Source organism: Apodemus sylvaticus, chromosome 3, assembly GCF_947179515.1.
Source record: "Apodemus sylvaticus chromosome 3, mApoSyl1.1, whole genome shotgun sequence".
Classification (NCBI taxonomy): Eukaryota; Metazoa; Chordata; class Mammalia; order Rodentia; family Muridae; genus Apodemus; species Apodemus sylvaticus.
The window spans coordinates 74861379-75082281 of NC_067474.1; the positions used below are offsets into that span (position 1 = coordinate 74861379).

The 220903-nt window shown below is 50.0% G+C and overlaps 5 protein-coding genes across 21 annotated transcripts in view; 3 read left to right on the forward strand and 2 right to left on the reverse strand.

Annotated features, from left to right (window-relative positions):
• The first annotated feature begins 2654 nt into the window (after positions 1 to 2654).
• On the forward strand, positions 2655 to 6038 carry Orm1 (orosomucoid 1). Its single transcript, XM_052176617.1, has 6 exons — positions 2655 to 2823; positions 3177 to 3319; positions 3469 to 3539; positions 4064 to 4171; positions 4311 to 4414; positions 5860 to 6038. Exons 1-6 carry the CDS (start codon positions 2707 to 2709, stop codon positions 5920 to 5922), a joined length of 606 nt encoding a protein of 201 aa, XP_052032577.1. The 5' UTR covers positions 2655 to 2706; the 3' UTR covers positions 5923 to 6038.
• Positions 6039 to 7336: 1298 nt separating this feature from the next.
• Positions 7337 to 55004, reverse strand: Akna (AT-hook transcription factor). 5 transcript variants are annotated; one of them, XM_052176619.1, is made up of 23 exons: positions 46573 to 46774; positions 45379 to 45488; positions 41863 to 42219; positions 38498 to 39534; positions 35646 to 35720; positions 30364 to 30520; positions 29398 to 29552; positions 26616 to 26675; positions 23656 to 23783; positions 23077 to 23278; positions 21603 to 21763; positions 21301 to 21495; positions 20335 to 20554; positions 19088 to 19194; positions 18176 to 18384; positions 17237 to 17399; positions 14940 to 15110; positions 14578 to 14693; positions 13853 to 13999; positions 11894 to 11989; positions 10983 to 11099; positions 10565 to 10751; positions 7337 to 8462 (listed from the first exon to the last, which is right to left on the reverse strand). In XM_052176619.1, exons 3-23 carry the CDS (start codon positions 42110 to 42112, stop codon positions 8222 to 8224), a joined length of 4194 nt encoding a protein of 1397 aa, XP_052032579.1. In that variant the 5' UTR covers positions 42113 to 42219; positions 45379 to 45488; positions 46573 to 46774; the 3' UTR covers positions 7337 to 8221. The 5 variants fall into 5 exon arrangements, with proteins under 5 accessions (XP_052032579.1, XP_052032581.1, XP_052032582.1 ...); XM_052176621.1 differs by lacking the exons at positions 45379 to 45488; positions 46573 to 46774 and adding an exon at positions 54945 to 55004; XM_052176622.1 differs by lacking the exons at positions 45379 to 45488; positions 46573 to 46774 and adding an exon at positions 53878 to 54174.
• Positions 55005 to 59118: 4114 nt separating this feature from the next.
• Whrn (whirlin) lies at positions 59119 to 144153 on the reverse strand. 8 transcript variants are annotated; one of them, XM_052176629.1, is made up of 14 exons: positions 142709 to 142782; positions 120842 to 121057; positions 116692 to 116910; positions 108501 to 108626; positions 80115 to 80317; positions 78877 to 78913; positions 77216 to 77428; positions 76398 to 76607; positions 73678 to 73710; positions 63950 to 64021; positions 62614 to 63148; positions 60677 to 60858; positions 60192 to 60314; positions 59119 to 59855 (listed from the first exon to the last, which is right to left on the reverse strand). In XM_052176629.1, the coding sequence occupies exons 2-14, from the start codon at positions 120971 to 120973 to the stop codon at positions 59673 to 59675; spliced, it is 2268 nt and encodes a 755-aa protein (XP_052032589.1). In that variant the 5' UTR covers positions 120974 to 121057; positions 142709 to 142782; the 3' UTR covers positions 59119 to 59672. The 8 variants fall into 8 exon arrangements, 7 of the variants coding, with proteins under 7 accessions (XP_052032589.1, XP_052032586.1, XP_052032585.1 ...); XM_052176626.1 differs by lacking the exon at positions 120842 to 121057 and having other exon boundaries at positions 60677 to 60855; positions 142709 to 144153; XM_052176625.1 differs by lacking the exon at positions 120842 to 121057 and having other exon boundaries at positions 142709 to 144153.
• Positions 144154 to 190712: 46559 nt separating this feature from the next.
• Positions 190713 to 196767, forward strand: Atp6v1g1 (ATPase H+ transporting V1 subunit G1). The gene is made up of 3 exons (XM_052176632.1): positions 190713 to 190903; positions 194616 to 194716; positions 196011 to 196767. The coding sequence occupies exons 1-3, from the start codon at positions 190822 to 190824 to the stop codon at positions 196182 to 196184; spliced, it is 357 nt and encodes a 118-aa protein (XP_052032592.1). The 5' UTR covers positions 190713 to 190821; the 3' UTR covers positions 196185 to 196767.
• A 7942-nt stretch (positions 196768 to 204709) lies between these two features.
• Tmem268 (transmembrane protein 268) overlaps positions 204710 to 220903 on the forward strand; it is a 24850-nt gene continuing 8656 nt past the window's right edge. The window contains exons 1-7 of one of the 6 annotated variants that reach the window (XM_052176636.1): positions 204817 to 205018; positions 206837 to 206986; positions 208615 to 208806; positions 211710 to 211819; positions 215338 to 215445; positions 216856 to 217005; positions 220123 to 220233. In XM_052176636.1, the coding sequence (XP_052032596.1) occupies positions 208698 to 208806; positions 211710 to 211819; positions 215338 to 215445; positions 216856 to 217005; positions 220123 to 220233 (588 nt within the window). In that variant the 5' untranslated portion in view covers positions 204817 to 205018; positions 206837 to 206986; positions 208615 to 208697. The other 5 variants (XM_052176635.1, XM_052176633.1, XM_052176634.1 and 2 more) reach the window with 5 other exon arrangements.

A 220903-nucleotide genomic window follows, 5' to 3' on the forward strand; every position in this document is an offset into this window, starting at 1 on the left:
CCCACCCAGGAACACAAAGCAAGATAGCTAAAAACTACACACTACACCTGTCTGCAAGTATAGGTGAAGATCATTAACAGTGCCATGCCCCCAATTTCTGCTCTCTCTTTATCCTGAACATTTTTGTAGGTAGAAAAAATTGTGGGTCAAAGGTTCTGTGGCTTGGGTAGGTGTCCCTATCCCTTCATTGGAAGGCTTGCCTGGTCCCAGGAGCTGACCATTTCAGGACCTCTAACACTGGGAACAGGGGCTGACTCTGACTCTGTTATCTGCCTTTGGATCCCTTTGCCCTAACTGGACTGCTTTGTCTGGCCTCAAAAAAAGAAGATGCACCTAGGCCTACTGCAATTTGATACGCCAAGGCAGGTTGATATCCATTGAAGGCCTGTTCTTTTCTGGGGAGAAAGAGGAAGGAGAAGGGGAGGGGAAAGGGAGAAACTGTGAGGAGAGAAGGGAGGGAAGCTGTGATTGGGATGTAAAGTAAATGAATGAATGAATAAATGAATGAATGAATGAAAACAAACAGAAAATTAAAGTATATGTTTTGAGTATTAATATCATGAATCATATCTTGTCCTTAAGTTTTGTACAACTAGAAATTATTTATAAGGCTAGCATTCAGGCTTTGGTTGTCAGTGTCTGGAACCTCCTTTGTATGTCCTTAGTCTGAGAGTGTAACAGCCGCAGTCAAGCTGTTTCTCAGCACCTAGCACAGATGCCTGGCCTCAACACTGGCATATTTCCACAACCTACTGTGTAAGAAGACGGACTTTGTCATTACCTGAAGCAAGAGCCCACAACGAAACAGTCCATCGTGTTCATGCAAAGCAGGAGGAACTAGAGTGTGACCCACTTGCCCTTTGTCTCCCCTCTAATTTCTCTCCAATCTCCTTCATGCCCGGAAGCCACATTTGTCTCCTTTGATGGTCACATACTGACCACAAGACTCAGATGTAGAGAATCATTCCCCTGCGGCAATGCTGAGAGATCAGAACTCTGTTGCTGTCAGAACCAACCTTCCATAGATACACAAACTTAAATGTTGTCTAACAAATCTGCCAGTGTGTGCAAGTGTGTGCACGTGCGTGTGTGTGTGTGTGTGTGTGTGTGTGTGTGTGTGTGTGTAAGAGAGAGAACAGAGAGGCACAAATGCAGAGATTATGATTTCTGGTGCATTGCTAAATTGAGACAGAACATATTGTTGGAGCTTTTGGACTTCTCATGGTTATGCCTTTTCTCTCCTGAGAGGAGATAAACTTTCTTAAGACTGAATAAATGGAACAAAGCACACATGTTCCCAGTCTCCGGCTCAGCCAGTTCTCCTAGGCCCTGAACAGCACACTCTGCTGCAGGGTTGCACTCAGGACTCTCTGTGGCTCCTGCAGGGCACTCTCGGGACTCTCTGTGGCCTCTTTCTTTTGCTCTAAGTGATCACTGTCACTGACTTGATTAATATCGTTACAGATTAGTCGGAGTCTTCTAGAACGCTCATGCAATCCCACCTCTGGGCTATCTGCTGGCAATTATGTCGAGTTTCATTTGTATTGTCAAATCTATCGGTCGTTCATTTCTTTCTGTTGCTAAGCAACACCTGGTTCTTGCATGAAAAGTCACAACGCATTCATTTCTCATTTTCCTGGTGGTAGGCACTTAACAGTTTCGAGTTTGGGGCTACTTTAAATAGCGCCACTGGAAACATTCACACACATGATACTGGAGGTGGCTCCCCTCTTGTTTTGTTTTATTTTCTGTTGGTAGAGTAATTTTAAAAGGTAATACATTGCTCTGACACTTATCACGAGGGGAAACATACAATACAAAATGCCACAGGTTAAAGGAAGGGTCTCATGAAATAAGAATACAGCAGGTGGATGACAAGTTAGGAATTAAAAGCATAACTCTGGCTACACTGAAGCGTGAGAACTTACAGAGGACACAGGGGTAGACCACGAAACTGTGGGCGCGCTCTAATACTTTTGCTGCTGTTGGAGTTTTGAAACAGCTCACTGTCATCTCAAGCTCCTAAGCAATGACTCTGTGCCTCAGCTGAGACTAGAAGCAGATATTTTCCGGATGCTGGCCACAGACTCTGAACAACACAGCTATCACAGGCAGATCCTTTCGTGATGAAGATACTGAGAGGTTTGCTGAGCTAGGAATTCATCTCAGATTCACCCCTCTTTGTTGGGCACTTGGCTGCCTTTAGGACTGGGTAGGGGTCCCCAGGAACATCTCACTCATTTGGAAACTAATCTGTCTTTGTTCTTGGCCCTCAACTTGACCCCGTAAGTGTCTTCTAAGTGCACTATGAACCCTGACCTGGGACCTCTTCATGACACCCTCCGGGGTTGACTTATGCGTAGGTGTCACTCCTGCTAGGTGCTCCTTGGGATAGGAGAGGGGTGGGATCTAAACATCCTCAGGCTAGCCTTGTACCCACCTTGACCATCAATCAGCCACTCTGGTTTCCAAGCAACTGTAGGGCGGGAGCCTGTGTCTGGGAGGCGGGCCTTGGGAGCTGCACAAAGCTGGCTTGAGGGAACATTTTGCGCAAGACATTTCCCAAGTGCTGGTGAGATTGTGCCATAATTCCCCAGCCCCCTGGCTGCAGTCCCATGCCCTTCCCACTTTGTGTTATAAAAGCCACTGCACCCTCCCGCCACCAGTTAGCTCCTCCCGGGTCTGGTGCCTCTGAGTGTCGTGGGCATGGCGCTGCACGTGTTTCTTGCCGTGTTGAGCCTCCTACCGCTGTTAGAAGCTCAGAATGCAGAACATGCCAACATCACCATAGGCACGCCAATCACCAATGAGACCCTGAGCTGGGTGAGTGCCTGCCCGGGGCCTGGACCTGAGTATCACAGGAGGCTACTTTTTCCTCTGGGCTTTCCCTTCCCTGATGTCTGTGTTCATCTCTGGGCTCCTGGTACTGCTCTTCCTTCCGTCTCCTGGAGACTCTGGTGGCATCCCCCTGCCTCCAAACCCAGAAGTTTCACTCTGAGTTCTCTCAGTAGGGGACAGAGCAGTAGGATGGCTGGTTTTTGAGGTGCCCATGGGATCCCCACCTGGAGCTTCAGTCTTCCCATGTGTGGCTCAGAAGTTTGCCTGCCCCTCATCACGGCTGACCGCCGAGGTCCACGCTGGAAGCCCTGACCCTCTGTGTGCCTGCTTCTCCCCAGCTCTCTGGCAAATGGTTTTTCATGGGCGCGGCTTTCCAAAACCTCAAGTACAAGCAGGATGTTCAAAAGCTGCAGACGGTATTTTTTTACCTTACCCCCAACTTGATAAACGACACGATGGAGGCTCTGGAGTTTCTGACCATGTGAGTCCTTGCAGCCCATCCCGGCCCAGGCCAACTGCCTCTGCCTGGCCTCCCAACCACCTTCAGGAATGAGGGCAGCTGCCTTGCCTACCCCCATTGCTGGTCAGATCACCTCTCTCTCAGTTGCCCACTTTCTCTTGGCTTTTTAGAGATGACCAGTGTGTCTATAACTCCACCCATCTGAGATTCCAGAGAGAGAATGGGACCATCTCCAAGTTTGGTAAGGGTGTGAACGCACTGCTTTCCGGGAGGCATTGCAAGGGTCTGAGGGGGGAAGCAGAACGGGGCGGTTAGATCTGTTAGGTCACTCTGAGGCTTGTAAGTGGAAGCAGATTTCAAACCGGAGTCCAGCTCCCAGGCCAGTCCCCCCTTAACCATTCTTTATGATTGTTTGTGAGCTCAGAGTGGGAACCCATGGGTTGGGAAGGCAATGACTTCAGTCGCAACCCAATGCCACCAGGGACAGCACATAGGAAGGCTGGAGATCAGACACTCCCTAGCTTTTAATCGTCCCCCCCCCAGGGGATGGTTCAATGTTTAAGGGGAAGTTTTAACTGTGCCCCACCACCCCACCACCCCACCACCAAGGGTCCTTTCTAAGGCTCCATCCTGAGGCTTGCATCCAATGGAGAGGCTGAGAGAGTGGCAGCCCCAGGGAGCCCGGCGTTTGCCCATAGCTTCCTCACCTTGGGGATGGGGACCACAGCATCATTCTAGTGACTCACAAAGCCCTTCCTCCTTCAGAAGGAGGAGTAGAAATTCTTGCTCACCTGATAGTGCTGAAGAAACACGGGGCCTTCATGTTTGCCTTTGACCCGAAGGATGAGAAGAAACAGGGGCTGTCCTTCTACGGTAGGCCCCTCGCAGCCCTGGTCCCCAGCTCCACTGGGCCTTACCCTTGGTCCCCCACCCACATCCCACATCCCTACCTGCCCCGCCCCCATCTGCTGGACCCTTACCCAGAACACCCCTGCCCCCTTCTCCCTTGCAGCTAAAAAGCCAGATTTAGCCCCAGAGCTGAGGGAAATATTCCAGAAGGCTGTCAAACACATGCGCATGGATGAATCCGAAATCGTATTTGTTGACTGGAGAAAGGTAAATGGAGAGGCTGAATGACATCTCCCTGGCAGCGGTCCCATTTTCAGTGACCCTAGAGGCTCAGAGAGGGCAAGCTTCTGGTTGAAGCAGCACAGCGAGGCAGGTATCTTGCGAGCTCTCCTGCCTACTGTCCCAGCCGAGATTCACCAAGATCACAGATGGGCAGTGAGCCTGAGGTGGGTGAGGCTAAGCAGGAGATCCCGGAAAGACTGTGGAGGACGAGGGGCAAGACCAGGAGGGGTGACTGAGGGGACAGCAGGTGCCAGGGTCCCAGGTTTCTCCCTGTTCTTTGTTTTCACTACCTATGCTAGCAGGAGTTGTGATTGACGTCTTCTGTGCCGCATCAACTCCAACAAGGCCGATAGCTTTGATAGGCAGGGATGACCCGCAGAGTCGTCTTGCTGCTCTGTGTAAACTTGTGCTGAGGGAGAGGCCGCCTCAGCTTTAGCTTTCCCCCAGCAGAGGCCATAGGAACAACCGATCCGCTTGCGCTTAGTTGGAGAGATACTTTTGTGACTCCATTGTCTGGTCACCTGAGCCTTTCCTGGTGTCACCAGCCCCACCCCCACCCCGGGTTCCCAGGGGGACCGGGCCTGCATACACACACTGCAATTGAGCCCTTTCACAGCCTGCCTTCCCCACCTCCCGACCAGCGGGGCCGGTAGACTCACCCTGCACCTGCGGACAGAAGTGTTCGGAAAATGCCTGCCGTGTGGCCGGCTGCCCTGTGGCGGTCAATGGGGTCAACAAGATGGAGCTCAGAGATGAGGAACGACTTGCCCTAGACTAGCGGTTCTCAAGGGCGGGTCACAACCCAACCCCGTATGTCGGATATCCCATACATCAGATACTTAGGATTTATAACAGGAGCAAAATTACAGTTATGAAGTAGCAATGAAAACATGGTTGGGGTCAGCACAACACGAGAAACCGTGTGAAAGGGTCACAGTATTTATGAAGGCTGACAGCCACTGTTCTGACTCCAGAGGAGCCATGGTAGATCTAAGATACAGCTGGCTGACACTACCCTGCCCTTTCTGGCCAAACAACGTGTCCCCTTGACCCCACCTTAAAAATAGTATTCATTGCTAGTGTGTGTGTGTGTGTGTGTGTGTGAGAGAGAGAGAGAGAGAGAGAGAGAGAGAGCACACACAAGCATGCCACAAGCTATGTGTGGATGTCAGAGGACGGTTGTGACCGCGTCCTTTTCACCGTTCTCTCATGACAGCCGTCCTCTCATGGGCTCTGGGGAGTGACTTGGAACTACCCTTCAGGCTTACCTACCTTGCCAGGTTTTTCATTCTGTTCTGTTTGTTCTGCTTTGTTTTATTTTGTTTTTGCATTTCACCCTGCAGCCCAGGCTAACCTGCAACTTGAAGCAAGCCTCCTGCCTCAGTATACCCCAACCCAGTCACTCTGCTCTCTTCCCTGATATCTTCTAGGATAAGTGCAGTCAGCAGCAGAAGCAGCTTGAACTGGAGAAGGAGACCAAGAAGGACCCTTAGGAAAGCCAGGCAGCTCTCTGAACTCCTTGGGCTGTCGCCATGCCCACCCCACCCAACCCCACCCCTGTGCACTTGATTCTGTCTTTGCAACAATAAAGTTTTGGTGAAACAGTCAATATCATTTCTTTGCTCCCATCCTTTTCCTCCCTCTCTCTCTCCCTCCCTCCCTCCCTCCCTACCCCTTCCCTCCCTCTCTCCCTCTCCTTCCCTTCCTATAGAGGCTAAGTCCAATAAGCCCCACCCAGGGAATCTGAGGGCTTCCTGGAAGGGGCATCTGAGTCAGGCTAGAAGGAACTGATCGAACCTGATGCTCTAGCTATAATCCCCAAACCGTAGAGCACCTTTGGGGAAGACAAGGCAGAAGACCCAGGCAGCAGTGAGTGGGGGTGGGGAACCCCGGTGTGCAGTTCCTGTCCCAGGGCCTTCACTTCTGAAGTGCCATTCTAAGCCCTGGAAGGGAGATGAGTTGGGAGACAGAAAGGCGCATGTCCAACACACTAACGTGATCGCAGTATAAAAGGCCAAGGCAAGGTGGCACGGCAGACTTGGCCCAGGCTAGAGGGGCTGGGTGTCCCTAGAGAGAATCCTCAGGGTACCCGTGTGGGGCACTGTGAGATGACAATGCTTCCCGAGAGGCCAGCTGACATCGATCTCACAGCTGCGACCAGAGTTCCTGAGGCACAGTCGGCTCAGTGGCAAACTCAGGGTCCGAGATCATCTTTACCCTTGACTGGCTTGGCAGTCACCTAGGGGACAGACTCCGTGTGTGTCTGTGAGGACATTTCCAGAGAGAGCCATCCACCCTGACTGCAGGCAGCACCGTTCCTTGGGCTGCGGTCCCCCACTTAACAACATGAAAATGAGCTGAGTACCCACAGTTCATCTGTGTGCTAAGCCTACGACTGTCCCGACCGGATGCAGCATGACATGGTGACCGTGCCCCTCCTCACCCACGAGCCTCCTCCCTTCATTAGCTTTTGTCAACTGTAGTGTCACAGAAATGGGAAAGGCACCTCATGCGGATTAGAGCCAATGCACTGGGGGCACAGTGAATCACAGACGTTGCCCAGAGCCAAGCCAGCCACAGGCACAGGGCGTTATCTGCCCGGGAAGGAGACTCTAGCTTGGGGCTTGTCAGACACTTCCTGCTGAGTGTCTCTCCCCATTTCTGGCCTGGGGATTCAGGTCTTGCTCCTCCTGGAGATTCAAGCCTTGCTCATTCGGCCACTCCAGGCAAAGGACGGGGAAAAGCCGGAGAGGCAGGTGTCAGCAGAAGGGCGGGCAGATTCTGGAATGATATGTAGCAAGTACCCTGGGGGAGACTGTAACTGGGCGTCCACTTCCCTGCCCGCACCCTCGTCTTTAGAAACTACAGGCTCCCGGCACACAGCACAGACACAGGTAGCTTTGGGGATTTCTTTTCCCTTTCTTAAGTTCATTATTTATTTTCTTTCATTTGCTTTTATAACAAAAATAGATTTTTAAATGCCTCAAATATATAAACAATCTGTGATAAGACACACACATCCCAGAAATGTTGAGGTCACTCTGCTATGGGACAGGGGAAAGGGGGGTTGGCCAGGTCTCTCAGCCTCAGGCCAGGGCCTGGCAGGTTCTCTAGAGGATGCTAACAAAATCCAAAGACATAGACAGTGGGAACGTCTGAGGCTGCTGGGTGCTTCCTGGCCCTACATGGGCAGCCTCTACTCTGTGGGCTCATGGGAAAAACTTCTGTATCCACAGAAGAGCTGGGCATGTGTCATCAGAGGCCTCTGTCCCAAGACATTTACGGGTCCCCAAGTACTACCCCTGCCCACTAGTTACTAGGAACAAAATCCCTAACCAGTTCTCCCTGACAATGTCTGCCTCAGAGTGGCTAGTACAGGCAGTGACCAAAAATGCTTCAAAAATGACCCTAGCCTTTTCTTGTCCTCTCTGGCCTTCTGAGACAGGTCCAAGCTCAAGTTAGCACCCCAGTGTGAAGACATTCTGTCCAGTGAGAGCCATATTATTAGCTGCGGAAGCACACACACAAGAGGGGGACACTGAGGAGAGCCTCAGAGGCTCGGACTCACAGAAGGAGCTATGGTCACTACATCTGTCAGGCTGTCCTGGTTTCCTGGACATTCACGACCACTCCTGACCAGGCCAGTGTCTCTCCATTTTAAATACGCCACATGGACCAGGCACGTGGCACTCCTGGGGAGGGGGAGATGACATCTTTCCAGCCATCTGCGATACCAGGAGACTGTTGACTGGGAAACAACGGCGGCTGCCTCTCAAGAGTCTCCAGGGGGGGTCAGAAAAGGCAGGAACCTCGCAGGCTACGGGCATGGCGCAGGTCTGCAGACAGGGAGCGGCTCAGCTGACGGCTGGTGGAGCGGACGTTCTCAGCGGCCCGGGCAGCCTCTCTGAGTGCGGCCTGCAGCTCCTCCAGGTCATTCAGACCCAGATGGACAGAGTGCCGGGTTCTCCGAGGTCCCCGAGCAGCCTGTGGGGAAGCTGTCTGGGCTGAGGTAGGTGCTGGGGTTGCATAGTACCTGGGGAGGGAAGAAAGAGCATATGCTCTGGTAAGAGTGTAGGGCTAGGGGTTCCATGGCTACAGTACATCCTGCTCTGTTTCCTCTCCTGTACAAGGCCTGTGTGGACAAACAAACTGACAGTGATGAAGGAGAGAATATGTATGAGTGCTTGCCCTGGAGCAGGCGTAGGCACAACTAGTTCCCACCATCCTCTGACATAGCAATCACTTACAGAGCACCCAGACCACCCTAGTGTGTGCACGCTGCAGCTGCAATGGAATTCAGTATCTGGAACCTTTCTCTAATCTGCAAGTGGCAGGTGTTGATGGAGGGCACCAAAGGGAATGACTGGGCGTCCTGGGGGTAGCAGAGCAGCTCACACCCCCTTCTTGATGGAAAACCTGGGCTCTCTGTGGCTTCCATACTTGCAGTTCACAGGAGGGCCAGCTTGGCCTCTGAGGTCCAAGCTTTCCTGGGCAGATGCTGAAGGCACTGGATTACAGAGCCTCAGTCAGCTGCAGGGCTGCATCTGGCCAGCAGGTGGCAGCACAGCACAGCTGCAGTTTCTAGTTCAACCATGGTGGGAGCTCAGTCCTGCTGTGCAGACAGGAGAAACCTGAGGTGTGGTTTGTTCTAACAATGCCTGAAGCACTAAGGCTACTGGTCACCCTTGATGTCATCATCTTGAGCATCCGTTTGTCAGAAGAAGAAACAGGCCAGAGAGCCAAAGTGAACAGCCCAAAGTCATTCTTGGACTGCTGGCCACTTAATTGTCCTTTCCTTGGGGCCACCACACCCTGGTGAGCTCATCCCCAGGCCCAGACTGTAAAGATTTGCCTTGAAAACAGTAGAGAACCCTGAGGCACCCATCGGGCTGCTAAATGACACCAAGCCTCCCCTGCCCAAGGACAGGAAACATGGCAGGTGCCCATCCGTCTGTACCACGTGAGCCAGGGTCTGAACACAGGCAAGGCTGGTCCTAAGAAGCCACCAAGACTCAAGCAAGAAGGCAGAAGAAATGTACCTCAGGCCTGGCCCCTCAGGCCTGCTGGTGCCCTGGGCTTCTCTTCCTGCTGGCATCAGCCGCCACAGAGAAGGCTACCACCCCGTTAACCACAGAGGCGGACTAGCTATTGGTAACATTGCATCCCAGCAGACCCACTTTGCAGTGGAGGAAACTGAGGCTGAGAGGTAGCAGTGGTGACGGTTAGGACTAGAAAAGGGGTTCAGGGAAATGGCTAAGGTTCCATTTAGTCAGTCATGACATTTCTTGGAGTCACAATGCAGACTCCACAAATATCCAAGTGGGTCCTTGATAGTGTCTCACTTAATCCTCACACACTAGGACCTAGTAGAGCCACTCCCCCATTGAACTGACAGAGAAACTGAGGCTTAAAGCAGTCCTCTGCCTCAGCCACAGCAGTCATAAGAGAAGGGATTCTGGCACAGCCACCCCTGAAATGTCACCAGGCTGCCACGCCCACTCTCCACCTCTTGGTAGTTGGTGCCCAAGCCCAAAACCATCTGACCTAAGTCAAGGGTGCTAGAGGTGCAAGCTTTGGTTAACACTAAAACATTCGAATTGGTTTTCTCCTAGTGATGGCTTTGCATATGAACACAGGCGTGGGAGTTGGCTGGGGCCGGGGGCAGGGAAGATGGAGTACACTCAACACTCTTAAACCCAAAACCGTTCCACTAATGAGGGGCAATTGAAAGAAGGTAGAAAAAAATTAGAAACTATGCTTACTTTATACACACACACACACACACACACACACACACACACACACACACACACACCTTAATACATATATACATACACACAGGCTCACTCTCTAGGAGAGGAAGATGGCTTAGTGTTCTAGGTCCTGAGGAAGCTATAACTACAGAGACAGGGCCCTCTCACTAGTCTAGTTTACCACCGGGTCCCCAAGCACCCAGCAGACTGTCCTGTAAGAGTTTGCTGAGTGACTACAAGAATGCAGGCTTGTATTCCATTCTCCATATGGACACGTTACAGGGCGGCATTACCCATGGCTCACAGCCCTCTGACACGACGGAGGGATGCTGATTTTCTCAGGTACTCAGGTAGCTTGGGGCAGCTGGAGGGGAAGACTCACACAGTGGGTGGTGGATAAGGTATGATGGGAGCTGAGGAGACGTAGGCCAAGGCTGGTGGTGCTGGGGCTGGGGGTGCAGCAGCCAGGTACCAGAGTCCAGGGGCCATTTGCACTGGCGAGCCCGTCTGCCGGTTCTTCCGCTTGAGGCTGGGGGTGGAAGGTGCAGGTTTCTTGGGTGTGTTTTTCTCTGTAAGGGAAGGAAGGACACAGAGACACTGCGTGAGGAGAAGGGCAGATGCAGCCAGCATGGTGGGTCAGCCAGCCACCCCTTCGCTTGCGGCTGACGGGCAGTGGAGGACCACCCTACGGAGTGAGTGCATCCCTCTGGGATGTAACTCCTCTGTTCCATTCTAGCTGAGCTTACAGCATCCCCAAGATCTGGCCAAGCCCATGACTGGAGGAAGATGCTCAATCCTACCAGAGGGGCCTAAGTGGGAGCCATCTGCTTCAGCTGAGGACTTGACTTCACCACACAGGGAACAGCGGAGGGTGTCAGCGGCAGACGGTCCCTGTGGCTCTCTAGAGACAGCACTGCCTGGAAGGGAAGAGAGAGAGGGAGGGAGGTCTGCAAACAATGATTGGCATCTCTATTGTCAGACCTGGGTCCCCTGCAGAGACCACCAGGCTGGCTGATGGAGGAGACTGTATGCAGTAACCCTGGCGGTGTAAGCAGGCACTAACCGCATGCTAGCTGCTAAGGACTCTAGGCATCACCCCACTGTGCCTAGCCGCTCAATGGGCTAGCTACTCTGCCCATCACCCCTCTATAGTGGAGGAAACGGAGGCTCCAAGGGAAGTTGCCATCTGATCTCAGGCCCGGGGGCCCTCCAGATGACAAGCCGATTTTGCCTTTGAGACAGCCTCAGTGTATTCATGGGAGCCCAGAACAGGGAAACCAGGGTCAGTGGAGGGTCATGGGATCACTGGCTGCAGATACCCAGTGCGGCCCCTGCCTGAGCCTCACACTTGCCCACTGGCTTTCCAGGCCTCACTTGTCCAGCACACACTCTGGGAACTCCCACACCCTGGCCCTGGGCTGCCCTGACCACTCTGCTTTGATGCTGACTCCTTGGAGACAATATTGGTAGGCACTGAGCTAGGGAGTGAATGAGTGAATTGGAAAGTCTGTCAGGACATCGACCCATGGTGGGGAAGGCCCAGTGCTCTGGAGCATAAAGACCTGAGTTCAAAGATTGGTTCTACCACTTGTAAGCTGTGTGCCCCTGAGCAAATTACCTTCCTCTCAGAAGACAGTCCGCGTTCAGCTCTAATACAAATTCCCAATAGGGAGAGGTTCAAGCCTCCGCTGAACAAAATGCTGTCTCTTACCTGTGTCCTGGGTCCGAATGGGCTGGCAGCGGGGACAGGAGGCTGTGCCGCTGTCCTTCAGGACGGCCTTTGGGGACAGAATGTGGTACTCCTGGCCTGGAGAAGAATCCAGAAAGATCAGTGTTGAGACCTGTGTGGACTTGGGTCTGCTTTAATCTCTCTTCTCTTTCATTGGTGTTACTATTTCCTCTCTGCCTATTTCCTGTGCACATGTGAGTGCACAAACCCACAGATGTACCCGTTGCACACACGTGTGCACATACACACAGAACACAGATGCTTGTGCACTGGTGCCCTCTCCTGGCTCCTTGGTGCATCTCTGCTTCTAGAAGCAGCTGCCATTTCCTGCGGTATGGAGGTGATTAGGGCAGAAGCCACAGGATGCAGAAGCTGGAGAGGCAGAAACCTTGGGACTAGCTAGTGTCAGGAGTTAGGAGTCAGCACTGTCTCGTCCTCGCCCTAGGCTCAGTTGGGGGATCAGGAGCGTCTCTCCTTGGGCTCTAAACAGCTGGAAAGGGGGGCGTCATAGGGCCAGTGTCTGGAACAGTGTCAAGGACAGACAATGTACTGGACAGCCAACGGAAAGCTCTCAACACTACTAGGATATCTGGCTGGTCCCAGCATGGTCTTGAGCTCCTCAAGTCCCACTGGACAAAGATGCAAACAAACAAACAAACAAAAACACAACAACAATGAAAACCATAGCCAAAACAAAACAAAACAAAAAACAAGGACAAAGGCTGGAGAGATGACTCAGTGGATAAAGTCCTTACGATGCCCAGGTGAAGACCAGAGATTGGATCCTTGGCACTCACATGAAAGGAGGAGGGTGGGTACAGCGACCACCTGTATCCGAGCACTCAGGAGGCAGGGGGTGAGCGGGAGAGACAGAAACCCAGGGCAAGATAGCCACCTGAACTTCCTGAATTGGTGAGATTCGGGCTCAGTCAGAGGTCAGGCCTGTACTGGCTGCTGGGTTTTGTGTCAACTTAATTTGAGCTAAAGTCATCAGAGAGGAAGGAGCCTTAACTGAGGGAATGCCTCCACAAGATGATGCTATAACACATTCCTTCGTGAGTGATTGATGCGGGAGGGCCCAGGCCACGGTGGGTGGGGCCATCCCTGGGCTGGTGGCCCTGAGTTCTATACGAGGCAGGCTGAGCAAGCTATGAGGAGCAAGCCAGTCAGCAGCACCCCTCCCTGGTCTTGCATCAGCTCCTGCCTCCAGGTTCCTGCCCTGCTTGAGTTCCTGTCCTGACTTCCTTCCTTTCATCGTTATTTGGGGATGAACAGCCTTTCCTCCACAACTTGCTGTTTGGTCATGGTGTTTCCTAACAGCCATAGAGACCCAGACAGAGACACTGCATCGGTAATAGAGTGAGCAAGAAAGACAGTAGACATATGAGGACACACAAGCACATGCATCATGCACACATGTGCCCATACACACAAACATGTTTATACATGTGTATAAGATATATGTGTGTGTATGTGTCTGTATATATATATGTGTGTATGTATGTGTATATGTGTATATATATATGTGTCTGTATATATATGTGTATGTGTATATGTGTGTGTGTGTATATATGTGTGTGTATGTATATGTGTATATATGTGTGTGTATATGTGTGTGTATATATGTGTGTGTGTACATATGTGTATGTGTGTGTATATATGTATGTATATATGTATGTGCATATGTGTGTATATATGTGTGTGTGTATGTGTATGTGTATACATGTGTGTGTATATATACGTTTGTGTATATGTGTTTATATGTGTGTGTGTATATATATGTGTGTGTTGGGTACATATGTGTGTGTATGTTTGTGTATATGTGTGTGTACATATGCATGTATGTGTGTGTGTGTCTTTGTGTGTGTGTGTGCGTGTTGAATATAAGCCAAGGGCTGAGGATGGGGCTCTATGATTGTTCGCTGAGTGTGCACAGCTCACCTGTGTATTGACCCCGGAAGGAGACTCTTCCCCTCTGCTCCGAGCTGCTCAGTGGTCTTGTTCCCCACTGTGCAGCCTGGGGATGCTCTTCAAAGGTTCTGCTCTTCTCAGCTGATAGCCGAGGGGCAGGCGACTGAGATCGAGAACCTGTGGTGGGAAGGGAGCATCAGAGGGGGCAGGTGAGAGGCTCGCATGGAGGAGTGCGCATGGGTCAGGACGGGGCTCAGGATGACCCCTGGCCTTTGGGCCCTGAGTCTTCCCAGGGGACCAAGGGAAGCTCCAGCATCTCTGCCTGGAAGCGATTCCCAGTATCTCCGTCTGGAAGCGTGTAGCTATCGCGTGCCTGCGCAGCAACCCCAAGAGGCAGAGGCGGCTGTTTCTATGTGGTTTGCTGTCAGTTTATCTGCTCAGAGCAGGTGACAGCCTGGCCAGGGACAAACGCCATGGCTCTGCTCTGCCAGTGAGGAACCTGCACAGCCCACTGCAGGGTCCCATTTGCAGTGGAGGAGGGTGACCATCTATGCAAAGCCCTCAGTGCCATCCCTCATGGTAATGGCAGTCTAAGGGGCTAGGACTGAAGATGTGCTTTGTCCTAGAGCACAATAGCTCCAAACATACAGACAAACGGAAGGCCTCTCCGGGCTGTTCTAGGTCTCCTGACCGGAGTCAACACACTGACTAGGATCCTGGAAACCAGCCCCGGTCTCTGCTCTCTGGCCACTTACTTAGGAACAGTCTGGGTACAGCCCGAGGCACTGAGGAGGACCTGGCTCGACGTCTTCCCGTCAGTTCAGCTGGCTCTACACCATCAGATTCCCCAGACAGCTGCTCTGTGGATTTACTAGCAACATGGAAGAGAGATATGACGTCACTGGATGAGTTTTCGGAGGCAGCCTCCACAGATACCCTAGCATCTATGCACCCCCGCCATAAACTAAATACATGTAAAGAGAAAAGTATAAGAAGGGACCAGTGACCATGCTGGGGAGGAGGGCAGAGTGCAGTGTGTGAGTCCTTGTGCCCATACAGCCAGAGACTGGCTAACTCTGTAGCGGACAGATGTATGAGGTGGGGGTGGGGTTTCTACCTGCCATAGTGGGGGCCCCAGGAGGGTGAGGACTCCACCAGCTTTTCCTGGGTCTGGGTGGTGGAGTGGTTGAAAGCAGAAGCTGGGCTGTCTGGGCGTGGCCGGTGCAGGCTGTCCTCCAGTTGTAGGCGGAGCCGTGACACCTCCGCCTGCAGATCCTTGATGGCCTGGCTGGAGTGGCGAACAGACAAAAACAAGATCATCTGAGCAAAGAACAGAGCTATCGGAACACCAGCGTTTCCTGGGCGGGGTGGCTTATGTCTGCAGACACAAGATCAGGCTGTAGAGTCCAGGAACACCTTGACTTCTTTCTGAGTTCCTATTCCACAAGGACATCTGGGGATTCCACATGTCACATGCCTCCTAGCATGCAGGCTCAGCCTCTCAAGATAGTGACTAGGTACAGAATACAAACCACTGGATCTGGTTTGGAAGCTGAGGCAGGAGGATTACCACAAGTTCAAGGCCAGCCTGAGTTACATAGCAAGACCCTAGCACACAGGGCTGCCCTGCCTCCACGGCGACCTCCTCTCAGAAGCTATAACTGTCTGAGCAGGGCTCTCTGCTCCTATTCCTGCAGATATTCCTACAGTCCGTGGTTATTCCCAGCAGAAGAGCCTTGTGCCTGCTTTAGCCTCCCCAGCCCTGACCCACAGGCAGGCAAGATAAACATCCCATCCCATAGGCCCAGACACATCCGACGCTGGGGAGCATTCCTGAATTCAGGCTTCAGGAGAGAGAGAGATGAGGATTCTAGGGTACACGAGGGTGCTGTGGTGCAAGCAGGCTGGGAGACAAAGGTGTCAGCAAGGCTGCCCGCTAGACCCCCGTGAGACCTCTAGATACAGGCCCAGCTTCTGCCCAAAGGGAGTAAAATCGCCTATCCTGGCCTGCCAGACCCCTGCCTCATCAGCTTGCAGCGTCCTATGGGCTTTGCCAGCACTGCCGAGGACAAATCAGCCGACATTCCAACACACACCGCATGCAGAGAACACCACTGGATGCTGGGCTTGGCATAGTCATCATTTGAGCTGAGGTGGGCTCTGAAGCCATTCTGTGTGAGGTACCCAGGCTGGGGACTCCCCTCAGGATCCCCGCACTCTCCGTGCTCCCTGCAAACATGACCTGTGTGCTGACTGCCCAGGAAGGCTTGGGGATCGTGCTCTGGTCATGTCTGAGCAAGCTGTGTGTGCACTGAGCGTGGGTCTCCTTGGTGATCCCCAGGGAGATGCTTGCTGGGGTTTCCAAGGCAAAGCCCAGGGGCTGTGGTAGCTGCGGGAGAGCAGGGGATCCCAGCAACTGATTAATCCCAGCTTGGCTTCCTATGCTGGGACCTGGAGCACAGCCTGGGTGTCATCTGTCCTCTGGCTGGATCCGGCAGGCTCCTGGGCTTCCCGACCTAACACTTTAGTTGCCTGAGAATCAGTGACCACTGATTCCCACTGTACACCAGCACAGCAACATACCACCACAACAGAGTCCAGGGTCACCTTTCCCTTGTTGATGCAGCCTTCTTGGCCTCTGTACCGACCCCAGTGGCAGCCAGGGAGCTTACAAAGTGCAACAGTGATATGCCACTTTGCTACTTAAAGTCCCTCACTGTCCTCAGGAAGAGCCTTCACATAGTTATACATTATTCTCTAAGCTAGCCTCTATCACCTTCCATCTCTCCTACACATACACACACACACACACACGCACACACACACACACAACTACTCGGGTCTACAGACCTCAGGAGTAGACAAACTCAGTTCCAACCATGACACAGAACAACAGCTGCTGGTCAGAACTGTGCCACAGCAACAGACATGACTGTACTGGCCGGGGCAGCCTCATTCCCAGTGTGTTCCAAGAGTAACAGAGGGGCTTCTATTCAATCAAGGAATGAGCTTGGCAGAAAGCTGCCTAATGGTGATAGGCTCTCACAATCTAGTCCCAGCCTGTATGGTGCCCATAATCCTCCCGACTCTGCCTCTCTGGTGTTGGAATTACAGGGGCATGGCCCCATGTAGCTTGATATTGACCGGGAATGCAGATGTTACATGACAGGGCTAGTGGGGTGGGGAGGTCTGAGAGTCAGAAAGATGCACCTGCTGATCATCTCCCAGGAGCTAAACAAGAGCTCTTGACATCAGTACCAATGAAGTCCCGTAGTGCAGTACTGAGCTAGGAAGCAAGACCCAGGCGCATCTGGCCCCAGCACGGCGACCTTGAATGTGTAAGCTAGGAGCACTGCATGGCCGTCAGCTCCTCTGCTTGCAGAGAGGTGGACTGCCCAGGCTGTATGCACTTACTCGCGCTCTGTCCGGTTGAGGAGGAGGTTGGCAGTGCTCTCTGCTGATCCATGGGGCGTGGAGGCAGCTGTGGGAGCTCGGGCAGAGTCGGGGCTGGTTGTTCTACTAGGAAGGAGCTGTTTGGAAGTCTGCTTCTGTCTCTTGAACTCAGACCTGGGAACGGCTGGAGAGGCAGAGGAAGGCCGACATGAGCAGCAGAAATGAGCCTGGGAGCTTCAACTAAAGGGAGGGGTGATGTGCGAAGAGGAGGTGGGAAGGTGTATGTGTGTGTGCAAGTGCGTGTGCGTGCATGTATATGCATGTGTTTGTGTGTGCGTGTGCGTGCATGTATATGTGTGTTTGTGTGTGTGCGTGTGCATGCATGTATATGCGTGTGTTTGTGTGTGTGTGCGTGTGCATGTATATGCGTGTGTTTGTGTGTGTGTGCATGTGTGTGCATGTATATGCGTGTTTGTGTGTGTGTGCATGTGTGTGCATGTATATGCATGTTTGTGTGTGCATGTATATGCATGTTTGTGTGTGCATGTATATGTGTGTTTATGTGTGTGCATGTATATGCATGTTTGTATGTGTGCATATGTGTGCATGTATATGCATGTGTTTGTGTGTGTGTGCATGTGTGTTTGTGCATGTGTGTTTGTGCATGTATATATGTGTTTGTGTCTCTGTGTATGTGCGTGTGCGTGTATGTGTTGACTCCCCTGGAATTACAAGTGGCACTCGCTTGCCTTTTTACTTGGGTTCTAGGGAATCAAACTCAGGTCCTCGCGCCTACGAGGTAAGCATTTCACCAACTGAGGTGTCTTTCCCATCGTTTCCCTAACTGTGGTGAACTCCCACAGTATCCCACATCCTGACCTACAACACAAGGCTGCCTGTCAATCGATGCTTCATTTGGTCCCTCGAAGGCCGGGCGCAGCTTCCCAGCTCCCCACTCACCTATCTTAGCCACTGGTGTCTCCTCGAGGCGGCAGCTCTGTGCACCTCTCTGGACAGAGCTCAGGTTGGAGAGACGCTGCTGGGCTCGGCTTCTGGGGATGGCAGCCTCAGTGGCTCTTCTGGGAACCAGGGGAGCCCTGGCCTTGGGATGGGAGGCTCCTTCACCAGGCACAGAGCCAGTGAGGTGCTGAGCTGATGGCCCTGGAGTGCTGGAGGCCAGGGGAGGAGAGACACAGGTTAGACAGAAAGGGCTCAAGCCACAGTGCCCAGGCCCCTCCGGGTGCGAAGGCTTGAACTCGCAGCCTTAGGGCCACACATCTCCAGCTTCTCAGTACATCTGAGGACTGAGGACAGCCTCATCTGTGGCTTCCCTGTTCTGCCATGTGCGTCACAGTGCACCTGTCAGCCATATAGGGAAGGATTGAAGCTCCACCCATTCCTGACAATCCTAGACCTTTCTTCACGGACACACCTGAGTTGCCAAGTGGGCTTCCAGGCGGCCAATGCCCCACCTTGAGGATTGTCAGTCACCAGGGTGGCCTCGCCAGGTTCCCTTTCCTGCAGAGCTCCGCGCCTGCCCTCGGCTTTCACTGGAGTTCCTTCTGGTCTCTCTCCACCTGCCACCCCGATGCTCTACAGATCTGTCATCTCACACCACCTCCCTAACTGCTCCGTCGATGCACTCCGTTTACTCCTGCCTTTGTTTAGGAAAAATCCATCTCCCAACAGTTGTGAATAAGCTGAGTGATATTCAGGAAGTCAGTTTTGCTCTCTGAGGCTCTGTCAGTATGATAGGAAAGGGACCCATCGCTGGGCATGATGTGAGGGTGTGCAGATGCTAAGACCACTGGCCCCTGTTCTGGGCTACATCAGACATTTAGATTCCAAGATGTCCCAGGTGGGATACAATACCTGACGTGGGAGAGCCGGTGCTCTGGGGTCTGAGTGAAGGGTGACACTATGCTGGTTTCTGAGCCCACAAAGCCACTGTCTGTCTCTGGCGACACCATCCAGGGCTCCTAGAACAGACCATATCCTTTACGTCTGAGGAAAGTATTCCTATGCATTGGGAAGCCCCTCCCAGATCCTGGCCTCATATTCCTGGGCCTCCAAGACTCCGGTGCTATCTGACCCTTGGCCAAGCTAGTATACAACTAACTCCCTGTACCAAGAGGACACTGAGCAGGCCTGGCTGCTCTGAGGACTGGGCTCCATCTGGGCTATTGAGAGAGGATGCCAGGGCTTGCAAGGTGCAGAGAGAGGAGAAGGAGAAAGCCTTAACCCAGCACCTCTGGTTCAGGCAGGCCCATGGGCTGCAGAGACGCTTAGGGCAACCTTGACCATGAACATGCCTGCACATGTGTTTAAAGCAGGACACAGGGAACACGTGAGTGATGAGGATGCCCCACACCCTCAGTGTTCTCAGGTCTAATGCAGAGATTGCCAAGCATAAGTTCATCAAGACTATAATAGTGTGTCTATAGGGTTGGTGAGATGGCTTAGCGGTTAAGAGCACTGACTACTCTTCCGAAGTTCCTGAGTTCAAATCCCAGCAACCATATGTTGGCTCACAACCATCTGTAATGAGATCTGACCCCTCTTCTGGTGTGTCTGAAGACACCTACAGTGTATTTACATATAACAAATAAATCTTTTAAAAATAGTGTGTCTATGTTCACTGTACACACATGCACATGTGTAATTGCATATGTGTAGGCATGCATCACGTGTATAGATGTACCTGTGTATGCAGGTACACATGTATGTGCTATGTGTGTTGTGTGCACTTTGTGTGTGTATACACACACACGTGCACTCACAAAATTACACAGCCTGGGTGGTATTTTGTCTGTGGCCTTTCACCCCTGCAACAGTTCCTCAAATCACCACTTGTGGGTGCAAATGGCACAGTTAGAGACCAGGTCCCAGCTCTGACACACTGACAAATGGGCACAAGCCACAGCCCTGGAAGGAGGCTGTCTGCAGAGGGCAGGTGGCACTGGGCTGGGATGCTGACTGGTGGACAGGCTTTACGGCTGCAGAAACAGGAGCAGTGTCAGGCAAGAAGCAGGGACACATGAGAAGAGCCAGTGAGAGCGAAGGCCAGGAACAGAGCTCAGACACCAGGGATCGTCTGACCACCCCACAAGCACACTCACCTCAGTCTGGGGCCCACCAGCCCGAGGCAGGGCTTTGCGAGGAAGAAGCTCTGAGGGCCTGCGCTCTTCCAGGCTGGTCAGACTGCTCTGATGTGATGTCACGGGTTTGGTGCCCCGTTGAGCCACTTCAGCTGTTTCCAGGACTGGTGTGTACCTATCTCTGGCCATGGACGGCCGGAAGTTTGATGACTTCATAGATACCATCTGGTCCTCATCCTCCCTAGCAGGGAAGGAGATAAACAGCGTTTCTGAGCCCCATGTGAGTGAGCCAGGTGACCCAGACTTGGGGCTCAGCACCAGTCCAAGGGCAAGCGCTGGCATCAGACACACATCCCTGGGGATGTAACCTGGCTCTGTCACCTAGCTGTGTGACCTTGGGCAGCACTTTCCATCTCTGAACCTCATACTTAAATAGCCTCCCAGCACACCAGAGCAGAAATACCCTGAAGGATATGGTTGAAGCAGAGCTTCTCAGAGTCTTCGGCCTCACATACCCAATTTCCTATGTTAGCTATCTGAGTCCACAGGCTCAAAAGATAATGTTATTATAAATGGAACACTGCTGGGCAGTGGTGACACACACCTTTAATCCCAGCACTTGGGAGGCAGAGGCAGGTGGATTTCTGAGTTCAAGGCCAGCCTGATCTACAGAGTGAGTTCCAGGACAGCCTTGGGCTACACAGAGAAACCCTGTCTTGAACCACCACCCCCAATAAATACATAAATAAACAAATAAGCAAGCGGAAGGCCAAAATTCTGTGTTACAAATAAAAACTAACTTTGAAAGTAATATAAAAAACCATTACAGGTTGGATACGTTTTTCCTGAGATGGGACTTGAACTCAGGGCATGCCAGGCAAGAGCTCTACTCTACTACCGAGTCACATGCCTAACCCTTTTGCTTGTGCTGCTGATGGTCACCCCTTTGTGAGACACTGGAGTTTGTGACAGAGGCCAGTGACTTACTGGATAGCAGCTCTATGGCTTTCCTCGGCCTGTGCTGGGCGCTCTCCTGGCGATACCCTCATGGCTTTCCCTGGAGCTGCAGCTGAACCATCAACTTCTAAGGTGCCATGGTGATCCTGCTCCTCTTCCTCCTCCCCCAGGTCCTCCTCATCTTCAACTCTCAAGGCTTCAGGGAGGGATTTCACGCTGAGGTATCTGCAGGAGGATGCCCAAGAGAGTGTATCACCTATGCCCGAGGGACAAGCGAGACCCAGAGTGGCCAGCCCAGCAGTGGCCTGTGTCCTCAGCCTATGCATACGCACCTCTCCAGAAGGCCATGGAAGTCCTGCTCCACCTGAAGCTTCCTGTCCCTGAGCGGGACCAGGGGACCTCTTGGGCTTTCCTCTGTCTTGATGCTCAGGTTTACCTCCTTGTTTACGGGGAGCGTGCAAGAGCTTCCAGGGGAAATGGTGGTGGTGGCAGGCTGGCCAAGGAAGTGGGGGAGAGAGGTTAACCATCACTCTGAGCACCTGCTTCGTCCATCTCAAGCCACATGAAGATCAGGAAGCAGTGAACTCGGCCTATCTCCTGCCATTCATTCACTGTGTGAGACCCTGTGAAGACTAGGGTCTTCAGGGCTGGTTGCTGGGAGCTGAGCTCCTGGTGCCTGCCAGGCATACTACAGACACAATTTCTCCTCAGTGTCTTGAAACACACTTCACATAGAAATTGAGGCTGGTGCGAGGTGCTAAAGCCATACCAAAGCCAGGGCAGTTGGCCTGCCAGAGGCACCTGTGTCCACCTTTCCCTGTAGCCTGGCCACCCAGGCTCCGTGTCCGCACAGGAAATGCCGTCTGCCAGGGTTGTTCTGCCTACTGCACAAGGCTAAGGGTAAGTCCCAACCCTCAGGGGCAGCCTCTCACCCACTCACCTAGTGCACTATCCCTACCCTGCTCAGCAGCAGGGCAGGCCCCAGGCGACAAGAGCAGGAGCTTAGGGGCACAGAGCTGCCGCCACTGCCATATGTGTGCCCATAGCTCACCCACCCACGGGAGACAGTGGCTGTCCCTTAACAGGCCATGGTGTGGAGAGAGGGCTCTGTGGAAAGCATGTTCCACACAGAGGCTGTGTCTGGTGTCTTAGCTTTGTAAGCACCCACACCCCTTGTCCTTCACTCCAGGCTGGGGCCTGGGAGCCAACCGGCTGCCTTCTCTCTTGCTGTTACCCAAGTCAGATCAACTGAACCCTGGAACCCTGTCTAAGCTCATGGACTCATCTCTCCCTCTACCCTGTCACTCCCCAGCCTCATATTGGTTGACCCACAAGTGCTTGCTGCCACCCTCTATGGACAACCCAAGGAGGGTTTAATTGTGACATGAACCACAAGCTCCTACATCACAAGGCCCACGCTGGTGTCTCCAGCAACATGGCAGACCATAAAACCCACTCACGTTCCACTGACTGACTTGTCTCCAGCACTGAGCAGGCCCTACTTACTCTCCCATCTCCTTTAAACACTTCAGAGAGAGTTGGTGTCCCCGTCTTAATTAGTTACAGTGCTCCCCACGTCCACAGAACCTGTATTTCTCTTTCAGCATGCTATCAAAATGATGTATTCAGAAAACTCCGTAAGGGCAGAGGTCACCTTCTCTACCTTCTGTCCCCACTGAATCCCCACCGTGTGTCACGGGGCCTAGACTACTGCACACACTTCCTAAATATATAGTGAAGAAATGAACATGGAATGAATAAGACAAGCAAATGGGGACAGACCAATGAGATGGGGCAAAGCAGTACCTCCTGGGAGGTTTGCACATCCGTGGAGGAGATTGGTTCCGAAGGCATGGGCGGATGAGCTGGCTGGGGCAGAAAGGGTATGGTAGCGGTGCCATCCTGCAGGTCTGGCCTGCATGGTTCTGCCTCTCCTTGGGTCTGGTCCATATGGTCCTGGAGCTCTTCCAGGCGCTGCCCCAGGTGGTATATCTCTGCCTCTAGCTCCCTTGAAGGAAGAAATAGTGTGGTGATGAGTGTCAAATCAGAGATCCCAGGGATGCCCTCTCAGGGTCCACATAAGCCATTAATAGATGGCCCCCAAGAACTTCAATAGCAAGATGCTTAGACTCCAATGGGTATCAGGAGGCCTCAGCTCAGTCCTTTCTGCCATCCCGATGCTGTGTGACTGACTCTTAAGCAGACCCTAGTTTCCTCTGGCCTCAGTTTCCTCTTGTCTAGTGAGGGGCTCTGCAGTTCTGATCTCAAAAATGTATCTAAAGGGATTAGATTCTCAGCTGGGTGTGAAATGTTTCCTTCCCAGAGACAGAGGGAGCCAGGGGCCTGTTCCTCCTGTCCTCCTGGGCCTGTCTCTCCAGCACCTACCTGCAGAGGTTGAGGGTCCTGGAACTCCCCTGAGAGGCATCAAGCTGAGGATCCAGGTGCTCTTCTCTGCAGGCCTGTAGGTACTCTGCTTCCAGGGCCGTGTGGGCTGCCCTCAGCTGCTCCAAGCTCTGAAACAAGGGCCAAGAGCTCTGAGCGCCTGCCCTTAGGGGCTTCGTGTTCACACAATGGACTGGTGGCTTTAAGGGGGGGACTGTGGGGCTCCCATGAAGCTTGAGAAACAGAGGCTGTGGCTGAGCACCTCTGTAGGCTTCTCCTCAGATGGTGTTCTCTGCCATCAAACACGTGATGCCTAGGAGCCAGCCCAGAGACCATTGGGTCTTGTCAGGTAGACTCCAGGACCCCATGGTTCCTGGTCAGATACAGCAGCAAATACCCTACCGCTGTGTCTCCATAGGGATCTAATACTCCCGAGAGCCCAGACCTTCACCCCTGGTATGAAAACCGTGCCATTCAGAACATAAAAGTCACTCTCTCCTCCAGTTCTCACAGATAGTGAGGACAGATGGTATTATCACCTCACACTATGGATAGAGGTGACTGGCATGGTGTCTGTTAGATAAAGCATTCTGCATTTATTTCTGCTCCAGCAGAACTGAAATAAGAGAGATAATTTGCCAGCAAAGCACACACAAAAAATTATCTAAGTCATTGAAACTCACCAATAAGTGAGCAAGTCATACAGGCGAGACTTGACTCTCAGGCCCACTGAGACCAGAGTTCCTGGTCCGAAAAACTCTGCTAGGCCCTCACAGCAAACCTAAACGTAGCCAATCAATATACAGCTGTAGGTCTCTGTCCTACTACTTCCTTCCTATGGGAGCCTAGGAATAGATGGAACCTAGATCGTAGGTTCCAGCCATGTCTGATATCCCAAAAGCCCTCAGGGTCCCTAGATATGGAGGAATGAGGATGGAGAGGAAGAAAAGGACACTTCTAAAGCTGTCATCTGTAGAAGGAAAGATGGCTGCACCAGACTCATGCTACGTGAAAACAGACAAGGACTAAAGTCACGTGTTCTCACTAACACGTGAGAGCTAAAAATGCTGGCCTAGAAGAGGGAGCTAAGGCCAGGAGGGTCTGGGAAAGTCAAGGTGAAGGTGGCCTTCAGGCACCACAGCAGGCATGCGAGAGGAATGGACTCTGATGTGCCGTCTCATTAGCATAAGCTCTGCAGCTAGAAGAGAGCTGGGTCTGGTGGCACAAGCCTGTAAGCTATGTGGGAGGCTGAGGCAGGAGGTTGACAAGCTCAAAGCCAGCCTGGGTAATCCAGTGAGATCCTGTCTCACAAATGGGGGCAATGAGAAGGCTCAGTGGATAGAGAGTTCTTGTCACTCAGGCCTAGGGACCTGAATTCAATTCCTGGGAACCTATGGAGAGGTGAGAAGCGGAACTGACTCGCAAAGCTGTCCCTGACCTCTGCCGTGTCTCTGTCTCTCTCTCTTACACACACACACACACACACACACACACACACACACACTAATGATAAATAAACTTAAAAATTTTAAAGATGCACAGTGAAGAGAGAACAGAGGACACAGCTCAGCAGAGGAGCGTTGGCCTTCCCCACATGCATGAATCCCTAGTTAGGACCCAGTACTGTAAAAAGAGCAAAAAGAACTAGAAAAGAGGAATTCAAAATATAGAAGTGATCAAGAGTTAAGGAATAGAACTAATTATTGTTGCATACATGAATGAAATCATTAAACTGTATTACATAAATAAAATTGCTGTGTGTATTAACATTTTAAAGGGATTTTTTTTTTTTGAGACAGGGTCTTATATAGCCCAGGCTGGCCTAAAACCCTATGGAGCTGAGGATTACCCTCTGACCTTCTCACCTCCTTGTCCTGAGTGCAGGATTACAGTCCCGTACCCCACACCACACCCCATTTTATGCAATGCCGGGCTTAAACTCAGGACTTCACACACTCTACCAACGGAGCTACAAGGCCTAGTCCCAAAGGAAGGCTTCAACTTTCAAGAGCGACCCCAATACCCTGCGTGATATGCATGTCACACATGCTGTAACTGGACACTGCTGTGGTATCTCTCAGAACTGGGGAACAAACACCCCATGACATTTTTGGGGGTCCTGAAGCTGTTCCCCCAGGCTGGATTTCTGCTCCTCTTTTTCCCTGCCCCCACATGGGTCCTTCCCCATTGGCTTCCAGGGTCTCTGTCCAATGAGAGGAACCCAGTAGAGATTGTGGCATGGGGACAGGTCCTCCTCCTGGGTCTCTCCCACCTCTGTAAGGACCCTGATCTCACCCATGCCATGCCCAGTCTTTCCCTGTACAAACTCCTAGGTTTGGGGGTCCCACACGCAACTTCCTGGGGCCCCTTTCTGGCTGCAGGAAAGACTGGACGTATCTGGCTCTAATTACCTAAAACCCGAACCCAGCAGAAACAAGTACATCCGGTGTCACAGTTTCCTGGGGAAAATGATCCCGTCTCCTATTTACCCCTGCTTCCAAGTTCTGGAAACTAATAGGGAAGTAGGTTAGAAAGCAAAGGTCCTTTTCTGGAGCCCAGGGGTACAGCGGCAGGGGTCACGACTGGGGAGGCAGGGGCCCCAGCTCAGGGCTTGGCCCCCCTCAGCTGTGTGGTTTCGGTGTCATTTCTCTCTGGGCTCTTGTCTCATCACAGTTAAGCAGGGGAGATGATTGCAGCTCCCTGGTAGGCGTTTAGGATGAGGAGATGAAACAGTGCTTGCACAGGCAGACAGCCTGGTAAGCCAGCGTGGCTCAGCAAGGGCTTGCTGGCACCACACAGGAAGCAGCTGTCTGGGGCACTAAGTCGGAGCTAGTCTCAGCTTCTGAGAAAGACTGGTCTGGGACACAGCAACCTGCCTTTAGCAAAAGGAGGCTCAGAGACCCAACTCTGGGGACAGGCTATCTGGTCAGTGCTGGTGCAATGGCCACACTGGGTAGCAGTACCTTGATTTGGTCCTGGGGTGGGAGGTGTCCGGCCAGTACCAGTTCCTCGAAGGATTCCACCTGAGCAATAGGAGGGAAAGAAACATGCTTTATGAATCTAGACCCGGAGGTGATAGTCACACACTCAGCCACACTGAGCTCTGCTGACAAGGCCTGGGTCTGCCTTCTGGGTGTCTAGTGAATCCTGGAAGTGGATTCCACCTCTGGCCTTCGCCAGAACAGTCTTGGGAAAAATCTAAAAGGTGCACTCGTGTGTAGGAAGACCAATGAGAGACATTTCCTGCAGTCTGACTGGTGGGAGGATCAGCCCATACACTGTCTGAGGAACAGCATACAGCCACCAAGAAGAAGGATTCATGGGATATTCCCATATACAAAGGCTCCAAGGCCTCATTTCCAGGGCCAATCAAGACAAGGGTGCTGCCTGGGATATAGCAAAGGGAGTAACCATCAAAGCCCAGGGATGCTGAATCTCTTATAGAAAGCCATGTTGTGCCTCCATAGAACCTGCTCAGTCCTCTGTGGCTGAAGAAAGACTTCAGCTCTGGGAGCGTCTACAGTGTCAGTCAAGGGCAGAGGGTGTGGCTCAGTGGTGGAGTGTGTACTTAGAAACCACAAGGATCTGAGTTCTAGCCTTGACACTGCAGACAAAAAAAAAAAAAAAAAAAGAACAAAAATATTTAAATAAAAAATCAAAGCTGAGCATCATGGTGCCTGCTTTTAATCCCAGCACTCGAGAGGCAGAGGCAGGAGGATCTCCATGAGTTCCAGGCCATCTTGGTCTACAAAGTGAGTTCCAGGACAACCAGGGCTACATAAGGAGACCTTGTCTGGGAAACAACAACAACAACACTAAATTGCAATGCGTATTTATGGAGGGAGACTAGGGTAAACTGAAATAGGAAAATTTATATAACTACATCATAGCATGCCAGCTATAAAGCAGAATGTAGTATGAAGGAGAAATGAAATATGAGCTACATATTTTATACAACTAAACATGTCGTGGAAATTAAAATGTAAAAACAGGGAAGTCAATTTTAATAATATATATCTTATTTTAAATTGCATTTATGGTGTATGTATGTACACACATGGATGTGTGGACGGATGGACTGTGTGCATGCACACACTGTGTTGTGCATATGTAGGTCCAAGCACAACTCTTAGGAGTCAGGTCCTTCTACAGTGTGTGTGTCCTGGAGTTGAGACTCAGGTCACTAGGCTTGGTAGAAAGCCCCCTCTCCTGCTGAGCCATCTTGTGGGCCTTCCATAATATTTCTTCCTTGATCACAAAAAGCATTTCAATATGTAATCAGTTAAAAAAAAATCCATTGAGTCCAGTGAGAGATGCTGTTGTTTTGTTTTAAAGTGCGGTCTCATTCAGAACCCTAAGTTGGCCTTGAATTCAGTGATCGGCCTGTCCCGGCCTCTCAAGTGCTGGGGTTACAGGCATGAGCTATCAGTCTTTGAGATCGCTGCGAGTCTCATTTGGACGTGTCCTTAAGCTCCTGTGAGCTTTGAATGCCCAGAACATCCTCACTCAAACCTGTGCAACGGCAAGAACTACACAGACCGAACTACACAGACCAACAAGGGCCGGTGGCTCCCAGACGGACAGCCTGGCTCTGGCTGGGGCCTCAGCCATGCCCTGCCTCTGCTCAGTGTGCCCTGACTGCCAAAGAGAAATGCTATCCCAGGTACAGGACCAAGAATGGTGACAGTGAAATGACACATGCTGGACCACAGAGGAGCCAGAAAACACCAGGGAAACTCCAAAAAAATCAGACTCGAAAGAGGAACATAACATCCCCAAAACTGCAAAGACAAAGGCAGGTGAGCGGCTGCTGGGCCCGAAGGGTGGGATGGTGGAGGCTGCTTCCTGGTGGATACGTCATTCTGGTGATGGCAACGTTCTAGCATGAGCCTTGATGTCTGCAGGACCGTGATGCAGGAAAAGATGGGACTGCTCACATTTGTAATGAGTGAAGTTGTGGTAAGTTAATTACACCTCAGTAAAGCTGAAGCCCTACCTCCAGCCCCCCAAAAGAAAAACAGGAAAAAAAAATGTTGGTAGTGGTGAAAATTTGTTTTGGAACAAGGTAATGTAACAATTGTGTTTCTGTGTTTGTAACAGAGAGCGGAAGCCCAGAGCCCAAGGTGTAATTCTGGTTGAGGGCTGGGGCCCAACAGAACATCTTGTTTACTGGCATTGAGCTAGTTTATTTTACTTCTCTCTGTGTGGACTTCCCCTCTGCCTCAGCTCCCCCACTTCCGTTTTCAGAATGTGGTTAAGGCGTTGTATCTTCTTAAGTCTCTTTAGACACCTTTGGAACAGAGCCAAGCATGAAGGTAGAAAAAGACCGGCAGACAACTCTGAGCTCGAGTGCCGGCTTCAAAACCTCAAGAGGCAACATGATTGGCTTCGGTGATAAACGAACAAAGAAGGGACAGTTTATCATAAAGAGGAAAATGTCTTGTGGAGGGCAGAGAGAGTGAGGGTCTTCCCGTGGACAACCACAGGACACCTCCAAGCCTTACTGGGGAAGCTGTGACAACAGACAGGTTGCTGCTCAATAGACAGGTTCAACCTTCTCCTTGGTGACAGTGAGGCTGGGTCCCATGGTGTCTGAGGGCAAGGGGTAGGAATGGTCATGTTCCTGAAAGGCTGTCAGCCCACATGGAGCAGAGACAGCTGGGGCTGCTATAAGCAGCTCACATACACAGAGGCCCATGCTTTTGGGATGAGGTGTCTTGTGGGACAAAGCTGTGGTTTACTCACCTTGGCCAGGAGCCGGCTGGCCTGAGAGGTTAGTGCCTGGGTCTGTCCTGTGGAGGGCTGGTCTGTGGCAATGCCCTGGCTCTGAGGAAGCCGCCCTGGAGTGGCCATGCTGGGGGACGAGGAGGGACTCAGGTCTGTTCGTGGGAACGGCCACCCTGGAATACACAGCCGCTGAACCCTGGGGCTGAGGACGGTTCCCCAGTCCACTGAGGCTGAAGCCCTGAGGCACCTCAGACCACCGAACCATCAAGCCATAGCGTGACCCCTCCTGCCTAACCTTCACCTTAGCAAAAGAAGAGGGCTGGCCGCTATGCTGCTCCCCTACCAGAGAAAATGAGGGGTGGATGTAGCCTAGATCAAAGCTGTTAGGAGACAGTGTTAGGGACTGGAGAGATGGCTCAGCAGTTAAGAGCACCGACTGCTCTTCCAAAGGTCCTGAGTTCAAATCCCAGCAACCACATGGTGGCTCACAACCATCTGTAATGAGATCTGACTCCCTCTTCTGGAGTGTTTGAAGACAGCTACAGTGTACTTAGATATGATAAATAAATAAATCTTTAAAAAAAAAAAAAGGAGATGGTGTCAGGCCTGGGGGATGGATCTCAGTTATAAGTGTAGACTCTAATTCATGGAAAAGCAGGTTCGAATCCTCGCCCTTTCCTTTCCAAGCTATGTGACTGGGTATGCCTTTGCCTCTCTGAGCCCCATGTCTTCCAACTATCACAGGGTTATAAAAGCTGGCTTTATAAAGCTGGTGTTCCTCACCAGCTCCGTGGGAGGACAAAGTGGAGTCATAAATGTCCGTTTTAGGGCCTACAATGGGCTCAAGAAAACCAATGCTCATGCCCCAGAACCAAGAGGCCAGGTGGCTGAGCCAACGCTCTACCCAGGATGGTCCCCAAGGTGACCCCATGTCCTCCACGAGCAGGGAGATGCTTAAAGGGCCTGGCTCCTTCCACAACTTACCCGTGGCCTCTGAGGCCTGAGGACCCTGGGCAGGGTCAGGCCACCACTCTGCTGATCTGGGTTGCGGGATAGAGAAGGATAAGACCTTGTTTCCTTGTGGCATTGACCCAGAGCGGAAGCTCTGACTGGGCTGGGGCGGGTCTGAATACAGGTGCACCTGAGGGAGAGGGAGGCAGGGAGGGACGGGGTCAGGGGGGCAAGCTCAGTGCAGAGAGGCCGCAAGGCAGCTGCCATCCAGGCTTCATCCGCCCTCCACACCGGAGCCCCATCCTCAGCCTGGGAATCATGAACACCCCCTCTCAGTGGGGCCTACACTGGGCAGAGGCCTTAAAAGCTCCCTAATGTCTCTACAGAGGTCCTGGAAGGGAGGCAGGTAGGAATGGCATTCCCTGCCTTTCTTTTGTTCTCTCATACAATACATCCTGACGGCAGCCTCCCCTCCCCCCACCCCTCCCTTCCCCACCTTCCAGGACCTCTCTCCCACAGATCCACTGCTCCTCCATGTCCCTTCAGAAAAGAGCAGGCCTCACAGAGATATCAACCGAACACAATGAGATACAATGATATTAGGCACAAACCCTCTTACAAGGCTGGCAAGGCTGGCCACTAAGAGGAAGGATCCCAAGAGCAAGCAAAACAGTAAGAGACACCCCCACTCCCACTGTTAGGAGCCCCACAAAAACCCCAAGCTAAACAACTGCAACATATATGCCAAGGACCTAGCACAGACCCATGCGGGTTCTGAGATGGCCGCTTCAGTCTCTGTGAGCCCCTGCGAGCCCTAGACTCCCAGAAGTTAAGTGTCACAAGAAGTCACCAGCTAAGAACCCGGACTCAACCCCAAAGCCTGTGATTTTACACTGGTAACAATAATGGTTACTAGTAATATGTATTATATGTGCCTAACACATATATAATAACCATTAATGTTTTAATGAAATGTTTTCAATAAAAACCACATTGATAATAATAAATAGTAAAGAGTAACTGGCTGTTTGAATGAATGAAGGAGATGTTATGTGCACAGACAGACCTTGTAGGAACTGTGCTCTGCCACTGAAGATGGTATGGGAAGTGTGCAGGGAGGCAGCTGATGGGAAAGTGCACTGGGGCTCAGCAGGAGGGAACCACGTTGCAAGCAGGGGTGAGAACACAGTTGGGGAGCCAGAGCCTGCTTTTGTATCCAGGGGTTCACTGGCTGCAGCCACATCGGGCATTATGTTCCCTCAATGGCAGCTTTCACACCAGAGCAGCCGGGCTGGGTGGCCCTGACTGAGGTTGTGGAAGCCACAGCTGAAAATACTCAGGCTGACTAGCTTGGCTTAATGTGTGCTCCAAAGTCAGAGGCCAGGCTCGAACTCAGGCTCCGTTAGGCTATATCTCAGTTCTTGGCTGTCAGGATGGCCGAGTGGTCTAAGGCGCTGCATTCAGGATTTATCTCAGTTCTAGAGTGGATGGCACAGTAGACATCCCCGTGCGTGAAGTTAGTGCTCAGGAAATGGCAGCTGTCACCTGCACATCCAACACTGGTGCTGTGATAGTCTGAAAGAGACAGTCCCCCATAGCCCCGGGATTTGAATATTTGGTCCCAGCTGGTGGCATTTTGGGGGTGGGGGGGTGGGACTAGGAGATGTGGCCTTGCTAAAGGAAGTGTGACACTGGGGTGAGCGAGTGCTGAGGCTTCAAGTGTCACATGTCAGTCTCAGTTTGCTCTCTCCGCTTCCTGCTTGTAGTTTATGCTGTGAGCACTCAGCTTGTTGTTCAGACGCCGTGACTGCCCGCTGTGCTTCTCCACCATGATGGTGATGGACTCTTGAACCACGAACCCCCGTAACTCCTTCCTTCTGTGAGTTGGTTGGTCATGGTATCTTATCACAGCAATAGATGAGTAACTAATACAGTCACCAGCATCTCCACCATCAGCACCATCACAGTCTTCACCATCATCTTCACCATTACCTTAAACTTAACCATCATCATCCCTGTATCTTCAACATCCTCCCTATCCTTATGTGAATATGGCCACCATGAAGGTGGACCAATAAAAATGCACTCCGGTGACACCTTGCTACCCATTTAAGGCTCAGGTGGGCTCTCCTGACTGTTCTCTGCCACCCCATGACAGCAGCAGCAGAAGAAAGGCCTGGCTTAGGGGTTCCACAGCCTCCAGACAGGAAGCCCCTTTGCCTAAGCTGTTCTTTCGCGCCTGGCTGTCTCAAGTGCAATTTGGTGACACTGCCTCCCCCTCCTCTAGCCTGAGCCTCCCAGGTTGAGAACAAAGCTGGATTTCCATAATCCTCTGGGCCATCTGCTCAGCGTTGCCTGTGGGGGCCAGCCCATCAGCACCTTTTTCTTCCTGAGGTGACCCAAATCCCAGGGGTGGCCCCGCCCTCTTGTGTTCCCCGCCCACTGGGCCAAGGCCCCACCTGAGGAGCAGTGGGAACCCAGCAGTTTCCAGACACAGCGGATGAAAATGAGGGACACCGAGCCGCAGGCCTGTGAGGCCCTGGCCATCCAGAGGAAGTAGGGGGTAGGCAGGGGACTTAGCAGCTGCTGAGCCCTATGGCCTGTCCCTGCCATGATCCTGGACGGAGTAGAACCCTGCAGTGATACTCGGAAGCCCTCGAGACTCTGTGCAGGGTGAACCAGCGTGTTTGGGAAACATGGGGTTAAACAAATGAGTATTCTGGGCACAGATGGGGTCTCCAAGCCTTTAAAATGGTAATGAGCTTTATGAATGGGGCAAGAGGGGAGGGAAAGGAGCACAGACGCTTCCAGCTTACACCGAACCCCATCAGGAGTTTCTGCGCCCAGAGTGACAGCAGAGCTCACTTCAGGAGGGGTGGTGACATCATCCCCCAATTCCTTTAAGGGCTGTTTCCGTCTCCTCAGCTGTTTCACATCCCCTTAAAGCTGAGACAAGCGACAGGAGCTGGGAGGAAGCAGCCACAAAAACGAGTGTTTGAATCACCACAGATTCTTGGGTCAACGCCCAGAATAAAGCCCACCCATGACTCCTAATTAGTCCTGGTCCCCTATCTCATAACTCCTCATAACTCTCCAGACCCTGGTGCCTGATGCTCCTAGATCTAAGTTTGGCCTTCCCTGGGCAGGTTTTTTTGTTTTGTTTTGTTTTTTGCTTTTGCTGCAGATTCGGTGAGCATTGTTAGCTTGGTTTTGGCAGAGAAAGTGAGTCATGGGCCCCGCAGCCCAGCCGCAGCCAGCGTTCAGGTCAAACCCCAGCTCTGGCACCTCTGTGTTCTGTGACCCAGCTTCACGCTCAGTGCCCAGTTGTAAATGACTTTAGGACAGCAGTCAACGGACTCACCAGTGGCTATTCCTGTCTGTAGGCTTGTCCCACACACCATGCTGGGCCTGAGCTAGGGATCCCAGACCTAAGGAAACTATACTGTCTGGAAAGAACAGACAGATCCAGGGGGACGGGACATCCCACCTTTGTGTCTCACTCTAGGACACTCATGGTTTAGCCTTGTGTCTGCCTGCAAGTTAAGGGGACACCCTGAGTCTGGACTGGACTCTGACTGGCTCAGCCAATGCTGGTCTCAGCTCCATCGGACTGTGGTTCTCGGTTACTCACCACAGAGGCAGCCTAGGTGTCAGGGTATATTCCAGCCTGGTTCCCCTTGGGTGGGCCTCGCCTCTCCTGCATTGTTCTGGGCTCTGGACAGAGTGAAAGGGCTCAGCAGGCCCTAGAGAAGTCCTGTTCAAAGATCCACGTGACAGACAGGAAGCCCTCATTCAGGTTTCTTGAAGTGGGCTTTGGGCAGAATATCTTCTGGTCGAGAACATGGAACCCCCAAATAGAAGCATCTGTGGGTCCCAGCCTGCTGTTCTCCCCTGCGAGTGAGGCTGGGGTGGAGGGAATTATGGGCCATTTTCAGTGCAATCACGCGAACAGAATTGACTCTTCTCTTGAGCCAAAGAGTTATCTTTCCAGAGAGCAGGAGAGGGTGGCTGAGCCATTCAGCATCTCCCACAGTTTATCCTGCAGCCCTCCCCAGACCTCACACTCCCTTTTAATAACTCAGATCTCCGGGGGGACCTAAAGATATCAGTGGGGTTACTGTCTTCCAAAAGCTCTGCTCGCAGTCCCACAGATGTAACCCTATAGGTGTGTACAGTAGACCACGTGGGAAGGGTCCTGTCTGCACCTGGCAGGGCCACAGGCGTGGAGACAGGCAGGCCCATTTCAACTTCTTGCTATGGCTGACTACACCTGTGTTTCCCGGAAGTGGCTGAAAGCATGAGGTCAGCACATGACGACGGACCTCAGAGTGGGAAGCATACTGCAGGAAGGTAGGGTGTCCTCTTTCTAGGGGAACAACCAGAGCAGGGGAGGGCCTCTATCTCTGTCCCACAGCTGTCCTGCCTCCTCCCTGATGCCTGTTTGAGCAAATGAGGGTGTGAAGAAAGCAGGAAGTCCCAGTCCCAGTCCCAGGGGTGTAGGAGCTGACTGGCTCACTTCCTGCCTCGCCCCAGGAGAGAGAAGGTCCCTGTTCCGGGTTCTCGGCCTCCTCTGGAGACAGGTCATGGTGGCAGGCTATGCCCCAGTTCTCAGAGTGGATGAGCTGATCCCTTCAGCACCACCTGGGGCTGTCCCACATGGGGTGCTCAGTTTCAGTTGGATAAGAGGAGATGGTTTTGGGGGAGACACAGGAGAAAGGTGAAAGTGTGATTCTGGAAAAAGGAAAAATGGGGTGCCAAAGATTGAGCAGTAAAGCCGGGCCTTTAATCCCAGCACTCGGGAGGCAGAGGCAGGAGGATTTCTGAGTTCAAAGCCAGCCTAGTCTACAGAGTTGAGTTCAGGACAACCAGGGCTACACGGAGAAACCCTGTCTCGAAAAACCAAAACTAACTAACTAACTAACTAAATTAGTCTGGGCTACAGTCTGAAAGCCACCCAGCTGGATAGAATGGGGTCAGGAGTCAGCCTAGGTAGTCATATACCTCTGCCCCCCCCCCCCGCTCCGACTCCCCAGTCACAGAGGAGGAGACAGCTTCTGGTGACACTCCTGAGTACTCCAGGCTCCATCACTCAAAGACATCACCAGTGAGAGAGAGAGCCCAAGGTCAGAGAGAGGCCTGGTGGTGATTTAAGGACTAGGATTCCCCAGTACACAGTCTCAGGATACAAGAGCCAGTGATCTTTCTCTAAGACTCTGGGGTAGGCCATCTCTCTAAGAACTGCCCCCCACGCCGACACCCTCAACCCGGCTCTTGGCTCCACGCACGCAGCTCAGCCTGTTCTAGCCAGTCCTTACCTTGGCTCCAAGGCGAAGTTGGTCGATAGTATTCTCAGCCTCTGCATACTTGGTGAGGAGCTTGTGATAATCCTCCTGTAGAGAAAAGATGACAATACTTCTGGCCACACATGTATGAGGACCTGGGTTTGATCCCCAAAACCGAAGTAAAAGGGCCAGGTGTGGTGGCACACATTTGAGGAGGCAGAGCCAGGTGAATCTCTGGAATTCTGGCCAGTCAGCCTAGCAGAATGGGTGAGCACCAGGTAAAAGTGAAACCTTGTCTCCAAAAACACAAGTAAGGTGAAGAACTTAGGCAGACTGCTGGGCTTCTTATGCAAGCATCTGCACGCGCGCGCGCACGCGCACACACACACACACACACACACATGTGCATGCACCTATGCATAAACACAGACAAAGGGCAGGAAACTAATTAAAAGTTAGAGCTCTTATATACTCTGGGTCACTGGCCTTACACAAAACCCAACGCTTTGTTAAAGCAACTCACTGTGGGGAAAAAACAAAACTGCCATTGGTCGTCTACGATGCAAGGAAATGCCACCTGAAAATGAGCTGCTGTTGTAGAAGGCGGGCTCCGGGCTGCCGTGGTGGGTCTGTGGGTAAAGCGCCCACTGTGCAAGCGTGAGCAACTGAGTTTGGATCCCTAATACCTGAATTAAAAAGTCCAGCGTGACGGCGCATGCCTGGAATCCCAGCACTTGGGGGGCAGAGGTGTGAGGATCTCTGTGGGTTCCAGGAGAGCCAGAGCTATGTAAAAAGACCAGACCTTGTCCCCCAAAGCCAGAAACAGAAAGAGCCAGGCATGGCAATGCATGCCTGTAACCCCAGGGGCTGACTGGCTCACTTCCTGCCTCGCTCCAGGAGAGAGAAGGTCCCATTCAGGGTTCTCAGCCTCCTCTGGGGACAGGTCATGGAGGGAGGCTATGCCACCCAGTTCTCAGAGTGGGTGAGCTGATCCCTTCGTGCTCCATGGCCGCCAACCTGAGTGAGTGAGTTCCACCCTCAGTATCCCTGGCACAACAGAATATGGTGGACAGTGATATAGGAAGATCCCTGATGCTAGAGCAGGGGCGGGGCGGGAGGAGAGGAAGAGGGAGAGAGAGGGAGAGAGAGAGAGAGAGAGAGAGAGAGAGAGAGAGAGAGAGAGAGAGAAAGGGAGAGGGAGGGAAAAAGAGGGAGGGAGGGAAGGAGGGAGAAGGAGGGGGGAGACAAAAGGAGAGGGAAGAGGGAGGGAGGGGGAGGAAGGGAAAAAGGGAGGGGGATGAGGGAGGAAGAAAGAGGGAGGGAGAAAAGGAGGTCAAGGGAGGGAGGGGGAGGAAGGAGGAGAGAAAGAGAGAGGGAGGGGGATGGAGGGGAGAGAGAGGGCGGGAGGGGGGAGGGAAGGGAGGGGCTGGGGCGATGGCTCAGTGGTTAAGCACACTTGCCGTTCTTGCAGAGGGTCCAGGTTAGGTTCCCGGCACTCGTCAATTGTTCAGAGTCATCTGTGGTCCCAGTGTCATGGGATCTGATGACTTCTTCTGACCTTCTCAGACACCATGCACGCACACAGTGCACATACATACATGCAAAAGACATTCATACACATAAAATAAAATAAATCTAAACAGGAAGAATAGGAAGGAAGGAAATCACATGACTATTTCATTTTTCCCATACTGACAAAATCTCGGTAACCTCACAGCGGATGAGGGAAGGTGTTATTTTTTAGGAGGTTTATAGCAATGCATGTCGAAGGAGGCAATCTCACAATAACACTATTTCACTTCAAGGGAAGGCCTTAAGGCAAAGACTGCTGGGACTTCACAGGTCAGGAGGGACTGCAAGTAGCCACATCTCCTGAAGGAAGTTCACAGCACCCTCCCTAGTAGCTCATGGTCCAGTGGGGAGAGGCACACATAGGAGCCTACAACCCCACGCCCCAAACTCTGATCACACTGAGGGTTGGGGTAGAGGGAGGACATGCAAGGTCCCCAGAGATAAAACATGTACCTCAGCAGGGTACAAAATGTGGGTGACTACCGGAAGGCCTGACTCCACAGTGATCACGTACCAAAAAGAGAGCAGAGGAGAAGAGGCAGACAGAAGATATTTGCAAAGAAGAAATGCAATAAGGGCTGCAGAGACTTGAAGGGCACACAGGCCAAGTGCTACCCACAAGCCTCATCTGACTCCAGGGGACAGAAACAACAGGCCACTGCTGAGTGTGTGGGGACCTATTTCTGCCACTGAATGCAACCCTGTGGGCAGAGTTCTTAGAGTTAGACAATAAACCACAAAATAACTGCATACCTGGAATTTTGCTTAATTCAGTGGGGGTTGTGGGAGTGGAGGAAGAGGCTGGCTATAGATAAAAAACAAAAGGATCCCAGGAGCTGCTCCGTGGGGATATAAGGAGGGTGTCCACTAGACTGTTTTCCTTATGTTAGATATGTTAGCTGTGCTTGAAAATGACAGGCCATCCATGAGACGTGGACATGCTCACTGCTCTGCTGCTTTGAGTCAGGGTCTCTAGTCCAAGCTAGCTCAGAACTTGCCGATGTTATGTAGCTGAGGATAGCCTCAGATATCTGGTCCTCCTGCTTCCACTTTGTAGATTGCTAGGGTTACAGATGGGCACCGTCATGCCCATTTATGAGGTGCTGAGGTTGGACTTTGGGCGTTGCGCACAGGAGACAAGCACTATACTGACTGTGACACTCCCAGTCTCTCCTGCTCTTCTCTGAGCACGATGGACAGGGTCTACCATTAGCCTAGAAACAACTCTCTCTTCTCCAGCAGGGGCTCCCTCCCGAGCCAAAGCTTCTCTAATCAGCAAGGGTCTGGGTAACGCGGACAAGAGTCCTGCTTACCTGGAGCTGATGAACTAGCTCAGTGGCTTGTTCGGGTGTCTGGAACTCCCGGGGCACCCTGGTGATGGGGTGACCAAGAGAAGATTCCTTGGCCTCTCCGTTACTCAACAGGACATCCCGAACAATCTCAGCTGGTGACTTGAAGATGAGGGGCCTGGTAGAGCCTTGCTGCCGGTTGTGGCCTCTGGACTTTGGGGGTCGGTAGTTCTCATCTTTGGGGAACCTCACCCGGGGCCCCACCTTGGAGAAGTCGGGGAGTGGGTAGTTCAGGCGCCCCCTGCCGTATTTGGGAGCATGTGAAGAAGCGTGGCCAGCCAGAGCGGCTCCCTGCTTGTACTGTGACACAGCTTTCTTTACCGCCCCAAGCCGAGTACTCAGCGGGCCGACAGAGCCCGTGAACCGGGAGGGCAGCGGCTTAGGAGATGTCTTAGTTCTCTTCCAGGTTCGGTCCTCGGGCCGAGAGCTGGGTAGGCTGGTGGTTTCTCGCCCCCATGTGCCTGCAGAGCACTCAGGATTCTGGGCTGGCGCTGCTAAGGAGTCCCGGAATTCCGTGGGTGTTGCCAGAGCAACGTCACCTCCATTTCTGTCACCTGGGTGTGGAAGGTTGTGGCACGGACTCTGTGGCAGGGCTTTGGGCAAGGTGGAAGGCTGAGGGACATCGGTGTCTCCTTCCCAGGTAGAACCAAGGCTGTCACTAGGTTGGCTAAAGCTCACGGTCCCACTGCTCCAAGACTTTATAGGGCTGTGTGCAACAGATGGCTGGGCCTCGAGATGCTCTGAAGATCTGAAGTTACTGCCTTGTTTGATAGAGGTAACCCAGTCTCTGGCTGGTCCCTGTCCTGGGGCCGGAGGGCTGGAATCTCCCTGGTCCTCACACTCCAGCTCCGTACAACTCTCTCCAGCTGAGTCTACCTCCAGATTCCCAGGGACCTCATCCAGTTCCTCTTCAGACAGGTCCAGCTGTCGACTGCGCCTGGAGAGCCAGGGCAGAGGCACGGTGGAACCCTCTGGGCTGCTCACGTCATCTGCTTCAGTCTCTGGAAAGACAGGTCACCCACTGTTGAGCATGTGCTGGGTCTGTAATGCCACCTGAGTCACTCCATGACCTCATGATGCTGAGGATGGCAAGAACCCAGAGCCACCCCCACATAACCAGGTACTTGTGTAACTTTTCCCCTAGTCAAAGGTCTTCCGAACTCAAACCTTAGATCTAGTCTCCCGAAAGTGTATTCCATTTCTAAAAATGGCAACGCCATCCAGAGTTGCATAAGGCAGAGCCTGGGAGGCATCTTGATCGTCACCTTAGCCCCTGATCCAGAATGTCCCCTGACCTATCCCATTTACCTCCTATAGAAGAACAAATGCAATAACCATGTAATCTCCTCTTCTTCAGCTCCCCACCACCTGGAATCTCATCATGTCTCCCTCTTGTTCCCAGCATGAAGGCAGAGACTTTCCTGGGGTCCCTGGGTCCCTGCTGTTTCAACATCCTGAAACCCGGGGACCCTGAAAAGCACTGTTTGTGTTCATACTCCATTAGGGTCCTGTCTCCTTCCTTTGTCTTGTGAGCCATTGGTCCTTCAGGCTGAATCTCAATCTTGACCTTGCCAGAAAAGTTCTGGAGCTCTCGCCGATAAGGTCAAATTCTCTCTCCGCAGGCTCCCACAAGCCTGGAGCCCTCTGCAATGTATTGCCTATTGCAGTGACAGCTGTATGTTCAGTCCTGGGGTTACTTTATTAACACAGGTCACCCATAGCACTGCAAGCCTCCTGAGGGCAAGGGCAGCCAACTGCTTTTGGGCTCTATCGTGTCTAAAGAGAAGGTGCTCCGTACTGTTTCTCAATGGAACAGTAAAGAAAGAAGGGGGAAAGATAAAATGTGCATGGCTTCCAAGAATCAGGTAGCAATTCTTATGTAGCAGATATAACCATTCATTCATGCACCCATCCATTCACCCACCATCAATTCAGGCATTCACCTATCCCTCTATCACCTAGCCATCAGGCATCCATCCAAAAGGCACCCATCCTGAAGGCAGTCCATGTCCACAGAGTACACAGTCCACTCCGTCTGAAACAGATCAGCTTTTCATGAGATATACTGGGTAACACTGCACAGACTCTGCACAGACTCTTCCGGTTACCTTAAACATCCCAGTTTAACATCCTCAGAAATTATTCTATCTCAAAAAGACACTTTGGTTTTAGAGGCTGGGGATATAGTTCAGCCTTAGAGCCTTGAATGGCTTATAGAAGGCTCAGTTTCAATTTCCAGTAACACACACACACACACACACACACACATACACACACACACACACCAGCTCCCAAGTGGACAGCTATGGCAGCCATGAAATACTTAGGATACTGGCATGACTGGTTTCTCTGTGTCCCAAGGGTTCTATTGATTTCAGGGAGTCTAATATGTGATGTCCTATTCATAATCCAGTAAAGGAGCCAACACACATCAAGACTTTCCTGTTCCCAATGGTGTCATCATGCCCATTTCATAGATGGGGAAACCAAGGCTGAGGTGGACAAGGGACTTGCCATAGGCGAAGCTGCTGTCTCCAGGCAGTGGCAGCCCAGCCACTGGTGAGGATGAAGAATGCCAACATCTCCTCTGCTGACTGAGGTTTAGAATAAGCCCAAGCCCGAGTCAAGCAATGCAAGCTACCAAAGACAGGATGGTGGCAAGTCGCAGAGAGCTGGATAGCATTGCCGCTGCGGTATTCACCACGGCACAAACAGAAACTGTATGCCGCAGGGCAGAAGAGACTGGACCAAAGGATTATGGGAGAGCCCCATTGCATGCAGGTCCTGGGAGAGACTAGTGGAGGAATACTGTGAGAATAGGGAAAATATTCTTAGCTATTAAGATAACAAAGCACCGGACGGTGGTGGCGCACGCCTGTAATCCCAGCACTCTGGGAGGCAGAGGCAGGTGGATTTCTGAGTTCAAGGCCAGCCTGGTCTACAGAGTGAGTTCCAGGACAACCAGGGAAACAGAGAAACCCTGTCTCGAAAAAACCAAATCCAAAAAAACAAAACAAAACAAAACAAACAAAAAAAGATAACAAAGCAATCTGGAAACAAAGGAATATTCTAGCACATATTTGTATATTCACCTAATATTTGTATACTGAAAAGAGGCCCACCAGGGGAGGGGTAGAACTATGAATGCTTTTAAATTTACCTCTTATTGCTTACATTTTCCAAAATGTGCAGTATTATTGCACAATTTAAACGTTAAAAAATAGGATTTAAGTGAGGGTTGTAAAGATGTCCTTATTTCCTTGCCTCTGCTGGAAGGTGGGCTCTCGGGTAAACACGTTAGCTCTGCAGGCAGGAGGAGTCCACCTCACCTTCTGCAGAAGACTCTTCAGAGTCCTGCATGTCTGGGTCCCACTCCAGGGGTGGCAGGTGCTCCTGCGCCCGACGGAAGTCCTCTAGGAGCTCAGGACTGGTGGCTTCAGGAAGAGACTGTTCGTTTCCCCAGCCCTGCTCACTTCTCCCATCTGCATCTTGTTCCTCAGCCCAAGCCCAGCGGCGCCTTCGGGGCCCTTGCCCCAGGCTCGGCCCAGTCCATTGTGCCTTTGTCCCCGAACTGGCCATGGGACCTGGCCTGGCTTCACCTGGGCCACTCCATCTTCAAGAGACTGGGCTGCAGCTGGGGTTCCAAATCACAAGCGGCTCTTAGCACCAGCCATCCTGCCTGTGGCCTGTTGGGGGTACAAACAATGGATAATGTCAGTCGTTCAGGTCTACTACCATCTGTCCAGGAACTCACCAGCTGGAGCCCCAGAGGCAGGCAGCCCTCTGCTGTGTGACCCTGAGTGACTCACTGTCCTCATCTGTCACCAATGAGATGAGGCTTCTTCTCCCTTCAGGATGTAGGGTAGAGTGCTAGCAGGCATCACATTGTGCAACAAGTGTCCTCCAAAGGCTAGCTCCTGTCACTGCTCACCTAGCTCTGTCTGCAGGCACCAGGCACAGGCCCTGACACAGCACTGACTGCCCAAGGGAGGGCATGCACAGATTAGCTGGCAGCCACCGTCCAGGTGAAACAGGGTCAGGATTCCCTGGTGACAGGCACCCCAAGCCCAGCAAGGCAGGGAAGGCAGCACATGGCTTTCTTTAAGCAAGGGACATGACTTCAGGTCGAAAACATGGAATGGTGAGCCACTTCCAATGCCGAAACTAATCGAAAGCAGGCGTGCAAACACACACAGCTCCATGCATGTCCCAGCCACCACGCTCACGGCACCCAGGCATCCATGCATCTGCACAGAGAGACAATTTGCGGTCTCTACATACAACAGAGTATTACTCAGCTGCAGAAAGGAATGGGATGACAGCAGAAAAAGGAATGGAGTTCCCACATGTGTGACACTGGATATACCACCACAGCGCTATGCTAATTGTGAGAAAACAGACACAAGATTCCTGTGAGTCCGAGGCCGAGGGTTGCCATGTGCAGAGGGGGAGTCCTGGGAGGCAGGAGGCCAAGTGATGGCTGCTTCAGTGATGTGGGGGAGGGGAGAAGGTCCCTGGCTGCTCAGCGGGCACAGGATTTTTTTTTTAAGGGGTGAAATGTCCTGAAAGTGAAAGAGACACGGATGTAACCATGTTATTATGGTAAGTGCCGCTGAGTGCTTAGTTGCATGTTACATGAATTTTTGCCTCAAAAGAAAAAAACACAGTAGGCCAGGGATCCTGAGAGTACAGAAGATGGGTGACTGGCAGCAGGGCGTGCTGGAGCAAGCTTCTCATGGCATTCTGAGCAGCTGTCTGCGACTCTCAGGCAGAGAGCCCAGCCAAGGGGCAACGGAGAAGGCCCTCGATATTGCTGCTCTCCGACATTGAGCCAGAGAGCCTGGCCACAGAGGGGCTGTGGGAGGGGCGCTGGTAGCAGGCGAGGTGGCCCAAGGAGGGCTCCCTCAACCTTCCTCTTCCCCTCATTCTCTCTTCTCCCTTCGCACTCTGCTGGTATTTCCTTTGTCAATCACCACAGTCAACCCAATAAACCCAGCCTCAGGATAAAGGCACAGGACCTAGGAGCTGTTATCAAAGAACTGTGGCTATCCACACATAGTTTCTATAAAGGTAGGGCAATTGAGTTCCAGAGAGGGAGGGGCCTTTCCCATAGTAGCACAGGAATGAAGACCAGACATGGGTAGAAGCCAGGTTCTTGGTACCAGTGTGGGCTCTCCCTCAAGGCTGGTATAGGGCCCCAATCTCCACGGTTGAGCAGTTGGAGCTGTCCTTGAGCCTCTGGGGCTCTTGGAACCTGCTCTCAAAATGTAGTTGGGAAAAGTCATCAGGCTGCTATTTCTAGACTCAGTTCCCCAGAGACAGGGACTGCTGGGAAAGGCCTGGCTTCACGGAGACTAGGCAGCGGCCTGGTCTAACCCTCCTTTAGCTGGGACTCTGGCTCTGAGGAAAGGGTCTCCAGGCTTCTCTCCCTGCCTCACTGCCAGTCCTCCTGCCCCAGTCCCTGCAGAACCCCCAGATTTCCCGTATATCTCCACACTGCCCCGCTCTGCTAGGCTAGCAGAAGCATGACAGATATCTGCCTTCCCGTCTCAGTAGGATGACCAAGACTGAGAAGGAACAGTGACCGACTAGGCCAGGATCCCCTGGACAGTATAGTCCTGGCTGGGGCTTTTGCTTGCTTAGTAATCAAAACCTCAACAGTAAAACTCTGCGCACCTATACCTCTATGCATACTCCTAACTGCATATCTGCATATCCAAATACTACTAGAAAGAGAATGTACTAGAAAGAGAATTTTAAAATGAAGCAAAAGTGGGCTGGTGAGATGGTTCAGCAGCTAAAGGCACTTACTGCCAAGTCTGAGGAACAGAGTTCGGTCCCTGGGACCCGCATGATAGGAAAAGCACTGACTCCCAAATGTGCTGTGACCTTTACATATGGTAACATGTGCACAAACACATTGCAATAATTAAATGTAATTCTTTTTAAAAGGATGAACAGAAAAGTTCTTAAGTTGGGGCAGGAGAGAAGGCTTGCTCAACAGTCTAATATGCTCGCCTCACAACCCTAATGACGTGAGTTCAAGTCATGTCACATAAAAGCTGAATGCAAGCGTGTGTAATTCCAGCACATCCCTACCAGGAGATGGGAAGCAGAGAGAACGTTGTTAGGCAACCGAGCATCCGCAAGCAGTGAGTGAAAGACTGTCTAAAACAAGTTTGCAAGTGAGACTCACACTCCAGTTGTCTTCTGATTTCTGATGTGTTTAGTGGCACACACACACACACACACACACACACACACACACACATCCCACAAAATACCCTCATTCCCGTACAGAACCTGCACCCCTACCTCAAATCCTTGAGTGTGCATGAGAATTCTCTAAGCACGCGCTCTGTCTGCTCAGAGGCCTTGGGTCGAGGCTTCAGAAACTTTAAGCCAGGACCTCTCCCAGCTTCTGACTCCCAGAGCGGAGGCTTGGGCAGGTAGAGGGGTTGCAACCACACCTCCTGACATCTCTGCTGAGGAAGGGCTGCGGCATGTGGTTTTCTGACTTTTGAAATGTTATTTTTTTTCCCTAGCCCACCGCAGAGCAGCCTGCCCCATCACTGAGGCCCCTGCGTACAAAAAGAGGAACGGCCAGTTTTCTGCAATGACTCAGCCGCAAAAATCTCACTGTTCTCAGCAGAGCCCACATATTTCAGGCAGCAACGGTCAGTGGCTACAGTTTTGCACCCATTTCTCAAGTGCCTCAACTTGTGAGCTTTTCCTGAGAAAGAACTTACTCTTCTGTTCCAAGCCTCAGCCCTCAGTGGCATGGAGCCTGGAACTAGCCAATCAGGTAATCATCAAACACCCATCAATGTCAAATATGTACCAACCTTGGGCAGAGATGAAGTTGCAATAGAACAGCAGGCTGAGCATCGGGCAAGCAGATCCCAGCCCTGATGTTCCAGCCACTGGAGACATGTGGCTGGCTGACTGCTTCACTCTGTGAAGGAGAATGGTGGTCCCCTAGGCCTGCTACTGCTGCACCCATCCCTCTGTCTGTGAGCACCCTGGCCCTCCTGAGATGCACCAAATGATCTCGGAGGTTCTCAGCCTCTAGGATACAGAAACGAACGCACTTGCCAAGATCCCACCCTCCGTGGAGGACGCAATCCAGAAAAGCCCCTGAAGAAGGAAGTTTGGTGACAGCCTTAACATATGAAGCAAATCTAGGGCGAAAGAGGAAGGGGAGTCAGGACAGGGGAACAGCTCACACAAAGGCACAGAGGTCTGAAAATACAAGCTGAACTTCAAGGAGGGCTAAGGGCCTGGCCCCTGAGGGCCACAGAGAGCCAGGGAGGTCCGGATGGCTGTCAGGGCAACAGTGGACACTGGAGATGTGAACTCTGATGCCCTGACTCAGGAGGGCCGGCCCCTCTATAACTAAGTCCTGCTAATGGTTGGGCCATTGGGCTAAGGGGTCCCTACCTGCTTCAGAGAAACTACACCTCACCCCAAAAAACACCAAACACTGCTTTTCCTATGCCCTGCAGCAAGTGGAGATACCCACTAGAGATGTCCCCAGCCTGTCCCTGACTCACCCAAGCAGCCGGGAAGGAAGTAAAAAGGGGCCAGGCTATTACTGACTCTCATCTTGCCCTACTCTAGGTCTATGCTGGCGTCCTGGCCCCCAAAACGTCCACTTTGTCCCTGCCCTTATGTGAGTAGGAGGGTGCTGTCTCCTGGCCTGCTCCTCACTTCTGTGAGACTCCTCACTTCTTGAGACCCTCAGCAACCCAAGCACTAATTGGCCTTGAGATGAGCCCACCCTGGGCACCGAGAGAGACCAACACCAGTCCAAGTTCATCAAGGGAACCAAGTCAGAACTGAACTGGAAACTAGCATCTTAGAGTCCACTCTGGCCTGGGGGCCGGACTCCCAGAACTGGACAGGAGTGGCAGCAGCTGCGTAGCTGTGATTTCCTGCCTGGCCTGGGCTGACTGCCAGGGTTGTCCAGAGTCTATGACTGGCCCATCCAGAGGGAAGGCGGCCTTCCCTCCGGCCCTCCTCCCCGTTCAACTCCTCACCTCGCTTGGACTACACCACCATCCTGCCGGCCTGGGCTCAGGGGAGCTGCCCACAAGGTCTTTGTTTCAAACCTGGGGAGCCCCCTGCCTCCACAGCACCCTGGACCGCCTCCAGACTGCTCTGCCAGCCAGAACCGCCTCAGCTCACAGACAAGCATCGCTCCTCACTTCTCCCCGCCCCTGCAGCTGAGGCCTTGCCTTGCCTCCTCCTCCTCCTTGCAGGAAGCGCCCAGCCTGATTTCCTACAAGTGTTTGTGAAAAGGAGGGGGTTCATTGTACGGAGCTGGCGCCAAGAGCTTAACCCTTTGCTGGGCACGTGTGGGACTGCATTGACGGGAAGAGCTCCCAGGGGCGGCTGAGGCCTTGAGTTTGGCATCACCTCGGCTGGCACAACCCTGGTACACCCAGCAGGAAGTCCAGAGAGGGCTTGGCGAAAATCACATTGCATGCTGGACCAAGGAAGAGAAGCCTGCAGCTCCTCCTCTCTCCCCTCCCAAAATGGGTCTCTTCTATCACCAGGGAGTTTATCAGCGCCATTCCTCCCACTCCATCGGCCTCGGTGCCCATCTTCACGGGGAGGGGGGAGGGGAGGGGAGAAGACGCAGACTTGGTGTAACTCTGCCTCATCATCCCAGGGTGGATTTGGGAATTTCTGCCCTTCTACTTACTGCCCAGGCCTGGAGACAGATGCACCTGCATTGGAATTGTCTAGGTCAGCAGGAAGACCTAGAGGAGCAGATGAGCATCTCCTCGTGTGGCTCCCCCCTCAGAGGCCCCAGAGATGAGGGAACAGAACTATCTTGATGGTCAACCTGTGGCTCCTCAGGTCCCTTCACCTCTGTGAGAGGCGTAGCCCATTGGAAGAAGCACGGCAGGGCCCAGACACATCACACCTGGCCCTCCAGTCTACGGTAAAGTGTGTAAGCTTTCAGGTGTGCCTGAGGCAGAGTATGAGACAGGCTGGTGACCAACGTCCGGGGCTGCTTCCAGTACTTCTGAGGTTGAGGACTTCAGAACCGAGGGAAGCACTTTCTAAGCACCAGAGGTTTCAGGTCCCAGATGCATGCGGGACCTGCCCTGGCTGAAGACACTGGGTCTGAGAGAAACAAGCTGGGGAGGTGAGGCGGGACCATCAGTAAGGTCTGGGTGGGGAGGCCACCGTCACACAAGCGGCCGGAAGGACAGAGAGGCAGAAGCAAGCCACAAGTGTGCCTGATGAGAACAGTCCAGAAAGGCAGTTAGTTGCAGAGACCTGAGAGCAGCAGCAGGGCCTTGAAGACAACAGGAAGTGCCATGAGAGGCCTCAGGTGCCAGGGGAGGAGGCAGACTCTGACTTTCAGGGTCCAGGCTGAAGCAGAGCGGCCAAGAGGAAGCAGGAGCCAGGTAGAAGGATGGCGCTGCGGGTGCCCTGAGGCTGCTCCTGGCTCCCTGCTCTGCCCTGCGGACCCAGAGAGTCTGGAAACTGAAGAGATATGAGGTCAACCCTCTGCCATCCAGAGAGCCCTTGGGGTACCTCAAGGGAGCAGTCAGGCTAGGGACCACCCAAGTGGGATGGAGAGAAGGAATCTCAGCGTCCAAAGGCCAGGGAGTTCAATGTCAGCCTCACCTCCTGCTGGTTCTGTGACCTCAATGGCTTCACCACCTAGAGCCACGGTTTCCCTTTCTGTGGAGCAGGGCTAAACAGAGTGGCCACTGCACAGGGGCTGCTGTCAATTCCATGACAGACGGCCTGCCCAGTGTGCAGTAGGGGTCCTTAGAACCTATTTCATCACCATAGTTTCTGCCCCCGGATCTCCTTAGGTGGGAGAGTCTGGTCTCCTCCAAGGGCTTGTGGCTGATGGGTGAATGGAATGAATGAATGAATGAATGAATGAATGCAAGGATCTGGATAAGTCTGAGCTAGCACCAAGCACATTCAACCAAGTAACCTCCCAACTCCTGTATCCCAGTCCCTGCCTTGTATGCACATCTGGGGGACTGGGGCTCCCCCTGTGGTCCCCCAGGGACTATGGAATGAAGCCAGATCTTACCAAGACCCTGCCTACTGCTCTGGCAACCATGTGGCCCATTATGTGGGCGGCAGGCTCCCCTGACATCCTGTCACTCACCCGCCCACCCTCCCCGATCATTAACCCATCAACACCAGGTGGCTGGCGCAGCTGGCACACCCTCGGCCTTGTTGAAAGACAGCAGCCTGTACTGACTGTCCCTCACCCCCCACTGGGCCTTTCCCTCCCCCACCCCTTATCCTCACCCCTGCCCACATCATATTCCTGTCTGGAATATCATCCCTCAGGTTTACTCAACCAAAGCCACAGACAAACTGAGTGGTCCACCTGGCCACTCCCTTCAGCACGTAATTCCTCTACCATTGGATCCCGTTTGCTGAATTTCCTAAACATTACCAAACTCTGGCCCTGTCTGTCCCCACATATCTTTCAGAGTCTTTCTGTTCTGGAGAAACAGCCCCACCCCACAACAGTCTCATGGGATCTCCTCAAACCCAGTTTTCAAACCCAGCAGTGCACAGGTTTGCCACTTGGGATGCTCTCCCGTCCCAGCACTAAGACAAACAGAGGCTGCAGCCTGGCCCTGCTCCAGCCTCCCTCGCTCCCCCCTGGCTGGCTTCAGTCCCCAACTCACCCGCTATTCCCCAGTAGGCCTCCTCACTGGTGATCACCCACACTCCCTATTGACTCTGAGATGCACAGCAGACCTGGTGGCTGGTGCTGGTCTCTTGACTCCTGGGAGGAGCTCTTGAAACTCTCACGAAGTCCCTTGTCCCCAGCATGGGCTGACAGAAACACCATAGATGCATTCGGGATCATCCACTGTACCTAGCTAGTTACCTGTAGCCTCCTAACAAGACTGCTGAGAGGAGCCCATTTCACAGAGTACACAAGGTCCCTAGAGCCCATACAACTTGCCCAAGGCCACACAACTGGTGAATATGGTAGAGACTCAGATACACGAGGACCTGGCTCCTCTTGACCAAGACTAGTGTTCACCCCCACAGCCCCCCAAGCTGTGGCGATCCTAAGGCCTGTGCACAGGGGAGCCCACAGTGGAGCCTAAGGCCTAGGCTACAATTCTTCCTATGCAAAAGGAAGCCCCACTCTTCCCTTCCCCTGAGGTTCTCCCATCGCTTCCTCATCCTTTGCCTCAGATACAGTCACAAGTGTATGTTTTCCCACAGCTCAGGGGAGGAAGCTGAGGCACAGAAGGGAGATAATAGTTCTCAGTCACCCACACAATAAGGCCCTGTACCTTGGTCACCAGTCACTGGAGCACAGCAAGTCTTCTGCTGATTGCCCTGGTCTTGGGTCCAGAAACGCCACTGGCTCTGCCCTCCCTTGATTCTCCTGAAGTTACAGCAGAGAGCCATGGGCATCCCAGCCATCTTAGGAGATCAGAGTGAGACACCATAGGAATGCAACTGTCATTGCATCGTGACCCTCCTGAGCTGGCTCTCCATTCCTGGGAAGGGTCACTCTCCCTTCCGGCCCAGGAGGCTGACCTTCCAGGTCAAAGTTCATAGTGCATCTAGGCAGGGGCAGGTGTCACAAAGGACCAAGGAGGGAGATGAAGCCTGGTCTGACTCCCAGGTCACCTGAGACTGGGGTGTTCCTCCGGCTGAGCTTTGGGCATGGGGCATCAGGAGATGGTCACCAGAAGGCTGGGCAGACAGCCTGGCAGTTAAGAGCACTTGCTGCTCCTCAGAGAACTTGGGTTCAGTTCCCAGTGTTCATGTGATGGTTCACAATCACCTGTTCCAGGGGATCCAGTGCAGCCAACCTGCCTATGTCAGCACCAGATGAACACACACACACATGCAGACAAAACACTTACAAAATAAAAAATGAGGGGGGGGGTGGAGAGAGAGCATATGAGAATATATATCTGAGGTGCCAGAGGTCCACTGAGCCTCCCGGATTCCATTCCCTTCGCCCGCCCAGGAAGCCTCGCTGTGCTAATGGGTGGCTGAGGAGACCTCTAGGATCCTTGGAAGCTGAGTGACCTTGGCGAGATCCTTGCTGATAAGGACTCCCCAAGTCTTGGTTACTCATCTGTAAGACGGGGCATAGCTGACTTTACAAGACTCACAGGATGAGTTAAGAGAGCCGGTGTGCAGCCTCAGGGGTTGGCCCAGGGCCTCAGCTGGCACAGAGCGCCTGTCTGGAAGCAATATTGGGTCTTGACCTCAGTGATGTCACGACAGAGTGTGCTGCCTGTAGGACTCAGCAACTTCCCCGAATGAGCATCCAATATCAGCCAAAGCTCTACTGTTAGGTACCCACACAAAGGGGAGGGAGCCCTCCCAAGTATGAGGGGCACCATTGCCAGGTGGCTCCCAAGCCGGTTCTGGGGCCAGAGATCTTAGCTATTGAGGGAGGGAAACAGGCCATCCTTAGCTAATAAGGATACAGGTAATCAGGAGGGTATGTTCAACCATATAGGTGGAAATCTCTCTCTCTCTCTCTCTCTCTCTCTCTCTCTCTCTCTCTCTCTCTCACACACACACACACACACACACACACACACACACACACACTTTCCTCCTCCTCTCAAGCTTTTTCATCAAAGTAAAATTCTGAAAGTTCATGGTGCCGAGAACATATTGCTAGCACTGAGGCTTTTTTACCCCTTTGAATTTGGTGTTTTTCGAGACAGGATCTCTCTGTTAGCCCTGGCTGTCTTGGAACTCACTCTGTAGACCAGGGCTGGCTTTGAACTCAGAAATCTGCCTGCCTCTGCCTCCCAAGTGCTGGGATTAAAGGCGTGTGCCACCACCGCCAGGCATAAGGCTTTTTTTTTTTTTTTTTTTTGCACCTGCTTTGTGTCAAAGACCTTGTAAAAGCTCTTCTAGGAATTAGTCTTCATCACCTACCTTCCAAACCAATCCAAGGAGGCAGGAATTTTGTCTCCTGTTTTATAAGTTAGGAAGCAGGGATTGAACCAGGATGTCTAATCTTAATTATTTTGTTACTGAAATATACAGCAAAGAGGTTGGAAACCTCAGTGTCCAACAATTGCTGAAATAGATTATATATTTTTCCGGCTCGGTGGTGGTGGTAGTGGTGCACACCTATAAACCCAGTACTCAGGAGGTAGAAGCAGGTGGATCTCTCTAAGTTTGGGGCTAGCCTGGTCTACAGAGTGAGTTCCAAGACAGTCAGGGCTACACAGAGAAACCCTGTTCATGAAATAAAATTATATATTTGTTCTCAAAGGAATAGGTTTTAGCTATTCACAGAAGAATACAGAATGGTGTTTATAATTGTAATTTGTAAGCTGAAGGTATAGCTCAGTGCAGTGGGCATGAGGCCCTCGGTTTCATCCTCGCCACCACAGACACACAGATACACACACACACACACACACACACACACACAAAGAGAGAGAGAGACAGACAGACAGATATACAGATTGTATAAAGATAGACACACACATAAACAGAGAGACAGAGACAGACAGACAGACACAGATATTCAGAGAATGAGACAGAAAAAAGAAGAGACAGAATGACAGACACATAGACACACAGACACACACACAGACACACACACAGAGACAGACAGACAGACGGACAGATGTTGTCAACTTCTCAGAGTTGATGACGGGGCTGGCCCTGAGTGTCTGCAGCTCTGACCCTCTGCGACACCCGACCGCTCCAGCGCCTCCTCTTTCTGCTTATCAGATGCCCTGACTGTTTCCCGCTCCTCTGGCTACTGTGCCACATTTGAAAACAACACAATGAAGAGGAGGCTCCTAGCTCCCAGCCTTGGCAACTCAGCCTGGCTCTTCAGGAGCAAACCAGCATTTAACAGATCTGGAAAGACTCAGAGAGGTCACACACCTTGCCCAAGGCCACACAGCATATTAAAGACATTCATAAATACAGTGCTTCCCCCCCCCCCCAGGTAAGGCCCTTACTTGGGGGCTCCTAGACGTTGCATCACTTTCCCTCAAGTTCCTGGTCTGTGGCTGTAGTCCCAGGACCCCAAGCAGACCGACAGCTGGGCATGCTAGCTGGCTTTGATCCCAGCTCCTTTCTGGAATAGGCTCTGGGGTGCTGGGTGCTGGCAAGGATCTAGAGATGGGCGGGGGTGGGGGGGAGGTCCTGGCAGGAGGGTCTAACTGAGCAGTCCAGCTGGTTTGCCTGACGCTTGGCAGAGGGGACCAGAGCCAAGATGGGGCTATAGGCTGGATGGAGGAGAGACAAGAGGTTAAAATGGGAGGCCATGGGGCAGGAAGCCTTGGCTGTTCTGTCCTGGAACCTCTCTGATACCCTCCCCCACAGCCAGGGACCCGGGGTAGGTTGTAAAGTGCTACCTCAGAAGGTATTCTGGAGATACCAACCCTGTTCTCTTGAGGCTTCCCCAGACACTGTCCCACATGACCCTCCAATACTCCAAAGCTCTGCACAGGCTGTCCGGTGAATCTAAGGGTCCAGGCCTCCCTTTTCCCAGCTCAGAGACAGCGGAAGGGGAGAACCTCAGATGATTCTTTTAATCTCTCTGAACCTTAGACTACTCAACAGGGACAGCAGTGTCCACCTAGTGGCAGTGCTAGGAAATGCAGTGACAAAATCTAGCAGGGCTGGGAACTGGGCAGTGGGAAGATGACAGCCCCAGCCCACCACAGACACCTCACTACTACAGTGGTACAGTGGCCTGAAGCCAGTGCACTAGCCACTGTCACCAATGACTATGGCTGTTTCTCTGTCCTTTCTCTGACCGCAATTCATCTCTAAACTTACTTGGGATGCTGAACAAAAGCTATCTAAGATGCTACCCGCCTGGACTTGAAGATGGTACTGGAGGGAATACCACCCTGATCATTTTTTAGAGGGGTAAACTGAGGTACTCTGAAGTTAAGCCTGACCGTGACCTCCTGCTGCATCTCTAGATCTGCCCTGGGAGGAGGCAACCTGAGGCTCCGACACACGAGTCTGTGGATTCTCTGAAATGCAGCTCTGCGGGCAGAGCTCTGTACTGCTGACATAATACAGTACAGTTTCCAACTCCCCTCCCAATACAGCCCTCTGTGTCTATCAAGCCCCAGGCCCTCTGGAAAGCCCGGCTCTGGAAGCTGATGAAATCCCCTGCAAGAGAGCCCCGATCACATGGTTCCAATGCAAACCAGCTGGCCTCTGGGAGGAAATACCCGCGTGGGCACTTGTCCCTCCCGCGGAACACAGGGACAGCCAAGGGACAAACCCATACTGCCTGCAACACCCGTCGATTGCTTCCCACATCAGCAAGTTAAACATACTTATTTAACCCAATACAACTATTCTATTACCTCAGCAAAACAGCCCAGCGTCAACCCCTACGACTCCAGAAAAGGAACCTGGGGAATTCTTCGGGCAGCCTGTGCGTATCTAGCTTTAACCTTCATGCTTCGGATTCAGCCTATTTCTCCTGTTTTAGAGGGCAGAAACAATGACTCTTTTTAACTGTAGCGGGCTCAGCTTCTCTTCTCGGCTCTAAAACAGCTCGCGTTTGTTTTCACCAACTTTCCTTTCCAACTTTCTCAAACGCAGAATTGTTTTCGATTCTCTTCGTCCTGTCCTTTCAACTAAAGCCCGGAAAGGAGCGTCAGAAGTCTCATCCAAGATTTCACAGCAAACAGACGCAGACACTGCCTCCCTATACAGCGCAGAGACTCGCTTCGCGCCTCCCTGCTGTGCGCCTTTAGCTAAGCCGCGCCACCTCTCTGTCCCTCTTGTGTACCAAGAAGGGACTGGCCCTATTTTGGCAGCTCCTCCCACTGTGGAGAAACCCACCCACGCTGCCCCCCAAACCCCTCTGGACAAAATAAAAAAGGAGGAAAAAACTTGCGTTAGGCATCCGGGGACAGCGAGGCTCTGAGGCTGCCTGGCGGCGGAGTTGTTGCTGGGTGACCCAGTCTCACACAAATCCTAGAACAGCAGCGCCCCACCTCCCGGATCACCAAGCAACAGGGCCACGCCTGCTACCCAAACACCGCCGGCAGCCCCGCCAAATGACCACCCCTAGTCCCTCAGGACCCTTGCTTGGTAGGGGATGTATAGGGGCTGGACACAGAAGCCCACGCCCCCACTGCGCGGAGGTGGAGACTGAGGCCAGATAGGCGGGACTAGGGTGTCCGGGTGTCCGGGCGTCCCAGGGTGTGGCTAGGTCGGTGATCGCGCGCTCCAGAATCCCGGAGCCACGATCCGTCCCAGCGCGTGTATGGAGCTCCCACGTGGAGATATCTGAAGCCTCGTGGGTTCTGCAGGGCCCAGTCCCGCAGCGCTGTCCACTCTCGTCTCCACCCTCCCGAAGGGAAATACTGAGTCCCCAAAGGCTGAGTTTCACGCCCCGGTCACGCTCCCGTCCAAGTCTCACCTGCAGCTGGCACTGCGCGCCCTGGTTTCCTGGAGTTGAGCGGCAGACAAAGGCCTCCAATCCGCGCGCGAGGCGGGGCATGCCTGCTTTGCATAATACCCGCAGCCCATCCCAGAAGACAGAGGGGCGGGCTTTTGGGGGCGGAGCTTCTGTGAAATCTACCAATCATTGAGAGGCTGGCAGTCTCTTAGACTTTGCCTGTCTCCGGGAAACAGGTTGCAAGGCTAAATGGGCCGAAATCTCAAATCTATTGGGCTGCATCTCCCCGTACGAGCCTTCCCTAGTTTAGAAGGGGAAACTGAGGGCCGGAAGGGAGGATATCTATGTGAGATCCACGGAACCACCATGAGGAAGAAGTCACTAAGTTTGAGGACAGAGATCAGCCGCTTACTAATTATTACTATCACTAATTTAGTAATAAATTGTGCGCTCATTATGTGGTCCTAGGCTCCCGTGAGATAGGTAGGGTCTTCTGGCTACAACACCCTAGAGATGGACCCGGAAATACAAGCCAGAGAGGGATGAGGTAGGACTAAGGTCTTTCCTCCAAAGCCTCGAACCTCGAACAATGGGAGTGTGTAGTGTCAGACTGGCCTGGACCCCTGCTCCAGTTCTGCTTGTTATTTGCCAATGCAGAATGGCAAAAATTCTAATTCAACACTATTACTTTTGGAGTTGTAGGGGGGCATTAGCTCCTCCACGGCATGTATCTACTTAACAATAGCCCCACTGCCAGATGTGCCTCAGCCAGATGTGTCCTCTCCCGCAGATGGCTCCCCTATTGCGTTTCTGGCAGACATCCCTTACACAGGCAGCAGCAGCTAGCACAGCATTGGCTGGCCCCAGTCACCAAGGGACTAGTTGGGTGTAATGGGCCCCCAAATTGTGTCTGCAATGTGCTTGCTCTACATGTGAAAATGGCAAACTGCTCAGAGAGGTTACGTGGCCTGCCCAAGGCAACACGGCTGAGGATCAAGAGAGCAGAATTTGAGGAAGTACAGACTCCTAATCAACCCTGCGCTCCTTACGTCCTGCTACCTCATTGCACACCCTGCTTCCTTCCACAGAGAGCTGTAGCTCGTTTACAGGTGGACTCGGCACTCCTCTGGGCAGGCCCGCATTGCAAGGACCCCACCCAAGGACCCCACATTCTCCTCCTGCTGGGTTTCTTCAAGCTGTGGCCGAACATGCTGGGGTCGGAAAGGCCTGTGTGCACATCACCATGGAAGCAAGCTGTGCTGGTTAGTTTTTACTGTCAATTTGACACAACCCTGAGTGGCCTAGGAAGAAGGAATCTTTCTGGAGAATTGTCTCCATCAGATCGGCCTATGGCCACCCTATAAAGATTGTCTTGGATGGGCCAGCCCACTGTGGGTGGCACCATGGCTAGGCAGGCGAGCCTGGTTGTAGCTGAACAAGTTGGTATGAATGGTTCTAGCATCAGGATTCCTGCCTTGAGTTCCTGTGTTGGCCGCCCTCAATAATGGACTGTAACCTGGGAGGGGAAATAAATCCTTTCCCCACTAAGTTGTTTTTGGTCATGGTGTTTATCACAGAAATAGAAATTATGACATGAGCTACTACTCTTCTGGAGTGGAGCCCCTTAGAGACTCTCCAGCTATCCACTCCTCATCTTTGATCACACACACACACACACACACACACACACACACCAGGGAACAGATACACATAGCCAAGGTGGACACCTGACTCAACCCCCCCACCAGACTGAAACTCTCCCAAAGCACTGGTAAGAGTGTCTGCCCTGGGTCTTGGGCTGTTGAGGGTCTGAACTTGTTTTTCTGAAGTTCACTGCCAAGGAATTTGGAGGTTTAAATTACACTGGAAACTGGGCCTGGCTGCAGGTACTGGAGAGGCTGATGTAGCAGGATTACAAGTTCAAGGCCAGCCTGGGCTACAGCTCTATCTCAAAGATAAAGATTCTAAAGAACTGGGGGTAGATCTCAGCTGCAGTGTTACCTAGCCCTGGGTTCAGTCTCCAGTACTTCAAAAATGGGTGAATGCAATTCCCTTAGAATTTAGGAGTAAAAAACTATTGGTAGCACACTGGTGAACCCCTTCAACAGCAGAGCCAGGCTCAGGAATCCTGGAAGCATAAGAAACTCATTCTTGTCCTATGCTGTCATGGAGTAGTCTTGGGGTTTCGGGGCTGTCTCTAAGGGGTTGGACCAAGTAGCAAGGTGGTAAATTGGAGACAGTACAACGTATCTATATGCCCTGTCAGTCAAACAGCAGTCCAGTGACTGGCCTATGAGCTCTCAGCCAGTCAGGAACAGCTTGGAAGCTGTGCAATCAGTACAAACCACAAGTTCCTGAGCTGGAGAAGGAAAGGCATTCTTCTGTTATACAGAATCCCCTGGGCAGGGCATCCCTGGGCCTGTGGCTGTCACTCATGGTCTGTTGTCACATTGTTGTCACTTATCACACAATTCTGGATTCCGGATATGAGACTCTGATCACCTTTGGGGGCCCTGTTACTGAGCCAACCCATGCATCTTTCAGGCAGAGAACCAAAGCACAGGGCAAGTCACCTGCCACACTCAGTTCCTCAGGAACTGAGCTGATGCTGATGTCAGAAGCCCCGAGCTTAGCAAAGCCCTCTATAGTTGGGTCAGGGTTATTTTCTCATCGAGGTGACAGACCTTACAGGGAAGGGAGGGAGCAGCCATGACCCTGAGAGGGGCTGAAGCCTTCGGCGGATGAAGGTGGGAACCAAAGCTTTGGCTTTTGGTGGGCGGCCTGGGTTTGAAAGAAAAAGATGGCCATGAGACTTGAAGCTAAACCATTGCTAGAGACTCAGGAGCCAGAGCCTTGCCATATAAATGCTTTGCCACTGAACTTCAATCCCAGCCCCAGAGCAGGATCTTGTGCAAGTCAATGGAACTGACAGTCCCTGCCTACCTTAAACAGAGCCCTGGGCCTTCTGGCAAAGGGCTGACCACACCTCTTCCAACAGATGTCATGTCAGGAGGAATGGCCTCAGGCTGGTCTTCAGGCAACAGGCTAACTCAAGTTTTGCCACCTTTATTGCCCGACACTCTCCCTCATGTCTGCTTCCAACCCCACTGGCCTTGGATGCTGGAGCAGAGGGGTCCTGTTGGGAGGGAAAGCAGGAGGAGCCCAGGACTTCGCTACCTTGGCTCTGGGCCTTGCCCACATAGACAGGCAGGTGTATCCAGCTCTGGCCCTGAGTGGAAACCCCTCTCTGTGCAGCTCAGTCTGTCTGCACTCCCAGGACTCTGTGGGACAAGGCCGCAGGTACCCCCTGGGACGCATCCTGTGCGGTGGGCCTCCTCTCCTTCCTGAATGAGTCACTTGCCTATAAATCAGGCTTCCTAGATGGTGCACAGGATGGCCAGTCTGGCATGTGTGCACACAGGTATGTGCTTGTGCCCACATGTGCATGCTCACGTGGAAGCCAGAGTTCAAACACAGCCGCCATTCCTAAGGAGCCATTCCTTGCATAGGCAAGGTCTCTCACATCAGCAATGCTTGCTGACGGAGCAATGCTGGCTGCTCTGTGAGCCCTAGGGGCCTCCCTGCTTGTGCCTCTGCAGTGTTTGGATTACAAATGTATGCTACTGTGTCTGTCTTTTCATACTGGTTCTGGGAATTGAACTCAGCATCTTATGATTGTATGCCAATTCCTTTGCTGACTATGCCAATTTTCCAGCCCCAATGTGGGTGTGGGTGTGTTTTTTTTCTAGACAGGGTTTCTCTGTGGACCCCTGGCTTTCCTGGGACTCACTCTGTAGACCAGGCTGGCCTCGAACTCAGAAATCCACCTGCCTCTGCCTCCCAAGTGCTGGGATTAAAGGCATGCGCCACCATTGCCTGGCCCAACATGTGTTTTTAAACACAGTGCCCACAGCACAGTCTATCTGGGAGCATACCTATGTGGCTTAATCTAAAAATGTTAACTTCACATTTGCAAAGTAAATTTTACCCTCATAGCTTCAGTAAGGTCCTGCAATGGGCAGGTGAGGCCCCAGCCTCGTCTCCTCTCCTCCTGTATATCCCCAACTGAACGGCTGGTGTTCAGGATTCGGTTGGTCATGTATGATGCTCTGGGTGCCCCACCTGTCCACCCCTTACATCTCCCCATGTAGAGCAATCTAAACCCCAGCCCGCAGGCAACAGCATAGAACACTGACCTTGTTCAGATTTCTTTATTGAAAAATTAAAGTCATAAGCTCTGTATATAAATACACTGACATTGCTGGTCGCCTGCAAGGCCTCTGGGATGGGCTGGGGGTGCGAAGGGAAGCTGGGGCCTGGGTGGGCCCTGAAGCACATGAAGGGAAATAAATAAATAAATAAATACCATAGGGGCACGGAGCCAGGAGGGAGGGGGTGCGACTGGTGTGAACAGGCGTGCTGGCGGCTCATTTGTGGCACTGAAGGTCCCCCTGGCAGGAAGCAGTCTGTGAACTCTCCTGTGTCCTCACAGCCTAGGCATCTGGGGTGGCAGCACCCCTCTCCAGCCTAGGGAGATGTGCTCTGCCTTCCTTTCCTTCACCTAAGAGAGTTTTATTGAGCTCCTACTGGGTTTCTGGTGCACAGGTTTGGACCTGACTTTCTGCTTGCCTTGTCTGACTCTCTTTTTCTCCTAGTCTGGGCCAGGGGACCAGGCAGGGTGTACGTATCAGGGTGGGGTGGGGACTCTGCCTGTGACCTTGACTGATAGCCCTGACCGTGGCCCCACCCCTAAAGCATCACATTGAACTCAGTGACCAGAAAGTCGATGTAGTCTCTCTCCTTGGTCTTGAAGGCCTCAGCGATGATTCGGGCGGCCTCTCTGTGCTCCTTACCCCGAAGTGTCTGCCCATTCACTTCCAGGATCACGTGGCCCACCTTGAGCTGTCCACAGTTATGGGCAGAACCTCCTCGCTGCATAGGGAGACACAAGCATGGGTCATGTGGGTACCCAGTTTTCAGCGACTGCTAAGCAGTTGGACGCTGCCAATCTCGAGGCCACAGTCCTGGCAAAGCTGGGGTTGTGTGGAGTACAAGGACACAACTTTCCAAGTCCTAGGCTAGGATAGAGCGGAGGCGGGGAAACCGTTCCTGTTAACCTGCCTGGACAGCCCAACACGTCAAGGAGCTTGCTGTTCAAGAGGGTCCCTGTGCTTGTCTCCAGGTTCTGTGTCACCTCGGGTAAGGCAAATCTTAAGGGTGAGGAGGAAGAGCTCTTTTATGTGGGGAGATGTATGCAAGGGGACATACCTGGATTGTGACGATCCTGGGTAGAGGCTGGCGTGTGTTGGCACCACCCTCAATGGCGATGCCCAGTGTGGCTGCGCTTTTCCTCACACGGACCAGGGTGGATGTTGGCTCCAGCAGGCCAGGCTGCAGGTGGAAGGAGGGTGGCCTTGATGCTTCGCAGTAGAGGGCGGTTGAAGCCTCAAATATGACACCTGGTATCCTTGGCTCTTTAATAATGCTCAAGGCCCAGATGGCCCGGCATAGCAGAGACTTGAGTCCCAGGCCTGACCTCAGACTGCCTGAGCTATTATGCTACACTAGAGAACAGCTGCCAGTCCTTGCCACCCAAGATCAGGGCAAAGTGCGACTCCACGACTCCTAGCACAGTGACCCTCTGGATGCGCCCTTCCGGCCATGCATCCTAAGGGTCGCATGCCAAGTGCCTCCTGATCCCCAGACCCTTCCTTCCAGCCTCCCCCAGGGCCCTGTGTGCACTCCTGACTCACAGGTTTGTTGGCACCCTCTGCGGTCCTCTCCGTCCGGGGCAGCTCCTTGCCATTCCTGTTCTTAGTGGATGCTGTCTGTCTGCCTCGGCCTGAGGTGCTGGCCTCTGTCTCCCCGGCGTCCACGCCACTGTCCTCGCTTAGAGTCTGCCCACTGTCTGAGAGCTGAGAGAGGGTGGAGGCTGCTGGGGACACACAAGGGGACAACAGCTGTCATGGAGGACGACTTGGGGGAGGTGATGGAGCTGGGGGTGGATGGCTGTGACATCTGACCATGCAAAGATGGAGGGAAGGATGAAGGGATACAGAGGCTGGAGGGCACCATCTCCTGACTACCAGACCTGCCAACAGGGCTCGGCCTGATGGTCACTACTTCCAGGACTTCTGCCCAGACCCCAGGCTCTGACACAAACATGAAAATAGAGTTCAGTGGGCCGACTGGGCTCCCAGAATGGGCTGTCACTTTTGCTGTTTAACAACAAATGTTACATTTGTCATAATGTCCATTTTAATGAAAGCTATTTGAATTAGGAGATTTTCTTTAACAGGTCATAATTTCGTGCCAGGCAGTGGTGGTTCACGCCTTGAATCCCAGCACTTGGGAGTCAGAGACAGGCAGATTTCTGAGTTTGAGGCCAGCCTGGTCTACAGAGTGAGTTCCAGGACAGACAGGGCTATACAGAGAAACCCTGTCCTGAAAAAAAACAAAAAAGTCATAAGTTCACAAGAAAAGCATGGTCCTTTCCATGACTACCCTGCTGTGAGCTGCGTGGTGGACGCACATCCTGTTCCCTAGCCTGCAAGGGTACTTCATTTTGTGTGTGGCCACTGGACCAACCTAAGGTCTTGCTTAAGAATGCACACTGTGGACCCTGGAGTGTTGGGCAGTAACGCTGTGCAAGCCTGGGTGAGGGAAGCATCCTCCCAGAGCCGCCTGCCCTTGTTCTCATCCTGGAGAGTGATGCCGACAGACACAGGGTTGTCAGATGCCTGTGCAGGGAGGAGCAGTGTGGGGCGGGCCTGCGAGTGCAGGGAGGAGCAGTGTGGGGCGGGCCTGCACTCACAGCTCGGCTCTAGCACTGCCTACTGCATCTCAAGCTTCAGGTGGGAAATGGAGAGTAGCAGAATCCTGGCCCAGGGCTGACAGCAGGGCTCCCTGGGTTAAGTACAAGCATGGTGTCTAGACATTACTGGCTCCCAGCACCTCCTGCCCGGTACGCCTACAGAGGTCTGCTTGATCTTCTCACACATGCCAGTTTTTTCTTGGGGTCATAGTGTGGACCTGTGGGTATGGCTTCAAGTCCTTGCTTGCCCTTCCTTCCCTAGGCTACTCTGGCTACCTAGGCTTTCCTGGCCTATCTAACATCAGGTGTCATTCTAGCCACAAGATGGCAGCAGAGCCCTGTTAACTTGCTGGACAGCCTGGGCATTCCTTAGAAAACAGGGACCCCAGCCTGGGGCTTTGTTACACTCTGAATTCTACCCACCATTCAGAGGCCCAGAGACTAGGATTGCCACACCCCTGCAATCCAGCGCCTGCTCTCTGTCAGACTGGGTGGTCAGGGGCAACAATGCCCTCCCCAAGCACAGTCTTCCAGGAGGCTGAGAGGTGAGGGATGCAGGGTGCAGGGGCAAGAGGCCCCTAACTCCATCCCCACGCAAACCCCCACTCAGTGACAGACCTGGCAGTGCTGTCTCTGTCTACTCCACATTACCAGGGAAGGTGCCACTCCTTCAGGCAACAAATGACTAGTCAGGGGCACCGGTGAGATCGAAACTCAAGTCTTGACTCCAGGCCATCTTCATTCTGACCCTGAGTTAGACCTCCTGTAGGCTAGCAGACCATACTGCAGCACCCAGCCCAGGCCGTCCTAACAGGACAAGTGACTCTAGGGACTGGAGACCCCTCCCCGTGCCCAGAGCTGGGCAACCATACTCACTGCGCGTCTGGGGCAGAGCCCGCACTTCATTCACGTCGGGCTCGCTATCCGGACGGTGCACCTCCACCAGGACAAAGTGCTGGTTCGCACCCATGGTGTCAGGGGCTTCCGAGGGTGATGGTGGTGGAAGGCAGGCCCCAGCTCCTGGGGTCTCTGCTGGAGGGCTTTTCAGGTGTGGTGGGGACTGGACCCGAGGGAAGGGGCCGATGGGGTGCTGGTTAACCAGGGCCAGGTGGGTGTCCAGCGGCTTTCTGGAGCTGGGGTTGGCGTGGGAGATGGAAGCGTAAATGGGGGAGGAGGAAGAGTCCTGTGCTGAGGAAGGTCCTGGGGGGGATGCAGTGCCCAGCGGTGGGCTGCGATTCCGTGGTGCTGAGAAGACAATGCCTGAGTGGACAGCAGAAGACAGAGGTGCAGGGTCCTCCCTCCCGGGCTTCCGTGGCTGGCCAAGCAGACGGTCATGACCTTGAGTCAGAGGTGGTGGGGGAGGAGGTGGCTTGATGCCAGGCAGATCCTCTGAGGGGGACTTGACATCATCCTGCCAAAAGACCCAACAGGAGTAAAAGTCAGAGCCCATGGTGGCTGGAAGGGACAGCGAGTGGTGCTGGACCCGGCAAGGACTGGGTCCCTGCTCCTCAGCTCCTGACCACACTGCCCTGAATAATGCAACACTCAGTGGAAAACTGTTCCCCACATCTCAGCAGCTGAGGAGCGCCAGGATCTCGACAGGTGTCTCTGGGGACCCACTCCATTCCTTTGGGAATTGAAGTTCTTGGCATCAGCAGGAGCTCATCACAAGTGACAAGACTTAATTAGTCGCAGGGTGGGACAGGAGGAGGCAGGGTGGCAGGGTGGCGGCCAGGGCCACGGGGCAAGGTGCATCTCTAAGTATAGTAGACCTACTAGAAGTTTAAGCAGGGATGAGAACAGCAGAGTGCATGATGTGTCAACCAGGCGCCTAAGGTGCAGTGTGCCTTATGAGCAGAAGCGGACCATGGCGGACCATGGCCACCAGCTCCCGGGAGCTCCTTAGGCCAGTGTCCACACTTGGACAGCTCTGACAGACACACAGGGACCGTCTCAATGCTTTCACCAAACCACTTGTCTTATTCTGGCCCCCAACTGTGAGCAAGGCGTGTGTGTGTGTGTGTTCATGTTACAGATGGGGACACAGGCAACAGAGCAGTGGAACGAGACCCAGGCGATCGGCGGGGTTGGGGGGCTCTCGGTAGAGACTATGCTCTCACCCCCCCCACCCCTCACCCCCTCTCTGTGGCTATCCCCAGGAGCCCAGGGGTCCATGGGCAAAGAAAGGGGGCACAGCACAGCAGGGCCTTACCACAGACACATCCGGGAGAGTGTTGGCGCTGCCTTGGGGGGTCTCACCAGCTCCTTCCAGGTCTAATGTGTTCTAGAAACAAGTGGACAAGCGACACGCTGAGTAGGCAAGCGCTGAGAGGAGAGCTCACCTGTTTTCCTGGACCTGGAATCTAGGACCCCAGGACACCTTCCGATGGCTGAGGCAATCCTGACACGCCCCACTCTGTGGGTATTTACCGTACCCATTCAAAGCAACACAGTGACTTTTTCTGTTAGTCACTCTGACGTAATTTTATTATTATTTTCTTGAGACAGGATCTCACGCTGCTCTCACTTTAAACTTGCCGTGCAGCCTGGGGTGACCTTGAACTGATTCTCCTTGTGCCTGCCTTCCAGAGTGCTGGGATTAGAGGCATATGCCAGTTCAGTGTATATGATGCTGGGAATTGAACATGTCTTTGCATACAACTATAACAACAACAACAACACTCTATCAACTGGGCTATGCTCCAAGCCAGGAAGCCTTTCTTCAGGACTTCTCCGGTCGTGTTCAGGCTTTCATTGAGCTACCTGGAGACGCTGGGGATATCTTAGGCTCGGGCTTTAAGTGTTGTGCTCCACAGATGCAGTACTCTCAGATCCAGGGCAGACAGAATGCTGGGGGCGGGGCATGCAGAACAAAGGAGGTGTGTGTAAGGGTGCTGTTCCCGGTAAGTGGCTTTAGCGTACTGTATAAGTGGATCCCATCTTTAAAACTATCCACATCTTCCTCCCTTCATACTGTGTGTGTTAGAGAGCAGTGGGGGCAGGGAGAGAGGCATATAGAGAGATTATTTAGGTCTCCCTCCAAGGGCATCACATGGCTAGCAGCATACAATACCCAGAGGGGTGGGGGAAGCAGCAACCAAGGAAGGCTTCCTAGATGAGGCAGGGCTGGACACTGGCAGTTGTGTGTCCATAACCAGGGAGGGACACAGAGAATGCTGAGAACTTTCTGCCAGATCTCAGTCATACTTGCCCTTGGGCCTGAGGACAGTGGGGTTGCTCGGAGATGAGTTTGTTTGCTTTCCATAAAGAAAATTCATTTTGCTTGCAACGCCCCTTCCTGACAAGCACAAGCACCGTAGGCACTGTGGCCAGCCCTCTGCCCTCCGCACTAGCCTTTGCTAAGGTTTGACTGCAGACTTGCTCTGCTGGCTTCCAGGTTACTTCCTGCGTGGGTGGGGCTATCTGGGCAGCCCACCCCTTGCCTTGCTCCACTCTCCTCCCTTGCTCCTCACGGCTCCCTACCCAGCACCCAGTCTTGGAAAAGAAACCAAATAATGCTATTCCCCACCTCAAGTGAAGCCCAGGCTCACATGATCACTTGCCCTCGCTTGCTCCCATACCTGCTGCCCCAGGGCCTTTGTACCAGCTGTCCCGGCACCTGCACCATTTGTGATTCACTTCCATCTCTCCTTTAGTTCTCGCCGCCTGAGGCCTCCCAGACCAGCTCTGTCTACATGGGCACCACACATACCACCAGCTGTCTATCCTGACCCCATTCCACTTTTCTGTACACAGGTCACAACGTGGCTAAATTATCTCTTATTCCTGCCAGGTATAAACTCAGACAGGACTTGGACCTACTGTGGCTTCAGTGCCCAGTTCAGTGGCGTCTACAGAGTAAATGAAGGAGTTTCTGTGAGTGAAAGGATTGCTTGCTTTAGCTGCTGGCAGCAGGGACCGAGCAAGCTGGGCTCTGAGGAGGGGGGCGCTGTGCTCCTTGTGGGGGCCAGTAATGATACTGGACCAAGAGGGAAGCATGACTGGAGGCAGGAGGCCCAGGCTTCATTGCCCCGGGGCCAAGCTTCGTGTATATGTATTCTGGGGTGGAGCTTCCGGTGTATGCGTTCCCGGAAGCTTGGGTAACAGAGGACCATTTTGCAAAAGCTAGTGAGGAAACCACATGCAGGACTCTGGGCCTCCTCTTGGGCCACCCCTGAGCTGCTTGAGCTCAATCCTTGTTACTGCTCCAGCATCATGACATCCTACCTGCCTCAGGGTCTCTGCACAAGCTCCTGAGCTGTCTCTTATGGCTGTGTGACCACAGGCAAGTCATAGAACCTCTCTGTAAAACGGGTAGCCCACCATGTCATACTGCTGATCTAGGGACCCTAGGTGGCTCTTCCCACAGGCCCTGGCACTGTGCTTTGGAAACCTAGGAAGTCTTGCAAACTGACCCCCTGGTGAAGAGACTGCAAAGTGTATCCTGGCCCCTAGGTGATCAGTTTCTCAGAGGGAAAGACCATGAGCCTTCCCATAATCCCTTGCCAATTGTCATCAGCACAGTGCTCTCTGGAAACATCCAAGATGGGTGGGCATCAGAGACCCCCTCTTAGTTGAGGTGACAAGGCCAGTTTGTCCACACGGGTCCTTTTTAGGGCTCCTGTCGAGCTCTGGCCTCAGCAGGAAATGCAGTGTAGTGTCTACTCCAAGAATAAAAAAAGCTTCTGCCACAGGCACGCATGGCCAGTGTTTCCTGCTGCAGGAGGTGCTGGGGGTTAGGATGAGGCTCAGACGAGCTGTCCTGTCCTGGGCACTAGGGACCTGGAGCAAACACTGACCATGAGTTAGGAGGCGAGGTGAGAGGGTCTGAGGGTCAGGCCAGGTTGAGAACTGGGTCCCCAGCTCTTCTCCATACCTTAACGTATGCACGTGTCCATTCGCCTATCATCTGTCACCTCTCCCGTGACTCCAGATCTTAGAGAGTATGACAGGCCCAGGGTTGCATGGCCACTGTTCCGGCTAATTTTATGACAACTTGACACAGGCTAGCATCATCTGACAGGAGGGAACCTCAATTGAGAAAATGCCTCCATAAGACGGGACTGTAGGCGAGCAAGCCTGTAGAGCATTTTCTTAGTGATTGATGGGGCAGGGCCCAGCCCACCGTGGGTGGGGGCCATACTTGGGCTGGTGGTCCTGGGTTCTATAAGGAGGTTGAGCAAGCCATGTGAGCAAGCTAGTAAGCAGCACCGCACTACACACACAGACACATGGCCTCTGCATTAGCTCCGGCCTTCATATTCTGCCCTGTTTGAGTTCCTGTCAGTGAGGAGCTATGGATGTTGAAGTGCAAGCCAGATAAAGCCTTTTCTTCCCAATTTGCTTTTGGTCATGGTGTTCATTACAGTGACCCGAACTAAGACTGCCATCCTATAGTAACTTGGGCAATGAAGCCAGGTCTGCGTCATAGCACCCTGGAATTGGACAGAGCCCTGGTATTTCGGGTAGGAGAGAGGACAGAAGTGGAGTACAGGATGGGGCTGGTCAGAGCACAGTGCTGGCTCCATCTGCCAGATCCAGACACTCTGGAACCCCAAGTCCCCAAGTCATGTTCCTTGTACATCTGAAATAGCCTCAGACAGCCCGGCCAAGAACTAGGGCAGTGCCAGCAGAACTCCAAGAGCAGGCTTTGAGGTCTGAGGCCACAGAGCAGAGCTGCATGTCCTGGATACTGCATCCCAGCCCAGCTGCCTGCTGCTTTCCCTAAGCCGCCAGGGCTCACACACGAACCCCGATCTGTTCTACAGCTTTGCCTGGGGCTCAGAGAGGGGAGGTCACTTGTCCAAGGTCACCCTTCAGGGTTGGGTGCTTCCCATTCAAGAGGTCTTTAAGAGCCTGTTCCGGTCCCCGACTCCACCCTCCTCCCAGCTGTGGGGGTGCAGAGCTGTCCCTCTTATATTCAAGTTGGTTCAACAAGGGTCCAGATCCTCACGCATCTGGCTTGGGGTAATGGACAAGGGGGCAGGGAAAGGGAAATGAATGACCAGGAGCATTCTTTGATAAGGCCAGGCGCAGCTCAGGTGCCCAGAGCCACCTCAGCAAACTAAGGCTCGGCTCCTCCCCACACCACTCTGCCCTCCCCAGCCATTCCCAGTTCTGCCTTCTGCTCCTTGCTTACATAAAGGTGCTATTTTCAGCTTTGTTCTCTCAGCTTTGTTCCTCCCAAGTCAGGCCACTCCCTCCCCTCCCCCTCCCCCATCACAAAATGCACCTAAGGTCTGAAGCTGGATGGCCCATTTCCCATTCTGCCTGTATAAGGGGAAACTGAGGCATTGGGGTACAAAAGCTTCCAGAAGGCCACTGGTGTGTGTATGGTGGTGGTGGCATTAGATTTCTGTGTAACAGAAGGGGAAAGGGGAAGGAGAAGGACCACTGGTGTGTGTGTGTGTGTGTTGGCATTAGATTTCTGTGTGACAGAAGGGGAAAAGGGAAAGAAGAGACCTCACAGGGAGAAGTATGAATAAGGCAAGGAGGGGTTCCAAAGAAGAGACAGTGGGAAGAAGGCAGACAGCTCAGCAAAGGGAAAATCAGAGACACAGAGAGAACAACCAGGAGCAGGGTTGGTTTGAAAAGAGCTTGTCACCTCAGGACAGGTGGAGAATGGTGGGGTGAGTGGGGAGACAGAAGACCTGGCATTGCTTGGGGCAGTGATTCCTTCAATCAAAGCTGGTACCCGGCACCTACTGTGACCGAGTCCCCATTCTATTGCCCCTAGATCAGGAGAGCAAAGGGTCCTCTGGGAAGGAAGGGCTCAGTGACTTCTCAGGGCAGGGCAGTGGTAGAGTCATATTACAACCCAGCAGGGATGCCGCTGGCCAGACCAGGCTCCCTTCTGCTGAGCTGACACCTGTCCCCCAGTCTCTTTCCCTTGTCCTGGGAAAAGGATGTCACAGAGTGGAAAGAAAGCATGACCTACAATGGCCAGGTCAGGAGGAGCCCTTAGGATAAGGGGAATCGGGGCTCTGGAGAGGAAACACTGGGACAGAGAGTCTGACTTAGGGCCTCCTTCCACCAGGAGTGAAGGCAGCCAAACTTCTCAGATCAGACACTGACACCCAGGAAAGTTCCAGATATTTCCTGTCACCTAGGTCCTGACCCAGGGCTCCACTTCCTTACCCGGAGAAAACGGGCAGCTCTGTCCCCACTGTGTTCTCACGGTTTGAGACTCAGCTGCAATGTTTTGTCTGCCTCTGTATGAAATTCCTAACCAATTAGAGCTGCTCTCCTGAGAAGGGAGCCAGGGCTCCGCCAGCCTCCAAAAGGGCCTGGGGCTCAGAAAGTCAAGCACACTGCCCAGTTTCCCCATTTGTCAACCACAAAGCGCTCGCTTGGGACCTCAGAGCTCAGCCACATTCAGAGAGGAGCTGAGCTCATGGGCTTGGCTGCTGCTGCTACTGGAAACAGCTCCTAGCGCCCAAGTCCTCACAGGGGCAGGCAGGGGTTCTGAAAATCCTTGGACATGGCAGAATACCACTGGGAAGAAGGGGACCATTAAGATGGGGTGACATAAGAAAAGCCCTGAGGATGCTAATGCTTGTGGTGAAGCGGTGGTTCTGGGGTACTGGGGCAGGAGACCTGCTAGATGAAGTGATGCTCTCAGTGGGGGGAAGGACACACCCCGGAATTGTGGTAGAATAGGCAGCTTCCTTGCATGGGGCGCTGTTGTGGGTTTGAATATGAAATGTCTCCCACAGCCCCATGAGGGCTCTGATCAATGGATTCACTCCTTGATGTATTCAAAATATGGCATAATTGGGACACGGTGAAGAGAGGACATAGGGTCTAGTTGGAGGGAGTTATGCCACTGGGGGGGGGGGTGTCCTTGGAGCTGTATCTTGTCCTAGCTTCTACCTCTATTCCCCTCTCCACTCCCAGCCCCTCCCCCACCAAAGGGAAACAGTTTCCTCTTTCCATGGCCTGGCCACTATGATGATCTTCTCCCGGGCATGGGCATGGGGTTGGACAACAATGGGATGAACCTACTATAAGTAAGTGTCTCTCCTTAAGTTATACTGGGTAGTTTCTCACAGCACAGAAGAACAAGCTAACTTGTCACAGTGTGCCAGCTCACTGGGACCTACACAGTGCCCACTTCTCTGGCGCTCCCCCACGCAGGTGCCTCCTGCCCCATATCCTGTCATCCCCAACAGCACTCTTCATGTGTCCTTTGAGCTGAAGGGAAAGCCTTCAACTGCTTGCCTCACTTAGTGTCTGCCCTGATGCCAGCTCTTAATTTGACCATCTCTCTGTGATGCCTGGGCGATCCACCCTCTCACAGCCTCAGGCACTGGAAATAGATTGCCTGAATAGGGTGGGTGCTACAGAAGAGCCCAGGGCCTGGCATGTGCTAGCAATACTGAGCTAGTCTCAGGCCTTACGTAGGTCTTTTTTTTCTTTTCTTTCTTTTTAATCAAAATCTTCTTCTATTGGACTTTGAGCTTCAGGTGGAAGAGCCTACTCAGCAAACACTGCACAGCAAGGGCAGGCTGAACAAATGAGTGAGTGACCAGGGGTTTTCTCCTGAAGGAGTCTTTAAGCCCAGCGGGCCATTCCTGACTCGGAGGGAGCAAGCCCTGCTTCCCTGCCCCGGCTCTGAGTGAAGAGCGGGTGTCACTCGATCCTGAGTGATCCGAGTCTCTCTTTCACTGCTGCAATGAGGAGGCTCAGACCACAGAGGAACTGCTGCAGCAATGCCTCCAGCCCCTCTTTTGCCTCCCTGTGGGAAGGAAGAGGACAGAGTGGCCTTCAAAGAGTGGTACCATCCTAACACCCTCAGCAGCCGCAGGGCCCCACGCCAGGCAGAGACTTCTGGGGGATAATCAGATTTTGTTGGTTGTTATGAGCCAACAACAGCGGCCTTGACCTCTGAACCTTTTCTGTCCAACCCTGGAGTAGTAACATGGGCAGCTTCAGGCTCGACCACACACGATCACTCAGTTTCCCCGGGGCAACCCACAAATACCATGTATGTCCAATCCAATGCACAGAGGTGGGCTCTGAAGATCAGGAGAGCTTATCCACCTGATCAAGATGAACCACTGTGAGTCTGGAGAGCCAAACCCAGTTGATGAAATGCGCAGCCTGGGCAATGGAGCATTACCCTGTTCACACTAAAAATCAGGAAATGTCGGCAGGGGTTCCTTCTATCACCCACTCTGCAGGCCAGCGGTTTCTACAGGAAACCTGATGCTGGTCAGAGGCTAGAAAAAAAAAAAAGCTCCAGGGTGAGTGGTAGACTGAAAGGGGTGGTATGTACCCGTGGGTGGGGTGCAAGGGGGGGTTTCCTTGATTGATGGCTTCTGCTCTGAGCAAAGGTTGCTCACAGTGGGTCACGTGTAACCTGGGATGGATTGTTGTGTCTTGTGACCCCATGGAATCTGGGTTTAGTGGAAACTGGCTCCGTCTGGGATGTCTGGGGCTCTGGGTCACTGGCAGCCAGGCGCCAGGACAAGGTGCATTTCCCTCAGGCAGAGGGAAACCTTGGAAGACAATCCTATGGGTGGTTGCAGGTGCTCCTGAGATTCTGCTGGTTACATGTACTTCCTGCCTGTCCCAACTACACTCCCCGCTCCTGGGGGAGTACGCTCATGAGGGGGTCAGAACAGTGAGACTGGTGTTTCTGAAGAGGTGTCCGTGTTTCAGTTCCACTGGAAAAGGAAGGAATGGGTTTGGCTTGTTTCCAGTGATGCATGGAGCCGATTGTTACTTTGCATTACCACAGTGGCAGCTGCACTCCAGTCCCTGGTGCCTGGTTGAGGTAAATTTCTCTCCCACCTCATTCTCTCTGCTCTAACCCTTGTTTGGATGCAGATCTGGGGTGGGAGTGGGATACTGCCACCACACCATGATATGCCCCCCTGAATAGTTTTAGTACCTGTGGTGGTTTGAATAAAAATGGGCCCATGGTCTAATAGGGAGTGGCACAGTTAGGAGATGTGGCTTTGTTGGAGTAGGTGTGTCACTGGGGGTGGCCTTTGAAGCTTCAGATGCTCAAGCCAGGCCCAGCGTCACAATCTCTTCCTGCTGACTGTGGATCCAGCTCCTCCAGTACCCGGTCTGCCTGTGTGCTGCCGTGCTTCCTGCCACCATGACAACGGACTGAACCTCAGTTAGATGTTTGCCTTTGTAAGAGTCGCTGTGGACTTGGTGTCCCTTCAAAGCGATGGAATCCTAACTAGGATAGCACCTCTTAACAGAGTGGATGTTTGGAATCTGAGGAGCCGTGGAAGTCCGCCTTGCTCTTATAGAGAAAACTAAGGTAAGAGCCGGGAAAGGGCTTCCTCAAAGACGCACGGCACTAAAGGGACAAGGCAGTGTTAGAACGCCCTGTAACAGATACTGCTGGCTGGGGGTGGTGAGGTGGGGTGCCCCCTCCTCAGCCCAGGTGGTCTGTGTGCAGGGCCTATGCTAGGGGGATACCAAGAGATAGTAGGCCAGGGCTGCCCAGGGTGGGAGGAGCTGGCACCTGCTTAGCTCATCACTGTATCTCTTAGCAACTGGCTGCACCATCTGTACAGAGCCCCTGGTAATTCCTGGGAATGTGTCTGTGTGTTCCCTGTTTAGTCTTAATGATCAGAGATCCAATAATTAGATGCGCCAAATTATATCCTCCCAGGTCAGACGCATCATCTTGTTCCTAGTCAAACTCTTCGGGGACAAGACCTACTGCTTTCTCTACTTGCCCTGTCCTGGCTCTACTTCCCTCCTAGACAATGTGTAGATGCAGGAGGCATGCTCAAACCTCAGGACCTTTGCATATGCTGCTCCTGCTGTGTTCCTCAGGTGTGCCTTGCCAATCCTCCCAGGTGCCCTGGCCCCTTTTACTATCTTACTTAGCTCATCACTTATTGTGCCTGCCACTCATCTCGGCCTCTGCCATTCCTGCTGGCCTCTGAATTCCAGCTGAAGAAGCCATCTTTACTATTCTCCGATGCCCAGTAGTACCTGGGCTACACACAGCACATGGCATGCACCGGTAAAGATTAACAGAAAGGAAGGAAGACGAGGGAGGGGAAAGACAGATGGCATCTAGACCAACAGACAGACTGACTGCTAGGTGATGCTCAGTACACAACTTCAGGAAGAGCCAGAGGCAGAGGACAGGGTTCACAACACCACACAGAAGCAAAGAGGCCAGGGACTCTGTCCTGACTGGTCTCTCGCCAGCAAGCTGTATGACTTGGAGTGAGCTGTTCCTCCTCTCTGAGCTTCAGTGTCCTCTGTAAATGAGGGCCTTAGTGATTATGGTCACTGGGAAGGCCACAGAAGGCTTAAGAAATGCTTGGACTGGGTCTTAGAGAATGCTTAGAGACTGTTCCACAAATCGCAGCTATTACTAACAATAATGGCTCCAGTATTCACACAGGCTAAAATGTGTGCCAAACTCCTGGGACCCAGCAGTGACTGAGTTATGGTCACTTCTGTAAACCGCAGGTGACCAAGTAGAGGTCACTGACTACCTCTCCTGATCATGAAAGTACAATGGGCCAAGAGCTGGAAGTCACTCCTTCACGAGGGTCAGGGAAGGCTTCCTGTAAGGCCCGCCACCCAAGCTAATGGTACAGGCTATGGGAAGTGGGAAGGAGAACATTCCAGACAGGCAGATGCCATGACAATGCAAAGGCTGACTGTGCTCTCTCCTGCATAGCACAGCAATGATCACCCTCCTTTTATGGATCCTACATCTAAACTCAGAGAGGCAGAACTGTTCTCGAGGACACACAGCGAGTGGCAGGACTAAGCCAGGATTTGATAGAGCCCGAGGCCACTCGTAAGGTGGTGACCAGGAGACAGACTGAGCACCAAGAACACCCAGTCCCAGCCAGAACAAGTGCAGAGGTCAGCGCCACAGAAAGGGCTCAGCCCCGACCTCTGCCCTGCCTAAGGGACTCCCAGCCTCCCCCTGCAGAAGGACGGTACCTCCATCAGGTCTATAAGCCACAGCAGCCGCTCCTAGGGAGGGTGAATGGGCAAAAGGCAAAAAGAAAAATACATGAAATGAATGTCAGGGAATCAAGAGGCCTCACCTCAGCATAGCGCCCCCTCCCCTAGCTCCCACAAACACCTATTGAGGGGAACAGGGGGGTCCTCAGAGGAAGCTGGAAGGCCTTGCTGCTCCAAGGAGCCAACTTTATCCTGGGGGCTAGGGGGTCTCCAGCAACTTGGGGCAGGTTTGGTGCCAGCATTTCCATTCACAGATGGAAGAGCAGGCTGGAAGGGAGCAGTGTGTCCAAGGTCACACCTGCTGAGGACAGAGAGTGATTAGGGGGAATCTGCTTGGAGACTTTGCCCCAGCAGGTGAGGTCCTCAGGGACCTCCTGCAGGCCTGAGACTGAGCCTCAAAGAGTGCTCAGGGGAGTCCCTGGGAAGGGGCAGAGCCAGGGCCATTACAGGCTCAGGGAGAGCATCTCTATGGGGGGCTGCCCAAGCTGGAATGCTAAGGGAAAAGGGAAAGCTTCAACTGCCCAGGGGCGTGGCACAGTCCACTGACTCCAGTACTCACTGGGGCCCCAGAGGGCTTTCTTGGTCTACTCTCCCTACACACTGGGGACTTGGCAAAATAATTCCCCCATAAGGCAGGAAACTGAGCTGAGGATCTGTCCCAGGAGCTCCCCTCTGCCTGGGGAAGTGTGTGTTTCCTATTCTGACATTCCTGGTACCCTGATTGGTCACAGATTCTCAGTGTGCCTCCATTTAGGATCTGTAAAAGGGACTTCAGAGTGCTCTCCCATCTGCCTTCCTGGGTACCCTGATGGGGCACAGATTCTGAGCGGGGAGGGGGTGACATTTGGAACTGTAAAAGGGACTTCAGAGTACTCTCCCATCTGTCCTGAAGCTGCTTATACCGAATCACTCTTGATGTGAGCACTGTTGTATACGCTGCCCTGCGCAGTGGGTCCTTGCTGATGTATGCTGTTCTTAGCTAACCAGAGGAAAGACCTCTCAGGGATGGGAAGATCACTGCTGGGCTGGAACTGGAGGCCCCTGCTTTCTGCAGAAGTCTATTCAGGCACAATACGCTCTCGGCTCCTCTTGCCTCACACCCTGCTCTGTCCTTTGGGTCCTCGGGTTGCTGCAGCCTGAGCTGGCAGGATGTTATACAGTTTATGCATGGGAAAACTGAGGCACAAGGAGACCAGGTTTTGTGTCTCCTAGACCACAGACATTCTGACTGTGGTCCTGACTTTCCAAGAGCTGCAGTCTGTATTTGACTCTCCGGGTTTTAGAGCTGTGCTCTGTGGTTCTTGAAGCTCCACACGGACATTTTAAGGCCAAGGTCATAAGAGTCAGACACGTAGAGAAGTAGAATGCAGACCAGGGCCCACAGCCTAAAATCACCTCATCAGGAGGTGCTCAAGCCTGTGGGTGGAGCAAATCCAACAAAATGGGGGCGGGACTTCTGCCGCCCTGGTAGGAACCTGCACTTCTGGGGACCTGAAAAACAGCTGCCAGCAGGTCCAGAGCCCCGGAGGCCGGGGAGGGGCAAAGCATGGCAGTCTCTGGGGCCACCTCAGGTACCTTTAAAGATGAAGGAGATGGGGTTACGGTCCTCCAGACCCCAGAGTCCTAGTGTTAAAGGAAAGTCAGAGTTTGTAGGACAGCTCTCTGTGGGGGTCACAAGACAGCCACCCTGTAGCTCATCTCCCCTGCAGGCAGCCTGCCTGAGTCCTGGCTTCAGAGCCACTTCCCTCCCTTTCCAAGGGTGACTACACCACCTGTAGGCCTCCGGCCCACCCACCCGACTCTTCCTCCCTGTAAGATACCTGGCTATCCCCTAAGATAAGAAACAAGGCATTTGCTGTCAGGCGTGGTGGCAGACGCCTTTACTCTGAGCACTCAGAAGGCAGAAGCAGGTAGATCTCTGTGAGTCTGAGGCCAGCCCAGTCTACAGAGCAAGTTCCAGGCCAGCTAGGGCTGCATATGCCTCAAAAGAAAAAAAAAAAAGAAGTAAACAAAACCCGAGGTGCTTACCCTTGAGCACCCTGGGAGCAGAGCCACATTGCAGTGTGGACTGGGGGCTGGACTGGGGGCTGTTGAGTTGGCAAGAAGCCGAGGCAGGCTTGGGGCTCCACAGACAACAAACAGGTGGCCTTCGGTGAAACCCAGAGCCACAGTCCAAACCACCAGGACCAACACTGTGCTAGTGCTGACCCTGAGCTGAACACCAGGCTTTCCCTGTTTGATTTGATCTCGCTGTGAACTGCAGTTATGTAGTTCTTCTGTCTTACTGTCTTTTACATTGTTATTACATTCTCAGCATGCACGTGTGTGTGAACACACGTGTGTGCGTGCGTGCGTGCGCCTGGGAATCAGAGGACAACTTGCAGTTAGTTCTCTCTTTCCACCACCTGGGTCCCAGGGACTGAACTGGGTTGGTCAGCATCTTTAGCCCCTGAGACATCTTGTTGGCTCCTAACTATCCCTTAAAAACAGCCCTTAGAAAACCTTTCCCCTGGATCCCCTGAGAGCCCCAGAAGGCTTATCTTTCTTAGATGTCCACTGTCCCCATGTCCAGTACACACTAGGTACACCACAATAACCAGGCTCTCACAGATGAGGAACCTGAGGCTGAGGAGGGAAAGGTAACATCTTAACCGTGCCCTGACCTTCTCACCAAGGATAGGGCAGGGGCGGCTCACCCGGGCGGAGCTGACTGTGGTAGAGGTGCCATGGCTGCCCGTGGATGAGCCCGTGTCACTGTAGGATACCATGGAATACGTGTCCCCAGCCCCGGGGCCTGGGGGCTGCCGTGCCTTCATGGACTCGATCTCTCGCCTCAGCACCAGGTGGTCAAAGCGGTCCAGGTCTTGCGGTGAGATGATGCCTCTCACCTCAGATAGGAGTGAGAACTGCAGGGGAGGGAAGGGCGGGACACAGGTGACACTCAGACACTCAGGAGAGAACTCTGCCAGCAGGTGGGACCGGTACCTCTATTACCAAGTGATCTGCATGCAAGTCTGCTCTGCCCTCCTGAACCTTCTGCGGCTTTCCGGTCAGTGTCCTTGAGGAAGCATCCGAGTATCTTTCCTCAAGCACTAGGCCCAGCATCACCTGCCTCCTTCCTCTCTGTAACTCTTCCTTCTCAGCACGCACAGGTGACAAAGAGCCTGAGCACACTATCATATTCACGCCACAAAGCCCTTCACCATCCCTTTGGAGTGGTCCTCTGGGTCATGTTTGTCTGCAGACAATATTTCCTCTTGCTGGCTTGAATTTACCCTAAATTACACTAGATTTAGTTCCTTCTTCCTCACAGCAGTCTCTGGCCTCTTCCACCTGAGCAGGAGTCTCTAGTTGGCCCCTCATCCTGGTCCCTGCTTGTGAAGAATATTCTGTGATCATAACCACTGTGCTCTGTCCCTGTCCCCAGAAGTCTGAGTTTGGAGGATGGGGCTGCTCAGGGTTCAGTTGAGCGGAGGTCCTTGGTGACAGTGTAGGGACAGAAGAAACAAGTCACCTTGGCATGTGTGTTGAGCAACTCAAACAGCGCCATGACCAGGGCCTCCACAGAGATGGCGCCGCCACGGTACTGGTCCAGGTAGTACATCATGGTGGCGCGTTCCTGCTCCGTCAGCAGGTGCCGGGCTTGGTCATCCAGCAGGGCACGCGTCTGATTCCCCAGGCTGCTCAGGGTCACTTGAGAGCCGGCTGGGCCCTTGTAAAATCCTGGCTGAAAGACAGAAGGGCACAGGCCAGAGGAGTCTAGGCTGCTGGGGAGTCAGAGGACCTGGTAGAGTCAGCAGCATCATTGCAGGGGGAGGTTGTGGCTTCTAGAGGAGCGTTGATGGTCTCCACGCACACAGGAGCCTCTCCACCTAACCCTGGGAGGATGGCACCCTGGGAGGATGGCACCCTGGGAGGATGGCACCCTGGGAGGATGGCACCCTGGGAGGATGGCACCCTGGGAGGATGGCACCCTGGGAGGATGGCACCCTGGGAGGATGGCACCCTGGGAGGATGGCACCCTGGGAGGATGGCACCCTGTGACGATGGCACCTGTGGTAGTCTCCATGGCACTCTCATACTTGGCTCTTGTATGTCCTTGAGCCCATCCATTCACACTCCATAAAATCTCTTAGTAAGCTAGTGTGATAAGAATCCCTGCATTTCTAAACTACAATTCAGATCTGTGCCATAAATCGTGCCAAATTATACAGGCTGTCCTCACCGCTGACCAGCTGATACCACCCAGTCTCTCTTCAGAGTCCTTGGCCTACCTGTCGTCTTGCCAAGAATACAGAAAATGATCTTGGAAACACAGACTTTCTGTTTGCCCACAAGGTGTTCGCTGCTCCTACCACTCCCCAGCCCCCCAGCTTGTCCCAAAGCCTGTGAGAAGAGATCAGCCTGGCCCGCACTCTGTCTAACCCTACTCACGCTCCTGTTCTATTCCTCCACAAGCCCTGGCACATGCTCTTGCCTTGGCATGACTCACACCTCAACGTCTGCTGTGTCCCATCCAGGTTTAGTGACTCAACTCACACTCCTGGATGCGACTTTCCCTCAGTGGTTCCCAGTGTTCCCAGTGGGCTTTCTAATCTGGTATTTGTTTGAATCCTTGCACTGTCTTTCTTTGTGAGTGTTCTGTTGGGTGTGACCCCCAGGAGGGCAGAGACCTGGTAACTTCTGTTCACCGCCCTTATCCCTGAGGCCAGCACAGTGGCTGGAGACCAGCAAGCATCTGGACAGCTGGGTAGCCTGGCTGAAGCGCCCTACAATGTGTCAGGCCCTGTGCACACTCTGCCCAGAACTGAGGGGAGAGGAAGAAGATGCTGATGATGTCCTGTGATGGTCAGTATATGCTTAGCCCAGGGAGTGGCACTATTAGGAGGTGTGGCTTACTTGAGTAGGCGTGTCACGGTAGGTGTGGGCTTATTACCCTCATCCTAGCTGCTTGGAAGCCAGTCTTCTGCTAGCTGCCTTTAAGACAAGAGGTGGAATTCTCAGCTCCTCCAGCCCCATGTCCGCCTGGACACTGCCATGCTCCTACCTTGATGAACTGAACTTCTGAAACTTTAAGCCAGCTCCAATTAAACGCTGTCCTTAGAAGACTTGCCTTGATCATGGTGTCTGTTCACAGCAGTAAAACCCTAAGACATGTCCCACAAAGACACCTACCTTGCTTGTCCCTTCTTCTGTGCGGTCCCCCGGAAACCTGTGGAGAGATACAAGCCCCTTCAGCACACATAGCACCCAGAATGGGGCACACATGGGGAAGGCTCAGTTGGAGCAGGAAAGGCAGGCTTTCTACCTGGCATGGTGGCGGGCACATGCCTGTGATCTCAGCATGTGGGAAGATCTGGAGGCCAAGACCAGCCTGGGCTGCTGCGTAACAAGTTTCAAGCCAGCCAGCTTAGGATATGTGAATCTTCTCAAAAATTCTTCCCACCACAAAGCAGAGCAAAAGTGTGAGAAACTACACATCTGTGTACCATGGTCACTGCCCAGGGGCTGCTGAAGGGCAGGTGACCCCTGAGACCTGCAGAAGGCTTGGAGCCTTTCCCATTAGCAACATATTCAGCATTGCCACAAGGGCACCTCGTGAGTACTTCCTGTCCAGATGGCACCCAGAGTTCTCTGGCTGGCGTGAGAGCAATGGAGGGTCGGGAGTCACAGGTGTGAGGAGAGGAAAGGACCTCTGACAGGTGATCCAGGTCAGCCATCCCCTAGGACAGTGGGGACTGGAAACCCTCAGGGGAAACTTGTAGGGACACCTTAGCTCTACCTTATATTTTCATGAGAAAATGTAGGCTTATGATGCTTAAGAGTTTGGAGTTTTAAGAAATAACCAGAAACCAAGTTTTTTAAGTGGGAAATCCGATTTTAAAATATGTTGGAAACTAACCTTTTAAAAACATGTAACACTATGTAGGAGAAAGGAAGGGAATGAAGGGGAGAAATAAGACACTGTTCAGGGTGTCTGACCAGGAGTCACCAGTCCCCGGGTGGAGATGTCTGAAGGGGATCACGGGTGACACAGGGTGCATTACTAATAGGCACACAGCCACCTGGCCCCTGTGCCTGGTTTGGGCTTCTGAGATTCCTTCATCCCAAGTATCTCATGGGGTCCTCACTGGCAGTATAGGAGGGGACTGCAGAGCCCGCATTTAGGTGCTCCTGGATGCACTAAGCACCAGGATTAGGTGATTTGCCTGATGGTAGAGACGGGGACTCTAAGTCCTGTACTAGAGGACACTGGGACTAGGAGAGGAGGGGAAGAGCCCACACTCGTGCCCATGAGTGGAGTGGATCTTGGGTGAGGACACCAGACTGAGAGTCCTGAGGCAGAAGGTGAGAGGAGCAATGGTCCTCGGAAGTCACCCGAGGATCCCGGAACCCCATGCCTGAGGCCAGACCCTGCTGAGTTGGCGACGCTTTCTCCGATCCGGGAACTGGCGATCCACTTGGTCTGGTCCACCGTGGTACGCGCGTGCGGCAGCCTTCCGACGTCCTTCACTGTCAGGATGAGGTGCCGGGATGACTTGAGCAGCTTCACTGCCTCATCATGCAGGATGCTGAGAAAGCTCCGCCCATTCACCTCCAGAATCTGGTCCCCAACCTGCCAAGAGCCAGCACTGTCACATGGGCTGACCTCATCCCGCTCTCCTCAGCCAGAATGAGATGAGGACAGGGAAGTGCAGGGAGGCTGTGGAGGGATGCCTGAGGGTCACATAAGAAGACAATGACAGCCCGCTTCCAGTCCAACCCTGAGCCCAGCTCTTGTCACTTAGAGAGGTCTGCTATGACATTCCCCGAAGTCCCCCATCAGAAGCAAGCCAGCTCAGAGACTGGGACCAGATGAACTAACTGCAGGATGAGGTGAGAGGCACGAAAGGAGACAGATGCTTGTTATTTCCATATCTGATTCCATGCTGTTGAGATTTCTTATCTAGCACACGCTTTTTTAACATTCTATGCCCATGTGACATATATGAATGTAGAGCATGCATGTGTGCCTGGTGCCCACAGAGGCCGGAAGATGGGGTGGGATCCCCTAGAAGAAGAATTGCAGGTGGGAACTGAACCTGGGTCCTCTGCAAGAGCAGCAAGTCCTCTTAACTACAGAGCCGCCTCTTTATCCCTAGCTCACGTTCTTTTGTCTCTTTAGAATGCCTTTACTTTAACTTACTAAAGGAAGTAAACAAACAAACAAACAAACAAACAGAGAGACAAAAAACCCCACACTAAGAAGACCCCTGGCCTCCCACTGAAGGAGTACACCCTTCCAGGAGTCTTACGACAGCAAGCAGTTTTATTTTGTAATAGAAAACAATGGACACAGGAGCATGTTTAAAATGAAACGATAAAAAGACAGAGACAAAACCCATAGCTCTCCAATGACAACAAATCCTAGACAAAGCCAGAGAAGGCGGGAGGAAGCTGCTGCTGGGCAGAGGGCACTGGACCGCCCTGATGGAGGGGACTCAGAGGACTTGCTCCCCAACGTGCCTGCCATGACCTGGAGGGCAGCTGCCTCCCCCGCCGCCCATGCTCAGCTGTTTCTTTCCCTCCTTCTGAGTCCACAGCATCAACAATGGAGGATGGACTCTCCCACGGCCGGAGCTGGTTGTGGGGAGTGGGGGTGGGGGTGCTCTTGGAGATGCTGCTGGGCAGAATCTTGTCACTGATGCCTCATCTGCAGAGAAGAGGTATTTATTTCTCCTCAGGAAAAGGTAGACAATAGGATGCCTGCCTGCAGTTTGTGATCACAGCACTAGTGAGGGGAACTACTGTGTCAAACTTGGGCCAATCTGCCCCAAGGCCAGTTTGCTTTCTCTCCTGCAGCCAGCTGTTGCTAGGGGACCACCTGGCTTGGCTTCTGGTCTAGCCTATCCCCAAGCCACCTTCCTCAGCCCTGCCTGCCACAGCTGGAACTTGACTTCGATGCAAACACCAGAGCCGCCTACATTTCTCCACCTGCCTCTCCAGCAAATCTCATCCAGTCTTGCCCTTCCTCCACTCCTCTCTCCTGGGCCCACCTGCTCACCTGGTGGTTCCTGAGTCAACACTTCATCTCGGTGGGTTCCTATCCAAACACCCATGCAGGAGTCTCTGAACATGCGGTTAAGAGCTTCACAGACAGGCTGGAGAGATGGCTCAGCAGTTAAGAGCACTGACTGCTCTTCTGACGATCCTGAGTTCAAGTCCCAGCAACCACATGGTGGCTCACAACCATCTGTAATGGGATCTGACACCCTCTTCTGATGTGCCTGAAGACAGCTGCAGTGTACTTACATATAATAAATAAATAAATCTTTGAAAAAAAAAAGCTTCAGAGACCATCCGACCTGGGTTCAAGTCCTGCCCCTGCTATTCCTATGCCATGAGACAAAGCCCCACAACCCGCCTCCCTCTCAGCGGCTCCAATGCCTCAGTTTCCCTGGGTGGCTGTGAACTGGCCAAAGAGTCCTCCTCCAAATGTCTAGCTATCAGTGCCTGTATCTAAACACCACCAGACACCAGCACAGCCCACAAGGACAAGCTCTCTCCCTTTCCACTGGTCTCCCTGGTTAACGCCTGAGAATGTAGACGGCCTACTGCACTCTGATGAAGAATCAGGAACAAGATCCAACATTGCCTAAGGGCATTGCCAGCGACTGCTCCTCTTAATGGTTTGAGTTTTGTTAGTTCTACCTTAGCCTGCCTCTCTTAGGCCTGTCCTGCAGCACGGGAAGGCTGCTCCAGGTGCTAGCATTTCTGGGCATGGAGGGGAAAAGCCAACTCCCTCCAGGGTCACTTGCCGGGAGCCTGTCGGGCAGCGCCTCCAGGTGTCATGGCCCTGTTCTAGAATCTCTGCTGCGGAAGTCACAGCCAAAGCTGCACCTCTCGTATTCCAGTGTTTTGTTTCCATAAGTGTCCCTCTGCAGCTGTGACTTTTAATCTTCCTCTCTGCACACTTTATTTCAGCGTGCAGTTTAATTAAGGGCGCTTGCGTCTGGGAGAGCAGCTGTGTCCAGACTTGCTTCTGAGAGCCAGGCTCTGGATCCCCGCAGGGAATGGCCTGCAAAGAATAAGCCCATTCATTGGCTAGGAGCCTGGACTGGAAGCCAGAGAAAACATAGGTCAACTTGTTAAATGGGAACTTCAGATCACAGCACATAATTTAGAATGATGGACGCGTGGTCCTGACATCCAGGGCCACTGTACAAGTCCTCTCAGTGGCACACCTTGCTTATGTGAAACTCCTCCCATAGCCATGGGCTTCCGGATGCTTACTGCGTAAGCCTAGCAGGTCCAAGGGGGGTTCAAATCACCTGTGGGACCAGGCCGATGGGCTACTGTGGTTCCGTGTCAGTCTTCCTCCTAGCTTGGATTCAGCACCTACCTACCATTTTTACAATGTGAGTGGTCCAGCACAGGGCAGGCTTCAGCTATACCCTGGGTATCTACATGTTGGAATCTTGAGTTGACTGGCTAAATACTGCTCCCTCTGGCCTGGCGAATAAGTCTATCCCGTGGGAGAAGGCAGAGGGGGCAGGGCTTCCCTGCCATCCAGCTGGAGAACTAGAGGGCGTGGGAGCAGGACACAGGTCATCCAGACAGACTGGCACCTATGAGCCTGATTCCCTTGTCCCTTTTGGGCCTCTTCCTCCAGGGCTCAGCTGAAAGCTACCATGTTTGAGAGTTGGGATGGGGCCTCCATAATGCCTACCCCAGCATCTGACCCGGTCCAAGGCACGCCACTATCTCTAGGTTCCTTTATTTCCTTCTGCCCTCTCCTTGTAGGAAGGTGTGGTAGTTTGAACGAGAATGGGCTCTATAAGCTTGTTTTCCAATGCTTGGCTTCCAGTGAGTGGAACTATTTGGGAAGGAATAGGGAGTGTGGAGTGGGTGTGGCTTTGTTGGAGGAGATGTGTCACTATAGGTGGCCTTTTAGGCTTAAAAGCTCACACCAGGCCCAGTCTCTCTCTGTCTGCAACTAACGCACAGTCTCTTTCTACCTGCAACTAACGCACAGATGGGAGCTCTTGGCTATGCTCTTGTGCCACGCCTGCCTGCTGCCACACTCTCTGCCATGACGACCACGGATTAGCCCCGAGATTGTAAGCAAGCCCCCAGGTAAATGCTTTGTTTGAAAAGCTGCCTTGGTCATGATGCCTCTTCACAGCAGGAAGACAGTGACTGAGACCAGAGGTTTCTCACACCTCAGCAGCTGTCAGGATGGGCATGGACGCGTACCATGACACTGACAGACCACTCTCAAGAAAGGCCAGTGTGTCTCACTCAGTGTGTTCCATGGGGCGGGGAACTGTGTCTCCACACCGAAGCCCTTCTTTAGAGGGCAAACAACTATGACACAGTAGCCCAGTGGTCCACATCACTCCTTCAAGGTATGCCCAAGTCTCAGTGTTCTCATCTGTGGGATGGGTATGGTGTTCCATCCAGTGCCAGGTCACTGTGAAAACCAAGAGAAATACCCAGCACCAAGACAGGGACACAAGGCTCTCCATCTGCTTCCTTCCAAACAGAAGAGACAAGTTCAACGACACCAGAGTCACACAGGAAACGAACGAATAAGTCAAGCCAAGTCAAGCCCACGCTCTCAGGCGCTACCCCAGCGATGGCCACCTTCACCCCAGTGCAGGAAGCCAGAGAGGGTTAGCCAGTGATGGGCATATCCATCTCTCCATTGCTTCTCCTTGCCTTTGGCTTGTGTCATCAAGTTGGAGGAGATTAATCTCACCCTCTCAAAGAAAAGCCAGGAGCTCTATTCTCGGAGATGTGAGTTTCTTCTTCCGAGCCCAGAGTGAGATGTTGTGTGTCTAGACAAGGTGAGAGACAAAGGGGCCTTTCCCTGGGTCTCCTACACATGGGGAAACTGAGGCTCTGCAAAGACATGCGGCAGCAATAGCAAAGTCCAGCCCTGGAGCCAACACAAGGGAGCTTCAACCCTAGTCTACGGCACTGCGGTAGACCATCTAATACTCACTGCTCAGCTTGCTACGGGCACTGGCGGGAGCATAGGGAAGGATAAAGGAGAGCAGGTGGTTTACCGTATCGGTCACCACAGCCACCGTTTATGGCACTGGTGACAGAGGCGGAGAGCTGGACCATGGGCATGCCCTTCATTCTAAGGCAGAACAAACCTGCTCCATCAACCCCAGGCCACCCAGTGCCAGGGTCATGTTCTAGCGCTAAGAAAGTGAGACACAAAGCTACAGACAGGACACTGCTTTTCTCTGGACTTGGCCACCAGGAGGCAGATCCACACCCTACAATGTGGGGCCCACACATGAAGACCAAAGAGGTGGCCCTCAGAGGCAGCAGGGTGACTCATGCAGCCTTCAAGAGACCCGAGAAAGACATTCCCATGGTTCTACACGTAGAACACCTTTGGGGGGGGGGGGTCAACTGGACTTCTGTGTGACAGGCCATAGGGAACCTGCGTCTCTGAGGTCCTCAGAGTCTGGGCCCAATTTCAGACTCTGCTATGTACACACTGCGTATATGTATATATGTGTATATGTGTTGCCTCATTGCCCAGTTACTTCCAGGGAAAACCCAGAAAATATCTGTTGCTAGCCATGAGTGGGTTAGCACGCCCTCCACAGTGTCTCCCACACTTCAGACAGTACTATGAGGTGTTCAACAGACACTTCCAGGATGAGCACAAAGAGAGCTCAGGACGCTGCATATATCGGTACTTGGCATGTGTTGGCTGCCTTCTGAAAACTCCTGCTTACACAGACACCACCCAGCAGCTCAATCCTGCCACTCCATCCTCAGAGTCCCTTCGGCCACACCCACCTGTCCTCCAGCTTCCAGCACCAGCAGACCGCCTCCCCACCTCCTGCACGGACCACCCTGAAGCTCCCTCTGCTGGCTCAGCTGGACCCCTGGGCTTCTGCCCAGAAAGTGACTATCACAAGACCGCAGTGTGTGGCCTTGTCCCTCAGCCTCCACAGTCCCTCAATGGAGTGCTGACACATACTTTAAGAAAAGACACACTGTGAGGGGCCTCTCACAAAAAATGTTTCTCGGTCTATCTACACACACACAAAAGCTGCCTTACAGAACTGCCAGGTTTTAATTAGCCAGAAGCTACAATGGGGGTTTCTCGTGCGTCTGTGTAGGACAAGTTCCAATAGAGGAGGAACAGTCATCAGCAATAACTTGAATTTCTTTCAGACAGTGAAAGCGTTCATTAGTGTAAATAATGTTCTCATAGGTCTTCTAAATGATAATCATCTGATAAAGCTTTTTACTTGAAATTCAAAAAAGGGAGGAGGAAGGGAAAAGACATGCTAGGTGCAGTCAAGCACACTTATAATCCCAGTGCCTGGGGACTGAGGCAGGAGGATCACAACTTTCAGGCTGGGCTGGGCTAGCATCGAAGCACAAGGAAACAAACATGACCTAACTTACAGGACTTACCTAACCTTATACCCTGGGGTCCTATGCTTTACAACATGCGCACAGTAGGAACTCTGTTCACACCAGTGATAGAGCTTGAAAAAAAGAGAAGCAGGAACTGGGGCTGGGGTGGCTGCGGCTCTGAGATCCCTCAGCAGAGGGTGTTGGGAAAGAAGCTTGCCAAGAACCCCAGCCCTGTGCTGAGAAGAGAGGGGGGAGGGAGGGAGGATCATTCTCTGGGGACACAGCAGGGAAAGAGCCCAAGGCCTCCTGCTTCTGGACCTCCATCCTTCCCGGGGCTCCACAGAACTAAAAGGCCCCTCTAGGGCTCTACCCAACCCCAAGGAGGACCCACTGAAGTGGACTTTGGGGTCCCAAATGAGGCCCTGCTGATTACCATGTCACCTCAGCTCGCATCCCCATTCTATCAAGGAGTTTTATTGCAATTATGAATCTTTAATAGTTTTCCATGTCAGGTATAAAAGTTTCATGGGCCCCCTCCACCCCTTTCACTACAAGTGAACAATGCAGTTTTAATGAGACAACATGAGTTTTTCCCAACAGTTCAGAAGCCGGCAAACTTTGCCCGTATTTAAAGAAACAACAAGGAAAGACGGCGGTCAAGGCAAAGCTGTGATGGGAGTCAGGACGGGCTGAAAGGGGCTGGACACACTGCATCTCCACCAGGCGGAACCTATGGAGAAGGCGGCGGATGGCGTGGCGCTGCCCACTCAGGCTGAATTCCAGCACGCGGCACCCGCTCCCTTCTTTGGATCCTTGGCAGAGCTGGAGTCTCCATGGAGCCCTAATCTAAGGCTTCAGATCAACAGTGGGAACCTGAGGTCAGACAGGGGGAAGGACCCACCAGAGGTCAGACTGCGGTGAAGATCCCTGGGTACTTTCCAGGTGGAATTCACTAGCAGTCAAATGCAGGCAAAATAAGCCACTCGGACCCTCCGAGTGCCTGGGTTGGGCCAGCCACCCGTGTTGTTTAGCTCTGACCTTAATCCCACCCCCCAACATCCCCCCCCCAGGCCGATAAAATAAGGTTTCCGGTTTTATAGGTGAGAGCAGTGAAGCTCAGAGAGGTAAAACTGTTTGCCCAAGGATGCCCAGCAAGCCAGGGGCAGAGCAGTATGACCCCAGAGGACTTGAAGGAATATTACCCCAACAGACTGGAATTCCACAATGGAATATTCTAAGAGCAACTGCTACATTTTCATTTCTTTACATTAAAAAAAATTCCCCTTTTATTAAACATATTCTCTTCTCATACAACATAATCTTATAAATATGAACAGGTTCCCCCCCCCCCCCGCCTCTACCCATCCCAGTCTACCCCAGCATTATATTTAAATTAATTAAAATGAAGTAAAAATGAAAGTCAGTTCCCCAGCACAGAATCTCTCTTTCTTTGACCACCTGTTGTTATGGCTACCTCAATAAACCAAGTTCCTCTAACCCAACACCTTCTCCAGTATCTCCTGTAAGCCTGCTCTCCCACTGGGCTCCCCAGCTCCCATGCCCTGCACAGGACTCCCCCAACCCCCAACCCCGCCTCCCTGGCTACAGCATCAGGATCCATTTCCCTACAGGATTCTGGAGCCTTCGTGCTGCCAGCTTCCCTCTAGCTAGTCAGTGTCTCCGAAGCAGCATCCTCAGACAGCTCCAATACTGTCCTTAAGAGGCAGGAAGAACCTGAAAACTGATCCTGTCATTCCCTGTGCCCCTTAACCATGCCCCTTCCAGTGGCTTCTAAGTGTCAGCCTTTCCTGACTCTGAGCGGCCCCAGCCCCATGATTCCCTATGTTTTCCAGTGCAGCCCTACTTGCCATCTCTCTACATGGGCACACAGACCTTGCCCTCTTCCACACTATAGAAACTGTTCTCTGTCCCAAACACCCCCCCTCTAGTCTTCACCTGGAGGCCACCCGCTCAAACAGCACTGTGTCACTGACATCTTCTGCCCTGTCACTGTCTGATCGTGCTGAGTACTAGAATCCAAAGCCAGTGTCTGGCACCTCTGGAATGGCACCACCCAGAAAATGTTCACCATGGCTGCCCTGGGGCGAGCAAATGAGTAAGTGAACTGATGGACGAGCCTTCGAGCCAGACGCTGGCCTGGGCTCCTGCATACAAGCATGGGGCCAGATGTCTCCCCGCTGGTCACTGCTGGGTCTGAGCGGCCTGGCCTTGCCGGAGGTAGGGCCTCACAGCCCAGCTCCACCCAGAGGGAAGCCGTGGAGAGGAGCTGACTTTTCACGCATGCGGGCTGATGGCAAAGAGGTAGCAAGATAAACCACAAGTTAGTTTTTGCTGAAAGCAGAGAGTCCGAGAGTCCTGGGAAATTGAAGGTGGTCTGAATCCCCTTAATGGACAAGAAGGGAAAATGGAGGGCTAGGGGGTGGATGGCTCAGTGGGTAGAAGCGCTTGCTGTCCAAGCCTGTCTGTGAACCCCTAGAACCCACGTTAAAAAGCTGGAGAATCCTACCAGGAGATGGAGATGGAGACGGAGATGGAGATGAAAGCATACCTTGGGAGCTCTCTGCCAGCCAGCTTTAAAGTACACAGCACAGAGAAAAGAGACCCGACTCAAAACAGGGTGGGAAGACTCCTAAAAGTTGTTCTCTGACCTCCTGCTATCCTCTGGACCCCACACACAGAGGCATGTGTAAGCTTGCAATCATACACAGGGATAGAATGAGGGAGCGAGAGGGAGAGAGGGAAGGAGGGGAGAGAAAGGAAGTGAGTGAGAAAGGGAGGAGGGGAGGAAGGGAGAAAGGGAGGAAGGAAGCGAGAAAGGGTGGGAGGGAGGGAGAAAGGGAAGAAGGAAGAAAGGAAGGACAAAATCTGGAGTGACAAGTGGGAGGCAGCCCTTGAACTTCCAGTCTATGGCAACTGGCCAGATGCTACCTACTGACTCACTTTGGGATTCAGAATGAACCTCTCAGTTCACACAACCTTCATAGACAAACAGCAACCGGTCAGAGGATCCAACAGCAGGGGAATCCCATTTGTGATCGAAACAGAGACAAATCTTTGGGAATAGACAAGAAGCATACAGTACCACATGGACCAGATTTGAAGCCATTCCATAACACAAGAAACAGACTGGAAGGGCAGAGGCAGAGGTGACCCGTATGCTGGAGGGTTGGGCACCGCCCAGTTGCAGCTTTTTGCTTACTCTCTGCAAAGGCAGCCTAGTAAAAACTGCAGCCAGAATCTGTCAGGAGTTAGCACAGAAGTTCATGTGGAAAATAAGACTGTATGTGAATGGCCTCCAGTGTTGACTGCAGAGTAACTATTGCTTACAGCAGTCCTTGGCCCATTCAAAACCAGCACAGGGAAGCATTGCCAAGGTCCCCAGCACATCTGCACAGATGGAAGAGTTATTCCCCCAGGCTGATCGCAGCAGGTGGTAATCCAAGTGAAACTGCTATGCTAGACCCTCACAGCCACGTGTGACACCATGGCCCAATAAATAGGTCAGAAAATAATTTGGCAAAGGAAGAGGCCTATCTGGAAAGGCTCGCAAGAGTGATTCCAACTCTGTGACACTGGACAGCCAGGAACATGGAGACAGACAGAAATATAGAAACGGTGAGACGATCAGAGGGGCTTGGGAGTTGGGAAACAGAGAGGCTCATGGGTAAGTGGGGTATGGGGGTATTAGGGAGGGGAAGCTCAGTGGGAGGGCACATGGTGTTACTCATCTAAGAAAACCCACAGAACTGTGATCACGGATGTAAATTACAGGCTCCAGTGAACAATGCGAACCTCACTGGCTCATTAACTGGATCCCGTGTCTGTGCCTCTTCACTGTGTCAGTTCCCTCATCTCTGAGCTGCTAACAGAGCTGGAGGGAGGCTCAGTGGCAGAGCGCCTGCCTCATGGGTGAGGCCCTGGCTGCACTTCAGGTGTCACAGAAATAAAATGAAACAAATACAATAGACTAAAAAGTAACAACTGGAGGGGAAAGTCCAGGAATAGACAGGGAAGGGGCACTGTGTGGGAACCTTGTACTGGAGGTAAGGTTTGCGCTAAATCTTGAATACCCCTCAAAATAAATATATAGTTGTTTTAAAAAATAAAATAATTGTATTAGTCAGAAATCATTTAAAAGTATAAAATGAAGTTAACTTCATTACTTAATTACCTTTTTTTTTTTTAAAGTACTGAGCACTGGACCTAGGCCCTCCCTAGCCTGCTTGGCAACTGCCCTACTGCAGGGACAGTCTCACTAAGTGGCCCAGGCAGGCCTTGGATTCTCTATGTAGGCCAGGCTGCACTTGAATTTGACATCCTCCTGCCTCAGCCTCCAGAGTAGCTGGAATTACAAGCCCATGCTTCCAAGCCTGGAAGTTCTTATCTTTGGGTTTAAAAACGCAAATACAAATGATGGAAAAATTAAGAGGTAAACATGGTCCTGAAGATCCTGCTGCAGGAATGAAAGGGCAGTCAGGGACAAAGTCTCTCTGTGGTTGCAGCAGGGTGGCCCTGGGCAGGAGGAGACAGGCAGAGAAGACAGACCAGGAACACCTGGACCCACAGATGTGACATGGGGGATGTTATAGATCACTGTGGCACAGGCAGACTTTATCACATGCAGTACTGGGAAGACAGGAGCTATCTAACGAAAGCTTTTACGCTATTTCATGTCAAGGAACACATACCAGGTGAGTGAGAAATACAAAGGGAAACAAGTGTAAATGTATCAGTAGCTGAAGCTGCAGCTTAGGGAAACCCTGCACACATGAGCTTCTGGGTGGAATACTCTGCACTGTAAAACAAAACAAGAAAGTATTTCGGGGGTGAGTGGTAAATTGCTCTGTATCTTGGGCATAAAGAAGCATTTTCTAACTAGAACTTGGAGTCAACGAAAGAAAGGGCTGTGACCAAACAGTAAAAATAAATGATAACTTACACATTAAGACCCCATAAAGTTACGAGAAAATGACCACTGCACACTACAGACTGATTGTCTATATCACCACCTACATCCAGTTCATACCTGTATAAATGACTTTTCTCATCACTGTGACCAAATACCTGACGAGAAGCCAGGAAGAAGGGTTTGTTTTGGTTCACAGTTTGTCTTTTTTATTGCTGCGATAAGACACCATGACCAAGGCAACTTAAGAGAACAGCTTATCTGGGTTTACAGGTTCAGGGCGTTAGCATCCATGACCATCACGGCAGGGAGCATGGAACGCAGGCAGGCAGGCCGGCAGGGTGCTGGGGCAATAGCTGAGAGCGTACAATCTGATAAGCAAGAGTTAGAAGAAGATAACTGGAAATGTCACTGGCTTTTGAATCCTCAAAGCTTGCTCCCTCCCAGTGATGCACTTTCTCCAACAAGGCCGCTCTCCTAATCCTTCCCAAACAGCTCCACCAACTAGGGAACAATTATTTAAACATATGAGTCTACGGGAACTATTCTCTTTCAAGTCATCACAGTCTCAGGGGGTACAGTTTGTCTTAGAGGAGAGGAACAGGTAGCTCCACGGTGGCAGAAGCATACAGCCAGGACACCCTCCTTCTCATATCTTAGCAGAACACAAAGAAAGCAGAGATGGGACAGGAAGCGGGGCTAGACATTTCATACTCTGTTGCTACTTTGTTTCCAATCCCCGGTAAAAGAAAGCTCAACTCAATCAGTTAACAAAACAAGCTACAAGCTAGATTGGGCGACCTCCCACTACACTACTCTATTTCCATCTATATTATCCCATATAACTTGCGGTCCACCAGCTTCTCTCTCTCTGCCGCTTTTCTGTCCCCCCCCCCCCCCAGGTTCTCTCCCTCCTGGTTTTCCCCATCGCTCCTCCCCTAATCTCTCAGCTCCTCCCACTTCCTCCTGCCCAATAATTGACTCAAGCCTTTATTTGAAAAGTTAAGGTGGGGAGAAGGTTCATAAGGCAACTCCTCATCTGCAGCCCCTCTGAGGAGTGGAATTAGCATCAATACAAGCCCAGGGCTATCCACAACAATACTTAAGTCATGAAGGAAATCTAGCCTTTGCAAGAGAGTCAAGTTAGGAAGGCCATAGGGCAGGGCCCTAATCCAGAAGGGTCCTTCTAGAAAGATGAAGGAACAATAGAATCTTCTTAGTCTAGTGCGGACCTTGGAGAAGCTAGCCATGGACTCAGTCTCACCTGGAACCAGATCAGCTAACTGTACTAACCTGGCACTTACCGGCCTCCAACTGGAGGGAATAAATGTCAGTTGTTTAGGTCACTCCGTTTACAGTGTGCCAATCAGCCTGAGTTAGCTCAGAGACAAGGCAGGAGTGTGAGCAGTGTATATCATAGGTAAGGGCCAGTTATTCCCAGGGCTGAAGAATGATTAAACTGTGTGTGTGTGTGTGTGTGTGTGTGTGTGTGTATCCAAAACTCTAACAGCAAGATATAAACAACTCACAAAAAAAGGCCCCTAAGCATATGAAAACACATACAACTTCATTCATAATAAGAAAATTGCACAGGAAAACTATAACAAGATATAATTTTTCACCCATCAGACTGGAAAATCATTGAACAGGTGACAGTACTTGTCAGAGCTGGAGAAACAGGCAGACTCTTAGACATGTGATTGGGAATTCAGGATGGAATGTCTTAGATGCTCTTTTCTAGAAATTTCTCATGACAATATACTCCCAAAAGAAAACACATAAATACAAGGCCATTCATTGTGGTAGCATTTGCTCTTGGAAAAATAATGAAAATAAACTAAATATTCATACAGAGAATAAACTAGTACAGAAGCAGATAGCTGTAAAATAAACGAAGAATGACCAAGGTCACTGTGCATGGACACAAATGAAGTCCTGAAAGCACACAAACCAGAGTGCCAGACGGTGCTTACGGCGAGTGCACCTTTTCCATAAGGCGTCAAGAAGGGTGGGTCTGCGAGAAGGTGCAGCAGGTGACATCACTTGCTCTCAAGCCTTAGAATGAATGTTCAACCCTTACCACCCACATGGTGAAAACAGAGGACTGGCTGCTACACGTTTATCCTCTGAGTTGTACCTGCGAGTTGTGGCACATGGATATGTGCAGACACACATGTACACACACACACACACATGCATGCACGTGCACACACAACTGTAAGCTGAAAATCTTACAATTTTCATTTCACCCTGGGTTCTGGGGATTACACTCGGGTCATCAGTCTTGGCTGCAAATGCCTTTTAACCTGCTAAGCCATCTTGTTGGAGAGAGGGGGAGCAGTGAAGGAGAGACATGTCCCTTGTAGCCCAGTCTGGCCTCAAACTCTCTAGGTAACTGAGGATGATCACGAACTGTGGGAGTTTCAGGAGTCTGCCATCACACCCAATGTAAGTGGTACTGGGAGTCAAGCGAAGGCTTCCTGTATGCCAGGCAAGCACTATTCCACTGTAACTACCACCGTGGCCCCTATTCTGCAGCCTTAGAAGTCAGAAATCTGATACATATCCCACTACTCTAAAAGAAAGACACCAAAAGGGCCAAGATCCTTTCTGCAAGGTTGAGACAGTCCATTTCTTGGCTTTTTCTGAGCTTCTAGAGGCCACTCACATCCCTGGGCTGCTGGGAGATTCATCCAATCACAGAGCAAGTATCTTCAAGCCTAGTCCTCCTCACTTCATGGTCTCTTCCTGGTTCCCACCCCACTTCTATGATCCCTGCGACTCTGAGCCTAGAAGGCTAATCTGGGATCATCCCATCTCAAGGGCAGACGGGTGGCAGCTGAAGTCCACCTGGACCTTAATTCTCTCTGCGACATAGGCCTAAACATTTGTGGGTTCAGGGCACTCGAGCACAGATGTTTTCAGGGTCCACTGTTGTGTAAGATATGTCTATTTTAGCTTGAGGACTGCTAAAATAAGATCCACTTATATTGACATTATTAATATTCTCATATTGTTACCAATGTAAAACAAGCCTAAGTCCTGCCCCAAAAGCAATAAGACTTTCTTTTTAAAGACTTTTTTTTTTTTCCAAGACAGGGTTTCTCTATGTAGCCCTGGCTGTCCTGGAACTCACTTTGTAGACCAGGCTGGCCTTGAACTCAGAAATCCACTTGCTTCTGCCTCCCAAGTGCTGGGATTAAAGGCGTGCACCACCACTGCCCGGCCTTTTAAAAGACTTATTAGTACTTTTATTTTTAATCATATGTCTATGTGTGGGTAAGTGTATGGAGTGAAGGTGCCCAAGGGGTCAGGTGGCTTCCCTGAAGCCAGTCACAGGTGGTCGTGAGGCAGCTGAAGTGGGTGCTGCAAATAGAAGCTGATCCTCTGGAAGAGCAGGAAGCACTCCTAACTGCTGCACCAACTCTCCAGTTGCCAGGATCCAATGTTTTAGGTGCCGTATGAAAGATTCAAGAACCACGATGAGAACTCACGCTGGTGAGCTGGGCCTGGGTGAAGAGCCCTCCACCAAGGCCTAGTGAGGAAGACTGAGCAGGCGCTACAGATGGGAGTCTTACAACTTGCCGAAGAACGTATGACAGAATGCTATAAAACTCATCCCACTGGTGCCTTCCAGGAAGTCACCCCAAGCAAGCCATCATGGTGTAAAGTCAAAATTGCAAAGGGAACTCAGCACCTCCTAAGTGCCTACAAATTCATGATTTTGTAAGCACCATATTTCTATCTAGGGCTTATTGCAGAGTCATTAAAGGTGAGGCTATATAAAGTACAGGGTAATGGACATGTTGGTCACTTGTGTATGGCTATGACAAAACCCCTGATGGAACCAGCATAAGCGAAGAAAGGTTTATCTGGCTCACAGTTTAAGAGATGTCTGCCTGTCATGGCAGGCAAGCAAGGTGGAGCTCCTCCAGCTGCAGCAGTGGAAGCACAGAGGCAGGGGCTACCGACATCAGCAGTGGCGCCACAGCCCTTCAGAATTCTCGTGCCCTCTACCCAATGAGAATGCAAGGTATGAGCCTGTAGGAAGCACTTCAGATTCAAATCATAGCACCATATAACGATTTCCTCCCATAAACCAAAGATAAATAACTGTGGCAGAACCTTCCCCTAATGAATAAAGATGTCAAGGAACCAATCACTGGGTGAGTAAGCGGGACTTCCGGTCGAGGGAGGAAGAGGGGAGGCAGGAGAAGAAAGGGTTACTTTTGGATGGGAGAGATCAAGGAGCACAAAATGTAGGTAGGGGAGGCCCCCAGTTCAGGTGATGGATCTGCCTGGATCCTCTACCAGAGGATTTATAACTTAGAATAGCTTACAGATTAGAAAGCTAGTTGCTGTGCCCAACGATTGTGCTGCCTGTAGATTCTAAACTAAGATTTGGTGTTTTCCTTCATGAGACAACTCAACTCAACTGGGTTCCAGAGAAAAGTATGCTGGCAGGGCACCCCAGCCAGCTATGAGGATCTGAAAGGGAGGGGGCGGGGTGGGGTCTGCCAGCCTCTTGGGCCACTGGTGGCATGCTGGTGGTGGTGTGGATCATCATTTAATATTTCATACTTCAAATAACAAACAAACAAAACAAAGTCTTACTTATTTCTTTATTGCTGTGATAAGACACCATGACCAAGGCATCTTATAAAAGAAGGTTTTTAATGTGGAGCTCATGGCTCCAGGGGGTCTGAGTCCTTGACCATGGTGGTGGCGAGCATGGCAGGAGGAAGGCAGGCCTGGTGCTGGGGCAATAGCTGGGTGCTTACACATTTATCAGCAAGGAGGAGGCAGAAAGAGCTATCTGGGTCTAGCATGGGCTTTTGAAGCTTCAAAGCCCACCCACCCCAGACACGCGGTCTTACAACCTTTGAATCTTTCCTAAACAGTTCCACTAAATGGGAACCAAATATTTGAACATAGGAGCCTGTGGGAGCTGTCTAGGTTTGAAGGAGAATAGCCCCTCCCCCACAGACTCCTATATTTGCATACTTTGGTCACTAGGGAGTGGTACTACTTGACAGAGATTAGGAAGTGTGGCCATGCAGGTTGGAGTAGGTGTGTCCTTGTTGGAATAAGTGTGTCACAGTGGGTGGGCAGTGGGGTTTCAACCACTCAAGCCTGGTCCAGCATCTGTCTCTGCCGCTGCCTACAGATCCAGATGCAGAACACCTGGCTGCTTCTCCAGCACCGTATTAGTCTGTGTGCCACTGCTTCAGGCTGTGGTGACAATGGACTAAACTTCTGAACTGTAAACAAATTCCAATTAACTATTTTCCTTTATAAGACTTGCCAAGGTCATGGTGTCTTTTCAAGGCAATAGAACAATGACTCAGATGGGCCATTCCGGTTCAAACCATAGTTTACTTCTGAACTTGAATTTTTTTTATTGCTTGTAACGTTTCTTATCTAAATGTGATCTCCAATTACATTGAGCAAACTGGGAAGAAACAAGCCTACCTATTCTCAGGTGTGAGTCCTGAGTTGCAAATTCCAAAAATTTCAAGTTCATTTTCTACAACTGTGTTCCAAAGAAAAACCCAGTTCCCTAAATTCTGGCAGCTGGACAAAAAGCCAGCATTCCTGAGACTAGTGACTCAGTTCCCCTCTACCAAAGAAGCTGAGTCCTTCTCCATAGGTAGAGGGGACTTAATAGGCTGCCTGTGGCGCCTATTAGCATACCAGAGTGCACACTGGCCTCTGGCTCACTCAGGACCTCATGTCAAGGACCTCTTACACATTTCAAAGCCCATGCTGGCATATGGTTCTCCCCTACCCTGACCTTCTCCAGCTCCAGGGATTCCTCAGGCTACTCATTTCTCCTTGTAATACTGCTATTTCCGCCATGCACTCTCTCATGCCTTCCTCTCTTGGTGCCCTTGGCTGGCTGGCACCCCTTCTCTCCCTCTCGGTTTTCATCCTCACCCCTCTGCTGGCCATGTCCAGTCTGCTACCTTCTCTCCCTGCTCTGGACTCTTCCTGATGCTTCTGGCTGTGCTCTCCCTCATATCTACAATATGAGTTTGTTTATGATAATACCTTGGAGCGGTCATGCTGTTAATTTATATATCTGGTGCTGAAACCCTCAGTTTCTACTGTGTACGACGACCTCATGACCAAGAATGATGCTCTGGTTTGAGTAAGAGTGGTTCCCATAAGCCTGTATTTGAAAGCTTGGTCACTCACTGGGGAGTAGTGCTATCTGAAAAGATTACAATATGTGGTTCTGCTTGGAGGAAATGTGTCACTGGGGTTGGGTAGGCTTTGAGTCTCTCTTCCTCTTTGTTGCTTGTGGATCTGGATGGATGTAGCTAATTCTCCTGCACCTGGACTACCTGTGTGCAGTCATGCTCCCCAACATGACATCAATGGACTATACCTCTGAAAATGTAAGCCAGCCCCAATTAAATGGTTTCCTTATAGAAGTTGCCACAGTCATGGTGTTTCTTCACAGCAATAGAATACTAACCAAGACAGATGTGAAGAAGAAAAAAAAAACTGTAGGAAAAAAGTATAAGATCTGGGGGTGCCTGGCTCAGCTTAGCTGCCATTTTCTTTCTCAAACCATTTCCCCCTGCTCTGAGGGTCTGGGGAAGAGGCCCTGAGGCAAAGCTGCTCTGCCTCCTACCTTGCAAGAAGCGGCTTCCTCATTCTGACCAGAAGGAGCCTTTTAGCAATTTGGGATAAATCACTTCTGCCCCCCACTATGCTTTGCAGCCTGCAGGCACAGATAGGCTGTGAGGTGGTTTAAGCTTCTCTGCAAAGTTTCTCAGAGGTTTCTCTCATTTTGTTGCTCTTTTGAAAAGCCCTATTTCAATTAGAAACAGCTAAATGCTTGATTTCAAGGGACCGGTCAGGTCAATTATTATAATGCAGCCATGGGATGGAATGTTATTATGTAACTCTTACAGAATGTACTTACGGGTTTTTAATCACCGCGCATGGGAGAAACCAGTGGAAAATGCAGAACTCAATACAGTCTACACAGCTTAATAACCACTCACCTAAAACATAGAGAAAGAGTAGAAAATGCTAACACATGACAACAACCCAATGGCCACCAGCTAATCAATGAACAGTATGGTGCCAGCACATGCTAGTATATTAATTAGCTAAAACAAAACGAACTCACTCACACAGGCTGCATTATGCTAAGTGGAAGGAGGCAGTCCAAAAACTACACATGGGTGATTCACAGACATGGGGGGGGGACTGAGGGGGGGTGTAGAAGCCACAGTTCTGTGGGTGCAGGTATTGGGGGGGAGGGGGGAGGGGGGCAGCATTGTTGAGAATGTTCTGAAATGTGACTGTGGGAGTGGCTACAGACATTAGAATGTGCTAGCAAGCACACCACAGGAGGAGGGGCTCATGGTATATGAATCATACTTCCAAATAGGTTAATTAGGGCACTGGGGAGATGGCTCAGGGGACAGTGCACTTGCCACATAAGCTTGAGGATGGAAGTTCAGATCCCAAGTACCCGCATAAATGCCCAGCGGGCGTGGACGGCACTAACAGTACACAGTGGCTAGCTGTGCTAACTAAACTGGTGTGCTTTAGCTTCAAGCGAGAGACCCTGCCTCAATATGTAAGATATTTGATGTCAACCTCAGCGTCCACACATGTGCATATACATGCACGTGTATCTGCATACACATATGTGTCTGCATGCTTCTCATGGCACCCCAAACTCTGACAGTCTGGTTGGCCTCCATCTTCCAGTTTCAGCTAACAGCTCTAACAGACCAGAAACAGCTGCTGGAGCCAGTGTCTCCTACCCTGTGCTCTTCCCTGCCTCTCTTGCTGCCCCAAACTGCTGAGCACCCTGTGTACACCTTACCCCCAAATCTCTTCCGTTAATCTCTTCCTCCATCTCTCTGCTTGTGAATCTCAACTCCACGTTAGACCACTGTCCACACCACACTGGGCAAAGGCTTGGTTCTGCAGCCCCTGTCTAGGCACTGGGCATGCAAATGGCTGGCGGGTATTTGCTTGCAGAGCTATCACTCCACAGGGACGAGTCACACAGATACTTCCTGTGTGTGGTGCAGTGGGCTTCCTTATGGGACACTGAAGGGCTCTCCTGATAGTGACTGACAATCAGTCACCCTGCCTGTGTTCAACCCTGGCTTTGCCCCATTTTAGAGGTGAAGAAAGGAGTGTCAGAAGCTCAAGGTCATTCATAACTATATGGTGAGACAGAGGCCTGCTTGGCCAGCACAAGAGTCCATCTTTAAAATCAAGAACACAAAAGCAAAACACTTGAGTCAGGCCCTGTCCTCGGAGACACGGCAGACACATGACCTTCTCTGCCTCTGGTCCCCATTCTGCTCAGGGCTAGCACTGCACAGAAGCTAAGTGGAGATTCAGCCTTCTTTCTTGCAGGGCCATAGGGTACAGGGCAGGATAGTCACACTGATGACAAATGTCAGTGTGTTGACAGGTGGCCTGCTGTCAGTGGAGTGGGTCTGGATTCAGAGAAACAGGCCATCGCTGTGCTCGAGGCGATGAGTAAAATGTGATCCGGAGCCTTTCATATTGAAGTGGGTTTCCGGTGGGCGGGCCTCTGAAACCGCCACGGCTAGCCCAGTCACTGGTTTGAAATAAGCTCAGGGCAAGCTGCTAGATCTTGTGAAACGAGGCCAGGGCCAGCATGCCCTCCTCCTAGAACTGCCAGAGGTGACTCAGAGGAGGCACCTAGAGGGGAGTGGCTAGCGAGGGTCACTTTTCCATCATAGTCAGGAAAAGGCCAGTTGTCTCCCCGAGGAGAGCAGAGACTGAGCAGACAGCACACAGGGAAGCCTGAGGCAGAGACACCACAGACATCCCACACGCTTATGGAGACAGTCACTCAGCCCTGTGCAATGGAAAGCCCTGTCCCTTGTTCTTCCTTGCTTGCTGAGAACCACTTCAAAAAGGTGCATGGGAAGAGCTGCTGGGGCTCCCTAGAGGGGCAAGGGAGGGCAGGGATGGGAAGACGTTTTCAGGACTGGGTGGTATCCCTTGCCATCCCTGCTCCCACAACTCCTAGCTGTGTGACCTTGAGCAAGTAAGCCAGTGCCTCATTCCTCACAGGGCTAAAGGATTCACTACAGATGGAGTAGGGCCGAGTCCTGCGCCTGGCACAGAGCCCTTTCCACATGCTGGTGGTTGTTATACATCTGAAAATGCCAAGACTGTTCTGTCCTCACACTGCTGGCCTTTCTGTCATTTCCACCAGGCTTTCACTGGCCTTAGTCTGAACTACTAGAAGCTGCCAGGTCCCAAACCTTAAGCAGGACATGCAGGAATCAGGACTAGCTGGAGGTGTCTTGGAGGCGGGGACAGGGCAGAAGAGCACAGCAGAGTGTTGGGAGCTTTATACTTAACGCCATAATATGTCATTACTTACGTCACACATGTGTAGGGCTCTAGGCTGGCTTGGTGGTTCCCAGCCAGATGGACAGATATGGCAGTACTACGGCCACTCTCCTGTTGTCTGACTTTGGGCCAACATTGACCTCTCTGGGCCTCAGCTTGCTGACCTTTAATGAAGGCTGGTGGGCTATCTACCACTAAGATTGTTCAGGGCTAGCAGGGCCCAGATCTGGCTCTCAGGGTATTTGGGCTGCCCTGGCTCTGATAGCCTGTTGTCTCATCTCACGGTGGGGCGTAGCCAGGTAGGAAAGGCAGGAGTCTTCTGCAGCCCTGGCTGGGACGTGTTTTCTCTTCTCTACAGTTAGCAAGGTTATTTCCGCAACTGGAAAGCACAAGCGTGTTCTAACAGTGTTACACCCACTCAGAGGGATGTCCGTGGTCCACACATTTATTTTTCCTCCACCATCCATTTTTTTCCCTTCATGGCCCCCCTCCCCCACCACACTGGTAGGGATGATCTGGAGAAACGCAGCCTGGCATCTGAATTTTTAGTTCCTGTTGGTGCCTGCTCCAAGAGTAGTGATATCTTAACTGTGATGCTCTGGCGTGATTTTCCACTGCAATTCCCTAGGCTATAATGCTATCAGGTCCAAAGCTCCTTTTCCCGAGAAATGGAGGTGCTGATGACACTGTCCTAAACAGAAGGACTCCAGCCAGGTAAACAGAGGGTTGTTATCAGGCGAGCAAGCCTAAAGGTTTCTGTTTAGTAGACACACAAATCTCTCAAGGTGGTTTCTTTTTAACCTTTCTCCTCCAGGAGCATTCCTTAACGCCCCAAAGGTCAAGGACCACTGGCAAGGACCGGGGAGGGGGCGGGAGTCTGGACAGCCTGTCTGAGCCCAGATCATCACCCTGCGACTGTCATATGAACCAGTTAGCTCTTCACTCTGCACCCGCCCACCCCAGGGCCTTGGAGGCCTGGTCCCCAGTTAATCTTTCTTTCTGCGCACAGAGTGGTGGAGCTCAGTCGTTTCTCTGTACCATGGCAAGTGTCCCTTTGCCCTCCTGGGTTTGTTTACTCAGTTGTCTCTACAGTCACATCAGTACAGGACCAGGCTCATGCGTGCCCACGTCATTGTCCTTTGGCTCTGGGAGCTCTCCAAGGAGCCCCTGTGCACACTGACTCTACTTCACTTATTTGCCTTTAAAAAAAAAATCTTGTTTTAGCATGCCCCTGCCTTCTGGCACCTGAAATTACAAGCTGGGGATGTACTTCAGTTGGTAGAGTGCTTAAGTAGCAGACACAAAACCCTGGGCTACATTTCCAGCACTGCCTAAAGTGGATGTGTGGTGCAGGCCTGCGGTCCCAGCACTGAGGATTAAAAGGGGGCCAAAAGTTTAAGGTCATCCTCCCTACATAGTGGTTTGAGTTCAACGTGGGCTACATGAGACCCTCCACCACCTTACACACACACACACACACACACACACACACACAGCCTCTAAAGTAACTTTGATAAAAGACACGTGTCAGCATGTGGTAACATGCCTAAAATAAAATCATAAAAAGAAAATTAGAAGCCCACCTTAGACCTTCCCTACTGTTAAGTTTCAAAACACAGAGGTGGGGGCGGGGAACACCTGCTGAGGTAGCCATTGAACATATCAGAGCAGACCTGGCCTCCAGGTTTCCCCTTAGGCTCAAACTGTTACTCTGAGCTCTCTGGCCAGGGGCTGAGCTGCTGGTCCCCCACAGGCCCTTCCTCTTGAACTTTGACTATCCCCTTCCTGGACCCTGGGCCTTCTGCACCTGGCTCCCTCTCTGCCTCTCCCCCATCTCCACACATGGCTCAGGGTTGTGACCACTGTGGACTCTGCTGCTGTGGGAGCCACCTCTGCCTCCAGCCCCCTCCCAGCACAGCCCGAGGCACTGTGCCATGCACAGGACGCATGCGTGTGTCCTCGGTGTGGATCTGTTCCTCTCAGTGTGGGCTGACTAGCCCAGCAGCACAGGGTGTCCTCTAACTCCACTTTTCTGTGAACCTGGCTCCTGTGACCTCAGACTAGCCTCTCAGATGATTTTTGTTTCTTGAGGAAGAGAACAAACTTGCAGCTGCAGTTCAGAATGAAGCTGCACTGCACCCCAGGTTCAGCCCCTGCTCCCCGCCTGCTCTCCTACTGTCACGGGAGGTTGTGGGAACATTAGGAGGAACAGCCTGGCTGGAGAAAGTCCGTCTGCAGGGCTTTCCAGCCCCGGCAGCTCCCTTCCTTTGAAGCAGGTTTCCCCAGCCTAATGTCATTCACGCTTTGCCTTGTGAATTCTTCTAGAACAATGGCTCTCAACTTTCCTAATGCTGCAAACCTTTAGTACACCACCTCATATGGTAGTGACCCCCAACCAAAAATTATTTTTGTTGCTATTTTATAACTGTAATTTTGCTACCATTATGAATCACAATGTAATTGTGACGATATACAGAATATTTGATATACGACCCTTCCAACCTGACAGGGGTGACAGAGCCTTCCGACCTCCCCAGAGGGGTCTTGACCTACAGGTTGAGAACCACTACTAGCTGCCTAAGATTCCACTTGCCTCTGTTGATTTTCTGTTGCTATTCATTTAAAGTGGAGGCCCACTGGTCTGCACAAAGATCCCCAGCTGCCGGAGGGCCACCTACTGAAAGGACTGTAGGACTACCCTTGTGTGCTTGGTGTTCACTGCATTTCGTACGGGGCAGGGGTTTGCTATTTAGCACAGGCTGACCAGAGATCAGTATCTCACCCAAACTAGCCTCCTACTACAGACCCTTCCGCCTCTGCCTCTGCCTCCGCCTCCGTGAGTGTTGGGCACACAGGCGTAAGCCACAGCCCTGGCAGGGGTTAATTTCTGTGGGCTGATCTTGCATCCTTTCCCCCTGCCCAATCTGTCTGTTCATTCCAGGGGCTCTTTTGTGATTCTTTGGGACTTTCTATGTAGATGATGCTTTGAAAACAGAGTTTCATTTCTTCTTTTCTTTTTCTCAACTAACTACAACTTCTCGGGTGCTACTGAACTAGGTGTTTAGGGCAGTTTTATCTTTATTCAGTCTTAGGCAAAGGCACTTAGTTCTTCAGTATGTGAAGGAAACGGCGTGATCCATGTCTGCTGTATGCATTACTTTAAGATGTTATTTTAAGTGTGTGTTCTGTTTGAACACGTGCGCGTGCACATGTGGTATATCAGCTTAAGTGTAGGCACCTATGGAGGTTAGAGGAGCACGTTAGGTCCTCTGGAGCTGGAGTTACAGGACGTTGTGAGCTGCCTGCCATGGGTCCTATGCAGTCCACCAAGTCATCTCTCTAGTCCCTGCAGACTGGGCGCTCATGTATGCACGCATAGCTGGAGATGAGGCGACACCAAGGGTCTGTCTTAGGTCATTTCTCTCCACCTTAAATATCATGGCAGATCTTTCACCTGAACCTACAGCACAAAGATTTGGCCAGTCCAACTTAGCCAGGTTGCTCTGGGGACCTCTGTCTCTGCCTCCTTGGTGCTGAGATGCTAGGTGGCCACCACACCTCAGGTATGTATAGCATTTGCGTGTGTGCTGGGAATCCCAGCTCCCATCCTCACAGTTACACAGAAAGCCCTTTACCCACTGATCCATCTTTCCAGCCCTTGGTCCTTCAAATACTGGAGAATTTGCTGCTCTCAGGGGTGTTAATCCGTACGTTCGTGAAGGACCATCCTTTGTCATCTTTCCTGGTGCTAAGTTTGCTTGGTACAGCGCATGGGCTTCCGAATGAGTTGGGACATATTCCCTCATTTATTTTCAGGAAGAGACTACACGATACTTCTTGCACAACATCTTACTCTCTGTTGTAAAAGTGTCTATTTAGGCTTGCATTTTCTTTTTGTGGATAGCTTTTAACTACAAATTTAATTTCTTTGACATATATCTTGGGTATAGACAGTATCTATTATTCTTTCCTAAGTGTGAACACTTTGTGTCATTTGAGAAATTGGTCCATTCATTTGAAGTTGTGGAATGAGAGGGAGACCACTGTTTGTAAAATGCTCTTTTGCAAAGAGAGACTCTCAAGAGTTATATAAATATTAGGCGATTGTTTCTGTCATCTTAATTACAACTGCCACAAAAACAGCTATAATTCCTTAGCACTGCCAAGGAATTTATCACAGTATGATCCTTTGAGCTGAGGCCTTTTTTTCCCCAATCAGGAATTATATAAACATGAAGATGGGGCTTGTGTTATTTTCACTCTGCTCACAAACGATCAACAGTGTCTCTGAGGCACCACGATGTCCTCTGCTGCATCTTTAACAACTGGCCATGTTGGGTCCCCAGGAGGATGTGGTTTCAGATGGAAGAAAACCATCTGAAGGGTTTTTATTTAACAACCATCTTATAATTATACCCTCCTCTTACCAGGGGGGACAGACAGGGACCATGGGCCTGTCAGGCTCCTCTGCTCCAGCGTGACACTCCCCCAGGGGGAGCATGGGACACAGTCAGCAGGCAAAGTCAGGGTGAATGGTAGGTGGGGTCCTGTGGGAGCCCAGGCGGACTTCAGGACCCTCCTCAAGCTTGTTTTTCCCCTTCTCTTTCCTCAGGTGTGAGTGAGGTTGGAGGCTGAGCTCTGAGCACAGACTGATTAGTCTCTTCCACCTGCCTTCTACTGCACAACCAAAGAGTGGCTCTGGAACCCTCCTAGGGTGCCTGGAGTGAGCAGCCTCCCTGTGGGCAGTAGCACCATGCAGCCAGGAGTCACTGCCTGAGCATGTCCTGTGGTAGGCAGGGCACCAGGGAGAAGGACAACCAAGGTTCTACCTCACACAGGTGGGGACTTGGACACTTTATCAGACACATACTTCTGACATGCATGAGACTGAAGGACCCACCACCCTTGCAGAGCTCAGTGAAGGTCTGAGCGGATGATGCAAGCAGGTTTCCTGCCACCCGGTGAGTACCCGGCAGAGGGCGCTGCTCTGAGCGAGGAAGCTCTATCCAGAAAGAGCAGGTGGGCAAGGCTTAGCCCAACAGAAGCTAGTCTGTAGAGGGGTCAGCCTGGCCCCACGAAGGCAATACACAGCCCAGGCTTCTACACAGACCTGCAATGGGTAGATCATCCCCTGTCACTGAGAGGATTTCTGCCCCAGATGTATGACAGGACTGCAGAGCAGCGGCCTCACAAGTGGGACATTCCCGGGAGCAAAGGCCCTCCTCCAAGGATCCTAGCTAGGACAGCAGCCTGGTCCCCATGGTGGGAAAGCAACAGCGGCCAGCCTGGACAGACCCAGCAGAGGCCATGGGGCTGGGGCAACCTCAGGGGGCTTTATGTCTCCTTCCGTCCGTCCTTCCTTCCTTCCTTCCTTCCTTCCTTCCTTCCTTCCTTCCTTCCTTCCTTCCTCCCTCCCTCCCTCCCTCCCTCCCTTCTTTCCTCCCTCCCTTCCATACTTGGTCCAGTTAGAATCATAAGACAACAGTAGAACATAGCATGTAGCTCGAGGGTCAGAAGGGCCAGTGCTGGGATCCCTGTGAGATCCTGGGCAAGTTACTGCTTTTCTCTGAGCCTCAGTTGCTCATCTGTTGAACTGTGCCATGAATGTTCCCCACCCCCACCCCCACCCCCACCGGGCTACAGAAAGGATTAAATAGAAGCAGATGAATCTAAGTGTTAGCACCACATCTCACTCATAATAACCATTAATGAGTGGCAACTGCTATTACGATTGCTTCTGAATGCCGTTCAATATAGGCTGTCCCTAAGGGAACAAAAGAGGCTTAGCAGTTGGCTCTTTGGAAGGACTAGAGACTGGCTGGGTATAGGAGGGCAGAGCAAAGAAATAAGAGGAATCCAAAGATAAACTGTAAAGGGGGAGGGGCTGTCCCTGCTGGCAAGGTAGGCAAGCTCCGGGCTGCAAGGACCACCCCTGGGTAGATGCTGGGGCCCTCGCTGCCCTCCCAAGTGTTTTTCCACTCAGGGCCTGGGCGTCCTGCCCCCCTCTGGATTCACACTGGGCCCTGGAAGCTAAGTGGGCTGAACAGCTGGAAGCCTCTCTCAGAAGGCGTGTTTCCCACCCCGCAGGAAAGCGCTGCACCGCAGCATGGAGCGCTATTTACAAATAAAGCCTGTTCTGGCTCCACCACCCACACAAGCAGGCCCTTTATTCCATTTCAATATGCCTAATTCCACGGAAAGTGCACTGCAATAAACAGAATTAATCAGGGCTGGATGCCCAGGCGCGTGTGGGCAGGTGTCTGCACAGGCAAGGGGCCTGGGAGGCAAAGGAAAGAGGTGGCCACCGAGGAGCACCTCACTGCTGAGGACACGGCCAGAGGGCTTAGCTGAAGGTGGGCAGCGTGCCGCAACCACCTGACACACTCAGGCGATGAGGAAGCTTTACAAAGTCCATCTTCTTTGGCTTCTTTCTAACTAAATGGACAGAGTATTGTTTGCTGCCCATCTGCCCAGTTGGACATAACTCCTGCAGGCCAGTGTTCACCCCACCGTGTGTGTGTGTGTGTGTGTGTGTGTGTGTGTGTGTGTGTGTGTGAGAGAGAGAGAGAGAGAGAGAGAGAGAGAGAGAGAGTCAATGAGTTTCAATTTAAGTACAGGTACAGGAGTAAAGTTATTTACATATGCAATTTAGACAGTATTTGCATCAAAACATTAGCTGCCTATAAATCCTAGGGGAGGACTAGGGCGGAGTCTTGTGATCCCTTCTCCATAATGTAATGTTGACAGATGCTGCAACAAAGTCCCACAGACAGAAGGATGGCTTGTGCACAGGCTACTGCTGACAGTTCTGGAGCTGGGCAACTCAAACGCAAAACGCCAGTGGACTCTGTGCCTGTGAGGACCTTCTTGCTGGGTCACAGATGACATCTTATTTTGTTGGCTTTCTAGGGCCTCCTTACAAGGTCACTGATAGCATAGATGCTCTACCCTTATGATCTAGTCACTTTCCAAGGGCCCCACCTCCTGACCCTAACAATGAGTAGGTGAGGATTTGGAGGTGTGAATTTTAGAGGCACACACACAAACTCTAGCTGTGTTTACTACAATAACTAACGATGTTGTTTAGTTTTCTTTTCTACAACCCTGAGGCAGCCATGTTCCTAACCAGAGATCAGGTGGCTCAGGCAGGTGGAGGAGGCCCCAAGGTCACAGTCATGAAGGAATGGGGTGGAACTGGGACACGGCAGAGCACTTCCCAAACACCCCATGCCACCCACAAGCCTATTTTTGCCACATCTCCCCTATGAGAGTCTATTTGCCACATCTCCCCTATGAGAGTCTATTTGCCATGCTAGGGCTTTGAGCCTGTGGATCTTGAGATGTGTGTGTGTGTGTGTGTGTGTGTGTGTGTGTGTGTGTGTGTGCACCACATCCCATTTCTCCCCAGTTTGTTTCAACCATCTACCTCTTTTGTCCCCCAAAGCCTGGCTCAAATGTCACTTGAGCCACTCTCAGCACTCCATATCACTGTGGTCCCTGCATTCATGACTGCTCACACACATGATGTCATGTGTCACAGTGACCCGACCCTGAGCCATGACCTTGTGTGCAGTTTCTGGCTCTCTGACAAGTTGTAACCTGGGCTTTGGAATTCACTTAAGACTCCGGGCATGAGTCTTGTTCTGAGACCCGCCTTATGCCACCTCACCCCACCAGGGAGCATGAGATTACACATGTGATCTGACGCTCAAGTGTGGGCCACACTGCTCTGTTCAGAATTCATTATGCCATTTCAGTAACTTCTGGTCTGGATCGGATGCTAGCCCCGAAGCTGCCTCCTATACCCACAGCCCTGCTCACAGCTGGTGTTCTCTCTCCTGCCCTCTGTAAGTGTCATAACAAGCCCTGGGGTCAGGGCCATCACAGGCATCAGCAAATGTTTGCAAATCAGCAGCCTCAAAAGAGCGGGGCTGGCCCACCGCCTAGCACAGTGTGGGAGGCCACCCTGCTGTTGCCGGGCGCATTAGAGACCCAGCAGCCAGCTCGGGATCCCCAGATCCAGACCTCAGCTGGGGCTCCACCTGCTTCGCTGAAGTAAATCAGCTACAACAATCTTTCCCACCCACATGCCCACACATGGCAGCCACAGCCCGTCATCCCTCACCTTGAGGCCGCTGCTTTCTGCTTCAGAGCCTGGGTCCACACCAGTGATGTAAATGCCAAGGCCGTACTCGGCTCCACCTCGGATCGTGAGGCCCAAGGACCGGCCGTCCCCCAGCACCAGGTTCACCTATAAGAAGAGGTAGGTACATTAACCCAGAGGAAGCCAAGCCCTGGGTGGGGAAGAGTAGCACACTACAAAGCTCCTTCTAAGCCCTGAAGAGCACTGGATCCTAACCAACAAAGCAGTGCGAGGCAAGGCCCTATGGAAATCCCCAGGGCCTGCCTCCTTCAGCCCTGCCCTGCCCTGTCCCTCTGTTCACCACACAAATGCAGGCAGAGCAAGGCACTACCTCCAGAGGCCCCTTAGCATTCACATCCCCAAGTGCATTCAATGGTGAACACTACCAGACCATCTTGCGGCTGCAGTGGACATCCACCTTATGCTCCAGCCAAAGGTGACTTCTTGTTTCAGGGCTCAGCCTTACTTACTCCTTTCCTTCCTCCATAAGATCAAGATTGGTTTCAGCTTGGGGCTACTAACATTGGAACCCAGAGGGACTCTCTCCCTGGGGAGTCCCCCCACCTCTCCAGGGTCCTTAACACAACCACTGTTCTGAGAGGCCACAGTGCTTGCTACATTTCAGTCTATTCTGCACACTCAGAGCCTACGGACGCAGTATGTCCCTATGCTGACGCGGGGTAATGTGGGGGGGATACCTGGACACTACTCTGCTCAGGAGGGCATCACAGTGAGGTGGAATGGGTCAGAGACCTTCAAGTTGCAGCAGGACCACAAAGAGGGGCCACACAGCCACAGAGAGACACAGGTACAGACAGGGAACCAGGCAGGTAGGGACTTTCTGGAGAAAGTGCTGTCTCTGAGGAGCTGGAGACTGAACACATGGGCTGTCTCTGCTAGACACCAGAAACATAAGGCTTGGAGGTGAGTCAGAGGGAGAACACACATAGGAGAACATGCATAGGAGAACACGCATAGGAGAACACACATAGGAGAACACGCATAGGAGAACAAGAGGCTCAGGCATGCAAGGATATATGGGGGGGGGGGGCGGCTAGTATGGCTCAGAGAGAGACTCGTGCAACTGTAAGGGGCCCAAGAGAGGACAGCAGAAATGCCTATGACGAGAAGCGGTGGGCATGACCTTCAGGCATCATGGGGACAAACTTCACTTAGCTCTTTTTTAATGGCTTGCTTTTATTTTACGTGTATTGATGCTTTGCCTGCATGTGTTTCTGTGTGAGGGTGTCAGATCCTCTGGAACTAGACTTACAGACAGATGTGAGCTGCCATATGGGTGCTGGGAATTGAACCCTGGTCCTCTGGAAGAGCAGCCAGTGCTCTTAACCACGGAGCTAGCCCTCCAGTCCCAACGAGAAGCTGTCTTATTCTCCAAGGTCACTCAGCTAACAGTTACAGTGAGTTCTGTCCCAGGCACGGGGAAGCACTTTTCCTCCACTCCAGCACCTCATTTAACTCAGCATCCACCTGGGCAGAGGTGGCAAGGGCACAGAGTAGGGCACAAAAGCTCTCATCTCTGCACCAGTTGGGTGCCCTCGGGGCAGTTATTTAACTTCCCTGTGTCTTGGCCTCATTATCTGAACATGAGGACAAACCTGGTATCTGCCTATATCTATAGAGACCTAACATAGTGTCACACGAAGAATTTAGTAAATGTCACAGGACATGTTCAATAAATATGATCTTCTGCTGCTTGGTTCCATTTCGTATGTGGTAAAACTCATGTAGGAAAAAAACAAACTGCTGACGCCAGGCAATTACATCTGGCTGTGGCCATGCCTGGTCCAGATGCTGCCACTGGAAACTGGTATTCTCCCTGCATTGCTCAGCAAGAGGGGTGGGGAAGGGTTCCACAGTGACCCCACGAGTGTCTCAGCTGCTCTTCCTCAAGCTAGAGGGGGATGGATGGGGCCATAAAGGCTCACAATGACAGCCTTGCTGTCCTGGACCCATGGCTGGAGACTCCCAGGTCAGACCCAGGAGCTGCAGTTCACACTTTAGGGTCTGCCCCACCACCCTGCCACGGGACCCATCCGAGGCTGGTATGCACCTGAGTTAACCTAGGTCTGACGGCCACCCCAGTCCCAAGTCACATACAGGCTTGTGTATCTGTGAGGTGACATGCGCCAGCTCCAGAGCCAGACTACTGAAGTTGATAATCCTCCGCAGGCATATGAGCATCACCCCTTGTGCCTCAGTTTCTCTGCCGAGAAGAGAATGGGATGGCAGAGCTGCGATGAGAGCTGAGTTAGTCCGTCTGTGCACAGAGAGCGACCAGGCGGCACGGACTGTCGTTATCTGTAGGAGGCATCATAAGGCAAGCCGCTGGCTAAGCCTCCAGAGGCAGGAACAATCAGGAAGGATTTTCTGGAGAGCTGGTGACTGTGGCTGCCTCATGTCCTTCCTGGCACTGTCCTTCCACCCAGACACGTACCCTGAGAACCCCACGTCTGCCCAAGGTCTAAGCCAGGCATAGCCAGAGAATAGCATGGCAGGGTCCCTGGAGAATCTCCTGGTGGCATGAGGAAATTAAACAGAAAAGAGGGTATGGGTTATATGAGCCACTTGGGAAGGTCTCATGTCACCCCTGGGACAAGGGCTGGGGGTGCTCATCACTAAGGACTCACAGTGAGTCCCTTCCTAGGAGCTGTCCTACCCAAAGCCACTCTCCCGAGGAGCTGTTCCCACCTAGAGACTAGTGGGGCCTTCTGTGACAGCCATGCAGTCCCCTCTTTCCTTGCCAGGCCTGTGTCCTCTCACAGTCACTGGTGCCTCGGCACTGTACCACTGTAGAACAAACAGCGGGGAAGAAGAGCAGTTCTGAAGTGGACTGGGTGGACCGACTGGGTAGGAGACTACCTTCCCTCTGAGGCTCCAGGGACGTCCTATACCTTAGCTCAGCACCTCCATGGGCTCCCCTGCCTCCAGCGCAACACTGCTGCTCCTCTAACCCACACCCTCCTGTGCCTCCTCTGAGGACACTGGGCTGCCCATATAACCTAGGACAGTTCCCTATCTCAAGAGCCTTCTCTGAGTCACCTCTGCAAAATCTGTCTGCCATGCAAGGCCAGTGGGTTCCAGGAAGGACTAGAAGAAAACAAAACAAAACAACTTTTACGTGTCCTTAGACTGGGGCAGTTTCCTATTACCCTAGTACCTCCTTATCCAGAATCCTCTTTGCACAGACCCTGCCTGGGCAGGACTGAAGCTGGGAGCTCAGCCTCAGCAGAGCCCCGGGAAACACACCTGAGAGTTTTGGGAACTGCAGGGCAGGAGGAAAGTGGACATTCCATGGCACAGTATAGCCACTGGATCATATAAAGACTCCATATGGCTGGAGTATGGTAGGGAGGAGCACAAACAAAGAAGCCAGAGGGGATGACAGGCTCAGGCTGGTATTAGAGTGGATGGAGGGAAGCCAGGCCCATTTCTAGAAATCCCTGTGAGATGGGATGGAGTTTTGAAGTGGGTTTCAAGCGCCTCTAAGAGTGAGGCTGGCTGGAGCCAGCAGGTAGCCTCAGCCTGGAGACTGCTCCTTGACAGGACAGGACCAGCCCATGTAACGCCCTCCAGTGAGGCACAGAGCCCTGCGTCTGTCCCCAGAGAACAAGGGTGGTGTCCCCTAAGCCAGCACCCTTCCCTCTGGCAGCCCCAAAGCTCTTTGCTTCCCCCGTCAGGGAACCTAAGGGTCCTAAGTCAGTTTTAGCAGATTAATGGTTCTCAGAAAAAGCATTCACTCTAAAATCAGAGAAGTAGAGGCAGAGAGAGCTACAGCACCAGGAGCAATGGCTGCAGGCTTGTAGCCATGAAGCAACATGCCTGAGGTAAAAGCCAACTGCAGCAGGAAAGAAATGCTCGCCTGCTGGCTAAGCTGACTACTAGGCTACCTGGCCAGCGCTGCTGAGTTGAAAAATAAGTACCATCCAGAGTGTCTGTTACCTGCAGCCTAAAGCATTGCTAACTCAGCCCATCCTTCAGAGCTGTAGTGAGGACTAGGAGTCTAAGCTCCTCCATCCCCTCTACCCCTGCAGTCTATCCTCTCCGCGTCCTGAGCTGACAGGAGGCATCTGACATGCATTCAACCCTCTTCTGCTCTAAACGCCACCATGGCTCTCTTGTCCTTAAAGAAGCATCTCCAGGCTGTGCAGACTGTCCATGGCTTTGGCCTCTATCCTCTTTAACTTTAGGTAACACCCACAGGCACTATGCTATTACCTCTTAAGGAAGCCTCTTCTGCCCGCCTCTGAAGCCACCCTACTGTGTGTTGAGCCCCTCTGGGGTTAACCCACCCCCTTACAATATGCCACACACCATTTGTTCCAATACCTCTGTAGGATGCCCGCACAATGGAGGATCACCTCCTGGATACGGGCCATCTTTGTTATTCACAGTGGTATCCCCAGTACCCAGGTTAGTTTGGGGCCCAACAGAGGTATTTGATCAATATTCTAAAACGAACAAGATGAAAGGCACTTCATTCCTCCATGGCCTTTGCTTGAACAGTTGCTGCTGTTGTTAACATTACTTGCCATGTCCCCTGCACTGTGCCCTGAGCTTATGTGCATGGCTATTCTGGATACGGGCTGGTGGGACAGTCCTCAGGTCATATACACAGACACTTGGGTGGTCTACTTAGGTTAAAACGGTTTGTTCAAAGTCAATGATAAAAAATCCTAGAAGCAAGCTTCAACCTGGTGCTGTGGAGCCTGAAGCTGCTGCTCTTTTGGGACCTGGCTGGCGCATCTTGCTTCTGTGTCTGTGAAGAGCTGGGAGCGGCTGCAGGCTCCAACTGCTCATCTCAGAGGGAGACTGTAGTGTGTGACCACAGGGGAGTGTCACAGATGCTGACCAAGACACTTTGGTGTCAGCCCAATGCCTATAGCTGTGCAGAAGTCAGCTCTGAGGGCCAGAGCAGGGAGACATGGAATGGCTAGAGACAAGTCTGAAAGCGGAATTGAGGTGGCTCGGCCATTCACCAGCATCATGTCCTGGGCGATGCACTCAACCCCTGCATGCCTCGGTGCACTCATCAATACTCATGACACCGTCTGCAAGGACTGCATGGCTCTAGCCTTTGAGCCAAGCAGTTCCACAATACCCCACTGAAATCCTGAAGCTGCAGCCATAGGATAAACAGCCATTCAGCAGGCTGGTGTCCGTCGGCAGAAGAATGACCTCTCTCAAATAAAAACGGAGATGGAAATATGACGCATGTAGAGAACCCCAGACCCTGGTTCTGCTACAGACGAGCCAAGGCTAAACATCACACTTATACACAGAGCACAGGGACAGAGACCCCCACCTCAGCCTGCTCCCCAAGTCAGCGGAGGGATGCCTAGGCCAGAAAAGGGTCTGCAAACCTCCTGCTCATTCCTTTCCTCTAGAGAGCCCCAGCAACACTCGCTGCCCCTCCCACCCAGATGCCTTCCTGCTCTGCCTTCCCCCTGTCCAGTCGCACTCCAGGCCAAGGCAACACGCGGCTGCTGTTTTCACTGCAAGTTGCTTCCAAGATGCAGTCATGCACGGTGCAGGAACTCTCTCACCCTGGATGCATGCCTGGGGAGAGCAGGGTGCACCAACCCTGCTGCTACAGAAACTTCCCTCCAGATGTTTCCAGTTCATCTTGACTACAGCCAGCCGCCGCCTCCCTGGCTCCAGGATTCTTCTGGCTCATCCTTAGCCAATTCCTTTCCTTCTTTTAAAAGAGGGAGCGCTTTATCCACTAAGTCATATCTGTAGCCTGGTCCTTTTCACTTCCAGGACCTTGCCAAGGGTCTCTGCAAACTTGGAATCCATTCATTTTATTTCCCATATGGTCTGTGAGTCTGCGTCCTGCATAAAAGCACGCTCACACACTGGTTCTCCCGGCCTGCAGCTCAGGACATGGCTGCACACCCAAACCACAGCACTCAGGACCTGTCTTGTTCTCTCAGACTTCGCCTGCCACCATCACCTGTCCCTCTGCCTGCTGCCCCCTGCCATGACCAGCCCCATACAGTCTTCTCTGGGAATCCTATCTCAATCCCTCTAGCAGGAGGGGAGCATGCCCTTCCTTATCCCTTTACTCACCTCTTGGAGGGTGTCAGAACAAGCCCTTCTCTGGACAGAGGTTTTCCACAGGCATCCTAAGTGTGCTACCTCACAGTGGAGCGGTGGAACAGGGTGCCACCTGGCTAGACTGGAGGGCTTGGAAAGAGACAGACTGGCCTTGCTTAAACTCTGCTGTGTCCCAGCTGTGACCTCCAGTGCTGTCATCACTCTGCTAAGGTGTCACATACAGGTCCATGGTGGAGACAGATGAGGGAAAGGCTGACCTATGTTAGGATGACTGATTGCTCGCAAACAGAGAAGAGACACTGTGCTGCAGAGGGAATAAAACAGCACAGCTGCTGTGGAAAATGGTGCAGCAGTTCCTTTAAAATAAAAAAAAAAAAAGCCCAGGTATGTCGCCCACACCTGCAGTCCCAGGACTGGGAGGAGAAAGCCATAGCCAGCCTGGGCTACGGGAGACCCTATCCAACTCAGAGGCGGCAGGGATGACTCAGTGGATAAAGCACTGTCTGTGCAAGCATTAGAACCCAAGTAGATATCCAGCCCCCACATAAAAAGCTAGGTGTGGTGGTGTGTCCTGTAACCCCAGAGCAGGAAAGTGACAGGGACAGAAGGATCCGGGGAGCTTGCTGGCCAGTTAGCCTAACACTGAGCTGAAACAGTGAACTCCAGGTTCAGTGAGAGAACTGTTAGAGGTAACCATCCTGATGTAAGCCTGTGGCCAAGTCAGGGAATGCATGGGTGGGGTTAGTTGGGAAAAGAGACTAATAAAAGTGGGAGGGGCACAACCGAAGGTAAGAGAGGGAAATACCATGCACACACACACACACACACACACACACACACACACACACACATATGTCATAGTGTCTTAGTTAGGGTTTCTATAGCTGCAATGAAACACCATGACCAAAAAAGCAAGTTGGAGAAGAAAGGGTTTTTGGTTTACACTTCCACAGTACTGTTTATTATCAGAGGAAGCTGAGAGAGTCTCTGGAGGATGGACTTGGCCCCAAGCCTGAAGGTACGTGGTCTCCTAGCTATAAGGGTCAGATCCTAAAACAGCAGAGCAATGTTGGCAGGACAGGAGCGACAGTTATTCTTTGTCCCAGAAGGAACCACGTGCACAATGCAAACAGAACCAAGACAGGTTAAGGCTTCAGGGGCCTCCATCCTTTTCCTCATTCTTCCCAGTAGGAAACAGCACCCTTTCTGACAGCAGCAGCAGCAGCAGGAGGAGGAGGAAGAGGAAGAGGAAGAGGAGGAGGATGATGGCTCTATAGGGGACATTTAATGATGCCTGGCCTCCTTTAGGTTACAGAACCCTAAGGAGCTTGAGCAACTACCCTTCCCCCACCAGCTACAGTGTGGTTTAAGGCATCCTGCTAGCCAAAAAAGAACTCCTTCCCTGAAAAAGAAGTTTGGAGGGGAAGGACATGGGTTATTGTGGTGGGGATTCTTCTGCAGATGTACTCAGAGTTTCTCAGCTCCACTTCTGGAACTGTGCACACCCTTTTAATACACATACAAATACAAATTACAGAGTCAGTCAAGTTGATCTCTGCTGTTTCCATCCAAGGGTCTTCCAGGATCATGGTCTGTGCATAGTCCATGCCTGGATCTGGACCCGCGAAGAATTTAGTTCACATGTAAAGGCACACCCTAAGCTTTCTCTCTTCCCATTCTGGGTGCTAAAGCAGGGGCCTACTATGGCCCAGGTTAAATTATCAGAACGGACTCCATGCTGGGAGCTGCTGGATGTTGGAAACCTACAGCCCAGAATAAATCCTAGAGTAGAGCTGTATACCAGACCAAAGGTCCCCTCCATTCTGCCATGGGAGAGAGACTCACATTAAGTCACAGTCTTCACACTAGTCTGCCACAGCAGCGTATCCTAGAAGGCAGCACACACCTTAGAGGTCACAGGAGGAAGCTAGGAACACCAAACTTGAGGGACTCAAAATAAATAACAGAGCCTGGTCACAGAGCTCTCCCCTTCCTTCCTGCCTTGAGGGAGCTCAAGGGTGTACAAAAGCTTGGAAATCAAAGGGAACCCCAAGTCCCCAAGTCTTTACCCATTTCCAACCTGGCCAGATCTCACCTTTTTCTCATCTCCGCTCTGCAGGAGGTGGAGGGCACTCCTCCGGTCATCTTCGTGCTGTCTCAGCGTGCTGCCATGGGGCTGGGGCAGGCTGGAGGGAGGGGATGTGCTTCGACCCTGCGGGTCCACCCAGGTATAGATGTGGTTGGTGACGTAGCCCCCCGGGATACGCCCAGCTGAGTAGACAGACAGCACCAGCTTCTTGGAGCCCTTGAGAGCCTGAAGAGAGGAGAACAGAGGGTGAGAGGGAGGAAGAATCCACACACGGAGGAGAACCCCACGCTTAGTCTCATTCTCCCTCACCCCCAACTCTTAGTGCTCCAATGTACAGTGGAGCGCTCGTCCCATCCTATTTCAAGTGATCCAAATACAGAGTATGTCATCTCTCAAGATCCCTCACAGACGGGAGTGACCAGAGCAGGCCTGAGGCTGCTATCCTTATTGGGTGTCAGTGCAGCGCTGGCCCTATTCTGGTGTTGAAGACCGTGGCTTTGAGTGTATCACGTGTAGTTCACTCTTTTACACGCCTCGTGCATACAATGTGCTTATGCTGAATGCCCTCTCTTCTGCAGTCTGGAATGTGGGGACCACAGAGTTCCTATGTGACTGCCCCCCAATCAACCAGAGTATCCTGCACAGCACAGTTTGACTCTGGGAGGTTGGAGTGTGCCCTAGGTGACTGGCTGAGGGCTCCCGGAAGCTTGGGCCTCCTCTGACCTTCACTAGTAACGTTCATGCCTAACTAAATAGGAGCCACGGAGCTCAAGGACAGTCAGCCCTCCATGCCCAGCTTCACTTCCATAGATCCAACCTGTGTGTGTGTGTGTGTGTGTGTGGTGTGTGTGGTGTGTGTGGTGTGTATGTGTGTGTCTTTGTGTGTGCACGTTACTGGCGAGGGACTGGAGTATGGCTCAGCAGTTAAAAGCATTTATCTTGTAAGTAAGATATTAAATCCAAGAACCCTGAAGTCAGGCTGACATAGCAGCCTCCCGTAATCCTAGCAGCTGGAATTACAGGAACAGGATCCCCAGGGCAAGCATGCTAACTAGTCTAGCTAATCCACAAGCTCTGGGAGGAGTTGAGATTGTCTCAACAGTTAAAGCGGAAGGCCATCAAGGACAACAGAGAGTGCCAAGCTTGGGCCTCTACATGAATGCATACACATGTGTGCACACACATGTAAGGATTTTTTAAAGTCTGCATCTGTCCTGAACACACACAGTTTCCTGTCAGTATTCCCTAAATAGTATAGCACAGCAGCTACTTGCATAGCAGTTATACTGCATCGGGTATAAGTCCTCTGCAGATGATTTAAAGTCAACAGAGGATAGGCTACACCACTTTAATGCTTTATCGCACTTATTTATCGTGTTTATGTGTATACATGTGTGTACTGTGGCACATGTGTGGGGGTCAGACAACAACTTGTATGAGTTGGTTTTCTACGTCCACCTTGGGAGCCCTGGGGGCATCGGGTCAGGTTGCCAGGTAGGGAGGCAAGTTCCTTCACCCACTGAGCCATCTCACTGGCTATTTTACAGGAGGGTCAAGAGCATCAACGCGTTCTGGTGCCAAGTTGCATTATGTGTTCTGGTGCTAAGATTCTAAGGGACAGGAATATATGCTGAATATATGTGAGACATTTTAGCTAAACCCTGAACCTGCATGACAGGGGACTTAGGACCCCAGTTAAATACTAGATACCAGTCAAAAACAGAAACACCTCGAACAACAGCTTAGCATTTACAAAAGGCCTGTGTATGGCAAGCATTCCGCCCCATACCTGACATGTACAATTTCAAAGAATCCCTGTGGAGTCATATCATTGGTAAAGAAATCCCTCCCCTGCCAAAAAAAAAAAAAAAAAAAAAAAAAAAAGAGGCCCTAAACTGAGCTCAGAGTTACAGAGAGCCAGCCATTTGGAGATTGCATAAGAGAAGCAGCTGCCCCCACTGCAGACACCAGGTGGTTGTAAAAGAGACATCAGACCCTGCAGTTTCAGTAACAGCTTGTTTAAGAAAAAAAGCTGACTTCCCTGTCTTCCCCTAACGCGCCTCCCCCTCCCTATTCCTTAACTACAGAACCCCAACGAGTAGCATGTGACCAGTGTCCTCTCCAACTCTGGCTGTTGCTGGTGGGTACTGAACCCTGATTACAGGTACAGCCAGATCCCGAGACACCGCTTTTAGATAAGATACAGCTGTTCCAGCTGCCAGGGTGTCTGAATGCTCATCCCTCATTTCTTGCTACAAACTTAATTACAATGGCTGGTGGAGAGGAGCCGGCCATGTCAGTAAGGAAGGGCAGGAACTCACTGCCTGCAGTGAGGGGCTCCTTTACATAGCTATTAATGTCAAATGTAGATACAATCTTCCTCCCCCCCACCCTCTCCCACCCCTGAGGCAGGGTTCCTCTATATAGCTGTGGCTGTCCTGGAACTCACTCTGAAGACCAGGCTGGCCTCCAATTCAGAAATCCGCCTGCCTCTGCTTCCCAAGTGCTGGGATTAAAGGCGTGCGCCACCACTGCCTGGTGTAGATACCATCTTTATTGCACAATTTTCCAGTGTAAGGAGGGAGAAACAGGAGGAATAGTAAGCTAACGCCTGTGCCCTAGGATAAAAGCTGAGGTCAGTCATACTGTTTTCCCACAATGCACCTGTAATGGAAATGAAGGTATAGATTCTGGAAGACAGTCACTTTGTATTGGATTAACAGCAGACATACCTCTGTTAGAGATCCCCCCAAACTTAGGCACTGAAGCCCTATTTTAGTGAATGTGATGGGGCCTGTGGGGGACGAGGCCATGACAGCAGGGCTTCTGTGATGACATCAGTAGCTCTGCATGGAGGGTGGGGACACACACCAGAGCTGGCTCAAGTCCTTTCCTCAGCATAGGACACAGAAAGACAAGTGGTCCTTTGCAAGCCCCGCAGGTCACCTGATTACCTGTCATGCTGGCTCCAGCTTCAGGAAATGCAAGCAAATCAATTCCGGTGACATAAGCCACCCACTGTGTGATATTCTACCGTGGCAGCCCTGGCTGATGCTGCACGCCACAGTTGGAGCTGGTCTGACTCAGTTAAGGTTTCTTCAAGCCCCAGATGTGTATACTGCCAGAAGATCACGCTGACAGAGGCTTTGCAATGTGTTGGACATGACATATTCTAATGTTAAGTGGGGTCGACAGGCTACAAATCATGGCTTCTAGAACAATCTTAGTTATGTCGGGAGAAAAATCAGGCAGGAAAATCAAACACTACAACGTGCTGATGGCCAGGGCCTCCCTCTGGGTGGGACTGCAGGTGGCTGGTGTTTTGCTTTTCCTGTTTTGCAATGTTTTCCAAATGTTGTATGATGAAAGCATACTGCACCTGAACTGGGGACACTAATCTGTCACCCTCATCTGCTGCTCTGGGCTCTATGAACTCCACAATTCTCAAGGAACAACCACAATGAGGGCTGACTGAGGTTTCCTTCAGACAGCTCGGGGCCCTGGCTCTCCCAGGAGAGCCCAGCACGTGACCTCTCCCAGAGGGGGAAGGGCAAGTGGAGGGGCCCAGCTCTCGACTCCACAGGCAAATGCCAGGCCCTGGTGGAGGTTATGGTAACTAGACGGGAGCAGTTCTCCAAAGCTCTCGCTTTTACAAAGGATTCTTCAGATGAGAGCAGGGAAGGATTTACACTGTTCTTGAGTATTCCCTGAGGCTCTCCTGATGGAACAGTGGAGAGAAATCAAACCTTTGTTACATAAAGGTGCTGGAGGAAGGGGCCTGGGTCCACCTGGCGGGTCTGTGCTCCAGGGTGCGGGAGAGAGAAGAAGCTGTGGCTGTCGCCATCTCTGGTGCTGCAAGCCTCCTGAGACCTCTCTCTCACCTGCTGCTCCCTGCTCCAAAAGGACGAGCTCCCCTGTCCACAACTAGCAAGAGTCGTCCATCCCATCCTAGGCACAAGATGAGATGAGCCAGTGAGGTCCATCACCAGCAAGGCCCAACCAAGAATCTACCTGTGTACCAGGCCTGGCCAGGGACAAATTACTACCTGGTGTATAGCAGGCTCTTATGATACTTATGTTTGGAAAAAAGAAGTATTGCCAAGGGCACAGTAGGTCCTCACAACAACACTTGGATCAAATAAGTGACAGACTATACCTGTGGAGACCAAGTAGCTCCTGATGTACAGTAGATCCTTAAGACTGTTGCAGCTAATATTGCTGTAAAAGATAAGGTATGACGGTCCACACAACAGGTTGTGCTTGTGCTTGCTGAGGAACAAGGCATCATCAGGTAGCACAGAAGGCCTCAATGACGCCTACAGTCTGCTGATCGGCAAGGCATCATTCAGCACATAGTAGGACTTCATGTCACCTGTACCCAATAAAGTAAGACATTGTCTCTGATATCAAATTTATCACGATGACACCTGTAGACTGATGGGAGAGAAAGCTTGAGCTGTCCCACAGTAGGTTCAAAGAGATGATTGACTGGCCTGACCGAGTGATACAGAAAATAAACACCCCACAAGAAATCACAGCCACCATAATTACCATCATACAGTCAGGGGACAATAGCGGGAGGAGCACACAGACTGCCCAGGCTAGCTGAAAGGGTCACGTTGCACTTCTCTATCGAGAAGCACTGGGCTGGTAGTTTGCCCTCTCAAAGAGATGTGTATGAATGGAGAGAGAGAGAGAGAGAGAGAGAGAGAGAGAGAGAGAGAGAGAGAGAGAGAGAGAGAGAGAGAACACCCTGTTGGGGTGGCGTGGGTCAAATGGGATTGTGGGTTTAAAATCCAAGGCCTCTGTACACAGTAGGTGCTCAGCAGAGAGCAGAGCCTCTTCCCACCTCTCCACGGGACTCTTCGTAGAGAGGGCACTTCAGAAAAGCATTGTTTGGGAAGTCTGAGAGGAGAGTGAGAGTGAGAGAGAGAGAGAGAGAGAGAGAAGCAGCAGCACAATGCTGCAGCGAGCACCGGCAGCATTTGTATTCTTTCTCGCAGGCAACTGGGCGACTCCTCTTGGTCAGTTCTATAAATAGGCGGCAGCAACCTTGAGAAAGAGGAGGAGGTTAATGCCTCTGATGAGGGCGCCATGGTTGGTGCTGCGGAGGTGTAGCTTGGAGTGCCCGTGCCAGAGTCCCCAGGATGCCTGCTCCTGGGCTGCACGGAAGGGCTGCCTAAAAGCCCGAGAGGAGAAGGGACAGAGGGGTGACTGCACAAGGCACTGCTCGGGACACGGGGCTAGCCCTGAGCAAGTCCCAGTCCCTGTAAACTTCAGCTTCCTCATTACAAGGCTGTGGGGTTGCCAGTCATGTCCCTCAGACCAGCCCAGAGCCATTGATGCTTAGTTGAGGATAAATGTGGCTTTCAGTGCATCGGAAGGACCAGAACATCAGCATCCTCTGTGGCTCACTGCATTTTTCTGGAAAACCAGAAAAAAATAAAAAAATAAAAAAAAACAAATCACGATTCCTGAGCCAGAACTGTCCGTGTCCAGGCCTGCCTTAAACACAGCCTTGGCTTGCTGAAGCTGGAAGACGCAGGCCTGCCATGCTTCCCCTCTTTAATCAACTAAAAGTGCATGTCCGGTGGGAAGGCTCTACGAAGTCAGTGGGTGACTAGTCTCCACCCCAACTCATCTCAAATGGTGTTGGTAACCAGAGGAGCGCATTCTGAAGAACAGCTGGGGACAGCCACTCTGGCCTTCCCCACTGACTCAATACTGCTACCTTGACTTCAGTGCTCTTGGCCATCTGGGGACAGGAAGGTTCCACTCACTCATAGTCTGGCACACCAGGACAGTCACCGCACCTCACTTAGCAGAGCGCACCTGGTAGCCTGCGGTCTCGGGTGTCAGGGAAAACCAGAGACCTCAGGCTGGTGAGACAGTGTGTCAGGCTTGTCTCTGCCACGTGTGGTCTTTCTAGGGGAAATAAGGTTTCTTCTTGCCCTTGCTGGGCCTCCATTTTGCCACCTGGCAATAAAACAGGTTGGATTTTGTGACTAGTAAGACACTACCCAAATGGAATTCTAAATCTGTCTGATTCAGGGCCAAATAGTGGTCATCCAGGAGAGCAGAGTGGTCAGGGCCTTGGGGATATGTGGTGATAGACACCAGGCAGGGTTGTGGACAGGGCCTGGGAAACTGTCTTCAGTTCCCCCATTCTGAGGTGACCACTCAGAATTGCTAGCTGCTATTCTTACCATGTCCCTCGCCCACATCTTTGAACCTGGTGTAAACTTGGGACTCTGGCAGAGGAAAGAAGGGTTCAGAAAAACCAAAACCAAGGCATATAGAGAAAGCACCACAGGCATGCCAAGAGGTAGAGCCCAATTTGGGTTTAACAAAGACACCTGAAGGCCAGGGACCTCTCCAATGGAACCGTGACCTTGCTTAACAGCCACTTTTGCAAGGTCAAAAGCACAAAGACTTCCATAAAAGTACCAGGCATTGCCCGTTTTGCTGACCTCTGTCATCAATATTCCTCCCTCCAACAGCAACCCTGGGATCAGACAGTCTGCCTCAATCAACCGCCTATCAGCCCTCTGCATCGAGCTGCTCAACATGCAGCTTGGTCCGTCTGTTTCCATGGTACAAGCTGGAGAGCATCATTCCATTCCCTCTGTAGTTAGAGAAGGCCACTGCAGGCGAGGGCTGCCACCACTGTCACCACCCACCACTGAAAAACTGGACCCAGGGGCTTCCCTGCACTTTTCCAGTGCAAATCACAGCAGTCCCAATCTGACCTGGCAGATGGCATGGGGCAGATGCTCTCCATCACCAGACCCACATCATAATTAATTGAAATATGAATTATGCGTGCATGTCTGCACATGAGGTGCTCCCAGGAGCAAATCACCTTACTCTGCTCTTTGGAGTGAACTCTGATGCCCCATGTCACTGGCCAGAGTGACACAAATCCCAGTAGAGGACAGAGAATAACCTGGAACGGCCACAGTGCGGGACTAAAGAGGCGATGCTAACAAAATGATGGGTTGTGCTCAAATACATGCCCAAACACAAACATGAAACAGGCCACAAGGTCACAAGACTCTCAGGTGACAACTCATGCACAAAAGAAGCTTTCCCACATCCAAGGAATGACAAGGAATCTCAGGATTCAGACCTCAAGGGTCAGGCTCATCTCTTTGGGAACAGACTTGACTCTAGTCTTGAAAAAGAACTACTCTAAGACCTGGGTTAGTGGTCTAGAAAGGAGAAGATGGAGTGTGTCCACTCTCCTTGACCACACCTTGTCCAGGGTCAGACGCACTGGAAAGGGCTCCTAGCTCTACTGATAACTTGCTGTGGAATACCAACCACCTAACTTCCCTGTGCCTGTTTCAGCATGTAGGAAGGAACTGCGAAGGGGGCTAGTGAGATAGCACGCACTGCCTCAACAGGAGCTGGCATGTAGCAGGCCACACTTCCCCACTTTCCTATTTCAGAGTCCCATCACCTCTGCAAGTGTTCCTAGGTTGTGACTGACCCTCTCTTCCAAGGGCATCCAGCATACTTCAGTGCTTCTGTTGCAGCTACACTCTAGCAGCTAAGGCAAGTGCAACCCGTCTTTAAGGAAAGAACCTTACGGCACCTTACGTGTTCTGCTTTCTCTACCATCTTGCCTTGCTTATCTTCAGCACACACTTAAGAGCTAAGAGTGTGTCTACAGTCCCAGCACCAGGCGGGGTGGAAGGTAGGTAGTCAGGGAGCACAGGCAGATGGAGGCATAGCTTGCTCAATCAAGGAGCTCCAAGTACAGTGACACTCTCTCAAAAAATAAGGTAGACAGACATTGAGGGGGAACCCAGCAGATGCCGACCTCTGACTTTTGCATGTGCACACCTGCAGCACACATATGCATTCATCCACACTTCCATCCACCTGTCCATCCATCCATTCTTCTATCCGCCCACCTATACATCCTTCCATCTGTCTATTGTTTGATCGTGATCAATTGACCAATCCATCCATCCTTCCATTCTTCTGTCTGACTATCAATCTATCCACCTACTTATCCATCAGTCCATCCATTCTTCTGTCTGACTATCAATCTATCCACCTACTTATCCATCAGTCCATCCATTCTTCTGTCTGTCTATCAATCTATCCACCTACTTATCCATCAGTCCATCCATTCTTCTGTCTGTCTGACTATCAATCTATCCACCTACTTATCCATCAGTCCATCCATTCTTCTGTCTGACTATCAATCTATCTACCTACTTATCCATCAGTCCATCCATTCTTCTGTCTGTCTGTCTATCCAGCCAGCCATCCATGCATCCATCATGATATTTAGTTAACAGTCTATATTATCAAGAGCACCCAGGAATCTATGCAAATTAGGACACAGACAAAGCAATATATTAGACTTGAAGTCACAGACTGAGATCTCCACATCAATGAAAGCACAAACCACTAGGACGCATGTGAACCACAGACATACCACCAGAGAGCCACACCTACAGAAACTCTGCTACTTGTGACCTGAGGCAGGTCACCAGTCTGCACTCAGCTTCCCAGCAACAGTGATACTGTATCACCAATGGTTCAGGGAGCCAATACATACCTGGGGGGATGTCTCAGTAGGTCATGTACTTGCTGTACAAGACTGGAGACCTGAGTCTGGCTCTCTAGCACCCACATAAAGCACCCAAGAATGTGTCTGTAGGCTCAGCACTAGGTAGGTGGAAGGTAGCTAGTCAGGGAGCAGATGCAGGCAGATGGAGGCACAGTTTGCCAATTCAAAAAGTTCCAAGCACAGAGACCGCCTCACAAAATAAAGTGGACCCCCAACAGATGCTGACCTCTGCATGTGCACATATGGGTGAGTATACCTATCATGCACATGTAAATCACACACACATACCCTACATACGATCATAAAATAAAGTAAAACAAAATTACTTGGTGCCTGTAACAGATGTTAGGAACTCAGGGGGTCAAGCATTATTCTTATAAGGAACCCAGAGTTCCACTTTGTCTTCTGTCCCTTTCGACTCAGTGTGGGACCTTGCAAAACCATCTATGGATATCTACACAGCTGTCTTCTGTGCCTTGGAAGATGGCTCAGTGTCAGAGGGCTTGTCTAGCATTCTGTGAAGGCCCTGACTTCACCCCGCCCCCCAGCACTGGAAAAAGAACAAAAACAAGAAAAAACCATCTTCTTGTTCATAAAAGAACTCATAATGGAAATTTTATGTTCATTTATTCATTCATTCACTCACTCATTCATTCTTTATTGCTTTTGGTATTTTGGGAAAGGGTCCCTCAGTTAACTCAAGGTTGGCCTCAAAGTTCCAACCCTCTTGCCTCTGCCTGTCAGGGGCTCCAACTATAGGAGCACAATCACTCCAAGCTCCACTTTTCTTTTAGAATAAAATTATTTAGGGGGCTATTTCATTACCAGTTCAGTGGCAAGAAGCTCGTGGGTTTCCACACTCCAGGAGAATACTCAGTCAGCATGGAGTTCTTATTCCTCTAACACCGGACATTTAGGTCTTAGCTTCTTCCCAGTGGAGATATTTGTGACTAACATCCTTTTAGTTACAGCCTTGAGTACATATGCGTCTATTTTTCTAGACTGGGCATCTTCTAGAGTGTACAAGGTTTCAGGGGAAGATATCCCCAGGAGCAGGCTCTCAGCCTGTTGTGATTCCTATGGCTACCTGCAGGGGGCAGCAATAGCAAAATCACAATGACAGCCACAGTTTCAGTCACAGTAGCACAAATGAGGAAAGATGTGTGCTACTCAAGGTCACAGAGAGTAAGAGACAGGGCCTGGATATGAATCTAGGGCTCTCCAAACACAGACTCACACCCTCACTAGGGGTTCAGGTACCGCAAGGCCAGCAAGCCAACTCTACATTGTCCCAAATAAGGTAAAGTTTTCAAAAGCAGATCTGGGATTTGTAGGCTTCAAGGCCACAGCCTTGTCTGTCCTTGTGGCCTGAAAAGGCCTCCCCATTCAACCTGCTTCGAGAGCAAGTAGAACTGGTAGTGTGGACTCTGCCTCAGCCGCATATTTCAATGACATGAGAAGTGAACCTCTAACGTGCACGGTTTCCTTTTTTTGTTAAGGACCTCTAACTGCATAGACTTCCAGCCTCCTTTCAGCCACAGAGCTCCGCTGAGTGGCCAAATCCTTTTAGAATGAAAATGGCCTGCCTCCCCTTCCTGGTGGAGCAACCAAGCAAGCTTCCTTTTCCGCTGGAGAGGAGGGAGTCCTACCTGCGCCAGCCCTGCCCCCTGGCAGCTGCTTCCCCTGCAGGCCACCTGAGCTTTCTCTCGGTGTCAGGTGCTTCTTTTCCACTTCGGGCCTCTGCACGTGGGGCTCCTGGCCCAGGGAGTCCACCTCGCTACATTCTTACTACAGGCGATCAGTTAATTCATCTTTGGTTGTTCCCAACAGACTAGAAGGCAGAACATTCCTCTGGCTTGATCTCCTGTGTATCCAGAGGTGGAAACATAGGCAGAGAAGGCGAGGGGTTCCACAAAAAGCAAACAGGCAGGCAAGAAAGCCTTCCTCTTAGGGTTGGCTGTCAGTGCGGATGTTACATCTCCAGCACCCGTTACTTCTCTAATAAAATAAAGCAATTCATTTCACATTTCACTTTTTTTTTAACTTGTGCTAAACATCCCAGGCTGGAATCTAAATCATGCTCTTCCTGCCTTCACTGCTGCTTGAATATTAGTACTTTAGACACTTAGCTACTATCTCTCTTTTCATTTGGATTCTAGAAACCCCAGAAGTCAATGTGGGGGTGAAACATACACACACACACACACACACACACACACACTTTCTAGGATCATTTTTGTTTTATTTGTGTGTGTGTGTGTGTGTGTGTGTGAGAGAGAGAGAGACTTAAGTGTGTATGATATATCTGTAGTCATGAGAGTGCTGGCACCCACACGTCACTTGTTTGAGTGAGAATTACAGGGCAGCCTTGGATCTGGCCCTCACCTTGTTTAAGATGGGCTCTCTTAGTCAAATAACCCTATGAAAAATGGGGTACAGAGCTAAACAGGGAATTCTCAACTGAGGAAACTCGAATGGCTCTAAAGCACCCAAAGAAATGTTCAGCATCCTTAGTTATCAAGGAAATGCAAATCAAAACAACACTGAGATTCCACCTTACACCAGTCAGAATGGCCGAGATGAAAAACTCAGGGGATAGCAGATGCTGGAGAGGATGTGGGGAAAAGGGAACACTTCTCCATTGTTGGTGGGATTGCAAGCTGGTAAAACCACTCTGGAAATCAGTTTGGTGATTTCTCAGAAAATTAGACATAGTGCCACCTGTGGACCCAGCTATACCACTCCTGGGCATATATACCCAGAAGATGCTCCTACATATAATAAGGACACATGCTCTACTATGTTCATAGCTGCCTTATTTATAATAGCCAGAAGCTGGAAAGAACCCAGATGTCCCTCAACAGAGGAATGGATACAGAAACTATGGTATATATACACAATGGAGTACTATTCAGCTATTAAAAACAATGAATTTATGAAATTCTTAGGCAAACGGATGGAACTAGAAAGTGTCATCCTGAGCAAAAGAACACACATGGTATGCACTCACTAATAAGCAGATGTTAGCCCCAAAGCTCAAAATAAACAAGTTACAATTCACCCAGCACAGGAAGCTCAAGAAGAAGGAGAACTTAAGTGAGGGTGCTTTGGTTCCTCTAAGAAAGGGAACAAAATACTCCCAGGAGCAATAAGGGAGACAATGTGTGGAGCAGGGGCTGAAGTAAAGGCCACCCAGCGAGTGCCCTACCTGGGGATTCATCCTATAAACAGTCACCAAACCCCAACACTTTTATGGATGACAAGAAGTGCAAACCAAAAGGAGCATGCATGGTTGTCTCCGGAGGGGCCCTGCCAGAGCCTTACAGAGGCAGATGCTAGCAGCCAACTATTGGCCTGGGCATGGGGTCTCCAATGGAGAAGCTGGAGGATGGTACCGAGGAGCTGAAGGGGTTTAGAGCCCCATGGGAAGAACAATGATTTTGGCTACCTAGATACCCCAAGACTCCCAGGGACTGAACTATCAACCAAGGGGCACACATGGTTCCAGACAAAAATGTGGCAGAGGAAGGCCTTGTTGGGCATCAGTGGGGGGAGTGGTCCTTGGTCAGGTAAAGGCTCAACAGAGGCCCCAACAAAGGGAACCGGAGGGAGGTGGGGGTGGGAGAGTGTTGGGTAGAGAGGCATATATGTGGAAGCGGGGAAGGAGGAAGGGGGGATTGGGGGGGTCTTAGGGGAGGGGGGATATTGGGAAAGGTTTTAGCATTGGCAATGTAAATGAAGATGATATTCAATTTAGAAAAAACAAAAGATGGGCCCTCTTTGGAGACTCAGGAAATGACGCTTCAGCACTTAAGAGCACTCGCTGCTCTTGCAGAAGCCCTTGGTTTGGTTCTCAGCACCCACATGGTGGCTTACAATCGCTTGATTCCACATTCCAACGAAGGTGGTCCGGAGCCCTTGGTTGGCTCTTTGGGCACTGCGTGCACGTGGTCCACACACGGACAATGCTCACTTCTGACTCTCCATGGGCACCAAGCAGCCACATGATCCACATATACACAAGTACTCAAAGCACCCAGACACATGAAAACAAACCTTTAAAAACAAACAAGTAAATGAAAGCTCCCCCTCCCCCATTCTCAGCCTCACACACCATGAATTCTGGGGAATTTTCCTGGCTCCACTGCCCCACCCCCATCTTGTCAAAGGAGTTCTGGGACTACAACTACTGCACTGCCTGCCCACTTTTTATCCTGCTCTGGGGATTAAGCTCAGGTCCTTACAGCTGTGTAGCAAATGCTTTCCCCCTCACACACACAGCATTCCCCGGCCATCTAATCATTACAGTCAAATATAATCTCTGAACCCTTGGCCTTTTTAAAAAAAACAAAAACAAAACAAACAAACAACAACAACAACAAAAACCAGGATCTGTCTGTATATTCCTGGCTACTCTGTCGATCAGGGATCAGGATGGTCTGAACTCCCAAAGCTCCACCTGCCTCTGCTTCCTGGGTGCCACAGAGCCCAGCTCCCTCTGCCTTTTTAATGATGCACTTTTAAAGTTTGAGTCACTTAGTATTTTTTACCTATGTAGGAATATTATTAAGAAATAAATAAAAACATAAGTAAATTAATCAGGTAGAGTATGGAGAGGGTGTTAAATCTCACCACTGTGGTTGTTGGTCCGCCCTGACTCAGACGATGGAGGATGAACACGTGACCCTGAAATCTCAGCACAGGTCTAGGACTAAAAACTTCTGGGCAGTCAGAGGCAGAATACTTCCCACAATAACTCTGATGTCTCCCTCCTCTCTGGGTTTGCTCTAAGAATACACATGAGTTATATACATCCCCTTACACAGAAGTTGCGCACTGTTATTTCTGTATTGTCTTGGAATGACGGCATACTTATTTTGTGGTCTGGTAAGAATATACAATCAGTCAAGCACCGTTTCATGACAGCATCACCAACAGCTGCATGCCACCCTGGGGCCACACGCTGTGTGGTCTGCTCCACATCTGTATGCTTGAGCTGTTTCAAACATGGAGAAAACACCTTCCCTCGGGGATCTGTGGGAGCCCTCCAGGGCTCATTCCTGAAGCACAGCTCACTGTAAACATCCCGAAAGGACGTGTCATACACAGGCAGGAAAACCTCAAGGAGTCAGATGATCCCATGCACAGGAAGAGGGCTCCGGGAAAGGGGAAGTGTGGCAGGCCCAGGAGGAAGGCCAGAAGGTGAGGAACAGTGGGAGTTTCTTTAATGTTATGAAATTTGCTTTTCAAGGGGCTCCTGGGGCCCCACCCCTCCCTGGGGAATGATGGGTAACAGTTGAGCATACACTTCAGAGAGGTCACCACTGGAAAGCTGTCCATCAATCAAGCTCCTGTTATCAACCCTCTGGAACCCACTGAGTCACAACACAAAGACCATGGAAGAAGGAGTGCTGATTGGGCAAAGGAGGTCAGGGGGGATGAGAGGCAAATATGATCAAAATACTACGGTCATGAAGAATGAAACCTACCACTATAGATAATGCATCCTAACGAAAACAGAGACGAGCTTTGCCTTTCACGAGCTCGCTGGGTTTGTTCCCTTCCTCTTTCCGTTGAGTCTTTCACCTTCCCCGAAGTCTTTTGGAGGGAACCGATGGGTTCCCAATGGAGTGTTTTATGGCCTGGGATCAATGTCCAGAGCATATGTCTGTGCTTTGTGAAAGAAGAAACCTTCACTCCTGTCCTGGGGACATAGATCCCGGGACACAGGTTAAGGCCCCGCTCTTCACCATCATCACCCCTAATAACTCAGTGGGTTGCAGCTTGCTGTTCAAAAGTAATTGAAAGTCATCAGCCAGAAGAAAAAAAAAAGTGGGGTGGTGACTCCCTGACCTTGGGAGGAATTGGTAAGAAATCTGCAAAGGAGTCGTGGGGGACAGTGACCCTCCCAAGATGGAGGCAGAGACGCTTCCAGAAAGACATCGATTGCTTTGTGAGCCTTTAACTGCACACAGGGCAGCCTTTTAGTGCCTTATAATCAAAATAAATTGCTTTTCAAATGCTCTTTTAATTTTGTCTTCTCTCTCTCTCTCTCTCTCTCTCTCTCTCTCTCTCTCTCTCGTAACAATGCTCTAGCAATCACAAATACAATTGCTCAAGATGAGCCTCGATGGGTTGCGATGGAGTGTTTTAGGCCTGGGATCAATGTCCAAAGCACACGTCTGTTTCTAACAAAGTCAATGTCTTGGCCTAGAAGCAGACACACAGAGGGGTTGATTTCCACCCCAGACTTGTCCTAGCCTCAGCCCTCCAGTCCTCACTGCTTGCTGACCTTCCTTGGCTGAAAAGGCAACGGGCTTCCAGTTTAATTCAACTTCAGCCTGAAGAATCTGAATGCAAGGTGGAGGACCAGCCATCTTTTAAAAGCTAACCCAGCAGGTGTCAGAAAGAAAAAGACTGATCAAGTTGGTGACATCGAATACAAAACTTGTGATAATTAGACAGAATACTATAGAAGTTGCATACCAAAGGCATAAATACATCGACATCCACAAACCACAGACACAGAAAATGGCACAGGGTTTGGCCCATCAGCTTGGAAAAAGGAAAAGAAATACAATCTCCAGTGTGGGCACGAATGCTTAGAAATGAGGACTCTCACGTGGGTAGGAGGGACTATCGAAAACCAATTTCCATCCTAAGAGCAGTTTGGCCACAGTTACCAGAGGTCTGAAAATTAGGCCTCTCCCCTGAGCCAACACTACCCCCAGAGAGATAGCCCAAGGAATTATTATGGACGTGCCTAAAGATTAATGTGCCACAATGTGGAAAGAGGCAATATGGATAACACTGAAAACACAGGCTGCCCAACAAGAAGAAATTAGTTAGATGAATCACGACATATTCCCTTCTTCCTTTCAACATATTATGTGATCATTAAAAATCACACACTAGAAACATTTGTCAAGGTGGGAGGACTGTCTTGATACATTACTGAGTAAAAGCAGTGGACGGACAACTGCAGCAAGACAGGCAGCTATGCGGAGACTCCCAAAACAACAAGGTGCTCACAGACGGAGCGAAGACTCCCCAAACAGTTCTCATGGGGTACTGGAAACACGCAAGCCAAATCATAAACCAGAAGCACTTTCTGGTAGATGGGTTACCTATAGTCCAAGACCTCTCTGTTTTTTTTTTTCTCTTTTTTTAGATTCATTAATTTGTGAGTGTTTTACCTGGAAATACATATGTGCACACCACATCCAAACTCAGTAGGTTCAGAGAAGGGCATTGCTCCCCTGAAACCACAGTTACGTACTGGTTATGAAATGCCATGCTGGTGCTGGGAACTGAACCCAGGTCTTCTGCCAGAGCAACAAATGCTCTTAACCCCTCCCCGGGTTCCTCTGCTTTTTCCTTATGTACGTACTCTTCTGAACCTGAGAAATTCTTACATGTATTAGTGTGTGTATGTGTGGCTGTGTATAAGGTATGTGTGGCCATGTACATGGGGGTAAGAGAACAAAATCACAGTACAGGGTCTCTTCTCTTCCTCCACTTCTATGTGGGTCTCGGGGAACTGACCCAGGTTGCCAGTCTTCCATATAAGTCCTTCCATTAGCTGAGGTATTTTGCGGGCCTACCATTTTTTAACTGAACTCCTATACAGCAGGTCATTCAAATAAATAAAGAGGAACACACACACACACACACACACACACACACACACTTTTCCTGGTAAACAAATTAGATCTTAGTCTTGTCCAATCAAACGAAAGCAGCTTTTTACAGGGGTGAGGCCCAAGTCTGCTGATCCTTTGATGGACGTGTGGATAAAGTCAGGAAATGCACCCCACAAGATGATTCACCAATCAGTGGACTACTCTTATTGGGAGAGGGGGAGCAAGGGGCTGTGTTGAGGTGATGGTTATCTAGCAGAGAATTTTCATGGACGGTGCACATTATAAAACCCTGACAAAGCCAGGTATAGTGGCACATGCCTTTAATACCAGCACTGAGGCAAAGGCAGGAGGATCTTTGTGAGTTCAAAGCCAGCCTGGTCTAAGTAGAGAATTACAGCCCAGTTAGGGGTGCATAAGGAGACCTGGTCTTAAACAGAGCCAAGCCAAGCAAAACAAAACAAATAAACAAACAAAACCCCAAACCTCAACACCTGACAAAGGTCAGGGTGTCACCATAGCTGGAGACTTAACAACTCAAGAGCAGGGTTCCAGAGAAGGCAAGTCCCAAACAGAATGGAAGACAAAGACAAAACAGATGGGCACACTTCAAGGAGGGCAGCAGCGATGATGATGATGATGATTGATGATGATGATGGAGGAGGAGATGGTGATGGTGGTGGTGGTGATGGTGGTGGTGGTGATGATGGTGGTGGTGGTGATGATGGTGGTGGTGGTGATGATGGTGGTGGTAGTAGTGGTGGTGGCGGTGGTGGCGGTTGTGGTGATGGTGGCGGTTGTGGTGGTGGTGGCGGTTGTGGTGGTGGTGGTGCTGTGGTGATGGTGGTGGTAGTAGTGGTTCCGAGATGCCCTTTGTAGGATGCCGCTCACACAGTCCTACTGTACTGGAGCTGGAGCCATCATCCTCATAGCAGGCCAAGGCTACTGATGGGGAGCATCAGCACATTCTGGAGTCAAGAGGACATCAGAGACAGCGGGGCCAGAAGGTGAGGGAGTAGTAGAAAGAATCCATACATATTAACCACAGGTAAGCCTGGGAGAAGTCTTGGGAGAAGAACTGGGGGACAGCGGGGCTCCAGGCAGTTATGAAAGTGCTGGCATTTGCAGGGAGGAGGCGAGGAAGGAAGGCAAGGAGAAGAAGCTGAGCCCACACACTAAGGGAGCCCCGCCCCCACCCGAGGCAGAAGACTGAAGGGCAGAAGGAAAGCCCCACCCTCACGTCTGAGAGCACTCTTGCATAGCTGCATGGGAGATGAACTTCTAAAAACTGGACCATATTTCTTAATCAGAAACCTCTTAAAGTGGTCTTGCGTACCATTTCAGATGTGGTTTAAATCAATTACAAGGTTTTTTTCTTTTTCTTCTTCAGTACAAAAAGCCTGTGCTATCAAATCAAACTCTCACCTGCGTTAATTGCTTTAATGGGCTCTGGAAATAGCAACCTCCTCTCCTCCCGGCATGGGGACCCCTGGGGATCCCATCAGGGAAAGAGGCTGAGAAGACCAGGGACAGACAAGGCTGGCCTCTCTGGACTGCAGGGCCATGCATCTGTCCCATCGGCTTCCCATTATTTAAGGCCTCGCAGGAAAATAATCAAAAGGCAGGTGGGAACACCCAGTTCCATTTATTCACCGAGCTTTCCTGTGGCTGTAAAGAAAAACTGTAGATACCAGAAGCCAGATAGGAGTCATTGCATTTTAAAAGAAATGTGGAGACACCGACGACACTGTGCACATGACCGACACTGTGCACATGACTCCGCAATTCAAGCAGCTACAGGCCACCGCACATGCTATGTTTCTTCCAATAACACTTAAAAGCAAAGCAAAACAAACAAGCGACAGAACCCCAGTAATGAAGGAGGCACACTAAAAGGTTTTCAAAACCAGATCAGAGCCACTGATATCTTCCACTGTGGTGCTTGCAGTGGGCTATCCATGGCCAGATTTTTCCAACGTTGACGATGCAGTGATAGAGTGAACACTGGCGTGCCGGCGAGAGCATGAGTTATATTCAGTATTGGGGATGATGTCTGACTCACAGTGACAAGGAGGCCTGCCCAAGATCACAGTTAAGGAACACACTAGCAGGTGAACCCAGAACCTGCTCCAAACTCCACTTACAGGCCACTGTCCCTTAGGCTATACCATGTATCAGCTGACCTTATAGGATAATGCTCAAAGGAGGGATGTGGGTTGTAGGGGGGGGCGCGGAGGGGGGCTTATGAGGGTGGCCGGGTGGGCCCAACTCAAACTTGTTATTTGATTCAAAGATAGGGTCTTCTATAGCCCAGGATTTAGAGAACTCCTTATGCAGCCAAGATGACCTTGAATTTCTGATTCTCCTGCCTCAATTTCTCCAATGCTGGACCTATAGGTCTGTACCACCACGCGTGGTCCTACAGTGTATATGGGGCAAGCCCTCTGGCAACTGAACCCATCCCCAGCACCTCTGCCCTGGGTAAGTCTGTGTGGAGAAATGCTGCTAGAGGCGGGGGTCCTGAAGCAGAGCAGGATTTCCCAAACATCAGTGTGGATGTGGCTTGGGCTCCCAGGGATGGGGGTGGGGATGGCTATCAGTTCTAACTCTGGTTGAAAGCTAACATTTGTGAATTAACAAGTTAGCAGCACACTCTAGAAAATTATAAATACCCCCTTCCTACTAATTAGTTTGCTTATTTATCTATTATTTGTTTATTTAGAATCTTTCCATACAGTCCAGGCTGGCCTGGCTCTACCTGTGAAACTTAGGTTGGCCTCAAATACACAATCATGCCTAGAGCATTGGTTCTAGGCATGTGTGTCATCCCTGGTTGCAAATGCCCTTTCTACCATCTCTTTTCTATGCCCCTTCGTATAGCCTGCAGCTTTAGAACCCAGGAACAAGGCCATCTTGGGACTACTACGTGGGGAAGGCTGATACATTTGCTTTGCATTCAGAGTCAAGAGGACGCTGATATTAGCAAAGTCAGGTGGTGGTGGGGGGGGGACCATGACGCTGGCTGCCAGCTGAAGGCCAGCCACAGCCAATTTAGCAGAAGGAACAGGAATTCTCAACAGAGAAGGAGGCAAAGGTGCTGGGACTGGAAAAGAAAAGAAATGGGCTCACTTCTACATTCTCGAAGGATGCTGCGTTGAAGGGCAGGTATGGTTCCTGGAGGCCTAGCCTGGTGCATGCTGGGGCTTCCTGAAGCTTAAAATTGCTTTAATAAAAGCCCCAAAGCCAGATGAACCTCACCCCAAACTGGCTCATTGATTGCATGGGAATGCATAAACGATTCTATTTTGGAACCACAGACATAATCACACTGCTGAAATAACTCACTTCTGGGAATGTGGCTTCAAAATGAAGAGCAAAGTGATAAATTTACTTGCCAACAGGGTCTCATGGAGTGGATGTAGGCCACAACGGGTGGGAAAGCTGCTGCCTCCCCAGACATACACTGTGGCTTTTCAACGTCTTTAAATAAAATAGAAGTAGAGGGTTTTGGACGTTTTTTAACCGGCCCTTCGCCAGATATCCAGAACCATCTCAGAAGGAGGCAGGTGGAAGTCCTACGCCCATTTCACTATTCCATGATTGAGGTTCAGTCAACACCGTGCAAAGCTTACGGCTTCCACTGGGTTTGCATTCAGTGTCTACACATGGACTTCCTTAGATTTCACACTCAGGAATGAAGGAATCCTTACTAGCCAGGGTCAGGACAGCATTCTATTCGCCCAATAACTGGTCACTCATTTATTGAAGTGCCTACAGGGTGCACGCCACAGTCAGCATCGGCTGTTGCAAAGCTGTTATGTGGTGGGGAGGTGGATGATTGGCAAACATAAGTAACTGCCCATCTGTGGTGACAGACGTGCTGAAAGGAACCAAAAGAAAACCAAGGGTTAGAAATGTGGCATGGGGTGAGGGTACTGCTTTCAAGCTGGAGGCCAGGATGCAAAGGCACCTGGCTGTCCACAAAGTTGAAATGCTTGGTGATCTGAGGATGCCACTGGAACCGTGCCTTGCTACTTGACATGGTTAAGGGCAAGGGTTGTGTCCCACTCCTCTGTGACTCTCAAATGCCACAGGTTTGTGGCTCAGAGAACGGAAGGACAAATGTCTCTAGTGGACAATGAAATGGGCAGAAATGTCTCTTTGCTCTGTGGTAAGAGTCTGAGTAACTCTCAAATGGCCCCTACTGTCAGGTTCGAGTTAAGACATCTGTGTCTGCCTCTCAGAGGGGTTGCCTTCCAGGATGCTGACTACACAGCCCTCACACTAGCTTCCAGTCAGGAACCTCCATAATCTTAACCATGATCTTTCCTCCCCTGGAGACAAAGAAATGGCGCAGGGGGGCCAAACACCTGCGCGCTGCAGCCGTGGTCTAGGAAAGCCAAAGTGGGACTGTAGAGAGTGCCGGCTCAGCTCTGCAGGACGAGGCCCTGCAAACACATACACAGCAACTGAACAAGCTCACCTCAGGAGAGATGCAACCTGGGGGAGGCTGTCAATGGTTGGGGGCCGGGTATGTATAGGAAGGGCTTCTTCATCTTGCTCAGTTTGGCTATAAACTTAGAGATGCACTCCAGGCCTGGGGGAGGGGCTCAGTGAGTAAAGTGTCAGCTGCACAAACATCAGGATCTCAGTTCAGATCCCCAGCACCCAGGGAAAAAAGCCAGGTGTGGCAGGGAATATTTGTAACTGTAACTGGAGCTCTGGGCAGTGGGGGGGGGGGGGGGGGGGAAGGGCGGAACGAAGATTCCTGGAGCTCACTGGCTAGTCAGTCTAGCCAAATTGTTGAACTACAGGTTCATCGAGAGACCCTATCTCAAAAGTAAGGTAGAGAGAGCAATAGGACACCTGATATCAACCTTGGCCTGCTCCCTCCCTTCCCCTACACACACACACACACACACACACACACAAATATATATATACCCTTACATCCATAAATCTGATCTCAAAAAATTAAAAGATACGGAAATCAAAGGCAAGACGCATGTTCTCTGTCCCTCGGCCCTGCTGCCTGCGCTGAGAGCTGGAAGGCAGGGACAGTAGGGGAAGAAGGCCTGCTTCCTGCTCCGCACCTGCCAGCCTGTGAAAGTAAGAGGAAATGCTGCAGCCCAGAAACTTTTAGGAAGCACCCCCATCCCATGGCACAATTAGACATCTGTGTGAGCTTAGACTCCAGCTTGCATTCTTGCCTCGGGGTTTAAAGAGAAAGAGAGAGAAAAAAAAAGGACCGGGCATGCGAAGATTGGTATTTCAGCCTCTAGCTCCTTCTAGCCATTTAATGTCATTTCTTCTAATCAGATTCTCTGGTCCTGGCTGGGGACTGAAGTGATGTGCCTAAGCAACGGGGACCAAAAGCCATGAAAGAGCCTTGCTAGAAAGCCAGTTGGAGCCCTAATCCCCTCCAAATGCCAGCTTCTATGCAAAGCCCTTTGCAGGATGGAGGAAGATTAAGAATCCAAGAAGACATGCATGAGCGGACAGGAAAGCACACAGATGACTGGCCTGCACTTGACAGGTGCAGGCGGGGCTGGAGGTGGGCAGAGGGGCACACGCAAAAGTCTGGGGTGTGGCGGTGAGGGGACCCCCACACTTCTCTCTGCAGCTCCATCCAAATGAGCGCCCGAGGCTAGTCATAAACAGCCCTGGGGTTGTCAGCAGATGGGAGATGACGGAAGTAACAAGGCTGATTCTCTGCTCTTTCATGTCCGACGTCAAGTCAGAAGACAGGAAGCTTACCAGACCGTCAGTGCTTCAATACAAAGGCAGGACTGGAAAAACGTTGCTTTGGTTTAACAGCAAATAACTGGCTGCAAGAGGATTTGCCTGACACAAGCATCCTTTTCTAAAGCCTCAAGTGTCAGCCTGAGCCAAATAAATACAAAAGACTGCATTAAAGACACGGACCCTCTTCCTAGGCCTGCACTGTGGGCATGAGACAACCGAGGGCTTTCTGAAGAGTGCACTCTGCATGTCACCATTGACAGGATCCATGAGAACCAAGAACTGTTGCAGGGCTAGAGAGGAGAGAGTGCATATCTATGGTTTCCAACTGGAGCCCAGAAGAGACCAGGTGCGAGCAAGTAGGCTTCAGAGCCAAATCTGGAACGATAAGAGTATATATAGTCGCTTCACTAACCAAGACAATGTAAAACGACAACTGTGCCATTTTTTGAACCTGCTGAACCAAATATAATGACTTGTATTAGTTTTGACAGATTCTTCCTGGGTTACTATGCAAAGGAAGGGGTAAAGTGATCCTTCTAATTAATTGGAAGGGTCTGCAAACACTTCTTAACGTCTGGAACATTTCAGATTCTAATTTGCTACTCAGATTTACCTGTGGGAATGCTGGGACTGTAGTGAAGGTTGTTTAATTTTTATTAACAATTCTTGCATGTGTGTATGCGCGCGCACACGCACATATTGCTACCTATATCAACAAGGGACTAACAGAGCCAATGGGTGAGTGGACTTGATCTCCAGTGATCCCAAGATGCTCCTGTTTGTGTCCCAATCCTACTGGCAATCCCCACTCCCTCGGAACTCACACCAGGGCTGGCGTTCTTGGATCGAGAGGTGGGGGTGAGAGACGAGAGCCGGGCCCATCGGTACAGTGTGTAACACATGGATTTCCTGATTTAGCAGAGTCACCCAGGAGTGCCAAGATCCTCTTCTCCCGAACCTTAGCCAATTCTTTTTGCCTTAATTGAAGGCATTTCCAAAAGAACAAGAACACAGCAGATCAGATGGTCTCCATGCCTTCTGGGTAGCACATTTCAAGCAAGTCACAGACTTCCAGAGCTGGGAAGGACCTTGGACAGCCCCAGACTCATCTAGCCTGGAGCAGATAACATCTGAGACTCATCCAAGGTCACACGCGCAGCAAGTGTTCAGCAGAACTTAATGCAGCAAACAGTCTACTTCTTGGCTGACTGATTTAACGGATTTGGCTGGAGACCTTTGTAAGGTATACTTTTTCTTTTAAATTACTAGTTTGCATCTCATTCATTCCAAATAGCCTTTTTTTTCTCTCTCTCAAAAGTCAAACATTTCAACATAATTCTTAATAGTAAGTGACTTGCTTAATCTGGGCCTGTCACTGCTGATTTGATAGCTGGATTTTTAAGAGAGGAACAGGAACCCCACTAGGCACAGGATAAAATCCTCAACAAATCGAGTGCATGTCAATAGATGTAAGATCTACCAGGGAAAGAAGCTGAGGAAACTTTGTTTACCTGATCCCTCTCTTAAAAGCTGTGTTCTTCTTTGAAGCCCAGGTGCTCCAACACTTTGCTTCTTAGAGTTTATTTTAATTGGATTCTCTTTCTGTTATATGTGTATACATAGACTTAATCTCTCTTCTGGGACAGCTCTGAGGTTCACTTCCTTTCTGCATCATAAATGAAAAATATAGATTTTTTAAAACTGAAAAGTATCTCCTACTAGATAGAACAGGGGGATTCTGGGACAGAAGCAAGACACTTGTAAACACTCAAGGGCACTGAATGGAGCCATTGCCCACGGACCCTGGAGCCCTCTGAGCCACACAGCTCATAGCTGACCCCATACATAGAATTGCCAAGTGATGACAACTTGTGTCTCTTGGATCTTGGAGAAGGGACTTTCTGCATTTTGTAGAAATATGTGAACAGTTCTCCAGGTGTTCGTGTGCAGATGATGCAACCCTGCAGTGGTATCCACTGTTCTATATTACACTGTAAATTTTGTCCCCTCCGTGACTTGGGTTTTGGATGATACAACATCCATATTGCCTGATACTTCTGAAGGGTCCTGAGATCACATGTCTGACACTGGTTAGAAGAGGGGCTCCCTTGGGCTGGAAGCACACTGCACTTAGTAGTCAGCAGGAGGAAGGCAGACGCGTGAGTCAGCTCAGCTCACACACGCTCCTGGGTTGCAGATGTCACAGTTCAAGAATGTTCCTGTTCTTCCATTCAACCTCAGGGTAAGTGTTCCATGGTAGGCTTCCTAAACTATGCTTAGGGAGTGGAGGTATCCCTCTGCAGGCAGAAAGGAGCTGGTGCGGGGTGCTTCCCTGAGCACAGCTCAGCAGCACCCTGGAGCACCTCGGGGAAGTTGAGGCATGCAGTCCTGATAGTGACCTCTGAGGCCAGAACTGAATGTTACAGCCAGATCTGAGGTGTAAACTGAAGAATGAGCCTGCGGTGCTCATGTTCAGGTGGCCTTTTCTTGTTTTGTTTTGTTTTTTGTTTTTTGAGACAGGGTTTCTCTGTATAGCCCTGGCTGTCCTGGAACTCACTCTGTAGACCCTGCTGGCCTTGAACTCAGAAATCTGCCTGCCTCTGCCTCCCAAGTGCAGGGATTAAAGGCATGCGCCACCACCGCCCGTCAGGTGGCCTTTTCAACGTCTCTCACCTAGCGCTGATTAAGTGACTCCAGGCTCTCTGTAAATTGCCACTAAACATGAATCCGTGTTTACAAATGACATTTGGATCAAGTCTCTTTAGAGCAAAAATTTAGCATTTTGGTAAGTTGGACCTCTTAGGAGGACATTACTGGACTATTTCTTCTTAGATATATGGGATGCAAGATAAAGAGGAGAGAGTACGCTGGGGGAGGGGCGTAGGGGAATGGATAGCCCAGGAAGAGCTTTCACTGCTGGCCCCCAGAATAATCAAAGTCCATTAGGCTTTCTCCAGAAACGGGAGAGAGAATTTTTCAGAAACCTGAGGGGCCTCCCAAGTGGGTCTCTGAGGGGAGAAGCAAATGAGCCAGGCCAGTGTCAGAGACAGACTGTGGTATCCAAGGTGCACACACAAACAGTCTGTCCAGCTCGGCTGGCCAGGAGCCACTGGACACCACACAGGAAGCAGCCCCGGACTTTTGCTGCCTAGGAGTTTCCCAGAAACCAATGCGCCCTGTTTGGTTCACCTGTGTGAGGTGGACTAAGAGACCAGAGAATGGGGTAGGAGGGGCTTACACCACAGGCCAACCCAAACCAGGGGAAGCATTTCTCCATACAGGTCCTAACACTGCGGCTCATACTCCAACTGGCTGGCGATCACGCACCCTGGGTGCTAAGATTGGCAAGCACGAATGCTCCTCCAGACTGCAGGATTAAATTCCTACTAGCTGGTTGTGGTGAGGTTATTTTTCTCAATTGACAGATACATGAGAAAAACGTGCATAGTTTCATGGGAGTGTAGGTTCATTTCTAACTTTCCGGGTGAAGCCGAGTTTGCAACAAAGTTAGGAGCCACTTCTCTGGTCTGGCTCATTCCAGCATTCCCCAGCTAGCTCGAAAATAGCAGGATCAGCCCCAGCTCTGTGGCCACCCAGCCTCCTCCTGAGTCACTAGCAGCGAGGCAGAACTAACTTTCAGAGGCAAGAAGCCTTCAGGATCCAGAAAACAGCGCAGCAGCAATAAAGATGGGGGTGGGGGTGGGGGGCATCAATTACTCAATGTCGAGCAGGGACTCTTTTCTAATGCTAAGAAGGATCCACAGCCCTTTTCACATTTTATGACCAGACATTTGCTTCTCTGATACGTGTCTTAGCCTTTAGGTCACCCAAGGCAAGAATAACCATTTCCTCGGGGCTCAGAACACCTATCTGTGCCACAATTTTGATGTTCCTCTTTTAAAATCGGGGCAGAGAGGCAAAATAAACCAACAACAAAGACCAGAAAGGTCAGGCGATTTGGTATAAAAGACAGCAGCAGCACAGGGCAACCGAAGAGGCAGCCCTAAACTGCCTGTACTGTCTCTAACACTCCCACAAACCACAACCCTACCTTGACAGCCTCCGCGTGGGTCACCCGGGCTAGAGATTTATCGTTGACGCGCAGAATCTGGTCCCCGACCCGCAACCCTTCCTTCTCTGCCAGGGAGCCAGGCTCCACTAGAGACACGTAGATGCCCACTCCGTGTTCCGAGCCCCCGCGGATGCTGAAGCCCAAGCCCTCGTGGGCCTTGGCGCGCCGCAGGCTCACGAGCCGCACCTCCCCGGGCCCCGCGCCGTCGGGAGCGGCCCAGGAGGGCTGCCTGTAGGGGGTGGTGGCGGGCAGGTAGAGACCCTCGGCCGTGTACTGGTCGAAGAGCAGCTGGTCGGAGCGCGGGATGACCAGACGCAGCATGGGCAGCAGACGCCGCTTGACCGGGCTGTCCAACAGGACGCGCAGGGTGCGTACCAGGTCGAAGACGTTGCGGCGCGCGTGGTACGCGTTGAGGCAGTGAGTGAACTGCTCCCGCTCGGGCTCGCTCAGCAGCGCTGTGAGCGCCTGGTGCAGCTGGCGCACGTTGGCAGACAGCAGCCGCAGCCCCGCTCCCCCGCCACCGCCCGCCGCCGCCGCCGCCGAGCCCAGCGAGCCGGTGGAGGACGAGCTCACCGACAGGCCGTCCAGCTGTGCGTTCATCTCCCCGCCGAGGCCCGGCCGCACTCGGGGCGCGCGGCGCGGGGCGGCTGCTGCACCTGCCGCCAGCGGCGCGACAGCTGGATTCCTGGGGGCGCGGAGGGCACGGCTGGAGTCTGGGTTTGGAGTAGACGCGGAGACGCCGGCTGCAGTCTAGACTGGCCCGGAGAGCGGAGACGACGGCTGCGGGGTGGGTTGGGGAGGTGCGGGAGAGCCGGAGCGGTGGCTGGATCCTGGGGAGGTGGCAGGGACGGCGGCTAGTGTCCCAGGGGCGCGAAGGCAGGTGAAACTGGAATTCAGAGGACGGAAGAGACGGCGGCTGCAATTCTGAGGACCGCGGCGGGATCCTGGGGGGTGGGGGACAAAGAGTTGGCGCCTGGAGGCCGGAGGTCGCGGAGACTGCGGCTGGAGGCCGGCGGGGAGCGGGAACAGCAGCTACATGCCGGAAGGCGCGGGGACCGCGCGTGGCCGCAGTGGGGGCGCAGCCACGCCGCCCGCCCCGTCACACCATGTCCAGGGCTCCCCCAGCCGAGTTGCCCGTTCCTATAGGGCTGGGGGACCCCAAAGTCAGAAAGAAGTTAGGGCGCCGGTCAATCTAGTCTCTGAGTCCGGAGCAGTCGCAGCCGGAGGAGCCACGCGGGCGTCCGGCGGGGGGTGCGGGGCATGTCCCGGGCCGCCCACCATGCAGCAGCCCGGGCCCCCCGCGCCCCAACGCCGTCCGGGCGCACACGGAGGCACGCGGCCCGGAGCCCGGACTTTGCGAACTGTTGAGCAGCTCTGGGCCGAGTCTTCCAGCGAGTTCCGACGCCGCCGCCGTCGCCAGCCGGGTCTTGGCCCCGCCCCCTCGCCCCTCCCCCTCCCCGCCCCGTCCCCCCCGCGGGCTCTTCAGGAAATGACGTCCCGCCTGGCGCGCCTGGCTGTTGCCTGGAGACGGGGTGAAACAGTCCGGCCCCGGGGAAGAAAGGGGTGAAAGTGGGGGTAGCAGTAGGAGGAGCCCTGGAGGCCCTGCGAAACCTTCCCATTTCCCCAGCCCAGGAGTGTGAAGAGATTGGGGGGGTGGGGAGGTCCTAAAAACTGCGTTTTCCGGCGATCACAGCTCGATTCCAGGGTCGCTTTGGAGCAATTAACCGGTTTGCCAATTCACAATTGGGGAAAATAGCCAACTTTTGGCCTCTAAAATATTAGATGCTTCATGCTTCGTTTTTCTGCCTTAAAATTGTTGTTCCTGCCGCTTGCACACGCGCTGACTGCAAGTCTAGGTGCGTATGTGGACAATTATCTGTCACCTGCTCTGCACGAGAGAAGAATATAAACCACACAGGTGCCAACAGGAGCCAAGTTCTGTGCTGGGATAGATCAGTCTGGGCCCCTTCCTCGAGTGCTATCCAGAGTGGAGGAAAGCAAGAAACTATTATCAGAAATGTAAAGTATGCAAACACACACAGGTGCATTTCAAACTAAGTCGGAAGTAGGAATGTCACTTGTACCAAAGGTTATGTCCTGCTTGTGATCTTTTCCACACTGGGGGAACTGGGGGAAGGTTACATGGCAACGCTATATACGGCCTTTTTTTTTAAAAAGATTTATTTTATGTAAGTACACTGTAGCTGTCTTCATACACACCAGAGGAAGGTGTCAGATCTCATTATGGATGCTTGTGAGTCACCATGTGGTTGCTGGGATTTGAACTCAGGACCTCCAGAATAGCAGTCAGTGTTCCTAACCGCTGAGCCATCTCTCCAGCCCCCAGCCTATTTTTAAAAAGATATTTTATACGGAACAATGATAAAAGACAAGGTCTGAAGTCTGTCATCAGACACCCACCTACCTAAACAGGATCTCAGGAAAAACTCAGGGCTTCTAGTCAAAGGAAGTTTTAAGAAGAGCCACAGTGCTTGACCCAGTCACCACTACATGCCATGTGTATCTCTTTAAACCTGAATTGCCTCTCCAGAGATGTTCTGTGAAAGCCGTTTTCTCCCTAAGACTGTCCTGGCTTGCCATCACAGGAATGAATCGGCTGACTCTGTCGTGGGAGAAATAGAAAAGGAGGAGGATTATCTGGAGTGGCTTTGAGCTGGCTGCAGAAGGGTGGCTCGTTCCTTGGTTACTTATTGACCTGTGTACTTGGCCATTCTTCACTCAACATTTTCCAAGCACCTGTTCTGCTGCTTGGCCAAACAGCATATGCCTGATGCTGGAGACCCTGGAGAAAGAATTGAAATCTCTGACCTCAAAGAGTCATCATCTGGCAAAGGAAAGACCTTGTAAGTCAAGGTTAAAAAAAAAAAAAAGATAAGCATTAGGAGTGTCAAGATAGGCCACAGCGAGGAGGAGAGACTAACTGGAATGGACTTTCTGGGCCGCAAAGATGTTTCCGTGGGTAAAGGTGTTTGCCACTGAGCCTGACAGCCTGATTTCCATGCCTGGAATTCACATGACAGAAGGGGAGAACCAACTCCTGCGAGCTGTCCTCTAATCTTCACAGATGCCTTGGCATGTATAGCAACCCTTGTAGCACATAATAAGTGAAAAATAAAATGTTTTAAAAGAATAATCTTTCTCTCTGAGTAATGGGAAGCCCTGGGAAGATTTCTAACACTGTGGTTGAATGCATTCCCAAAATGGAGGCAAAGAATTAAAGTTCTACTTTCCCTGAAGGTCTCCCCTTCTATTAACACCGACCTGAGTTGAATGGATGCCCAATGAACATATTTCACAGCGCGTCAAAGAATGGTGTCTTAAGTAGCCAGTTGGGTGACCCTTTGACATCCGTCTTCCAGCTCTGCATGTAGCAGTCCATGCTGCACATCCTTATTTCTTCTCGTCAACTCTAGTTGAAGTCTTTAATGCAACCAGAACAAGACATTTAAGAAGAGAATCTGTTCCAACCCCTCCCCCATGTATTAATGACATATCTCGAAATGCCACCACACAGGGCTTAATTGCATGCAGTTTAGGTTTTCTGCAAAGGTATTTCATGCTTAGCGTTCAGTTAGTTTGAGTTCTAATTATAGTTGCTGTGACTGGTTTGATAAATGCATCCCAGGAGCTAAGATCCCCACTCCCAATATTTTCTTTCTGTGCAAAGGATATTTTTGAGAATATTTTGCTTTAGGCAGCAGAAGCCTCTGTGCTAACAGTCTTAGGAAAAAAGGAAAGACTTTCTTCTGCAAACATCGGGCACCATCTGGGAAGGCTGTGCTATTGTTTAACTTCATAGAGGTTGATCTGAGAGAGCAGAGCCAGGGAGAACACAGGAAAGGACAAATGGGAACTTTCCCATCCATCTTGCATAACCACCTTCGTATCAGTTTGCAGTGTGTCCCTCAGAGAGGCAGTGTGTAACCGTGCTCAAACCTCAAGAATCCTATTTCATGAGTGAAGATGTGTTTGCCTTTCAAGAAATAAGCTCTCAGAAATTCAAGCTGCTGAGACTCCTGGGGGCTGTACTGCTTTCAAGCCCTTGAATGAAACAGGAATCATGAGTTCTTGTTTGGCCTTGGCTGCATACTGCCCTCTTCAGAGCTAAAATAGTATTTTCCTGCAATCGCAGACTCCCCTCTCCCCCTCCCCCTTTCCTAAAGCTGCTTTCACCCCAATGCCTGAAATTGACTCCAGCAGGTACACATGCTAAATAAGACCTCAAACTTCTGATCAATACCCTAAGTCAGGGTTCTCTGAGACAAGATCTCACCATGTAGCTCAGACTATCCTGGAATTTGATAAGTAGCTCAAGCTGACCTTGAACTCACAACCTACCTGCTTCAACCTTCAAAGCAGCACCATATCCAGCACCAAAGCCACTTTGGATTGTTCACTATCGATAACCAACTTGAGCCAACCCTTCTAGTTGAGAGGTTTCTGGAAATCTGGACTTGGGCAGCTAGAAAGACGGAGCAGGAAGAAGAATGAATTGTGTTGCATTTTGTGCTTAGCACAACTTACAAGTGCTGAGATATGCTTGCTGTTGAGGTAGATTTTTGTTTGTTGTTTCACTCTTTGTAACTTCTGTGTTGCTGTGACCAAAATATTTAACAAAAGCAATTTGTGTGTGTGTGTGTGTGTGCTCATGATTCCAAAAAGTTCAGTCCAGCATGGTGGTGACACCATAGCCCAGGGATTCACATCATGGCTGGCTAGGAAGCAGAGTGGGACAAGAAGTAACCAGGGACCTTATGATTCCAAGAGGCTGTCTCCAGTGGCCTGCCTCCTGCAACCAAGCCCCGCACCCCCACCCTCCACCCCACCCCCAAGTCTCTAAAACCTCCCAATATAGCATCATCAGCTTGGAGCTAGCTTTTCAAACCATGAGCCAGTGGGATTCATTTTCAGGTTCATGGCACAGCAGTTTTAAATGCAAGCTACATATTTCATGTCCTATGCATCGCATGAAGCATATGACGCATAGAAGGGCAGACATTACTGGTGACTTCCTTCTCTTTTTATTGCAATATTTAAAAGCCCTTTTCTACTCCATAGTTATTTGGAGCCTCTTTCCTTCCCTCTAATTCACTGAAATGTCTCCTCAGAAGGTGGTAGAGATTAATTTAACTCGAGATGCATTTCCTGTGGGACATATAGACTTATCACAGATAAGCTGGTGGTTTTTTCTTTTTTGAATGTCTCTGTTTTAAGCAGCTATGTTTTATTCACTCAGTCCTACCAGCAAGTCCAGGGGATTTCATCACCACTATCATCCTCTTCTTAGTAGAACAGAGAGGATGTTGAGATGCCAGGAAGCAGCTATGCTCAGGATGAGAGGGAGGCCTACATGCAGAGTCTCACCCCAGAGCTTTGATTTTCAATCTCTGTAGTATAGAGTCTCCCAGATGTGTGGTTCAGAGATGTCAAATTGGGCCATCATTCCTGCTGGGATCAGTCAAGGACCACATTTCTTCTTCGAATGGGAATCTTTTCTCTAGGGAGTTGGAGTTGGAGAACTCAGAGGTCAATAACTCACAATCCCTGACTGGTAAGCTGACAGTTTATGCTAAAAAGACAGAGTAGAGGCTTAGTAAAGAAATAATCATTGAAAGAGATACCCCATGGGGAGGATTTAGGGGACCTTCAGCACCGTCATCTTGGACACAGGGGATGCTGGGTGCCATGAGGAACTCATTCCAGCATGAAGACTCCTGGCAGCAAGGTCGTTAACGACCAGAGCTATCACGGGTGCTGCAGGACCACAGCCTGTCTTCTGCAAATGTCAGTAGGGATGGATGATATCAGCAGAGAGAAGGGAAACGGATTCCTCTACGACTGGTAGATAACACCGACAATATTGATGGAAGCGCGGGGAGATAAGAGAGAGGAAAGAGAAGAGAAAGCACCAAAACCAGCAGAGGACAGGAGAGAGACGGGAATTCATCTTGCCTTGGATGTAATCTGCAAAGAGTCTGATTCACGGTCACAGAGATTCATGTGACTCGCGTGTAAGGAAGGTGTCAGAGCAGCGAGTTGATCTCCAACGTAACATTTCTGTTCTTTATTACCTTTGTGACCTTGAGCAAACCAGAGAGAACTTTCTCTCCTGAATTTCCTTATCTGTAGTGTTGCGCCGATGATGCTGTCACGGGTGTTATTGCAGGCATTGATTGTGCTGATGTATGCAAAGTCTGCTCCTACAGAGCTCGGAATCCATCTCAGTTAAGGCTCTTTCCACTTGGGAGCACAACTCCTTTATCAGCCCAAAGGTGAGCACGTGGAAGGTGCCCCTCCATGCTGAGTAATTCCCCACTTTCCTCCCCCCTGGCCTTGGTCTTACAGACACAACCAAGGGGCTGAGATGGCTGCTATCTTAAGAGCCCACTATCCCCACAGCCAGTGATGCCTGTGCAAGCTCTTTAATTAGCAGGTAAACGGACAACATCTTAAACGGGTGCAGAAGGCTCTGTGCTGCCCGGGCACCATTCTTCTTTCTTCTCCCAATCATTATGACTCTGACTCTATACCTGGGCTGAGGCTGAGCCATTTCTCCGAGATCCGCCGACTCACTCCCTGTGCCTCTCTGGACATTGTAGTAGCATGGCAGATGGAACTGATGCCCATTCCTCTTACACAGCTTTGGGGGAAATAGCAAACTATCGTGATAGCAAACATAAGTCCCAGGGAGCCAATTTGTGAGCTGGAGGGAGGCGGTGCAGGGAAAGTGACCTTATCAGGCATGCTGTTCTACAATCCCACAGCCACGAGGTCTGTATACAACCTCCCTTAGTCAGGGGATTATGAATTGGTTACACCAGGCTACTTACTTCCACCCCGCAAGGTTCAGATTATGGAAACCCTGAGCTCAAATGCCCTCACTTTGTCCATGATCTCAACAGGACCAATGGGGGCAGGCTATCCAACCCTGCATTCCCTCCTCAGTCTTCCATATCTCTGCTCTACTAGACAGTGTTCTGGAAATTCAATAAGTGTTACATCACCGTTGTCCCTATCCTCCTGGAACTGACAGTCAGGGTATGTTAAATTGTGGACATCAGATGTGACTGTAGGAACATCGGGACTTATAAAGTGAGGGTTCCCAGTCAGAATCCCCTTCTCTGGGCCTGAGCTCCCCAACTCATTTCAGTACCACAGAACCACAAACAGCACTGTAGCCAGAGTTAGTAAAGTGGCTCCCGGTTATATAACCTTGGAGAAATCATATCTCTCCCAGTCTAGGCTTCTTTACCTATTAAAAAAAAGAGAGAGTAAGCTAAAAGCAGGGATATGAAAAGGGGGTAGTTAGAAAGCTAACAGCAAACACATGTAAAGCAATTAGCACAGGACCTACACGGCTACAGAGAAAACCCATTCCTGTGCTTGCAACTCTAGGGAGTCAGGCTGAGGATGTCACTGAGGATGTCAAGGTAGAGTGCTTGTCTGGCATGGGCAAGGCCCTAGGCTTGATCCCCAGCATCATATAAACCAGGTACGGTAGCAAAAACCTATAACCCAGGCCTCGGGCAGTGAAGCATGAGGGACGTGAATGCAAGGTCATCCTTAGCTACATTATGAGTTCAAGGCCAGCCTGGGATATGTAAGATCCTGTATTAAAAACAAAACCTTTGAGGTACCCGACTTTTTGTATAATTGTCTCCATCCTTCTTTAATGCTTTGGGAAACTCTTTGTTTCATAAGGAGATTTGATTGTAAATGCTGTGCGTGGGAACAAACCTGTGCTGTTGGCCAATTCTTCCATTCCTCGGTGCCTCAATCTCCCCACTGATGATGTTAGGGTCTTGGAGGTGGTCATTTGTGGACCTTCCTGACTCTCTAAGAATTGACTTTTTTAGTGTGTGTGTGTGTGTGTGTGTGTGTGTGTGTGTGTGTGTGTGTCAGAAGACAACCTGCAGGAATTAGTTCTCTCCTCGTACCATGAGGGTACTGAGGATCGACCCCAGGCTGTCATGGCTGGTGCTAAATGCCTTTACTCCACAGCCCAAGAACTATACTTTGTTTTGATGATAGAGGAAGGAAGGAGTATGGAAAGGGAGAAGGATGAGGAATGACGGGCAAGAGGTGTATTCCAGGGGTTCTCAGCTCACATGGATTTGGAATTCTGTCCTTGCTTCCGTGGCTGACTGATGGCTTTCTCTGACTGGTTCCAGGCTTCATAAATGTCTCTTCGCCTCTGGCTTTCAAATAGCAGCTAATGATCCTAGCTGCCTTTCGGCTGCTCCTGTGATTTCTGCCTTTGCCTTTGACCATCTTCAAAGGCACTCAGAAGACACTGTTATTACATTTACAGGGCCCAGTGTGCCCCAAGTACTTGGCAAATTGTGTCAAAGACTCTCTCGCTGCTACAGAAGAATGCTTGCTCCCTATAACTTCTTTATTCCTTAGAAATTTGATATTCCCATTGACTTTCCATGAAGGTCACAGGAAATGGAGTTTCAGCATTCTAAAACTGCAGTCTTTTTTTTTTAACCTTAAAAACTCATATTTCCTTTTCATTCACTAAATATTTAGCGCTTACAATGTATCAGAAACTATGTGAGGCTAAAGGAGCAGAACTCCAGCCCTTCTTCCTATGACTCCCATCTAGTTGACTGACAGATAAAGAATAATCATGGGGCCCATGATAATGGGTCATTGGGTAATATGCTTACCCCACGGGTCTGACGACGACCCGAGTTCAAATCTCCAGCACATGTGTAAAAGCAGTAAAAGCCAGATTCAATAGCTCAAGCATGTTTGATCCTAGTGCACCCATTAGGGAGGTGGGAGGCAGAGAGAGGAAAGGTCTAAGCTTTGGGGAGTAACTAGCCTGCCTCACACAGTGGTAGGCAAATCCTGTCTCAGACAGGAGGAAGGTGATCACTGAAGGCTGTCCTCCGATGTGTGAAAACACATGTTAAACTCATCCCACTGGTAACCTTTGAGAAGGACAAACTCCTTTCTCACTCTGTAAATAATAACAGCCCCAACACCTCTGCGCCGTTGAAAGGTGCCTAATGGCTGAATAACCTTTCTTTACCGTAATCCAATGGCAGTGATTTTTTTTTTTCTGAAACACACCATTACAGGAGAACAGTCTGATCTCTGGGGCTTCAGGATGGCTAATTAAAGAGCACTGTAGCAGGAAGCAGAACACAGTTATACACCTCAGAATTGCATTGTTCCTATTTCAGAGTTCAGAAGAAACAAGGTGTTTTGTTTTGTTTTGTTTTGTAGGGTTTTATTTTATTTAATTTATTTATTTATTTATTTTTTTGGTCCCCTGAGGACAAAGGAAAGATGGCCCACAGAGACAGTGGAAATCCTTGCTGTTCACTAGGAGAAGGGTTTGGGCTATTGTTTTTTTATTTCAGCAAAAGCCAAGGTCACTTAGCTGGCTGCAAGTCCACTTTCCTTGAAGGTGATGGGCTGGGAAGGTTTGACCCATGGCCTGAGATGGCTGTTCTCTGAGGACTCTGGGGAGAATCTGACTCATTTCAAAAGTATCTCCTTCAGCAGTACCCTCTTGGATTGGGATCTAGGTCCCAGTTTCCCTCCTGTTGCTATGATAAGATACTGATCAAAGCAACTTAGAGGAGAAAGCTAGATTTCCAGGTCACTGTCAGTCACTGAGGGAAGACAAAGCAGGAAGTGGGAAGGCATGCCTGCCAGCTATTCCACACTGAGCGCTTCCTCTGACCAAGGAACTGGAATGCACTTCACAGACAAAGAAATGTAGCAGGAGCGACCATGGAGGATGGGATGCTGCGTGCTAGCCAGCTCAAAGGACAGCTTATACTCTGTGGTGGAAATATTATTCTGGGAATGCTTATCCTATTTAGATCACATACTTCCCAAATAAAAGACACAAACCTTCATATTTATAATAAGCCTCAAAGCACCAGAGCTGGGCAGCTATCAACCTTCTGTGTTATTTTGTCTACTTCCCTGTCAGTAACCGAGAGATACCACTTGCCATGCCCTGCCTGGGCCGCTCCTACTCCAACAGGTGGGTCCTCATGGCCATGTGCTCTTGGTTCTCCTACCTCATAGGGGTGGCTTCCTTCTTTCCCTCTCCTTTTCCTGTGACCTCCAGGTAAGTAACTGAAAACCCACCTACCTGTATCTACTGCCCAATCACAGGCTTTAGCCTGTTTTTTGACCAATTAATTTGTGGAGCAAGGTTTGCGCAACAAAAGCTGGTATATGTAAGAATTCATTCATCTTGGTCTTGGGGCAACCAGGTCTTGGCATTTGCATCCAAGCAGCGCCAGACCAATCCCCTACAATTCTCAGCTTATACTCAAAGAGTGTCTATAATTTTTTCATATAGGTAGGACCACCCGACTAGAAATGGTCCACAGTGAGCTGAGCCCTCCTACACCAATAAAGGACCAAGACAATCACATATAGACTTTCCCACAAGCCAATTTGATCTAGGCAATTTACCAATTATGGGTTTCTTCTAAGCTGTGTCAGGTTGACAATTCAAACTAACCAGGAAAGTGTATCAATACAATTATATCTAAATATTTTGTGCATGTGAGAATTTTTTAAAAGATTATTTATTTTATGTGTATGAGTGCACTGTAGCTATACAGATGGTTGTGAGTCACCATATGGTTACTGGGATTTGAACTCAGGACCTTCAGAAGAGCAGTCAGTGACCTTAACTGCTGAGCCATCTCTCTAGCCCCTACCATGCATGAATTTTTATTTCTTTGAATTTTACAGTCCATGACACGAAAAGATTAAGCTCTGCTGGTTTTTCTCCCTGGGTTCAAATGGGTTTTGATTTTTCTGATATATTTCTATTGATAATTTCATAATGATACAATATATTTTGATTACATTCATCCTCTATTTCTTCCCGTAACTCTACCCACTAAGTTCCCACCCCTCCCAACTTGGCATTCTTTTTTTTTTTTTTCTTTATAACTCACCAAGTCCAATTTGTGCTGCCCACATACTCATGGCTTCAGGGCTACTCACTAGAACAGGGTTGACCATCTACAAGCCAGACCCTTAAAAAACAGACCCTCCCTCCCCCAGAAGCCAACTGTCGACAGCTCCTCAGACAGGGCTGGGGTCTTACAAGCCCCTCCCCCACCCATGCTAGAATGCTGACTGGCTTAGTCTTACATATCTCACACAGGCAACCACAGTTGTTAATGAGTTCTTGAGTACAGTGGTCTTCGCATGCCCGGAAGAAGATGTTGTTGCCTCCGTCCTCCCCCACTTCTGGGTCTTGCAGTCTTTGTGTTCCCTCTTCCACAATGGTCCCTGCATCCTGTGAGGAAGGAATGTGATATAGATGTCCCACTTGTATCTGAGCACTCACAGATACTTACTGTGGTGGTTTCAATATGCTTGCTCGGGGAGTGGCACTATTATGAGGTGTGGCCTTGTTGGCGTAGGTGTGGCCCTGTTGAAGAAAGTGTGTCACTCTACAGGTGGGCAATGAGACCCTCCTCCTAACCACATGGGAGCCAGTCTTCTCCTAGCAGCCTTCAGATGAAGATGTAGAACTCTCAGCTCTGCTTGCACCGTGACTGCCTGGACGCGGCCATGCTCCCACCTTGATGATAATGAGCTGAACCTCTGAATCTGTAAGCCGACCCCAATTAAATGTCGTCCTTATAAGAGTTGCCTTGGTCATGGTGTCTGTTCACAGCGGAAAAACCCCAACTAAGACATTGTCTGTACTTTGAGGAGTTGTGAGTTTCTGCATCACCTGCCACCCACTTATCAAGGAAACTTCTCTGATGAAGTAGGTCTGCGAGCTTGACTCTCTGGCTCTAGAGATACAAATTTAGAAGGCAGTTGGAAACTGTGTTCCTTTAGCAAATTAAGGGCAGTAAGTTCATCCTTGGGGGTTTATGAACTCTCCTTCCACGGGTTCTTGGTCAGACTTACACTACCAAGCATGCTTTTCCTCCTGTAGAGGGTCCTCCAATCCCATCGTAGGCACTTGGTTACTGCAGACAGTCATGGTACTACTTGAGCCTATCTTGCCATGCCAAAGATCCCTTATTCTAAGTGCATGTGTGGATTGGGAGCTTTGACTATTCATAAGGTACACTGTATTCTTTTCATCATTTAACACTTGTAGCAGCTCTCAAGATTTCTGTTCTGCTTTCACTTCACAGACAAGGGAACTGGGGCTGGAAAGCTGAATCTCAAGAGGCACACATGGGGTTCATCCTTCTGAACAACCGACACTCAGGGCTTTTCATTCTCTAAGGGGAGTTAGAAGACTAGGATATAATGGGGTGGATAGTCCCAGACAGCCTAGAGAGAGGCTGGAGTCAGAAACATCTTCCTGGAGGAAAGTTGTTTAATCTCTCTGTTCCCACTCTCTGTGTCTGTGTGTGTGCGCCTATGCATATACATTCATGTTCTTATGTGTGGGTGTGGATGCACATGTAAGCATGTATGTGGAGTCTCGAGATCAACCTCAGATGCTTCATGAATTTAGTACCAGCCACATTCTGAGCCCCTAACAGGCACCCATGGGAGCCGGCCAGCTCCAGAAATGGTAAAGCACACATCTGACACAGGTCACTTCTTTCAAAATCAATATATTCAGAACCCATAGCCTCACCTGTCAGCAGGGAATTTCAAGTTAAAACCACGAGATGCCATTTCACACATAACAGATTGGCAAAATCAAAATATCTGACATTACCAGATTTTGGCAAGACCGTGATGCAGGAAAGAACTTACAGGGCTAGTAGGAGTTTAAGTTGGCACAGCCACCGCTGCTTGGCAATGTCTCGTAGACTTGACAACACTCTGGCTTGACACACAGCAGCCCTGTATCCTGGTATGCTTCCTGAAGGCATGACGCTTGTATCTTCAGTGTGTCAGGTAGCTTCCTCCACATAATAACCAGCCACACAGCTCAGTGTATTAAGCATCAGTGACTGAGCTCACACTTCTGTGGCCAGCTGGGCAGTTCTGACTGCCCCTGTTTGTCCTATCTCTGCTAGGCCATTTTACACACATAAAGTGAGTAAGAGAGTTCACTGACAGTCAAATGGCCCACCGAGGCACTGCTTGTCAGAGTTTTGACTCTTGGCAGGATATGAACAAGTGTATCACTGTCCTCAGGCCCCCATCTCTATACCATGAGTAACAATCTGGCTTGACTATAAGGCAGACTGTCTTATCAGGACACCTGCCATATTGGACTAGAGGCTTACTCTACTTTCTGTATGATGTCATCTTAGTCCGACCCTTTCATACAGTTCCTCATGTTGTTGTGACTCCCCACCATAAAATTATTTTTGTTGCTACTTCATGACTATGATGTTACTATTGTTATGAATGGTAATGTAAATATCTTTGGAGATAGTTTGTCAAAGGGGTCACTGCCCATGGGTTGAAAACCACTGCACTAGAGGCTGGAAAGCCCAGAAAGAACAATGAGGGAGCAAAGATTCCTCTGAGAGGGGCTGAGGTAAGAGCCCAGTTAAGAACCTTGCAGAGCTAAACAAAGAATTTTCACATGAAGAACTTCGGAGGGCTGAGAAACACCTTAAGAAATGTTCAACATCATTAATCATTAGGGAAATGCAAATCAAAACAACCCTGAGATTTCATCTCACACTAGTCAGAATGGCTAAGGTCAAAAACTCAGGAGACAGCAGGTGTTGGCGAGGATGTGGAGAAAGAGGAACACTCCTCCATTGCTAGTGGGGCTGTAAGATGGTGCAACCACTTTGGAAATCAGTCTGGTGGTTCCTCAGAAAACTGGGTATGACACTTCCTGAGGACCCTGCTATACCACTCCTGGGCATATACCCAGAGGATTCTTCAGCATGCAATAAGGACACATGCTCCACTATGTTCATAGCAGCCCTATTTGTAGTAGCCAGAAGCTAGAAAGAACCCAGGTGTCCTTCAACGGAGGAATGGATACAAAAAATGTGGTATATTTACACAATGGAGTACTATTTAGCCATTGGAAACAATGAATTCATGAAATTCTTAGACAAATGGATGGAGCTGGAGAACATCATACTAAGTGAGGTAACCCAGTCTCAAAAGATCAATCATGGTATGCACTCACTGATAAGTGGATATTAGCTTAGAAACTTTGAATACCCAAGACATAATCCACATATTAAATGATGTCCAAAAAGAATGGAGGAGTGGCCCCTGGTTCTGGAAAGACTCAGTGCAAGAGTATAGGGGAATACCAGAACAGGGAAGTGGGAAGGGGTAGATGGAGGAACAGGGGGAGGGAAGAGGGCTTATGGGACTTGCAGGGAGTGGGGACCCAGAAAAGGGAAAATCATTTGAAATGTAAATAAAAAATATATCAATTAAAAAAAAGAAGAAGAAAAAAGACAAAAAGAGCCTTGCTGCTCTTCCAGAGGACTACAGTTTGAGTCACAGAACCGCTATGGTGGTCAACAACCTCTGAAAAGCCACTACCACCACCAGGGGGAGCTACTGCTCTCTTCTGGTCTCCACGGGCAGGACAGGCATATCAGGCACAGGCATACACGCCCGCCAAACACCCATACAGATTAAAAAAAAAAATCACCCGAGGCTTCAAAAAGCAAAGGGAAGAAACTGGGGTTGTCAACAGAGGACTGTAGCCATTGATTCTCAGGTGCAGGTACTTCGTGGGAGGTACAGTGTGGCTGAATCTGGAGGACTGAAGGACATGAAGCTGAAATGGGTACCAGGATGAGGGGCTACTGCTGTAGCCATAGTGACCTGGTCGCTGGGAAAGTAGGGCTTTGTTAAGAGCTTTCCTTCCCCCAGCCCTGCAGTCTCTACCAACATTAACTCATGACCACACCAAGGAAAACGTTTGGCTAAGGAGCCGCTGCAACTCCTTGCCTGCCAGTCCACGTCTCTAGCTTGTTTGGTTCCTGACTTGATATAGCCTTTGCAGCCCTTTCCATAGCCATCATAAGAAGCATGAACTTGGCTGGAGACATTGCTGTGTGGTGGATCCCTGCCTGGTGTGTACAAGGCCTAGACTCTGTCCTAAGCACTGCAGAAAGTAGAAGAGTCTAGCTGTTTACCTGGTTTGTCCTAACAAATGTCTACAAACTCGGTGACTTACAATAGAAATGCAGTGGGTTCAAAGCAATGGGGGTCAGAGATCTCTAAAACCATACTCAAATAAATCTTCCTCCCTTTAATTGGACGTCTCTGATGTTTTAATCACAGTGACAGAAAGCACCACAAGAATGCTTATGAAAATCCCGATCAATATATCTCCTACTCCACTCAGCTGGCTTGCGTAGAGCTGATGTTTATTTATTGCCAGGCAGCAATCCCAGAATATACCCTTATAACACAGTCCATTTCTTCCTGCCAGGAAACCTCCCATTACTGGTGGATACACAGAATGCCCAAGGATAGAATCTAAACATGAATAAACACAGATAACGGGGGAGCAGGGCAGACTGCCTCTCTGTTCCTGTAGAATCCCTCCTAGACAGGAAGAATGGAGGAATGAAGTCATGGTTTTCTTAGAGCTTGGCTGATGAGCTCCTGCCCTCCTAATCCTTTCATCCTGCCCTTTAATGAGGGTTTCTAAAAGCAGCCTGGTACATGGTGTGACCGTTTAAGTTCCCTCTCCCTGATGACTCTCATTACCTTCCAAAATATTTGTTCACTTAATAGCTTAGAATAATTATTTCCTTCCCAACCTCGTGAGGCTGGAAATACAGAGCAGATAAAATTCTCATCCTTGCTTGGCTCATATGATGGCAGTGGAGACGAAGTGGGATCACCTGTCATAGGGCAACGGGAGCCTTCAAGTACTCTGCCCAGGGCCTCTCATAGCCTAGAGGCGCCACCCACAGTTTGTTTTTATATTGGAGGTATCACCATTGATCTAATGACCTATGCCATGGCTCAGCATCATTAATTCAGTCAACACATTCTATGTATCTACATTGGTTCTGGCTTTGTGGTAAGATCTTTTAGCTCTTTGATACATGATTTGTTGTGTATTTGAGTGCTTTTCAGTGCCTGGCATAGAAAATTCTCCAAAGAAACACTCATTAGATGGACAATGATTAAATCTATCCATGAATGGGTAGATGGGTAGGTGAGTAGGGGTGGATGAATGGATAGATAGGATGGTGGGGTTTGTTGTTTCTGTTTATTCAGTACCTGTTGTGATTAGGATGTGAAATGTCTTGGTACCCAGCTAGTGGCATTGCTTGGGAAGATTCTGGAGCCTTTAAGGAAGTGAAGCCCAGCTAGAGGGAGTGGGCCACTGTGCCGGGCCATGAGGCTTTACAGCCAAGCCTCACTTCCTGTCGACTGTTCTTCTCTGCTTCCTGGTATGCATGCACTAGGACCTGCTAGCCTCCTGACCTTGCCTTTCCTGCGTGCCGCTGTGTCTTCTCTGCCAGGATGGGTTGATTTCCCTATGTAACTATAAGCCAAAATAAAGCCCCTCTCCCTTAAGTTGCAATTGCTAGGATATTTTATCATAGCAGCAGGAAGTTCAGACAATAACTTCCCTCCATCTTCTAGGAGCAGGATTCTCTTTTGTAAGGGACGCATCTTTCTTATATAGGTTGGTCTAAGATTAATTGAACCCTCATGCTCTCAACCCACAGCATATGGCCTAGGCCCAGGCAATCAGGCTATTTCAAACTTCTGACCACTAAAACTGGTGTTGGCTAAAGGACATGAAGCCAGTAGATACCACCTCTCTCCTGGTTGCTGAGCTCCTAGAAGGTTTGTTTAAGGCTACTGGGTGCTCATTTACATGCTGTAAGGAGAGGGACCCTGGCCAATGATGGGAAGATGCAGGATGGAGAAGAAGAAGAAGAAGAAGAAGAAGAAGAAGAAGAAGAAGAAGAAGAAGAAGAAGAAGAAGAAGAAGAAGAAGAAGAAAGAGAGAGAGAGAGAGAGAAACGAAGGAGAGGAAGAGGAAGAGGGTGGGGTGGGGAGGAAACAAAGAGGAGGGAAGAAGACAAAAGTCACTGAGGAGAGAGTGTAAGCCCCAAGTGCAGGACACCAGTTGACCTTTGACTTCCCAGCTATACAAACCAACAACTCCTTTTCCTCTGACTTATCACTTTCCTCCTGAGTTCTGTTTCTTTTTACATGATACCAGGAGTTTCATGTAAAAAAGTCTACAGTGACTCTTGTCAGTGTAGAGTGAGGAGTGAATAATTGAATGAATGCAAGTGTTACTGAATGTTTTCTTCCTAGAGCGCCAGGGCAGCACATCAAACGACTCAAATGAGATGGTTCTGGTTCCAGCTGGGGCCTCTCTGGTGGCCTCTCTGGTGGCCTCTCTGGTGGCTTCTCTTATGCCCAGAGTTGGCTCTTATCCCTGGGATGTAAATGAGCAGCGAAAAGCAGAAAACAGCCCACTAAAAATAACGAACTTCTGGGGCACACATTTAAATCTGGCTACAGACTGCAGAGTCCAGGAGTTATAATTAAAAGAGAACTGAAATGAGACCAATTAAAACTTAAACTTCCCTTAAAGACCGCTGCCTACCTTCCACACCTGGTTTACATCAAAATGAGCAGGGGGCATACAAATACTAGCATAGACACATATCCTCTTCCTCATCTTCTAGAACTTTCCAAGGGGTCCTCGGTGATTGACAAGCCTGGAAGACTTCCCAGGTGAGGTGATATTTGAGCTGACTCTTATAGGATTCAGGTACGGCAAGGGGCAAGGGACTTCTAAACACAGAAATAGTTACTCAGAAAGGCAGGATGGCGAAGGCCGATCAGGTGATGGGAGTGGTCAGTGACTAGCTGAAGGTGATGTAGTGGCCACTTAGAAAATCCCGAGTCAATCATTCACTGTAATGGTTGTCTAAGGGTGGCTTACAGAGCTGAGAGTTCATCTCTTTGTCCTCTGTGGAGCGCCCATGCTCTCCTTGGGTGCTTTACACACTGTCGGGCACAGCCCCCACTTTGGCTGCATCACTTTGGAGGAGATGTGTTTGTAGGATGAAGGATCTGGGTTTATGTCCCATGCTCCAGGGATTTGGGTGCCTGCTGAACCATAGGAACTGCTCTGCGGGAGATGGGAGAGCCTATCACCAGAAAGTGAGTCTGGCTTCCTGGTAGAAACCAGAATACAGTTACTGCATCAAATAAAGGGTTTGTTTGTTTGTTTTCTTCACACAACAAGAAATCTGGAGCTAGGTTGTCTTGGGTTGCAGTGGCTGTCCCAGGAAGTCACCAGGCAAACAGGCTCCTGCCAGCTTCCTGTTCTATGTACCCCATGAAGGACTTTTGTTTTTTTGGTGTCAGGATGACATCCCCTCCTGGAGATATAGATCAGTGTGTCAGGCAGGAAGAGAGGTCAGTCGCAAAAGGGGCTTCATGTTAGTTGAATCTGTCTGTCATGGTCAAAAAAACCCCAATTTCTCAAGAAGCTCCGCCCACAAGCTTCTGCCTCTTCCCACTGACCTGAATATGGTCACAAAGATATGAGGGAGTCTGGGAAGAGAGATGTGTGATTTTACAAGGTTCGGATTCTGTGAAAAGAGGAGAGACTGGATATGAGGTTAATGTAGGGGACCATGGTAAGCTTTCAGCAGAGTGAAACTGAGGGTAGGATCTAGCCATTCTCAACACAGGCAAGGAAGAAGCAGAAGGCACTGGGATCACTGTCACTGCCACCTTGGGGTATCACAGTGGAGCCTGGGGTTTGGTGGTACACAGTGGAAAGCTGGGACTTGGAAAGTGGCATCAGGAGGATCAACGTTGTACTTGCCTGCATATGGAGTTCAAGGCTGGCTTGTGCTACAGGAGACGCTGACTCAAGATAGCAACAAAAAGAAGGGGATGTGGTCAAAAAAAGGAAAGGAAAACAAGACACCGGTGCCCTGCATAGAGCAGTAGCATCAGAAAAGGGGAATGGGCAGGCTGGGTGGCAATGCAGGAAACAGGAGAGAAGGCGGGCACCAAGATGCCCCTGAGGTCTGTCTTCACTCCTTGGCATGAGAGAGAGTTCGCAGCTACAGCACTTAGAACAAGCTGTCCGTGACTATGAAAGCTAGGCACGTCAGCAATGCCAAGGGCGACTGTGATTGCCACAGAGCAGGAAAGCTCCTCGCTCCGTTTGCCTGCAGAGCTCTGTGTGGCCCACACTGAGGCTGCTCAAGTCTCCACAGTGATGCACGCTGAGTACTTTTCAATTGTCTTGAATTTGACCTGAAGAGACAAAACCAAGATACTCCAAGTTCCCAAGAGCCATCCTCTCTCTGGCCCAGGCAGTCACCAAGTGCTCACCTCCCCACTCAACTTTCCTGAGGATCATCTTCAATCACCTCCTCCTTAAGGTGAAGAAGCAGCCAACCCTGAGCTGTCAACTCAGAGGCATGACTGAATGCCTTCCAGATCTCTGTCTGAACACACACCTGCTTTCCTCTCTCACTTTACCAGCGAGGAGGACCAGGCTCAGGGAACAGGAACAGGCACACATCAAGCCAAGGTCAAAGCCAGCAAGCAAAGCTAGCTTGTCAGCCCTAGAAGTCCTAAATGTTAACTACGGTGCAATGCTACTTCCTAGCTGGAAGCATTTTACCTGTATTCCAGTGATAGACTTCATTGTGTTATAGCCCCGTTGAACTATAGCTCTTTGAGAATGGATTATCCTAGACCTTTTCTTATTAATTCTTAAATAAAAGTATTAATGCAGGCCTAAATCATAACCCCAGGTCCAACTGCAGAAACATTCCCAGTTAAGTTAGGTTTTTTTTGCTTTGTTTTTTTTTTTCCCCTTATGCCACCATGCCTAGCACACCCTTCAGGACCAGATTTTGTTCTTTTAAGAATATAGGTATCTGTGAGAATTCTGGTTTTGGTTGTCTTGATTTCAGAGATGAAAAAGTGTAGATTTCAGTGTGGTGATGATGAACTGCAGGTCCCTTTATGAGAAACCAGAGCATTGAGTATTTGCTACTCATCGGAGCAAAGCAATTTTAGTTCTCCGTGACCACGAAACTGCTTTCCTTAAACAAGAAATAGCAGTTGCATTATGAGGGTGTCAGGAGGCATCAACAGGGCGCTGAGACACAGGTCTTTACACTACCTATCTGAATAGACATGGGCCTCAGGGAAATGGTTCTGTGCGTTGATAGAAGCATTGGGCAGGGAGAAGTTTTGAGACTGAGTTGCAGGCCTTATCTAACACTGGGGAAGCACATTCCACTTGCTAAGGTGACACTTGGTGACCTGATGTGATGGTCAGTGTTGTCAAGTTGACAGAACCTAGAATCATCCAGGGCACAGCCTCTGGGCATGTCCATAGGAGATTAACTGATAGATCAATTAATCATCTTTAAAAAATCCATACATATAGACAACATATGATAATGTAAATCCCCATCCCCCCTTCCTGCTGTCCTCTTTCCTCAATCCCTCAATGTCTCTCCCTCCTTTCAGGGATTATTTGGGAAGAGGAGGTAAGAACTGGAGGATGGGAGGGGACCTGGAAAATGCCACCTCTGAATGGACTGTGACTACTTCACTCATGAACTTAGAGCAGCTGTGGTTACCAACACAAGACCAGGACAAGATCAACCCAGCCAAAATCCCACAGAGATAAGGGAAATTGTCTCCAGGCCCTACTCCTACTGAGGGTCTTTTGGCAGTGGATAACTGCTAGGGAATGGGAAAAAAATCATTCTTTGAGAGCATGGCCCCTAGTAGATTTCCCGTGTTCCAGGTGATGCCTCTATCTGTGCACGTATGGACAGCACTAGTTGGAATGAGTGGTTATTTAAAAAAGGTGTGGTGGAGGAGACACCTTCCAACTGTGACTGGACCCATTCCCTGAGTGGGGGATCTTAGACTTTATAAAATGAGGAAAGTGAGTTGAACACTGATATACACTCCCCTCCCCCCTCCCCCTCCCCCTCCCCCCGTTGTGGATGCAATGGGACCAGGTGCTTCAAATGCCTGCTGTGTCCCTGAGCCAGAGAGTAAACGCTTCCCTTTGGAGACTTTCATCAGACTATTTTATTAAAGCATCAGGAGAAGGAGCTAAGACACCTGCCTTGAACTTCTGGCTCTGCCCTAGACCTCCAAGAAGGTCCTGTCAGAGGCCCCGATGGCAAAGGATTGTCAATGTGGAATCTGAAACAAATCACATCAACCCAAGCGAGTTGGTCTGAAAGCAGGAGGAATCAATGAAGAGATTTCAGAACTCAACATTGTTATTTCCCTCTTTTCAACTGCATATGTTTTCAACGGCATATCTCTACAAAGTCCCTTTCTTCCAAAGGCAGGGGTTCCTGAACGCTTTGGCCATGTGGCTGGCTGGGGTAGGGCTGGGATCACCTCTTCTTTTTCTGCCTTGAATCATTCCAGCTGGCGTAGAGAGCAATCTCTGGACTCATGACTTCAGCCTGGCTTTGCTCTTCAGGATACCCTTGATATACTAATTTAAGGAGTGTAATAAATCTGGAGTGAAATATGTTTGCTGCAAATGCTAATTAGCTCGACGAGAATATCAATTAGGTCTCCGGGGCACAGAAATCATAGCTGTTAAAGATCTCAAAGGTCATTCTAAACCTGTTCTAAAGTAAAAAGCCACTGATTATCACACACAGGAGAGGTAAAGGAGGTGACTAAATGATAGTAGCAATGTGATACCAGGCGACATACAGGAGACTGAACTTGAGGAGTCCCAGAAATGTGGTCACCTATGGATCTCCAGGTATCACAGGCAATGCCACGAATAGCTTCTTCTTGCGGAGAAGTTAAGGTACTATGTTATACTAAGACTTCTGTTAGTAGTAACTCATTTAATCCCTGGAACAGCTCTATGATGTCATAGGGACAATTATTGTTCTCATTTTGCAGGTGAGGAAGCTGGGTCTATCACGGAAGATTCACATAGCCTTCCTGGTTCCAGAAGGCTAACCTGAAGCAACAGTGATTACTTAGCACTTGCTCCTGGGACCACAGTTCTCAAGACTCAGGCACACATCTACAGAAGTTCTGGGAGATGGGAACAAGCAAAATGACCTTGATGACAGCTGGGTTTGCTGACCAGGGAGAGTTTCTGGTCCATCTGTGGACTGGAGAGGCCAAAAACTGAACTCAGAGATGCTGGAGTTTATAGGGATGAGTACACAGAGAAGAGCTGAACAGAGTGGGAACTTGGACACGGCAGAAGGTCACCCACGAGGGCTTGCTGAGTAGGAAGAGACCAAGGAAAGCACCCCTATGAAGGAATTAGAGGGGATGTGGAGTAGGGGCCATATAAGACTGGGCAAAGCAACTATTTTTAGCAGCCACAGTGGGAAACCACTAATCTATGAGAGATCAATTGGAGGTTAAGAAGGCATTGCTTGATTGAGTAGGAAAAAAATCAATACTAGATTAAATATTGCTTTAAAATTGGCATAGTGACAAGCATCCATGATCCTAGCACTCTAGAGGCTAAGGCAGGAGGATCAAAGCTATTCTAGGCAATGTAGGGAAAACCCTATCTCAAAGGGAAAAAAATCACTGCTATAATTGTGCCTAGTAAAACTCAAAGGCAGACTTGAAAGGATCAAAGTGCTCCCAGGTGACTTAACCATAATCTATTGACCCCAAACAGTTCAAAACATACAAATATCCCATGGCCAGGTAGATAAAATGTTATTTGAATGAAATAAATGTATACAAAGAAAGCTATACATTTTACCATTTGTGGGTCTGAGTGTACTTTCATCAAGCTAAGATCATCTTAAAATACCATGAAGGCATCTCTCATAGTTATAGGGGCTGAGAAGGTCAAGGCATCCACACTGTTGGTGTTTGATTAGGCCTCATTTCTTGTTTTGTAGTCAGCACCTACCTCCTGTGTCCTCATATGGTAGAGGGAGGAGGGAGGTCCCTACGTGTGGTGATTTGAATGTGCATGGTCCTCAAAGGCTCATGTATTTGGATATTTGGCCCCTAGTTGGTAGAACTATTGGGAAAGGGTGGAAGCTGTGGCCTTGTTCAAAGAGGTGTGTCACTGGGACTAAGTTTTCAGACTTCAAAAGCACACCCCAATGCTGGTTAGCTCTCTCTGCCTTCTGTGTGTGGATCAGGACAAATGCCCTCAGCGACTGCCTCAGTGCCACGTCCCCTTGCCCGATGCCACAATGATACTAGACTCTAACCCCCTGACACAGAACTTAAGTAAACTCTTTCCTTTCTAAGTCGCCTTGTTTATGATGTCTCTTCACAGTGATAGAAAATCAAGTAACCCTGGGATTCTTTTCATAAGGGCTCTATGATGGTTCTTATTTTCAGTGCGTGCTTCTGAAATAATCCAGCCTGAACAATGTAGGGAAGCCTGGTCTTAAAGCAAACTGTAAGCCCAGGTGGTGAATGTGCACATTAAACTCTAATAAGACACCATTACATGTCTATCATAGTGTCTAAATGTGAAATAATGGCCACAATGCTGTGGTCTGATGTCTGCATCTCCCTAAAACTCACATGCTGGAGACCTACTCACCAAGGTGTTGGTCTTAGGACATGAAGCCTTTGGAAGGTGATTAGGTCATGAAAGCAGAGCCTTCAGGAATAAGGTTCTTGCCCTGAGGAAGGACACCCCAGCGAGCTTTCGTGCTCCCTTGAGTGTGAGGACACAGTAAGATGGAGTGGGTGTGGGCTATGAGGTAGGGTGAGATGCCACAGATGTTACATCTGCTGATGCCTTGATCATCCTAGGCTCTATCCAGCCTCCAGGACTGAGAGACATAAAGGTCTGGTATTTTGTTTATTTTTCTTTATCGTTAAAAGAATTGTGTTTATGTGTAAGCATTTAAAAAATTAGTTCTTTGAGAATTACAGCATGTTTGATCCTATTCACCCTATCAATATCTTCCACATTTATCATCCCAACTCCTCACCCACCCAACTTTGTGTTTGCTGTATTATTTTATCTTGTTTTGTATTTCATTTATACCCATGAAATCTAATTTGTGCTAGCTATATATGCTTGCATATGTGGCTTTTCATTGGGGCGTAGCTGACTTCTCAGGGGCTATACTTTTAAAGAAAACTGCCTCTCCCTTTCTCATTGGCTAACAATTGCCAGTAGCACCTCAGATAGGGGCTAGACTGTGCACACCTCCTCTTTCCATGTTGCCATTGGTCTGGCTTGTGAGTGCAGAGGTATTGTGCATGCTGTTACAACATGTTGTGAATTCACATATGCGGTTCCAGCACCTCTGGCTCTTACACTCTTCTGCCACCTCTTCCACAATGTTCCCCCAGGCTTAGGAGGAGATGGTGTCCCGTTTATGGCTGAGTTTCAGTCTCTTATTCTCTCCAGTTGTAAGGCTTTGTGTCTCCATCTACTGCAAACAGAAGCTTTTTTTGGTGAGGGAGGATCGAGAGATGCATTGATATATGGATTAATTGTTGTCAGTCAACTTAATACGATATCCATTTAACAGAATTGTAGTTGTAGGTTTCTCCCATCCAGCTCATGGCTTGTCTAGTCACAGGCTCTTGGCCCAATGATAGTATATAATTTCATTTTATGGAATGGGACAAATCCAATTAGAAAATGGTTGGCTAGTCCAATGTTCATGCCGCTTTTGCATAATTGTCTTGTTTCTAAGCCATAGTTAGCATTATTATATTTCAACAGCCCAGTCTAAGGCATCAGTCGTGTGGCTGTGATGATAGGGTGCATTCTGACCTCTCATAAGCTGGTTGTAGGAGGCAATTTAGAAAATACTTTGATAGACACCTTTTCAGCACTCAATTGAACCCAGGGCCTTGTATACGTTAAGCAAGCACCGTCTCTGAACTATTAGCCCTTGTAGGTCTTAGACAATACAGCACACACAGATTATATGAACCAACCATTCTTAGTCTAGACATTTATGCAAGAGAAATGGAGAAGTGTCTCTGTGTACCCACTTACACAAAAATACTCATTGAAACATTACTTGTAGTTGCTCAAGCTAGGCATAGCCTACGTGCTGAGTTGTGGAGAGCCAGACTAACATAAGGCTTTCTCAGAGGCCCCTATCAAAGGACAAAGGAAAGTTTAGTTCTGTGTCCTTGTTCAGGAACGGCTGGTCTAAGGCTGGAGTCAGTGTCCCAGGGGAGTTAAAGCTGCAGTTTCTGGGGACCCAGCCCTTCCCTTGGGATATGGTTATCAGCCTTTTAAGCAGCTGCACCTGAGGTACCCTGGGTTTCTCCTTGTCCGATTCACCTCTTTGCTGACCTTGGCCACATCCCCCCTTACAAAGAGTATATACGATGCGCTACTTCATAATTCATTTGCTTGGTATAAGTCATCCGCTTATGCAAGCCCTCCAGTGCTGGTTATTGCTTTTTTGTCTTCCTTATTTCTCATCCCCAGTCTTCCCACTCGACACCTGATCTCAGGACTCCTATTCCTGTGGGTTTGCATCACTGAGTAATAAATGAATAGTTAAAGCACAGCGTGATTCCACACAGAGAAATGTTACTCGGTAATAACAAGGAATGAACTGACCAAACATGCTGTCGCATGCCTGTAACCTTAGCATCCAGGAGGTAGAAGCTGGAGGATTGTGGGTTCAAAACTGGCCAGGGCTATATAGAAACACCTTCTTCCATAAACAACAAATGAAATAAAGGATGAACTGATGGCGTACATAGGTACAGAGGGGAACCTCAAAGTCAGGCGCTCCGCCGCCTGAGAGCAGGCGGGCTAAAGGACCAAGGACCGACCGAATGCCCCTCATGGGAATTTATTTTAAGATTTATTTTTAATTATGTGTGTATTTGTGTGAGGAGGTATGCAAAAGTATCCATGGAGTTCAGAAGAGAGTGTTGGAGCCTCTGGAGCTGGAGTTATAGGTGGTTGTGAGCCTCATCACGTGGGTGCTAGGAGCCACACTCCAGTCCCCTGCGAAGCCATCTCTCCAGCTCTCCTATGGATTTCTTGAAAGATGAACCAGTTCACCATGGCCAAAAACATCTGTGACTTTCTGGGGGTGAAGGAAGCTAGAAGGGGCTGGTAGGAGTTCATGGAAACCTCTAGAAGCAACGGAGTTGTTAATTTACTCTCTATACATGTCAAGCATTGTGAATGTATGCACTTTGAGGTGTGTGGTTCTGTGTGTGTCAGTAAATCTGTTGCTATTTAAGGAGGGCCTGAAAGCAGGCAAACAGAAACGGGCTTCCTAGGGCACACGCCTAATAAACCCAGTGTGGCTCCACATGCTAAACATTTGAGCTGCATTATACTGCAGGCTAGATGATGCTCCCATTTCATAGATGAACGAAGGAGAATCAAAGGGCTGGTGGGGACTGGTCCAGGCAGCAGGCTGATGGGTGGTGGAGCTGGAGTTTATAGCCTTGTCCAGAGCATTTATAAGCATTTATAACATACCCTGCTTCTGCCTCTCCTTTAAAGCTGCTGCCTTAGCTCTCTCAGGAAATCTGTACCTCTTCTGCTTGCTGAAGCCCTCCTTCCTGCTCCCTCCATTCAGAACCCCACCCTGGACTCATAACTGCCACCCATGCGTCGGCACTCAGCTACCTTCCTTCTGTACCTGCAGACAGGAACGAATCAATTTGTAAACGCCTCTAAGAGAACAGGACTCTGAGTGTTTGCCAAGGCTTCTTTGTGAAAGCAAGAGCTCTCCAGGCTCTTGGAACACAGCTGCTGCCTGGTCTTTAAAAAAACAGAAACTGAGGCGCTCCAAGTGGGGACAAGCGGACCAACACGTGCAAGGATCTTCCTGGTTCCTGAACGCTTCCTTTCTCTCACCCCCTCCCAACTCAATACAACTGGGTGTTTTCACCTTCTCTTTTATTTTATCAGGTAAGGCAAACAGAGCAGGTGATGAGGCTTGAAAAACCCAAGAACCTTCACATGAGCTCTCTGCTCATTGACAGGGCCAAACTGGAACCAGGCGGCTACAGTAAGTGAGGAATTATTTGTCTAGGCAAGATGACACTCACCTGTAATCCCAGCACTTGGGAGGCAGAGGCAGGAGCAATCCTGGGAGTTTGAAGCCAGCCTTGGTATGTACAACAAGTTCTAGGCCAGTCTGGACTGTCTAAAAGAACAAAACCCTAAAAAACCCAAACCAAACCAAAACAAAGCAAACCCCCCCCCCCAAAACCAAAACAAAACACAAAATGGGAGGGCTATGCCAAGAAGCTGGGGTGATTGAGCAAGCCTGCTATCCTAGCACTTAATAGGTTGAGATCAAGATTGTGAGTTCAAGATGTTTTAGAAGTGGAAAAATTGCAAAGGAAATCAGGCTTGGTGTTTATCCCAGCACTCGTGATACGGAAGCCTGAGAATTGTGAGTTCAAATTATGCAAAGAGGATCCCCACAAGATCTCCAGGTAGGATGAAGACAACCTGAGACCCTTCTCCACCCAGTAGCTTCTGGTGCACAGGCCTCAGAGCTCACCCTGAGAACACTGGGCTATTGTGTGAGAAGTTGGAGGCGAAATCAGATTCCTGTCTTGTCTTCTTATCCTGGAAAATCCAGCTAGTCAGCACTGAGTTCTTGATCCTTGTCACGCAAAGCTTGAGCGATTGTGGCAAATGGTCCTCGCAGTTCAGACCTACTGATTTCCATCACACGGGATGCACGCTGAGTGGCGAAGTTAGCCAACGCAGGGCAAGGCAGGGTTGTAAGTCTGAACTGTATGAGCTGTAAATGCTGTCATATAAAACTATATTTCGAAAGATTGATTTTTATTTTAACCTTCGCTGCTGTTTTGCCTGAATGAATGCATTGCACCATGAGTTCTCAGTATGCAGTGGAGTCTAGGAAGGGGTACTGGATCTCCTGGAACTGGAGTTACAGGCAACTGCAAGCTGTCGTTTGAGTGCTGGAGATCACACCCTGCTCCTCTGGAAGACCAGCCAATGCTCTTAACTGCTGAGCCCTCTCTCTAATCCCTCATAGAAAGGTATTAAGTCAACTTTTATTGTATGTAAAAACACTTGAATTACCTTTAATTCTCCTAAATTGATGATGCATTGTGAGGTAATTATTTTAATTTTGAAAGAGGTGGGTAAACTGTGTGCTTGGTTTATGCTGATGACTTGTGTCTGCGCCTTTCTCTGGGAAATGAAGAACTGAATTTCTTGAGTAGAGAGAGGGCTAGGGTTCTAGTGTGTCCCCCCACAAGGTTTCCAGCATTAAAATTTACTTCCCATTGAGAAATATTCAGAGAGTGGAAAGTTCATCTGACCATCGTGTGTAGAGATGAACCTTTTGGGAAGTGATTAGGACGAGATAAGGTCATCAGAGTGGAGCCCCGTGACGGAAGCCTGGTGGGTGCAGAATTAAAAGGAGAAAGCTGGGCACTGTGGTTCATGCTTGTACTTGAGAAGCTGAAATAGGACGTTCCCAAGTTCAAGTCAAGCTTGGACTACATAGAAAATTGAAGGCCAGTCTGGGCTATGTGGAGACAAAAACAAGCAGACACACAAACTGGGTAAGGTAAGTGGATCAGTCAGGGAGAGGACTGCTGACGAAGCAGTCCGACCACTGCACTTACATAAAACCTGCATGTGGCATGCAGAGCTGGCAACGTCAGCCCAGGGAGGCTAGGTGGGCATGGAGACACGGGGACCCCTGGAGCTGGTTAGCCAGCCCGTAGAGCCAAAATTACAAGCTAACAACGTGTTAACATATTGACAAGACCTTGCTCAAAAACTAAGACAGAGAATGGTAGAGGAAGCCGTGTGACACACACATCCCTCTCACTCCCCCCACACCCCCATACTCTCCACATAAAAATAATGTAAAAACCAGCAATAGACAAACAGAAGAAAGGGAGGGAGTACAGAGAAGGAGAGGGAGCAGAAGAGAGTCCACATGTTCCCTTACTCCCTGCCTCTGGCCGTCAATGTTCCTCCTCCCCCTCCCCCTCCCTTTAATGCTGCAAAAGAAACACACGGGCAACAAGGCTTGTGGGTTTGTTTTACATAATGCACAACAGGGGACCATTTAAGGTGAACTTGTAAGCTTCTAGGACAGGGCAGTCTGTCCTCAGCCAGTCAGCACGTGTCCAGGTTCCCTGAATGAGAACTTGCTTGAAGGACATTGCCCAGAGCAAGGGTCCTTGCAGCAGCCTGTTCCCTCTGCCCCACGTGGAAGCAGGGTTTTTTCCCTCTTGTTTGAATGATGGGTTATTATTATGTACCTGGAGAAAGATCGGAGGTTACCGAACGTGGGCGTCATACAACGTTCCACTTGAAGCTGTTTAATGACAGGCAAGCAGAACTGCTGTATTAAATCTCTTTTGATGAAACAGCCAATGCCACGTTGGCGTGCTGAGCGCAGAACCTCCTATGTGCTGCAGTCAAAATGTTCATGTTCCAAGGCAGACCTACTTGTATTCCATGTTGGTGATTTCCATTAAATCTTAGCGTTTTCATCAGCAAAACACAGCTACCATGGCTGCTTGGTAAGAGAGAAAACAAGATCTTGTAACTTCTTGGCATATAGAAAGTGCACACCGGGTGGTGGTAGTGTATACCTTTAATCCCAGCACTGGAAAATGCCTAATAAATACTCTCCCTTCTGAGTGGACAGGCCAAAGGCACCTCCCAGGCTGAACTTCAAGTAATCGCTGTTTTTTTTTTTTCCCCCAAATGGGACAGCAGATGATGAACTTATGACTCTGTAAGTCACAAGCACTTTTCTTTCTGAGAGGTGCTTCCAAAAGCCAGTGGCTGACAGCGGAGCTACCATCAGACTAGCTGGTTTTGCGTTCTTATCCCGGTAAAGGTGGTGAGATGCCAATGGTACCTGTGGCTGTGATGTTATTCTGTTCTCAGAGGCAGAAAGATCAATCAGAAAACAACGAGGAATTAATGGGAGCTGTGTGTGATGTGTGTGCATTGCTGATTAACTCTTGGGAATTAAAAATTCTAGAAATAGTACAACTGGCTAGCAGAGCTGGCACATTGAGAAGGTTTTAGAACAACACACTGTGCCAGGGAGCAGGGCCATGCTGCTCACAGCATGAGAATGTCCCCTCACAGCCTCATTAAAACTCAGCATTGCCATTTTTCTTTATTATTGTTAAAATGAAGCCTGAAATTACATAATGTCTAATTTCCCATGCTTTCTTTTTTTACCAAAAATTCATCAACAAACTGAACTTATTCTTTTTTGTTTTCTGCTCATGTGTTGGTCTTTTTCTTCTTTAAAGGCGCAAACTTTACTTATGGATTTATGAAGCATCTTTGTGGTATAAATGTACATTAACTCTTGATCATTGGTATAATAGAACGGTATATGATGGCTAAGGCTTACCATTCTGTTTTTCAAAATAATCTAAAAAGTTAACAGCAGCCAACTATTCATCTGATAAACATTTCCAGATGGCTTGTTGAAGCTATATGCCAGGCGCTGTGCCTGGCACTGGTGTCATAAGAGGACAAAGCCCAAGCCTCTGTCCTCTCAGAGAAAGCAGTGCCACTCACAAGCACTCCTCATTTGTGCAGTAGAGATGTTCTGAAATACGAGGCTTTCTGAACCCTGACATGCGATGCTGAAGGGACAGTATCTGGGAAAAATCTTATGGCCTGATATTGCTACATCGTCAACCTGGAGCATCACCTGTTTTATAAATAATGTTTTATTGGAACGTGATAACATCCAACCACTCATGCAGTCCCAGTGCTTCTGTGCTGCTGGATGGAGGAGAGTATCTGTGACAAAGCCTGTAGTGCACGCGCGCGCGCGCGCGCGCGCGCGTGTGTGTGTGTGTGTGTGTGTGTGTGTGTGTGTGTGTGTGTGTAAGCCAGGGGTCAACATGGATTAGCTGCCTCAATCACGTTGCACCTTATTTTATTTTCTGTGTGCAGTATGTATCTGTGTGCATCAAAGGCAAAGGAAGACACAGGGTGTCTGCCTCTATCACTGTCCACCTTGTTCCCTTGAAACAAGATCTATCATTGAAATGGAAAGCTCTTTTTGGCTAGGGTGGCTATACAATGAGTTTCCATGATCTACCTATCTCTGTCTTCTGATGCTGGGGCTACAGGCACACACAGCCATGCACCGCATTTTGTTTTTTTTTTAACATGGGTGTAGGGATCAAACTAAGATCCTTACAGCAAATGCTCTTCCCCACTGAGCCATCTCCCCAACCCAACAATCTTATCTTTTGAGGCACGGTCTCTCACTGTACCCAGAGCTAACCCGTTCATCTAGGCTGGTTAGCAAGCCCCAGGGATGCTCCTGTCTGTCCAGCTCTGGGATTATAGGCCTGTGTGTTACTGTACCAGGCTTTTATGTGGGCCCTGATCAAATTCAAGTTGTTATACTTGTGCCGGCAACACTTTATCAGTGGAGCCACCTTTACGGCCTGTTTGAAAGTGGCCCGAGCCAGAGAAAATACTTAATCAAAACTGTACCAAAGTTTGGAACAGAATCTGGACTGAACTTCAGGATTCTTGAACTTAGATCTCTGCCTCCCATGTCCTTCTATTAAGATTGACTAAGTACCCACCAGGCCTGCAGCAGCAAGTTTGAAGATAACAGGGTTTGCAGATGTGCTCTGAGGGCCCATATATACATCAAAGACAGTGAGTGAAGAAATAACCATCTAGGGGGAAAAATCCATCATTGGGGTGAGCATGGGAGAGAACGAGCACCGTCCCCTCTCTGCTAAGGAGGAAAGAGCTCCACATGCCTTCTTCTTGACGCTTGCCACCATTCTCCCTACATTTGGATTCTCCCACAGGCAGCCACCTTCATCATAGCAACTTCAAGGTTGGAGTCAGACCAACTGCAGAGTTCAGCTCCAGGCATGGCCAACATCTCTGTCCTGGGATACCCAGGAGAGTTTTGCAGGATCTGCTAGGACGGAGTGGAATTCTGACCCTGGGTTGGTTAAACCAGTGGGTCATCAGCCTATCATGTAACTCTGGTTAAACAGAACCAATCACCTGGAGTGGCAAACTATGGCTAAGTGGCCACATTTGGGTCATCACCTATTTTATAAGTAATTGGTGGGCTGGAGAGATGGCTCAGCTGTTAAGGGCTAGTCTCATAGCCTCAAGATTTAAGTAATTGATGGTTACTATTGGGAGATGTATTTAGGATAGAAGCCCCACCCCCTGAAACAAACAGGACCAGAACCTGGGAGATTCTTTTGATTATAAGTCAGATACAAATTTGGGTTCTTCCAAGGCTCTAGTCAATTTCCTTTCTGCTTCAAATCTTCTAGCACTGGGATTCCCATTGTCAGCAGACGACTCCAGCCAATATGCTTGTTTTTCCAGGCAACTACCGCCCCGCCCTCATCTCAACACTTGCCTCCCCCACATTCTCTCTGCCTGCTGGTGACACGGGGCCTTCTCCATCTAGGAATGTAAATTTCAGAAAGCTGGAGTGCTAACAGCATGTCAGAGCAGAGCTGGCCAAGTCTGATAATGAGTCCATATGACTGTGCGAGCCGATCTGCGCTTATTCAAACCCCCATTCAGTGCTTCCCACGGCAATGATAAGCACTTTGCTTTTGGAATTGTCTATCTCTGGCTTAATGATGCGATGTTTCCACTTAGGATCTTGATAGGCTCGGTGACTGTAGAGACAATGTCTTTCAGAGGAGGCTGGCAACATATGTTGTGAGCCAAATGCACCGAAAAACATCTGGGAGTAGGAAAGACACTGGGAGGGCCGGTCTGTACCTCATGTTTTCCAGAGACTCCTCATTTTGGAAAGCAGTTGTTCACTCCCTTTTGAATCTGCCTCCAGAAATGGCATCTTACTGTGGCAGGAGGCTGTTGGGAAACGGGAAATTAAGGGCTTACTGATTTGGTTCCAATTTGGATCTCCAAGATCTGCTTCTTTGGGCTTCCCTGTGGAGTTTTCTGGATGCCCAGATTCTAGTCCTCATCCTTTGTAAGACTTAGTCAGTAGATCTGGGAAAGGCAGTTTTGGGTCTTAAGAGGTCTCTAGCTCCAGAGGACAGCCACGTTGCAGAATTATTAGTATGAAATGTCTACAGCCCAGTGTCCTCCTTTCTCTTCAGGGTCTTTCTGTTTGTTGTCCATGGCTTCTCTCTATTAAGCCTCTAAGAGCCCTCACGGGACCCTGTTTCTGCAGTGGCTTATGAGGGACCACTTTTCTTGGCAACCCGGGGAGGCTGAATGCTGGTGACTCTCCTGAGACAGATCTCTTGCATCTTGTAAGCTCCTCAGCCTTCCAACACTGCCAGTGAGTTTTCTGTTACCAGCCTTCAATGGTAGGATGAGTAGGAATTTGCTGCCTATGGAGGAGATATATATATATATATATATATATATATATATATGCATTCATGTGTCTCTGCATGCATATTCCTATGGCAGCTGGAGATTGGTGTCTTTCCTTATTGTGTCCCACCTTATTTTTTTGAGACAGAGTCTATCATTGATCCTGAAGTACACCTACTGACTAGACTAGATAGATAACAAGTCTTCAGTGGTCATGGCTTCCTCCCACCCACATGCCCAATGTGACTTTTGTCAGAGGTTTATAGGTATTAGGAGTTATAGATGCACACCAGATTGGGAATTTTAATACTGACGGATTGCTCACTCACCCAAGCCTTTATAAATAAGCTGTTTTCTTCCCCTTGGGCGAGTGAGGTGAATCCAGTTCACTGGCACCTGCTCTTCTCTCCCCAAGCCTTCCAGCTCCCATACCTACCACAGGGTTCTGTTTACTCACACAGCTGCTGGCTCAGGCCCAACTATGCCCAGTCTGATGTATTGGCAAGAGTGAGCGATGGAGCCCGCAGACCATTACTCAGGGGAGGGTGACGGTGAGTCACGGTGAGAGGCTCCTTTCCCAGTCTGGCCACTCTGCCCCAGGATGTGCTTTGAGACAAAGAATAATAACACCCCTTGGACTTGTCTCTTAAAAATAGAGTCAGTGGAGTCTGGCTGTGGGAAGAGAGGTCCTGGAGTCACACGCTCAGTCCAGCTGGATGCAGTTCGTTATAGGGCACTGGCACCTGCTTTGAATGGCTGTCGTTGGTGAGTTTTGTCCTAGGTGAATTGTATGTTTGGAGGAAGATTCTAGTCCTTTTGAGCTTACAGAACCCTTCAGGATGTGATCTACAGCAAGGACACAGTCTACCCTAAATTCATAAACACAGCAGTGCAAAATATTCCACTTAACTTCAGAGGGCTGTGAAAACCAGTGACAAAAGCCACAGGCTGCTAATAAAGAACTTCTCATCTTTAGGCTCAATTTGTTATTTTATATGTGTTTGTGTGTGTGTGTGTGTGTGTGTGTGTGTGTATGTATGTATATATATATATATATATATATATATATATATATATATATATATATATATATATATATTCTAAATTCTGCCCTTGTTCTCCCAAACTCAAAACTTTCATGCTGTTGCTTTTAGTCCTTGTGGAATATACTTCTTTGAGAGAGAAATCCCAAAGATTTTATTTAGGCTGCAAGAAGGGCTCGGGTTATCAGAAGGCGCATACATATTGCAAAGCCCACCAGTAAAAGGAGATGGATGGTGACCAACCCCAGAGCCACAATAGTTTTTAAACACCCTTCCATCCTTGCTGTGGAGGCTACATCACTCCCTTACTGCTACATGGTATATGCCTTACACATGAGTGGTTGGGGTCTAAAACAAGCCTTGCAATCCCATACTCCTTTGGTGTTTCTAATCCTTAGCCTAAGAGATCTAACAGAAGCCAGCCTAAGACTTTCAGTTCCAAAACAAGGTAAGCCTACCAAGAAGGAGCTTTTTGGCTGTGACTTTCTTCTTCTGGGGTTTGTTCTGAAAGTTGGTATCCTGTGAAGTAACAGAGAAGACTGGTGACACAGGTGGTAGATGAATTTTCTAGAACACAGACACGCAGAGCAAGTTTATTGAAGTCCACTGCAGGAGAGAAGCTGGCAGGTTCACAGAGGGGACCACATCAAGGGAAGGAGTGGAAGCTCTTTTATCACAGTGAGGAGGGATGCACTTTGGTTTTTCTCCTGTGCTATCTGTGTGGATCACTGAGGAGGCCAGCAGGCAGTTGCCTCACAAGCTTGTCAAGTAATACATTTCACAGCCTGCTACTTTTTTCAAAAATGCATTCTGGTAAGGCTCCGTAGTATGGCTCCAGATGTCTGCATATGACATCATACGTTACTGGGTGTCAGACTCCAGGTAGCCCGGCCTGGTTGTTAAAGTGTGGGAATTTTGTTATTATTCTTTCCCTTTAGTCTCTGTAGTTAATTCATAACTACTGTGACCACCCTGTGACATTGAGATGGCAAGTGGAAAAATGAAAAGCTAAACCTGCAGAAGGAGGAACAGGAAGGTAAGAATGATTTCTGGAAGGGGTATGCTATGTATTCAGTGCACCTCTAGATCTTAAGAAAGTGTAATTCATTGTCCTTGAAGGAAGGAGATATTGAGGAATACTTGGAGAAGTGGTGGCCTTGAGACAGGAAAAAAAAAAAGAAGAAGATTACCCATTCTTCTTTGACTGGATTAGACAAAAATGACAAGTGCTTAACATGAGATAGTAATAACTCAGTCCATATTTGTTAAATGATACACAAAATGCACTTGGGTAAATGGACAATACAGTATTTAATGTTAGTTCCCAGGATCTAGTGAAGTCTCATTACGATGTATAGTTTTGTCAACTTGACACAGCTTAGAGGGATTGTCAACATTCATTGGCCTGTGGCCATATCTGTTGGGGATTGCCTTAATTAAGTTAATTGTTGTGGAAAGACGCAGCCCACTAGGAGGTTCTGAACTGTGAGAGTCCTACACTGAATCCTACATAAGCATGCTAAACAGCAGGTGAGCATGCGTGTATTTATTTTCCTCTGCTCTAGATTGTGGATGTGACATGACTCATTGTTTCAAGTTCCTGGTATGCTGACTTCCCCTTAATAATGAACTGTAACCTGAAATTGTGAAATTGTGAGCTAAAGTAAACCCTTTCTCCTCTAAGTTGATTTTTGAAGGGGTATTTTATCACAGCAACAAAACTGGATGCTGGGTGTGGTGGTACACACCTTTAATCCCATCATTTGAGAGGTGGAGGCAAGTGGATCTTTGAATTTGAGGTCAACCTGGTCTACACAGCAGGTTCCAGGTTAGCTAAGACTATGAAAAGAAATCCTGTATTGAACAAACAAACAACAAAAGAAAAGAAGCTAGAACACCCACCCAAGGTTTCTAGGCAGCCCCTGGAGTAGAATCACAAAAGCCTGTGGTAGACTGTCTTTTCCCCTTCCTTCTAAGCAGCAGGACATCCCAGAGGGGATCCCTGCTCTGATTGTGTCCCTCCAAAGCACGTCTGTCCCCACCATCTTACCAAGAGAAGATGAAACTGATCCATACCCTCCCCAAGAGATCCCAGAAAAGGACTGAGTGCGAGAGTGACTTGGGCTGAGGACAGTGCAGTGCTTCCATAGGATGGCCACCTGTTTCTTCCCTAAGATCAAAACACAAAGAGCCAACTGGGCATGTCTAGAAAAGTTCTACAACTGAACGTCTGTTTAATTAGGCAATTGCCTAACTTTCCACTTAGTAACCAAATGGGAGAAAAGGAAACCTTAAGAGATGGTGCCTATACTTGATGCATCCAAAGGGAGCGGGGAGGGGTGAGACCCACAACCCTGTCTCATGCTTCTGTTTCTAGAAGGGAAAGTGGATTTTCCCCCTTCCAGACAAGGTTTCACTGTGTAGCCTGGTTGTTCTGGAACTCACTTTGTAGACCAGGCTGACCTCGAACTCAGTGATCTGCATGAGTGCTGGAAATGCACTCACCATCCCCAGGTTGGGAGTAGGTGATTTTACCTGCTACTAAGATCTGCCTCAAACAATTTGTCTGCCGTAGATCTCCTAGAGGGAATTATGATTAAAACTTGAAGAGCTCTCTCTGGTTCTCTCTCACAAACTAGGAAGTATCTCAAGACTTTATCCTTACAGGACTCCACAGACTAAAAGCATAGTGCTACAAACATAGACTTCATTTAGGATGTCTGTCACAAGTTCTGGGTTTGTAGGCTGCCTACATGTCTGTCCCAGTTATCTATGAATTCAGGAAATTTTCTATGAACTCTTCCCCCTTTGGGGTCAGTAATATGCTGGAATGAGACATACAACTAAGGAAATTTTAGTATTCTACTAAGGTTTATTATAAAAGATATAAACGAGCAGGCTGAGGTAGATAGCATGAGGCCTGGAGTGGTGTTGGGCATAGGAACCTCAATTCCCATAGCATCAGGGGACTAAAACACAAGGATGCATTTACCCTCCTGAAATCTTCTATATCCCACTGTTTAGGATTTCTGTGTGTGAGTGTATCTCTGTGTGTTATATGGATAGTGTGTAGTTTATCACTTGTGTGCAGGGTGCATATGTCTGTGTACGCATTCATAGAAGCTAGAGGAGGATATCAGACATCTTGTTCTATCAGGATCTCTCAGTGATCCTAGAGTTAGGCTGTCAACCAGTAAGCCCCAGCGATCCTGTCTATACTGCCACAGCACCTGGATTGCAGGAGACATGAGCATGGGCATGTCCACCAGCTTTCTCTACATTTCTGATGTGTTTATGTGCTGCCTGTGGGTTTGTATTCACATGAGTGTGGGTGAGGTGTGGGCATCACGAGTGCAGGTCACCACACCTGATGTTTGCCTGGGTTCTGGGGATTGATTCAAGTTCAAAGTCTCTGAAACCCTTAGGAAATGTCAAGGGATTTAGGAGTCCCATGTTAAGGATCAGAGACTAGACAAAGACCAAATACATATTACCTATTATACTACACTTGTTTCTCTGAATATTTATCGAGGAGACTCAGCCTTGTGGAATGCAAATAGGCTTCCCAGACTCATTTGAGGTTGAAAGGGGCCTCATAAACCAGGAACAGTCAGGGCGAACTGAGAATGTGGTCCCCTGTGGAAACAGGCTTGTTCCATCCAGGACAGTGTATATGCCAGTACCCTAGTACCGTCATCCTCCTGCCTCTGCCATGGTCCTGCAGTATCATGGTCTCCTGTAGAGAGATATCTTAATTTACCTTCTCCTTTGAGCAAAGCTTTTAAATACTTGGCTGTGAGAGATCGAGGACTCATGGAGAAATGAATGGATACCTTTGACCCTCAAAATGGCTCAGAAAGACTTGGTGCATCCAGAGCTTTGGGTCTGCTGCCTTGGATAATCAGTGCTCTACCAAGGCGAGTCTTTTCCAGTAAGTTGTAGAAGTGCTGCTCTTGGTTACTGGTCAACTTTCACCATTTAATTCTGTGTATTCAATGAATTCAGTATAAGGAAAACTTGCCATTCTCTCTGGGGTGAGAGTGAAGCAGGTGCTCCTTCTGGGTAGATTGGACAGAAAGGGCTGCTGGCTTGCCGGGCATGTGCAGCCCTAGGGGTCACACATTACAGAGGATGCTGGGTGCTGACTGTCTCCCAAAGATGCACAGGAAGGACCAGCATCCTTGGGCAGCTTCCTCTCTAGAATGCTCCTTAAGTGCCATTGCTGGTATAGTCACTTCTGCTGTAACATGGTATATATGGTGAAGTCATAAAACCGTGCAATTAAAATTGGCAGTGTTTTGGGGGAAATAGATTTGGGACACATTAAAAAGAAAAGGTAAGAGAGTAGAGTGGGTAGTTTAGTGGTAAAGTACATGTTTAGCATGAAAGGTAATCCCTTAAACACACACACACACACACACACACACACACACACACACACACACGAGAGGGTATCTTAGTATTGTTGTAAATAGACACCATGACCAAGACAACTCTTATAAAGGCAAACATTTCAGTTAGGTTCAGTTCATCATCATCATGGTGGGAATCATGGCAGTGTGCGTTGGAGTAGCTGAGAGTTATACATCTTGGTCTTAAGACAGCCAGGAGAGGACTGTCTCGCACAGGCAGCCAGGAGGACAGTCTGAATCAATCTGGCCCATCTCTGCAGTGACACACTTCACTTCCTCAACAAGGCTATACCTCCTCCAATTTGGTCACACCTCTAATGGTGCCATTTCTCACGGGCTAAGCATATTCAAACCACCACAGAGGGATTATAAAATGGGCAGCCATTTTACATATCCAGTGGTTAAGAAATACATAAACACCACAGGAAATACCACACTTTGCTTTGGAGAAGATTCAAAGTCTACCTGTCCCCAAAAGAAGTAGAGTGAGGAGAGTTGCCTGAAGTCAGGATGGTAGCTGTCACACTAGGTGTAGACAGATGTGGCTCATAACACACATGGAGAGCCACGGCAGTGGGCAGAGCTTCCCAGTGTGTTGTCTGAGTGGGAGATGCTCCAAATGATGACGCCAGCTTTCCCTGGAGAATGATAACCCCAAAAGACAGAAATGGGGGGAGGAAAGTCTCTCCTTTCTCCATTTCAGATCAGTTCACTGCAGAGAGCCACATCTTCTGGGTGACATGGATAAGCCTCGTGCATATCCCACACTCTCAACCCTTGGCAGGATGAGTGGTAGACTCTCCAAATTCCTGTGTGTTGTCACACAAATGTGAGCTGAGTTGCTTTGTCTGCCCTCTCAATCTGAATCAAAACATTTGTCTTGGTTAGGGTTTTCCTGCTGTAAACAGACACCATGACCAAGGCAAGTTTTATAAAAGACAACATTTAATTGGGACTGGCTTATAGGTTCAGAGGTTCAGTTCATTGTCATCAAGGCAGAAACATGGCAGCATCCAGGCAGGCATGGGGCAGGAGGAGTTGAAGGTTCTCCATCTTCATCTGAAGGAAGCTAGGAACATACTGGACATCCTCAGGCAGCTAGGAGGACGATCTCCAAGCCCATCCCCACAGTGACACACTTCCTCTAACAAGGCCACACCTTCTAATAGTGTCACTCCCTGGGACTAGCATGTGTAAACCATCACAACACTTCTAATCAAACTTTGGTTACTCTTCTCTCGTCCAGGGCCCCGAGCTTTGCCCCCCCCCCCCACCCGAGGCAGCATCCAGCCTCCTTAGGGGCACTTGCCAGAGTAAGCTGACTTTCTGCTCAGCAACCACCATACCAACCGCTCCCCTCCCTTCTCACACGTGTTTCTTCCTAGTTGTGTTTACTTCTGTCCCTAAGGGGAAGGCTGGGTTTGCTAATGTTTCTGATGCTTACGGCCTCATGCTTGGAACAGTCACCCTTTGCAGCAGTTCTTCTGCCTTCTTCCCCCATCCTGTTTGCAAAGCATGCTTGGCGTAAAGGTTGCCATGATCTAGATTTTTGACTTGACGTGGCACACCTCAGTGTGACTGCATGCAGCGTTCTGCTTTTCCCTAGTGTGTCCTGTGGGTGAAATCACACAGAGGCAAAGGCAACATCTGCAATGTGCTCAAACTGTTCTCGGGTATACTGAGGGCATTAGAACAAATTTGCATATTCAAGAACTGAGTATAGATGTTTAATTCAGGCATTCTGGTTTGCAGAGGTAAACTCAACTCCTTTAGTTCCTGGGTCTCAATATTGAGGAAGGCTTTTGTTTTGTTTTATTTTTTGGTTTGGTTTGGTTTGCTTTGTTTTTCCTTCTTGTTGTTATTGATCTAGGGCTTTTCTCTGTAGTCTAGGCTGTCTTGAGATCATAGTGTAGCTCAGGCTGGCCTCAAACTGGGACTCTTTCTGCTTCAGAATCCCCAGTGTCAGCATTACAGGCATGCTGGGTTTTTCACATTTCTAAAGAAGGATGGAGGAGAGTATTGGATAATATTCTCAGAAGCACATGACCTCTTGATCCTTTCTCATCCGTACCTGCATCTTCATAGAAGCTGTTTTTTACAGAGCTTCTGCTAGAGACTGACTACACATCTGTAAAAGCCACAAGACACAGTGTGAAAGGAGTTTGAAAACAACTTGATCCAACACCTTCATGCTTCAAAAGAACAAAAGAGGCACTGCTGACCCCGAGTTCCTCTGGGCGGACTGAGGCCCCGATTCAAAGTGGAAAAATCTCAGAGTCTGCTGCACTTGGCGTTGGGTGCTGCATGGACTCCAGTGAATTACAAACCCATGAGATGTGGAGCCACGGTCTAAGGGGCAGAAGGATGTGCTTGGTGGCCTCTTGAATGGCTTCAGTCTTCTCTTCTAAAGCCAGTATGGTGGGCTGTTACTCAGTGGGAGAGTGCTTTCTCAGCAAGCCTGAGGTCCTCCTTTCTACCCCAGTATCCATAAAAAACTAGTCAAAATACAGATACAAACAAAAGGCCTAACGCCAACCACCAACTGCTGCTGTCTCATCTAAAACAGAGACAGCTTCGTGCCCAGGGAAGGCTGACTCTGCCTCTGCCATTTAGTTATTTTTGCCCCTGTCTCAGTCAGTGATGTAGATTATAAATGGGCAGACTACACACTCTAAAGTGATACTCCTCAGGGAGTTTTTAATCTATCTAAGACCCAGACAGACACAGCAGGGAAAAGTGAAAATATCTCTGCTTCATTAGAGGAATTTTATAGCTTGCTTAAGGTTGTCATGGTGACCAGCAGACAGGAGCTATTTGTAGATGCAGGACCTGTGGAAGATTTCAGGTAAGGGACAGGAGGAAGAGGTTTATTGACAATAAGCTACGTAGGTACCAAATTGCTCAACGTATGTTAATTTGACTTAATACAAATACCTGTGAGTGGCTGGTCTCCTACTATTTTATTTAGAACTGAGGATACTGAGGCTCAGAGGTACCAACTGAAAAGTCACAAACTCATCAGGGTTTGTGCCTGAATGACTCTGCAGCTTTCATGAGTTGGACTTTTCAAGATATGAGGAAGCACAAGCTGGCCCAAATGATATTAGCCTTGAAGAGTTGCACGTGCTTTGGACTCCCCCAAAAGAAGCACAGCAAGGACAAACTCAGAATTACAACCTTATCAGGATTCTGACCATCCCCAGGCTGCAGCTCACCTGGACTCTCTAGCCATCACCATGCAGAGAAAGAAGTCCTGGTTGAGGGACTTGGGTCAAGTAAGGGTCGAGGGTCCTTTCTTATCAGTTGAGCCAGGTGGTGATATGGGCTTTTTGTTTAAAACAGAAGCAAAGACAAAGGTTTGAGCACTCTTCAATCTAGAACATTTGAGCAGAGAGACAAGGAGAGAATTTATGTCAGAAGGAAGAAGGGATGCATTATGGCTGTTCTCATATAATTACTCCCCTTCCCAATTATCTATGGCCAACTGAACTCCAGAAATATTAAATGGGAAAAAGAATCCAGAAATAAAGAATTCATACATTTTAAATCACACAGTAGCACGTGTAGTTTGATGAGTTCTTATACTGTCTCAATTCAAAATGCAGTAGAGAGTAATGGACCCCAAGTCACAGTACCTGTCTTAGTTAGGGTTTTATTGATGTGAAGAGATACCATGACCATGGCAATGCTTATAAAAAATAAACATTTAATCGGGGCTGGCTTACAGTTTCAGGGGTTTAGTCCATTACCTTCAGGGTGGGAAACATGGCAGCACCCAGGCAGATGTGGTGCTGGAGGAGCCGAGATTTCTACATCTTGAACCACAGGCAGCAGTAGGAGACTATGTGTCACACTGGGTATAACTTGAGACAGGGTCTTGCTACATACGTATGTAGCTCTGGCTAGAATTCTGGCATTCTCTATGTAGACCAGGCTGACCTTGAACTCACAGAGACTACCTGTCACTGCTGCCTGGGTGCTGGAATTACTGGAATCAAAGGCCTTCACTTCCACATTTGGCTTCATCCTAATGAGTTTGTAACGTGTATTCAGTGACATTAGGTACACTGTTCTTGTAGCATTAACCTCCAGAACTTTTTGGTTTGCTTTTATGATTTTGGAGATTGTTTTACTTCGTGTTCATGAGTGTTTTGCCTGTATGTATGCATGTACATGCTCTGTATACATATCTAATGCCTGAAGAGGCAAGAGGGCATAGGATTCTTTGAAAGTGGAGTTATAGACAATTGTGAACTGCTAAGTGGGTCCTGGGAGTTGAAACTGGATCCCCTACAAGGACATTGTGCTAGCTTGTTTTATGTCAACTTGATACACACTAGAGTCATTAGAGAGGAGGGAGGTTCAATTCAGAAAATACTTCCATAAGACTAGCCTATAGACAAGCTTGTAGAGCATTTTATTAACTAGTGCTTGATGTGAAAATGTCCAGTTCAGTGGTTCTCAACCTTCCCATTGCTGTAACTTGTTAACAGTTCCTCATGTTGTGGTGACCACCCAACCACAACTTTATCTTCATTTCTACATCAGAACTCTAATTTTGCTATTGCTATGAAACATAATGTAAAATCTGATATTATAAGGCTCATCATGGACTCTTAAATGGGTCATGGTCCACAGGCTGAGAAACACTGGCCTAAGCCATTGTGAGTGGTACTACCCGGGGCTGGTGTCCTGGGTTCTAGAAGAAAGCAGGCTGAACAAGGCTGAAAGCAGGCCAGCACCCCTCCATGGCCTCTGCATCAGCTCCTGCCTCTGGGTTCCTGCCCTGTCCTGACTTCCTTCAGTGATGGACTGCAATGTAGAAATGTAAGTCAAATACACCCTTTCCTTCCCAACTTACTTTTTGGTCATGGTGTTTCATCACAGCAGTAGAACCCCTAACTGAGACAGGTTTCAAGCACTCTGACTGCTGAGCTAGCTTTCCAGCCCCAACCCTCCGGGACATTTTCATTTTGCACAAGGAGATGCTGAATAATACGTTCCCATTTCTCTTTCCCTGCAGATTCAGGGGACAATCATTCTATTCTCCATCTGCATGAGGTTGACCATTTTTACAAGTGAAATATTTCCTCCTTCATGACTGACTTATTTCACTTAGCACACGGTCCTCATGCTTCCTCCAAATTGCAGCATGGATGAAAATACCTTCCTTTCAAAGTTGACTAATATTCTGTTCTCAGCCCACACCATGTTTTGTTAACTTATGGGTCGATTTCACTCATTGGCTACAGTCAACAATGCTGCTGGTATCTGACTTAAGCCTGGCCTGCTCACCACTTTAAAGCCAATACTTGGAAATTGATGGTGGGAAGCTGGTTTATATACGGGTCGGCATCCTGGAAGATGGAGCAGCTCCCATCCATAAAGCTCTGTCCCAGAGGACTCAAGTATAAGGGATTTTTATGGGAAAAGAATGATGGAGCAGAGGACAGTGGACAGGAAGGCCTCGTGTTAGTACAGTCTTTGTGTTATCCAAGGATGTGCCTCCTCTTTTCTTTTTTTTTTCTCCTGGTCAGATCCTTCACAGACCTCAACTACCTGGGACTAGTCCCCATGGGTGTCTTCTTAAAACTGTTATGTTAGTTTTCAACCGGAGAAACCTGCAGAAATTTACATGCTCTCATTATTAGCTGTTACATAGAACTAAAGGCCAAGGGGTGCACCATACATCCTGATGTTATTTTATGGTTCCCAGAAGTTCTGGTTTCTATAAAGAGAATTTAGCAATTAATGACCTTGCACTTTAGGTTACAGCTCCTCCTTAGAAGTTAAAATGCTGGCACAGAGGAGAGGAAATATTTAAGAATCACAAGTGTGGAAGAACATGGTAGGTGTCAGCATACAAGAACTGTGTGACTCACTGGGCTTCCGAGTGTTCCCAGGTCTCTCTGCCAAAATCTGTAGGGAGATCACCATCACCAGTTGGAATAACATGTCAAGATAGACAGGGTCTCTTCCTATAAGGCGTGAGTAGACCTAAGTTAACCTGAAGGAACACTGGGTGGCTCATAAAGCACCTGTGGCATGTCCTGAACTGGACTCCAGCCATGAGTGCTCTTAGTACATCTACGGCTGGTTTAGGTGACAGCAGCCTTCCTCCACCCAGATCCTGGGAATTGTTACTTTTCTCAGTGCTGTGACCAGATACCTGACAAGAAAGAACTCAGGGGGAGGGAAGATTTATTTCACTTACAGGAACACGCACATCAAATAAAATAATAAAAATGTATATAATATAATAATAAAAAATGCCTGTGAGTGCTAGGCATGGTGGTGCACGAATTGTGTCTCAGTACTCAGTACGTAGAGAGAGGTAAGTGGATTTCTGTGGGTTTGAGGACTACGCAGAGATAATGAGACTCTGTGAAAAATTTAACAACTTCTCTCTGTCTCTGTTTCTGTCTGTCTCTCTGTCTCTTTCTCTCTGTCTCTCTGTCTCTCTGTCTCTCTGTCTCTCTCTCTCTCTCTTTCTCTCTCTCATGTGTTTATATGTGGGTACACACGCGCCACAGCATATGTGTGGAGGTCAGAGGACAACTTTGGGAGTCTGTTCTCTGCTTCTACCACTGAGGCCTGGGGATGAAACTCCAGTTCTCAGGCTTGTCCATGTCCTAGCTGTGTCATCATCTCATTGGCAAATGACTTTTCTATGGTACAACAAGCCACGTTTATTTATCCACTTGTCTGTAAGTGGTCATTTCTGTCATTTTTTCTCAATCATCTCTTTTAGTTTTCCCCCTCACCTCTACAGTACATATTGTTCTCTGTTGATTGTCTGAGTATATTGTGTTTTCTGGGAACACAAACATTGGTTAATCTTCCCCAAAAAAGTACCTCCTGGACCTAAAAGTCCCAGAGACTATTAATTTCCTGGTTATTATGCCATTTCCAACCTTAATCAAGTGGAAAAGCTTTGAATCACCAAACTGTGATCGTCTTTCAGTGCATAGAGATTTCTAGAAAAAAAATCTTGGCATTACTTTATGTTCTTAGCATTTCACAGACTCTAAGAGGTCATCTGATCCTTTCCAAAGCCCACAGGAATCCTGCAGAGGAGCACAGCTGGCTAGAGATGTCGGTCTGCGGCTTGACAAGAGGCAGGCATCCCATCTAGCAGTCAACAGGAGTGTGACTGTGGACAGAGTACTTAACCTGCTGAGCTTCCGTTTGGACGTTATCGAATGGGACTTTTATTTCATAGCACTTTTGAGCTTGCTGGCAGGAGTCATTCCAGAGCAGGGCAAGGTGCAAATGCAAACCCCACCTCCTTATTTTGTCTGATCTATCCCCTGGAGACAGAGGAAGGCCTGGCACATGGTAGTGTGACCTCAGAGGAAGCCACATCAGAGTGGAAGGTTCTGAAGACCGACAGTGGCGTTCACGACTGAAGAGAGACACGGTTTTTCAGACATAGCGCTAAAATCATCTTAGCCTATCTTTAACTTCCTTAATAGACGTTGACCCCCACATCTGCCCTGACAGCTCTGTGACCACTAGATGGAACATTCAGAATGAACTGCTAACTTACCAGGCCACTGGCTTCCTTCAACAGTAATGCTAAGAAAGCAGCATGCTGAACCAACCCATTGAAGAGGTTTTCCAATTCCGCCATAATCTATCTACCTGTTGTATTAGGTATTACCATGCATTAGGTAAATACACTGAGTACATGTATTAGATAAAAGTATTTACGATCTTGTTTAGTTCTCTGACCATAAATGTAACCTCTACCTCAGTGGAAGATGCTGTTCAGGGGAATCTGAATCTGTCCTTCCTGGGGACTATGGTCCTATTGGGCTCAAGATATTGGGATCTCTTGTATGCTCTTTGGAACAGGAGCTATGTTTTCTGACTACAGTAGATGAGGGTTATAAAATGCTGACACAGCCCTGGAATCTCATTTTAGATCTCTTCCTTGGGAGAGCCTTCACATCCATTCTCAATTCATGACTGTTAACACTGTTTTATCTTCATTCACAGGCATGTCTTAAAACACTTTGCAAATTTACTTCATTTATTATGCAATAATTACTTGTTTAAATAAATGTCTTAATTTTTTTTTTAAATCGTGTGTGTATGTAGTAGTCATGCCTGTGTCACTGTGTTTGTGGAGGTCAGAAAACAGCTTGCAGGAACTGTTTCTCTCCTTTCTCCACGTGGGTCCGTGGAATAGAACTCACGAGGTTAGGCTTTGAGGTAAGCATCTATACCCTGACCTGTCACTCTGTCTCTTTAATCTGTCTTCAGGATCGGAGGTGCGCATGCCTACCGTGCTTTCAGCGACCCTTATGGAAACAGCACTATTTATTCCTGAGCTTGGTTCAGAAAGGCGTGGGCCGTCTAGGGATACAGCTCAGAGGGATGAGGCCCTCGCTACATACAACGCCTGGGGGCCTAGGTTCCGTCCCTAGCACCACAAAAAAGGATGGCAACTGGCTCACAAGTCACAGGGGTTAGAAGCTGACTTGGTGCTGAGTCCCCGTGTGAGTGCGTGGGCCTGAGTATTTGCTAGTGTCTGAACCTAAGACTTCAGACTTCTATCCAGAACTGGCCAGGGCTTCCTAAACTTGTCTTAGAATTGTTTTGTTTTGTTTTTGAGACAGCTCTGGCTATCCTGGAACTCACTCTGTAGACCAGGCCTGCCTAGAATCAGAGACTCAGCTGTCGCTGCCTCCCTAGTGCTGGGATTAAAGGCATGCATGCACTATGACTTCACTACCCACTTTCTTTTGTTTTTAGTTTTCCCCAAACATGGTCTCACTATGTAATCTAGTCAGGCCTTGAACTCAATCGTCTTGCCTTAGCATCCTGATATGGGTGTGCTGGGTTTGCAGCCGGTACCACTATGCAACACTGCTTCCTGATAGGGACTAAATTCCAAAGAAATTTCCAGAAAAGTAGGAGGTCTAGCTGGGTAAACAATCAGGTTTGGGTCTTTGTTTCTGGACTTCAACGTGGGCACACTATTAATTATGGAAAGAGGGAAATAACCACGTGGCAGGACTGCCACAGGGATAATACCAGCTAAAATCAGCCATTAACAGATGCAAAAGCAAAGGAGCAGGAGCAGCTATCCTTCAATGCGCAGGCGTAGTGGAACAGCTTGACACTTCCCTCCACGTCCCGCCCCGCCCCATCTCACCCCGCCCCGCCCCATCTCACCTCGCCCCTCCCCATCGCCCCGCCCCGTCTCGCCCCAGCCCATCTCTGGGGAGTCACTGGACTCAAAAGCAGTAGCTGTGACGCCGGGGCGGGTCATTTGACGGTGGGGCGGGGCTCCTGCGCGCTGCGCAGGCGCAGATTGTGGGTGGTGGGTCAGGTGACCCGAGGGGCTTCTGAGTGTGTTTGACCGTTGACTTAGGCCGTTCTCTCGGCCCAAAGTCCCCCTCAGCCATGGCGAGTCAGTCGCAGGGCATCCAGCAGCTACTGCAGGCCGAGAAGCGGGCGGCCGAGAAGGTGTCCGAGGCCCGCAAGCGTGAGCTCCGGGACGGGGCGGGATGCTAGGCGGGGAATGGCGGCTAGGCCGCGGGCGGAGGCCGGGGGACAGTGGCGGGGTCAGAAGCTGTCCGGATGGTGCCTGGAAGCTGCGAGACAGGACCCCAGGTTGCCCGTGGAAGCAGTAGTGGGTTCGTCCCCTTCTGGGGTGGAGGGCGTGAAGTGGGTCACCCCACAGAAACTCTGCTCCCACCGGATCCCTCGCTTCCGGCTGCGGCCCACTCTACGGGAGCCACCGCCACGGCGGTCGAGTCTGCGAATCTAGGTCGTCCTGGCCACCTCTCCTCTCGTTCGTCACTTTAAACGGTTCTCCCAGCCTCTCTAACCAGACCCCTGTCCATCTTTTCCTTCAGTACCATAGTTGAAATACCTGAGCTCATGTGGCTGCCCCTAACTCGGTCATTCCTTTTTTGTTTTTGTTCCCCTGAGAATATACTAGAGAATTGCCCAGTTCATTGTCATCACAGGATATTTCATGTTCCAGCGGAGGCGCATATACATAGCAGTGAAGGGGTAATGTGTTCAGAAAACTCAAGTTTACCACAGTATCTAACTGGGACCAAGGATTTGAAGAACTAATAGTATTCTGCAACTCTTTTTTTTCTTCCCATTGCAGTCACCTGCTTAAAATGCAAATATAACTTTCGTCACACCTTTCTTCCACTCAGCACTCCTAGTCAGTCCCTGCAGAATGAAGCTGGTATTTCATAATGGATTAAAGGAAGTGCTTTCATCAACCAGGCTTTTGTATTCTTTCCTAAGGATGTCCCTGTGAAATACTCTCTTCCAGCTGTACTGTGCCACCATGTCTACTAAAGGAAGCAGCTTCATTTATGTCCCTCCAAGCGTTTGCACATCAGTTGCTCTGATGGTTAGTTTTGGATCTCAGAATGTAGGCAGCAGATCCTCATTCAGGCTCCTTCTCTCGCTAATGCTTATTTTTGACATAGTGTTACAGTAAACTGTTGGCTTACATGTCCCTGCCACTAGAATAAACTTTTGGAAACTGGAAACTGTGTCTCAGGAACTTTATGAATCCAGTTTTCCAAGGTAAGCAGACCCTGTATTTACTCCTATTTTTGCAGGAGAGAAAAATGAGACTCGGAAGATGAGGTTGAGAGGCCTTTCTCATGCAAAGAAGTTTTTCTTAGTATAAAACTTGTAGTACACTTATGTCCTGCTGGCAGGCCGAGACCTCACAGAGATCTGCCTGCCTCTGCTTCCTGTGCTGGCCTGAAAGGCATGTGCTGCTCTCCCCCAAGTAGATGAAGTGTGACTCTGGTGGGAGTTAGGCTAGTCTTTATTTCCAGGAGATGTTTTCTGTGAGAATGCTGGGGGTGGTGAGAAGCCTTCTCTCTTCAGGTGTCGAGAACGGCCTGTGTTACCATGCTCTGGATCCAGAATTTCCAGAATGACTTGCCAGTGTGTCCAGTGATGATGACTCAGCAGCAGGAGCAGGTGTATGTGTTGGGAATTATGTGAGACTGTTTGGAGGAAGTGCAAGAACAAATACTTGGACTATGGTGGGAATGACCAAGTTCCTGGAAGATTTTAAACCTTACTTGGCTGCAAGCTTGTATATATCAGATAGCTGTTATTTGTGGAAGGAGTTTGTTTTAGAGGGCTTAGCTTACAGCTAACTCACATTTTAATTTCAGTGGTTGGGAAAGAGAGGCATTGAAAAGAGCTGAAATTTGAGAACTATTGTCTTTCTAGATTTGTGATCACACTTGACTTGCTCAGTTAAGAATTGGGAAGGAAAAGCAGTAATCTCAGCACTCAGAGGCAGAGGCGGATAGATCACTGAGTTTGAGGGCACCCTGGTCTACAGAGCAAGTTCTAGGGCAGCCAGAGAAATCTTGTCTCTAGAAACCAGAAAAAAACACACATACACACAGGGACTGGGAAAGGGCAGTGTATGTTGTAAAATAATCAAGTCTGAGTTTCTCATGAAATCATTACTTTGGGACATTTCATGTGAAACAAGACCCCAGCTCCCATTTGTAAGATCTGAGAAATGTATGATTAAAAAAAAAAAATAGGGCTGGGAGTGATTAGATATAACTTTAAGGGAAGCTGATCACAAATGGTAGGATTCCAGGTTTGGAACCAGCACAGGCTATGTAAAACCCAAAAGGGAGGAGGAAAAAGATAACCCTGCAGACTGGATGTGTTGTTGAGTGGTGGAGTGCTATCCTAGTGTGAATACTTCCCTGCACTGGGTCGCACGAGGTGGGGGGGCGGGCAGCGTGTTGTGGTGTGTATTTACGTTTGTGTGATCTGCTTGTCCAATAGTATTGCTTTTCAGAAAAGTGTGTCAAAACAGCTTTGAGGATGTTTGCCAAAAGGCATTGGTGGTCTTGTTAGGGACTGGTTCAGGGACCTATGGGAGTTGGGAAGAGTGAATTGTGAAATTACTTTGGAGTTCCTGAATAATGGTTGGACCATGGATATCTTTGATAGACTTAGTTTGGAAAAGGTCTTTGGCTTTAAATATAGCCCATGTAGCTGATAGGGAAGGACTAGCTGTGAAGGATTGGGCTTAGCACAGGAGGAGTGACCTGAAATAAGTATGGTGTTTAAGTGTAGGCTTGGGGAAGTAATTCTTGGGATGTGCAGGGAGAGACTGTTTCAGACAATGCTGATGCCTTAGAGTCATTACAGGTCCAGAATTCTCCTAACCAGGGATTTTGATAGGTCCACTTGGGTAGAGTGTGCTTTGGACAGTTGTAGATGCATGCTACCTGTTACTATAACCTATTTAGGTTGATCTTCTAGAACTCTCAGTTGGTGACACTGGACATAGTAGTAGTATATGTCTTTAATCCCACCATTTGGGAGACAGGCAGGCAGATCTCTGAGTTTCAGGCATATTTGGTCTATGCATAGGAATTTTGGAACATCTAGGCCTACATAGAGAGACCCTGTCTTTTTGTTTTGTTTCTTTTTTCTTTTTGTGAGTAGAGACTCAAAGCAAAGACTGTTGGCTGGATGTATGGTCTGACAACCTGGAGACTTTGCCAACCTGTGTTAAACTGGCTATCTTCCGGAAACCAGAGGGACCAGAGCCCCTGCTTCTCCTCCCTTCCAGCTGTTGTGCTCTGACACTGCATTTAGCATTCTCCCCCATTGTAGCTTTGTCTCTGCCACAGCCCTGGTGCCCAGTTTGCAGGATTATGTCATCTCTTTCCTTAGCTGGTAATAGCCACCCTTTGAGTACATTAGTTCCCAGAAAACTCTAAAGAAAACCTGTAGCAACACAGCTAACTGTTCACTATTTGGGATGAGGAAGAACTCCCCAGATGGCTGTCACCTATCTCATGTTAACAGATTTTTAATATTTTATTAATGAGGTTGAGACTACGCCATGACATTCCACAGTATTTCCTTTGTTTTCTCAGGTTTCCTTTGAGTGTGTGTGCGCGTCCATGTGTATGTACTTTGGACTTCTGGATTTTGGACTGAGGGCCTCATATACTGTTCACAGCTCTAAAGGACATTCCTGTTTTGTCTCCACAAAGAGATAGGCTGGAGGCAGAACCTATGCTTGTTTAGATCTGCATTCCCTCTTTCCTTTGTACCTCTCTGTGTTTAAATCATCATCTTTCTTGACTGCTAACATTCAGTATCAGCATCTACTTGCTGTTCTGCCTTGAGACACTTCTTGATGTCTTTCTCTTCTTTGAAAACAGGAAAGAACCGGAGGCTGAAACAGGCCAAAGAAGAAGCCCAGGCTGAAATTGAACAGTACCGCCTGCAGAGGGAGAAGGAGTTCAAGGCCAAGGAAGCTGCGGTGGGCCTCCCTCAGTCTGTCTTCACTGTTGCCTGCCTTGCTTGTACAGATCAGAAAAGAGCCAGCACAGCATAGAGCCGCTAGTGCAATTTGAGGGTTTGGGGGTTGGTTTGTTTTTGGTGGTAATGGGGAGTGAATCTTTGGCCTTTGCATGCTAACAAGGTCTCTACCACTTAGCCCCTATTCCCACCTGGACCCTGATTATTGTATGGTTTGTCTATTGGGATAGTCACATTTATTTACTTACTATATCAAATTCTAATTTTCATTTATTTGTTTAGCATTCTTATAAACTCTTGACATATGTAGGTATCATGTTAGATGCTGGCAGATCAAGCAGGAACAGTAGTTTCCATCCTTGCCTTCATAGAGTTCAGCTTATAATAAGTCCTACAAACGTAGAGCTGTGAACACTGCTTTGACAATCTAAATTGATAAAATGGGACCTGCCCCTCAGTGTAGTATAGAGATCTATCACTGTAGTAGGCAGCTCTGATTCATAAAGTGAGGGACAGAGACAGACCTTGGTAGGGGGAAAAGGATGCAGAGGAACTTGTAGAAGCGGGAAGGGGGAGCAGAGCTGTGTGGCGTCCTATACAGTCAACAGTGCTTCACAGTTTATTTGCCTAGTTGAACATCCAAGTGAAAGATTTGAGATTGCCCTCATCAAGGTGTGGAGGGCATTAGATCCCCTGGAGCATGAGTTATCCATGGTTGAAAGCCACCATGTGGGTGCTGGGAACCAAACCTGGGTCCTCTGCAGTAAATGATAACATCAGTGATATTGTTGTATTGTTTGCCTATAAACTGCATATTTTACAGTCATAATGCTGAACTATAGTCTCTTGTATAGATGCATCAAAGTTCATACCTACTTTCAGTTATTAGATTATATGTGTGCACATGCATGCAGTTGCTGGTAGTGGTGCTACTGTTGCTACCAGAGACTGAATTAAGTCAATCATTGCCTTCTTTGTTTTCTATTTTTCCTCCTGTGCTCAAACAGTTCTGTTCTTAAGTAGCTGGGATCACAAGGGTGCACCAGGGTGGACGGTGCCATAGTTGTTGAATCTTTAGGTTGGTTCCCGTCTGTACTCAGGACTGTATCGTGGATAGCAGTGAGTGGTAGTGGGGTGCGCCTGGTTCGTCACACAGGTTGCTATGTCTGCCACTGATGTGTTGCATTCTCTTATTAAGGAGCTGGAGCTTTTCCTTAGGCCAGCAGGTTGCTTGTTAAATGACTCCACTGGAGAATCTTGCTGATGTTCCTCTGTATCCTGTCTCCTCCCTACAGGCACTGGGCTCCCACGGCAGCTGTAGTAGTGAGGTGGAGAAGGAGACCCAGGAGAAGATGACCGTCCTCCAGAACTACTTCGAGCAGAACAGGGATGAAGTCCTGGAGAACCTCTTGGCCTTCGTGTGTGACATCCGGCCAGAAATCCATGAAAACTACCGCATAAATGGATAGGAGGCAGAAGCGCCTGCGCTGTGGTTGGCATGGGACCTGCCCCATAGAATAGGAAATCTCCACAGAGCTCAAGTTCTCTTCTGGAAGGCATTAAATTATTTCTCTATGCTGTTGTAGGATCCTTCACTTTTTGAGAGTATCAAATCTAGCTTTTTGTATAGACTTATTTCGTACCTGAGGTTTCATCTTCTTGTGTGTCTTTAAGGAATATATGTCACCTGTTTTCCTGTGTCTTCTCAGTAATGGGAATTAATATTGACTTTTTTTTTTTTTTTTTTTTTTTAGTCTAGTAGAAAAAAATTCTTTGAAGAAAGAAAGGGAGTAAATTGCTCCCTTCTACTTTCTTAAAGGTCAGGGGCGTTATCTATGAAAAAGTAGTAAATAGCTATTTGTAACTCTGTGAAGAAGCAGCCAGCCTTATAGTACTCTATCCTGGATAATTTAGGACAGCGAATATGATATGCTTATTGCAGCTGCTATTAGTGTATCCTAACCCACATCACTCGATGCTAGGATTCAACTTGTTACATGTTATTTGGTGTGCTTGTAATCATTTAAAAGTAAAGTTTTGTCTTGCCTTTCACCCTTCTGGCTCCTCTTTTTGATAATACTAAGTATATCTTGACCCAGATGTTGAGCAGAATTTCATCTAGGAGTCAACAGGTGTTGGATTCAAATGCATACCTTATTAGTAATACTCCAGTTATTCATTTTATTGGGAATGAATTTGCTTGTGATTTCACCCTCTGGTTAGGCAGCAAAATCTAGAGCAGTGGTTCTCAACCCATAGGTCATGACCCTTTTGGGGGGCACAGATATTCTACATATCGGATATTCACACTATAATTCCTGACAGTGGCAAACTTAGAGTTATGAAGTAGCAGGAAAATAATTTTATGGTTGTGTGGGGGTTGCCACAATGTGAAGTATTAGAGGGTTGCAGCATTAGGAATGTTGAGAGCCACTGGCTTTAAGGACCCAGTGTCAGGCAGCCTTGAGCAAATGAGCAGGCCTCTCAGCAAAGTGAGTGAGCTGTGACTTCACTGCCTCGGTAGGGTGAGACTCCTGGAGGCTTTCTGGAGGCTAACAGGCTTTCTTTGGTGGCAGAGTAATTTGTGGTGGGTAGAAACAGAAGAACATTAGGGATTCTCCTTTTCCTGCAGCAGTTTGAGGTTGATAGCAGGCACATACTATTTTCTGTGTCTTTCGGTCCCTTGCTTTTAGGCCACCCATGGTATCTGGTCACTGCTATGTTCCTGTGTCTTTTTTTTTTTTAATTTTTTTTCTTTTAAAGATTTTGTTTTTGTTTTTTTTTTTGTTTTTTTTTTTCATTCTTTTTTTTTTATTCGATATAATTTATTTACATTTCAAATGATTTCCCCTTTTCTATCCCTCCCCCCCCCACTCCCCGAAAGTCCCGTAAGCCCCCTTCTCTTCCCCTGTCCTCCCTCCCACCCCTTCCCAGTTCCCCGTTCTGGTTTTGCCAAATACTGTTTCACTGAGTCTTTCCAGAACCAGGGACCACTCCTGCTTTCTTCTTGTATCTCATTTGATGTGTGGATTATGTTTTGGGTATTCCAGTTTTCTAGGTTAATAACCACTTATTAGTGAGTGCATACCATGATTCACCTTTTGAGTCTGGGTTACCTCACTTAGTATGATGTTCTCTAGCTCCATCCATTTGCCTAGGAATTTCATGAATTCATTGTTTCTAATGGCTGAATAGTACTCCATTGTGTAGATATACCACATTTTTTGTATCCACTCTTCTGTTGAGGGATACCTGGGTTCTTTCCAGCATCTGGCAATTATAAATAGGGCTGCTATAAGTTTACTGCCTCAGCTTTCCCATTGCCCTGACTGGAGCTGCTTGTCCAGCTCAGCTGTGAGGGGGAGAAAGGGGCTGCTACCTGAGCAGGGTGGCAGTCCCTTGCTGGCAGCTCTTTACCTGAGCGTCACAGTGGCATGCTGCTTGGTTCTTTCTCTTTGCCCAAGGTTTGGTTCTTGGTGCTCTACGTTTCTTTAGTGAGATCACTACCATGTCCTAGTTCCACTGTCCACCTTGGACACTCACATTTCATTTCTCCAGCCCATCTCTTCCAAATAGTCATGGAGTTGATTGGCCTTTTGTTCTGTCTGTATAGTCACGATGTCTCTCTTCCTTAATGTGTTCCAACACACCATTTTGTTTAAGACTTCAGTCTTCTCCAGCTAAGTGTAAGGCTTCGAACCTCCTATTGTCACCTGTAGCTTCTCTGAAACTGGAGGTGCATGCAGCAGCAGCACTGGTACTCACTGGTTTAGACCTGTGTGCTGTGGTACTGGGAATCACTAGGCAAACCCGATCTACATCCTCACTCTTGGTTTTGTTTCAGACAGACAGCATCTCCCTGTTTACCCTTGGATGGCTTAAAACTCAATATGTAGACCAAGCTGGTCTCAAACTCAAGGCCTCTTGCCTCTGCCTTCCCTGTGCTAAGACGCGCCATTGCCCAGTTTGTTTATCCTGTATTATTGGAAGCAGTGGTCAGTTGAGAGGCAAAGGTGAACGGGATCAGGCGAGGGCTTGGTAAGTTTTGGGGAGAACCCAAGCGCTAGGAAGTATGGCCTTGGAGAGAGATGGTGTGTGGTTGATGGTGCGGGTGGTTCGAGGGAGTTGAGGGCCTGGACAGGTGCTGGTGGGGAAGGGAATAAAGCAAGGTGAGGCATAGATCTAGGAGGAGTGATTGGGGCTGGAGGTCTTATCACTGGGAGTGCCATTTCCTCTAGGCTGGAATCTATAGGTGCTCACATTCTTTCTAGGCCAGTGGAATCAAGGGTGGGTCCGTGAGTGAGCTTGCTTGAACACACCAGGGTTACTGTTGTGGTATACTGAGTAACATCTGCAAGGCTGGTCGGCCACCAGAGACCCATGGGTGTGGGTTTTGGTGCAGAGTGAACCCAAGATGCACACAGCTGAGCATTGTGTGGAATTTGTCCCCATTTGAGCATAAAAGGAAATGTATAAGTGTATAAGTATAGATGCACATATGTATAGTGTGTGTATAAATCTGGAAAAAGTAACAATGGCTTCTGGAGAGAACTGGTCTGGGCTTCAAAGGGAGGAATTTTCTTTGGGTTGGTGTAACATTATTTATTACAAGGGTGTTTAGCAACGTCTTGCTCTTCATCAACTAGATGCTACTAGGAACACCTCAGTGGTGACAACCAAAAATGCTACTGGACATTGCCATAGCTCCTGGGTGCCAGAAGTTTCCCCAAATCAGATCTTCTACAGTAACAAGAAAAGATATATTAAAAATACATCAGAGCGCTGCATATGGCGCCTGGAACAATCTAGGTGCTCAGCACATGTTTCCTGTTTCTGAAATACAACAAAGACCTACTTCTTACAAATTTGATACAAGTTGGGTTCTTTGGGGCAGTTGTTGGACATGTGGTGAGTGGGTGGTGAGGCTCATTCTTACCTCCACACACAGTCTGCACTATTGCAGGGGTAGAAAGGCAAAGGTGCAGAAAGAGCCGGTCAGTCCTTCCACCCTCAGACAGCATGATCACTTGCCTCCCTTTGATTCAACATGTCTGCCAGGGAATGAGGGATCTATGGACAGTGAAACAGTGTTTCCGTGATTAATGTAGGAGCTTTCTGCACGGTAGCCAGTGCATTAAGACTGATTGCATTTATATTAATTTGTTGAAACTTTGTTTTTTAAGATTTAAAATCTTCAAAATCTGTGTTAGAAACCGAGCTTTGGTCCTCTGGAAGAGCAGCAGTTGGTGCACTTAACTGTTGAGCTATCTTTCCAGCGCCTCACCAATGTACCCCTTGGCAACTTTGAGGAACCAGGCAAAGGTGTGTGTGTAAGAGCTAAGAGGCTTCAACGCCTTAAAGCATTTACGCCTTTAACTCTAGTGTAGTCTTTGCGGAGCTTTCTGTATCTCTTGTTCTGTATCTTCTATGTGCACCCCTTCCCCCAAAAGTGCTGGTCATCACTTCCTCTGTGTTATTGTGCAGTTTCCTGGAAAGGATTGCCCAATCACCTGTTGCAAATATGAGAACATTCGGTTGATGCCCTATCTTAGCCCTAATCAAAGGCTTTCTGATGGAAGGCATAAAATAGCTTACAGTTAGGTTGTGTAACAGTAATCTTAACAGTTCCCTGAAGGGCCACTCTCAGTTTGGATTGGTGATAACTCAACAGAGATGAAGTAATTTACACTCTACATCCTAATCTCTGCAAACAACTAGTCTGGAGGCTCACTTTGTTTTGAGGCCTTCAAATTCTGCAGGCTAGAGATGTGATCCTATCTCGGTGTTAGAGAGAAAACCCAGGCCTAGAGGCTGGCAGGATGTCAGAGGTCATAGAGCAAGAAAGGGACAGATTCAGTTGAGAGCAGCATTGTGTGCTGCAAGCCTGAAGCTGCCAAGCTCCCAAGTCAGGCTTGTTTTGTATACTATTGTCTCCATCCATTCACCTGCCCCTAGGCCAGGGAAACAAAGCCTGCAACAAACGTTCCGCATTTCTGGGCACATTGAACCTGTTGCCAATCTCGGTGATTGATGGCACCAAAAGCCAGCTGAAGCCGTCCTTCCACAAATTGCAGTTTTCACGTCAGTTCCATCCCCTTTCCTTTGGGAACAATGTGACAGATGCCAAGAGTATTTTTTTCCCCCTGTCAGTTTGCCTCCTGTCACTTCAGTGGCTCTGGAGTTCCTGTGAAAGCTTGTGCACCACCGGGCAGTTTATTCTAGCGTTGTTCTTTGTCTCCTTGCTGTGCAAACAGGCAGACTGGGCACGTCTTTATGAAAAGATTTGGCTAGTGTTTTCTGGGGAAGATGCTGGCCAGAATATTGTGTCAACGTTTGCTTCTCTGTCTCTTAATGTCAGGTGATTCTGGCTGGCTTGTGCATCCAGTGTGAACTTAAGGATGTGTTTACTTTAATGGGACTGACGTGGCCGCCCACCTCCAACCTTTTCTACTTGGAAATAACAGAAAAGTGACAGCATTCTAGCCCAGATGCCAACAGCTGCAGATAGCACCACAGAGGGGCTGTGTCTTAGGATTTTATTGCTGTAAAGAGAGACCATGACTGTCTTAGGGTTTTACTGCTGCGGACACCATGACTAAGGCAACTCTTAGACAACATTTAATTGGGGCTGGCTTACAGGTTCAGAGGTTCGGTAGATAATCATCAAGGTAGGAGCATGGCAGCATCCAGGCAGGCATGGTGCAGGAGCAGTTGAGAGTTTTACCTCTTGTTCCAAAGTCAAACAGGAGAAGCCTAGCTTCCAGGCAGCTAGGAAGAGGGTCTCAAAGCCCATGCCCACAGTGTCACATGTAGTCCAAGGCTACACCTCCAAATAGTGCCACTCACTGGGCTAAACATATTCGAACTAAAACATTTAATTAGGTTTGGCTTACTGGTTCAGGTTCAGTCCATTATTGTCATGGTGGGAAACGGTAGCCTGCAGGCAGACGTGCTAGAGAAGGAGCTGAAAGTTCTGTATCTTGATCCTCAGGCACATAGGTGACCTTCCTCAAGGCCACACCTTCTTTAACAAGGCTACATCTCCAAATAGTGCCACTGCCTCTGGACCAAGCATTCAAACCTAAGATTCTGGAGGCTGTACCTGTTCAAACCACCACAAGCCGCTTGCTTTTTATCTTTAAGGATGAAAAGAGAACCCCACACTGGCTGAATCCTCTGCCCAGCCAGGCATTGTCTTTGGCCCCATTCCATTTGTCCCTCTTCACCTATCCCTGGCACTTAACATTCTGCAGCTTGAGTACCCTGGGGGGATTGTCACCTCTCCTGACAGGTACTTGGGAGTCTTGACTCAGTTTTCTGACAAATGATTTGCTGTTTGGCTCCCAGCACACTTGGTAAGGACAGCGGCTCTGTATCTAGTTCTGGGCCCTCACCTGCTGTCATCGTATATCACATCTCACAATAGATTTCCCCAGGTCAGAGCACTTCCAAGAGTTGACCATCTATGAAGCTACTAGCAGTGGTTCCATTTATAAGAAACACTGGTAAATTTTTGAATAGTTCATATATAGCAGCATTAACACTAATTTAAGGTGCTGATACACACACTGTCTGTATCCATGTCTGCAGTGGTAGTACTTAGATTGTGTAAGTTAGGAGACAGGCTTAGAGGGATTTGAGCTAGCTCACTTATTCGAGGACAGATAATTAATGGCAAAAGTTGCATTTGAATTTGTGACTCTCAGACTTGTAGCTGTAGCTGCTGTGTGATCTGATCAGTTTGTCCAGCCCATGGCAAGAAAGCTAAAAAGTCAGTGGACGTAATTGGCAGACCGGTTCACGTCCAGTTTGCTTGTCAGGTGCTCTCTGAGGCTCCCTCCAGTCCCCTCTGCTGTTGGATATCCAGTTCCGTCCATTCTGGGGAGAAGTTCACTCTTTTCGTCCATGTATTAAGATGTGTTTAACAAAAGGCTATGGGTTGGGCACTGGGTAGCTGTGAGCACTGGTAGCAGTGGCCCTCAGACTTGGAAGTTTTGTGCTCTCAGGGAAAGAATGAGGCAATGGTTATAATGTCACTGTAGGTTGAATGAGAACCACTGAGAAGGACAGCCCTGGGCCTAGGACAGGACAGGGCTCTCAGAAGTAGGGCCCTGTCACCCAAGACCCAAGAATGGACCAGGTCAGGTGATGACGATGGGTTTGGCACTGATCTTCCAGATGGAGAAGGAAGACCTGAGGCAAACACTGGGACCTGGAAGTGAAAGAGTGGAGTGCAGGAGAAGTGAGAGGTGCTCTATTTATGGAGCTTGGGGTGTGGGGAGAGGGCAGTGAGGCATCTGGGGTAGGCTGCAGGTGGCGCGCATCGAATCACCACAAATGCCTGAGACTCCATCTAGCAGTCACCACTAAGTCAGCTCTGCAGTATGTTTCACTGGATTGCAATGCCCTTGAATTTCCTGGTCCTTCTCCCTTGCAAGAGGAACCCCACCCCCACCCCCCCGACTCAGGATTTCAGGTATGCAGACACTTGGGTTGCTGCAAGGATGTACCTTGCTTGTCAGAACACTCTGTAAGCACTCAGCGTTTGGCCCTGGGTGGCTCCCACATCAGCAGGTATCACTGACTTTTCCTGAATGAGTGGACAGAGCTGCCCCAGCACACAGGCTCTTGCACAGTGCCCCAGTGTCACTTCCCAAGTCCCCAGTTTGTGCAGCTGTAGGAGGCTGATGTTGTCAACATAACACTGTGCTGGAGCCTGGAGAGTGAAGGCAGGCTGGTGGAAAGGCAGAAGAGCATCTCTGTTGTCATGGAGGAGGGTTGCTTCAGTGGCAGGGTTGGGGGCGGGGCAGGGGCGGGGCTAGGCCCAGATTTTTGCTGTTTCCTTTTCAATAGCGGGTCAGCATTTAGAAGTCTCAGCACCTTTGGGTCTATTGTTTCCAGGTCTCTAAAATACTGTTAGCAAGTTGCTCAAACAGCATGGGAAGCTCCCATGAACTGTTTTCTACTGCCCAGGGCAATGCTGGCACTGAGCAGACTCTCAGTGCTGATTTGCTCACAGATAACTTCATTTTCAGTACCCTGCCTTCTTGATCCTCACTTGTCTCCATGGGCACCTGCATGGGATAAGCTAATTTGGGTTTTCAATTCATTCTTGCTGCCTGGAAACATCCTGAAGGCATATGTAAGTCCTGTGGTTTGGAAGTCCTCAAGAGTTTAACAGTTAACTGTTGAAAAGAAGAAATGTGTTTGTATGTGACTCTGTGTGTCCAAGAGCACTTGCAGAGACAAGGACAGTGGCACGTACTGTCCTAGTCCTTCCTGCAAGCAAGAAACCACCTCTGCATTCATTGATCCCCTTAAAAAGAAACGAGGCTTTGGTGCAGCAACTAAGTACCCACGGTCTTTGTTGAAAGACAGTGTTTGATGGCCAATAGAATATAAACACGCACTCTACTCCAAAAAGTCCACGTGCTTAGCCAGGTCTGCTGGTGTCAGAATCCACCAAGGTGAACCCAAGATTATTGATTCACCTGGAAAAAGAAGTAGGCCATGAAAGATCCTCTTAAATCTCAAGAAGTAGGGTGAACAAGTGTGGGTTTGAACACCTCATACATTATTTCGTAAAAATTTCACACAATTACACGGCACAGTCATAACTAAAGATTTTTAAAGAAAACGCAGCTACAAAGTTTAATTTATCAGCCGATTAAGAAGAGGAGACTACACCGACGCTTTCAATACTGAACACCGTTTTTCATTAAAAAACAAGCCTGGAAGAAACTTCTGGTCCCGAGTGTGCCTCATGCATCGGATCCCATGACTCTGTCACTCGGGACAGGCCTCCCCGCCCCGCTCCTTCACTGCAGGGACGAGCCCAGATCTCGTGCACGTGGCGGGCGCAGGGCCCCTACCGGCGCCCTGGGGGAGCGTGGCTGATGAAACGCTCCGGGCTCTGCCCGAGAGACGCTCCCGCCGCAGGGCACCTCGGTGCAGGAGACGGGCTGGGGCGGCGCGCCCGAAAAGGGCGCGCGGGGGCGGCGGGGGCCCCGGCGCCGGGACGCCGCGGAGCAGAAGGGGCGTGGAGCCTCCGACCCTGCGCGGCCCCGGGCGGCAGCGCGGCGGTGAGTGTGCGCGGGCCGTGCGCGTGCCCGCGCGCCCGCGCTCGGGGGTTGGGGCCGCGGGGCCTGCGTGCGCGTCCCTCCGCTAAGGCTCTGGTGACCTCTTCCCGCCCCACGCGTCAAGCGTGGGATCTGCAGGGCAGGGCGAGTGATTTTGGGGGGTGAAGGAACCCCAAGGCCAGAGGGCAGAGATCGGGGAGCCAGCTGCCCGAGGCCGAGGCCAGGTACCGTGGGAGACGCGGGGCCGCGCCGAGCCGGCTTTCTGTTTTGGCTCCCTCCGGCTTTGCTCCCTGACCTTGGATAGTCAGCTTTCTCTTCCGGGGCTTAATGTTCTCGTCATTGAAATGGGGCGTTTGGACTCCTTATCTGACCAGGTTTTTCTGCCCTAAACTTTTGGGGGACTGCTGCTTCTCTGATGTGTTGGACTTGCAGTGTAATTTAACGAAGCTGAATTAGAAGAAGGAAAGCCTATTTTTCTTTCCTTTCAGGATATGTTAGGCGCTCAGTTGTTAGTGAGGCTGGCAGGCACTGTGCAGAGATAGGACCTCTGGGGGCTGGAGTCTGCACAGCCCGCGACTGGAAAATCTGGTTGCAACGTGGACTCCCAGAGGGACGTCAGGAGTCTCGGCTAGCATTTGCTCCCTCTGGGCTTTGCCTACCATTGTGTGTGGGCTCCCACACTTGTGTGCTGAAGACTGGAGCAGGGCTGAGGGGGTGGTTAGCATTTGCCCTGGGGTCCTGCCTGCACCCACATGGCCCTGTAGCCTCGGTACTGGTACCTGATGAGAATCTACAGCGGGAGCCCTGGACCCATTCTGACCTTTGGGTCCATTCACTTCTGCATGGCTCCTTTCAGCCTTCTCCTTGGTGAAGCGTCATCTAGGCAGCTCAGGGAGCCCGTCCTCCACCAGAGTCGCGCCTCTTTGCTTCCTGGTTTCCTCCTCACCTCTGGCAGTTCTGAGTGTGTTTTCCCCATTGGACGGTGATCCCCGCAGTGGAGGGCCGAGCAGAGGCTTGGCGTTGCACTCCTGGTTGAGGGAATGTGTGTGGAGCAGGTCGATGACAGCTCCCTTCTCTCAGTAATCAACTTTTTTCCAAGTGCGGATCTTGTGAACGTGGAACCATAGGGCCATCCTGAGTTTCTATCCTTGTCCCTTCTCAGGGAAATGGAGGCACAGAGGAGTCTAGTACCTTGCTCAAGGCCACCCAGGTGGGAGGTGGTTGGGCTGGGCAGGTTACTTTTTGAGACACAACCTCCTGTGTGTGACTGGAGTCTGCTGATTGGGTCGCTGTGGGCAGCTGAGGGGCCTGAGGTGGGTGCTGTGATTTCTGCCCCCAACACAATGCTTCATTGTGGGATTTTGCAACCAGTAGATCCTTCTGTACAGCCCCAGGCTTGGGCAACTCCAGCCTGTGTCAGCTCCTCCCTGCCTTGTCAACACTCCAGTGTTGGGAGGTTTCACTGAGAGGGCCTGTGGTCTCTGCCGAGTTCAGATGTCAAGGTTGTGTCTGCCTTCTGTTGATCAGAAGCGTCAGAGGGACACAGCCTTGTGGCTTTTGTGCGTCTGGGCTGTATAGAAGGAGCAGGCACACTAAGGTAGGCTGGTAAGTACTCCTTTGTTTGAGACTGCTGTTGTGAGCTGGGCCGAGGAGGAGCTGTGAGGAGACTCTGTCGTCCCATTAGAAGTATTGCGGGCTGACTGGAATTTGTTTCGATAGCATGCCTAGGAAACATGGTTTCTTCTGATCCACTCAAAGGTGATTTCATGAATTAGCTGGAAAGAAGCCAGACCCGGTCCAGAGGTATGAGAGGGTGGGTGCAGTGGGCTGAGACCCTGGAGCCACATGCTAAAATCCTTCTGCGGACTCTTCAGCTGATAGCCACTCAGCTTTGGAGAGAGCGTGTCTTGACCACGAAACAGGAAAACCGTGTTGAGGAAAAGAGAGGAACCTGGGCTGTGGGCAGGGGTAGAACTTGGGGAGCCAGGCTTGTTTAGCAAGTGCTTTTAACCATCTCCCTGACCCCAGATCCTTTCGTTCAGGACAGGAGACCCCACATTTTCATTTTGCAGGGCGTCCCAGCCCTGTGCAGCTGCTCCTGTTGAAGGCTTGAGATAAAGAGTGAAGAGGCCAGAAGGCTCAGTTCCTCCCTCAAGGGCAGTGGGGCTCAGGGCCAGTTTGGATTCAGTCAGGTGTGTGTCATCTGGATGCTTCCTACCTTCCCCAGTGTCACTTCCCTTGGTAGCAAATGAATGTTCTAGAGGACTGGCCACCAAATGTCTAGAGGACTTTTCGCAGGACTGATGGCATTTGATAGAACATGATTTTCCTTGGGACACACATCACAGGTTGCAGCGGATTGGTGGTTCAGGAAGTCATCAAGGGAGCCCCCATAAGGAGCATCCCCACTTTGGCAGATGAAAGTGGCGAAAGGCGATGCCCGCTGTGCCTCTGGGCCATGGATGCTGGCAGCATTGGCCATGCTGCTCAGTGCTCAGAGAAGAGTTTAACTGACAAGGTTTCCATGCTGGCTTTGGCCACCTGAAAGCCCCGGAGACCAAACCCTTGCTTCACCCAAAGCAGGTGTCGGCAAACGGCCACGCTGGGAGAAATGACCTTTCTGTTCAGGGTTTTCCTGGTAGTCTACACCTGTCTGAAACTCACTGTGTAGCATAAGCAGGCATTAAACTTTTGATCCTGTTGCTCCTGCCTCGTGCACTCCTCAGGGCTGGGATTATGAGCATATGTCATGAATTGAGAGTGTTTTTTGTTTTGTTTTGGTCTTTCTTTCTTTCTTTCTTTCTTTCTTTCTTTCTTTCTTTCTTTCTTTCTTTCTTTCTTTCTTTCTTTCTTTCTTTCTTAATCCTTCCTTCCTTCCTTCCTTCCTTCCTTCCTTCCTTTTTTTTTTTTTTTTTTTTTTTTTTTTTTGAGACAGGGTTTCTCTGTGTAGCCCTGGCTGTCCTGGAACTCACTCTGTAGACCAGGCTGGCCTTGAACTCAGAAATCTGCCTACCTCTTGTTTTGTTTTTTTCTTTGAGACAGGGTCTCACTGTGTAGCCCTGGCTGACCTGGAGCTCACTATGTTGACCAGGCTGATGAACTCACATAGATCTGCCTCTGCCTCTAGAGTACTGGCCTTGAGGGATTTAAAGAACTAATAACACGTGGAGTGTGATGTCTGTTCCCCATGGCCTTCTGGTGTACAGTTCATCGATTCTTGGTAGTGGGCCTGTGTGGGGCGGTCTGATAGATTTGAAGAGGCCTATGGGAAGCTCTGAGGATGAGTGATATATCCAAGTTTACACAAGTATGAGGCCATGGGGCCACAGTGTTGAACCCTGAACGTGGGCCTCACCTCCTTAGAGAACTGGAATGTAGCCAGGCTGTCTGCTAGTTCTTCTCTTCATGCTTGTCAGGACTTTTTGTGTGTAATCTGTGTTTCCTGTTCCCTGGTTTCGGTTTGTACATCTTGTAGAACCTCGTAGGGAGCTGTCTATGTAAACAGGCCTTCCTGTAATGAATATAATACCTGTCCCAGGCGTGTTTGCCTGGGCATCTCAGGAAGGGAATGAGTGGCGTCTGGTGTGGCTGAGCAGGAGAAGACCCTATGTTAGTAGGGGAATTCTCAGCAGAGGCCTGGGGGAGGTTTTAGTTCCTCCTTCTCCCTCTGAGAAATTCCTCAACAAGAGAAATTCCCTCCCCAAGATTGGAAAGTCAGCATTTAGACTCCTCATGGTTCTTCCTGGCCTTTAGCAACTCTGGCCTCAGGGAGGGCCAGGAAGCCCCAGACTCAACTTCTTTCTTTTGTTGTTCTTCACAGGCAAGTGGAGGTGAGCCACTGTCCCAGCATGAACTGCACCCCCAGAAACAGGAAGTAGAAGCTAGAGCAGCTGTCTGTTTGCAATGGCTTGTGAGCCTCCCACAGATCCTGGTGGGGCAGCTGGTCCCCTGCCCACCTCCACCCTGGGCTGCAGCACCCTGCCTCAGGGGAACCCTCCTGGCTGGGGGCAAGGTAAGGCTGCGACGGGTTCCTGTCCTTTCCTTCACACTGAGTGCCATTCTGTGCTGACTTTGAACCTGGGGTCTCTATGTAGCTGGGTGACTTTGGCATTCAGCTTGAGGCTACTCTATCATTTCTACTGTGTTCTCACTGTCACCGCCTCCTGTCACCACCTCCTGCCACCACCTTAAGCTTGACTGCCACTGCCTAGCTCCATTTTTTTTCCTACCCACCAGAGAACCTTTTCCTATGTGTAGCCTGCTGCTTTCTTGTCTGTCCGTTGTAGGACATTCTGTCTGAGGACCTTTGCACATGATGATTTCTTCTCTTTCCTTTTCCTTCCTTCCTTCCTCCCTCCCTCCCTCCCCTCCCCCCCCTCTCTCTTCCTTCCTTCCTTCCTTTCTTTCTTTCCTAACCAATGATGCTTTCTGGTGCTCAGTTTTCATCCGTCCTTCAGGCCTCCATCCATCCTTCCTATGACAAATTATTTGGCCGCTTAGCTTTAGTTAGGATTTTCTGGTCTATTTTCCCTGCAGAATTTATTTAGTATACTTATCAGGATCTGTGCAGTAACTATTGAGCCTCCCTACCAGAATGGAAATTCAGAGAGGATAGGGCCTCTGTATCATCTTACCCCTCTTGTGTCTGCAGAGCCAGCGGGGGACCTGCTCCTTCGAGATGCAGAGTCAGTGTGGTGGGGAATGGAGCATGGATGGTAGCTGGGTGCAGCAAGGAGGAATAGCACCGTAAACTGTGGGTGTTCTGTGGGAATGTGAGGATTGCACAGAGGCTCTGAAACTCTGCTCAAAAGTGGTGCATGCCTAGGCTATTAAGAAAACAATTTCAGTACCCATGCTTGCTGCTGTAGAACAGGATGGGTGCAGCACTTTTTTTCCTTCAGGACCGGAATAGCATCACTCTGCCAAATTTTGGCAAGCCCCCTTTTGCCTGTTCGTTCAGTCTCAGTAGACACGCCCCCTCAGTTTTGCTTAGCTTAAATGTAGAAACAAGCATTTCCAAGCACAGGCCTCGCTGTTCTCATTTTAAGCAACAAATGAGAGATGGTGTTGCCAAGAATCCAGGGACTTGTGGTAGAAAGGCAACGAGACCAGGTCAAAGGTTTCTGTGGTGTTTGGGCCAATGCTTGTGGAGCCCAGGCAGTGGCTGGCTGAAGGTTCCAGACTCTCCTTGTGTGTGTGGGGGGTTCATCGTGTGTGGCGAGGGCGCCAGTGGGAGACCCCACTGAGCGATGGCTGTGTTTTGGGCACTGTCCCTTCCTCTTGCTTGCTCTGTCCCCTTACGCTCAAGTCAACCTACGTTTTTCTGCTTTCCAAAGGCTCAGCTGCTGTTTCCTTGCGAATAGCATCCACCTCTTAGGACCCTCGGAGCAAGCATCTAGTGAGGCCCCAGCTCTCGAAAGAGGGTCTCCCTAGCTGCCTTTGTTTCTTTTCTGCCCACCCCCTTTCATTTGGGTGGCCTTCAGCTTACCTTATGCTTTTATCCAGGCATGGGAGGGTGAAAGGCTTAGTACTGTTGTCTTACCAGGAGCTTTGAGCTCTAACCAGCTTGCTTCCAGATTATGACCTCACTGGGGCTAGTAGTTCACCTGCTTGAGGTGGCACCAGGGTGTCATCCGCACGGTCTGCAGTCTCCTGCGATGGCCGTGACCAACTTGACCTTCCAAGTTTACCTTGTTAGGAAAAGACTGCGTCACAGTTTAATCCCTCACGAGCTGCCCAGTGTTTATTCCATGCCTCACACTCCTTTTAGAAAGAGAGGAGAGGCCAAAATTGAAAGCTCTTTAGACAGGACCTAGAGTTTATAGAATGGATGAAATCCTTATGATTGTAGGTGCGTTCCCCTCCTTACGTAAGGAGGGGTATGAGAAAGAAGACTATCAACGTTGAGGATTAGAGCCCCACCATATTAATTTGTTTTATATGTCAACATATGCAAGGCCCTGAGGCAGCTCAGGCAGCCCTGTGATGAACAGACCGGCGTTGGAGATATGGCTCAAGCGAAAGCTTGATGAAATAATTAAACAATTGCACACACACAAACTCATTCTTGACATGTGTGGATGAGGCAGTGGGGGCCAAGGTTAATGTCTGAGTGTGCCGGAGGGCTCTACACGGACGCAGAGGATGTTTGTCAGTTTAACACAGGCTTGAAAGCCACCGTAGCAATTCGGCACTCAGAAGTCTAACTCTGCTCTCCCTGAGCTCACAGTGGAGGTGATAGAGGGCCCTGCTCCTGTCTGGGAGCTCTAGACAAGGCTCTGTGTCCTTCCCCTTCCCAGTAATTCAGTCTACCCATAGTACTTAGCTTGTGGCCAAAGCTAGCAAAGGTGTAGCTGTGCATGCCCCGCCTGCTTTTAAGGACCACTGAGATTCCATCAGCTCCGGTGGGTAACACAGCACTGTTCCTGTGTGAGGCCGGCTGATCTGTGCCCCTTTACCCCAGCCAGCAGCACAGTCTGGGGATGAAGGCATGGCCATCTGGGGGCTGATGTTTCATGGTAACTATGTAAGGCTGATATTTGGCGCTTTGTTGGGATTTAAATTATTCAGCTGAACTTCCCATTCAGAACTTGACTAAATATCTACCTCACTGGGCCCTAATGGAGTCAGTTCAGCCTCTGTTTACATATGCCTTGTGACATTGGGCTCACTGCCACCCATTCTTTGTGGGATGCCTTCTTGTCCTGGCAAGTTATAAATTATATAGCTAACTCGTGTGGGCCTTAGTTTTGCTTCTTGGGGGTTCCCCAGTCAAGCTAAGCCTTTAGGGATTAGGAACAGCTATTGTGTCCCTCTTCACGGGAAGGTGCTCCCAGCCTGAGGTAGGTGCCTTCAGTTCTGAACTCCTGCAGAGCTATTCTAACGTGGCCCACTGATGCTCTGGTCTGCTTGCAGAGCTGCACAATGGCCAGGTCCTCACGGTCCTCCGAATCGACAATACCTGTGCACCCATCTCCTTTGACCTGGAAGCCGCAGAAGAGCAACTGCGGGCCTGGGGCATTCAGGTGAGTGCTGGCTGGTTGAGCCTGTGTTCCTCCATCTGTCCACCTGGCCGTCTGTCTACCCATCAATCTCCTCACAAACCTTTCCTTAACTCTTTACCTGTTCTGGCTGTGGCCTGGTGCATAGGAAATGATTGGAAATATTCTTTCTTCCTGATGGGTTAACTTAGAAAGTATGTGTTGGGGGTGGCCACTCTGTCTAGGCCCTGAGCTGGCTGAACGGCAGGGGTGAGCAGGATCCAGTGCCAGAGCTCACACTGACCAGAAGGAGCCAGACATGGGTCAGGTAATCAAGGTCGGCCAGATGTGGATGCCACGGTAGCAGGCCATATGCAGCCCTGGTGGCATCGGAGGAAGTTTTGAACTTCCCTGTGGTGGGTGGTCATAAAACCTTCATGGAAGACTAGACCCTGACAGGGTTGTTGAGGCATGAATTCAAGTTTTCTGGGTGGGAGGAAGGCCTTGGAGGGGAGAGAACAGCATTCGTGAACGTTCACGGAGCGTGCCACATAATCCTTCCAAGAGCGATCCAGGCCTAAACTCCACACACCCACTGTGTGGATATCGATCTAGACCTGTTGCTCACTGCCTGTGCAACTTTGGGCAGGAGACTTAACTTCTCTGTGCTTCACTTTTGTGTGCAGGAGAGGGTGATATTCACACCAGTTGTGTAGGGCTTCCATCAGGATTACATGTGTGAGACCAAGGAGCATCTGCAGACATTCTGGGATGCAACAGGCTCCCAGTGAGCCACAGCACTTACTGTGTGTAGGCGTGGAGGGCAGTGGTACAGCTCTCTCCTTGGAGCCCTTGAGGTCTTCACCGGGCTAGCCAGGAAATCACAGGCAGGGCGGCGAGCAGCTCAGTACAGCCCAGAGCACCTAGCTAACGCAGATGCTAGCAATCCACACTTAAGTCTTGATGCTTGGGCATCAGATTCACGCACTGAGCCACCTCCCGAAACCCCTCACCTTCCTTAAATTATTGCCTGGAGATTAGTGAAGAGCTTGTGTGTCTGTTGTTGTGTGTTCTTAGATGACACTTTTCTGCTTTGGGGAATCATACTTGTGATGATGATTGGTGTGTGTGTGTGTGTGTGTGTGTGTGTGTGTGTGTGTATGTGTGTGTGTGCTCATGCGCTTTTGCACCAGGATTCCTGTGTGGAAGGCAGGAGACCACTCTGTGGAGTCTGCTCTTTCCCTCCACCTTCTTCTGGCTTCTGAGGAATGAACTCGGGTCATCACTCCTTAACCCCAGTTCCCTGAGGTGTCCCATGTTGAGATGGGATTCTTAAGCTCCTGTCCTTCAGTGGCTCCTGCTCTGTAGGGCTGGTGTGCTCTGCACACACTCTGGTTTGGACAGGAAGGCTTGTGCCCTCAGTGCTTGGGGCTCTGTGCAGAGTGTCAGATGGCAGCACTGACCGAGGGCTGAGTGTGAACAGAGTGTCAGATGGCAGCATTGACAGAGGGCTGAGTGTGAACAGAGTGTCAGATGGCAGCATTGACAGAGGGCTGAGTGTGAGCAGAGTGTCAGATGGCAGCATTGACAGAGAGCTGAGGCTGAGTGTGAGCAGAGTGTCAGACGGTAGCACTGACAGGGCTGAGTGTGAGCAGAGTGTCAGATGGCAGCATTGACAGAGGGCTGAGGCTGAGTGTGATCAGAGTTTCAGATGGCAGCACTGACCAAGGGCTGAGTGTGAGCAGAGTGTCAGATGGCAGCACTAGCTGAGGGCTGAGTGTGAGCAAAGTGTCACATGGCAGCACTGACAGAGGGCTGAGGCTGAGTGTGAGCAGAGTGTCAGATGGTAGCACTGGCCAAGGGCTGAGTGTGAACAGAGTGTCAGATGGCAGCAGTGACCAAGGGCTGAGTGTGAGCAGAGTGTCAGATGGCAGCAGTGACCGAGGGCTGAGTGTGAGCAGAGTGTCAGATGGCAGCAGTGACCGAGGGCTGAGTGTGAACAAAGTGTCAGATGGCAGCAGTGACCGAGGGCTGAGTGTGAGCAGAGTGTCAGATGGCAGCACTGACCGAGGGCTGAGTGTGAACAGAGTGTCAGATGGCAGCACTGACTGAGGGCTGAGTGTGAACAGAGTGTCAGATGGCAGCAGTGACCGAGGGCTGAGTATGAACAGAGTGTCAGATGGCAGCAGTGACCGAGGGCTGAGTGTGACTAGAGTGTCAGATGGCAGCACTGACCGAGGGCTGAGTGTGAACAGAGTGTCAGATGGCAGCAGTGACCGAGGGCTGAGTGTGACTAGAGTGTCAGATGGCAGCACTGACCGAGGGCTGAGTGTGAGCAGTGTGAGCAGAGTGTCAGATGGCAGCACTGACCGAGGGCTGAGTGTGAGCAGAGTGTCAGATGGCAGCACTGACCGAGGGCTGAGTGTGAGCAGAGTGTCAGATGGCAGCACTGACCGAGGGCTGAGTGTGAGCAGTGTGAGCAGAGTGTCAGATGGCAGCACTGACCGAGGGATGAGTGTGAGCAGAGTGTCAGATGGCAGCACTGACCGAGGGATGAGTGTGAGCAGAGTGTCAGATAGCACTGACCGAGGGATGAGTGTGAGCAGTGTGTCAGATGGCAGCACTGACTGAGGGATGAGTGTGAGCAGAGTGTCAGATGGCAGCACTGACCGAGGGCTGAGTGTGAACAGAGTGTCAGATGGCAACACTGACCGAGGGCTGAGTGTGAGCAGAGTGTCAGATGGCAGCAGTGACAGAGGGCTGAGTGTGAGCAGAGTGTCAGATGGCAGCAGTGACAGAGGGCTGAGTGTGAACAGAGTGTCAGATGGCAGCACTGACCGAGGGCTGAGTGCGAACAGAGTGTCAGATGGCAGCAGTGACAGAGGGCTGAGTGTGAGCAGAGTGTCAGATGGCAGCAGTGACAGAGGGCTGAGTGTGAACAGAGTGTCAGATGGCAGCACTGACCGAGGGCTGAGTGTGAGCAGAGTGTCAAATGGCAGCACTGACAGAGGGCTGAGTGTGAGCAGAGTGTCAGATGGCAGCACTGACCGAGGGCTGAGTGTGAGCAGAGTGTCAGATGGCAGCACTGACAGAGGGCTGAGTCCCCAGTCTCACTGTGCTTCTCTCTCTGCCAAGGACCCCCGAGCACTGGAAATGCACCCTGCCCGACGGTGCACACACCCCTGACTTTGGAGAAGAGGAACCAAGGTTTAGGGCAGAGGTCACTTGGCCCAAGTCGCTCAGTACTTGAATGATATGACCAGAGTTTGGTTCAGAGCCTGTGCCTTGCCCAAGGCTGCCCCATGCTTGTTGGAAGGTTCTGAGAGTCAGGCTGGTGGTTCCTCTGTGGGTTGCCCTGGTGTTCAGGACGCCTTCCTGCAGTTGGACCCATCCTAGGACTCCCCATTTATGCTCTGAGCCTCTTCTACCCTCTGAGGTGCCTCGGGTGTGCCATGTCCCCCTCCCATGGGCAGTCCTGTGACCTGGGAATGCTGTGCTTGCTGCAGGAGGGAGGTCGGGAGTGGCTGTCCTGTAACATGTCCTCTTCACCCTGCCTGGCATAGGTCCCTGCCGAGCAGTACAGGAACTTGGCTGAGAGTGCTCTTTTGGAACCTCAAGTGAGGAGGTACATCATCTACAACTCCAGGCCCATGAGGCTGGCCTTTGCTGTGGTGAGTAGGAAAGTAGGCCCACATGGCCTCCCCTTGACCTCAGGCACTTCGAATTCATCAGTGTGTTCTGAGGCATAGAATGGGATGAGGAACCCAGGTGCCCCGGCAGGCCTAGTACCAACAACATGGAGTTGGTGTGGAAGGGGTTAGTGGAGGATGGGGGTTGGGGTCGGGAATATGTAGAGCACCAGACTGCCGACTCAGTGTTTGTCCGAGGTCAAAACTTCCCTTCTGGGATTTGGTTTTTCTTTGTTCACAGATAGATGTTTCCTTTATTTATAGTGTGCATACACACAGCTGCATGCATGTACCTGTGTGTGTACATGCTTAGAAACATATAGCTATGCCTACATATCCACATACAGAAACACGTATGTCTGTGGCCAGACAGCGTGTGAACCCAGGCTATCCGGCTTCTGATGCTGAACCGTTAACCGTTCTGCTCTCTGGCTTCCGTGTTGATGGTCACATGGCCTAGCTGACTCCACCCCCCTCCTTTTGGGAGAAGGGGAAGAGGGAGTTAGTTTTTAACAACTCCCTAAAAAGTACCGGGCTATGAAATGTTACCCTGTTAGCTGTGGAACAGCTCTGAGAAGTAGACATTGTTATTCCCAGTTTACAGGCGGGGAAACTGAGGCTCAGAGAGGTGCCATAGCTTATTCCAAGCCATACTCCAAGGCAAGGATTACTGTGGGGTTTAGGCACAGATTTCTTTCCAGAGTGTCCTGCCCTTTTGTGTTTCATTTGAAATTGGGGTGAGGAGGGTTCAGGAGTGATTGACCTTGCTATCAGACTTGAGGGCTCGCAACCTTACCCCAGCTCAGGCCCAGCCACCCATCTTCAGTAGGCCAACTAAAAGAACCAGTTAAAAGTGGAATGCAGAAAAGGGAGACTTGGTCAATGTGGCCACACTGGAAAGAGTGACAAAGAGATTGAGTAAACAGTCCAGAGGTCCTGAGGGGGAGCAAAGTTTAAACACACAGCCAAGGCCGTGCACATCTAAGCAGCCAGATCAAGATGTGGTCCCACCCACTGCTTTCCCATCATTCTCTGGGCTTCAGCCTCATCCTGTAAGGTAGTCTGACAAGTCGTTAGAGCTGTGTGACATTTCCCATCATGAGATTCCTAGCAGAATTCCCATTTCTTTGGAGTCCGTAGTTTCAGCAGCCTGAGAGACACGACTGCCTCTTTAGGATATCTTCCTTTCTGCCAGGCCAGTTACAACCTGTTGTCAAGATTCCCCTAATAAGCAGTGGGTAGGAGCCATCCCAGGGTTGGCATGTTTTCCTCCAGGCCCCTGGGAGGCTGTTTGACCGCAGCGGTGGCGGGGATATCCACCAGGGTACCCATGGGTCGGACCGCTGTCCCTGGCAGCCCAATGACTTCTACAGGTGTCCTTGTCCTCTACAGGTGTTCTACGTGTTGGTGTGGGCCAACATCTACTCCACCAGCCAAATGTTTGCCCTGGGCAACAAGTGGGCAGGCGTGCTGCTTGCCACGCTGGCCGCTGTCAGCCTGACTCTGACCCTTGTGCTGGTCTTTGAGAGGCAGCAGAGGAAGGTGAGGTGTCTGGGGCCCTGTCCGTTCCCTCCATGGGGCTGGGTGGTCTGAGCCTTTGTTCTAACTCAGCAGCTCCTTCAGCTACCCTCATGACTGCATCCCCATAACTGCAGACACGTGAAGCTAAATCCTCTGTTGTACATTTTCTGCTCTCTCTCTCTCTCTCTCTCTCTCTCTCTCTCTCTCTCTCACACACACACACACACACACACACAATCCCTTCCATAAATGCAAAGCTTACTGACTCATGCCCCTATGCTCTCTCTCCCCTCCTCTCCCTTCTCCTTTCCTCTCCTGTTCCCCTGAAAAGTTACTCTGTCTCCCTTTAATGCTTTCAGTTCACTATCTGATGGCCTTGTGGCTTTGGCCGCTTGCTCACTGGGGCGATTGCGTGTGGTGTACAAAGCCACTCGCCCCTTGGCCAAGGAGCAAAGGCTCTTTCTTCTCTTCATTATTTTCTTATCCAGTCGCTGCAGATTTTTGTTGGAAGGTCTTTTTTTCTTCCTGGCTGCCAGCTGTTCCCAGGAGCCAGCATTCCTGCCAGGAGTCTTGCTAGCTGAGCTCGCTCACCAGGTCTCCCTGGACCTGCACAATGATTTGTGATTGGCAGGGAGAGAAGGTTACAGCCCGCCTTGTCTCACAGTAGTAGTACTGGCACTGGAGATGCGGGTTGGGGGAGGTGCTATTGTTTCTCCTGGGGTGGGTAGGTGGTTCCCCCACAGCCAGGCCTCAGTTAACTCCCAGTAGTCCTCTCCTCCACATATATGATCCCTGCTCACCTTTAGAGAGGAGACCCCTGCCTCCCAGCCCGCTGTACAACCACTCACTCAAGGATGATGTCTGACTATGCCTGGGCTGGGTATCAAAACTTTTCAAGGGAAGTAGATTGTCACAGGCTTTTCATGGTTATGCCTGGTGACTCTGGCCAGAGGCCTTTACAGATAAGGGGCTGGGCTTCATAAAGGCTCCGGGAGCAGCCCCAGCTTCACTGCTGCTAAGTGACCAGGCTGCAGAACTCAAGGTTTGACTGCTTAGATTCCAGGTAACCTTAGCGCCCAGTGTGTGGCATCTAGCGCTGCTGCTGTGACTATACACTTATTTCCTTAAAACCCTGTAGTTAGGAGTCCAGCGAGTGTGTCCCTGGGCCAGAGACTGGAAGGGCTGCTCGGGGCGTATTTGCCTCTTGACCTCTTCCAGTTCCACTTTAAGGGCACCATGCTTCTGTGGCCTCAGTGGGGGCAAGGCTCTTTCTCTCTCCCTAGTCTAAGGTCAGCTGAGCAGCTTCTGCTCTGGTCCACTGTGCCGTTTAACACAGCATGCTCAGGCGCATTCATGGGTTCTAGGACATGGTTTGGATATCTTGTAGGCTATTATTTTGCCTAGCTCAGGATACAGTCTTTGGTAACCTGCAGAAGCACCTCTGTCCCTGTGTTCTGAGTCCCGGGACCGCTGCGTGCTGTTCTGAAGTCCTTAGCAGTCCTGAAGTGCTCCGCTTCTGCCTGCCTTGGCTTCCCGTTGCCAAATTCCATTTCATGCCTGTGTTCACAGGGACAAATTGGGACTTTATGGCTTAATCATTCTGAAAGTATCTTTGTTGGGTTTTGCTTTTGAGTCTGACAAGATAATGCTACCCCTGGGCTCTGTTCAGGCCTTTGTAACCCTGTGCTTGGTCTGTAAAAACAAATTGGGCCTCTGGCTCCTGCTGGCAGAAACTTCTTTTGAGGAGAGGAGAAAGCAAGCCATCGACCCAAGGAGGAAGAAGCAAGGAGAGCAGGCAGGCAAGGCCGGGCCTCTGCTGGCTGCATGGCCTTCTCCACCCTTGTGGAGCCAGGTGAGGGGCTAGACACAGGTCACAGGGAAGGACCTGCTCTCTGCGCATGGGGATAGCCAAGGGCCTCAGGTCCAGAGCCCAGAAAGGATTCTCTAGGCTCTCGGGTCACTCAGAACCCTGCCAGGACCCTATCTTCCTAGGACTGAGCTCCAATCTCTGAGCACCCATTGTGTGCTCTATGCTTCGGGCCTGAAGCCTCCTGAGATTTGTTAACTCTGCAACCTGGGGTGAGCAGAGTTGCATCTGGAGGATGCAACTGGACCTCAGTTTCCTCGCCTGAAAATAGCTTGATAAATCTGGCTCTAGCATAGGGCAATTGTGAGGGTTAAAGGACTATTCCATGTGGGAAGCATTCACAGTCATACTGGGTGTAGCATAAATGCTCAGAAGGTGTAACTGTTACTGTTGTTCATGTTGTTTGCCAGCAAGACTAGCTCAGAGGTTCAGGAACTAAATGGCCACACATCTCCCCTCAGCTCTTCCTTTAGATCTCAGCTCATGGACCTCATGCCCCTGAGATTTCTTTGTTTGTGACAGGATGTCTACATAGCCCTGGCCGTTCTGGAACTTTTATGTAATCTAGGCTGGCTTTGAACTCACAGAGATCCACCTGCCTCTGCTTCCTGACTGCTAGGATTAATGGTACACACCTGGCTCCAGCGTTTCTTATCAGTATCCTACAGACCCTTTCTCCCTGATCGTGATGAGGGATTAGCCTTTTTCAAGAACAGGAGAGTGGTGCACGAGCCAAGACTGCCTCAAGCCCACCCCAGAGTGCAACACATGGCACCCCTAGTGATGCCCATGGTGTAGCCAAGGTGACACAGTAGAAAATAGGACATTTTGGTCCAGGTTCCCTGTCATAGTGGCACCCCTGGCCAGCATGTATGGAGTGTCCACCCCTGGGTGGTCCACACAAAACAGACCGTCCCTTAACTTCCCTCAAACATCCACTACGTTTTGATTTCGTCCTAGCTAAAGACTTCCTTCACAACTCATTGAGCTCTCTCCTCACTCCCAGGAGGCGGGGTGTGCTTTTTCCCCTTAATCTACAACCTAAGATAGTAAGACTCGATGGAGGGACACTGGCACCAGAGCAGGAAGCAGTAGAGCTGGGCTTCCGCTTAAGGGCTCTCACACTGAATTTACCGTAGGGGAAAAGAGAGTTGTCTTGAGTTTGAAGGTTGATGTGTGGCCTCTGGGGACATGGACAGCTGTGATGTTCAGGGCTGAGGAACTCCTTGACATCTTGGAGGTCAGCCTTGGGCCTGGCACTTGTCTTTTAGGCTAACACTAACACAGACCTGAGGCTGGTGGCTGCCAATGGAGCCCTTCTGAGATACCGCGTGCTGCTGGGGGCGACAGACACAGTGGAGGGATGCCAGAGTGTGATCCAGGTACCGTGTCTCAGAGCGACCTCTCCTGCTGGCCTGCTTGCAGGTGGCCTTGTGTTCTCCTGGTCTGCATTGTGGGGTCCAGTGTCTGCTGTGCTGCTGTGAGTGGCTCTCTTTCCTCTTCCCTGTTCAGTGTTTCCCTGAGCATTTCCTCCTCTGTGCTGAATCCTGAAGTTGGGCACTGTAGGAATCAAAGCTCATACCTGTACAGTATGAGCTTGCACACCCATAGGATGACAGGCACCCAGTGACTTTGAAGGGACAGCAAGAGCTCATGGTGGCCCAGGGCTGCACCGAGTGATGTGGCAGTAGAGATGAGCTTGGAGAGGTTGGTGTGATGCTAAGGCCTCCTTTGTCTGGGACTCACATGTCTGGCTCAGTAGTTTTCTCTCCCTTAAAGCAGTTGGGGGATCTTAAAGTAGGACATCATTCATGGGACATGGCTGAGGCTGGATTTGATCTTGGCTGCCTCTGCTCAGTGCTTCAGTGCTAAGTACTCAGTGCTCTGTGCAGTCGAGTGTCTTATCAATAGTCCCTGTCAGATCTCAGCTCACTTCTTGCATGGCATGGGTATACATTATTCTTAGTCCACAACTGAAGATATCAAGGCTTGGGGAAGGAACCTGATCTACATAGCCAGGAAGCATAGCTGGGTTTTGGCTTAGGCTATGCC

Bases quoted from the DNA above. Each gene is read 5' to 3' on its own strand.
- Orm1 (XM_052176617.1), top strand. From the start codon at position 2,707: ATGGCGCTGCACGTGTTTCTTGCCGTGTTGAGCCTCCTACCGCTGTTA. The intron at 2,824-3,176 runs GTGAGTGCCTGC...GCTTCTCCCCAG, and splicing joins CCAATGAGACCCTGAGCTGG to CTCTCTGGCAAATGGTTTTT. The intron at 3,320-3,468 runs GTGAGTCCTTGC...TTGGCTTTTTAG, and splicing joins GCTCTGGAGTTTCTGACCAT to AGATGACCAGTGTGTCTATA.
- Akna (XM_052176621.1), bottom strand. From the start codon at position 42,112: ATGGCCAGTTCGGGGACAAAGGCACAATGGACTGGGCCGAGCCTGGGG. The intron at 15,111-17,236 runs GTAAGTGCATAC...TCGCCACTCCAG, and splicing joins CTCAACCGGACAGAGCGCGA to CCAGGCCATCAAGGATCTGC. The intron at 11,100-11,893 runs GTAAGAGACAGC...CTTCCCTTCCAG, and splicing joins CATTCGGACCCAGGACACAG to GCAGTGCTGTCTCTAGAGAG.
- Whrn (XM_052176625.1), bottom strand. From the start codon at position 143,329: ATGAACGCACAGCTGGACGGCCTGTCGGTGAGCTCGTCCTCCACCGGC. The intron at 80,318-108,500 runs GTGAGGGATGAC...GGCTCTTGGCAG, and splicing joins CAGAAAGCAGCGGCCTCAAG to GTTGGGGACCAGATTCTGGA. The intron at 63,149-63,949 runs GTAAGGCCCTGC...GTCTTTTGGCAG, and splicing joins CTCTCCCGGATGTGTCTGTG to GATGATGTCAAGTCCCCCTC.
- Atp6v1g1 (XM_052176632.1), top strand. From the start codon at position 190,822: ATGGCGAGTCAGTCGCAGGGCATCCAGCAGCTACTGCAGGCCGAGAAG. The intron at 190,904-194,615 runs GTGAGCTCCGGG...CTTTGAAAACAG, and splicing joins GGTGTCCGAGGCCCGCAAGC to GAAAGAACCGGAGGCTGAAA. The intron at 194,717-196,010 runs GTGGGCCTCCCT...TCCTCCCTACAG, and splicing joins TCAAGGCCAAGGAAGCTGCG to GCACTGGGCTCCCACGGCAG.